We start from the raw sequence: 288,358 nt of genomic DNA on the forward strand, positions 1-288,358 counted from the left end.
TTTCAAGAACTTAAGAGACCACATCATTGTGCATAATTTAAAGTAAATAAGACAGTTTTGTTTTAGTTATTGCGAGATTTTTCAAACTGTGAAGCAATTGTATTATGAAGAAGTCAAACAGAATAAAATATATTCCTTACATGTCTCAGATAATAAGTTCAGAAAAAAACGGATTATTAGGACTTACCACTCTGTTAAGGAGCAGTTCCCTACATTTGTGCAGTTATTGTCTGTACTCTTTGTCATTCAAAGGAGAAGTCAAATGCTAGCATAAGTTTTCTAGATCAGCAGACCTGGTCTCTCATATCTGCCTGTGTCTTACTCAAGTTCTCCTGGCTAGATGAGTAGCTGGCAGACTGTGTGGTAAAGCCAGTCTACTAAGCATATGTCTAAAAAAGTGACTCAAAAACTAGATTAGCTGCAGCAGGATTCCTAAGAAGAGAATGGCTTGTGCTCATCCTGACCTCTGCTCTATATTAAAAAATTGCCTTGACAGTGTATGACCAAGAGTTACCCCGTGGCTGAGACAAAGTAAAGCAAGCGAGAAGTGTGTGGTGGTGGCATAAAGTGGGGAAGTTGGTATATGATTAAATTACAGTGAATGCTGTATGAGCCTTGTCATTACAGGATCTCTTAATTCCCTACAATATTTACTTTACATTTCTGGTTTGCTTTAAACCTAGCATTTTCCAGGGCATTTGTCCAGGTTTCTAAACATTAAGGAAGTATTATCCCACATTAACATGACAAGTATTAAATGCTAAGTGATTAAGGCTGTCTGGAGCATTTGTAGGGAAGCAGAGAGCTTGAGCTTCCAGCTAGTGTTCTTCTATGCTTGGTCTAGGAATGCTCATCTGAGTCTGTGCATCTCCACAGACTTCCTTGGATCACTGTATCAGCAGTGGCTGAAGGATGATAATAAGATAAATGCTTAAGACAAACCCTCCTAAAATGCCATAGTTTACCACTATCGTTAGTAATTAACCACTGATATTAAAGCCTATAGGGTATTCACTTGCAACAGACTGATCTTCCTATTACTACTTTCCACCAAAAAGAGCTGTCAGGCTGCTCTCATAGTTCTTTCTGCCTTGTTTTCCTTACCAGAGCAGCCTGACCCAAGATATCTATCTGCTTTCCTAGAGTTATCATGTTTGTGTCCTTGCTGTTTGATTTGCTTTATACCTCAGGGCTGCATATTGAAAAATGAGCTGACTCTTGGTTTTGGAGGATTTTGTTGATGTTGTCTGGAACAACTTGTTTTTTAAGACTTATTTTTAACTGGCAGTTCAAGAGTACTTTATATAACAGGGAAAAAAAATAATAGAGAGAGAGGAGGGAAGGGAGAAACTATATCATGGTGTAAATATAATAAAAGTAGAAAAGAAGTACAGACATTTCCAACATTTTAAAATGACTTTTAATGAGAGGAATTGCTTCAACTTCAATCTGAGATGCATGCCTTTAGGAATCATCAGTAATGATCCCATTCTTTATCTGTATCCCAATTTGTCACTTAAACATTAGAAATGCTCTGGGAAATGTAAGTTGTTGAAACAGCAATCTTGCATGATAGCACTGAAAACTAATATCTTTAAAGTACTATAAGTCTTAAAATCCCAGGAGGACAGATCTTCCATCAACAGAGCTGGAAAGAATAAAATTTCAGTCAAATGTAGATGAGGTACATCTGCTGCATTAATGCATTTCATCTTTAGGCACGTGTAGTGAGAGACCTGAAGACCTTCCTCTCAATATCATCCTCAGCTTCTGGCGTTTTCATGTGCTGTTCCCTGAAATTGTGGGATGGGAACATAAAGATGAGGGAGAGTATGCTAACAAGCTTTCACTTTTAGAAATACCAGTTTTACATTTGCATATAGCTAAGGCAAAACACAGCGGAGCTAGGGCCATCTTTATTGCAACACAAATTATTGACTCACAAAGGGCAACTGAGTGAAATCAGGCAGACTGAAGTTTATAGGATGTTAGAATGATTTTTCAGAATATAGATGTTAGTTTATGCAACAAATGTTCACCACTCTATTTAAACAATTGGAGCCAAAAGGAGCAACTCTTGCTGATGTCAATATTCACTATTAGCGGATCTTCAGTCATAATGCCTGTTATTAGTTAAATCTGCCAAACTAACGCCCTGGGTCCAGACTCCATGCAAATACTTGGAATACAAACTTCTTAGTTGAGGTCCTTCTTATCTATGGCTTTGTAAAAGTATAATAATGGCTGAAAATATATTTACACATGTTATTAAATAAATGTGAAATAATAATAAATTAGAAAATAATACGATAACTATGGAAATCTAGAAAAGAAGAATTTTGGAGGAGAGATTAGTTGATACAAGGGGTGGAGAACAATAAAAATTAATTAACTTTTGAAAAAATGGACTTTTCCCAGTGTGCTACTCAACACGGTGATTAAAACAGAGGGCTAATGACTAACTTCTAGAGGCATAACAAACTGAACCATCTTTGTTCCTCATGAAATGCTGCTGATCACTGCTTTTGCTTTAATTATGACTTTGTAAAAGCACATTTCTGCAAACGATGTCTGCATAGATAAGAAAAGAAAGGTAGATTGCTTCTAGAAGAACTATTCATTCTGGAATTGCATCTGAATAGAATTCCCCTGAGCATTCATTTGCACACACCTTTGTGCAGCATAATAAAGTAATAGTTTATCCCATGGGGAAATTTTTAGCCAATTAACCATGTGTTATGTGGATATGCAGGTGTTCAAGCATATTATGCTGATTGACAGGTGTGAGTGTTTCTGACGTGATGCCAATGTATATGTGTTTTACCTAACAACACAGGCCACCAATTACACAGAACACTCTTTCTTCAGAAATCACAGCTGCTTCATAATCATTAAAACAGTAGTTTAACTGGCTCCAGTTTTTGGTAGCAAGGGCTGAATAAATTACTGTTGTACTTTAAGGCAAGTAAGAATTATTAACACAGGTTGTAATCATACCTGTAATTGAAATGCTATGCTGTCTCTCTTATTCCTAAAGAATGGTGAAAACACGACACTCATCCAGGTTGCAAGGTATGGCTGAAGCAACCTCATTTAATCACCCATAACCTCTATAGCACGGATCGCAAAAGAGAAATTACATGATTGGCCTATTTGCCCACCACCTCACAAGGTGATAGACTGAGCAGTAGGACACACCAGTTCCAAATATTATTCTTGTAAGACTGAAAACCATAAAAATAATTTTATGGTTTCCACAACAACTTGCAGGTGTAGAAATAGTTTACATACTTACAAATTGTTGTCCATCCAGTTCTCATGAGGACAAAGGCTTTCACAGAGAAGCTGTGAGAAGCTGGATTTCTCTAACTGCTTTGTTATGAGAAAGAAAAGTTTCACAGGAAAATTCCTCTGCCAGCCCTTGCTAGCATCCACAGCTCTGCCAGGTCTATCAATATGAATTATTTTGCAGCTTTCTAGTTACATAAGACATAAAAGAATGTAATCTCAATTTTACCTTGAATAGATTACAAAGATGTAACCAGTGTCAAGGTTTTGATTAAATCCTTACTGAGAATAAAAATGTGGGCATTTTTTGAAAAAAACATGGATGCAAGGTAGCATCATTAGTTTTTCGTGCTTTGAGTACACTGAGGTGTTAGGTAGATAAACATGGAGATCTTACCTTATTGTTAAAATGTCTAGATTAAATATTTGCATTAGACCCTCCATCTAAGTACAGTGACTGTGGATATTCAATCAGTTATTAAGATCTACAAATGACTTGCTCCTCCTTCTCACTTCTCTTTCAATGTCAGATTCTTAAGAGAGAGGGAAGGTTGTTAATCAGCAACAAACTATCCTGGTGCTCACTGACATTTGTTTTCTGATCTTGTTACTAAACTTAAACTATGTTCCCTGTTAAGTGAGAAATATAAGTATCTCCAGAAAGGGAAGAAATTGCATTCTGACACAGATACAAGACAGATGAAACACTCTTTGCATATGTTTATTTCTCTCCATTAGCCCTAAACTAGGGTGAACAGTTTCAATGTAGATGCCTAACTTTATACATCTAAGTTTGCATGAGTTAAATCTTCTTAATGATTACATTAATCTGAGTATCTAAAAAAATTCTTAAAATTTATGAATTCAGTGAAAAGTCATGAGCTCGAGACATTCATTCCTATACTTGCTTATATTGAATGGGTACTTCAGAGAGTGTTTTTTAGTAATGTCTTATCCCAACTGAAATATCTGAAAAGTACACAAGCCTAGTCCCTCAAGTTGTGTCCATCACTAACTAAGCAGAGGTTGTACAGGTCATTGTCTCACTCAACCCTGTAGAAGTCACGTAAATATTTATACCCTTAAGATAGTTGAGACAAGGTAAACAGAGGTCAAACAAATTTCATTTAACTGATGTAGTATTTTCAGATAATTTTTCTTATTTAATATGAATTATCTGTTCATCAATATTCCTTGAAAATGCTGGGGATTTGTTCCAGCATGGAAAATCAAAGCTCACCAGTGCATGGATAGTCATCTATTAAATTAAAAACATCTTTAGTCTGGAGTGGACTTACATTGAAAAACATCTTGTCTGTATCTTAAGATTTCTGTAAAGTGTTCTTCAGTAAAACCACTTCATTTAATTCTTAATGCGATGCAGGATGACAATGTTAACTACAGTTTGGCAGATCCTTTGGGCTCCATCTTGTGGCTATTTCAGTGATTGTTGCCTTTGAGAGGGCTGCCTGCCTTCAGCTGGTCAGAATAGCACTACTAGTTTCAACAGCATATTAGCACATGGCTGTTTTTACTATTTTCTCTTATATAATACAGAATTTTGGACCCTATTTTAACAAAATTGCTTTTAAAGTATTTATACTGATTTTGTGGTTTTTCCCCCCCTTCTGTTTAGGACTAAAAGTTCTAGAAAGTGGTTGTGTAATACACTTTGCAGTTATAGAATCAGATAATCTACTTTCTTATCCTTTGACGCTCGTTAGAAAATGGCATAATGAAGCTGTGGTTCATCTTGAAGCAGTGGCATCTGCAGCTAAGCAGAATCCCATGCTGCCATGAACATTTGCTATATGAATAAGATGGCTGACTTCCAATTTTTCTGGTCAATTCCAAAACTAAGCAGTTCTCAAATCCCCTCCCCTTCTGGGTTTTGGTTTTTTTTTTTTTCCAGCTTGGAAAGCATCTTGATTTTTACATATATTGAAAAGGGATCCTGCTGTGCCTTGGCCAGTTTATTCCACACTCTGTATGCAGATCAGCAGTTTCCAAGCCATGGATACACTACCATTACCAGGAGTATTAGAAAGAAATTGCTCTTTATTGAATTGACAAAAATATGTAGTTTGGAGCTTGAATGTACATGTCTTGCCCATTTTCTCCTTTTGTTTGATTTTAGCTGCCTTCAGATTATATATATATTTTTACACCACAATGTGCTTATTGAGAAAAAGTCTAAATGTGATCCTGCAGACTCTCCTGTCAAAGTATTTTGATGAAGCTTGTCATATGAATGTGATTTTCATTTTTCTTTCTAAAAACTATTAAATGAATTTAAGAGCAAGGTGATAATGTTGAAAATCAGGAGCATGGCTATTGACAGCCATCTAGTGCCTGCATCTCACTAATTTACAAGTCCTCATAATACCTAACTGTAGAAGGCAGTCTGCAGAGCAGATGAGACTCACAGAAGTCTTGAATTAGATGTGCTCTCAGAAGCAAGACAGAATTTGTTCTCTGTCTCTTGTTCATTAGCTCCAAGGAGCCTGGAGAAATCAACTCCATGGCAACTCAAGTTCACGTTTTGCTTTCAACAAGGAAAGTGTTCTTACACATACTCGTGAGAATGTGCAACCACAGGGGTCATGTCATGGTTAAACCCTGTTTGGGTTCACTAGAAACACAGATGTAAAGAATCTTTACAAGGTGAGATTTCTTGACAATGATCTGGAGACAGAACTCACTAAGCTTGCTTGCTTGACATTCCTAGCTCAGTCCATGTCCTCTATAGTCAGAAAAAGGGTATGGGAGGTATAAATTGAAATGAGAAATTCCACTTTATGCAGAACTAGGAAAATCTGAAATTTTCTTTGATCTGGCTCTATTCCAAACAAAAGATTTTTGTAACCCTCTGTCTTCATAAAACATTTTTGAAATATGAAAATACTGTTTTGGTTTATATAAATCAAAATAATTATTACTGTTTCTTTCATTTTAAAATGGCAATTAAATATGAAAAATGCTGAAATATTACAGCATGTTAGAGTTCTGTTTACTGTTTTCTGGAGATGCCCTGGAAATGATGGGATTTATATCACTTCACCAATACATGGGTCTATTTTAATTCACTTGAATCCTTGACCACAGTGCTTTGAATTATTAGCAAGAGTTAAAAATTTTTGTGTACTGGCAGCCAGATTTGCTCTTGGGAAATTTAGGAAGTGCCTTCCTCATGCAAAGGTTTGCTGCCTCTTGCCCTTTTGGAATTGACAACATTTACACATTTCTATGACAGCTTCTCTATCCCACACACATTGAAAGAAGTCATAACATGATGCTGGAAGGTAAAGCTGGCCATTTTCTAGGACTTTGGTCACAAAGTCCTAGCGAGCTAACCTTTGAAAGAGAAATAGTGAATGCCTAAATTTCATGCAATAATTGTGCCTGAAGGTTCCCATTAGTATCACTCATATTTGGAGGAATCAACACAATACTGTAGTGGTTTTTTGCCCAAAATACTCATTACTATTTACTAACCCATGACAAATATCTTGATTTTGTTCTTTTCTGTCTTTTGCCAGCTCCTTCAAGTCTGATTTATGCTATGCACAGAATGTACCATCCACTGAACACGTCATTCCATCTTCTTCTCCTTTATGATGGCTTGTCACTCTGTATGGCTCATTATTCTTGTTTTTCTAGATGAGGGATGTGTATTTGAATATGACAAAATAATTGGAGAAGTCTTCGTGTAGAGTACAGTGTCTGTGTACTGTATGATTTACATGAGAAATGGCAAAGTGCTGTTTGAACTGTGCATGCTACTACCACAATATATTTTGGATAATGAGCCAGTCAATTTAGAGCACTGCCTGCTTACTTCCATTATTTTTGCAGCATTGCAAAAAATACTGTATCCTTAAGCAAAACCAGTGAACATTACCGTTTTTTATTGCCAGTCAGAGGAATATACATGCAGCCCAGAGCAATTTCTTGGGACAACAGAATAAGCAGAAATAAATAAAACCTTATCATATTAGGAGTTAGCTAGTACCGTGCAATATTCTCCATGTGGGGCCTGCAGAGAGGGGGGAAGCTAGATGAGAAAGCACAGTGACTAAAGCATGGCGTGTTCAATTTTTGGAAGAGGCCTTATTACTTCTCTCCAGTTGTTCAGTTTAGTGTATATCTGCTGGAGGCAGGAACATCACTGAAACAGTTTTCCTTAGTTACTGGATGATTTCATTTTTCTGGCATTTTTTTCATTAGAATCACTACCTTCCTTGCTGACAATGTTGGTTGACAATGACCTCAGAAAATCAGAGGGAGGTTTAATAAAAAAAAAATAAATAAAGGGTTGATATCATAAGAATGACTAATGCTGAACTTCAGTTCATACTTCCATGTTTCTGTGAAATAGGTTGGTGGTAACCAGCAGGATGATACAGCCTGAGCCAGGTGCTTGAAAGTATCCTACATATACTTGTTGCAAAATCCTTTCAACTAAGAAATCAAAGGAAATTTTTTTAAGCAGAAAAAATATAGAAGAGAAAATGAAATGGAAAAATTGATCTAACTTCAAAGAATAGTCATGAAAAATGCATTTTTCAATCAGTTTTGTTGGGGAAGATTATAGTAAAGGGGGAAGAAAATCCTAACTGATGAGAAATGAGCACTAGGTATTTAAAACAAATTCCCTTGATGTTCTTCTGTAAATGAATGAGCCCATGATCTGTGGCAAGGGTGAAAGAAGTAGCACTCTTAACAATTACCTCACTCTTTTCTTTCCATTAAGGGTGTAGAACTTCATGTTTTTGAACACAGCAGGCATTTTGATATCTGAAAACCAATGGCTCTAAGTATAGCTTGCCAGTTTTCTGATTCTCCCTGCTTCATGTGCTACCTTTCATGCCTCAGTTGTTGCTAATTAGTCTTTGGACAAAATATCCTGCTTGATACCTATTAAGCATGGTTGGTTTTGATAATTGAAATGAATTTTATTATTCTGTTAAAGATACAAAGGGAAATTTTGGCTTCTGTGGAGTGAATGGGAATTTTGCCACTAACATCAACACAGCCAAGATTTCACTCATGAGCTGATAAAACAGTTGAGACTATAATTTTTTTTTTTTTTTCCCGTTCAGTTAAGAGCTCTGTACAGGGATAACAGAAAAAAATAATAAATTAGTAGGATTGAAAAAGTCTTCATGTATAGGCAGTAAAGGTTGGTTCCACAATTCAATTATGTGAATCACAGAATTTCCAAACAGCAAAAGACACACCCTACACCCCCACCCCCAAATTTCCCATCAATAATAAAGAGCTATTTCTTTTCTCACTGAATAAAAAATAAATCTCAAATAATCCTAAGAAATATATGGAAATGTTCTGAAAATATTCCCATTGCTCAATTTAGTGAGAAAGACAAGATTTATAGACCCAGTAATCAATAAAGTTGAATAAGTTAAAAAAAATACTTCCTCAGTGCAAATATTTCATTATTTTTGCTGTTTGAATAAAATCAGAAAATTATGAAAAAAGTTTTAACTCAGCAAATCTTATTCTGAAAAACGAAACTATAAATAGATATTTAGTGTCTGATAAATACACTATATTTAAATAAAAGTAATGTTTTAGGTTCTGATTTAGGGCAAATTTTTCCACTAATCTGTTAAAATATCAGAGAATGACTTCAGCAAAGGTTACATGCAAGCTCCATATATATCTGAAAAGAGAAAATTAAATGTGCCTAGAAAAGCAACTTCTGCAAAGAACAAGCAGCCAGGTCAGCATGCATGGTGCGCTGCAAGTTTTGTTCTCTTTGACAAATTCTAACATGGTAACAAAGGCCTTTCATTTTCCTCCCAGCCAGAATGATGAAGTGTCTGATACCGGTCCGTATTGGCCTGTTTTAAAAAGGAGCTACCAACAGTGGAAATTACAACAGTATTATCACAGTAGGAGCAGATAAAGTTGGCTGATGGTAGCACATGAGGTGCTGTGTGTCATCACAGTGCTGTATATCATTGCAATTGTATCACTGAACGAAAGAGACATTTCTCACAGCAGTCACAGCCTGAAAGACCTTTAAGTCAAGGGACAAGATTGATTTACCTTTCTTCTCCCCCTCCTTTTTCACTGCAGCTGAAATAGAAACAAAAATACTGTGTTTTCAAAATTGAAGTTAATAGCAGTATCAGTAAAAATAATTCAAACACCTATATGAGCCTTCTGTGAACATATCTCAAACCACACATATGTTATGCCATACAGGAATAAATTTCTTTGCCAGATGAAGAAACTGAAGTGTTTCCTCACAGACACCCAGCTCTGCTATTGATGAGAGCAAATTCCAGCTTTCTACATTCTCACACATAATTTTAGTTGTGGTCATCCTTCCTCCCAGACACTGATAATGGGAAAGAGTCATAGAGTGAATATTTCAAAATTAACAATGAAGGAGGAGGATAGATTGAAATGGCAAGGCATAAAGGGGTAAGAGGAGTACAGTGAAAGGTTATGAAACATAGTCAGTTTAAGAGAAATATGTCTTTTTTGCTAGTAGAAATTGTATTCTTAAAGATATGAATAAAATAAGAAGTGAAAAACTGACTGATGTTTCTAAGCCTCTGCCTAACATCAGTATTTACAAGACCTGATTATCCAGCCCACCTCTAAATCCCATAGCATGGGTTTTGTGTGAAGGAAAATGGGAAAGAGACTGGAAGAAAACTGATACTTTAAAAATTAAACCAAATTTAAAAACCTTGGAATTAGTTTCTCAGTGGAAGCTGTACTGTGTGCCCAATATTCAGACTCTGGAGACAGAATAAAAGTCCCTTAAAACTCAGCCCATAATCCAATAAAACATTGCATACATCTACAATGGGTATTGTGAAATCATAACAAAATTTGACTAAAAGGGATGTGGCTAAAATGAGAGTTACCTGTATTTACAGATGACTGCTGCAACTCTGATGGAGATGAACCAAGCTTATACTTAAATCCATTCAAAATCCATGCACTACCCATTCCCCAGACTACATTTATAGAACTGAAACTTCTAAAAATATAGTTAGAGATGTCACTTTATTTTGAAACATGACTGTTAGAAGTGGTCTCAGTAAGTCCCTGCCTTAGGCTAGCAGTTGCAGACAAGAGAGAGGAATTAAGATTCAGAGCTCTTACTACCCAGAAAAGTGTGTTCAGCATCACGCTGCCAGTATGAATGGATCTGATGTGGCACTGGAACTGGAAATGAAACAAGCAGAAATATAACTCTGCCCTTCACTGGGTAATGTGCCCTGGTACAGGACAGAAATCAAGGGTCATGAGGTCAGAGATACCCCCTAGTAGTTTCAGATGTTTGCATTTTGAGTTTGGGTGCTGATCTCTGTCTCTTCAGTGTTCTTAAAATGAGAAATCATTTTACTTCAAACTGTTTGTACATTTGGATAGAACAGACCAAGAAGGAAACAATTAAACCCTGAATTACTAAAATGCTATCTATCAATGGCCTGTAGCAAATATATTCTGATTTCAAAGATTTTTCATGTTTTCAACCACCAAGTCTCCTTGGAGAATTAGATAAATTTCAAGCATCTCAAGAATGTGCCCAGCAGCAAAGAAAGAAAAAAAGGTTTCATGACCAGAATTGGTGAAAAACTGGCACAAGTTTTCCAGGATCTAGTACTCTTTGCAATCACTTCAGTTTTCTAGTTAATGCGTGCATCAAAGCTGTATTTGGTTTGCTGGTGATAAAAAGATAGATTACCTGCTGAATAATACGTGGTAGCTAGGGAGGCAAGGACATGAAATAAAGTAGAATGATGAGCTAGAAAATGTGATGCTCCCATACAGGAGATGATCTTAGCCATGTGCTTTTTTACCTTGGTTATTTGCAGAAAGAATAAATTCTTAAGTCAGTTTGTTTTACTCTGTACTGATGAGACTTGTCTTGTGGTTCTTGAATTAGAAATTTGTATACAAAAAACTATTCAAAGAGGACTATATTAGCAGCCTTAAATCACAGTCTGTCTTTTCTAGGCCTATGCAAATCCAATCATACTTTTTCAGGTAATATCGATAATATTCAAAGCAAAATACATTTTCCAAGAATATACATACCATATTCTGGCATTAAAAATACAGATTGACAACTATTCCAGAAACGAGAAATGAGCATTTTCATATTTTGGGTTTTGTGAATAGGTTAAAAAAATCATTACAAGCCATGGAAGACCTTGTTCAAATCTTTTTTATGTAGGGCGGGGAAATAAAGGTAAATTTCCAGTCGTGGAAAGGTCAAAAAACTGTGGAAATGTAGTAAGAATTTTCAAGGAGGAAAAGAAAAGTAAATTCAGGTTTAGGATTGCTCTATTGTTTTGGACTTTTATCAGAAACTTGAACCTGGATCACCAGCAGTCCTTTAATCTCATACATGGTGGTGCTTTCAAAGGACATTTTTTTGAGCTGTTGAGCAAACACAAATCTTTCCAAAATCGTAAAGATGTCTTGAAAACATCAAAAATCTTGAAAACACTGTTTCCTACTCAACTGTAGTCCTTTCTATGTAGATTCATGACCTAGCAGTAGCCAGAAACAAATATTTAGTCTGAATACTGTCATAGAAGTGACTTCTACAAATTCTCCCTTTCTCTTATAAGAAGCAATTGGTTTCCATCCTGAAACATGAAGTTTAACTTTCTTTCTAAATTTGCAATAATTAATTATGAAAACTACATTTCCTTAAAGATATCCAGTTCCTCTGTGTCATTTCTAAAGAGCGCTTGACTTAGATTTGTGATTTTCAGTCTTATCATGATCATACTAATTAATCTCAAAGGGAATCTTGAATCTTTCCTATTTCACTTTATATGAGACTTTTGTTGCTTTTTCCTGGCCCACTCCAGTGCCACATTATCACATAAGGGTTTTGTATACAACGCTCTAGACAAGATGTAGCTTTGATTTATGCAATAGCTTTAGAACATTACATGCATTTTTCCTAATGCATTTGCATACGGAAGAAAGTTCTTCACTGACTTGTCTGTAGCAATACTTAAGTACTTTCCTGAATTTACATAGTTAATTTAGAGATAAATCCTCCTTTAATATTTTCCCTCCACTACATATTGCCTTCTATTTATTGACATTAAATTTTCTTTGCCATCATTCTGTCTGCTCACCTTGTAAATTCAATGTATCACAGCCCCTTCTACCTGAATTATTTAACTTATTTTGTCATCCAAAACTTTCATTACATTACTATTCCTCTCTTATTCTCTTAATTAAGGGACATAACATGAGTCCAGACATGGAATCATAAGCAATTATTCTGTAAACAAGCTGCAAGATGAAAATTAATCAATTGCTCTCTGCTTCCTAACCAAATTTATTTTCTTTAATACTGTAGGTCTTAGGCAGCAGCTACTTGGCCTCTGCAGTAATTCTTACACTGAAACTTTCTGAAGGTCTATTTAAACCATTAAATAGATGCTGTGCTTATTACATTATTAATATATTGAAAACCCTTATTACTAAGATAGAGTTTCCATTTCTAGATATGATGTAGGCTGGAACTCTGTGTTTTTCCAGATATTTGGTTTTGTTCTGAATTTAGTTATGAATTCACCAAATTTCTGACAGATTTTTAAATTTATGAATAACCCTGGAGTAATTTAAGTGTATTTACCCTGACACAGTAACTGTTTTGTCTGAAAGTGACCGAAGTTTTGACTAAGTTCTTATATTTATTTTCTTTATAAGCATGTAAGCTATGGTGAAACAAGATCAAATGCAAACTCATCCCATGTGTCAGGTACTCTGTGATAACTGTTCATATGCATGCTGTTATGCTGAAGTGAAAACCACCTCATGTAGACAGCTACAGCAAAGCATCTGGCATTCACTGAGTTGATACTGTCTTTGCCCATCTCACCATAAATTGTCCATCTGTTCATAGCTTGAGAAGAAGGTAGTGTTTTAAAATATTTAAGAACCATATAAAGTGAGATTTCTCTCTCAGACCTTCTTAGCAGATATTTTCTCTTTCTCTTTCAGTTTTTTTGAATTCAGAATTTCAAGTGAAATCTTAATCATATTAAGAAACCACAGTTAAAAGAACCAGTATAGTGAGCATCAGAGAGGAGAATTTAGCCTTTAAATTGGCTGAAGCATCTGTTATTTAGAATGATTCTCATTCAGTAGCATGAAAAACCTTTCCTGCCCTTTTCCTCCTCTGGTCCAGATTTTAATGAACAGATTTGGAGAAATAACCTCTTATTCAATTATATTCATGCATGTTATCATTAGTGGGCAAGAATGATGTTACAGTTGAACTCCCTTATAACCTGCCTATCCCTTTTGCCTTAATTTGTAGGACATAGCTGCTGACCTACTACAAGAAAAATTATTCACTAGATAACCCCCAAGAAGTTTACAGTGTTTTTCTCTTTATTGCCAACAATGCCTTAATGAGAACACAAAGACATTGCCTAGAAGGGAAGTGTGCAAATTCTGCATTGAATTATCAGCGTTCACACTGTATGGATTATTAACCCCATGCCCTGGATCCGGCTGTGAGAGGGCTGATTTTTACAGTTGCCAGAAGGGAGCATAGCCAGGACTCAGAAGTAATTCTATACCACCTCGTGTCATTTTCTGGGGATGGAGGTAGAGACGGATCCCAGGTTGGGTAGGTGGCAGAGGGAAAGGTTGATTATTGCCTGGGGTTTCCGCAGGGAGCATTCATACGTGAATTGCTTGCTTTTCTTCTTGTACAGTCTGCCATTAATATCGTTGCTGTTATTGTTCATTGTGTTATTTCATTGCTGTTTCCAGCAAATTGTTCTTATTTCAACCCATCATCTGTACCTTTTGGGTCTCTCATTCTCCTCTCCAGCATGCCACAGTGGAGGAGTGAGGCGAAAGTGAGTGAGCAGTGCGTTCCAGTGGGAACACTAAACTGGGGAATACCATTCCTAAACTGCAACAGTCCTCTCTCTGTAAAGTCACTTGGTAGAGGTGGCAAGAGTGCGGTAACGATCCTGAGCAAGTTCCCTTTAACTGTGTGTGGAGCCTGGTCCAGTGCAACTGGGGCCATAAATCCAGAGAGACTGTGACACACTTGAGAGGTGAGCTTGTGTGAGCCTCATGAAGTTCAACAAAGCCAAGTTCAAGGCCCTGCACATGGACTGGGGCAATCCCAAGCACAAATAAAGGCTGGGGAGAGAATGGATTGAGAACAGTCCAAAGGAGAAAGATTTGGGGATGTTGGTGGACAAGAAGCTCAACAGGATCCAGCAATGTGCACTCGCAGCCCAGGAAGCCAACCATGTTCTGGGCTGCATCAAAAGCACTTGGGCCAGCAGGGCGAGGGAGGAGATTCTGTCCTACTCTGCTCTGGTGGTCAGACCCCTCCTAGAGTACTGTGTGCAGTTCTGGGGCCCACAACTTGAGAAGGACATGAAGAGTTCCAGTGAATCTAAAGGAGTCCATGAATATGATCAGAAGGTTGGAGCACATGTGCTATGTAGACAAGCTGAGAGAGTTGGCTTTGTTTGGCCTGGAAAAGAGAATGTTTTGGGGACACCCTATGGTGGCCTCCCAATAGCTGAAGGGAGCCCACAAGAAAGATGGAGAAACACTCTTTACAAGAACATGTAGTGAATAAACAAGGGGGAAGGACTTCAGTCTGAAAGGGAGTAGGTTTAGATAAGGTATTAGGAAGATATTTTTACTGTGAGGGTGGTGAGGCTCTGGAATAAGCTGCCCAGAGAAATTGTGGATGACCCATCCCTGGAAGTGTTCAAAGTCAGGTTGGATGGGGCTTTAAGAAACTTGGTCATGTTTGATGTGTCCCTGCCCATTCCAGGGAGGGTAGAACTAGATGACCCTTCCTAATCTAAACTATTCTATGAATTTATGAGAAATTGGCAATAAAACAGAATAAACCTGGTTCTGTCAGCTTATGAGAAGCACATTGTCCCAGTCAGACAGAATCCTTGTTTCTGATCTAAAATAATATATGAAACAATAATACTGTACATCAAGAATTTTAATTTGTTGCATAAACATGCAAAAATAAAAAGTTAGAGTCACTTCTGGGCCCCTCACTTCAAGGAGGATACCAGAGTGCTGGAGTGTGTCCAGAGAAAGGCAACGAAGCTGGTGAAGGGTCTGGAGGACAAGTCCTATGAGTGGCTAAGGGAGCTGGGGTTTAGCCTGGAGAAAAGGAGACTCAGGGGAGACCTTACTGCTCCCTACAACTGCCTGAAAGGAGGTTGTAACGAGGTGGGGGGTTGGTCTCTTCTCCCAGGCAACCAGTGACAGGAGAAGAGGACATAGCCTCAAGCTGCACTGGGGGAGGTTCAGATTGGACATCAGGAGGAATTCCTCCCAGGACAGGTTACTAAGCATTAGAATGGCCTTCCCAGGGCACTGGAGTCACCATCCCTGGAGGTGTTCAAGAAACAACTGGACATGGCACTTAGTGCCATGGTCTAGTTGACAATGTGGTGTTCTGTCTAAGGTTGGACTCAATAACCTTGGAGGTCTTTTCCAGCATAAATGAGTCTGCGAGTCTGTGATTTTGTGATTCAGAGAACTTTTCAGGATGCTATTATGGAGTTCTGGGTACACCTAGGAAATACCTGAAATGTCTGTAGACATACTTTCATTTACAAACCTGTTTTCACTACCAAGAGTATATTTCTACATACATATGCAGATGTTACTTATTCAGCTTGAATATTTTCCTTAAGAAAAAGTAATAAAAAAATAAAGTATCAAGCCATGAGGACAACTTCATAGTTTGTAGTTTGTCATAAAACATACCTCATCTTTATGTAACCTACTTTTTGGAATTAAAATTTTAACTTCTTTCTTTTCTAAAATTATATTAATTCACATTATGTATGTTACATACGTAACATTCTGCTATTTTTCTCTTATTTTCTAATGTTTATTGAAGAATTTTTACAGAGAAGCGTGGACTTAAAATGGGAATTTAATACCTGCTGTTATGACTCAGTCTTGGTTATATATGTGTCATTATCTTAGCCTGACTTTTAAAGTTCTGATATTTTCTTGAAGTATTTCTTACTGACAATGTGAAACAAGGATGTTCTGTAATGGGTGGGCCATTTGAACAGGCTGATATTGGAATTTTTGTACACCAGATATATCTACCTTAATTTTAGTTCTCTGTTATTCAGGATTTTCTATTACAGTTCTACATTGAGCTTGTGTGAATTTGATTTTCACATTTCAGAAATGTATTTATCATAACAAAGGGGTTACACTGAGGCCACTTCTGTGACTGCAATTTACACTGGACTTGGGACTTGACAGATTTCTGTAAAGTAGCAAGTGCTAATCAAAACACTGCTATATCTCAAGGCATTTTTGGTTGGCTAGTTTAACCTGAGATGTCCTCTGAGGAAGCACCCCATGTACTCTCAGTTGGCTAAAAAAAAGTGCCCATAAAAGTGACCTCCTGCTCACACTTGGTTACGGGGCAATGGCCACAAAATTTCTGGAATACTTTTCCTCAGAGAGGCTTTTCTCAAACTGTCTGCCTGATGTACGCGACATGTCACTTATCATTGTTAAGAAAGAGAGGGTTGGTGATGCGCAGCATCCCACATGAATGCTTAAAGCCACTTTACACATTGGGGTTACACTCTTCTGACAAAATGTCAATGTCTTGTCGTGGATATTCAGTGTCACAGAGTTAGTTGTATTTGCTTTTGGAAATGTTGCACTTGTATGAATCCCAGAAGCTAAGAAATAGCATATCTGTCACATGAAACAGAAAAGACAGAAACAACTTTTAAAAACCTGCAGCCACTGAGCTGAACTTCCTTCAAAGGAAGATTGTGTAAGGTTTGCTGTGTCATGAACTTTGATGACTAGCAAATTACTGAATCCTATTGTTGACACAAAAGTGGTGTCACTATGCAAGAGTATGCAACCTGAGATCTTCCCACTCAAGCTCAACTTTGCTACTCAACTTTTCTGTTGCAGTCCTGCTTCAGGGATCTTGCAGGATCTGTAGTCCTGCTCACTGGGCAGAACTAAGATACACAGTCGGCCTAATTGTGTGTCTGACAGCATCTAATCCAAATGTTTTAAGTTCTTATAGAGTCAGCTAGAGTCAAAGAGAAATGCTGTCTCAGGTGTGAGATATCATTTGTCCTCAGTGAGCTGTGCAAGGCATCAAGTACATTCACTGATGACATAAAAGGTTGTATGCTATCCATTAGGAATAACTGAAGTGGGTGGTACTTATCTCACTTGAGAAGCTGGTAAAGGCTGTGCAAACTCAGTGCTATTAAACTCCACTAGATGATGGCATTGCTCATCCAGATATCCTGCTGTTACTATAAAACCAATCAATTCTAGTTCAGACTTCACCCAAGCTTCTTTAACAGAACAATCATAGGTGTCTCTAATGTGACCTTTTACTGCAATGGAGTTAAACTCAGCATACTTCACACTAAACATTCAAATCTTCACTCTTGTGTTTTGACAAGCAGGAAACTATAAGACTGTAAGACAACATGACAACACAGACTTTTACATGTCTTACAGTGTTTTAATCTGTAGGTTAAAAAAGTTAGGCCACGTAGAAAAAATCTGCATGACATGAAAGTTCATTTCCAAACATAGCACGTATTTTTTACTGCTAAAACATAAGAAAAATCTTACATATGTTCTATCAGCTACTACAGGAAGAAGACTTAATTTACTGTAAAGAAAAGTGAGATACTAGGGTTAAAAGTTCTGGGTACTAACTTTCCTTTTCAAATATACCGAGCATGAACCACTTCATGTGCAGCCAGTGAAATTCTACAGTGTTTAATTAAACATGTCCTTTCTTGAAATAATTCAGTTTTGGAACTTGACAGGAGCTGTTATTCACCAGTTGTTTCACTGTCTGATCAAACTGAGTTAATGAAGTCCTTTTTAAATACTTGTTCTTTGTGTAGTTGGGTGGGTGTTTGACACTTTACTGAAGCTAATTCATTAGCATTGCAATTAAAACACTTTCACAGACATGTATTTCTTCTCTACATTACTTGATCTTTTGAAGTAAATAGCATTTTATTTTCATTATTACTTAAATTTAACTAAATCAATCTTCCATCCAGAAGTACTTATGAGAAGAATTAGAGAAGAAGCTCAATGGTAAGCTCGATAGTTAAATACTTAAGGGTCTAATTAATGTTCAATTCCTCATTAACCTAACTATATTTCATAGACATGTTTGCAAGAACCTAGCAGGAAGACCATAGGCCTTGCTTGCCTCAAGCTTAAAATAAAAACCCAAGTTCTATTAAACCAATAATCAATATGCAAAAAGCTGCCCACGCTTGGAATCATAGAATTAAAGTTGTAAAACACCTTGAAGATCAAGTCCAAGTGTCAGCCTAGCACCACCACCATTTTTACTGCTAAACCATACCCTCAAATACCCTATCCATAATTTTTCTTTTAATACTTCTAGGAATTATGACTCCACCACTTCTCTGGATGGCCTCTTTCAATGCTTGCCAACTCTTTCTGTGAAGTGTTGTTGCTCCCTGTTGACTAAAGCAAATGAAATGGAATGGTACAATAATGTGTCCCTATTTTTCTAGTGGCCTTGACCTTGAACTGACAATTCCATTTGACTACTTTGACTACGAGAAGGAGTTTCAGACTATTTAAACCCTAGTTCCTTTTCATAAAATCATAGAATGGTTTTTGTTGGAAGAAACCTTAAAGATAACCTAGTTCCAACACCCCTCCCATGGCAGCAGGGACACCTTCGACTAGGCCACATTGCTCAGAGCCCCAACCAATCTGGCCTTGAACATTTCCAGGGATGGATCCACAACTTCTGGGCAATCTATTCACCACCCTCACAGTAAAAAAATTCTTTCAATTTCTAATCTAAACTTAACTCTCTTTCAGTTTGAGGCCATTCCCCCTTGTCGTGTCACTGAATGTTCTTGTAAATAGTCTCACTCCTTCTTCCTTGTAGGCTCCCTTCAGGTACTATAAGGCCTGCAATTAGGTCAGGCCAAAGCCATCTCTTCTCCAGGCTGAACATTCCCAGTTCTCTCAGCCTTTCCTCATAAGAGAGGTGCTCCATCCATCTAATTATCTTGGTTGCTCCCTCTGGACTTGCTCCAACAGGTCCACGTTCTTTCTGTGCTGGGGACCCCAGAGCTGGATGCAGCACTCCAGGTGTGATCTCACCAGAGCAGAGCAGAGGGGAAGAATCACTTCCCTGTGACCTGCTGGCTGTGCTGTTTTGGATGCTGCCCAGGATACAATTGGCTTTCTTGTCTGCAAGAGCATGTTGAAGGCTCATGTCCAGCCTCTCATTCACCAGCACCCTGTCTTGATAGGGCTGCTCTCAATAGCACTTTTTTCTGGCAGCACTTAAGCCTTTACTTTGGTTCAGAATGATACAACTGTGCAAAGTAATAGCTGATTTCTGCTATTCTGCTGTGCAGTGTGTGAAACAGCTGCACTTAAAAACTTGAAAATGCTGTCTTTTATAACTTTGTCAGAGAAAATATTGCCTCATTATTTCTAGTATTCCTTAGGGAAAATCTAAAGACAAGAAGCAGTATTATTCAATTATCTGGAACAGTTTTCAAAACTGACTGGAAGATTTTAAAATTGACTACTACATTCCCATGACTCATATGACTGTTATTAGCTAACAAGATACTACGTATTTTTATCCATGTTAAATTATTTACACATTTAACCTGAGAGATTGTTTTGTAATGAAAAAGTAGCATTTAACCCATATGCAAATAGGGTAAAAGTAAAACTAACTTTTGTTTGAATGTAGTTGATATGAATAAATAAACCTGAACATAGTTGGCTAATTATAATTACCTAAAAATGCCTAAAAATGCCTAGTATTTGAGAGATGCTATAAATTGTAATTGATTTTTATTTGATAGCTAGTGCTGATATATCAATATAAGAAGAGAGAGAAAAATGCGATCAAGTACTATGTAGAAGAAATAAAATGCAACCTGAAATGACTAATTTATATAGATAAAATGAGACAAAATCAAGAAAAAAGGAAATAAGTCCTTTTGACTTTAGAGTCTATAAAATACCACTGCTAAAACTTGCTTGTATATCTCCATATGCACCTGTCATTTGTTCAGCCAGATAAAAAGAATATCACGCAGCGAAGGGTGCCATTCAAAGCTATTTAGTAATAGCTAACCAAAGAAACTAGGATTTAATTTGTGAATCCTTACATAATGGATTTATTTTTTCAACTGAATCTTATGCTAAGGCTCAGTTCAACTTGGGATTGTTACCTTTTTCCTTAGGATTAGTTGAAGCCTTAATTTCTTTTTGTTTTGAAGAGTCTGAAAAAGAAATTAAACACAAAAATGAAAGGAGAAAGTTAGCAACACAAACATACACTGTGCTCATTAGTACTGTAACAAAAGTGCATAACAGCAGATCAACAAAATATGTAAAAGAGATGTGTTAAGAATTAGAATTTCTATTTAATTCAATAAGTGGCACAAACAAAGGTTGAAAGTAAACCAAAAATAATTCCCACTAAATTAGTTGTCAAAGTTTCTGCAGGTCAAACTATGCACTCATTCCTGTGCAGCCTATCATTTCAGCCTGTCATGTGCATGTAGCAGCTCTGTTACTAATTCACTCAGAACAGGCCAGCACTCCCACTGCAATATTGGCTGTGCGGGTCAGACAGCAGTTAAAGAACACCACAATAAAAAGGGTTACAACTTTATTATTTCTGAATCATGTCAGACACTGCTCCTTTCAATATATCAGATCTATCAAATGAGAAGAATCTAAGTTTAGTCCCTTTTCACCAACTGCCTGTAATTCAAAATATATTGAAACTGCACTGAGATACCAGCAGAAGACTTGTTATTTGCCAGCCACATAGTGATAAGACATTACCTTTTTCCTTTAAGGCTGCTGGAGGCTTCACATCTTTTCTTTTACCAGTCTCTAGAAAGAAACATTTATCACAAATCAGGTTAGGGAAATAAGATGACACTTGAAAAGAAAGCAAGTCAAACAATTTGATATGTGAAGAGCAAAAGAGATGTGATAATTAAATGGATTTAACAGCATGGAAATAAAGAACAGGACAAAAAAACAAGGTCATCCATTCATCTTTCTAGTCTTGGATATGCAAAATAATAAGCCTTCAATATGTCATTAGTTTCTTCACATTTTGAGGAAACTGTGGAGCCCTCTCTCAATCAGGCAATGAAGAATCACTTACAAACACAAAAGAAATTCTATAGAGCAGTTGGCATCAATGACTTTTGCTGAACCCCAATAAAAAATTAATCTATATTGATACAATTGAAATATTAGGAATACTGGTCTTGAAAGCCAGAGGCTGCTGATGAAGGTAAGTGGGAGGGGTTTTTTTTTGTCAGGAGTGACAAAAGGACCAGCTACTCATTCAGGACTCCGTCATTCTTTTAATATCAAAGAAACCATACGGGTATTGCCTGTGAACAGAATTTCACTTCCTGCTTATATATAACCTTTTAAAATCACAGGCACACTGGCTATGAAAGAAGAGCAGTGCTCATCCTTCAAATGTACATTCATATATTTTATGTCAAAATGAATAGTCCAAGGACTTAATTGTGCCTTTAATTTTTTTTTCTGCGGTCTATGACAAAGTATTAAAAGAGATGAGAAAAAAAACCCTGATATTTTAGTTCTCTTTCTAGTAACTGACAAGGCAGTTACCCAAGGACATAAAAACCAAGCCAACCAACCAACTAAGCCCCCCCAAGAGCCCCCCAGTCCTCCAGGAGTTAGCTAAGCCCAAATAAAGGAAAACTATCATCTTGTGGTGCCCGGGTGAGACACGGGAACTGACAGCAGTGGCATAGAGGAGAACTCTCAGCCACAAATGGTGTCCTGACTTCACTTCCTAGAGTTTTCACAAATAATACATTCCTCACAGAAGTGTGTCACTTTGCTCTGTATCTATTCAGCAACCATAATCTGGACTGCATTGAATATCTCCAGCTTCCAAAAAAAATGGGACTTGGTAACAATTTGGACTTCAGGTGTGCTGTTCCAGCTCAGGAACCAGGCACAGTTCTGATAGCCTTTGCTGGCTCCTTTAAATTTTTCAGCTGTTTCAGTACTCTCCAGAGAGAGTGTTCAATGCACATCGCATTGCAACAAATAGGGTTTTCTCCAAATAGATGCTATCAAGCAATCCATGACCCCCGTGTGAACAGCTAGCAGTGGTCCTTCATCTGAAAAGATCAGAGGCAGAGATATATGTGCCCATGTTGCCAACAAATTAAGAAAAAATCTTGACGTATCAGTCGCCGTCAAACACCTTGATCTGTCAGTAGCCTCAGCCAGTTTCATTCTCAGACACCCACATTCCTGAGATATAGCCACATTGACCAGATTTAGTCTAGTTCCCTTCAGTAATGTTCTCACTATGGGATTTAGACAACTCATTTTTGATAGATTAACATCCAAAAGTTGTATAAAAATAAATTCTAGTATTTCTCCCAAGATGCAAATTCAAATATCCACGTTTAAAATAAGCCCAAATGATTTCTAGGGATCCTACTGGGATCTGTACAGCACAAATATTATTAAAAACAATATCATGACTAAAATAATCTAAACAGGAACAAGGATGGGTTTGGTTTTCTGCACTTCTATATTCCTACTCAAGAGCTGTTTCTAGACTGAATAACAGTTCCGATGTTCAGATCTGTGTTTCTTAGCTTCTTCACCTACCTTTTTCTCTTAAGCTTTCTGGATTCTTGAGATTTTTTCCTTTTGGGGAATCTGTAGGGAGATAATTATGTTTCTGAGACTTAGAAGACAGGAGTGCCCTTCTACACTTAAAAGAATACTCAAGAAATATTTAAAAACTAAGACTAAAAGTGTGAACGTAAATGGGTTCAACCTTGACCTCTCTTTACATCCTCTCTAGTGACTATCTCATATTTTTAAGGTGCAATAATAATAGTAGCAAAAACAAAAATAGAAATTGCTGTTGATGACTGTCTCTAGAGACCACATAGAAGAGAGAAATTTGAAAGGAGATGGGGAAAATGCAAGCAATTACACAGGATTAGAAATTCTTAGGGTCTTATACAACACTTCATGAAGACTGTTTCTGCTTTCTCTGTTTGTCTGAAGAATATATCTTTTGCCTCAGCCCTCCAGGGAATATGCATTCAGGGTCAGCAAGCAGAAGAAAAGCATACACCATGTTGTGTAAACAACTAGTGTTTAAACATTTTTTTTCAAGCAACAGTCTCTTGACATCTTGTGCATTTATCAGGGAAATTAGGAGAAAATAGTTTTTTCCAAAGTAAGGAAATAATTTCATAGGCTTATGAATGTATGTGGTTTGAATGAGAGAATATCACAGCCTGCAGAATGCTAAATAAACCCAGTTGCATTCCATCTGACAGGATATAACACCTAAGCATCTAGAAAAAACCATACCATTTATTCCAAATGAAAGTAAACCAAATCTTCAGAAAAACAGAAAAAGCTAAAAGAAGATCCTTTACAAAATAATTTTAACTCTGAACATCCTCCTGGCTGCCATGGTGCCAGGAAGCAATCCCACTTATCCATCTGGATTTAAGTGTGAGTTGTAACAGAAAAAGTTCACTTCCAGGGTGGCTGAAGTTGGTGGAGAATCCACACTGTGCAGGGGTATGTTATGAAATTAGGAGCCTGATCTTCACAGCAGCAGGTGGACTCTTCTTCAGGGGCCTGAGAGAAAACTTCCAGGGTGAAGCCTGAAATCCTTTGAAGTAGCCTCTGTGTTGACTTTATAAAAATCCTTGAGACAACAGCTGCCCAACTTGACCACTTTACTCTGTGCACACTGGTGATCTCAGTGATCAGCAGCCACTCTTGCAGCCACAGCCACAAACCTGAGTCCTTGCAGGTTTGGTGCCATATGCCCATGAGGGCTGTCTTGCCATCCATGTAGCAGATCTCCCTCAGATTTCCTACGATGTGCAGCTCCTAAAGCAGGTTCAGCACTTTTGACTCTCAGAACTTTTGGATGCAGCTCTCAGCGCAGGACACTTTACACAGCGCACACACTTCCCCACCCTCTGAGCCAAGGATATTGAGATCACCAGTTCTGCTTTTCTCCCAGGGAGCAGGTTTTAATTTTCAGAGGTTTAAACAGGCACTCACTGAGGACTTTTCAAACTTCTGCTCTCAACTAACCACTTTCTTGTTGGTCCCAGAAAGGGAAAAACATAAAGCTGGCTTAAAGTCAGCTTTCACCATAATGATTTCCTCCTGCATTCTACTCCAGGGGTGAAGCTGGGCTGGGTTCAGAAGATGGTACAGAATGATGAAGCAGCAGCAGTGTGTAATATCCTCAGGGTAAAGATATAGCTCTCATGCAAATGACAATGACAAGTAAATAAATGGAAATAGACGGAAATGTGAACTGCTACTGCTCACAGTATAACTTTCAATTTTTAAAGGAAAAAAAGTATTTTATAAGTTGAGATAAAAAATGCTACAGGCAAGATACTATTTCATGTTTCTTTTGTTTTAAAGGAAACACAAGTATTGCATAACAAGTGCAAATCAGCTCATTTGTTTCTTTGATGACCGCATGCTATAACATATATGGCAAGAAAGAAATACACACTACTGACTTATTTCTGCTATCAATCCATGCATAAAAACAAATAGCTTTATTATCCACACATAGCTCAATAAGAAAATATTCAAAAATATCCCAAAACATGACAAAAGCAAAGAGGAAGGAAAAAGAGCATTTGTTTGGAAAATAAATCATGGAACATAGGGTGAGAATGAATTTGCATTATCTATACAGGACAAATGCTGTCAATTTAATAACTCAGCATAATCCAAATTTCTCAGAAAAAAATCAGTGAAGAGTTATATATGAAATATTATGAACTTGTAGTGCCACTGTTGCACCCTCTGGATGAATGAGCTTCTACTCTGGTTAGCTGGGTAAGATACCTACCCAATAACCATGTGGCAAATTGTACCTTAGAGTTTCATTGGCCTCAAGTTATTTGAATATGCTTATGTTAACAGAAAATCAGCATTTATATTTGTTAGTATAAATGGGCTTCTTTACACTGCTGTGGGGAAGAGCTGAAAAGACAGTTATAAATTCAGACAGAGTCTTGAGATGTCCTTTATCACTAGGAAGTGGAAAACATATTATTCCAGTGTTCTCTTTAATTACTGGCAATAAAATTAGGCTCCAAGACTGAAGACATTTTATTCACCTCATAAAATAAATAATTTTGTAGGGTTATGATCTATAGAGTATCCCAGCAACAATTCCAAATTCAGGGATTTATTTTTCCTGTTTCTGCTTTAAATAAAACCACTATGAAAAATAGCCTGCTATAGGATAAGGTTTTTGAAAAATAGCCTGCTTTAGGATAAGGTTTTTTGTCTGGACATCATCCTTGTTCATTCAAACTTAGCCCATCCTTCAAAGGGAATGAGGTGTGATGATACTACTTTTTTTGCATAAGGTGCCAGGCACACATTAATCACCACAAGTATTTAACACTTCACCTAGAAGTGTTCCTTTATTTAGTTTCCATGAATAGCAACAAACTCCCAAGATACATAATTAGGAAGTATATGCAGTCTTAAAAATCCTTACTTTCCTGTGTCCTTTGATATATTTGTGTTTTCCAGAAAGATCCACTTTAAGAAACAAATTGCAAAACACCAAATTGCAAAAAGTAAAAAGAAGCCCCCAGTGACCTTGTCAATAACCTTTTCAGATGCCTACAGATGAGGCTTGAAGAGGTGATGGAGAGGGGGAGGAATGGCATGCAAATAGGCTTTGATTCATTTATGAACCACAGTTTGGGCAAATATGATTGAAATGGGGGACAAATAGTGCTAAATATATGTTTATGCAGCAGAGTAATCCATAATGCAATAAGAAAATATACAGCTCAGAAAAGCACCAAGATTTCTACAAGTTTCTCCCCACAGCTTTATAAGTTCCCCCTATAGTATTTATGCTGATATATTTTGAACTGAGCTATACAGCTCAGTAATCAGCACTCTCATTTTTAGGCACAGGCACAGAACTATGCATGTTTGATGCCTATTATGGGAAACAATGATGGCTGCATCAGCAAGATCTCAGGATCTGAGGGACGGACTCAGGAGGTCTGGACTGCAGGGGCTCAGGAGCCCATGATATCTTTACAGATATATTCAGCAGTAAGTTTTCAGCTGTATTGGCATTTAAAAGAAATTCCTGCCTGCTCCTTTCTGAAGGTTGGGTGGAGGATGTCTAACCTCCTTTGTCATGTTAAAAGGACCTGTTAATAACTTAGTAATTGAAGTTGTTGATATATTAAACCTGAGCCCAGAACACATGTGCTGGGGCCGCACTCAACAAAGGACACACTATGGAAACTTGTTCAGGGCTGGCAAACCACTTTTCATTTGCTCTAAAGAAGCTCTTATCAAAGAGAAAAAAGTTTTGGGTCTTCTCTCTTTTTTTTCTCCTCTCCCTACCTCCTTGTAATCCTTTGAAAGGAGCAGCAGGCTGAACATATGTGCTCCATGCAAGGAAAGAGGGGGCAGAGCTGTCACTCAAGTGCCTCTTCTAATTTTCCAGCACGACACCATCAGGCAGACACAGATTACAGGCAGTCTGTGGAGCGGGCCACAGGACTCCAGAGAGGTTGGCTATACAGTTCTGGTCCAGATAACTAAGCTTGTGTAAATGGGGCATGTGTACATTAGGAGTAGAACATACACAGAAGAACAATACATGCACCATGGAATTTGCAGTTTGTGATAACTTAATTTCATCTTTGGAATAAAGAAGTGAGTGAATGAACTTAGCTTCTAGGATTTTGAAAATATGTCTAACAATAATTACTCCTCCTTTGTTTTAGATGTTTTTGTCATCTTTCAATACTGCTTGAATTGAGCTCTTTATTCAGTTCTTTCTTTGAAATAGCATAAAATAACTGTAACTTGAAATAGTTATAGACTAAAAATCTATACATTGCAGACCATATCTATCTATAGGCTTATAACAGTTATAGAATAAATATTAATTTGACTATATATGGTAGATCTTTTTATTCTGAAGAAGATGCTAAATAAGACTTATCCATAAGTAACTTCTTCCAAATAAAGTTATTTCTAGAAAGGAGGGAAGAAATAAGGTGTGTAAAAAGCACCTGGCAAAACAACTGATGAAAGGAAATTCAACTGAGTTAACCATCTACACTGACCAAATTAACAAAAAAAAAAAAAAGAAAAAAAAAGAAGAAAAAAAAAAGATGAGAGATACAAGAAAGATTCAGACCATCTCTCATGTTGCAGATGGTTGACTGGATGAAGCTCTGGGGTTTTAGCTATCACTTTTACAGAGCACAGAAAGCAAGTTTCCCACTCATGTGCTCATAAACCTTACTTTATCCCATTACGTTCACATATTTATGAAATGATTCAGTTCAGAATTGCTTAATTGGCCCCTATTAAAGACTTGGCATTCTTCAGGCCTTCTTTGCAAGGTTCTTTTACTCTATTACACAGAGTGGTTTATGATACTGATTTAATTAATTTTGAGAACTCTGAATTTTAATTGGCTCAATATAATCTATTTATGTTCCCACCTCCCTGCCTTTTTAATACTATAAATTCTGTAGAATATTTTAACTAATTAAAGTTTGATTAGTTAAGATTTATAATGAGAAAGAGTAGTAATGATTGTTGAAAAATTAGCATCTTCATTATACTTTGTGTGGTTTTAGCAAGTTCTATATTTTATTATGTTCTTACCTTTTTCTTTTAAAGATGTAGGATTCTTTCCTTCCTTTTCTTTAGTGTGCTCTGTAAAAAATAATTTATTAATCTTCAAGCCAGAGTGTTAAATGGTTAACATCTAATGTCTCTAGGATAATGACTGAATGAATAATTGGTGGTTTCTGACACAAGATAGCAATTAAATGTGTAGCACAAAACTCATTTTCAGTTTTAGTATGCTCACAGAGTGAAACCATAAATTTTCTTAAATTTGATGAAAGGACAACACTCAAAACTTATTTCACTTTGCAGCTTGTAATAAATGTTAACAAGTGTTCCTAAATTCTGAGTTTATTCGTCTAAGTTTTCATAACAAGGGTTACCAGGGCTCTCTTTGCACTCCTAATTCAGGTAATGACAATTAAGTTTCATAGTAAACTTACTGAAATAGTATTATGGTTATAAATTCCTAACTAAATCATACTTGAAAAAACAAAATGGCAATGCATTCCAAGATTTTTTTTGATGCACATAGATCTTAGAGTTATATACAAATTTGTCCTGCCATGTTACCTTTATCGTTTGTGGCAGCTGGAGGTTTCAATTCTTTCTCTTTTCCAGGATCTGTAAAAGAATTAGTCACACCAATAAAATGACAGACAGAAACCACAACTGAGTGAAAGGATGAGATTTAACCATAGGGGAGAATGAAGCATATAGATCAAGAGAATAAAACTATATATTGGAAAAAATGGCTAAAAATTGAGTTATTGGGAGATTTGTATAGAATTCACTGGTTTTCATTCAGAAAATTCAGTCCACAAAATGTGTTTTATAGATTTAACTGTGAGACCTATAAAATTTGCAAACTTCAACTTAATACGAGACAAGGACAGTTTTTCAGTGTTCTTAACCAGAAAGGTCAAAACTGATGCTTCGCCAAATTTGACTCGTTGGACCTGACTGTGACCTACTTCTTTCATCTGGGATTGCCCATTCTTGCTGAGCAAGGCCAAGGGTCTTCTTTTTGGATCTATTCTTTTCTAAAGGCCAGATGCTGATCAAAGTGAGTGAGCAACATAGTAGTGACAAATAGGTGGGCAAAGAGTTGCTTTTATTCTGCCTGCAGACATGTAGATAAGATGGCTGGGCCACACCAGCCTTGGTGAATACTCTCAAGGAAGAGTAGTCCCCTGAGAAAGGCATAAGAAGTGAGTTGCACCAGACAGAACACCAGAATTCTATTTCAGACAAAATAATTATTCTGGACTGATGAAAGGTCTCCAAATCTTTCCACCAAAAAAATAAAAAGGCAAGTAAGACTGTCCCAAAACAGTCTATTCAAAAGATCAGAGACTTGGATTTTGACTTCTTACATTTTAAGCAAGTATTTTAGCCATTTGACTGCTGGTTAAACTGTTTTACACGTGTCATCTGAGAAATGCTAAAAATACTAGGTTCTCCATCACACATGAAGAAAAAATTCCTTCTGTTGAAAAACTTGGCAGCAATTCAGAGCCAGAAGATATTAAAACTGTTAGAAGACCCTTTTGGTTTCTACACATAGAATAAGAAGTCAACACTCTTGATGAAGAGTTTGTGTTTAGGAGATGGAAGTTGTGTTTAGGAGATAGATATGAAACTTATATAAGCTACAATGAGTAGTTTTTAGTGATAATTGTTTACTGCCTTAGTGACCCACTGTTCACAACTTCTCTTTCATTATAAAAGCATGGACCATGTCCAATTTATCATGATATCAATAAAGCTTCTTGTTCATGGTTTAGTATTTGTCTCTGACTAAGACAAATTGAGATCCTACGGAATCTGAATTGAAACAATCCAGAAATAATAATTTTTATTTATGGTAGAAATAGCCATCAAGTGGAAAAACTTAATTTGTGGTTGACATTGAAAGTCGTCTTCTGTTGGGACTGATCTCAAAAGATAAATCTTTCATTATTTTTCTCCTTCTACATTATGTTTCTAAAAAGGTGATAGTAGATACATCCATACAATATAACTTTTAAAGGAGAAGACTTGGAAAAAAAATCTGTTGAACAAGGTCAAAAATGCAATTTTATTCAAATAAAGCTGTCTCTTCTATTACTCACTACACCTCAGACATCTGGTTCAGAAGCTACTCCTGCTCTCCTGCTTTGACCTTCATGTTTTGTACTCACCAATTTATTTTTCAGTCACTTACTTTCAAAGTGAGAAAATACACAATTTACTGCAGATATCTGTGAGGCATATTCAGTGGACATATTCAGACTTATTTGTAGTCCTAATAAGAAATCAATGTCAATTTTTAAATATTAAGTTAATCACAGAAGACTGTGAGGACAGAAATAAAACTCAGTGGGAAGACTGAAAACCTTTTTCTTCTGTGCTTATGAATAATGAAAAATTCCCAAGAAATTTCATGTTCAGTGCAATAGTGTCTACAAAAAAACAAAGACACTTGAAGACAGAGCTTCAGCCAAAATAAGTCATTTAATGCGTGACATAAAGCCTTTATTTTCAGAAGCCTGCCTGTAAGAAATTATAGCTGTTGTTCACCTCCATTATTAAGAATATAGTTACCCAAACTGTTGTGGAAGATATTAGTTTAATGAGTAAAACTCTGGCTTACTTCCTTGTTTCATCTTTGGTTTATCTGAAGAAAGAGAAGGGGAGGGAAACAAAAGTAAAAAGAGAAAAGAAAAAGAAAATGTTAGAATATGTGTTCACATAGGAAATTATTTTTAATACAATCAACAAATGAAAATTTATTTAAATGCATATTGGCTCTAAGTGCTAAATATATCTTGAACCTCCACTGTTTCTGGACAGGTTATGTGAATAAAGTTCATGGTTCCCACCTATTCCCTTGCATATGTGCAAAAAGAGCATGAAATCCCCTAGTCTGATATGATCTTCTTTAACCCATGGCAAGCCTCCTTTCTTAGTACTATTGGATACCACCAGAAAGAAATTTTACCTTTTTATAATCTCTTTTAAATATTAATTCTCAGTAGCAGGCATTAACTTCCTGGCAACCATCCGACATCTGCTCATGACATTTTTCAAACAAAGACGTCAAAGAGTTAAAGCTATGTGCCTTCTTCCTCACCTTTTAACAGTTAAAAATGTTATCTGTAATTTGGCTTTACAACAATAAAAGATGTTTCTACAACCTTTCAGCCCAGATGTAGGGATATGAGGTCAAAGCTGCAATAATTACTAAAACTTTTGTTTGAAACAATGAAGTTATGTCCTGGTTGCTAAGCAAATCCAGCCTCCAACACCTCAGATTTTCCTGCAAGTCTCATACTGTTTTTCTTAGGTTGTAAATCCCAGTTTTGACCAGGACTGAATCCCTCTACTTTTTGAAATGCATCTTGATGCAAAGTACTCTTTTGTGAGTAATATAAGTACATGGTAATACTCAATAAGCATATTGAAAGTTTTTTTGGCTTGTTTGTCTTTGAGTGATCAATGTGTTCGCAGCAGTTCCATACATATAGGGTGCAGAGACGAGAAGCTGAGGCAATTGCTATGTGAAAGTGTGTGTGCTCGCTTCTGTGCATCGGAGGAACTGAGCTGCCAGCGCTGGGAAGTTGCTGCAGAAATAGTTGTGACAGACATTACATGTTTCTCTTATTCCTTTGACTTGGAAAGACTAGATAGTGTTGGCATGGGGGGACAGTGCTGCTGCTGCTGACTGCTGTCATGGGAAACAGTTTGCCCCCCTTTTGGGCTCCTTGGGTATCACAACTTGTGGTTTAGAAAACTCTGCTCCATGCCAACCATGTGAAACCATAGTTTGTACTGCTCAGTCTGTGCTCTTTATGGCACAGTTAAAATGTTTGGCAGATAAAATCCCATCTAATGGTGGTACATTGTAGAAAGGACAGATCTTACAGCAACCACACACCTCATTGCTGTATGAGACAGCCAAGCAGAGGGGAAGCAGCGCAGATGTCTGGAGAAGCACTTATGTGGCAATGGAAAATTATGCGGAGATACCCAGCCTAACAATGACTGAAATCTAGGCCACGGCCCACCTAATTATAACGTTTTCCATGACAACTACCAAGCAGCTGACAGCTGCTGCAGGGTGTTTGTGCTGGCTTGAGTAATGCTGAGTAAAGCTGAAGCTGAGAAACTCGAGAAAATAAGGGATAATAACTCAACTGACCAAAGCTACCTCAGTAAACATCTTACACCTTATTCTAAAGGTTACTGGCAAGTTCATCATCAGGGCTCTAACTGACAATTTGAGCATGACTAAATACAAAAATCACCTTGATAGGCTGCTAGGATGTGTATCATATAAAGAAAGCCTGAGCTGATAAACTTTGGGTATTTAGAACCCCTTTTTTTACTTTGCTTCCTACCATACTAACCTAAAAAAGAATGGATTGCTTTTAACAAGTATAAAAGAAGCAAGTATGCAGGATATAATGCTAAAGTTGTTAATAACAAGAAGAAGAAGAACAAGAAGAGGAAGGAGAAATCTAAATGTATTTAATAGGAAAAAATACATCTTTAGACGGTTTAAGGCATCGACCCTTCTCTTTTTATGTTTGCACAGTGGCTTGAGTTTTGTTTTGACCTTGGTGTAGACTGTCCTTTGGTATTTCTGCTCTGGTTGTCTTGGGATACTGGATGTAGACTTAGTGTCCCTCTGACCTATGTGCCATCAACATGTGGCCCTTGCAGTCTTTCTTCTGGTCTTCCCACTCAGACATTCCCACTCATGCCTTATCCATACCATTCCTAAACTTTTTGTGAAAAATTTCAACAAGGCCTGGTATCAAAGGGTTTTGAGTTTCTCTGCAGTGGACCTTTGTGACTCTTCATGGGGCTGAGATTTCATCTGGGACAAGAAGGGCATCTCAGCTGACTTCAGGGAGCCTCTGCCCCTTTTCCTGATTGCAAGTTACTCTCAGACTGAGTAGCAAAGGCTGACTCTTGTCCAGGCTAGGGGGGGCAGGAAGCCTCATCAGTGGGACACAAAGTTCCAGCATAGAACATTTCAGCTGAAGTGGGCAGCTGTCTACCTGAAGCTTTTTGTCGGGGTGGCAGTTTTGTGGAAGTGGGACAAAGCCAGTTTTATAATGGAAATTCCCTGTTGCTCTGACAAATACAGCAAAGCTCTGAAAAAATACTGGTGAATGAATGGATTTAAAGATTGCTGTCATCTGGCTCTCTGAATCTGAGGTTATTTTTTTCTGTGCCATTGTCTTTTAAGAGAGATAACACCAACATGTTTTGTTTTCTTTTTACCTTGCACTGCTGCCTTCTTTGCTTTTCCTTCTTTTTTTTCCAGTCCTGCTGCAAGTAAAAGATAAGGTTTAAGTAAGACTTCTAGTCAGAAGTGTTTTTACATCAGAAAAAGCTCTTCTTAAGTGCTTACATATTATTTTGAGTCAAAAGATTTCAATTTTGCAACCATGAGATTCCCCCCCCACCAAGATAAGAATACATAATAGTTATTTTTTATTTGTCTGAAAAAAAAGTTTTTTTTCTTTCAGAAAATAAATAGTAGATCTGGTCTAGCAGAAGGTGGGGCTGCCCAGTGCAGGGGGCTTGGAACTTGATGATCTTCAGGTCCCTTCTAACCCAAACCATTCAATGATTCTGAGGTGTCAGGTGAAAGAGGGGTTAAACTGCTGCTCATATTTTGTAGGGGGGAAGAGAGCAAAGCAAGCAGGTCTTTACCTTGCCCAGCCATCTGAGGGTTACCCAAGCAAGCATGGTTTTCTGTTTGCACCAGCAGAAACCTCCACTCTGCACCCCTTACACAGGAAAATACTGCCCCATATTCTCAGTTTTAAGCATGTGGTTATTCTCAGTGAGGGTAGCAGGCCACAGATGGACTGTATGTTACGACATCTAATTCAGTCCTTCTGAATAGTGAGATTTCTGCAGTCAAGCGAGAAGTGTGAATTGGACCACTTGTGCAGCAGGGCTGCTTAAACTTTACTGACACCAGGGGAGGCAGCTGTAACAGCCCAGGTCAGGATGCATGGACATATCCAATTACTTATTCCCAAAATTTGCAACCACAGCTCCTAAATTCATTTACACATCTTTGGAGACAAGGGCTGGAGATCATTTGTTCAAGGCTCCACATTAAGGATTAAATTATCTACGAAGAGGTGGTGCAGGAAGGGGTACTATTAGATTTTGCTCCCATAAATATGAGTATCTTTTATAGTTTATGACAATTTACTCTGCAGGTTTGGTGATTATATCTTTAGGACAACCTTTATATTTCTTATCTAATTGAATTATTTGAGGTTAAATCTTGTAAATCTATAAACGTATATGTTTAGCTGTAAACGACACTTCCAACACTTCACTTCTGTGAAATCAAGCTTTTGTAGCCACATTTTATAACTATTAGGCTAAATAAGAAGCTTTGCTTTAATTTAAAAGGCTATCCTGTTATAGTGTTTGGGACAAAAAATGTGTCATTAAGAAAATCAGCTTCCCTGTCATTGTCTTGTTTGAAAGTAGTGTAAAGAACAATCAGCATAAGTGGCAGGATGTAAAGTGGACAGTGAAAATTAATTTACATCTGGTGTTTATAGAAAATGTCTTTGCAGCTCTTCAGGGTCATTAGCACATATAACAACCTCTCAGCTTGTTATTTCAACATGTCATTTTATTACAACAAATCACAGTTGAAAATGAAGAGTTTGGCTTTTAGAGACAAAGTAAATTCTGAGGACCATGTTCTGTTATCATTATTTATGCTGAGAAGGTCAGGGAATTCAAAGGACCTATGAAGTTGCCTCCATGTGTGCTCAGTGCTTTCCTGCTGCCTGGACTGCAAGTCTGGTCCTAGGGGCAGCACCAGGACATTCCTTCAAGAGCATTCTGAAGCTACTGGGCACGATGGCTCAAGCAGATCAGCTCAGTTAATAAACTATGGCCCGTCTGCAATGTCTGCTGGTGGGCTGGGGGCTAAAGGAATGATCTTCTGCTCCCAGATTCCCTGAATCTGAGATTCAGTGAAATGTCAGGCATGGGTAGATGAACTGCTTCACATTGAGTGGGATGAACCCACTCACAGGCATCAATCATTCCCTTGTGATGTGAGCAGGTGTTTTTGAGCAAACTCCATGTAAACAGTGAAATATGGCACTTCTGCACCTCAGTCACCTCAGGGAACTTATTTTATTGAAGATAATCTTCAATTTTCCTGAAAGTCAAGTCTAGGCTGAAAGGATGTCTGATTTGATCCTCAAAGAAAAAAGTGAATATTCCATTTCTATCCAAGTACCTAATTTTTTGTTGGTGTTCATGGACACAGAGAATGTCAAAGAGGGCCAAAGACCCTTAATATTTATTGTAGCCCTCTGCTATTAACGTCCATGTTACCTGGGCCCAGATCAGCTGTACTACTTATACTAACCATGAGCTAGACACAGAAAGCCAAGATTAATCTGAGCACAGAGCCCTGCCACTGAGCAAATCAGTATCACGGTGCTTCTAAAATGCTTACTGAAGTGGGCAATATCTTGAAGAATAAGCTGATTCTAATATGGAAATAAAGATATGAAAAGGGGAACCAGAAACCTGTCCCATACGCATTCCAAAATACATTTTTAGCATCCGAAGCTGCAAAAACAGCTATGACAAGAGTTAAATGAGTTATTGAGAACTATTGTTTTCTCCAAAGAATACTTCTCCTTTTTAGCTAAAATGAAAGCAGTTTTGGTTTGTAAAACTTCTGAAAACCAGAATACTAATGGAATAAAAGTATTTTTTTCTGGATACTGAACTGCAGGCTAGAAGAACAATACTGCTTCCTGAGAAAATCAGGTGTTTATTCATCAAATTTTTGTAGTGGTGGTAGACCACGAGTGTGGTTATCATGAAGGAATCATCCATCCTCGAGGAACGTCAAGGCTGCTATAACAGCCATTACTACTAACAGTGTTCTGGCTATCAGTGCATTCAGTAATGATACAACAGTTCCATGAGTGAGTGCTTGTAAAGGAGAAGTTGCTGAGACAGAACAGAGCTTCAGTAACTTTTGGGAACTGCCAAGTAACATCAGCTAGACATGGCAGACGAGTATCTGGAAGGACAAACGGGACAGTCCATTATTCCCTTTGCTTTTTCAGAAGTGAGGCATGAGCTACTTTGGTGATGCTGAAGGTCTTTTATCATCAAGGTAATAGTTGTCACTTTGAAAGTCTGTAGGAATAGGAAGCCCGTCCACCTAGAGTCAGTGTTTGGAATAAGGCTCAGAAGGTTTAGTTGTCTCTGCTTTTATCAGAACAGAGAGAAGTTTTCTGAGCAGGTCAAGATGTCATTGGGCATTTTCAAAGGTCTTGCCGCTTCTGAATGGCAGCCTGAAAGATGATCTCTTTGTGAAAAATTTGAAAATGAAAATGAAAATTTGAAAAGCTCATCTGTCATCCAAGTGACTTAAGTAACATGAGTGTTGTAATGTACTATAATTTTCTCCTCTGCAGAATGGCAGGTGTTAAAAAAAGAAAAAAAAGAAGAAATACAAGCCCCCTTTCCCAAACCAAACCCACAAAAACACCTGCATGAAACAATACAAAATAAAATAAGTACACATGAAGTAAAATCATGTATAAAAACCTGTGGATCCCTGATTCATATTTTCAGTTAAATATACTTTCAAAAAATAGATTAAATAAACGAAGTCATACTCCCACATATATTTTGTAATTTCTCAGGAAAATTCTTGACAGCTTGGCATAATGTAGACCAAATGTGCAATTTATTTTATAATTGTTTCTCTGATTCCATCATAAGCTCTTAGGAATCAAATGAGAGACAATTCAGCAGATATTGTTTTATGTTGAAAGTGGCCAGGAGAGCAATTCATCAGTCAAATATTTCTGCAGTCTCAATAGTTGTAGGCTACAATCAAATTTGTCAGAATATTTTTATCCCAAAAGAGTCAGGTTGCATAACTAGCATCCACATCAGAAATATGCATTCTAAAATGTCACTGATTTTAAAGCTATTTTGAGTTATTTGCTCAGTGTGATGGAAGAATGAAAGAAATCATTCTCACTGGAAACAAAAAACATTTCACTCATTGAACCCTGAGGTCAGAGGCTCCTCATTGTGACATCAAAAACATTAAGAAATCATTAACCTAAGAAGTGTATGTCATGGTTTAGGAATTCTTCTGTTGTATGGAGAAAAGAAAAATTTTCATGCTGTAGTGACTTGTGAGAAAATGCAAGAAAGCTCCATATGAGTTTGATAGCACATAAGAAGTACAGGCTAGTGGGAATGGCCCACACCTCCTTCTATGCCAGCAGATTAATATTTTTTTAATTACCAAAGAAGAGACTTTCCTCAAAAGCCTTGGTTTTTTTCAGAACAAAATTGTTTGCCTTCCATGAATATGCTTAAAAAATTTTAAAAATGAGAAAATAAACAAATTTATAGCAACAATGTAGAACAAACAATGGGTTTAAAAGCAATTATTTTCTTCAGACTTAGTGAAAGTTTAAACACTGCTAAACTACTACTATTAAACACTACTAGAATTTGTCTATGTCACAAAAAAATACAGAAGACAGTAACAGCATTCCTTTGTGATTCTTACTAAGTGGCAAAAGGAACAGCTGTAACATTTTAATATAAATATGATTTTTCCCCTGGAGTACAGGCGATGTTTGAGTTTCAAAATTAGCAACATAAAGTTAAATTTAGATGTTTTGCTAACAAGAAATTTTTAAGATATCAACAATTACCCCAGGGCTAAAATCAGCTCATTTTTACTTAATGAAGAATAAAACAAAGATGTCATTTACTTACATACTGGGGGGCAATTTCAGGTTCAATATTAGGTTGATCCTATGGTAAAACTAAAATGGCCGAGGCCAAAACCTTCAGTTGTGAAACTGCTCTTTTGACAACAGAAATAACAGAAATATTCCTGTACTGTATAATGGAAACCCACAGTTTCTATTTATCCTTAATTAACTGAACTTCCCAGATTTTTTTTCCCATTTGCCTGAAAGGGAGTGCTTACAAAAGTATGGTGGCCATCGACATGAATAGTCATGGTCTGAGAGTGAAGGGCAGTGTGTAACTTGACATTCCGTTTTCCATTTTTGTTTAGGCTACAACTGAAATCTGTGATGTTCTTGAAGGCAATTTGGAGCTAGTATCTTACATTGTACCTCTGTAAAAACCAGACACTGATGGGAAACAAGTAAATATTTGCTTTATTTGCTCAGCTTGAATTCATGTCCTTGATGTTTCTCACCAGTCCAAATTCCCTGTGCCTTGTGGAAAGGAGAAAACTTTGGAGCAAACATTGATGCTCTCACACCTCCTGCCTTTTGCCATGGACAGTTCATGTATGAAAGGTAGGCAAAATCTGTTTCACTGAACCTCCCTGCAAAATTCCCTCGACTCCTTAAAGAAAACCTGTTCAATCACTGGGTTTGTGCAGCAGTTAGACTGGCAAAAAGATAAATATTACTTTGTGTCATGTCTCTGTAGAAGATTGGCTACTTCTCCTTTCTGACTGTCACACAAGGCTTATGGCTTGAGCTAGGGGTAGAAATTGAATTTCATATGGTTGGGGAATTACAGTTAGTCTATGAAAAATTTGAGGGAAAGACACCTATTTTGAGATGCTGCAAGGAAGAAGCCGTTATAATTGAAAAGGCTGTTTGTTTTAAATAAGTCATACCTGTTAAAAGCTTTTTTCACAAGAAGCTTTTTTTCATTACAGTAAAGTTAACAGCAGCGTTCTTCCATTTCAGTTTTAAAAACAAATCAAATTACTCACCTTTTGACTTTGGAGTTTCCACAGATGCTGTAAAAGAAAAGAAAACATTCACAGAAATAAATTGCATGAATGACTAAAGAAATTAAAATTAATCCTAACACCTCCTCCTTTGGTAAATATGCTACCTATCTATGCAGAGCAGTTCATTTTTTATGTAGAGAAAAACTGACACACACATATGTTGCTTGTTTAGATAGTCTCATGGCAGACAAGTAATTAACTTGCAGATTAAAAGCAGTGGAGAGCAAGGTCAATAGATAAGTTATATAAGGACCTTCAGTAGCTCTGCTATTTTCTAGTATGAGGACGAGAAAAGGAGTAAAATCGGTTCTAGAATGGGCATATATTAAACATAGGTGGAAGGTAATATAGAAGTATTCTTTTAAAAATTTCAGTGATTTTCAGAAGCTAGGAATTTTTTCTCTTTTTTTTTTTTTTTTGAGTTTATTGAAACTTCTAGTATTGATGCAGAGGAGGATCCAGTATCAAAAGTCTTCCTTAATATAAGTTTTCTCTTAATTAATCTTTCTTAATTTCTTTACTACTCTTCATAATTGCATTAACTAACTGCAAATTAATTGAACTACCACATTTCTCTTTTTTTCATTATTCACACCTTCACTCTGAAGCACTGTGACAGGCTTTTATGCTATAGAAAAGGACAGATTCATTTTTCTATAAAATGACTATCTACTGTAGGTATTTCTTGCTCTGAATTGCTATCTGAGAAAATAGAGTCATCTGATGAATGAGTCATCAAGCTTGGCTGTAAAAGGAGAAAATCTTTATACTTTCCCAAATTTGGATAAACTGGGGAAGTGGATACCACTCGAGAATAAGAGCGCCTTGCTACAACAATAAAATGCATGGGTGCTTGGCATAGAAAAAAAATTAAATAGCTTACTTTTTTTCCCTACCCTCCACACTCTGAACATTGCATTTTGTGTTTGTTTCTCCATCCATTTACCATAACTTTCTTTGAAAAGACAAACCTTTTAAAAGCTGAAATACAGAATTCTCACTCTCTTGTTCTTCTCAACATTTAATTAGATCTCAGTTCCAGAAGACCGAATGGTTGCTCCACATCCATTCAAGTGCTTAAGTAACTTTAATTAAACCAGCAAAATTATATTCATGGCTTTATTTTTTTTATCCCTCTACCTAACCTGTCTCAACTGAGAATCAAATCAGATAAATGAGACTCTAAAACTTACAGTTTTTTGCAGGACCTACCATGTACTTTTGATTCTTTCTTTATTGTTTTGGCTGTAAACACAAAAAAACAAACAAAAAAAAATCAAATATTGACTTCAGACATGAATTAATTTAAAATATTAAGATAGCTTAAAAGTAAGATAAAAAGGGCAGAATATTCGCCAGATTCCATTATTTTTTATTTTTTCTGTGGTTCTGAAAAATTAAAAAAAAAGTAAAATATACATTTCTTTTCTTGTAATGCTTTGTTTGATTTCCTTGGACAATCATTTTTCATGTTACTCTTAGCCACAGGTGATGTGATACATTCCTATGGACTCTCCTCTGCTTTCCAGCATGTCAAAATAAAGCCTTTGTAGTTGCAATCAGTCTCTTCAGTGGTTTTCACACAAGATAAACAGGGTCAGAGTAGCTGTTAATAAGGGAAAGCAAAGGATTTGTCTTTTATAATGAGGTGCTAAAAGGAAACCATAGAAACAGTGTAGGTTAAAATAGCTGCAGTTTTGCTTCAGGGTGGTTTCAGTGGAGGCCTGCAACCCAACTATATGTGCCACAGGACACCTGTGGTCCTTGTCTTTCTTCATTGGAGAGATGGGACAATAAGCAGAGCATCTAGCCCAACGACTGCTTCTCTACAGGCACGGGGAAAGAGGATCCTGGCCTCTTTTACAGGAGTGTGGAGGAAACGACTGCTCACTGGAGCTCACCACCAGAACAGGATCTGGAACCTGAAGCTGAAAAGCTTCATCCACCTAAACTCTGTACCCTCTAGCAATCCACGGCTGGGATTTACAACTTATTAATGGTAGTTTCTGTAACACTTTCTGTGCTTCAAGAATGTGCTTAACACCCCCACACAGAAGGAGCAGGGCAGCCTGCCACAGATAGAGACTGAACAACACCTACCAGCCAGTGCTGACATTCAATGTAGCAAAAAAAATAGTTAAGCTTTTTCTGTCTGCAGATGCTTTTAAACAGCATGTGAAAAGGCTGTGCTGTGCAAGTTTGGATCCACACAGGAACATTTCCTAAATTCAAGAGTATCTGAGCTGACTGATCACGAGATATATCATAAAATCATCAAATCATAGAACATCCAGAGTTGGAGGGGATATTATTGAGTTCTAACTTGGGATATTCTATGATTCTATGATTCACAAGGATCATTGAGTCCAGCTCCTGGCTCTTCACAGAATAACCCCAAGAGTCACACCATGTGCCTGAGAGCATTGTCCACATGCTTCTTGAACTCTTGTCAGGCTTGGTGCTGTGACCACTTCCCTGGGGAGCCTGTTCCAGTGCCCAATCCTCCCCTGGGTGAAGGACCTTTTCCTTTTTTCTAACTTAAACCTCCCCTGACACAGCTTCAGGCCATTCCCTCAGGTCCTGTCACTGTCACCAGAGAGAAGACATCAGTGTCCACTACTCTGCTTCCCTTCATGAGGATGTTGAAGCTTGCAATGAGGTCTACCCACAGTCTCCTCTTCTCCAGGCAGAACAAACCAAGTAATTCCATCCACTCCTCATATGGCTTCTCCACTAGACACTTCACTACCTTCACAGTCCTCCTCTGGATGCTCCCTAATAACTTCATATCCTTGTACTGTGGTGCTCGAAAATGCGCAGAGGACTCAAGGTGAATATTTTTAAATACATGCTTATTGCTTACCAATATCCGATGACTGTATTTTCTCCAGGCTTATTATAGGCTATATTTGTATTAAAGCTGTGATATAGAGTTGAGCAACATTAATGTTTAAACAGTTTCCACTCTAGAATCAAGATATATTCAAAGTGATTCTGAATGTGGTATCCTCACAAAAAGCAACCTAATTCACAAATGTGACCTATCATTCAACTGAATAAGAAAAAGGAAACAAGAAATGCCAACATAAAATTAAGTATGTTTATCAACAACATTAAAATGAATAATATGTCCATTAAATATTAATTAATAATCAATGCTAATACTGACTGCACAGTGGGCAAATAAAAGATATATACTTCATGCAGAGCTATGAAAATAATTTGTTTTCAAAAGGACCAACTGATCTTAAATATGAAAACCCCACAATTGTTAAGTTTGAAACAAAATATGTCATTATTCCATACTCCCACCTCGAACAAGCTTATATCAAACAATCAGTTTCCATTCTATCTGAAATAAAATACTCCTTTTTGTCTGAGTTTTCACATCTCTCTGAAGAGCCGTCTTATATATATTTCAAAGAAAAACATAGTTTTCAAAATACAGCTTTACACCAAGTTCTCAAAACAAAGTTATTTTTCTTTCTTTTTTCCCAAAAATATTTTTGGAATTTTATCATAACTTCAAAAACATATCTTTCAGCCAAAATGTACACTTCAAAGCATCACGATTAATTGGCTGAAATCATGGACCTAGTTTTAATATAGTTATATAAAGCACATTTTAATGTATTGATTATATAACATATATTTAAAACATTGTAGACTCTTTAAAGACACATTGTATATGAGAAATGAAATTTTAGTGGAATTGTTCATGGAGCAGGTTTGTGTCATCAAAAAAATGAGTCATGGTTGTGATCTTCCCAGCAATATGAAAAAGTGATAGAAATAGAGAGCAAGTTGGCATTTATTGCCTGAATAAAAGCATTTTCTTGATGGCATCCTACCTTGGGTTGCAATTCTAGTCCAGGTCAAGGAGGAAAAATATAGCAAAAACTGAGAGGACAAAGTTTGGGACTCAGTGGTTTGGGACTCAGTGGTTTGGGGGAAACATTGGCTGCCTCAATGCTCTTAATCATAACAGCAGCTGCAGCTTTGGTTTTGTGTAGCCCAGGTGCTCTTCAGACTATCCACTTTCATGCAGATATTTTAGGACTCATTCTGGAAATTATGATTTCGATTGGTACTGTGGGGGTTTGTGTTTTACTATTGCTCAGGACATCTTCCTGGAAACTAAAGGAAATGTAATTCTGTCTTCAGTGGTTCTGAGGCAATTATTTTTCTCTCTCATTCTAAGATCTCTCAGCTCTCAGGAGATCAGGAAACAGTATGATTCTAACAACACTCAGCAAATGTTTTGGCAAAGTATAAAATAATCCATTTATTTAGCTTTAACTCACAATTTTTTTTGAAAACTGCAAACATTAGGGAAGGCCTATAGAGCTTCTTTCATTGCAGTTTTATTTCCAGAAGCATATGAAACATGATCCTTCCCATGAGAAAATTTATAAAAATTAATAACATAGAATTTGACATCAAGCATTTCTGGGAAATCTGACATGATATGAGAGTTCAGGTAATTCAAGTCCTGATATTTGAATGGAACGAACTGAAAACTTTCATTGCACAAACTTCAGACCTAGCTCTTTCCTGTTAGCCACAAGTTATCACTGCTTGATCTCAATGTCTTATTCAGTACTTTTTTCTGTAGTTTCAAGTAGTTAGTATGACACATGAAAGGATATTGCCAGCTGTAAACACATTAGACATTTGCAGCGGCATTTGTCATTATTTTTATATTTAACCAGTTTTGCATGTGTATGAGACTGTACAGCATGCTTTTATTCAGGGAAGTTTTGCTGGTAATATATTATTTTTCTACCATGCAAGGAATTGAGATTTGATTTATTTTGACATTTTATCATGTTTATTTGCTCTGATGCTTTAAACAAATGGCTTTTCTTTTTTATGAAAACTGGAAAAGTTATGTATAATATGCCCATAAAAGCATACAAATGTGTTTTTTGCTTCATTGATAGTGACATACTCCTAGGCAATCCAGAGTAGGTGGGAGACAGAAGAGAACCTGAATCTGCCTCTGTAGTTCTTCCCTAAACCATGTCCTTCCCTAAGGTACAAAGGGTTCTGAAAAGCATCTAGGCTGGCAAATTTGTGGTGTATTTTAATCTTTACCACCAGAATAGACAGTCACAAAGTGTGACCCTCTGTCATCCAACAAGAGAGAGGAATTAATTTCCTGTTACGATTTTTATAGGTATGTGCACATGTGTATGAGTGTGTGTGTGCACCTGTTATCTCCTAATTCAGATAGAGCATTCATGTCCAAGCATGGTTCAGGAAAATAAAAATTGTGTTGGGAATGACACTGGTTGGAAAAGTTTAAATAAATGGCATTTCAAGTGGATATGCTGTTGTGTGGGATGCACCACATGTTAATTAACCAACACCATTTTGTTTGCACTCAGTAGCTGCATAAAAATGGTGTTTTCTGTATTGCTGTTTATCTTTTACCACAAATATTTCAGTGAAGCCTACTGTTTTCATATTCTATGCAGTGTCTTAAATATTTAAATCCTTAGCAGAAAATTATCTTGGTCTTACAGTTTTGTAATCTTGGTTTTATAAGCTCTATGCCTGTCATTTCCCTTCCCAGAACTTCATATTGTGTTGCTTAATTAAAACCAAATGAGACAGAGTGGTAAAGCTCTCCAAGATATTCTTTCATTAAGAATATTGCGAACATAAGCATTTAGATAAAGAGAAGATCCCTCTAGCCCCTTCTGCTGAAGGGAAATGTTGCAATATGGGTTCAGTCACGCTGTTACACCTGAGATAATCCACATGAGAAAGTCTTGCATCAAACTAGATTTTTCCTGTTCTCCTGCTCCCAAGGAGTATGTGTTTGACTATATTTCACCACTATTCCTACTTTCTGGATCATTGTAGAGAACCTCACTGCCATTTTACACTTTGATTTATAAAGATAATGAAGTGTAAAAATACATTTCTTTCTGGAATAAGAACACACCAAGGAAACCTCTTACATCGTGAAATCATGCCACACATATGCACTCCTCTGTATATGATCATCTTTTGAGGAGGGCAACAAACAGTTTTCCTAACGGATTTTTGTGAAGAAAAGGAAAGCAGGTTACAGTTCTGTGTATCAGTATCTTTGTTTGAAATCTGCTACCCTGTTGGGAAATACCTGAGAAAAATTTTGTGCAATGAAAAGAAAGAATAGCCTGGATGACAGGCAAATGCTTTCAGTTCCATGTATTTAGTCTATGGCTTTTCTACACAGGCAGAAAGCATCAAAAGTGGCAGTGGGATCAAAACTGTACATTGTAAATTTTAGCTGTAATATAATCATATATGTTATAAAAAACTCTAATCCACAGCACTTCTCCCATGAAAATCAAGTGACATTTTCATAATGATCACAATGAACAGGATGGGGCCCATTTATTCCCATTATAGCAAAGTGAACTTGGTACCACTTCCAAAACATTAATGCCTGGAAATGTAATAATATCCATAGTGTATATGATAGTCTGGATTCAAAAAAGCTTAAGCATGCCCTTGAATGCTTTGCTAACTCAAGATGGAGTTAAAGATATGTTAAATCCTTGTTGAAATTGGGCCCAATTCTAGCCAAAAATGCACTTAAATCACAAAACAAGTTCAGGGCTATGAAAATTTGTCAGCCTCAGAACAAAGCACCTTAAAGCCTTTTCTGTAAAGAGTGGACACTTCTATAATCCTTTGAGCTCTGACTTTTTAATAGCCCTTAACTTGACCTCTTTTATTTTCATTATTGTTACTTTCATGTGTGAAAAAAACCACTTTTGTAGTTAACTTGCTCCCCCTGCCTTGCTCTTAAAGTAGTGCTGTCTTTGTGTTAGCAATACAAAAGTACTTTCATGTGTAGCAAATATCTGGTAATAAAAAAAGAAACAAGACTGCATTTATGGTACAAGTGTCTTCACAGACACTGTGATTGGAAAGGAAGTATTGGAAATTATTTTAACTCGATATTATCCTGAAACAGAGAATACTCTAAGGAAAGTATAAAGGCAAAATAATGTGCCAAGCTATGAGACTGGACATTTCAACATCCTAGCAAAAGTAGTAAAAATGTCATGGATTTTAGGCCATTTACTCAAAAACATTTTAAAAAATTGGTGAATAAAAACTGGATTTCAGATTAGAAAACTTAGTGTAAAAATAAGCTATTTCATGCTCTATTTAAATAAATCCTATATGTAAAGAATTCATGTCTTTAAAGTAAAATCTTCTAACATCACAAAATTCTTCCCCTTTCAGGACATCATCTATTGTGAAATAAGTCAAGAATTCATTTTTCCTTTCCCATTCAGAGTTAGATAATGACTCATCTTACATAATCCTGTGGACAATTTAAGACATCCTGTTCTGTAATATTTTCTCAGACTTCAATGGGGATGAAAATGTCAGCGGGTTGAAATGAGTTGTGGAATACATCTCCATCCACATAACAGATTCCTGCAGATATTAAGTGGCTGAGTGATGGACTACTGCAACAGCAACAAGGTTTTAGCTGCTGAAGATACAGTGCATTCCTGGCACACCAGGAGCAGAGTCAGGTCTGAGGCTTCAACAAAGCCTAGTGGAAGCACCCTAGGACAAACAGGTGAGGACCAAGAACCAGTTTCTCCTGTCCTTTGGATTTTTGCTGGGGACTGAGATCAGATAATTTCCAGATATTGCGCAAAAACAGGCAAGCCTGGAACCATCCCATTGAAACCAGAAAGAAAATTACTAACTCAGAGAAGATATGATATTTAACTTCCCAAAGAGCTGAGGAGGGACAGAGGAAGAATTATGCTAAGATGGACTGCAAAGAAAACCTTGGTGATTCAGAAGGACTACGGAATGATCCTGGATCTAAATACAAGGACCCTGAGCAGCAGTATTAACACAGGTAGGGCTTCATTATTTTATTTACTGCTGCATAAACACCTGCTTCACCTGAGTGAAGATTTATTTTGTACAAAAATAAACTGCATAGCTTGTCCTTATGCATTCAGTAAGTTACCTCTAACATTTGTCCCCAAAGAGTTAGACTGTAAACTTGGAATATAAGCCCTGAGAATGGCTGTGCTTATGTTCTGAAAAAGTCCGAGGGAGTTAACTTCAGAGAATGGAAAATTGAACTGTCTTCTCCAGCTACCAGAACAATTTTCTTGGTAACATATGTATGGCAGAAATACATGCAGAGATGCTCTCACCAGGTTCAGTGGCTGCTTATAAAGAGAAATTTCAGGGCACATAGAGGCACTCAGACATAAGATCCTGAAGAGATTGCAGGATGGCAAACTTTACTATGTCCATACACAGTGAGCAAGAGAGGCTCCTTTTCCTGTTTCCAAAGGTACTTACAGGGGGTGTGTAACATAAACTTCACCTTGAGTTTTGAATTCTCTCCTCTGGGACTGACTACACAAGAAGATATATGACTACACATACCTACACAAGATGAGAATACATAGTTTGATAGATGATGCAGAGGGTGTGGGGCTGTTGATGTCTTGAAGTGGCTACCTGAAAACAGAGGCTAGACAAGATTAAGAGAATAAAAGCATGTATTTATTTGAAGGGCCTTCAAAGGTACACCCTGGGCAGTCAAAAACCTCCAAGGGGCTCCACCCAAGATGGACACTGGGTCACAGGTTTTTCCACATTTTTGTAAGTTTGGTTCATTTGCATATTGGGGTTAATTCTCCAATTATAATTTCAAGTAGTGATGTAATTACCCCAAGTTTGATCCCCCTGTCCAGAGGCTAAATGTACATATTTCAAGGCCTGGGACAAAAAGGTGTCCTTGAGTTCAGGCCCAGAGAGGGTTTGTTGTGTCTAACCAGAATGGGAGAACAGTAGCTAACAGGCTATATGAAGTTTCATACTAGGCAATACAGGATCTGAAAAATATAAAAGCTAAAACCTAAGGTATCTCTGTGAGTAAAATACATCCCTGATGTGTGACTTGGGACCTGAGTCTGAGAAACCTGACAAACAATCCATGATAAGTTTGCCTGTTCCACGTGTTGCTAAATCATTCAATAGACATGCTGAATTTTATTAATCTTCTGTAGCAGGTATATGGTTATAGCTTTCTTTCTATGTACTTGTGTCCTACAGGGGATAATTAAAAGACAACCAACAAGCCAGCTCCTTGATAAACTTTTTCCACCTTTTGAAGTATACCTACTGTCCCATAGACTTTTGGGTTTATTTCCTTTTTATGTAGAGTAAAACTGGTTATACCTTATGGTAATAGCTTTCCTGATGCCATTTTAGTTACAATCATTTATCTTGAACTAAGAATTAAAATAACTTCCCTGCTACGTAAGTACTGCCCATTACCAGTAACACCTGCAGTTCTTCTGCATTAGGCAGAATGATCTGAACCTATACAATCCATCCTCTAACCAAGTTCTTCAGTATAGCCTGCATTCTAATATTCTGTACTTACCCCATGAACCCATTTCTTATATAATTTCCTACATAATGTCTTCTTCCTGCTTCCTACAAACAGTGGAAAGATTGGTGGCATAATAAAGTAATAATAATTCTAGCATCACTGGCAGTCAGTTTGGGAGATTGGATGCAGCTGACATCTGAGCACTCAGAAATAGCTATTGTCTGTCATACTTATTTTATTCTTTCTGGATCCAGACTAAATTTTCTTGATTTTCAAGGGGGAAATTGTGCTCAAAAAGAGTTTCTGTTGTGAACCCAAAGCAAGCAATGAATATGATTTTTTTTGTTTTTTGCATGTGTGTGGAGAGGAAGATGAGGAAAATTAGGCAATAAAACCCAGTAATTAGGCAGTTAAGTGACAGTACAAAATCTGTTAAACATACTGTAAAATTAAATTAAAAATTTCGAGACCATTCCAGGGAAATTCTAAGCAGCAATTAGGATTTAATTTTTGCAGTGTTGGAAAGAGTTAGGATTGATTTTTAATTCAGACAAAATATCAGAGGAAAGCACTGTCACTGGTACTTAGAGAAGGTGCAGGAGTCTTGCCTATGAAGTGAGGCCATCTCCTGAGAGGGACTCACAGATGAGCTGTTCTCATCCCTCTCCCTCACTAAGAGAGTGTATGAGGTCAGTGGCACTGAGGCTCCTTGCTGCCTGCCAGGGAACACAATGACCCTCCTGCTAATTTAGCTGGAAACGCTCTCTGCATGGTTTGAGCCTGTGCTCCCTTCCCTGTCCTGCACCGCCACACACTTGCTTTTCCAACAGTGACAAAACAAACCCGGCAAACTTACTAAACCGAGGTGTGATGACTCTGCCCCACCACTGAGAGCTGGAATACTCATCCAGCAGAGTTAGCTACAGCTGCAGGGCATGATAAAGATTGAGGTGTGAGGCTCCAAAGCGATGGGGATGAGATGGAGTTTTCCATGTCAGCTCTCTGTCCTGATAAAGGATGTCAGGATGAGGCAGCTGACCACCTACATCCTGGCTCTAAGAAACCCTTCAGAGAGAACCTGCTGGGCCCAGCACACTTGGGGTGCCTGAGGAATTCTTGTGAAAGAAACCTGTGCCACTCCTCAGGGAAAAAGGACAGACTGATATTTTGTAAGGGTAGGTCACTCTCAGACCCATCCTGCTGACACAGCTGGGGAGACAATGTACTGTGCAGAAAAAAGAGGACATGGCAGCAGGATTTGGGATGGGGACAACATAAAGCAGGGTAACTGAGGAAGACAAGTAACAAAATATCTTCAACTCTGATTTTTCCCTATAGAACAGTATCACTTGCATATAGCTATGAAACTATTCTGCTTTACAGCCAAATACTTGTGGTCTCAAGCCCAGTTTCTGATGACTGTCAGAGAGGTGATTTTTTCCAGTTAGAGAAAACTGGAAATGTTTGAAAATATCCACTTTCAAAATTAAGTAATGCAAATTTTTTGAGGCTGGTTTCCTAGAGCAGCTGTCAGCTTGCAGATCCAGAAGTTCTCATAGACTTCCAAACTCCACTTTCTTTGCTTTCTCTGTATACACATACATATATGGAGATAAAAATAGTGCATGTTGAATTAGGCAGGGATTTCTTAACCAGTGACATTAAGATCAGGAACATATGTGATGTAGACGCACTGTAAGATGACCAGCTGTGCTCTCAGTCTGCTCAGTCTGTTAAGAGGAGTAAACCTTCAGCTTTAGGCATTCTTGGTACAGGTTGTGATGTAACAAGATATGTGGAAGAAAATTAAATATGAAATTGGGTAATGTATTTAATTTACTGTGCTAATAGGCAACAGTCTACTTATGATGTTGCCAAACAAGCATATTTAATATTTTGTTATGGTGAGTTATTTTGGTGGTAAATTAATTTTCAGAAAACTGAAGGGGAAGTGAAAATGTAGAACTCAAAGCCTACTGCTCTTTATAGTTTTTAAGGCAAACTAGATATTTAGAAAAGTGTCAGAACAGACAAACTTATTTTATTTTTCCATAAGAAGCCATGCCAGTTTTCCCCCTTTCTTTATGTTAAGCAGATTACTGTCATCGTCATTCTTGCCAACAAGGAGACTCATTGGAATATTTTTCAAACATGAACACAAATATTGGATGCAAGCAGGTGGAATGAATTAATTATAAGCATATGGTTCTAACACAACTATTTCTACAGTGTACTGTTGAGACTTCTAAGGGTCTTGCCATACAACACACTTTGGCAACAAAGCTGCTTTAGGAAATTATCAGTGACATGAATATAAATGTGTGTGGAGCCAGACTTACTGAAATGATGGAAACTGAACACCCTGCCACACACACAAACGTTCCTAGGACAGCTTTCAGCTGTAAGCCATGGCAATGGTGTGGTTTACACTGTTCCCCCAGTTGTGTTAGCAGGTGTCAGACAAAGACAGCAGGCAGGGATGGGGAGCACTGGTGGGGAAATGGTGCTTCCTAGGCCAGTTTCACACAGTGCATTGTACAGCCACACAATGTGTGTTGTAATAGCCCACATCCACTGTGATTCCAGGCTACAAGTCCTTCTGTGGCAGAGACAACTGAAGGTGTTCCTGGCTTGCCCTGATCCTTGACCAATTCCCAATCACCTCTACTGATGCAAGTTATCATTCCCTTTTTCAGTGGAGGAGCACTCTGAGATAGACTGTTGAAACAGTCTGAATTAGAGAAAGATATCCAGAAAACAATCTTTAAAAAAAAGGAAATAAAAAGATGCCAGATCCATAGAGGGGGATCAGCTGGAGGCAAGAAGCAGCAGAGGAAGTGTGGGCTGGCCAGTCCTGGGATACCAGCACCAGGCACAGGTCAATAGCACATAGTCTGGTGCAGCTGTGGCTATCCCGCTTTAGACTAGAATAATATTATGGTTTTACACTTGCCACATTTTCATATGGGAATTCCTGAGGGGTTTTTCATAGTTAATATAAAATGCAGTCAAACTATAAATATAATGACTATTCAGGTTGTTATTATTTATATTGGGTTTTATTTAATTAAGCAGAAATGAGATGTGGCATTTTTGAAGATGGCTGTGAAGCAGATGAGACCATAAATAAGTAAAAGTTTTTAGATTTTTACAACTCAATCTAAATTCAGATAGGAATTTATGCCATTATTTATTTTAAAATGTTTGCTTGTCTTTTCAGTGCATATTTACGATTAGCTAAGACCTTCATTTTGATGACATACTGTGAGAGCAGCACTTTGAAATATCAGATCCCCTTCTCAAAGGGCTCGAATACAACTTCACATGGAAATTAATTTCTGTATATATTGCTTTTAACATCAGTCTTTGCATTCAGATTAATTTTTTTGACCTCAAGCTCCGCAGAATGGCCCAATATGGCACCTCATAGATGCCATGAGAGGACAAGAAGGAAACATAACGTTAGAATTCAGTGCTAAATACTTTTTTTCTTAGCAAATATTTCACATACGAATTATCACAATGATTTAGAGCAAAACAGACAAAAAACCACCCCGACAACTAACATAAACCACTGGCTTTTGTGCAATCCAGCAGATGGTGCTATGATGCAATAAACTGGTTCAAAAGAACAAGAAATATACTGCATGCAAACATTTTTCTCCTTTACCTGGTGCTGCTGCTTTTTTGATGGCTGGATTGGCTGCAGGAGCTTTTGCTGGCTCTTAAAAAAAAAAAAAATTAAACCATTCATTACAAAGCATTATATCTTAAAAACCCCACAGAAATCTGAGAAAAGGCTTCCAGTGAAGAAGCCTGTAACAATTTTTTTAACTGAAGAGTTAAAGAGACTGCCCAAAGGGAGAAAGAGCTGAGTTGTCTTCAATAAACTCAAAGGCAACAAGAGAATAACCAGCTGAAGGGCTAGTAAACTATGGTTGTTTGGCACTGAATCACTTCTTTCAGCTTTTTCTGCTTAGTAGTTCAGTATCTGTTGGCAAAGCAGAGGAAAGGAGGCATGCAGGGCTTTCAGCATGGCCTTGCCCCTCAGGCAGCAGTTGTGTGCTGGGAGCCTTTGCATTTGATCTTGCAGCTATGGGAGCAGCAAGTCCTGAACCAGCTTCTGTTAGGTGTTGAGGATTCAGTCTGGCAAATTTGCTAGTGGTACTTCAGGGGATCCCTCAGCAATTCAGAATGGCATCCTTTCCCCTAATCTGAAACTGGCCCTGGTTAGAAAAGGTGAAATTGGGCTGCTTTTGCAAAGTGCATCCACAGATGTGGCTATACCAGGAATCTCTCTCCATCCTGAAGAATGGAGGACCATGAGGAGAACATCTTCATGTTTGATCCTGCAACCAAAAGAGCAATTGCTGTATTCTCCTAGAGGAGAAACACTCCCTCTTAGGCCATTAACTGTAGGTCTGTTCTTGGTCTTTTCATGAAGTACTTGCATTATACTCTGTCGGTAGAAGCTGTCCTTGCAGAATGAAGGTCCAAATGATGAATGGTATGTGCATCCCCAAGTGAATTCGGGGAATCTCAGACACAAATAGAAGAACCTAAGTAGCCTACTAGATTTATTTACTCTTTACTAGTGTTTACTTAATCTCTTTTATCCGCAGGAACTACCAAAACAGACTGTACTTAAATCACAATAATTTAACAAATATCCATAAGCTAAACTCCACCAATGGTCATAAAGAATTTTTTCTATCAACTAGAAGGCCCTTTAAATTAAAATTCACATTCCATATCTTGAGAGGGAATAACTAATCATTTTAAGCACAAGCTGAATTACAGAGTGCCAAAAAATGTTAGTTAATCCTTCACATCTGTCACTGTATTATTACAATGAAAATGAACATGGCTAAATCAGGAATGTAATTTTGAATCCTTCCCCTCCAGTCTTTTGAGAAGTTCATAAAAGATGCATCAGTTTGTCTTGTGAAACAGAATGGAAACAAAATATAGTTTGCATGTGTGGGATTGCTTTATTTCCATCCATTTAAAAGCCCACAGCAGATAATTATATCCTGACTTATTATCGTAGAATTGTAATTATTTGGGGTGCTCGCCCCTCCTTCAGGGAAATTTGTAGAAGACCTTGAAGAAGTATTTACTTAGTATTACTTTTTTGCCTGTTTTTGCAGAAGTAAGAGATCCAACATGCGTGTTCCAGAAGTGTCAAATGGACTTAATACAAAATTGCAGGACTCTTTCATTTATCCCCTTCTGAGCTCTCAGCTAGAGCATGCTTGACAGTGAAACTTTTTTTTACTTTTTTTTCATAACATCTGTGAAAATGAACTGTTAGAATTCTTTTTGTTCTACAAAGATTTTGATTTTAAATATTTAATTTCTGAGCAACTACAATAATTTTGAGAAAAAATAAAATTAAGGATATGTTTGACTAAAAATTTCTGTAATTTCTGTAATATTTGTATAACTTTTCAGTAGCATTGAAACAAAAGTGCCCAAAGTTTAAGCTGCCTTTTGCAAGAATACTGTTTTCAGTTTGTAATACACAAATTATTTAAGTGCTAATGATTCTGCACCTTTACATGAACTACTTTCACTCTGCAGATTTCACTCTGCAGATTACTCTCATGTGGTGGAGCTGGGAAGTTTTACTGTGACAGCTGCTGGGGAATTCTCCCATGAAAGGAATCATAGAATGGTTTTTGTTGAAGGGGGCCTTAAAGGTAATCTCTTTCCAACCTCCCTGCCAGGCAGGGAAAACTTCCATGAGACTTAAAGTTGCTTAAAGTTCCATCCAGCCTGGTCCTGAACACTTCCAGGGATGGGACATCCACAGTTGTCTGGGCAACCGGTTCCAGTGCCTCACCACCCTTACAGTAAAGAATTTCTTCCTAATATCCAATCTAAACCTACTTTCAATTTAAAGCCATTATCCCTTGTCCTGTCATTGCATACCCTTGTGAGAAATACCTCTCCAGCTCTCCTGTAGGACCACTTTAGGCGCTGGAAGGCTGCTCTGAGGAATTAGGTGTCCAAATTAATAGGTCCTTTAAGACGTACTTGAAAACGGACACTTATATCACTAGCAGGATATTATTTGTAGAGTAAGTCTATGAAAAAATTTGTTAGATATTTCTGCAAAATTTGCATAAGAACCCAATGTATAAGGTTTTTTTCATTGCCAAAACAAATCTTTTAATAAATTGGTGCACAACTGAGGATGGCAGAAGATTGCTCTGTCATACAAGTCATGAAAGTTCGTACAGGGAGATGGGAGGAAGTGCACTCTTTAATTGTGAATCTGAATCAGATTTCAAGGCCCCATATTTTTCCTAATTTTTCCTGTATACTGTACTTTCAGAACAGAATGTTGAGCAGATGAAGTCTTATCAAAGAAACTGTCTTACTGTCCTTACTGTGTTAAGGCATTGACACTTGTAAATTTGTAGAAAAGGAAGATGTAGGTGTCCCTTTTTAACCATGCTATGTTCTCAGAGCATTTTTTGGCTATATTTTCAGAAGAGCAAAACTCCCAACTCTCTTCAGCCCCAGAAGTGTCTCTGTTGGAACCAGAGGTACCTAGACAGGCAGAGCCCTTGTTTTGCATTTGTGAAGATAAATTTGGGGTTTCTCAGCATGTTGAACTCTGAGTCTTCCCAACCTTTTTATGAAAATTACTGCCACTGAGATCACATTCAGCTGAGACCTCAATTTGACATTTCCTCCCCTATGAAACCTTTGTTTTTGAAGACAGTGATAGGAAAGAGGAGAAGGAAAAACTGTCAGTCACAAAGAGGAGTGTGCAATTAGAAGTAGGATAAGAATGGATTTAGAAAGTAGGAGGCAGCTGAAGTCTAAACATGTCATTTTTCAATTATAAACGGTGTAGCTACTCTCTTCTTTGTATTTTCAACAACTCAATAACTATTATTTTTGGATTAATGAAATGCACTTTTTGAAACTGTATGGCATATTAAAGAGATAGTAGTTTCTTACTTTTGAGTTCTTTGGACACGGCAGCTTCTTTTTTATCTGTAAGAGAAAAAAACCCAAACACATGTATAAAAAAATAGGAAGGATAAAGGTAGACAGAAAATTTCAGCATGTGCTTTAGAGATGAAACAGCTTATTTGCTGTAAAGTGCATTGGAATGATACAGATTCATTTCACTTCTGTTTGTTTCATGGTACAGTGGAACTAATTTAACCCTAAGTGTAAACACAGGAAAGCCTGTGTGACCCTGAACACTCTTGTTTAATTTTTGGTCTGGTAATAGATGAGGTTTGGCGTGTGATTGAGTTACCATGGCTTATATGTAATAGCTGAGCTATGGTTGCTCACCATGTGCACATTGTCAGGCTGCAGAAACACAAGGGAGGATGTGCCAGCAGCCTAAGTACGGGGACGTAATGAAAGCCACCCTCTTCCTGCAATTATTGACAATCATACAGGCCTAGTTTGGTCAATTTTCCACCTAATACCTTTTGAACCTGGAAAAACTCAGTCCTACATATGGTCCATATAGGCAAAATCTGTCCCTGGTTGACTTGAATAAAATTGAAATGACTTAGCTGTATCAACATGCAGCATGGCCAAGCAATCTACCAGGAAGGCTTAACTAGGCTGTTCACTCTCACCTTCACTTAAGGTGAGATTTTTTGCAGCTTTTTTGTAGGACTTTTTTTTCTGATGGCTGAGAGATCTGGAATCTTTACTGAGGTGATATAAGTGTGCAGAAATACTCAGGGATGGCTCCTGTCTCTGTTATAATTCTTGGTGCTGTTCTACCTCAGGGCTTTTAACTGGGTACAAAAATCACCCATTTTTAGAAACATATTTGGTGCCTCATATGGCTTTTTCATTAGTCTCACCTGTACAACCAAGAAAATATTCATGGGGATCCTGTGAGACAGGAGCAAATGGATGCATAGAGCAGTGGTAGAAGGTACTCCCCCGGATGGTTATGAGGAAATTAACATCCTCCCTAATAAGCTATAAAGTGCCTGTAATACAGGCAGGATAAGGCTTATGTCCACAACATATATGAATGATAAATGAATTGTGCTCTTAAACGCTAATACAAGAAATACTTCAGGGCAGAAGCTGTCAAATTAAGTTACTTGCAAACCCAAGACTATGCCATTACTGCTTATAATACAAAGGTGCTTCTGTTTCTGTTGCTTTCTAAATTGCTGTGGAGAAGCTGATATAAGGTAATGCAAATGACTGCCAAGTAGTCTAATAAAAAAATCTTGAAAAATTCGGAAGAAAATATATTTCTACTTGGGTGATATGCTGCTCTGAACTGAAGTATTTCTGGGTTAATCCTCTGCTTCCACTAACTCTCTGTGAAAGCATGTTCTGCAGGCATTACTTCAAAGTATGATAATTACCACATTTAGATGAAATTAATCATGAAGCAGCTTGCAGCCATGTTATCTGGCTAAGGAGCCTATTGAAGCCTTCAAGAAGTGCCTATTAGTTGCCAGATATGGAAATTTTTAAAGGTATATATTGCAGCGATATGAATCATTTATCACAATAATCTCCTATTGCTGGAGGTTATAAAAAAAATAAATTGACAGCATCATTTACAATAACAGACTGGATCTAAATAAAGCCCCCAAGTTCTTTATTTCCTTTTTTATATAAGTTGCCATTTATTAGGGCAACATACTTTCATGTATTTTAAACCCATAATTTATTTTGAAAGAATCAATGTGTTTTCCCATCATCTGAAATATATAACATATAGTAAATAGCTGGACAATATTTCCAGTAAGAAAATCTTATAATTTGGGGGATTTTTCTGTATTTTTTTTGTTGTTTTTAAAGTGCAGAAAATATACTAATAATTTATTCCAATAGCACATATTAATATGAAAATAAATAGCTTTAGGATATTCTTTAAAGCCAAGGTGTCTCGCATTTGATTTCTAAAGCCGTATTTATCCAGCTGGGCTGGAGTGATTTACAGAAAACTGTCCAGAGGAGGTTGTGTAGGACCTTGAACCATAGAAGTACCTTTGAAAATATACAGCATTTACATCTACACACTTCAATGAAATAAATTACCTAGTTGCAAAGAAATGAACAACTAGTAGATCTTACAGAAGGAGGGAAAACTGATCAGGACTTCTGAAGTCCCCAAATATGGTTACCTGCTGTAAGGCACAATTAACACATAACTTATCAACTCAAAGGAAAACAACACCAAAAATGAATTGCCCAATTAATTATGTTAGTGCAATTTGAGACAATGGGAAATTTGTCTCATTCTTTTTTGCTTTGCACAGGTCTAGGGTTTAACTTTCAAACTATGGGAGTGTGTTTGTGATCATAGCCTATATGAAGTCAGGTTTCAATATTCATTATGTCTTTTTCTTAAATACAACAGCAATATGCACTGTTGTTTCTTTGTGGGTATGTTAGTTAAGAAGAGGAATTTCCAAAAAAAATTTCTTCAGAAAGTTTTTAAGACATGTTTGATATCTAGGTCTTCTTAAAGGGCTCCTGTAAACCACCCAAATACTGTGCAATTCAAAGATTTGGGTACTTCTGACAACCCTATCCATCACCTTTTCTTGAAAAAACCTGTAACACACTTTAAAAGGCTAAGCTGATGAAATAATTCATCATTTGTGGAGCACTGTGAAGCACCCTTTTCTTTTTAACAGTTATTCTCCAGAGATATTTGAAGACCATTGTATTCTGGTCTATATTCTCAAAAGGTAAACATGTTTGTACAAGCTCTCCTCAGGTGAATGAACAGGTTTTTCTTTTATTGACTCTTGTGAAAGAAGTACAGTAATACTTAAAAAATTATTTTAGTAAAAACTACCAAATATTTAAACAAATATGATCTGACTTTGTTCTTATCTCTACAGGCTAGAATGATCAATTCTGAATTCAAACTAGGCATGAGCATTTGGCAGCCAGCACAGATGTTTCTCAGTAGAATAGCAAAGAAATATAGTAGAACAGTATTTTATTTTTTTGCCTCTTTTTAGCACATAGCTTGATCTTTTCCTCAGGCCTCCATCAGCATTCTTTTGAAGTAAACTACCAGTACACAGTAACTACAAATGACATCTGAACTACACAGGGGGCAAGAAAAAAAATCCCTCTAAGCTTATATAGTGCCTTTCATGGCAGTGAGTCCCTAGGAGTTTGGTAATAAGCTATTAAACAAGGATGCCCCAGTGCTCTGGTACAGAGTTTGGTTGTTTGAGTTTAAACAAACTTCCAAAATGGAATGTTTCAAACAATGTTCTGAAGTGAATTCCAGATCTGGTGTTCACAAAACTTTTACACCTTTGTAAGAATGGATTTATAATACAGTGCACATTGTACATTTCAGAACAGGAGATCTTCAGCAGCTCCATCCAACCTACAATTTTGATAACTAAAAGGAAGTTCTGTGAAAAAAATGGATTTCAAATTGTACTCTCTTGAAAGGCTTCTCTGTGCCTTTTTTCCCAGAAATCTCTCTCTCAAACATACATGAAGGTATTAAAAATTTTTAAAGTATAAATCAGATCAATTAATATTTCAGAAATAGTATATTAATAGCTTGGATAATTATGCAGCATGTTAAAATACCTAGCTAAACCCCCTCTTATTATTAGAAACATTATTGTATATGTCATATCTTAACCTTTCTATCTGGAAGCTTACCAAAGAACATGATGGCAATATCAGATTTGAAAACAGAAACTAATTTCAACATCAGTGGGCAACCACAGTGTCCAGCTTGAATAGTAGCTAATATCCTAATCAAACATGGTGTAACCCGACAGATTCCTCTACGGCTGATCTGGACTAAGTACCAGGATCCTGGAGGATTACTAGAGGCCTCTGGAAGATATGATTCACTGAATCAAAAACTAAAGAAAAAACTAAAATATTAAGCAGTTACTAAAGGAGGAATTCTCACCCGAAACCTCAGCTAACACTTTCTACTTTCTCTGGTTTTACCTGATGATCACATACTAGAATGGATGTAATCAAACCCCTCTGATTGGCTAATGGTCTACACATACCCACAGAAAATAGGTTGTGTGATGAAAATGCCTCACACAACGTGACCATTCTCCAAGCAGAATGTTCCTAATGAGACTCACAGAAAGCTTGCCTCATTTCTTGGTTCTCACTGTTTATTTTGGCATAGCTATTCAATTCATCTTGTGATAAAAAGTGGGAGAATAGAAAGAGAAGAGGGCAGAAAAATGAACAGAAACTTCAAGAATCAGAAAGAACTGTGTTGAAAATACAAATAATATTTTCCAGTGCTTTGAAGTCAGAACTGTGTTGGTTTTTCAGAACTAAAACCAAAAACTCCTGGCTGTTATTACCGACCAAAGCACAATCAATCGAGTGCATGCTTTGGGAGCTTGGCGCCGGCTTTGCAAGTACAATGCAATAGGAGAGCTTTCACGACACTGCACCTTACAAGTATGACAGGTAAGGTTCCCTTTGCTGCCCTGAACAAGGGCTGACTGGAAATAAAAATGGTAGCAGGTGGCATCTGATGGCTGAGAACTTCCATCATGTGAATAGAAAACATAATTAAAGTCGCCTAGAGACCAGTCTCACTACAGTCTGCTCCCAAGCTAGCAGACATACCAGAACTTTGAAACAATTTATTAAGTGGCACGATTTGCAGCTAATGTGATTTACAGTGGTAAAAGAGGAACACACTCCAGAGAGCTGAGGATTTTTCAAAACGAACTGCTGTTGAGCATATAGTAATTACACAAGGATTTTCAAACTTCCTATTAAAATATCCTGTGGTTTAACATTTCTTTTTTTTCATTTACTTGGAGATTTTAAAACTATTTTCTGCAACACAGTATTAATTTCAACCAATATTCCAACAATTCTGAGAAGTGTTCAACCCTGACATGTTTTTAAGAATGTCTTACTCAGTTGCTTTTTAATTTATATTCTTTTTGATAATTTTTCACTTATTACATGGCATTATTGAAGTAATTTTTACCTTACTACATATAAAAGCTTTTGGGAGTATGTTTTTATTTTGATTTCGGTCACTTCTGAAACAGCAGGTACCTACATATAGGGGCGTTTTATCAGAATATCTACCCATTCTGTTGTAATGTTTCCATTTTACAGTAAAGATTTTTAAAATTCCATACAATATAGAAATAAAGAAATAATATTTCTTCTTCTTAGTGGACTTAAAATCCAGGAAGCCTCTGTCAACACTGCTCATACTAATTAATTAAATTTTTAACATGCCCAAGCCACTAAAATTTGACAGCATAAAAGAGCTGTTTAGAAATATTTCTCCCACATGCAAAGTTCTGTGTTTGGACCAACACTTGATTTTGTTCCCTGTCTTAATCACTGAGCATGATATTGTCATATGCTTTGTGACAACTACTGACAAAAACTCTTCTTGCCTTTCCGAAACAACATTTCTTGGTGAGCATGAGAAAGGCATCTCACTGCACCAACGAGGCTGAAGTTGTGCACGAGGGAAAGTAAGGTGCAGTGCCACTACCGCTTCACAGCTGTTCCTGACCCATTTCATGACAACTCCCTGACCAGAGTTTAACTATCTTGCTTTGAGAATAATGGGAGTAACAGGGAAATTTATTGGCAGAGGCCAGTAAGCCTTGAATCCCAGACTGCAGGTTTTGCATTTATATGTTTTGCCTGTAGAGATTTCCCCATGCAAAATGAAGGGAAACTGCAGATGATGTTATTATAACTGGGTAAAATGTGTAGATGCAGAGTTTCTGGATCTTAAAACCAAATTTCTTCAAGCACCATGAGACTGAACTATAATATAGAACTTTTAAAATGTACTGATAGCCGATGTGGCATGTAAAGGCGTTTGTATAAGGTAGGGCAATGAAAAAGGAGTTAGGTAACTAACATTTCTCTCTTGTTGATTACAATAGAAAATTGGTGATAGTACTCTTAAATTTAGACAGATCATATTCCAGTGAAGCAGGTAAAACATGCAAACCTTTTCATCCATTCTCTGTGAAGGGTGCCTTCTCACCTCACCATTGTCTCTATTTCCTGTCCACTTCCAGTAGCAGGCTTTTTGATAGTTTATAAATTTCTTTGATGTCTCCAAGTCCCTTCTGATCACCAACCCTTGCAGGTGCTTCCCCTCTGCAGTAAGCGTCTCCTTGAACCATCAGGTCTATCACCATTTGCAAAGCAGCACCATTATTCTGTGCAGCCAGTGAGTGCCTGCAAACCCTGATCACCAGAGCATCAGAAGCAGATAGCAACCTAAAGCTCCCAGAGCTTTCCCGAAAGTGTTTTGGCAATGGACATGGATGAAATACTAAATGTTACCTCAAACAGATTTCCCAAGATCATTAAAAAGGTTCACTCAATAGGGCAAAAACTAAAGCAAGTAGAGGAAGGATGTGAGCAGACAAGTGATTCAATTACAGTAAGAAAAAGCCTATTCTTGGGGAATGGCCTATTTCAAGTGTAATAGTGGTTCATGGTTCCACTAATTGGTGATTTCTCCTTTCTACTTTGTAATTGCTGGAATGGATTCAGTCTCTCCTACTGCAGAGCAGGTAGAAACTTATTAATGTTAAATACATGCTCACGCATGAACAGTATCCTGGTTTGTATCAGAAATCCTGTGGCCAGAGAGACTAGGGCAGTGACCATCTCCCTGTACTCGGCACTGGTGAGGCTGCATCTCAAATCGTCTCACCAGTTTTGGGCCCCTTGCTTCTAAGAAATCATTGAGGGACTGGAGTGAGTCCAAAGAAGGGCAATGGAGTGGGTGATGGGACTGAACCACAAGCCCTATGAGGAGCAGCTGAGGGAGTTGGGGTTGTTTAACCTTGAGAAGAGGAGGCTCTAGGGAGAACTTATGACTCTCTCTACAACTACCTGAAAGGAAGTAGTAGTGAGATGGGGATTGGCCTCTTCTCCCAGGTAACAAGCAGTAGGACAAGAGGAAATGGCCTCAAGTTGTGCCAGAGGATGTTTATATTGGATATTAGGGAAAATTTCTTTGCAGAAAGGGTGCTCAAGCATTGGAAGAGGCTGCCCAGGGAAATGGTTAAGTCATCATCCCTGGAGGTATTTAAAGTGTATGTATGTCACTTGGAGACATGGTTTAGTGGTGGACTTGGCAGCGATGGGTTTAAGCTTGGACTCAATAAGCTTAAAGGTCTTTTACAGCCTAAAAGGTTCTATGCTCCTATATTACCTTCTGTGTTCATCAGGTATGGTTTAAAAAAGCAAATCTCAGGAGCCTGATATGAGATTACAGTCATCCACACACAGGAAACTGTAAGTGCAGCTAATTACAGAAACTGATGTCATTTAGGGAAAAGGTAATGGTATTTTATGTAGCAAATGTGAGTAAAAACATTAGTCCCTAAAACTTAGAAATCAAGTATTTTCCTGGAGTTTCCTGTCATTTGAATTAGTGTAAATATTATGAGAGATGAAAATTTTCTTCAGCATTTTTTATCTTTCTTTGAAACACCTTGGGGATACACTCTAAACTTTTCTTAATAAATCTCAGCACTGATACTTCTTGAATTATTCAGAAGAGAATTTTGGGTTAGAATAGGCTTTGTTAAGTGCATGTAAGCTATGCATCCTTGTGATATCATTTTTTGTACTTTTCAACATATTTACATTTCTTTCTATCTGTTGGATAGATAGATAGATGTACAGATGGTATCTATAGACATTATCACTAGGAAGAAGATATTTTCATATTTCTGAACACAGATGCAGTCAACATTCTCACTCTGTGAGAAGGGAGATCTTAAGTAATGGAGTGTCCATCTATTCATCTTTATAAGTGACACACTAATTACACTCCTGTAAGTGAGGCAGAATCTATGACAAAGCAACTTCATGCAGAACATACTGCAATCAAGATAAAAATCAATGCTTTTATAACTGCAGTTGTGTATGGCTCTTCCATTAAAGAACATTTGCCTATTCTATTTTCCTAATCATTCAATAATATTTTATCTGACTTAGTCTCTCAGAGTTACATGTAGCAAACCCCAAAATTATCTCTGCTTCTTGAAAAACAGATCAGGAGAACACACAAGGCCATTGGAAACATTTACTGAAAGGTTAAACAATCATAACTAAAAGTGAAGTGTAAAGGATTATATTTTAAGTCAGAAATACCTCTGATCTATGAACCTTTCTAGGGGAAAGACACACAAGAGACTGAAGTATACTTCTAATTCAGTGACATGAATGTCTTTATCTAATATGTGCTCATCAAAACTTAGTAAAAGCTTTTAAAGCTTCATTTGAAAGTCAAGAGAAAAAATACTTTTTAAGTGTAAAGCAAAAGAAAAGAAAGACAATCATCCTGATCTCAGACTCTGAAGAGTCCTCCTGACTTTAACTGTGAGTCAAGCCAAGAACTTGTCTATTTAGCAACAGCAGAAATTAGCACTGCATAGCTATGTCATTTCAACCTGCTGGATGTATCTGCGCATGGACATTTAATATAGAATAATTATCCCAAATATCAGACCTGCTGACTCAGATACGCATCTTATTTTGAGGGCATAGAACAGTTTTCCTTCATTAAAGAGATTAATTTTGCATTGTTTGAGGCATAGGCATATTCTAATCCTGTTATTTCTGGGTGTGACTGGAAAAATAAACATTACATTAATCCCCAGACCAGCATAAAGAGGGTTGAAGAAATAAATTAGATTCTTTAATTAAAACTATGCCACCCAGCTGCTTGCACAGCGCAGGTAGTTCTTTCTACATATCTGAAAGTCCAAAGGCAAACTGTTTGTTTAGTTGCCTGTGTGGATTTTAGATTATTTATCACCTTCAAGCTTGATTATTTCTAGTATCACATCTCCCCCAAAAGTTCTTTATTAGATTGACAATACAGTGTCAGAAGATGTTGTCTGTCAGACACAAAATTACTCCTATGTTTCACTCGAGGAAGGTTCTCTTGCCAACTCATCAAAAAGTAAGTGGTAGTGCAAACCCCAGCCTCCTCCCTTTTATCTGTATTTGTTAAAGGGTTGGCATTACTAATTCTTTACCAACAAGATCTTACCAGCATCATTCACCATTTGCCTCTCTCATATCTCTCCCTACTTTGTGCAGTCCAAGATGGAAAACAAACACAAAACACCAGATCTGGACTGAACAATAACCAGCATTGACTTGAAAGCATTCAAGCCCCAATAGTCAGCAAAAGGGCCACTGAAAGATGGTCTTTAGTCTGCTACTATCATTTCATGCACAGGGCAGGTGCTGCAGACAGTGAATATCACCTTCTTCTGTGCTAGAGATTTCTTTTTACAACACATGGAGGGAGGCATGGGAAGTAAATAAAAAGATTCCCAGTATGGAAATGACAGGGGAAAATACTATTGCAACTCCCCGGATGGAAGGTGGTCAACATACCCGACCTCCCCCACACAATACAGTCTGAGGGGGACTAAACAGATGGTGGAGTGGAGTGGAGACACTGCAGCCAGATTCTATCAAACCCTTGCAGAGGAGTGAACTTGGTTGATAAGCCACACAAGAGCTGAAAACCAAGAGTGATAAGGGAAGAGGACCTTCTGTTGTGTCAGCCACTGTGGTAAAATCGCTTTCTTCAGACAGATGCATGTCCCAATCCCAAGATTATCTCAGATGCTATACTGGGATACCCACCACCAAGGTACCGCCACCCCTCACTGAGTAAGATGTATGACTAAACTCACTTGAGCTCCACCTGAAAGTAAATAAATAGGACAAAAGTAAATTAAGAATTGGAAGAAGTTAGGGAAGACCATCATAACTTCTGGGATCAGTCGATGGGCTGAACCTCTCTTCTCCCCCGTAGGGATGCCTATTGGGTAAGAGTTGTACTCAATGTATGCTGAATGATTATCTCTTTAGTATATTGCTTTGAATACATTTTTGCAGTCAGACACTATCACCGGAAATCCTTGAACCTTGAACCTGTCACAATTTTATTAATAGAGTGTTATTCTGTGAACTGTTAATGTGAGTCCTTAATGGGTGCTAGGTGTCACTGGCAGAGGTAATAATGTGCAGATCCGGGTGGGGATCTCTCTGTTTGGCGTGTGACCCTGAAAAAGTCAGTCAAAGCACCCTCTGATCTGGCAAAATGTTCAGTAAAGGGTCCCCATAATGGGACACTGACAGACTGATTGGGCACAAGGATCTCAGTTTTCCTGGGGCACCAACAGACTAATCAAACATTAAGTGTTTAAGAAAATCTCCCTTTTTCACATGACAGTGGACAAGGATGGGAAAGGAGATGCAGTTTCTTCTAAAGCTGATTCATAATAAAGGAAAGAGGAGATGAGTCTTCCACTTCAGAGCCACCACATCAATTGCAATGGAGAGTCATTCTTAGGCTGAGTCAGTTCTTATTCTAAGGTGAAGAACAGAAAAGGGGAGAGCAGGAAAAACTTATTTTTAACTCTTTCTCTCTTTGCATTTCATCTATTTTCTAGCCCTTGAGCACTGAAACCTAACCATGTCCTGGAATGGCACAAGTGTTTGCTTGTGAAAAGCTGAAAATCTCTTTCAATAGGTAATATGGCACAGAAACACCATGGTACTTTGCAGCCTCAGTACTTTCTAACAAAAGCAGAGGAGGTGTTTCGGAGCTCAGTTCTCACAGAAAATCAGTGGGAGTTGTGTGCCTGGCCTTCTGTGACGTGTTTGTATATCCACCAGGTGACATGCTGCATCTTTAGGCACGCTTTGAAACCATGTTGTCAATCACTGATGATGACGGAGCGTAGAATTCAAAGTCCACTGAGTACTTTGAAGTTTCAGTGTAGGACATATCTGAACTGCCTTTTGTTGTCTTTCAGGAGCAGACTCCCTTAACAACAAGTCATATGGAGACCATGGGAATTGCCTTTCTGCTGTGTTTGCATCTCTACTCTGCCAGATTTTTTTGCCTTCTCCCTCACTGTGATCCTGTTTTATTTCTTCTGTTTTTATCTGTTTGGGGAGATACAATTTGATATTTACTAAATAGCCATATCTGTCTTGAGGATTTCTGGAAATGTCAATTAGGAAAGCAGGCTTTTCTATTTTCCATGGAAGACTAAATACTTAGAGGATGACTGCCAGTCATGTGTTCAGCTTAAAAAGGCTTATAAAAGTAATGCAGAAAGGAATTTCTCTTTTTGCAATGAACCTGCAAGGCAGTTGTCTCCAGCTGTATTCCTGCATTGACTCTTCACTACATTCTCTTTTAGCTTATTATGTATCTCTCTGAGGCTATATCACATGATGCTCAAGGCTAGAATGCACCATCAGGCTATCTAGTTTGACATTTTGTTGTCAGAGGCTCCTATATTTCAGCTGGGCACCTTTTCAGCTGATGTGTATTTTTCATTAAGTAAACAATCATCTTCTGCAGACACCAGGGAAAGCAATATCCACCCTGTGCTGTGGTAGTTTATCACTCTTAGTGTTAAGAACATGTACCTCATTTTCAGTCTGGATTCGGTTAGCTTCAGATCCCAGTCATTCATTCTTGTTTATCTGTCCCTACTATGTTAAAGGGAGCTATTGTAGATCTTTTTTTTTTTTTTTCTGCAAAGGTACTTAGTATCCACAATAACAAAACCACCTCTTACTGAAGAGATAAATAGAATACTTTATTCTTCTATGTAAAAAAAAAAAAAAAAAAAAAAAATCCTTTCTTTGTAAATAACCCAAGTGACTTTTTTTGGTTCTTTTTCCAGTTTGGACATGCAACTTCCTGTCTCTTCAGTGCCTTACAGACAGATGATGTGTGGCCCTGGTCAGTGTCCCCTGTTACAAGGTTTATAACTTCATGTCTGTATGAAAAAGTATCAACCTCCATTTCCCATTCACCTTGTCAGTTTTAAAGCTACCTTCCAAATGTAAATGCAAGTGGCAATATAACATGAGGCAGTAGGGAATTGAACCCTGAGGTTAGAAAGACTATATTTGGGTGTCACAAGAGAACATAAATCTGAGTAATGGGATAAAATTAAGCAAGGGAAAATTTAGGCAGACTGGAATGAAATACTTCTTAACTGTGAGATCTATGAGGCTGTAGAATAATCTTCTGTGGGAATTGATGGAGGCCTAGTTACTTCAGACATTTAGAACTAAACTGGTCAAAGCACTCGAAGATATTCTGTAAAGAATTATCCTGCATTGCCAGAAGGAAGGATTAGATGACCTAGTAGGTCATTTCCATCTCCACTTTCTGTGATTTTGTTGTACAAAACCCCACAAACAGGAAATTGTTATCAAAGTCAAGAGATGCTCCTAGACCCTTTTTTTGTAAGAGAAAAAAGAGTAAATTACATCACTTGCCGGTAACTGCAGAAATCCTAATCCAACATTTCTGTGGGTTAGTAAACACTACCAGTGCTGATGGCTACATGCATAGTTTGCGAAAGCAGAAGCATCTACTAATGAAAAAATGCCAGGAAACTGCAAATGAATTATGAAAAGGATCCAGGAGAAGAGCAGTAGGAAAGGAAAAATCAAAATGGGCTCGACATGCATAATAGGGTCATGAGCAAATTATTAGTTAGGAATGGATTGGCCTGTACTAGAGGAGATGAAACCTGAAGCGGCAGTCATCCATCAGGGAAAACTAGGTGGTTTTTATAGGCTTTGGTGTATGGGCATTGATTCATATAATGATATTAACAATTGGAATCATAATTAAAATGAAATCAGAGCCAGGGACTTTGCTAAGAGTTGTACAAACCCACAACAAGCCAAACCTCTGCAGAAATGTATAAGTGGATGAACAGTCTAGCAGAGAAAGCTGCCAAAGGAATATTGGTAAGAAACACCCTAGAGAAGGATCACACAGTTCTAAGGTCCTTAAGCTCCTCCTTTGTTTTATGTGTCTGCTTTAACTTGGTTTGTTCCTAAAACTGCTCTCAACTCATAACACACTGTGTTTCCTTAATTATTGCTCTTATACATTCGTCTGCATGAGGAATCACAAAGCAACCATTGCTTATTATTTCCATTGCTTAATTTTTACATTTGTTTCTTCTCCTAATCTTTCTAGATCTATCTGCAAATAAACACGACCTATAGGTTCCTGTTCTGGGTTCGGCTGGGACAGAGAAGGTAGTTTTCTTCATAGCAGCCTGTATGATGCTCTGGCTTGGATTTGTTACTCAGACGTTGTCAACAAACCAGGGTTTTGGCTATTGCTGAACAGTGCTTGCACAGCTTTAGAGCTTTCTCTTTTTCCCACTCTGTCTACCCCTACTGGCTGCTGGAAAAAGGTTGGGAGAGGACACAGCTGGGACAGCCGAACCAAATCAGCCAGATATGTATTCCGTACCATATAATGCCATGCTTAGCAATAAAAATTGAGAGTAGAGGAAGACCAAGGGAAGGGTGTCCTCTGCTTCAACTGGCTGAGCATTTGTCTGCTTGGCAGGATGGTGAGCGATTACATCATTCGTTTTTCTCCTCTTTATTTTATTTAAGCTTTGTCTCAACCCATGAGTTTTCTCACTTTTGCTCTTGCTGTTCTCCTCCCTGCTGTGTTGATAGGGAGGAATGAATGAGTGGCTGTGTGGGTGTTTAGCAGCTGTCCAGGGCCAACTCAATATAATGGCTTTTCATCATTAAAAAAAAAAAGGTAGAAGACCAGTCAGATGGGGTTCTACCACTCAAAACTCCTACATTCTACTTATTGTAGCGGCCATTCTGAAAACAGGTCTTGTCAATCCAAAATGCATCATAACACTTATATGTGCACTCCAGTTCCTAAGTGATTCAGTTTTTACCTTTTCCTCACACTTTGTCTAATAAGCCACAAGAAAATTTGTGAATAAACGTGTTTCATTTTCTGTATGTGACTTATCTCTTTCAAAATACCTTAGGCTCTCTTGTTCTGGATTCACAATTCCATTTTTTCTTGTAAGCAGCCTAAATTGTGACAGCCTCTACATCTCACTGGCTGTTGCAGATCTTACACTGTGGCCTCCTCCAAAAACACACATCACACATCATCCTTCCGTCTGCTGACATCTGTCGTGTGGTGTCTCTCACATAAGGGAACATGAGACACACCACAGTGTCCAAGCTGGGCTGCTTAAAGCTGTCAGACACTCAGCTGGAAATACACTCCTGGCAGTGGGCAGGGCAGAGTGAGGAGTTTCAAACCCTGCTCTTGAGAGGCAACAGAGGTGTCTTCCTACAAATGTGTGCAAGTACAGCACATTTGCTCATCAGAAGAAAATGAGGATCGACATTTGTATCCTCAATGAAACATTCAATCCATTGCAGTTAGATCAGCCCAAAGCTTTTCAGGCAGTGTGGTATGCATCTTCTTCTCTAGATCAGTGGGTTAGCCAAGAATGTTTTTTTCCTGATTATAACTTATGTCATAAGGTGTATTTTAATTTTTACTTCTCTGTCAGTACTGAAAGTATTTACATTGCAAAATTATTCTGAGAATAGTGTCACATTTAGATGACATTCTAACATATTTTAGACATGAAAGCAATAGGATAAGCAGCATGGGGAGGTAAGTAGTAGGTTCATCATTACTTCAGCAAACTCTTTTTAAATAGGTACATTTGAAATCAAACAACAAAAAACCCTCAGGCATATGGATTGAAAGAAAAAGATAAATTGCCACCAGGTGTCAGTAGTGGTTCTTTTATGGTCATAGAAGGCTTAATATCAAGACTGAAAAGGTAGACGCTGACGCCAAGTCACAAAATTAAATGCATTTTTAAATTGTTGTTCAGACCAGGAATTTAAAAATGATCGAAGGAATTTCTCTTCCTGCCTGTATAGAGGCCAATAACAAAAAATATACTATTGGTGTATAAATTGGTCTTTTCCCTTCATTTCCTGTAAAATCATTGTGGGTTTGTTTTCAAATTACAAGGACTGTCCTTTAAAGAAAATATATCTGTGGTCAACCCATGCAAAAAGTTGCTGGGAGCTGGTCAGTCATGTTCGCTCTTGTCTGATCACCTCCACTCTGCTCTACCTACTACTAACATTCTTCCTCCAAGGTATGATTAAAGACAGATTTTCTTGCTGTCTTGATCTCACTGGGTAACGGAGTAGCAAGAAAAACCTGGTTATCCCAGTTCTGTGGCGGTCTTAAGGTACTGTTTTAAACTTTTATATCCAAGATTAACTTTTAGTTTGCTTTTTTCATGACTGCAGAGCGACTTCACGTGGTTGTTACAGTGAGATAATTAAAATGCACCTCAGCGTCTGTAACTTTAAGCCCCCAGAGACTTTTCGTATTCAGGAGACAAAGATTTACTGTGGTATCTAAAGAGAGACATCACCACTCCCCTCTCCTGCTAACACTGCCTGAAACATACGACACGGTATCATGCATCAGAGATATATCGTTGCCATATGAATATGTTTATCAACAATCTGGATGAAAGGATCAAGTACCCCTCAGTCAATTTGTGGACAATACCAAGTTGGGCAGGAGTGTTGATCTGCTGGAGGGCAGGAAAGTTCTGCAGAGGGATTTAGGTAGGCTGGATTGATGGGTGAAGGCCAACTGTATGAAGTTTAACAACACAGAGTGCCAGGTCCTGCACCTGGGTCAAAACAACCCCATGCAGTGCTACAGGCTGTTGGAAGAGTGGCTGGAAAACTGACTGGCAGAAAAGCATGTGGGGACATTGGTTGACAGCCAGCTGAACATGAGCCAGCAGTGTGGCCAGGGGACTAGGGAAACGATTGTCCCTCTGTACTCGGCATTGCTGAGGCCATACCTTGAAACCTCTGTTCAGCTTTGGGCCCCTCACTTCAAGGAAGTGGTTGAGGTACTGGAGTGTGTCCAGAGAAGAGAGACAGAGCTGGTGAAGGGTCTAGAGCACAAACCTAACGAGGAGTGGCTGAGGGAGCTGGGGTTGTTTAGCTTGGAGAAGAGGAGGCTCAGGGAAGACCTTATTGCGCTCTGAAACTACCAATAAGGAAATTGCAGTGAGGCAAGTGTTGGTCTCTTCTCCCAGATATCAGGTAATAGGACAGGAGAGAATGGCCTCAAGCTGTGCCAGGGGAGGTTTCGATTGGATATTGTGAAAAATTTCTTCACTGAAAAGGGGGTCAAACCCTGGAGCTGGCTGCCCAGGGAAATGGTTGAGTCGCCAGCTCTGAAGGTACTTAAAAGATATTCAAATGTGTAGGGATATCATTTAGTGGTATGTGCAAGCACTGCAAGCGAATTCCTTTATTTATGGAGCAGCCCCAATGCTCCTTTGTAGGGGCCCGTACGCTCTGTTGGGAACATGCATATACCAACACGACAGAATGGAAGGGATCGTGCTTCCTGATCTGGGACAAGTAGATCTGCGCACCAGAACGGCTCAAGGAGGTACTTAAGTGTGGTGGTATTAAAACATTTGTCACTGAGGTCAGAACTGAGGGATTCTTGAACACAGGTCCAGCTGATAAGACTTTATGATTTTAGCAGAACTATTTTCTTCCTAGATATCAGCTGCATTGTCTGATGTCTCTGGTTTATCACTAGGGAAATAGTGAAAGTGTACAAAAATTTGGGATCTTTAATCCAGCTAGCATTGGTTTAGCTTTCAGAAGATATGTATAAGCAGAAGATAAATATGTGGACAACTGACCTGGATTACATGTCTCTACCTGAATTTCCCTGTATGGAAAGTGGAGAAAAAGACACTGACTACCTTTCTAAAGCAGTTATAAGATTTGTTATCAAAAAAATCCAGGAATAACAGGAAGATCAATAATGACAGTTGAAACAGAATTTTAGGTAGGAAATAGTGTCATGATCCAGGCTGATATTTTTATTGCTTTATAAACTCATTTTACCTATGTGATTTGTTTTGAGAACCAAAACAAAGTGAGAAAGGAGTTTGCAACAATCAAGGACAATGTCTGGTGTGAATATCATTTCTAGGAAAGCTGATACAAGAAGGAGCAGAGAAGCTCCAGACTCTGGGAAAGGGATGATCAGGAAAAAAAATCTGCATGCAAATGATGAGTGCCTGAAAACACCAATCTCTGTGTATTAATTTTCATGGAGGGTTGGACACCAAAGATTTAACAGAGAAGGTCCCTTTTCTCAGTCAGATTGCAGACTGGAGCCCCCTGGGCTGATACATCCCAAGCACCAGGACGACCTTTGGGAGAGCCTGGCAAAGGCTTATATCTGCTGAGGTCTAGCAAGCCCCTTAATGGGGATTTGGAGATGCAGCTCCTTCTTTATCCAGAGTAGCACTGCCTAGATTGCTGTAAAAGGTTTTGAAGTCTGCCTATACCAGACCCTTGTGTCTGATGATTATGTTTGTTTAAGTTAGACCTCTGAATTTGTAACAATGGAATTATCTATTTTTCAGGACAATTAACACAATGCTTTTGTACAAGCTGAAGGTCACAGGATTAATGTGGTTTTATCTACAATGCACTTTTAAAAGCTAATTAAGAATCATTCAGTTTGCTCTGTACTGAAGACTGAGAACATTTCATATTAGATGAGTCTTGATCCTCTGCAGCAGCAGAAAGAGAGGAGGGGAGAGAGAGAGAGAGAAAAATGGAGGGAGAGAGAATTGGAGAAAGAGTGAGCTGGCATGCAAATAAACAGATATATCACAGGGATGCACTTAATGAAGAGCAATAAAAAATCCTCCATTCTGGTAACAGTAGAGATAAAATTGTCTCTTGGACCAAAGGACCAATCTGAAATATTAATCTGCAAATATATTCAGTATTTGCAATTACAAGCATTCCTTGTTAGAGCAAAAAAGATGGAGAGTAATATAGAGATGTGCTTCTCTCAGAACATTATTTTAGAGATGCTTGTACTGCTTAGTGCTTACAGAGCATCTCCTCCTCTCTCAAGCCTGACAGCCTGTACATAACACCATTCCTCTATGGGCAATGCCTGGTTAATGGGCCTCCAGCTGGAGGTGAGTCTATTGGGAGAAAGTATGCAAGGGTGTGGACCAGAGCTGGGACTTGGGTGCCAGGAGGACCTTGGAGCAGAAGGAGCTGCTCAGTGGTATGGGGATGGTTGTTGGTGGCAGTGAGAAGCCAGCTTGCCCTGAAAACACCCCAGCTTCATGGATTGCAAAGGTCAGGGGAAGCAAAATGAGACAAAATCAGAGACATTCAGAGGTAATGCAAGAGTTTGAAAATCAGGCGAGGAGTTTATTTTCAATGCAGTGGCCTCTGCCTAGCCTTTTAAAGGGAAAAGGTAAGAAAATTAGAAGCTGTTCTTTTCTTTTGGATGCTTATCTAGTCTGCTGATTCAAATGCTCAGAGGTTGATTTTCTGTGTCTGTTCAAATTATGTAAACACTATCAGACATCAAGGTGCCTCATTTCAAAACTGGGCTATGCACTACTATTCTGTTGATCAAATATGGCAATTATTTCAGGGATAACAATAGGTGCTGCCAATCAAAGGTAGAAAGTGCACATGCATTCAAAGAGCAAGCTGAAAGAGGAATAACAGCAATATGTGTAGCTAGAATATACTATGGTTTACCATCCTCTCACACAAAGGCTAGTAAACTCCAAAAATGCAGTAACTTACAGAGCTAATAAAAGGGACAGAAATGTGCAGATATTTCGGTGTGTCTAATTTGTGTCTTTCTAGCATTGGTGGGATGACTCACTGGATTTAGCAACTGCTTGTGAAGATGAACATATTAATAACTTTATACCGCAGCTCTGCCATAAAATGTAATCTTTTACAATTCTGTATTCTCAAGTGAAATACAAGCTTAGAACCAGAATAAAATTACAAAAGATATTTGAAATGTAAGCTTATGTTCTTTTTAAATCTGTGTTTATACATTAAAATAAGCAACTTAACTAGAAAAGAATATCTCCTTTCATCCCCATCCCTTCCCCAGTGTGTACAACTCCCTACTACAAAAGACATATTTAAATATGGGGCTACCAGGATAGTTGTCCAAGGTAATCTGTGTATTTGCATATTTTGGCAAACATAAATTGCCATTTTTCTTCCCATCCTTAAATGCTTGAATAGGAAAGCTTATGCAGACCACATATGATTCAGTGGCAAAGAAACCAGTTGCTTACTGAAATTTGCATCTGTAACCCACAATATTAGTAAACAATGGGATATAGATCCTTTCAGCTTTTGATAACATTCAACAGATTTAAATAATTAGAAAACAGAGCACAAGGTTTGCCTTGAGGACATAGTAAATATAGCCCTGAATATTTACATCCTGTTTTGAACATTTCTCCATGGCTTTAGGCATTACACTAATCTACAGAAAGGTTAATCTGAGTACCTGAGGGCTTGTAGAAGGTTATATAGAAAGTGAAAGATAAAGCATGAATTGGAATCAGTGTTTCTAGGTATTCAGATGGTGACCAACCACTAGACTGAGCATTTTGTTTCTCCTTGATTTTATTGAGACAGGCTGTGTTACTTACTGGAGACACTTTTGCATTTCTGCATTAAACATACTTGCAAATTTACTGAAATAATGGGGAAGAAAAATTACAACATTTTTAGTGTAGATAAAACCCAATTGTTAATTTCTAATCTTATTGAAATATTTATAATTTTATGCATGAAACTATCAATTAGTTTTAGGATATTCCCTAACTTTAACTTTTAAAAAAATCCTTTTCTGGGCATGAATAAAAATTCAGGAAGAAAACCATCTATTTTCTCCCACATTTAGTGATTTGATAAGGTGATGTTTCTATTTATTACTTAAAATGATCTGTATTTGTAAAATAATTAATGGAAAAATATATGCTCTCCACTCAGTCTTTGCCATGTAGCCTTTGAAATTAGTTATGCTCTTGATAGATTTAGTGTATGAGTGAAAGCAGTGCTTCTAATGTAAAAGTCCCAAGTTCATAGAACAGAAAATTATACGTATGATATACACAGATATGAATACACAGATATTAATATAATATAATATAATATAATAATATAAAAAATTCAGAGATATATATCTAGATATAAATATACTGTGATACATCTGTATCTATCTATCTATCTATCGATATCTCCACTTGGATTCTTAAATAATAATGAACTACATGCACCCTTATTTCGAATACTTAAAACTTGAAAGTGCTTACACTAAATAGTGAAATATCACTGCAAAGAAAGTCAGAGTTCAATTTCTTACCTGCTTTTTTAATTTCAGGGACAGCTGTCTTCTCATGAACTTTCTCCTTTTTTCCTGTTTCTTCTAAGATTTAATTAAAGAGAGTAATTTGATATGCTGGAACTCTTAATCATACACTCAAATATGCAGTCAACCAAGTCCTGGTGGGCACATACTGAAAAAAATGTGACTTATTTGGGAGTTCAGATTATTCCTTATAGCACTTGCACCCAACTAGCCACAGAGGAATCAGCTGAAAATGAAAATTAATCAGTATGCATCAACTATGGATGATTTGGGCCCTTAATAATTCATCAAAAGTTGGGCAAGAATCATCAGTGCATGAATGTGGCACCTTTTAACTTAAGTTCCAGTAGCAATGAGACCATTAAAAAATAATGGATGACTTAAATATTTTGCATGAAGCAACACCTTAGTGGATTTTAGATGCTTTCTGGGAATGAATGATCAAAATATTATTTAGATGGATATGATGACTTTGCAGTTTGGTCACTGTAAATTTCAATTGTGATTCTATAAAATAAATAGATCTACCCCACCTTCAGAAACTGATATACCATGAATTGAGTGATATCTTCCATGAGTTTTGTGTATTGCAGTATAACTATGTCCTGTTATATATGGACTCCATTAAATTATTTAAAAAGCCCATAGAAGGCCACCAAACAGGACATTTAATTTGTCAGAAAATGAGTTTAGAAAATATTGGATACCGAATACATTAGACATTAGATACTGAAGAAGTGGAAACATGCAAATAGTGACTAAGCAACTAAGGACAATACAGCTGTAAGCACAGGATTAACCTAACAGAAAACAATGGGAAATGAGCCAGAGTGTGAGTAAAAGCTGAATGAGGCCACTAAGAAATGCTTCCAAACCATACCTTTCATCTTAGTTTCAGTCGTAATCTTCTTTTCATCACTCTTTTTCTTCTCCTCTTTTCTCTCTAAAAATAGAAATTTAAGTTCAGCTGGCTACTTTTACATAGAAACACACAAACAAACATGTATGTAAGTATGTATGTATGTATATATTTGGGGTGGGGAATCTACTATCTGCAATATGTTCAAGATTTGATAAGATGGTCACTTATTACCAGCAGCTCAGAAATACAGCATAGTACTCAGAGAGTGAATGTGGTGCTAAGGATAAAACTGGAACAAGCCTGCACACCAGATTATTACTTAAGTACTCATTCAAGAAATTATGCCCATCAACCTGGTGTAATTAAGAGTTTCTTGTGGTGACTCAATAGCCATGCACCGTTCTGCTTCTTTTGTAAAACCTGATTGAATGACAGCAATACTTAATGTGGTGCCTTGGAACAAGAATAGAATGCCATGAAAAGCCTGAAGATACAATATACCTTCATAACACTTTTTATGAATTGAATCTTTGAAGCTGTCATTACAGGACTTCTGTTATTCATGGGGAGTTGTTGTTAAAGCATCAGCTACAAAACAACATGAAATCATTTCAAAAGCATCTGCCTCTATTTTGGCAATTATTTGGGCAACAGCAGAAATAAGGAGAATATTTTTTTTCTTTTTTAAAGCAAGCTACAATAATTAAATTACTTATTTAATGAGTGTTTTGAATGAGAAAATTGAGAGTTCAGTAGAGGATATGAGAAAGTTATAATTTTTACTTTTCCTTTTTTTGATGGGGAAGAATACAAGAGTACAAGAATAGCTAATCTAAGCGCTTTTTTAATCGCTCATCCAGGAAAAGCCAAATTTGTTACCTTCAGTTTGTGCTGCATGGCTTTGGGTATTGATATAGTTAGTAGAACTATAGTTTTCTTTTTGTGATCATTTACTGGTACAAATGTGGATAAGAAACCAAGTTTTATTATCTTACAGAAGATAGAACCATAAGCACTTAAACAAGAGTCTTTTCTTTAACTGAAACATATTTAAGGTATAGGAATATTTTCAAATCCAAGAAGCAAATATACTCCTGTCCCTTGCATAAAACTAACATGAAGATGAAGGAAAAATAAAAAACCCAAACTTACTTTTCCCTTCTCTAGGTACCACAGTAGACTTTTCTTCTGCATGGAAAAATAAATACAAACAGGGGGGAAAAAATTAAAATTCGTACAGCATTTTACCTAAACCAAAAAAATATGCATGTTTAATTTTTGAAAAATTGAAAAATTGCTGGGTTTTAGAGTACCTGAATTCCATCGTCTGTCCATGTTGATTTCACAAATAAAGTTATTTTGCCTATCATGGAGGCAATGTATTTATCAATATTCAGCATCTCCTCAAATGATACTCCTGCTGATTTTCTGATAATTGGTTTTAGCATTAAGCATAATATAGATGTACTCCACTTCTTTTTTTTTTTAAACAGATTTGTTCAATATATTTCCCTTGTTATTGTCTTCACTTGCATTCTACAGAATGTTTCTCTCAGAGTTTTGTGTGCTTAATTCTTTCTGCTGAAACCCTGAGCACACTACACTCCAAGCTACAAATTTCTTTATGTTGTGAGCGTGCTTTGTGATACTCAGGTTTCTTAGGTGTATGTAGAGCATCAGAGTAGTGCTCATCCTCCACTAACTTGTTTGGAGTTTAATATTCTTGTATACTTTAAAATTCTTGTTATCCTCTCTCTCTCTCTGATACACTGCTCCAGACACTTTTCTAAGGACTGTGGATGTCTCCTCAAAATGGAAGTCTCTTCAGCTTCAGATTTCACACAGGTGTTCCACAGTTCTACTTTCCAGTGCCACTTATGACTTTCCAGTGGATTATTTCCACATGTAATGTAGATTTCCACTAATTTCTAATATGTGGTTTAATTATTTGCTTACTCTGCCTGAATTAACCAAGACTGTTAAACATACCAAGTGGTCAGTTACTGACAGAAAACAGCTTCCTTCTGTCTTCCTTCCATGAGCCTTTACTTGTAGTAACTAGAAGCTGAAGTGCTGCTGGTACTTCTGTAATATCCATTTTTTTGCTGAGTGCCTCAGTTCTGGTGAGTTAAATTGATTTTTTTGCTTTCTTACATTTCTGGTTCTAGGTGATGTAGAAGAATAATTTCTAAGCCCAAGGTCCTTACAACAAGATTCTCTTTAATCCAAGAGCATTTCTGCCTTTGAACTTGTAGCATTTTGCATGCCTCTGGGGCTCAGAAAAAACACATGAAATCTGCCTTAAGTTGCATAGCAAGGTTTGGAGCCATATGTGTCTTGAAAGCCACAAGCCGAGGCATGGAGCTTTGAGAAGTGAAGTTTTGTATGAAAGATGTACAGGAAGTAGCAGGAACTTTTACTGCCAATAACCCAAGCAAAGATGATGGCATCCCTGGCTGCAGACTCTTCATTGCCAAGTCATTCCACCAATTAATCCCACTGACATAATTTTCTTTCATCAAGCTCTCAAGTTGCATTATTCAGAGTTTCCAGGAAGCTCTGAGATGTCTACATTTGTTATGAAATTTCTGGGGGATGATTACATAGACGTATTAAAGGACTGTGGCCCCTATTTCCCAATTACCCTGCCTAGTGCAAGATAAACCCTCTTGGTCAAGTCCGAGAAAAACAGTCACTGAGCTTCCATTCACATCTCAGCTGCATCTGGCCCAATTGTTGCCCCTCACAGCTACAGCTGCGAGAAATTTGTGTAAATGAGAACGATGGGCTTGGTAAAGGGGTATTATGGAAAGAGCAATTTCTGACTTAAGGAAGTAATCCCATTTCTTGAATAAATTTATTTCCTCTCAATTTGAGCAGCTCACATTTAGAATGTTGCATATTAAATGTATGTTTAACCCCAGCAAAACTTGTAATTTCTGAAGCAGTAAATGTAGTGGGCTTTCTGCAGATATACACACAGCTAAACTAAGAGGCAGAGCAAATAATTAAATAGGAGCTTAGGCAGGTTTTTTTGCACTGTAAAATATGAACCCCATCTGTTAATTGAAAGCACTTATTTTTTTAGTTAGGAACAGTTACAGAACTACAAAAGGCCGTGGATCAACTGCATAAAGAGGCATCATAATATGCACAAATTGTGGGTTACACAAGGAAACACAAAGTGCTTTTGATGATTCAGTGTTGACCACAATATGAAAATCAAGCACAATTAACTATTGAACAAGCTATTGTTATTGCTACTCTTTCTTGATAATGTAATTAACAGTATTTTTTCACCAGTAACACTAGTCCTGAGCCACATTTCATGAACAGTGTAAGACATACGAGTACAGAAAACCCCACCTTTTAAATCCCTAAATACATTTACAAGAATGAAATATGGATATATGCAGCTGGAACAGTACATAACAGAATCAGTCAGCAGGGCAAACAATGGACTTTTCATTTAGTCAAGTTTTTTATCTGTAGACTCTATACAGAAGTTGAGCTTTATGTAGTATGAGAAGGAGTCTAGTGAGCATGAGAATTGTGAATTAAAGCAGTGATGTACTACTGAATGGGACATTCAGGTAAAAAACTATTCCTGAGTGAAAAATAAAAAGCAGCAGCATAGAATAATTTTCTTGGGAGGTGGCTGGATTGAAGAGAACAGCCCTTGAAGCAAAGAAACCTCTGAGATGGAATTGTTTTTTAATAAGGGGTGAAGGACTGAGAATGGTGGAAATCCAAGTAAGATTCAACAAAGACCAAGAAAGGGGTGTTTCAATCTGAATTTCCTTTACCCATTTTGACAATGTCTTCATGTTATTCTCATTGGAGGGCAGCTAATTCTTGGACAATGGTGGGAGGGGAGATAACAGAAACATGCTAACAATGCAGCACTTGAAATCAGGCCTGGTAAGACCAGTGTGCTACTCTGCCAGTGCTGAGTGGAATCTAAATTTAGGGATGCACATGAGTTACCGGGCATACTGTCACAGGAATGCTGCACAGGAACTGGAAGAAGAAGGTGCTCTAAGAGTTTCTTTACCATATTGCTCCAGATGGTTCATGTGATTATGGAAAGTCTGATTCTGGAAGGAATTGTCAGCTCAACCCATCCCCTCTGAGAAACTGAGGTAAGCAGGGAAGCAAAAGAGAGCCACAGACTCTTTCTGGTGGAGCGGCATGCATGTAACAAACACTAACTAGTGGGACTGAATGCCAGAATTTTGGAGATGTTTTGGTTCACATAAGCTTTCTAAAGTTCAAATACTTATACAAGGCTTATCTGCATTTATCTGAAACCCTATTGTCAGGAAATCTCAGGAAGAAAGCTCCTGTGAGAAACTTCAGATGTTGCCTGACTTAGTGAAATACTGCAACAGCTTTTCTTGCCTAGAGATTCTTGTCCTGGCAGAACTAAGGAGAGGCAGAGATATGTGTATACCCACTGACACACAAAACAAAACAAAACAAACATTAATCTAGCTTTTCCTGAGAAACCATAATTCAAACTGAACACATACTTCATTCCAGATAGATCTTCATTTTTCTCCAAGCAGCTCTGTACAACTTATGCTGTCACTGGCATAATTTTAAAAGGCCATTAAAAAAAAACCCCAAACTGTATTTTTAAAATTTTATTTACTTATTAATTTTGAAGGGATTACATTTCATCTTTGTTTTACTTGGTGACTGAAAGCCTTTCCCTGCTGATCTGAGTAAAAATTTTGCTGTTGATTTCAGTGGGAGTTGGGTATTCTTTAAAATATTAAAATAATATTTTGCATTTCAGTTTTTGATGATATTTTTTTTCTTTGCCCGTTGCTTAGAGTGAAGCCTGACAAAGACTGGTCAGTTGCACTTTTGATTCTAAACAAGTTAACACCCATTCACAAAATATGGTCCCCTTAGGGTTACAAAGCTTTTGAAGAAATGAAAAAACAATGCAAGGAGATATTTCTGCTTAGTTTAGGATGCCATGGAAACTCATACTTTTAAGATTAAATCTAAATTTCAAGTGAAGATTGACCGTAGTTGTCTCTTTGAAAGAAATCTGTTTCTGCGGTAAGATAGTCCTTGTTGGTCTGGTTATTTTCTCTATGAGAAATAATTCTATCTTGATTCAGCCAAGATACTGAAAGGCCAAGAAAGATCAAAGAAACCTAAATAGTATTAATTTAAAGTTCCAAATGTTCTTAGAATTGCTTCTTTTCACACACAAACACATATACATGCACGCACACATGCACACACATGCTCTCTGCAACTTACAGGTGAGTGCTTAGGCCAAAATGAAGTGCATTTTTTTGCAAAGCTCTGTTTAAGTGACACCACCTTTTTCCTTGCAGAATAATGAAATACAATTTGTTTTCATATTGGGCAAGTGAAAGACTATTGGGGCACCTAGATCATTGGAGATATAGCACACCCTGAAGTCCTAGGCAATCTCTCCAGCTCGACTTTACTTTTTGAAATTGGTTTACTGTTTTCAAATCCCAATCTGAAACACTATTTGGAAGCTGTGAAGATTGCTTATGGAGATATTTTTGAGGTCTGCAGAATCTGTGCAATAGAAATATCATGCTTGAAATTCCGAATGCTTTCATGTGACCTACATAAGTGTTTCTTATTTCTTCCTGTAGTGATTGTAGGCTCCTTTTTCATGGCTCTATTGCATCAAGCACCAGAACTCCTTGTTAATAGCATGGGCCATATGTTGCTCTCACTAAACAGCACAGTGCAGAGCAAAGGAATAAAAATACAAGTGCAATGAAGCCAGAGTACACACACCAAGGAGAAAAAGACAGACCAGCTTCCATAACAAGACCAGCAACAGAAACGCCACTGGACAATGGCCAATGGCAAATATGACGCAAATATGATTATGATGAATACTTAAATTCCCAGGGGAGCACTGAGTTCTTATGGTACAACCTTTACTAGTGAGAGCCAAATCAACACAGGTAAGGCAGCTTGACTAGCCTTCTCCCTCCTTGTTACTGGCATTCCTACTAGACAACAGGAATCAACTTCATCACCAATTGTGTTACCAGTGCTGGGAAGGGTTTGGCTGGTGCTTTTTATGGGGCATGCTTTTGAGCAAGAATGTCTGAACTTAAATAATGGGATGATGAGGTTATGCAGGATATCCTTTGTAAAAGTTTCCTCTTTCTTTCCAAAGAAACATGGAAGCTCTGCCTTTGAAAGCCCAGAGAATCTTAATCCAAGTAAGTATTTTCCATTTGCAGCAACAGTATTTTGCACTTGCAACATAGGCAAAACGTTATTGCTTTTCTGTAATTTTTAAAAAGCACTATGAAAAGTTAAAATAATCTTCAGAGCTATTTGTTTGCGTTTTATTGGGTAGACTTTGGTGAATATTTATTCAAATGCATACTCTCATATTCTAAATTGTATTATTATTATAAATTATGAGAAAATATAATAATATGTCTAATCAAAATATACGTATCTTTACGCATATTTTTTTCTTACACTCTAGTAAGCTTTTTGTTAATGTCTGTTTAACATTTTTGTATTTTATGATAGAATAAAAGTAGCACAGAAGAGCCTCATGTCATTAAGGAAAATGTCAAGGTCTTTCTGAAACAGTGAAGATTTAGGGTTTTTTCATCGTTGCTAAATCATTAGAATTTACTGCTTAAATGTCTAATTTAAATCATTAAATAGCTCACTTTGAAACCCTGTTCATATTATTTCAAAGGTTTTACTGTCTTCAGTACAGACTCATGGAGATATAAGGCCCGTATTTCTCAAAAAACCTTGTTATGTTGTATACAGCAATGCTTTAAAGCCAACTATTAACTAGCTTTTAACTAGGTCTATTAACCTAGATTAAACCCAACCCACTGTATTATGATATTTCTAATAGGAATATTTTTCTTTTTTTCTGCTTTTATTCTCCCTTGGATTAAAATTTATCAGAAAAATGGATTTTCATCCACAATTCATGTCAGTATTATTAAGGAGTTTCTAAATTGGGAGTAAATTTTCAATATTGTGCCTTTTTTAAAGGGTTTCTGTTGTATCTTGAATCATAGTCTCTCACTGGAAGGATTTTTTTAAGGGTAATTGATTCTACAGTATAGAAGAAAAACTGAGGTTTTTTATAGAACAATCTGTGTACAGAAGGGAAGGCAGACATTGACAGACTGTACAGAAGCAGATTGATTTGTACAAGATTTATACACTGCTGTACATCAAGGGAGCTTTGTCAAAATTTGTATTTACTTTAGCAATTTAGATATTCTTGGTTATATCCCCTAATGTTATATTCATGAAGAGAGGTATAGACTAGAAATTCTTCTTGAGACAGTCAGATAGTGTACATTCTATATAGCAACATAGATGCAGTTGCCAATTTAGCCTCCGCAGGAGTTTTGGGGGAAGTTAAACACATTTCACAGCAACTCACTTTATTGTATTCTGCAAAATTTGTAATTAGAGGATTCAGTGACCTAGATAAAATACTTTTTTTCCTCATAGATCCTCTGAAGATGCTGCAGAGATTTTTTTTTTCCTCTTTTTTTTTTGCCTCATTTAATGTCAAAGATACCATCAAGATGGCAAGGACCAGCCAGTATACTTCAGTCAAGGAAGGGGGATATGTCAGAGCTTGTCACAATTCATCAACAGATCAGAATTGTTATGGTGATGACTCTTCCATGGTAAATGCTCTCCCACTCAAAGATACAGGAACAGATTTCTAGGACAATATAACTTGGAAAATCATATTCAGATGCAAAGCTGTTCAAATGTTTTTGTGATAACAGTACTCTTCAAAGTGGTAAAAAGCCTATGTCTCTTTGAGATCTTATATGACATGCATTAAGATTCCTTCCACCAGGAGAAGGATTTTGATACAGGCTTCTCACAAAGGTGCTGTGTTCTTGTAAGAAGGCAAAGACATGCTATTCTGGAACAATTAACATGAAGCTTAACTGATAACTAGCTAAGCCTCTGATCTTAGTTTTGACACTTGTTTAACTGCAGCATCTTCCTGAGTTACCCTGACATGTCAGGCAACATGGGAGGACTATTAGAAAGGAAAGACCTTTTCCTGTGAATGTGGAAATGGAGGAAGGTTAAAGCTGTGTGAGCTGAGCAAAAAAATCAAGACCTAAGAGAGAGAATCACAGAGAATCAGTGTACACTGCAGAGAAGTTTTGGGATGTCAGTGAATAACAAAATACAAGAAATTCAGGGTTAAAAGAGGTGTGAAGACTACAACCAAGAAAGAAGAAGGATATTAAAGTCAAAGTTCAGATAGCCATGGAGAACTGATCTGTTCAAATTACTGGCGACAACAGTATCCTGACATGGCAGCTTCAGTGTCAGCCAATCTGAGAGCACTGCTTCCAAGTACTTGTGAAAGCTCCAGAAAAAGATAAGATAAAGAATTTAAAATTAGTTCTTTTACTTAGTAGTTTACCAAACAAGGTTTCCAAGTTTGAAATACAAGTAGATGTTTTATATCAATGTCTTTGTCTTCAAAAATTCCTTTATGCTTGTTCACTGTCCTTTTCTTCTTGTTCACTGTTACAGGATCCTATATTTTGTTTTATTATTCTCTTCTGTTGGTGATCTGAAAATTCAAACTCTTCATTGAAGTTTGAAGGTAAGATCTTTGAAAAGAGCCAACCAACCATGAAATAGGAGAGGAATCATCTGTTCTTTTTCTTTCTGACCAGATGAGTACAAAGCATTTTGGTTTTTGACAAGGAGATAGATGAAAATTTCAACTCATACACACACTTCAATGCAATTTATTGAGTGCTATTAGAATATAGTGTACAAATTGGGGCTGTCTTAAATAATCACCCCTTTTCCAAAAGATTTACACTGGAGCTGAACAAAGGAAAAATGGCAATGACAATGAAAGAAAGTTTGAGATTTAATACATAAGAACAATATGCTTGTTTTCTAAGGCCTCAGGAATTCAGCAGAGCATAATTTCTACAGGGCACTGGATAACATCCAGGAAAAGCATTCTATTTGAAGGTATCAAATAATCTAAAAATTTTAGAGATATGTGGCACATACACACCACTCTTTCCACCTTATCAGAAAACAAGAATGGTCCAAGATTACCTAAGGCAGCAGTGGCAAAATAGAATGATACTGAAAACATGTCAATCTAGAAAAAGAGTAAGATCCTTTCAGCCCTCACCAGCTGCATGATTATGTATATAATGTCTGAATATCACTGAGTTGCAAAGCCTAGGGTGTAAGTAAATTGGTTTCATACATTTTCTGCGTGATAAATGTTCTGTTACTTCCTACACTTTTACCATTTTAAAAAAAAGCTGGTTTCTTCTGTCAAAGGTGGAGCCAGTCTTTGATGTTATATAAAGTATATTTTTCAATTTAAAAATGCTTCTATTTGTTCTCTATGCTGACAACTTATGATACTATCTTCAAATATATTTATTAGAAGAATCTTTTGTTTCAATCTGTTCCTTCTCCTGATCAGTGATATTTAGTGATGTACCAGTCATAAAGGTACCTAAACACTAAGAAGTCACATGCAGATGTCTCTTCAGCTATTTCAAAGACTTAAATTTGTCTGCCTACTCCTCTTTTTCCCTTCTGACATTGTGCCAAATATTCTCATAAATTACTTTTTTTCTTTCCCCTATGTCTGAAATAAAGCTTCAGGGTTTACGGTTCCTCAAGGCACTGTGGCATATTTTCTCATATATGGAAAACACAGAATAGCACAACAAAACAGCTTTTCACAGTAATGTTTTACAAGTAATTCTGCCTTCTTAATTTCCTCCAAATCTCTTGTGTGAAAGGTATTGTATCCTAGTGACTGGCCTTGAGCCTTAAAGGGAATTTAGTTATATGGTTCTGAGCAGATAATTTCCCCCCAATTTGTTTGCCAAATGGGTGTCTAATTTACATTCCCAATTACCTGAATTGCATGCATAAATGAGCTAATGAAACACACAAATGTGTAACTGGTCATAAATAGTCATTTCTATGTGCAATTGCAGTAATTGTACGCTCCTCATGATTTTGAAAATCAAGAACTAATGTTAATTTGATGCTAGTTCATCTTGTATAACAGTTATATTTAAAGATTAAGTTTATCACTCAGCAAATGTGGCAGCCTTGTTCTATTATGTCTTTTTTCCATTATGGTTAATTGACGGATAACAGAGTTTAACACTGAAGGGACTTCTTCCTGCTGATAAGCAGGGTTCAAACATTTCCCTAAAATAAGCAGGACTGCAAATCTATTTATGTACTATACTGAGTCACAATAACCACAATTTTATACTCCTTTAAACAATGCATTTAAAAAGAAAAATTCATTTGAGGTAACAAGATTTTGGGGAAAGAGATAATAAGTCACATAACTATTTTTATCCACATGTTCTGATTCACAATAATCACATTACAGAAATATTTAATTAATGTAACACTTTGTTTCAGTCATGGGTCCGGCCAAAACCTGGGTCTCATTTTATGTTTTCAAATGCAGGAAATCTTGTTACTTATTCTGCTGCCACCCAATCTGTTTTTCTCTTAGACTGCAATTGCTTTCTGGATAACATAAAACTAAGAGCTCTATGAGAGAGATTAACAAGTGCCATGGTGCAACTGAAGGTCTCAAGTATCATTTGAGCACTACTACATAATTTTACAAAAAGACTCAGGTGTTTTGTACTATTAAATTGTATGATGCAAAGACCAAGAATGTATATTGCAGTAGTAGTTCTAAGTCATTGGACATAGTTAATTTTAAAATTAAAATGCTTACTTCAACCACTTTACTGTAATGATTAGAATATAAACAATATAATTCAATTTCAGGGATTATGTTTTAATCTTCTGAAGGTAAGATCTGACTTTGTATTTCTCTTTCAGCGGTTTTAACAATAGCAACAGGGTTGATAAATGCAGAGCCAGAAATTATTGCAAATAATGCACAGAAACATTACTGAATAACAATAGGTGAAAGACTAATCCAAAGTATATTAAGAGGATAATGTTGATCATGTTTATAGTTAGATAGCAAGTTATGGCTGAATGCCATTCAAAGCATTTTACAGATTAGGCCTCAATCCTGTAATCTGTTTCACTCAGGAAATCCCCCAAGCCATCTGTGAGACTACTATAAGGAACGTTTAGGTCCTGTCATGTGTATGTCAGTGTGTCATTCCTGTCCCAGGCCTAGTAATGTGATCACTTTTTTAATATATATTATATTTACCAAAAAAACCCCCAAAAAATCCATTAGAACAGAGAGTCAAGTTAATGAGTAGAAGCCAATAAAGGCGATAAAACTCAAACTTGCCTTCAATAGCTGCTGGTTTCTTTCTTGGACTGTGTTCCAGAAGAAGACGAGGTGGTACCAATTCCTTATGTCCTGCACCTAAGTATACAGGTTAAGAAGCATAGAAAATGGATTCACCAACAGGCTGAGCAGTTTCACTGGGAGCCTGAGCTCCCTTCAAAATTTCTCATGTTAAAAATATTACACTGTGCATAAAAGAAAATATCTTTCAGATACCACAAGAAGGAAATATATTTCTCAACAAATAGAGTAATTTATTTTTAAGAGTCACATGTGAAATCAATGAAGTCCAAGTAACTCAAATATATGCTGAAATGCTACAGTTCTCTTTTTCTTCCTTAGACTCAAAAGAGAAGAATAATACTCTGATAATAAGGTTACATATTCATGATGCCTCTTCTACAACAAAGTCTTATTTTCTTCTGTCAAACAAATGATCTTTAGTTGCTCCCTCAAGTCCACTTATTATGAACTCCTGGAAACACCAGTAAAAATTATGATGTTTCTCATCCTTAAGGATTATTCTTAATTAGCCGATACCAACCAGGTCATGCATTGTAAACACTGATGAGGTTCTGATTCCAGCTGCTGACTGAAACACCTCTGCTGTCTCAGTGTGTTCAACTGGGACTTTCTGTACTGTTTTAGCCTATGTGCAGATACCATACTTTGTAAAAAACATTTTTCATTTCATTTCTCCAAAGATTCACAAATATATTTAATGTACTCTTATGTTACTTATGCTTATTTTCTAGTTTATGACATATTTACAGTCTCCTTATTTCCTTTTAAGTTATTTCACTGACATTTAGTCTCAGTAATTATCCTGTCATTGTCATTTGGAAAGTGCAATTTTTTGTGACCTGAGAAATAAAATTAAGTAGTTATGTACACTATTGATTCAGTCCTATGCACCAGCATACATTCACTGCACCAGAGTCCACATGCAAACAGACTGTTAAATCTCAGCTCCAGCTTCACATCAGAAACTCAAAGGCATGCCTCATGCTTGGTGATAGGCTCAGAAGAGAAATTAAGATTTTGTTGGACCTTGGAAACTGCAGCATCTTACTTACCCCTCTCATTTTGCAAAGGTGTGTATACTCATGGGGAATGCATGAGAAAAACATCATCTTGAAGATAGCAGTGGGATTTGAGTATCGTGGTCTTAATGTTATTGCATCTCATCAGCATATGTACAATTGCAGGCACGTAATTTGGAAGCATGTGGTTCAGTTCATCCAATAATTTGTATAAAATATCACACACACAGCTGCTCAAACTTGACGTGTGCCTGAGCCACTGATAAAATATTAACACGTTGATAAAACCAATGTATTGAAAGTGCTTTGCAACAAATAGTAATAATTTTACATTTTCCACATATTTCCTGTCTTGGCAATAAACCCAAGTGCATATTTACCAATCTCATCACAGAATAACTATAGCCTTAAAATGAATGTTAGGCAAACTTCAGGAATCAAGATGTTTAGCCATGATTTTCCAAACACTTTATGTCTAAAAAAAAAATAATCTTGAAGTTGAAAACTGAACTAATGAGCTGCTGATTACCTTTGCTGCCAGCCAGAATAGAAAAGTTAAATTCATAACCTCTGTCAGCATATGGAAACTTCATAGATTGAATTTCTAGTTCAGAATGAAGCAAAAATCAACATAACAATTGATGAAGAACAGGTATTCTTCTACATTTGATCAAAGTCCTAGACTAAAGATTAGTTATTTATTTTTCCATTTCTTTTTTTTTCTTTCCAAAAGGAAAAAAAAAAGTGATAATTTTTATAACTTGGATTAATTGTTTTGTGTGAAAGAGGATAAAGGGCAGTGGCTCAGAATGTTGAGTAGATGAATAATGAAGAAGGATAGTCAATAATTTGGGCTACAGTGTGGCATCTACAGTATGGGGCAATGATCTAACTCCTCTAGGTCAAATTGTAGGCTGCCCCCATTATCTTCCTGTTCTTTGCTGTGGCAGCAGTTTTCTAATGATTGCACCAGTGTGCTCATAATGCCAGTATGATACCACTTATTGCTAATGACTTGTCAAGTTCTATTTTATAGCTTTACAAGTTTTAAGCAAATCATTTATTTCATGCAAATTGACCACATGATCCGATATGAGAGTGTTTTAAGCCAGAAAAGCTTAAGCTTCACAGATCAAAAACTTTCCCTTAGGCCAAAATGCTTGTTCTGAGCAGGTTCCCATGCACTCTGATAAAAGGCTTCTTTAATGTTTCCATGTCTTATTAAACGTCTCTCTATTCACTTTGATGGGAATGCAAAGGACAGTAGATGAATAAATATTTTATCCATTCTTTTGATGAAATATGTTAAAGGGGATAACCTAAGTTAAATTTCTTTTCCTTTTTCTCTCCTCTTTAAATTATAAAGCACAAGTGGTTTTCTGTAGTACAGACAACTGATAAATAGAAATGAGGAATTGGCTTCAACAGATCAGACCTTTAGGATTAATGATATCTACTATCTTGACTCTAGCAGTGGCCAGTTGGACACATATACATGATGTAAATGAGAGGAAGGCAGGATGTTTTTAATGCTCCCAGTGGACAATCAGATTAGACCATGAATCACGAGAAGTTATTATCCTGATTACCACTATTATTACTGGACATACACTTATCTCACAGCTTTGAAAGTGCTCTATAAAAAACACTGCATGTTATTTGCTTCTCATTTCAAATGTAGCCTTCATTTTTCTATTATGAGATAAACCACTAAGATTCATTTAAGGTGCTTTTTTTTAAAAAAAAAATTAGTTTGGATTTCTCCAAAAGATGTAATTGCAAGCACAAGAATGTGCATGCATTTCTATGCCAATCTGTCCCTAGAGTTGATCCACAACATTTTCATGTGTAACCTGTCCATGCAGTTGTGCTATAGGTATCTCCTTCATATATATTGTAAACAGCTGACAACAAATTACATCTGACGAAAACTGAAAGAGTGAAATATTTTGGATTTAAGATCATGGGAATGCTCTCACCAGGAGAAAAAGTGTCACATTAAGACATGAGTACCTTCCTCCACTGCCTGAGAGGAAAGAAATAGGCTGCAAGGATGAGTAGAAGGTTTAGGACCCTAACTAGGTACCATGAATTCTTCATTGAAAATCAGGTACAGTCCTCAAGCTCTGGGAAACTTCTGTCATCAGTGTTTATTAAATTGCTTGAGATGTCTTGAAGAAATTAATTCTGACATGGTTTATTGATATTTTAGATTCTTTTATTGCATGATAAGGAATACAAGACAAACTTTAATTACCTTACTTTCCTCAATCTAGGGAATGTCTTTCTATATGTGTCAAAAATGTTCATGTTTGCATATTGTGCATAAATTGATTTCTTATGAGAATATCAAATTATGCGAGTTTTCTTTATTCCCTGATCTTCTGAATTCAATTTGTCTGCAGTGGCCTTAATAAAGTGTCTAAATATATCTTTGTAGACAAAAAGATAAAATACTTGTAAAATTATTATTACTATTATTATTATTATTCAGGCATTTCAGACTGGTGAATATTCCAATTGGGTATGGAGAGAAATAATGCCATCACAGAGTGCAACATGTGGAAATACCATTCCTGTGACTGTTCATTTCCTCATATCCATATACCAGTTACTTGAACAGCAGGAATCCTATGGTACAACAGCACCAACACTTTGTTAAAGTCTCTCAGTGCAGCAAAATGTCTTCAGATAAATCTCATTCTGCTCAGATGTGACATCATTCTCTAGTGATAGTAAAAATAACTCAAATAAAGTAAGTGTCCTTTCAGAGTAATTTGTTATGAAAAGTAAATTCCAATCAAATGTTTAATGAATGTTGGAACAAGACATGGATCAGCAGAATGAGGCAAGACTGCCAAATATGCTTTTAGAGGACTGAAAACATAATGGAGTCCAGCCATTTTGCCCAGGCTTCCAGTTTTGATGGTAAGTTTCTACAAGTTAAAGGTGAGTCTCTTCCCAGCTTTCAGTCATTACTCTCCAGACATTAGGCTGTGACCGTTCTGGGGAAGGGTTTCTTTGCTTGCTACGTGTGCATGAAAAACCTTGAGCAAACTGTTTTTCGTTAAGAAAGAACAGCTGAGGATCAAGAGGTGAGATTGTGTAACTGTACTGTACAATGCAAATGCTCTTTTTCTGGGATGCATTACTTAAATAAAATACTGATGCCCCATATAGGTATTCTTTCCTGAGGAACACACTGTGACAACAAGGATTTCATGCACACTGGCAAATAAATTGTTCCTAGGAACATTACTGGGCTCTGGAATTCAGACATACATATTCTGCAACATATTTTTGGATAGCCTCTGACAACTCTGACTTGTGTCAAGCAGCAGTGTTGCAAAAAATTCATTAGCTCCGTTCAGGAATTGGCAGGGGCCAGTGACCACCCCCAATAGATAGCTGAGATACAGTCAGCCCATTTTGAGCTCGAAGAAGTGTACTGGATGTGGATGTCTCTATGAGAAAAAAAAATCACCTTCAGAGAGAGAGCAGATGAGTTGAGTTTGATTTAGTAATCTAGATGTGGCCACAAGTCTTAACAGTGAGAACAAAATTATGTCAGATGGGAAAAAATAGTCTAAACAGGGTTTTAATGACCTATTTGGAACTGAATTTTTGACAGGGGAAGATGGAATTAATGGATAGTAAAATGAGGTTTTTATGAAAGTATATTTTAGTAGCCAACATATATTTAAGTTTTTAAATTGCTCTCAGGATGTGGCTCTTTATTAAATGGTTAATTGCCCAACATAGAGTAAAACTCTGATTTTGCATAAGGTTGATGATATTACTTAAGAAAAACCTATGCTACAATATATGCAGTGATTACCAGTAGCAATGCAATCTTTTAAATTTTAGCATTATGTCACACTGACTGTCAGCCAGTTTCTTTCACGATGCATAAGAAGAAAAGGAGAGATTACATGGATAATGCCAAATCTATCTATGTTCCACTATATGCATGTATTTAAAATCCATTAACAATATCACAAATAATTCTGGAACTCTATATAGAGTCTAATTTATGAGTAAAACACATTATTGTGAGATGTTCCCTCAACGCACAGGCAATGAAACCAGGCCTGTACAAATAACTTAACACCCTTGGGAGGCTGTACATTGACTAAGCTGAAAACAAGGACCAGTAGGTTAAAAGTGAGGGTGTAGGAAGGAAGGATGCAGATTGGTATTCTAAATGCTCTTTTGAAAGGGAGTAAGGGGAAGGATTAAATTTCTCATCTCAAGGCACCAAACAAAAAGTAGCAGCAACTTGATAGCCTTCTATTTTTAATACATAGAGGTTTGAGTTCACCCTTTGTATTTGATGATAGATTCCTGCATATGTTTTTACGTCGTAATAATATAATACATGCTATATATATGTGAAGGCATGAGCATATAAATATGTATTGATATTTGTTTAGAATGAATCATAGAAAGGTTAGGGTTGGAAGGGACCTTGAAGATCATTCTAATTGCTGCCACGGTTTAGTGATGTTTCTGAACAGAAAATTCTTGATTTGGTAATTAAACAGGTGTGAGAACCATTGGTACAGACTCCTGGAGGTTGTATGAAAATCAGTTGCTGTTTTTTCACTCAGACGCCAAATCCAATTAAAATCACAGCTGGGAATTTGTTTGATATATTTTTTCTTTTCCTGTGGTTTGTATCTCATACAATGTAAGTGTGCATAACAAGTGTACAAATGACGCAGGCAAAAGAGGCGTGGGTAGAACTATACGTGTTTTTTTTGTTTGGTTGGTTGGTTTTTTTAACTTAAAGTGGATGCTATGGGTCCAGAAATGCATGCAAAGTATTTTAGCTGCATGGCATGACAGAGCTTGCAGTTTAATCTATTTACAAAAATATATCTGTTGAGAACTCCTTTACAAATATTTTTACCACAAAATCCTTCTTTAGTTCAATCTACATCTGTGAAAACAGATATATTTTTATGTTCAGGAGACTGAAGTCATTAAGGAGTTAAGAGTTAAGTATTAACAGTTTTTTCATTATACATTAAGTAAGAAGTCACACAGCCTTTCCTGACATTAAAATAAAATTGAATTGAAAAAATTGAAAATTGAATTTGCTGCCTCCACTTCCTCCCATTATTTGTCATGGGCAGTTAGCAGGTAAAAATAAACCTACATGTTATGTTTAGAAATATCGAAAGCTAGATCTCAAAGAATTGAGTACAAGGACAGTGAAAATTATGGGTTATTGTGTGGTAATGAGGGGTTATTATAGTTATTGCTGCATAGTGGAGTACAAAAGGACTGTAAAGGCAGATTATAAAATGGAAAGATATATTCAGTCTTTCTCTCTCTCTCTCCAAATAACTTTTAATAAACTGGAATCATATACAGTGACCCCTAGCATAATTAACATGAATATCAGGAGTTGGTATAGATGCTTTTATTTCACAGTATGAAGTATCCAATTAAAACAGAAGAGAAAACACTGCAACTAAATACTTTCAGCCAACAATTAAACAGAATGGAGGGGACTTATAAGCTTTTATGATGAAAATTAATAGATACTGACTATGCCATGTGAGCACTGCTCCGTAATTTATGTTCTTTGTTTGGTTCTTCTGTACATATCACTGTTTCAACCATCCTTAGTCCAACTACATCTAAGAAACATTCAGTGCTCAGGTCAGAAAAGCTGAAAGTGATTGCTGCAGGGATGCTAATACTTTATATTGTCTTCAAGAAAGAGGGCATATGCCAGTTTTTGCAATTTAAAAACAGCCTAAATGGATAAAAACAAATTACAGATACTATAATGCCTCACAATTACAGATATTTGTGGATAATGAATATGTTTAGTATAGAAATCACTGGAATTCAAACTAAATCCAAGTCTGTTCTCAAGCCTCAAAGTTTTTCATATCTCTGTCTTTTTGCTAGAATGAGAAAAACAAGAAATTAATGATTATGTTACCTGTCTTGTCTATACTCATGTCTCGGTTTTGGAGACAAAATCTCAGGAGGAAACACTCCGGAATGAGTGTCTCCTCCGAAGGGAAAAGGGCCTCCCCTTTTCCTCCATCAATGAGACAAATGGGTCACAAGTGAGAGTGGGAAAAAGAAACCAAACTATTTATTAACACAAACAAAACAGGGTAGAACAGGATAAAAAAAACCCTCAAAATACAACAAATTCCCAGACAGGGAACAGACACTCAGGCTCGGACCAGCCGGGACCACCCCATGGGCTCTCTGGACCAGCGAGGAGGGAAGGGAGGCAGTGAGGCAAGGGCAAGGAAAGGGAAAAGAAGAGCAAGAAAAAGCCAACAGAACCTTTTCCCAGCTAGCTGGAACACAAAGGAAACCCAAAGAGCAGCACAGCACTCCCAGCACACTCCCTCCCGAGCCCTGCCGAGCCCCCCATAGCCCCCTTGGGCTGAGCTGTTCAGCCGCCCCCTCGGGCCCGTGGCCCCGGCCCTGCCCCTGGGTCCATCCTAAAGAAACAGCGTCCTTGGGCATTGAGGGGATGGTTAAGGAATAAAGCGGCTTCATAACATCACCCCAGGACAACCTGACAATCACCTAAGACAGTGAATCCATAGCCATACTTCAGAAGTTAGAATTTCAATAATGCAGTCTGAAGCTAGAGGGAAAAGAACTGAGAGGTTTTATTAGATCAAATATCAGAGTAAGGCCCAAAAGTGCAGAGGTGTTGGCTCCTAACTCCTATTTACTCACTCCCACTGAAATCACTGTGAGCTAAGTGCCATGGCTGCAATTATGAGAAACACTGGAACAAAAAACCTGTAATACTGGAGACAATGGTTATTTTAAAACAATAATGCTTTGGGAACTTCTGATTCTTCTTTCCCTTTAGTTTTGCCAGGGAAGATCCTCTATCCTTTAAAGAGGTTATTTTTAGGACAAAGGGTCCTGGGATTCACTGTCATGAGTTCTAACCCTTGTGCTCAAAGCATCCTCCATGATTTTTGGGGAAATGACTTAACTTACCATGTCTTTCCATCGAATCTATAAATGGATCTAACAGAAATTTAAAATAAATAAAAATTGAAAGTTGTGAGCATACAGCAACTAAAAATTCCAAATCCTAAATTCTATGAAAGTGGACGCTCTAAAGGCTGAGCTTTTGTTGTGATGCTAAAATTGTTTGGGTTTCTTTTGTTTGAATCATTTGGATCGGGAATATCTTCCACATTTATTCAAGAAAATTATTTCCCTCTCCATTTCTTCTTTTCCCCTTTCACTCACTCCCAAAATACTATAGCAATTGGCATTCATTTTTTTCCAGGTGGCACCACAGTTTCCTTGATTGAATCAACAGCTGCTCCTGATAATATCATTTGAGGTCTCATAGAAAACTTGTCATTTCAAGTCTTCATTTGAACAAAATTCTTGCTTGCACATTTGCAGTATACTTCTTGAATGTCTGTAGGCTCTCTCACTACCAGACATTTAAAAGTTAACTTTCAGACAGTTATGTCTAGATAAGTCACCCGAGGGATCCATTTATAGTCAATGGAGAGAAATTGGTACCTTCAAAGGGTGATTCATCTTTCCTATTTTAGGCATCTCTCTTAGGATGAAATTGTCCTCTGGAGGCCTCCATTTCATAGCATTGGCTATAAAGACAGCTAAAGGTTAAAGTTGGGCAATTAAATTTTGGGTATCTAAGTGAGGTGCAATGAATTGCAAACATTTTGTTTTGTGGTTCCCCATGAAGATGATGCTTCATCCCATCAAAATATTCCAGGACTAAAAAAGCCATGCATGATTTTTTACCCTGTAAATACTGTCTTGTAACAGAGTGCACCTCAAACCCCCAACAATTATATTAGTAAATCTCACATAGAGAAAGGATTTTGTTTTAAAGCCTAACTAAAAAAAAACCAACAAAACAAAACAACAACAACAACAACAACAAACCCCTGAAAAGCTCCAAAAAACCCAAAAAAACCCAAAACCAAATCCAAAAACCAAAAAAAAACCCCCACTGTTTAGGTATTATGTGTGTGGGCATTGAACACCTTTTGAAATCTATGTTATTTACTTTGTCAGATAATTCTGGATGTATTGAAGGACAAAGTGAAACAATAGGAAGGCAGGTGAATTGTCAGAGGGAGGAATAGAGGTCCCTGATGGAGAAAAAATAAAGTGATCTTGACTCGTTATAGATATATGTCATAAGGTACATATCTTTTTGTCAGAGCAGATACATGCAGAAAGCAAGCTGACATCAAAAGAAAGATGCACCTGAAGAGAGAAAGGTGAAAGGAGTGGATCTGCCACAGCTTACAGTCCCAGTGGCTGTAAATAGGATGCTAAGTAGGTGGGCATAAAACAAGAGAGCGTGTGTTGCTTAGGCCAAAGCTGAACACTCTTCTGTCTGCTGCATTTCATGTTCTCAGAGCAGAAGAGGTGAGGAAATATTGCTAAGCTGAAATGTTTCATGATGGAATGTATCTTGTCAAAGTACCTGTAGATCCTTTCCATACTCTTTTTATCTATGTGATATGGTGAACTGGTACCATTACTGTTGTTAAAAGAGAACCTCATCATTTTCCAGCAGGGACAGCATAGAATTCTATATTGGGATGAGAAGGGTAACTTCTCCTAGTTCCACAATAGAGATATAGGGTTTTTCTTTTTAATGAAAAATTCAGGAGAAAACTGGAAGCCCTTCAGAACATGTTTTTTCCTTCTTCATGTTGTTTCAGTGTATTCAGCATCAGGAGGTGTTTAAAGGCACATCGTATAGATGTCAGCTATTTTCCTTTTCATTAAAGTTGAGAGAGATTCAATATATGGTGATTAACTTCCCTGAGAATTTTCAGAATTATATTCTAAAGGTAACAGATTCATTAGCTCACTTAAAATTTTAGAGTTATATAACGTGGGACTACAAAACTGACTGAAGGAGAAGGTTGTGGGTTATCATGTCTCGTGAAAGACAAATGTTTACTTGCAACCCACGTAAGACTCCTGCTATACTAAAATGGTTGGCATTTAAGATGCTGGCCATCTTGTTTAGCTTGAGCAACTCTGTGATGGAGCCTTGACTCCAACTTACTCTGACAGCCTCCCTATATTCATTCCAAGTGGCCTGCTTCCACCTCCTGTGTATTTCCTGCTTACACTTGAGTAATGACAAGAGTTCCGTGTTCATCCATGCAAGTCTCTTGCCCTCTCTGATTTCTTGTTCATTGGGGTGCATCATTCCTGAGCCTAGAGGAAGTGATCCTTGAATATCAACCAGCTCTCTTAGACACCTCTTCCCACAGGACCTGTTCCTATGGGATTCTTCCAAGAAGATCCCTAAAGAGGCTAAGTTAGCTGTCCTGAAGTCCATGTTTGCAATCTTACTCACTGCCCTGTTTCTCCTTGCCCGATGCTGCACTCCACAATCTCACGGTCACTGCAGACAAGATGGCCCCCAACCTTCACATCTCTAACAAGGCCTTCCCTGTTTGTCACTATGAGGTCAACCAGCACAACATTCCTTGTGGGATCCTCCACTACCTGTTTGTGCCTTGTTGTTTTACTTCTCCAGCTATCAGGGTAGTTACATTCCCCCACAAGAACCTGTGCCTGTGACTTTGAGGCTGCTTCAAGCTGCCTGTAGAATGCTTCCATTTTTAAACCTACCTGATGTAACATCAATATCTATTGTAATAATTCTATCTATTGTAATGATTCTGGAAATCAATTATGAGTCATTAAATGTAATAACTATTTTACGAAGTCACTTGTTAAACTTGTTTTTACCTTTTAAACAGGAAACAATTTGTTTATTATTAGCTGTTTAGGAGGATTTTTGGCATCTAACTTTTGCCTTTATTTTCTAAATAGCTTACTTTTCAAAACTAAAGTATTTGAGTCTTTTGATGATCCTCCATTGAAATCGCCCTTCTTTTTGAAACTTGTTTACTGAACTATGTGAAATGCTTATAATACTAAATAATAGTAATAAAACATAATGCAAGTATGAGAGTAATTTCACTAATCTCTCTGTCTTCACAGTTTAAATTGGTTTGTTTCCATTAAAACCAAAGATTTAGACTAATTTACATCAGCAAAAGTTGTGACTTTCTCTTGTATCACATAATTTTGACCCTCAGAGTGCCTTGCAGTGAACTGTCAAAGAAAGACATACATTCCCTTCTGCAGAAGCAGAATAACACACATTCCCTTTGTAGCTGTTTCCAAGAGAGGGAGTAATTTGAATTTTTTTTGGCAAAGTTACAATAAAGTGCCATAAGAGTGTTGACAGAGGCAGCTTCATGTGCCAGCATCTGGCTCTGACTCACAGTGGGATGATATAAACTGGGAATAATGGATAGTTGTTTTGCCTCTGTGGGATGGTGTCAGGATTGTATACTGATAACATCCCCATTGAGAGATCAATGTCATTTCAGCATTTGACAAAATAGACACAGTTTTTGGGGTGAGAGAGGGGGGTCATAGACAAGAATCTTGTTAAAATTAGATCAGATATCTTCTCATAGTTTCTCATAGCTGAATAGAAGTTTGAAGAAGCAATATTTAACTCCAAATGTAGATAATGTTTATTGTAAGAATTGCACAGTAATAAATTAGTTAGAAAATTTCAATAACTAAAACTTAATTTTCAGTTCCTCATACATGTATTTAAAATTACTCTTCATCAATTCTTTCCTTTCAGACTCTGAAAAGTATTCAAAACTGTTCCAGGGTATTACTAGAGAAATACTAGAGAAATATTTCTGTTGTTCAATCATCTCCATTTATGTCATCCACAGAAACAAATGGGTTGGCAAGTGTTTCCTCATGTGAACAGCTTTTTGATGGACAATTAACTGTCAACTCTGAAGAAGAATCCAGATAAATCTTTTCCAGTCTTGGGCTACAATATTTCCCTCAGCAGGCGGTAAAAAAGTAAAAAGTTTAAAAAGTAAAACTGGAAAAATCTCAATGCCTCCCATTATTTTTCTTTAGTATTTCACTTAAAAAAATATCTGGCTTGCTTGTTTTCTACCACTGGGGACAGGGCTACTGAGTAGCTAGCACCAGAAAGCATCTCTCCATAGGAAAAAGATTATATTCTTTAGCATTTTCTCTCAAATGTGAAAGCCTATAACTCAGTTGACAGTTTTTCATGCTGAATTTCTCCAAAGAGCAAGCTAATAATAAGCTACTTTCTTATTTATTATGACTGCTTTTTTTCCTTTTTCTAATTGCACTTCATCAAACATATCCCCAGTGAAACTACACCAAAATTGTCTCCATGTAAATGTAATGTAACAAGCTGAAGAGTTGCTCCCTGCCATTGAGATATCCACAACACATCCTAGTCTTTAATCAAGTAGGAGTGACACTTAAAAATAGTTCAAGAGCCTAAAGTGTTTTGCTATCTGAACAGCCGAGGGCAAGTATTTAGTTCCAGTACTACAGCTCACCCATGGCAAACACAGGCATTTTTACTTTCAAAATTAGATTCTATTGCTCTAGGGGGTCTTTTGCAGCAATATAGTCCCTGATCTTTCAATATTGATGTACCTTTATACCAGTATCTCCTTATTTGTTTGATATTAAATGGCACGTATCATACTGACAGACTTGATATTCTCTTGCCGTATTGTGTAATAACAGTAATCCCTTCTCTTTCACAGAATATTTCTTGACAATGGAGAAGAGATAAGCCTTGGAAGAAAATTGTAGACATGAAGGATTTTCAGTCTACAATTTCCAGGACCAGGCAGTCTGTAAGATTCCCCATGGACACTCATCACAATTTGCCTTAATTTCTTGACTCTTCATGTTTGTCACAGTGTGGTGTTCTTTTGGGGGTTTTTTTGGCTTTTTTTTCATGAGCATATGTGCAAAAGGTGAGGCTTCAATGACTTTTTAATGAGAAGGTGGGATGACTGTTTTACCCTGTAAGATACTCTCTTGAGATGTACACATACCAGAAATCCTGGTGAACTTCTCCAAGGCAAATATTTTTTCAACAGTATAAGATAAGCAAAATTGTCTACATCACATTGGATTTGGGACCCTGACATGGAAATACACAATAAACATATAAGGGTACATTGATAAAAGGAACTGATATGGCCACATTCCTTTGCAATCTAGCTGTATTGGAAGTGGTATAAGCTCCATAGGGCAATTGTGTGCTTCAGTGCTAAGGTTTTAGAAAGTCTAAATTGTGAATAATACCACATCTGTGCTCCCACTGTCTTTGTTGCCAATTAGGCAACTGTAAAGACCATCCAGTAGTAAGTCGGGTGTACTGTGAAATGCAAGTGGTTTAACCAAAATCAGAACAGAGTAAATCTATGCCTGCAAAATAAACTTCTCAGTGATTAAAAAGAAAATAAAATCAGATCATGAGTAGACAACATGCCGGTGAGAAAAAGAAAGGTGCATTTTATGACTAAATACCCAAGACATGCTTATCACTCTTAATTCAGCATGCACAACCCCATGCTGAGGTGCCATAAAGAAAGACAGACAGGCAAGAATCCAATTTCAGTAGCTGCGAAACAATAAAGGCATTTCATCAGAACAGCTCCTTGATCTGCCAGAGTAGTGGCTGGCAAGCATAGCAGGGAAAGTAGGGGAACAGTGGGGAAACAGGCTTATGACACAGGGGGAATAAAATAGAGTAGATCCAGTTAACTTAGAGAATCATGTGCTCCATGCTAAAAGAGTGACCAATTAGTGCCCCTGAAATCCATCCACATGGGTGAGGATTTCAAACTCTCTAACATAAAAAAAGTAGTTATGAAAACAAATTTAAACTTTCTACTAAAATAGAACCCTTTCTCCTACCTATAAAAAATAAAACTATGAATAAGAACATTAGAAATACTACTCAGAACAAAATACAGGAATAGCAAACAAATTATCAAATGCATTGAATAAATTATATCCATGAAACTACATAAGTCGGTGGTCTTCTGCATCAAAAATGCTATCTTGGACTTCAGAAATGCCAATAGAAAAATAAGGGTAGCAGTCAGAACTAATGTTCGTAATAAACAAGCTTTCCTCCTTAAGTTTTAATCTTTATAAGGAAAACTTGGAAAATTAATCCTGAAAGAAATGCATATTAATTCTTCATTTACAGGCAGACAAAAGGAGTACAAGGCAATTTGGACAGAGTGATTTGTTAATACTGAGACAGTACTGCCTTGGCTGAGCAACTGTAGTCCAGGGACAAATAAGACCAGAAAATCTATGAAAGGGGGTTCAGCAGCTCCTCTGATAAATTGTCACTTATCACAAGCATGCGACACAGAAGGTAAAAAATATTTTTAAGGTCCATTTCTCAAGAGATAAAATCATAAAGCAATTTTTTATACTGTATGCAGTGGGCCTCAAGTGCTCTACATATAAATATCTCAGTAGAACCCAAATGGTCACTGTTGCAGTCATGATATTCATGGGAAGGACTACTGGATTAGAAAATATGAGTTTGTGACTAAAATTCCACTATTATCTATTGTAAAGGGCTGAGAACCTCAAATACTTATCTTTCATAAAAAGTAAAATAGAAGTCTTAAAAGTTATTTGATATTGATACAATTATTGTGACTTACAGGAGAACATGCATGAAATTTGTCAGTATCAAGGACAAATACTAACCAGCGAAACAAAAAAAAAAGCTAATGCTGCATGAAACAGCTTAGCAAAAATTCTTCCTTACATGACTTCCCTGAATTCCCTGTGTACATTTCATTCATTTTTTATAGCTAAGAATGCAGTGTCATGATTAAACTTTGAGCAAGTGAAAAACATTTCAACTTCATTTGTTAAAATCAACACAATAGCGTTAACTGACCTCTAATGGATGGGTGTGACTGAAAAAGTGCATTAATTGATATATTTTAAAAATTATATTTTTTAATGAAAGCTAAGGAACTGAGCTTTACTTTTAATATTAATTTTTGAGCACTATAAAATGCTATATTAAGTGAGCTACTTTTCTGTAAATTCTTGCTTAAAATTTACAAAAAAATAAAACAATCTAATCTTAGGAGTAATGTACATGATTTTATTTTTTATAATAGAAATATTGCAAAAATACTTTGAAAGAAAAAATGCTGAATGATATTACTATTATTAACATTATAAATCCATATATTTTAAGGAATCAGAAATTCATGTTTGATACCATTAGTCATAGAAAATTCCAATATGTCTATGTGAAGGAATTTTCTATGACAAAAAATGTTTCTTTTCTCCTTCACAAATGGAATATTGAGATTGACAGAAATTATTCCTTTTTTGAAAGAATTGCAGTGTCAAGGTGACTGTAATTAAATTCCTCAGCTGATTTGCACTCAGAACCCATTGTTTGGACAAAGTTCTTTACCATAAAATATATAGACAGATAAAAGGATAAAATATACCAGATTTTAAAGCTAATTGGATACTAGGGTTATTAAGGGGTGTTTTCCCCACTTTTATCTATTCAGTAAAATGAATAACAGTAATGCTTCTGTTCACAAAAGGACAGTGTAAAATGAGCACTGTGCCTGAAAAAGACAGTAACAAACTAACTGAGCACTGTTTGGTTGCACTCTCCTCAATGATTTCCATAAATCAAGGCTGATCATACCTGACCTCTACCTTGCTTCTCAGAAACACAGTCTGGATGCTTCAGCATTGCCTTTCACAGACAGTGAAAGGCAATGGGTTGACTAAAAAGACAGTGGGTTGACTAAAGCTTGGGGTTCTTTTTCTCTCCCACAAAAATATGTCTGGCTTCAGCACAACAACCCTCTGCAGCATTTAACTTCAGGTGTCAACAAGTGACTTGCCAGGTCAAAAAGCAGTTGCTTTACAGGTGGAGCCCCAGGTGGACTTTGGGAGAAGTTAAGGGGCAGTCCTTCCCCATTTCACTGACAGTTTAGATTATTTAAGATGCTTTATGATTTATATCCTCTTTTTGGGGCCTGAACCTGTCACCCTAGTTTTTCATTCACCTGTAAGGCCATCTGATCACCCAATGTACATTTAATGTCCTTCAGCTCTTTAACCTCTGATTTCTTACCACAAGTAAGTACCACATAGCATACTAATATGACACAAGACAAACACTGGAAGGGAAAAGTCATGTCTTTTATCTTCTGAAATTCAAGTTGCTACAGGCTTCCCTCTCTATCTCACTGCTCCCCTTCATGGTTTTCCCAGTTTCCTTGTAGCCGGAAAGGTGAAAACCGATAAAAACCAGATCTTCTCTTCCTACAGCATGTCTGCTCTGCCTCAGGAGAGTGTCAAACAGGCCAGGGAGCCTTTCTCACTGCTGCTTGTAAATGTTGGGAGAACTGTAAAAAAGATCTTGAAGATCTCCATGAAAGTATTTCTCATGTGATTTGTTGATGGTATAGCTGTGTAAATCCAGAAACTAGGTCATTCACATTGGTACAGGGTGTTATTTTCAAAATCAAAACATGACTGAAGGTCTCTGGAAGGTTTGGCTAATCATTTCCCCCTTTGAGCCTAAACCAGTCCCTCGGTTTCTAACTGGCTGTCTTTAAAAGCCCTAGAGGTGATGCAGTATTTTGTTCCCTTTTAATGGAACCCGCTACCTCTCCATGTCACTCTTTGAGAACAAGCCACACAAACCCTCTCCCTTAAGAATCCCAAGTTTGATCATTTTTCCTCCACAAAAATCTGTGTCCTCCATCTCCCCTTTCTTTCTCAGATAGATCCTTAGGACTTCCCAGCTCTGTCTGAACCTGGTCATGTCAAGAGAGGATGTAAGCCACAAGGCAGAGATAATAAAAAACACAACCAATTCAGAGGTGTACCAGTGGAGAGCTTGTTGAGCAAATAACTGAATAAACAAAGCTTGTAAGGCTTAGTGTGTCTTTAAATATTCTCTCCTTGACGCTTGTCATTAATATTATTGCTTCTCATTCCTAGGATTATGTCCTCTCTACGGTATGTCTAGACTTCAGCAGGAAGAATATTTATTAAATAAGGTCAGGGTAGACTGACTTAATATTATGAGATGATGCTCGGTCATCATCAGTAGCTCTATCTTCCTTTTTTTCATGAGGAATTAAGTGTCTGTGTTAGAACAGATTAGCATGGAGATGTGGGAAGATAGAGGATAAAGCACAGAAGTGATGGATCAGCTAAAGTATTTTATATACCAACAGCAATGGAAGTTCTATTTTTGAAGCATTTTGGAGTTAAGCCTTGATATTTGTGGGGAAAAAAAACCAATAAAACAAATAATAAGCTATTGACAATAAGCTCCTTCCTCTTGCATCTCAGCCAAAAGAAGCACAGAAACTTTTAGCAATTTCTACAGCCTTCCATTGACTCTTCTTTTAACATAACCTTGATTTTAATTCATGCATTGTAGACAGAAAATTAGAAGCTTTATTAAAACAGCCATTAGCTCTTATGCTTTATTAAAACTATTTGCACACTCTTTGTTGCTCTTGTGAGACCTTTCAATAATAAACCCCACACTTTTAATACATAAAGGAGCAAAAACTCTCAGGGAAACAGAAGAATATTAGAACAGAGTTCAATGATATAGGAAAGTACCTGGATAAAAATCCCCTTGCGCAAACATGTCAATCACATAGCGACAGAATGCATATTGATCTAACAGAGCAAAAAGGAAAAGAAGAGCAATGAAGAAAGTAAACTTAGAATGTCATTTGTATTTAACAGTGAAGATAAAGTTTGGCAGTGCAAAGACATCCCAGTAGCCTTTTCATAAGTAGAGTTACTTACTATATATTTGTGTTTTTTCCCTGACCTTCAAGTGATTCACATGTTCAGAAAGTGAAAATTTGTTGTCCAGATCTAATTCAAAACCGCTAGCCACGGACTGCAGATCTTCCAGCGTCCCAGAGCTACCAACTCTTTTTCTGGGCCGGCTTTGCTTGACATATATCCTAACCACGTGCACAAGTACTGTGCAAACTGCTGCCTGACCACCGGTCTCATACACTTTTCCTTATCCTTGAAGATCAATTTCACAGACAGCTGATAGAAAATTTTTAAAAAAGGTTTTGTATCACGGTATTTTGTTAAAATGGTTTTAACTGTATAACAAATATATACATTTAGTTAATGGGAATATAAAGAGAACTCTGTACCTACACTCCTATAGCAATGAGATTTTCCACAGAATTTTATTGATTCACTACAGAATTATTTTTCAAACATTAATCTTAACAAATATATACGTATATATTAGATCTATGTGTATATATATATATATATATATATATTAAAACTACACTATTTAGAAATTAAGGCTCCTGAATCTAAATGAAACTGACTCCAGAAGTCTTGATTATCTATTGATTTCTCCAATACATAAGCAGAGCTGGGGAGCTTAATAAAAATTTCTAACATTAAGAATGGTGAGGAAAACTTACCAGTTGTAACCAAGCACAAAAGAATTTCAGTATTGCTGGACTCTTTAGTTGGTCAGGAAAAAATAGCCCCAGTGGACTCTAAGCTTTAAAAGCTAATGTTGATGTCTAAATGCCAGCTCTGGTTAGCTAAGTCAGTTCTCAATTGTACTTGAGTGAAACATATTCATCCATCTGTCTGAGATCCTTCTAGCACAGCTCCTACAATGCAGAAGTTACATCTCTTCCTCTCTCCACCTCCTCTGGCATCTCTGTCCTACTCACTTACAAAGCCACTTGCTTTCCCCATTGCCAACTCCAAAATAAAATTATACCGGCTTTGGAATAATTGACGTTTTTAAAATGGCATTGCTGTTACATTTAAATGCAACATGTTATTCCCAAGTATGTAACACTCATTGTATCATTTTCTTCCATACAAAGTTCACAGCTGCATCAGTATCAGTCGATGCTGAGGCATTTCTGTGACTGCTGTTCTGTTATGTTGACTGCTACAGCAGTCCTTGGATGGACAACTGCAGCTTTCAAGTCATTATTTCCTATGCAGATGTAGAAATTAGGAAAAGGTTTACCAGTTCAACAAATATCCAAATACATTTTCTGGTTGATAGAAGCCTAGGCAGCTATTTTGTGTCAATGTGATGGCAAGGGTAATACTAGTCAGTATTGTAGAGCTTGGGGCAAAACTTTCAGCATGTACACAGGGCTGTGCTTGTAAACATTGCTGTTAAAACCTCTAATGAATATTCATAATAGTTTTTACTTTCATATCTAGGAATTCAAATTTATCACTCTGGCTGACTCCAGCTTTGCATTCCATCCTTAAGGCTACAATATCTGCCCTAAGTCTATATGATAATTCTAAAAAAAAAAAAAAGTAACAGCGTGTGTGTGAGAAAACATGTAGAGATCTGTACTCTTAAGCCCACCTAAAGCTACTGAAGCCAGCAGAGTGTTTGCAGTGACTTCGAAACAGTTGCAATAGGGCCTTAGTGGGTATTAATAAATCAAATTGAGCAACACCAATTGTTTAGCCCAGAAAGCAAGTTTCAGGGCACAGGTCTTGACCAAAAAGCTGTTTTTCTGAGTTCTCTTTTGCCAAAACAAGCTGCCTCCATCCTTGCTGCCTGTTGGGAAAATTCCCTGGACCACTTGGGGCATTGTACAGAAGACTGCAGGAGGATATGGGACAAAACTATGGCAGGGGAAGATTCACTGTATGGACAATGCCGAGACAGAGCACAAGCCTGTGCTGGTTCTCTTTGAGTTATGATATAGACATAGCCTGAGGTCCTAGAATCACACCATTTCACTGATATTAAAATAATCTATTCTTTAAACATAGTAGTATAGACCAGAAATAAAACAGACTGGGTTGTTGATTTTTTTCTTTTTCTGTTGTTGTGGGGTTTTGTTGTGGGTTTATTTTATTTTGTTTTGTGGAAATGAAATTTGAATAAACTTTTGAAAAAAGCCTTGATCTTGATTGTCTCTGAGAAAGAAGATTTTGTACTAATTTTCTCCTCATAGTGTTTCTTTAGAAATTCAACCCAAAAACCTGGGATTTATAAAACAAATTGAAGGCAGAATGTGAATCTCTGAATAACAAAAATATCATTTCTATATAACATAGCAAGGTGCACTATATCATCCAATTTAAGTTCATAGGAATGCTACCAATCAGTAAAGATTGAAATCTAAGGAATTTTAAATGAATATGATTTTTCAAGTACCTCTTCATGGCTAAAAATCCATTTTAATTTAAACTCTCTTATTGAAAGGAGAATTTCACATTTTAGTTTTCACCTATAACTCTGTAATGGAGGCACAAATATTCATATAAGTACAATAAATCATGTCAAAGTTTGGGACAGATTCTTAATGGTAAAAATACTCATAGATGTTTCTGTTGTTTGGCTTCATGTGATTTACCCAGGGACATGACCTATCTTTTTTAATTTTAATTTCGGTACTAAATGATGAAACAGCAGGGAAATCACAACAACTCCTCTGTCATCACTGCTATATTTTTTACATTGTTTCAGATAAGCTGGCAGAACTACTCCCTTGAGCAAGTAAAAGTAAAGATTGAAGGATCAGGAAATCTCTGCAAAACTGCATTGAAATTATGTTCACCTTGGGTCACAATGGGACTGAAATATAAAAGTGAATTTTTTAGGCTATCTAGCTGGGTAGCAGTGGCTTATGGTGGAAAAAGGAAGCACAACAGCAGGAAATGCAGCTGTCACTGGACGTGTGTAGCCCTGTCTCCAGTGATAAGGGCAGCTGAAGAGGCTCCTTCCTTTCTCCACTCCAGCTGCTTATCCTCATTTTCACCTGCTGGGATTCTGTGCACGGTCCCTGGGGTCACTCTCTAAAGCAGACTTAGAAAGTGATCTGTTAATATTTGATGTCAAGACGGATCATTTTGATAATATTTATTAGCTAAAGTTGGTGGTGGGAACCCCACAAAAACCAAACCAACAAACAAAAACCACCACTACTCTCTTCAGTCTCGGTAATCTTTGATCCCTACTTAAAATATTTTGTTGTCAGGGATCAAGGTGCCTCATCTGCACACCATTTCTTTTTGAGAGCTTTATCCTCAACAGTATAGAGTGGATCCACTGTGCACTGAAAATCTGCCAGAACAAAAAATTGAAAGAGAATTTCACCTCCCAAGCAAACTGAACAAATTGCTGAACTTTCTCCTTGGTCACAGCAATCAGTGTGATAGATGCTGCTTTGATTCCATGCCTCAAAGGTCCCAATACTTCAAGTAAAAGACAAAATTAACTAGAATACAAATAAATTTTAAAACATACTAGTTCAGCACACTATGCATGTCAGAAAGTGGGCTATGTCTCACAGTTTTCTAGAAAAGTGTAATTTAGGCAACTCCTAAGGGGTCCAGAGTGATGGTTATGAAAGTGAGAGAATCTGCTCAGGCAGACTCAGATATTGAGGCAGAGACGGCTTCTTTGATGTTCAGGCACAACGATTTATCTGTGGTTAACAGCTGAAAGGATCAGATAGGTGCACTATGCAGCACTGAGCTGCCTGTGTCAATGTCAGAATAATCCCGTGGCTGCAGTGTGGCAGTTCATACAGAAAGCCAGTCCCTGCTGCCTTCATATCAAATTGTACTTAGTGCCATGGAAATGCCACAGGGAAATCAGGGAACCAGTCTGTGCAACCCAGGAGTAGAAGAGCCCAGGCTTACTCTGACAAAGGGGAGCACATAGTTAACACCTTGTTAACTATATGGTGTTGATGCACATTGATTCTTTGTTTTATCACTTAATTTCTTCCTTTCATAAGAGTAATAACATTTCTTTCCTTTTTAGGAGAAATTTGGAAGCTGTTTGCATTAAATTACATCAGCAGGTGTGTCACTACATTGTACAATACCTGACAACCTGACAGTGCCTCATACAATATGATGTTAGATAAATTGTTACATTGCCTTTACTCTGTCACTATTTTCTTTATGGTTACAGAGGAAATATGCAGATGTAGGAACAAACCAAAATTCAGAATAGGTCATTGGACAGTCTGAATTTTCAAAAATAACTCTGCTCACAATCTACTACATTCGATGCCACTGAACAAATCCATGAATTCTCAGACCTATCTGAAGAAAAATTGGTCCTTGGTACAGAAAGATTTAAATTACAATGAATCTTTAGCCATGAAAAACTTCTAGAACCTTCAGATTATATACATTAAAGTTATTTAATTTTCTGTAATCTCATCCTAGCAGTGTGAGGTTCATGTGGAGTTTATTTGCAATCCACTTTTGTTTTTCATGGGTGGACTTTGGTCCTTGACAGATTTAACTCCATTCTCTCTCTTTCTTCCCTACTACCTTTTTAGGATCTTCATCTGTTTCCTCCTCATTTTGTTTACCTTTCTTGTCCGATTTAGTTACAGTCTGAAGAGCTTTCTCCTCCTTAACTTTCGTTTTGGCCTTTATTAGCCCAGTTTCTGTTGGTTTTGTCTCTGCCTGCTTGACCTTCTCTGCCATCTTTGCTTCTCCTTTTCCATCCTTCACTTCCTTTTTAACTTTTGCTTCCACTTTAGTGCTCTTTACTTTCTTCTCCTCTGCAGGTAATAAAGAAAAAGCTGTCAGTGTCATTCCTTCCCCCCCTCATAATACTCAGTGCCATTTATTTTATATTGTGCTATTAATAATGAGCATTTCTTCATTATTAACAGCTTGGTAATGACGAAAACTACAATCCCCTCAAAGCAGGCAGAATTAAACAGAAGTATGAGATCCAAACAGGTTTTATCTTCAGTGCTATACCACGTACTTGGCTGATACTAAATATAATAGAATATGCCAAATAATATTAAGCATAATGACAATATGATAGTTTTTATGGTATAAACTAGGGAGAAGGATGTTGGTCATTAAGCAAACAAATATGGGAGGTACTTCCAGGTAAAATCTGAGCAAGTTTAGACTTCAGAGACCAGAGTTAAACTCTGTTGTAAGCTGGAAAAATAGTGTGTGGCTAATTTTAAGGATTGCTTTCATGCACTGATTCTAGGTCTCAGTCCAAGATGTTTTGAGTTCTTGAGTCTGACTCTACACCAGTTCTCCCAGCTGAAAGTGTATGAGACCAATTCATGAGATGCCCCTCAGCAGAGTGAGGAGGCTTCCAAGGAGAATTACCAAACTGTAAATATCAGTAGCTGAAGCCACACAGAGCTTGGTGAGACCTGGAGTATTCTTTCTGGTTTTGTGTGTCAGCAACTTTTTCTCACCTGAGCCATGGATGCTGGCAGTACGTGTGTTTCTAGTTGTCTCCAGTGGAAAATCCAATAGTAGTATAAAGTACCACAGCATATGTTTTAAACTAATCTGTTCAGTATGATGTTCATACTTCTGTTTTCTTCATAGATCTAAACGTCTCCTTCCTTGAGGTAGAACTTGCATGCTATCAAATTTAAGGTTTCTGTAAGGCTCTAGGCTTCAATTTCTATTAAATCACTGAGCTGACTAAACTGATTTTATCAATATGTAAATTGGAATATCTAACTATTGCAAACCAGAATTCAGGTATTTATGTATGAGCTTAACTACTCCCAAACACAGCCATGGTATGGCCAGATATTGCTGGCTAGTGGAGAATTAATTTCCTTAACTAGTTATAGTGAAAATGTATGTCAGATCACTTGCAGGTAAGCTTACTTGTTTTTCATGGAAGTGGTGGTTTGTACTTTCATTCTCGATTTGAAATTTCAACAGATTTTAAAAGGGATTAAGCATAGAATTAACCCCTGGATGTTCTAGAGACATTTTAATTCTGATTAAAGATTACTTTCATTTTAGTTTCATGTAGCTGGTTTTTCATGCACATTTATCTACTTGAATAAAATAAACTTTATGCATTTCAATACTGACTCAGTTTAAAAAAATGTAGTATAGATAAATAAATACCTTTGGGAGGAGGTTTCTTTTCAGCTTTTTCATGTCTTTCAGGTACATCTTTTTGAGTTACTAGAAATAAGAACAACTGTATATTAGGGAAAAAACTCACAAAGAACAAGAAAATATTGCCAAAACACAACATCATCACTGAAAATTTCACATTTCCTTACAATTCAGGTTTTTCAGTTTTCAAAATTCTTGTTCTCAGGTTCACATAGTGGAATACAAAACTCCTAAATATCTGTTGAGACTCCCTTACCAGAAGACAAGTGAGTCACACAGATCTGAAGCTTTCTAGGGAATATTTTTACTGCATATTCCAGATGTCACAAACTTGCTCATGTCAAGTTCTGAGCAGACACGGACTTGGCCTTGTGCTCCAGACAACAGGAAGCCCTGTGTCTGTGTTTGTCTTACAGAAAGGTGTTTTTCTTAGCTTGGGCTCATTGTCTACAAAAACAGCCATAAGTCTGGAGCTCACTTCAGAGCCCATCTCAAGTGAGTTTATGTCTGCACAAGATACACTGTGTAAACACACACATGACTATGTTCCAGAAAGGCTGTTAAAATTTTATGCAGACCTCTATCTTTGCACCTCCTGGTCACCATCCAGACAGATTGCCAGAACAAACCAGCCTTGAGAGCTAATTACACTTCTTTCAACTGATAACTACAGAATAACAACATCCTCTCTAACTGAATTCCATCCTGGAATTCTTGCCTGTATGAACCATGACTGATATTTAGACATGGTTTTAGTTTTTTTAAATATAGTTGTTTTCAGATGATGTGTTTAAAAACCACTCATATCACTGAGGCTTTCTGGAGCCTTTAACAGAGTGCAGAATTACCTTGAGACTTTGTAATGAGCACAGAGAAGACCTGCTGACTGTATGGGAAGTAGCTAGACAATTTTCAGTATGCCCATTCCCCGAAGCTGACCAGGACCTGAACATTCTCATTTCCTAGGAACTGCAAGTGGTTGAAATAACCCCTCAGCACTGCTGGTAGCTAATCCAGTTTAGAGCAGACCCCTGAGAAAAGAGAGGTGATCCTGGCAATGGAAAGTTCAGCAGCACACTGCTGGCAGAAATGCACCTTTGGACATGCTGAGGACAAGTGCACTGATGCCCTGAGTCCACCCATAGGGACTCATGGTAGGGAAACAACCCAAGAGAGAGCAGCATGGCTGTGTCACACTGCAGCCACAAATCTCTGCAGCTACAGTGTCCAAATTCTTCATAAAATTTTCCAGCCAGTGACTGGAGCCATGGCTGCTATTAAACACATTAGCGCTCTAAGTGATTATTTGGTTAGCTAGCAGAAGATAAATGGGTAAAGAGGCTGGCTGCTTGTTAGGACTATCTCAGTGATTCTTGGAAGTTATTTGCTTTTCAAATCAACACAGACACTGTGGGCATTTCTTTTCTCTGGATTACTTCGGCATGATTTCATTTCATGAAAAAAATCCCACAGTTTCAATCTATACACTGAAAGCAGAAAAATATGAACATTATCCCTTTAAAAGAGAGACTGGACAATGGCTACCCTTCAAAGTCTTTAAGGCTATAAGTCTTCATTCTGCTTTCTTTCTTTCTTCACTTCTACTTTCTGTTTTACATTTCTCCTTAGAGTATGGTCAAGTCAAAAAAAGGGTGATTTGTACATTTGCATCTATATTGTCTGAACATATTCAAATTAAATCTAGTTAATTCATGCATCTCAACATCATGAGTTTAATCTCAATACCACAATAAATTGGTACTAAGATACCAATAATATTTCTTCTAGATTTAACCGAATAAAATGAAGAGACAAAGATTGAAACTGAACTTCATTACAGAAATATCTGCCATGGAGAAATATCTAACCTCAGATAAAAACATTCATATGCCAAGTAATAATAAATGTTAGTCTTTAAAAAATGGCATAATAAGGCAAGGTGATTGGATTTTTAAATCTCCCTGTCCAAACCATAACCAAAGATGGAATTATCAGTCAAAAGAATGGTGAAAATCACTCCTTACACACCCATGATATGGCTTCAGAATATATATGATTATTATTAGATATATAAATCTTAACCAAAGCCACTTCTGCCATGGAGGACAGTGCAAATTATATACTGAAATTAAAATGTTATTGAAAATAATAAAAGCAACAGAATGAAATCTATTTTTGGATATGATGGAAGACCCAGACTGAGGGACAGTAAACACTCTGGAATTAGTCTGCATCAGGTTGAAAACTAATACACAAGAGAAAACCTTCTTTGCAGGCAAATTACTGAATCCCTTTGCGGAGGACAAGGCATCAAGGAATGTAAATAAAATAGGCATAGGCTTAGTTCTTTAGCTATGTAAGAATGATTTATAATAAACTCCCTGCATCAAAACAAGAGAGTAAAGCAAAAAAAAATATGCTGAGCAAGACTTCACTCAGGGGCTAATCAAGACCTGCTCAAGCAAAAGTGACAACACCCAAAAAATGTACAGCATGAACTAGAAGAGCTTTGTCCTTTAAGTACTTATCTCCACGCTCTCCCAAACTATACAAGCACTTAAATTGTACAACTGTTAATGATGATCTGCAATACCTTTAGATGGAGATTTCTTTTCTTGTTTTTCTGGCTTTTCAGGTTTCTCTTTGGGAATAGCTAGAAATAAAACCAATAATCTTAATGGTCATTACAAAAAAGAGAAATGTTGCATTTAATTGAGAAAAAGGAGAAAAAGGATCAAGAAACACAAGTATGCACCATGGTTATCCATGCAAAGAACAAGGAAGGATGATTCAGCTGCTGCTGTTTGTTGTTGACACCAAAACATGGGGTTGGAACTTTCAAAAACTCATCTGCCATCACTGAGGTCTTTGTCATTGGCTGGAGGAGCACCAGCCTGTCTAGCTCTGCTGTAATCCTATGAAAGAGGGTAATTGAGAACAGTCAAACTTATTTATATCGTTTACTGGTTATTTTTAAAAAATATTTTTATATACTCTAATTTATTGTTTTATTTTGGTTTATTGTTTTTTAGCTTTCTTTTTTATTACTTTGGTTAATTTCTGAAGGATTTTCTGAACTCCACAGAACAACTAACAGTTTTTCCAGCTATGAATGATTAAGCACTATAATTAATTACAAATCTAATTGCAATGACATTATAACTAATGCATTTTAGGGCTTTTTGTTTGCTTTTAATTTCCACCTTACAAATTGAAATTAACTACTCTGTAGTTACTAGATTTCTGGCTCAGGTTTCAGAATACACCCGAGTTGTATGAGAGTCGCTGAGTGGGGGGTAGTCCAGAATATTCTCGTGTGTGGGCTCTGATTTGATAATATTTGTGATTAAAGTTTGCACAGTAACTTGTCCATGGATGTGCAGAACTGATATTTCCATGCGCTCATGTGCCCTGAGGTGGCCTGCGGGAACCATGTGTGTGCAAATACTCAGTTCCCTATTTGAGTACGGCATATGAGATTATTCTAGGAACACAAAAATATACGCATGAGCGAGTTGGTGTCTAAAAAGAAAGTAAGAATTGGGGAGGATAAAACATACCTATTTATTGCAAGTAACTATTGAAAAACTAGTCCTGGCCTACTCAGTGGCTCTGCAATGGTCCTATGCAGTACTCTATTTAAAATGGTTTTTTTTTTCTATATGGCCTGTCTGATTACCTATGTTTATAGGCTGTCAGGTGCTTTTTTCTTGGATGACTATAGTCTCTTAGCAACCATACTTATTGCAAGTGTTGGAAATAGTCAATGATGATCATGAGATTATACTAATCCAGAGTATAAAATATATTATCTCCCTTCCTCAGAAAAAAAAACAACAGCAAACATACAGAAGGAATACAAAATGCTACTTAGTGTGTAAATCTGCAAACCTTTATATGATCTTATTATTTTTATTCATAACATTTTATAACTCTTTTATCTCCAATCAAGGATATATGTAAATGGAAATTGAGTAGAGAATTATCTTTGGGGTATGGCCCAATATAAAATAAATTCTGACATTAAATAATTACCTGCATGCCTTTCCTTTTTTTCAGGTTTTTCTTGTCTTTCCAGTTTGTCTTTATTTGTCACTAGAAAAGAAGGAAAGCGTTATATATATCCAAAAAAGAAAAAAAAAAAAAGTGGAAAAAATTAAGAATCCAAAACAATTTCACTGAGATAAGCCTTAGTATATTAAGTGGCAGTATATTAAGTGTTGCTCCTGAGCTGCCCTGTGCATATTTTTACAGTGTACATCATACTACATGGGTGTGAGCAGCCAACTCTGGCTAACAAGTTACTGCCATGGTAACATGCCTCAGCTGTTTGCTGCATAACATCATCTCTTGCAACTGTCTGTCAATTCCACAAGAGAGATTTTCAGAAAACTGTTGAGCACTAAGACACAGCTCACAGTAAATGCTGCTGTCTGTGATACAAAGAGGACTTCACCTTGGCCACCCCATAGTCTGTCACACACAGGTCGTAAAAACCCTGGAATCAATCTCCGAGCATAAGAGAATCACATGTGCAAATGATACATCTGCCACTTGCCAGCTGGCTTGAAATGGATAACCAGTAATGGATATGGATAGCTAGTAATGGATACAGATAGCTAGTAATGGACACTGGCTGAGATCAGTCCCTGGCAATGACAATCTCAAAACCATAATTGGGTGCCCAGTATGCACAAGGTAAAACTAACATTATGACAGTGGAAACTGCATTATGCTATCCACTCATTCACATTTTCCACTCCCTTTTCTTAAGATTTTACACTACAGTTTTCCAGAAAATGAAAAATAAGCATGTGGGTTTTAGAGCACTTCAGAAAACACAGCTGTGAAAATGCAAGCCTAGCTTAAGTCTAAATACTGAGGAGATTTCATCCAAGTTTAGCAAAACTCCTTTTGTCTAACATGAGGAGATAAGGAATTCATTTTACAGTACCATGAATTCCATATCTAACTGGATGCAAAAGAAGAGTGGTAGAGAATATTCAGACTTCCACATTTTTAAGCAGTATAGTGATGAAATACCTGAGAATATGCCTGACATCCCTGACTGAGACACTGCTAAGTGACTGAGACACTTCCAATTATTCTCTGTGTCATTAAATAACTTTCCTAAACTTCATCCCAGAAGCTGATTATAAATTAGAACAGAATGCTATTTATACCCTCCATTGTCTCAATCTTGAAAAGGGAATGTATTTAACATAGAATATAAACAGTTAAAATACAGGGATGCAGTCTCTGGAGTCTCCCAGTCACACTACAATGAAACAGGCTTTAGAAAGACACACATCCATAGTCATATTTTTGAAATTTAATGTACAGTGTGAAAGTAATGTTTACTAGTACTGTGAATACAGAGAATCTCTATACACAGCAGTGCTTCCGTAGCAGTTTTGGCAATAGTTCACTAAACAAAACCAATAGTGCACTTCAAGAAAAAATACCATTAGGTAGACAGAATATTAATGGGATTTATGGCAAGCTAAGGCAGTATAATAGTGATTTTTTTTCACTGGATATGTGAGTTTGGCTGGGATAATTTTTTCCAGTTCTAAGAAACTTAATAAAACATTAAATATTGTTCTCCTATGAAATCAAGTTGAAGAGTTCCCCAAGTTTTCCAGGAACAGAAGTCTTTAACAGAAGTCTTAAAGACTTAAAGACAATTCTTGTTTTAATGTGGGACATTATGGTCTTTGCTCTGCCATTTTTCCAAATCTCAGAAAAAATTTCCCCTGTTATCACAATTCTCTTTTCTACTAAAAAATATTCATTCTAACAGACCCTCAATTTATATGCCTGCCATTAACTTCTAAAATCAGTCTTGTTTTACTCATTTTGAATTACTTGGAAATGGAAAAGCTCCAGAGACCATTAGAAAGGCCTAGTTGAGCGCAGCTTTTGAGAGATGCACATTCACTTGCATTCTTGGCCTGAATAAGTTTGCTGTGGCTGAATATTTGGTCTTTCCTTTTCTTCTTTTCGTGATTTATTGTGATCACTGGCCTGTTTGTTCTTCCAGAATGTGTTTCTTCCTGCAGCCCAAGACTTTATTAACCATAATTTAGTGCAAAGGACATGTTCTCAGAGGAATTAAAGTGTTTTGACTAGTAGGTGAGCTGCACCAAAATTCCATTTTGCTAAAATAACCTCACAAAAGGCAAACTAGATGGTGGCTCTTGTAACCCAGAGTTAACTCATGAGTCGTGGGTGGAGACTAAGCAGTATCCTGATTCTGACTCCCACAACAGATCTGTAATTTGTTGCTGGCATACACCACCAGGATATTGTTAAATTCTCTCTAAACGTCTCCCCAGTGTCTCTGCAATGAATCTGGAGATATTTCCTTTTTTTTTTAAAGCAGGTTTCCAACACAGAATGTCTACAGGGACCATTTCCAGTATGTTATAATTTACTCATTACATTTTGGTCAGAAGTATTCTCAAGGACAAACAATATGCTTGGATTTATTCAAAAAGAATAAAAAAATCACCCATTTGTGCTCTGGGTGTCTTTTACATAAGTTAATAGTACAGTAAAGACTTATTAATTAATCTTTGAATATAATTTCAGCTTTTCTGTACAGTGATGAATTCAAAATTTTTTTAAATCCTCATTCTCCTTCCAGCTGGCTTTCACAACACTTCCTCCATCCTTAAACATAATTGGGATCTACAAGAACAGTCTAAGTGTCAATAGATTAGACTATTTTGAATCACTGATAAAAAGACAAAGAATATCAAAAGCTGAATACATACCCTTTAGGGGTTCCTTCTTCTCAATTTTTTCTTGTTTTTCAGGTTTGTCTCTGTGAATTGCTACAAATAAACAAATAAATAAACCCCAGCTCACAATAAATATGAAATCTAGATATATTAAGCACACTTATTATCTCATGAAAGTGATCAAGGAAAAGCATTTGTAAACCCAAATAATGGATTTTATCTCTGAGTCACAGGTATGTGATGATGTATAGACCTTCTTAATGTCAATATTTAATTCCAGGTCCAAGAAAAATATTTTCCAAGAATAAGCCTTCAGATATTAGACTATATTTTTTCTGAAAGAAGTGATTATTCAGCAACCTTAATCTAATCTGCCTTATCTCTTTTGGTCCCATTACACAAGCACCCTGACTCTAAGATTTCTGACCGAGGAAATTATTTTCAGCCCTTGACAGCATTGCATTCTATTCTTAACAAAAATCGGCCAGCATATTGCTTTCTATGCTACTTTTTCTTTATTTTTAGCTGTTACTTCCGTCACAGGATGGATTAACAAGAAAATATCTCTTTTAATCAGAGTGTAACCTCAGGAAGAGCAGCTGTTCAAGACACAACCAACTCTATGTCCTGCAAGAGGCAGGCAAACATGACTCCTTATGGGCTCTATTGCCCACCCAGCTCTCAGACCATGTTATGAAGTGGTTCAATCCCACAAAATAATGATTTTAACCTTAGTAAACCTATGCTACTATAAGATTAGCATTTTGTAAATTCAGGGAAAAATTATTTTCTTTTCAGTGCCCAGGTTTCTGGGAACAAGTGAACAAAATTCTGATTAGAAGATGGTGAGCTTTATACACCAGCACATTATGCTTTCGTATCCATTCATTTCACCAGCTTTGCAGCTAACGTCATTTCACAAAAGTACAAGCATTTTTTGTTGGCTGAGTGTTTCCACATTAAAAAGCATGTTGTAGTCATTAAGAAAAAACATTCAGAACATTCAATATATTCATTATGCCTTATATGTGTTTGCATTATCAAAAATTCATTTTCAGTCATACCAAAAAAATTATTGCTGATAACGAACAGCAGTACAGTCAAAAAAGACTGAAGAGAGATATTTCAAAGCCTTTAAAGACTGTGTATAGCAAATTTTCACTAAAAAAACCTGGGCTGTGAAGAATGCACCAGCACCAGCAATGTATTATTCAATGAATTACAGACTGCAACTCATTCAAATGCTTTAGGGCATCTAGGAGCATACCAAGAAAAAACCATTCTCCAAACTGAGTATTTTTTGCAGAAATTGTAGCATGCTTTTACGTCTTACATTTGTATTAGCAGATGCTGGCTCTTTGCAAAACACTTTTGTCAGTTTTGTCTGGGCTAACAGCACAGTTTTGCAAACAACAGCTCTGTGATGGTCAATGTGAGTGACACATGAGCTTCTGCACATTCAGACAAAAGCTCTTGTAGCCTCTCTGCCAAAGAATACAGCTGAACTATGCAGAACAGACTGGTAATCAGAAAGCTTGTTCTTATCCACAGGACATATTACTTGTGTAAGAGAGACTGTTGTAGGGTTTTAAAAATTTATTGAAGTTTTTCCATAGCATTCCCTTGTTTCATAATTTGGGAGAAAAACCCACACACAACAAAACCCCAACAAACAAATAAACATAAAAACAATAACAAAAAAAACCCAAAATAAAACAAAACGAACAACCCCTCACACAAACAACAAACCCATAAAATGAGCCTTGAACAAGACTAACTAGACTGAACTTCAACAGACCTGAAAGTGGACAGAAAAATCTAATTTAAGTTGGTTTCACATCCTCAAAATGGTACAAATAGCAAAAATGCAAAGAAATATTAATATTTGTGTGGACTACAACTTAAAAAATGAAGAAGGGATCAGTTGTCCCCTTCTCAAGAAATAAAAGTAACTTGATGTGTCTGGGCAGAGAGCCTGGAATGTGGATAAGCAGAGACCAGGCTGGCATAAGCATAAGCTATTTTTCTCTTCCCAATTATAGGCTGAAGGTGATCTCTGGCTAGTTTGAGAGCCTTATCCTGTGTGTTGATATCTCCATAGCCTCAGAGGTTGCTAATCTCAGATTGTAATGTTTATCATTACCTCTTATGGGCACTGCCAGAGCTATGGCTTCCCTTACTTGGGAAGGGCAGGTGCTGCCAAAAATTAAAGTGTTCATGTTTCAGGGCTATGATCACTGGCCATTTTTGACTCTTCAATCACAAGACCAACAAAATCCACTGAAGCTTTTGATCTGATAAATTTAAATCTGATATTTCTTAATGTATTAACTCTCCCCTGAATTTTTTTTGTGTTCGATTTCATATGTAGTCATAAAAGCTCTGTCATAGAAAATACATTACTGTCTACAGATCTTTTCCACATTTTGTCACTTGGTTATCATTTTCTTTGTAAAGGGCTTAATACATGCTCTTTTTCAAGCCCACAATGCTAGGTACAAGCATTAGGTTTTAGAATTAGCTAGGCTGGACATACTGCCATGTTTCTGTGAAACAAATTAGAGCTGATAGGATTTTCTTTTCCATATTTAAAAAAAACCCACCACCAAAACAACAACAAAAAAGCACAAATATATAAAAAAGTTTTTTTAAGGATGCTTACTTATATACTCTTTAACTGAAAAATGCTGAAACTAAAACTGTTCATTCAACTTGAATTCAACCATTCTATTAGCTTTATGACACATTTTGTAATTAAAATATTTCCTCTTTTGTTACTTTTGCTACTAGGATGCTTGTGTCATCCATAAGAAAAAATAATAACTAGAATTTAATAAACCAAGTAGATTTACAGCAATTGTGGAAGCTAAAATTTTTCCACAAATTAAAATAAATTTTCTTGGACTTCCTTGCAAATACCAAAAAGCCATAAGCTCAAAATGAACTGTTATTAGCATTGGAAAAAAGAATATAGCACCCCAACCTAATTTTCTCTAACCTAGATTTTGGAAATTGCTGAAACATTTTTGCATGTCTTTGAATGAAAATTCAGCCGGAGGCAAAAAGATGAACATGGGAAATCTCATCCTAAGTGACTGGAGTGTGACAAATTTATAAATAATCTAAAATAGAAACTTATAATGGAAAATTTGAAGGTAATTTAACAACATATTCCAAACTTAATATTGCTATCTACTTCACAGAAAAATAAAAACAAGAAGTGTAGCATATATGTGAGAGGATTTTCCAAATTTCAAACATCATAGTAGATTTTATTTGCATCACATTGAGGACATAGTGAAGTGGGATGTGATTTAGGTTTTCTCCGATAAAGTTCTCCAAGGACATTCCACACCCAAAACCAGAAAGTGCAAAAAGAGGAGATGGAGTAAGACACTGCTTCCATACCTAAGAGAAGTAAAAATAGTTTCAAGCTGAGTAAGTCTTAAGTCTTCTGCTTATTATAAAGCCAGGTGATGAGTGCAGTAAGCATGAAGCAAAGATTGCTCGCTCCAGCTAACAGACTAAGTGCTTGTCTACAGAGCAGCACTCTCAGGAAAGTTAAGATAAATGAACTAATACAATGAAGTTAGAGTGCATTAGTCAGAGAGCATTAAATCTCTGTGTCAATGCTTTCATTCAAAAGTAAAGTAACTTTAGATGGCTAAAACTTAATACTTCTTGGAGGAACACTGGAAAAAAAGGGGGTTGTCTGGAGAGGGACATAGACTCCGAGGTCCAAATACATAATTTAAGGAAACGATTGCTGTGTTGCCATCTGTACCGTGTTCTCCAGTTTAAAGTTAATGGAGGCATATTTGTAGCTATACCTTGAGAAATCAGGCTAGACAGTCCCTGTGTCAGAAATTTGCCTTGTAATTTGCTAACTGGGTGAAATTTTGTGGGTTTCTAGCATATTATGGATTTGTATGGTCTAGCTCTATCTATCTATTTAGCTGTCTCAAATACTTTGTCTTCCCGCTACAAAAAATTAAATTATGGGAACACATTAAATTTGTCCTTATGATCTCATAATTTATCCATGTGGTAAAATACAGATAGCTTTATTCTGTGGTGTTTAATACCTGCATTATCGGTACAGCCCTGTTAACAAGTTGATATGCTATGCATAGTAAATGAAATAGTTTTGAAGGGCCTGGCCTCTACTTGTCAAATCAGGCTGAATTCAAAGATAGTTTCTGAAAAAATACCTGGAACAGCAAGTGTCAGTTCAGAAGCACACAACTATCTGTCCAAAAATCACTGTGATTTAATATATGTCTGCTGGGGTAAGTAGCATTATACTGTTTTCTTCCATACCTCACTCACTCCAACAGCAATGTATTAGTGAAGCAATTTTAGGGAAAGACGCACAGTAAAACAACTTCTCCCATTCCTTCTCAATGCCTGTTTTAATTAGAGCTATTTCCCAGAAGCGCAGGACAATTCATTTCACTGGTAAGATCAATTTTCCAGAAAAATCAGAAACTGCCATTGCACCTTCCATTAGACAGAGCTTCTGTACTTACATGTACTTTTATCTCGATACTTTTTATTATTGTTCTTACTTTTTGCCTAAAATAATGTGTAGTTAACTCTTATTGGTAGTAATAGTAATAACAATTGTATCACCTATTCCTTAAACAGGCTCCAGCAGCACGTCAGAGTCCTGCACATTCCACACAGTATCACAAAATGACAGAATCTCAGCACAGCTGCCCCAGGCCAAGACAGCCCCATGCCTCATCCTGTCCCAGCCAGACAGCTGCTCCAGCCCTGGCCATTGCAGCGGCCCCACACTGAACTTGCCTCAGTTAATGGATGGCTTTCCTGAACTGAGAGGCCCAGAACTCAACACAGTATCAAGATGTGGTCTCAGGAGCGCTGGGTACAAGGGGATAATCAATCCATCATGCCTCTGCTGGCTGATCAAGCTCCTGATCATATAGTCCAGGTGCCACTGCACTTATGAAATGACTAATACCTCAAATACCAGATTGGAAAGACCCTACTCTGTAGTGAATTTGTGCTTATGTGTACACGTTATCATTAAATAATTTGATTTCAGGGCTCTTAAGCATGACCAATGGCTTTGTGAAATTATTTCTCAGAGTATTTCTTCTTTCTGGGATTAAATTGACTACAGTAATTGAAATAGACATTATTGCTAGTAGTTTATCAAAATATTTAATTAAAAGCAAATTTTAGGGCACCAGTTTCCCTGGCTCTCAATACTGTTTGAATCTTTTAATTTCAGCCTCTTCCATCTGGGATTTTTATTCATTATAACTATTCCACATATTTCAGTTCAATCTTTCAAAAATGAGGCTTATGGATTGAACTCCCTTGTAAACTGTGGGACTTGTACTCAGAGGATTTGACTATTCGAAAAAATATAATTAAATTAATTTTAAAACTCTAATGTTCCCACATGTTTGGGCAGAGGACAGAAATTTCCATTGTTTGCTGCTATTAGAGACATTCATTTTACTTTTGGATTTTTCCTATTAAAAATAAAAGACTGTATTTGTACATATTTACTGAAGATACTTTAGAAGGTAACAGTAAAATTCCCTAAAGATTCATGCCTTTATCACACCGTAGACTGAGGCCAGAGGAATGTTTTCTTGTAATTGTTCCTCCTATGTACAAGTTGCATTGTTGGGACTAAACATGAAAGCAAAATATAGAAAAAAAAATTTGGTTTATGCTTCAGTAATTGATTGTATAGCTGGAGTCTGCTTTAACAGGCACCTGAATAATGTGACTTAACAAATGACACCTGAACACATTCCTTTTTTTTTTTTTTCTGGCATCTTATAATTTCTTTGTAATAATTTTTGCAATGTTAATATTCTTCTGTATAAAGAAATGCACTTTTGTATAGATGAAATGGTACAAAAGAGGCTATTTTGGTCAAGATTGCAACATCATTTGTGTTTTTAGATTACTTTACTTGAAAAGACCTTAGGTGGGATCCTTGCTAATGGATCTGAGCTCATTATTGCCTGGCTTGCCCATTGGTACCCTAAAAAATTCATTTTGATGCAACATGATTTATTAAGTAGTCGGGAAACAGTTTTAGGCAGTCCAGATGACCCTGATTAGCACAGAACTGGAGGTGTAAAATAATATAAAAACATTTTATAAAGATATAAAATGCTATAAAAAGACACTAAGAATATATATATAAATTAATACAATTGCATGAGGGAGGGTGTATGTGTATACATACTATTTTAATAAGCTTCCTTCTTGCTTCCTCCTGCCATTATCAAGCCAAGCACCGGTGCATCAGAGGAATGCTCATCAAGTTTTACGTGACCTAGCCTTTATGGAGGAGCTCTGTTAGGCAAAAAACCTGCCAATATCACAGGAAACACCTTCGTTTTTATGACCTCTGAAAACCAGTCCAAACCAGTTCCTCTGTGGATTTTTCAAAAATGCCAGTTATAGGAGATTAAACAGCCTGAAAAAGAGTAGGCTCTTAAAATGGAAGTTTTTCTTATCTCTGATACACACCTGGCTCACTCTTAGCTATGACTTCCTAACTTGGATGACACCCACTGGCCTATAAATTTGCTTTCTTCCTTGCCCAACACACTTCATGCCTCTTGCACCAGAGGAAGTTCATCAACACTCAACTTTCTTGCAACTTTGCTAGAAAAAAGATTTCCTGAAAAGTTTGAGCAGGAGAATCTTATTATGAATGTGCATTTTCAGTCTAGCCACACAAGCATAAAATTACATTTGTTGTGTTAATGCTGAGGTATACATGAATTTTTGATCATTTGCAGTCTGTGCCAACTGATCTTTGAATGCTTCTATGATACAACAGCGGTGACATATGTAGTTAACACAGACACTGTGTATTACACAAATATATGTAGGCAAACAGACAAAAAAAGAGTTACCCTTCGCTGGTGTTCGTTTTTCAGGTCTCTCTGTCTTCTGTTTCTGAATTTCTGAAAAAAATTGCAATGCAGATTTATCAATATTAAAATAATTTTCACATATAAAACTATCAGATGCATTCTCATAATAAAAAAAAAAAAAAAAAGTGCTTAAAATATCATGGCAGTGCCATGGCTTTATCACCTGCATATCAGTGTTATCTAAAATATAGCTCAATTTTATATATATACACAGATATATATGGATAAAAATCACAACATTAAGTGTCTTTAATAATTATTCTGTTTTTAATTGAGCCATACAGCTACTTTTAAAGGCAAGAATAGGTTTTGTTAATCTGTAATAGCTATACAGCAGCGTGTGTTGGTCATGAATCAGAAAAACGTACTTTTACTAAATATTTTTTTTGCATGTATCTTGAGTTGTTTTCCAAGACTAGTATTTTATATTTTCCAAATTACCTTTGGAAGGAAAAAATGGGGTTTTTTACTACATTTTCTAAAATTTTTGAAGCTCACATACTGAATTGGTATCTCCAACACACAATAAAAAGTATGCTCAATGCTCTATACAAACTACAGAGATAGAAGTTCCCAGGTTAGAAATCACTGTCTTGGAGAATGACTCATTTTGACCATGCTGTACACCAAAAACTGAGAACTGCCTTCTTAGAGGAGGAAGTGGTACAGTATTTATCTGCCCTTGTTATGCCATTCCTTTTAAACAAAATTTTTCAGCTGTAATATTGATATTAAATTACTGCTATATACCTCCATATAACTCTTTTTTCTACTGTCCTTATTGTGTCAAAGCCAGGATAATATTGAAAATGCAAAATGTTGAATTTTTTGAAAAAGCAAACCAGAATTAAAGCTTGCATAGCTCTCTTTGCACACAGCTGTAGAAATTTAAAGGACATTTATTACAAATGCAATATTGACTGTGCAATAAAGTCATTAAGACTTTAAAGAGTGCCTGGTTTATTGTATTGTGCACATATTTCCTGCAGTAGGAAACTGGTCTAAAATACTGGATCAAATTTGTTTTTGACAAAAGCAAATGCAAATCTCACTAGACTCTGTAGGAGCTGTCTCCTTGTATTTCAGTGTTACCTGTAGTCTGCAGGGTCTAAATAACAAGAACACTGACCCCAAAATTAATCCAACTGAGAAAAAGTTATGCATATTACATTTCAACTCTAAGAAGCCACTCTAATGCCTTTGAAGACAACTGAAATATTTCACTTACAACCTTAGTTATTTTCTCAGGTTTTAACAGGATACACATTGCCAAAGAAATCCAGTAGGAGAAGGAATTTTCTCTCCCCAAATATTTGCATAAGTCCTTGAAAATAATGCAGAACATTTTATTGGACAGTATTTCATATTTGAAATAATTTTTATGTGTGGTTTGGAAAAAACATAACTATTCCATGACATCACCCTATGTTGTGTTCAGATAGAGAGAATATTTGTTCTGAGATAAAGAGCAACAAAGGCTGAATTACGTATCACTGTTAGCCACTAATGTATGGAGACATAACTAAGCTAATTATATTATGTCATTAAGCTAAAAGGAGTTTTTATTCAGTTTTCATCTTGTTCTGTTCAGCCTGGGTGTGCAGTTCATTTATTCTATAAACCTCAAAGGCTGAGAATAGAAGAAATATACTGTACTGATTTACTGTATTTCAGCTGAGCCTGGATTACTTTTCTGTCAAATATGTGAGGATATTTTATTTCTATCAACTGAGAGAATTCTGTTGCTGGATTTTCAAACTTTACCCACTTGTTTTGCTTAAATGGATGCATGGTCTAGTTTAGGTAGCAAAGTTTAGGTAGTGGTAGGAATGCTGCAAGACAGGAACAGATGGAGGATTGCTCCCTAATTCTGGGCACATCTGAGTAGTTCTCCATACCTGTGTTCCAGCCTGCCTCCAAACACTGACTCAGGGAACTTAAAGAAAGCTGAGTCACTTCCTCTGCATTGCAACATACAGTGGAGACACTTCTCACTGAATTCAAGAGGTCACCCTACATACAGAGATGAATATGAATAACTCATATTCTTCAGGCAGAGTCATTTACACAGATACATATTCCTTGCTTATTTTAATATGCTTCAGCTGTGCTGCGTTTCTATCATCTATTTCATGTCTCACAACAGAAAATAGGCTTATTTTTCTTGAAAAAATAAGTATAAAATAAGAATAAGCCTTTGTTCTTTCAAAAAAAAAAAAAAGGCTTTAAAATTACTATTTAGGGAATTTAGTGCTAGTTTGACCACAAATGACTCTAGAGCTGGTTATCTAAACCAGGCTCACACTGTACCAGAAGTGTAGTTTGCTTCACACAAATATTACAGTAAGGTGCACAGAAATATACTTTTTAGAGAGCCACTCTGAGAAACTCATCTGAGTTTCTGTTACAGTTAGGATACCACACATCACAAAGAAACATACACAAATTCCTAGAAGTGAAATACATCTTCATAACACACAAGTGTGTGCTTATATGCTTTTATATACTGCAAAAGTGTCCCATCATTAGGGTCTCTTCACAAACTCCCCATTACAGTCTGAACCATCATAAAAATTGCAGCCTAGAACACATCGATTCTGTTCAATTACAACCCATATTTTCCCAGTATAAATAAATCTAGTCTCAGTATAAGCTAATCTGGAACAATTTACAAATCAGAAAATAGTAGCTATTTGCAAACTTCAAAGTATTTAAAATCAGGAAACACATTAGATTATTGGAGATTTGTTGTTGTTTTCTGAGAGTTCTGATACTCTCTGCTTCATCTTTTATGACAAATAGCTTTAATTTTCTAGTAATCACATCATATCTTATTGCTGGGTTGACAAAGTGGTTGTAATATCATAGAAGACTTACATGGCCAGTTTAAGGCATGTAATTTATCTCTATCAATGTGGCACATTGTTAATAAATCCTAAATATTACGAATTCATGTTTAGAAAAATGACAGAATCAAGCAGCAGCAAGGATGATCTTTGTCACCACAGCAACCATTTCGATTCTTTATGAGATGACAGCATGGTTTATAAAATTATTGTAAGGGAGTATTTATTTTAAAAACTGTACTTCATTGTTTATTTCCTTAAAATATTAGGCAGACAAGAAAAATTATCGTTCTCCTTGTGTTGCTTGGGTTTCGAATAGGTAAGTATTTCCTTAAATATGGATACTGCTTGATGCTAATTTCTCTAGACCTCAGGTCTTGTGCAGATATACAGAACATGCAGGGTGATTATTTTAAATAACTCCAAAAAGGAAAGCTAAGAGTCTTCTCACTGACCATTTCAAGATGCTGAAAGGAGACACACTCAACTCTATTGCTGTCAGGCTGATATATCTGTGTCCTGTTGACCCAAAGCAGACCTTCACAGTCAGCTGAAGATCAGTATTGCAGGCAGCTTTACTGGAAATCCCTGCTGAACAGCACAGTCTGGGCGGCAGCTTCCCCACCTCTCACCCAGCTAATTTTCATTAACAGCACTTGACAGTGTCTAACAACAGCACAGCACTCCAGCTCCAGGAAGATCAAGATGGGAGAAAATAATTACAGTCCCTTGAATCTGTGTGAACTAGTGGGTCAGCACTGTGCAGGTTTACATCAGTGTGAATGAAGAGTACAGCCCTTCATGCTAGGGCATGAGGAGATTCTCCTGGTTCCCTTCTTTGTCTGCCTTTGTGTTTCTGATTTTGATCTTTTGCTATGTCGTTTTTTATAATATAGTAAAATGGATAGCATTATTCTCAGCTATTTTAATTTTATTGTGCTATAATAGCTTTGATCAGCCTCAGCCTACATGAATTACTTTAGGTACCACATGGTTTTATAACACAATATAAATACCCCATCTCCGTAACACAGGAGTTCAAACTTTGAGGGATGCATTTCTTCTCTTACTGGGAAAGCACAGCCTTGCCTCTTGCTTCATTAGAGGATAAAATGGTGAGTAGCATTCTGGCACTGTTAAAACACCTGCTACACCTTACCCTCCACTGAGTTTCCATCTTACAGATGAAATATACGTTTAAATAAAATCCCAAAAACTATATTAAAAATGTCAATGATATAAGATACAAAGTAGAAAAAAAAAGGGGTTCTTATTTGGAACACAAATATGCTTTACCTAAGGTAACCCAGAAAATGAGCAAGAGAACTGGGCATTTATCTCTGGACCTGACGTTCGACATTACCCTCCATGCTTAAAGCCATCCTGTTTCCACTTAAATACTGCAGTGAAGATAGAATGTAGTTTTAATATATCTAGTGTTTTAAAGGTATAATTAAGCAGATGGACTTTTGTATGAAATGGGAATCGATTTTTTTCCTAACAAATTTTACCAGTTAGTCATCTTTTTTATAATCTGTTACAGGTAACACAGCAATATACACCATCAGCGCTTTAACATTCTTTCTCTTACAAATATCTAAGCATGAAAAGGAAAATTAGTCTAATTCAGAGCCAGTGGTTAATAATTTGCTTTTGAGCAGTTAAAACCCTTACAGCTATTGTCAGCAATTTAATGGGGCTATATCCTTGCTAGTTTATCAAGACTACTTGGTAGAAGGAAGCTGATTATCCTGAAGAGTTGGTAGAAATAGATATTGATGGCAAGGCAAGAATGAGTGGTGTAAAGAGCCTTCGAAGATGAGAGAGATGTCATTTCTAATGTGCTTTTAGATGCTGTCTGTGTGAAGAATTGTAGTCAACTCTCTTGCTGTTGGTATCCTCAGGAGAAATTTTCAATTGTGCAGCTGATGTCTATTTTTAATCTAGATAGTACCAGCTGGTGAGGGTAACAGTTATCCTTGCGGGGCTAGGAGGAGAAGAAGGGAAGCTGTGCATTAGAGCAACTTCTATCTAACTACTAATACATCACGTAGCTGTATACTCTACAGGCAAAAAAACCCACAGCAAAACCAAAACCACCTTGTAACAGGGAAAAAAAGAACAAGAACAAAAAAATAGAAAGCAGGAAATATTTAATTGGGGAATTAAATTGATGTATTGTGCCCATATCTGGGAACCAAAGACAGTGTAACAGAAGGCCTTAAATACCAGTGTTGGAAAATTCAGTGTTGGAAAGTGAATTCAGTGTTGGAAAGTCTGAGTGACACGTATGATTTATTCAGGTGACTTCCCTACCAGCTCGCCAGTAGCACAGTCTTATCCCCAGTGTTTTCTTAGATCTCACTCTGTTCTGGGGATTCGTAGCAACTTCAGGCTGGGGTACATAACTTTTCCTGAAGTCTTGTGTCGTGAGATCTTTCCTGAAAATGCAACAGGGCACAAATTGCTCTTATCAATGAAAATGCTGAACAGTTTTTGTGCTCATCCACTACATGAGGAAACAGGCCACAGTGCCTGTTAAATATTATTTCAGAATTGTTTATCCACCTCTTTGGAAATTACAAGTTAGAGTGAGAATAAAAGTTTCTTCTTTCTATTCTTTTTTTTTCTTTCATATTTCAAAGGAGAGGAAAGGAAAGGAAAGGTTATGTACCATGTCAAGTTCCATTTGCTTTGTTGAACTGAGGATTTCCTTTCCTTTCCTTTCCTTTCCTTTCCTTTCCTTTCCTTTCCTTTCCTTTCCTTTCCTTTCCTTTCCTTTCCTTTCCTTTCCTTTCCTTTCCTTTCCTTTCCTTTCCTTTCCTTTCCTTTCCTTTCCTTTCCTTTCCTTTCCTTTCCTTTCCTTTCCTTTCCTTTCCTTTCCTTTCCTTTCCTTTCCTTTCCTTTCCTTTCCTTTCCTTTCCTTTCCTTTCCTTTCCTTTCCTTTCCTTTCCTTTCCTTTTTTCCTTTCCTTTCCTTTCCTTTCCTTTCCTTTCCTTTCCTTTCCTTTCCTTTCCTTTCCTTTCCTTTCCTTTCCTTTCCTTTCCTTTCCTTTCCTTTCCCTTTATTTGTTCTATTATGATTATTTTGAGTCTTGTTTTCCCCTGCTAATGTTTCCATTTGAAACAGAAAAGCAATATCTTATCAGAAAGCTTTTTAGGGAAAGGGAGGTACTTGCAATTATCTGACTAATTGTCCTGTGAGCAGCACTGGCATCCTTCAGGAAGACCATACGCAGACTTTTTTATGGTGGAATTTTAATGACTGGTCTTTTGAAAGAATTAAAAGTGAAAGGTATTAAAAGTTTTCAATGCTAAACATTTTTTACATAAAGTTTTATTCTTAATGTATAAAAATATGTTACATCCGTGTTTTTCATTTCCAGCCAATAGTCCTGTACCTTGGTTCTAAAATCTAAAATGAATGCTACTTGCACTTTGACCAAAATCAAAACCCAAAAGACAGACAACCTCTTTAGTCAAAAATATCATAGATAGAGCCACATGATGAAAACCAGATTTTATTTTCCTTCAGTGGAACATGAAATTGTCTTGACATGCTTCTCCTTATGGATGCCAATCTGCAAAGATGTTACCGGCTCAGTATTAAATGATATTTTTCATAGCCAATTTTATCATTCTGCCTTTAATTAAGTGTAATTTCCTATAGAAAAAAGTGTAGGAAAGGCTTGTAGACATCTTAGAGCAAAATTATATATACAATTATATCTAAAATCTCTAATCTTGACTAACATCAAAGAAATATTTTCCCATACAAATCTATTTAATTGTTGTTTGCTTGGAGTTTTTGTTTCTTTGTTTGTTTGTGAAAGGAGTTAAAAATACAGTAAAAAGGAATCACAGACTCAGTTACCTTACCAAGATTTCAAAAACACTAACTCTGCAGATTCTACCTTACTGTATTAGTCTGTAAATAGTCATTCCTTCCCATTCCTTCCATCACCGGGGCACAAATTAAGATTTCCACAAAGATTACATGGATAGCTTCACTTAAGGTTTTCCCTGATGTAAGAGGATAACTTAAACAGCTGCAAACCTCTCCTCTACTTCACTTCTGTCCAGGGTCCCTACTAGCCTTGTTGCCCAAAGTTCTCTCTCTCTCTCTTTTAAAATATAGTTGGTAAGTTTGGATTGAAAAGTTTCAGCTCAAGTTGAAACCAAATCACTATTCTGAAAAAGGCAAAAGAACTATAATTGAACATCTCTGTTCCCTGGTGGTATATTATCTTTTTTCATCTGGGTAATATGGAAAATATTTTCTTTCTGTTATAAAATGCTATTTTATGGTGGATATGCTATTACTGTATTGATCAATGTAAGTAAAACCAGATGAAATTGTTAAAAGAACATTAATAACAGAAATGGATGCCACAAAAATGAAAAATGAAAAAAAACCCCATATCTGGAAAAGCAGTTTAACATCTCAGAATTGAACCAATCAATGATTTCTATCTTTTAACACAGGGTGTACTTTACACAAAGATATGCAAAATGCTTTATGGTAAAGTGCAGCCTGGGGAGACAGCGAAAGCCTTTTAGTGAGATCTTTAATAGCAACTCGGATACAGAGAAGGGAGCAGCACCGTACAGCAACATAAAAGCAACTGAATTCAGAAGACAGTATCAGTACAAATAGGTATATACTTTAGGGATGAATGAAACTGCATAATTATTTTTAGGACATATATATGACAACTAGACTGGTAACGCAGTTTTCAGGTTTCATTTATGGTATTCTGAATTTACTTTCTCTAGTTCATTTCCAAACTGTCTGTAGCCTTGGGTTCACAAGAAATCGTAGATGGATTACAGCCATGCAAACACTGTATCTCTTCACAGGGAAAAATGCTTGGAGTATGGAGAATTCTTTTGGGAAATTATTGCTGTATTTTTAACAGTTCTGATATACTTCCGGAGGTATTCACACTGGTCACTCTAGGGCAGCAATAAGGACTTCTTTCCCATCCACTGGGTGAGCTGGACTTTTTGTCTGATCATACATTCTTAGGTGCTTAAATAGATAAAAACAATCTGACACACGTTATAAATAGTAGGACTAACAAATATTTGTCAGTATGCTTTTCCTTACTTTGCCTGGATACTGAAAACAGTTCTTTTTAGACTTGTACAGGCTATCATATCAAAACTACTTTCAAATCCAAATTAGCAAACCCCCTGCCCTCTCTAAGCAGGTTGTTCCTTCTTGTCCCCTTTCCCAGGCAATGTAGTATATGTTCCTTTGATCACCACATCAAAAAGTGATGTAGGAAATTGTCTGGTCTGAGAACCTTTCCTTTTCAGAGCACCTTGTTTGTGAGCACAGATCAATACTCAGGTCTGAACAAGCCAATAGATTCTGCTGAAAAAATTTTGACAAGCCTAACCTTGGGTTGGAGAAGGAGTTAATAGGAGTGGGTGTGTGGAGTCAGGTGTGGGGCAGCTGCACCTTGGCCAGAGCTGCCGAGGGTGAGTCAGTGTAACTGACCACACCCTCAGAAGCTGACATGTCTTTTAGGACCATGATGTGTCTTCAGCATATTAATAACCAGTCTAATACTCTGGCAATGATACGCTCATTTGAACTGAAGACAGATGGATAAGGTGCTTTGCCAAAAAGTTCATTTGTTTTTCACAAAATTTCTTGTGAACTTTAACAGAAATTCATATTCTGTGTTGGCTTTTTGTCGTAATCCATGCTTTTTTAAATTGCATTTTCCTAAGAAAAAACTCAAAGCCCCATTTTTCTGTCTCAAAGACAGGCTAACTTACAGAAAATTTGAGACCCATCTCTACCAAAAGGAAATGTTTCTTTTGATTGTTGGTAAGAATAATTTTATGCCAATAATAAAACTTCTTGGTAATAGAGAGATGGATAACTGTCATGATGGTGCTTTATTTCTTACTCTGCTTTTTAAGTGAATAGTATTTATTGAAATTAAAATTACTTTCAGTTTAATAATTACCTTTTTAGGCATGGTTGTCAATGCTGAAGTGTCTGCACTTCCTTATTATTTACAGATCTTTATTTCTAATTTTCTGATTTCTCAGCTCTTTTCCAAACTTACAACTGAGTCCAGTAGTGTCCACAAAAAAAACAACAAACAAACAAAACCCCCCCACTATCTTTTTCATAGCAACCATTTTTAGTAAAAACATACAAGCATACAGTTGTCAAATAATTGAATGTGTGCCTAAAGGTGAAACTAACCCTGAAAAAATGAACAAGATTATCCTTCATAATTGTAGAAAGAAATGAAACCAAAAGCAAATTAAGTCTGAAAAAAAGAATTAAACTTCTCTATGTCTTTTGTGAAAATGCCTTATAGTTTTTTTATGTTGAGAATATGCATTGTTAAAGACTGCAAAGTCCCTTCCAGAACAACCTTTTACTATATCCACTGAAGAATACTGCTTTTCCAGACAATATTAAATGCTCATTCTTTTCCAATTATTGAAGATAAATATTCATTATAAGACTTGGACTGTCAAAAATAATTGCAATAGAAAAAGGTGCTTGAGAGATATTTTCATATATTCTAAAGAATTCTGAAACTGATATTAATCCCATTGCCTGTGGAAGCCCATTGTCATTACCTGTACTTCTATTACTTTTGCTTTTAATTTACATCTCTAGGAAAGAGACTTTTGCTTTCTTTGGGATTATAATTATGATTAGACTTTTCTTTTTTCATGGCTAGACAATGTCCTTGTCACTCCCCTTCAATTTTTTCCAACATGCAATTGTATTGTGGTACCAGCAATCCTGGTTTTTTCAGTTACTATATTCCATCATAAAGCAAGTTTTGTGCAAACATTTTAGCATTCATGAAAGCTGCTAGCCAGCAAAGCAAAAGAGTGAAGCCTTGTCCATACACTAAAAATAGACATGGAGATTTTTCAAAAATTCTCATTGTCTTCATGAATGCCACAATAACTGTGAGTTAGATCCAATACAAATACTTAAATATCAGACACAGCAACCATAGTGCGCATTTCAAGAGTGAAATTTGAGAGAGGTTTTCCATATAAATGTGAAAAATATCAATCTGTTCATCTTCTGGAGACAGCAGTAGTATACTGTACAATCTCACTGGGTGGTTTTTTTCTTGTTTAAAATGTTCAAATGCCAGTGTCCCCTAAAGAAAGATCCTTCATAAAGCTATAGATAAAATTACTGCTCAGAGTGGAAGGGATTTTGAAGAAGAAATGATCCTCTACAGGTAAGCAGAGAACACTCCATAACCAAAAAATTTAGTTCTAATTTCATGGATCAAACTAAAATTTTGATACCCCAAAATCTCCATATCTAGTTGTATAGATGGTCCTCTTCTGGGTCCAGTCCTAACAGCAGCAATATGGTAAAAATCACCAATGTAGTGTCTTGTTTGGTTTAGAAAGTTTTCTTCTGGAAGTTTTATTTATGGACAGTGTAAATGACAGCACAAAAAAGTTAAGAAAAGCTACTCAGAGAGATCTGCACCTCATGCTCAGGGGAACAGATTGTGATGTTTGTGAGAGTGTTTCCTGAGGGAGCTCACCTGAGCCCTTGGCTCACCTCCCAGGGCTTTGCCTCCTGTGCTCCTGAGCTTTAGCACCAGGAGGGAATTTCACTGTGCCTAAGCAGAAAAGCTGTTCACTAGACTGCACCACAGAGCTCTCAGAAAACTTCTCTTTAGCCTTAGACCCCGGCAATTAAGCTCTTTGATGTTTATACAGTTTTACAAGAAGTCTGTAGAGAGACAGGAAAAGCTCTGAGGGGCTGAGAGATGCCTCTCACTGACACATGCAGTACTCTGCACTGGCATTTCCAAGGGACTGGTGGCTTCAGGCCACATATGTTGTATTTCTGTAGCCCAGTAAAAAAGTGACAAAATCAAGTATAGAAAAGGCCAGATCCTGGCTGCCAGGATGAAATGGAGACCTCCAGTCACCTGGAGATGGTAAGTTATTTGAGGATGTTGCTATGTGAAAGCTGATGGCAGTACTCAGAAAGGGGTACTATCGTCAGCAGTCCCAGTCAAGGGACAGTGTTTTGCAGGGAGACAAGGAAGAGAATGTTTATCCTCTAAAGGACAGAGGGAGAATCTTGACCTGAATTCTGAATCCCAAAAGTGAAAAAGCCCACTCAAAATTTTCACCTCTGTGTGGCTGTGTTACCTTGTAAGATACCAGATCTGGAGAAATCACCAGCTCTTTGTCCATTTCCTTCATACCAAAGATAGAAGACCCTCTCAAGATTCATCTCCAGAGCCAGGCTGTGAGCTTTGAATAGTGAGGAAAACATTCCAAGCCAGCAGTTAGATACATCGGCTCCTTGGATGGAGGACTTTTAGATCCAAACAATATCATCACTTCCAACTGCTTATAATTTAAGCAGCTTTCAGCTGCTTCAGCTATATGACTTCTGTGAATTCTATTTCTACAACTTTGTGTCCCAGTGCAATGGGTAAGGCCTGTGTCACTGATTTCCAGAGAAGCAGGGATTGCAATTCTGAGCATGCTGCTGTCCATAGTGTTTTTATGGATTGTGCCTTCCTAGCCATGAAGTAGCAACACTTTCAGCCTGGCCCCTACACTGGCCCATGGTGAGAAGGCACATTCCACCCACATTCATCCTTGCCAGCAATGTGATACAGCTTCAGATTCTGTGCACCCTCTGTAAAATTAAAAATGCATCTGTCTCTATTGGAAAAGAGACAGGGTGATTCTGAAGGTTTTACAGTTCTTACAGACAAAGTAAAGAGATGGAATTTTTTCGTATACTGTCTGTAAATTTTCCTAACATGAGGAATCATCCATAGAAAGATGATTGGTCCTGATCTTCAACCCTATTAATTCCTTGGATGCCAGATTGAGACTGACAAAATGTTTCATTACTTAGAAGCCTGATCCAGTTCCAGTTAACTTCAGAGAAAACTGGTTTGTAATCTCAGAAGCAACTGGGGTGATAGATTCTTCAATATGGGCATTTACCTCTTGAGAATTTGATGGATACCAAATTCAGCTCACAGAAGGCTGGTTACACATCCTACTATTCTCGAGTTTTGCTCAATATGGAGGAAAAAACCACCCTATTTTTGAAAAGCTTTACATTCTATCACCAGTAACTCCAACCTTCTAATACATTTTCACTTTGATTTAATAGAAGTTGAACTTAAGTATTATGTTTCAGTATAACAATTTCAATATCTATAAAGGTTATAATATAAATCCTATTTCCTTCCCTTGTCTGCTTTAAAAATTCAATGATAACTAAGTAATTTTTTCAAGAGATTACGAAGCAGTCCTTATTTTAGGGTCCTGTGTTGGCTCACAGTAAAATGCTTGACAGTACCTCATCATTATTTCTCACTAAATATACTTTCCATGTTATTATTCCTGAACTTTAATTCTATCCAGACATACGTATAACTAACTCCTTGGCATTAACAGGAGTCCTACAAGCATGACAAGGATATAAATAATATTTCTGTTAATTCTATTTTTTAATGAAAAAATTTCAGATTTTCTCAGTAATGGTGGAAGAGTAAAGAATTCTCACAGAGCAGCAAACAGCTCAGTAAGTATTATTACTTGAGTTTTGCATTTAATAAGTTTGTTAGAGCACAACTGATAAGGTTAGTAGACTGTCATGTAACTATTGACAGAATTTATATCACGGGTACACCAGCTAATTCTTAAAATGACTAAAAAATATTTTCCCTCTATAGTTAAGAAACTGACCAACCTTTTTTCAGGGAAGGTTCCATTTCACCTAAACCAAGAGAAAAAAACAGATATCAGAGAAAAGATATCATTAAAAAAAAAAACAAAAACAAACCCACATTTTTTTCATGCTGTCTTCTTTTAATTTCAAAAAATAATTTTTCTTCTTTATATGCTAAATGCCAAGCATCTGTTCTGAGATTTTGGATTTTTCATCAAGAATCTCTCTTGCCATAGAGTTTTGGGTAGATAAATTCAAGATGCAGTAGTAACTAAGGAAACATCCAAATCTCTATTTGTGCTTCTGAATAATAACTTGTGTCTACAATTTACAATTTGCTTTACTTTATGCATGTTTCCATGTTTTAAGAAAAGGCTCACTGGTTTTGTTTTAATTCCAAATGATAAAACAGATATGCAGTTTAGCAAGATTGTAAATCTAGCAATGATTCTAGTGAAACCCAAGGCAAAAAATAATCCATTTCAGTGTAACTACAAGCGCTTGATTGCTACAATATGTTATTCCACCTCCATGTAGGACACAGAATTTGAAGGAGTGAGCCTGAATGACTGGCTAGTGTGAAGCCTCAGCTGCACTGACTACAGCACAGAATGGGCAGGGTGCTCACATGCACTTCGTTTTTATGATATAGTGCAGTAAGATGCCTTACTGCCTATTCACACTCCTGTGAATATTATTATTATTTATTAATTAATAAATAATTAATTATCAATTAATTTATTAATGAAATTCCACTTGGGCCAAAGGCTGTTAGGACTGAGTTTTCCAAACCTGGTGAACATCAGATCTCAAATTTTTGTCTGTCAGGTATTTTATGATTTTCCTACTGCCATTAACACTTACACACTCGAGTGTTTGAAAGTTTGCACGTGCTTTGGGAGCTATGAAATGCTAAAAATGCACACTGATAAATTTTACCAATCTCTCTGTGTTTCATCTTTTCTGTTTGTCAACCTTATGAGAGACTGGCGTTCTTCTAGTTGTAAATCATATCTCAGAAAAGGATGCCCAATTCACGGACTCACATGTAGCAGCCTATCTATTAGCATTCATGTATGGTGCTAATATAAAAAGCTCATGCATATATTAAAAGATAAACATTTGATAATATCTCAAGTTTCTGAACAAATGAGTAGAAGTCAGTTTCAGTACATGTCTCTTTTTAATTATATTCTGGTGTAGCCAAATAGAATATAAAATAAACTACCGTGAAATGAAGATGTCACTCCTACACTCATCGCTTGTCAGAATGACCAATATGATGTGACACGATGATGCACTACTGACTGTGAGCAGTCTCTGCTCATACTGGGGAACTAGGTTTTATTTTTTGCTTTGTTTTGGTTTTTTGTTTAACAGAAGGAGAGTTATTTCCAAAATAAAAATATTAGTAATTTACTTTCATTTATCAGATGATGTCAGATGAAGAATGATATCATAATGGCAGAACCATAATTTCTAGTAAACTGAATTGTTTGCAATATGCCATCCAAAATCCCGTTAGTTCAGTAGAAATGCTATTTTTTTTTGTTTGTTTCAATATACTGCCCTGTCATCAATATGTCAAATAAAAAAAGTTTTGAGTTTCTTGATGTATCTTTTATATTTTTCAGGGTTCTTTAGATTCTTGCTGATTAAAAGAAAATAATTATTTCCATTCTCTGAAGCAATATTCTGATGCATACTTTGATTGTGGCTTTGAAGTCATATATAAATTAGTGCTCTTTTCTTCAAGATGTCCTAATGGTAATATTTGATTCTGACAGCTTTTCTGTAATAGTACCTTAAACATGAGATGAAAGCTAACAAGGAGGCCAATTTACTGATTGGAATAGCCAGTGGATGCTTTATTAGCAACAATGTTCACTTTTCATTTTGTTTGACATTCTTGTCTGTGAGGTTAAAAGCTGAATAAGCCAACCTAATGCGTATAAAACAGCAGTTAGAGCAGTTACAGAAGTCTTTATGTTACAAATACCTTCATCACTGTCATCATCATCACTCCATACGATGTCAGACAGTAAAGAAAAAAAGCCATAAATCCAATCAGAGGACTCTTCCAGTGTCTCATGAATGATTCTCAGTGGTTCTGTGCTGAGCTTGTGAACAGATCTTCCTGAGTGCAGAGTTTAAAACAAAAGCAGTTTGAAAAAAAACCCAAAACAAACAACTCCTGCAATAATAGAAGTTAATCTTCATTTTATACAGGACAAATTATACTACCTCTTTTAGCAGAAACAAGGATTGTGAGTGTTAATTTTTATTATTCAATGATTTGAGGACAGCTCTCCTTCCTGTGCAAGACTGGTATAAAGTGTATCTTACTGCATTTGCTGTTCATAGAGTGATCAAGGATCCAGTGTATAATTTGGTCTGATGTTGTGTTCCAAGTTCTGCATCTCCTTCTGAGGATGGTTGGATAAAATATAAGTATAGATTACATTCTAATATTCATCATTTTAGATAATCTCTTCCTTTCAGCCCAGCTTTTAAATCTGATTCAGGTCCCCTAACTCCTGATGCCTCTCTAGGTTTCAGTGCCATCAGTGTCTCATTCATGTCATATCTCCCCCCTGAGCTCCCTCCTTTACACAAGTCCTGGCTGAGGAAATTGCTGAGCTCTGGATTAACTACACAGGCAGGTCATGTCATGGCTATGGAGCACATACATAGGATGGGAAAAAGAAAGCTGTGCACACTCAGGCCAAAATTAACCTGGGTTCAGAATAAACAGGGATGCAAATCCAGATAGTGGCACATGGACAGCTACTTTCAGACACACACTCCCAAGATTCTGGTTCTTCTCTTATGACTTTTCTAGAGTTTCTTTGACAAACAACATCTGCATACTTAACTTGTTCTGGTCTTACTGCCCCTGTAGGCAAGCAAACTGGAAAACAAGGAAGCTGTGAAGTCCTCCACCTTCCTGGAAACTCTGATGGAAGTAAGGCTTTCGCTCCCCACTGCATCCACACTCAGGCAGTGCAGCCATCAGTGGGTAATACTACTATTCCTTTAAAGGCTTTTCCAGTTGGGATTTCACCAGATTTCTCTGTACCTGGCACACCACTTCAGAGTGACTTTCCAGCCTCTGACAGACTTTTTCTTCTGATGATTCTGCACAGCCATTTTCTATTTTCTTGTACACTGTACCAGATAGTGCTTAGGAAAGAGGGACAACCTTCATTCAGTCTATGTTACTGCCCACTGTACTTGAAATGGCAGACTGACTCATTGCCTGGTCTGTGTGAAACTTTTCTACAAATATGAGCAACCTATGAAAGTAGACCACAAATATGATTTGGACTTTTGGCCTAGTCTTGCTCCTAGGAGTTTCAATAGAAATACGTACACTGAATTTAACAGTGTCAAGGTGGGAACCATACCTGTGTTTCACATTTTTCTCTAGGTAAATATTTTAGTAAGAAGCTAAAGACAAGTCTCTTCAAAACTACTTCTGACTGCAGTGTTCTGACTCACAAGCCAAATCTTAGCATTAATCAGAAACAGTCTCACATGGACTTGCAGGCTACAAAGACAGGCAAGGTGCAGGCTTAAAGGAACTTTTTTCAGTGACAGCAGTATGAATATTATTTTCTAAAAGTGTTATAATGAAATTTAGAGATAACTTTGTTTGAAGTATAAATGTATGGTTTGTTTTATTTCTAATTAATTATTCTGAAATACAAAAGACCAGGCCGACTTTCTCTTAGTTTACACCTGCTTGTTGATAATGCAGACCAAAGAAATATTGTAGTTAATATTTTATGAGTATTGTATTATATGGGTATATGCTACTGAACAATCAGACACATCAAATAAACTAAAGGTGTGACATGATGCAATGACCTAATTGCAAAGAAATTAATTTAGTGTATTACTGTGCACACTGTTTTATTCAGAAAGACTGAGTAGTAAACCAGCAAATATTTACTTTTTAGCATGACAGTTATTTGTTGCACTGTCTTCATGCATTGAGACGTAGAGATTTAATTTTTTTCAAGTGATTTGCCACAAATACTCTTCTCAAACATTAACCAGGAGAATGAATACCTATATTTAGGCTCTTAAAAAGTAAGTTTGTGACCTGACCCCTGATGCCATTTGCCCTTTATTCTAATCTAGAGGTGCTAAGGAGTCGAAGTAGACTAATAGAATGAAAATGGCCAGAGGTGTCTTAGCATAATCAAGGTTTTGATTCACAAGCAGGGATGGTTTAACTTTGGACAGCTGCCTCGACTTTCACTGTGGCTATCCACCCTCATTTTACCCACTGGTTGCTTAGGGAGGGCTCAGTTGCTTTTACAGCCACAGGCTTTTACAGCTGCAGGGGCTACAGCTGTAAGCTAAACAAGAACTGGTATCAATTTATTTTAATACACTGGTCTATCAACTAGCAGTTCAAGAACTGCTTCTGCTTCACAGGCAGCAGAGCTGTCCCCTCTGGGCAGGCAAAGGAAATGCTCAGAGAAGTGCAAGATCAAGAGCAGAGGAAATTATTCCAACCACCCCAAGGCAAGCCATCTTTGCTGATGAATCAGTCTTCAACATCATATCCTGGTTTTTAATTCATAATATCTTTATACCACACTATGAAAAGCGATTAGAAATTACAAGTGTCCAGAGGCAAAATTCTCCAGTCATGCCTATGCTAACAGGCCCAAGTTGCAAATCCTGTTTAACACAGAAAGTTTAGAAAAATCAGTTTGGTGCTGTGTAGAGGACACTTGACTGGTATTTGCAAAATGAAGTTTTGTATTCAAACAGGTACTGTGAGCTCACTTAAGGTTTAATGCAAGTGGCACAGACCTGGAAAATTATGTCTTGAGCACAGATCTTTTGTTTAATTTCTGTTGCATTTCCAACATTTTTTAAAACTACTGCTAATAGTAATGATGTGTCCTAGAATTCTTGAGAACACCACACCATGTAATGCTGAAGTGACAATTATGACTGATTAAATCCATGTTTTCAGTTCTCCCAACAACTTTGATAACACCAGGTTCTACGAGGTCCCTAGTAGAACGAAATACACTAGAAACAAAGGAAATGACACAATTCTTGTAGAAACAAGTACAGAGAAACTTTCAATTTACCTCACACACATGCAAAGAAAGACAACAATTTCCAGAAGATTTGCATAATCTTGCTTCAAGAGTGAAGCTGAAAGAATGTAGATTTTCATAAAAAAGTTTGAGCTTGATATTTTTTTATTTAGAGATGTGCAGCAATGGAACAGTGTGATAAGATTTTTTACAATCATCTTGTAGTCAATATATTCATCTTCTCAATTCTTAGGCAACCTTAGAACACCAATTATTTTAAAAGTAAGCTCACGATACATTTCTTTTGCTAACATATGGTGTGTAATATGGAATTTGTAACTAATATACAGCTATAATTAATATTATTATAGATTGATATAATTGATCTAAACTATAATTAATATTTGATATATCACATAAAATCAATTGCTCTGGAAATAGTGGCAGCAGGATCTTGAATTTAAACTGCAAAGAGCCTTTATCAGTACCGAGTATTTCTCAGACACAGACTAGTGAACTTCTAACTTTTGCCAAACTTTTAAATAGGGGTTGAACCAATTAGATAAAATAGTAAGCAATTATTAAATGTCTGTTGAAGGAGGGGAAAGGAACTAAATGGTTACTGAGGAGGTTAAATTCAGACATGAACATACAACTAATATTGAAGAATTTTGTTGACACTATGCAACTACATTTAATCACAGCTTAAGTTCAGCTTATCCTATTTAGGGAAATGTACCTGAAAAGGTACTGAATCCCTGATGGTTTATAAACTCCCTCAAAAGCCAGTCCAGAAAGACATATTGTGACCTTCAGAAGGCAAGTGTCTCGCTTTCCTCTGAAATCTCTTTTAGGGTTACATGAATTAATTTCCAAAGGTGCCCACTCCTTTCCATTGACTAGAAATGAAGTCTGAAAAGTTAGTGTGGACATGTCACCTTATTTTCATATTATTGAGGTATGTGACATGGATCCTGCTTGTGATGCTATTTCAGATTTAAATCCTTCTTGTTATTGTACGCTTTGGCTACGCACTTAAATTTGTAACTCTGCATCCATAATTAATTCCAGGTCAATACAACTATTCACCTTGATAAATTACTTACATTCCAGAACAGCACTGATTCCACAAAAATGCTTTGCTAGAACATTGTGTTTGTCATAGTCTTTTATTACTTGGTACAGCATAAGAGATGTTTTTCAGACCAGTAAAAGTTCATCTTTACTTGTGCTGGCATGTTCACTGCTATGAGAATAGTAACAGTTTTGTTGTTTTGTTTTCAGTGGAAACATCAGAACTCCAGAACCTTCTGGAAAATGCTGAAATTTGGAAGAGTTAAAGCTGACAGAGGAAGAATTCCAGTCAAATTGAAGGAATTTGTATACCACCTTTCAAAGAAAACTTGAGGCGAACTCAATTGAATTTGATTGGAGAATGTTTGTTAGCTGTTAGAGATATCTGGAAGCTTGTTTGGATTTTCTGTACTAAACATATGCAAATATCTTTTAAATAATTATTCAAGAAACAGTTTCAGATGTGTTGTAGGTATTAAATACTTCTAAAAACTCCCTATGTAATTTGAAGCAGGACATCAAGTGCAACAATTCTTTGCAGCTCTCTAACATTATTGTTACAGAAAGAGTAATTTGATTAAAAATGCGAGAACAAAAATTTTGAACAACTAATTTCTTAATTTCTGAATTCTCCCTGGCTCACAATTTTAATTCCAAATGATTTTAAAATCAAATTTATCACCTTAATGGTAATTAATAACTCACAATTAACACAGTTCCTTGAAACCAGCCAATGACAGTCTTCTCAAATTCTGCAATTGGCATTAGCTATGTTCTTGGGATCAAAGGTAATTTTCGTAAAGCAACAAAGTATTTTTTGAACAAAAAAGCCCTTTTTTTTCATCAGGACTCATAATGGGTACTTTAACAGTAGTTTCTGCAAAAAAGAATTGAGTAATCACATCGTATGATTTGCTGTAGCCTCTCAAGCAAATTTGGTTATGCTTAATAGTCTGTGTCATTTATTCCTGTGAAGTGCACAACAAAAAGTGACTGATTGATTTATCTGTGCAAATAACTTCAGTCATTATTAGAGTCTTAATAACTCTGCCAGAAATGTAGTTTCCAATCAATCTTTTTTGCTTGTCAAATGGTTAGATGTATATTCAGAATCCAACCTATGTTAAGGTGGCTTTTTTTTAATGGATCACAGCAAATTAGCTAATAATTGTTGGATTTTCATCAATTACATATTTTGACTCCAGTGAATTGAATGCAATTAAGTTACAAATGATGGTAATTATCTGGTGCAAAGATTGATCTATGAGATATAAACTACTTCATTGATACTGACAAGGTACAGCTGACGAAGATGGAGAATTTCTGTTGTGTTTGATAAAATACAAAAGCCTAACAATAGCTTGTGGTAATAAAACATATCCTAATCTAGTAAAATATTATATTATGAATATAGAGACCTATATTTTAATTTGAAAGTTTATATATTTGTAAGTTTCTTTCTTTCTTCTCCATGATTCTTTGAAGAGTAGCATCTAAGGTATTAAACTCAATATACACTTAAAGTGTCCTATTATTAACATTCCAGTTTATCAACATAGCTGTCCTTAGGTCTTACCTTTCTGTTTCATAGACTAACGTTTTTATCAAGCTTATAGCTCTAAGCCATAAACAGGTAAAACTCTAGTTGGTATCACTGAATTATTAGTATAAAAATATAAATTTAATTTTTAATTATATTACATATAAAAACGGTCCAAAAAAGTGTAAAGTCAGCTTTCTCAGTAATTTCCATTTTATAAGTATGTATATTGTAAATATGAAGACTTCAGCCTTCATCTGTCTCTTTCTAATATCAGCCTTAGATAATTATATTGAGGTCAAGTTCATGGAGAAAACCCCACCTGAAAGTGGATAAAGAAGCAGTTATAACTAGAATCCACTTGCCAAAATTTAGAAAGAAATTCACAAACTCTCACAAAGTAATCAAAAAATTTCAGGTCCATTTGATATAGCCCTACATGTCGACAGGAGTGTATGTTTAGGATGGGCTTTAGTAGTTTATATTACTTGATTTGATATCAGCTGGAACATTTTGATTTGATAGTTCAGACCCTCATTAGGTGGTGTTTTCTGAAACACATAGGCATTTTATCTAAAACAATTTGAAACTTTATTTTTTTCTCATTCTATGGGTTCAGTTTTCTGACTAAGAACACAGATCTTCAGCTTGAAAAGCTGATAAATAAATGTACAACAGCATTTTTAAAGGGCGTTTAAGGCGTAAAATTAGTACCTCAGCTTGACATCAATTCCTGGGAATCTCCTGGCTGGGGGCATCTCTTAGCTGTCAGATCTATCTCAAGCATGATGTGAAAATGAGAAGTAGGCTGTAGCAAGCCCCAGCTAGGCAGAGTTGGGGTTAGCTGAGAAGCAGTGCAGCCGTGTCCTGGCCTCTGCTCATGCCCATGCTTTGTTATCATCCACACACGTATTCAGAACACTGCAGGCAGAAGGTCTTTACCAGGTGGTAAACAGGGATCATCACAATGTTGTGAATAGGTGGCTATACCTGATGGCAACGGAATGAACCCCAGAAAGGCCAGTAAAAAAAAGGAAGAAACATCATTAGCAATAATGAACATTCCCATCTGTCTCTTGGCTAAAGGAAGCACTTAAGGAGTGAAGTGAGGAGTTTAATCTCTGTGGGGCTGCTGTTATGAAGCAGAAATTGGAGTTCATTAAAAAGAGAAACAATATGCTATAGGTGTGAGATAACACAGTATGAATCACAGCAATGTAAAAACGTGGTCAAATAAAGCACAGTATTTTCACAAGTCACAAAAAAATTCTATTGCTGAAAAGGATATATAGGTGATTCTAGTTGAGTTACTTCAATTTCTTCAACAGCAAATAACCAAAGAATTGCATCACTGCAATTGTTACTGAAATGAATTATTGGTTTGATTTGTTTGTTTAAAATTAGAAATTTCACAGGTATCATTATGCACTGGAAATTCGCTTTGTGTTTTGTGTCTCATGAAACACATTTAAGTATGAATTCTCTTCTTAGATCCTTCCCTGTTCATTGAGACAGTTTCTGAAATTTCATATTCTCAACTTCACGACCTCCCAAAGTTTGATCTATCAAAATTTATCATCTTTTATATGCTGGACCTTTGGGGATGAAAGCAGCACTTGCAATACTGCAATAGTTCATAGATTGTCATTCTTTTCAGTATAAACTCATTTTCTAGGAGTTTATAAATCAGATATGAGATCTGCTGCAGATTGAAACATGGGAAACCAGATGTCATCTGAACAGCCCTTCTTTAAACTGGAATTGGGTTCAAATCCCTTTAATGGATTTTATCACGGAAGAGAGAAAAAATGTTTTGTAGGTTTTAGGTACATTACTTAAAGTTTCATATAATTCAATTAAGAATTTCATTAAGAACTTTGAAATAGATAAGCTGTTTAATCATGCTTTGAATTGCCATTTAAAATACAGTAAAAAATGTATTTCGGAAGACTATAACACTGTTTTGATAAATTCCAGGGTAGGAGGTTTTTTTAGGGCTTTGCATGTTTGAAAAAGAGAAAAAATTATTTGTTCCATTAAGTTTGCTGATGATTTAAACTAATCCAGAAGTTAATTCTTTTTCCTGACTAAATGCAAATGTATTATCAGTTTTAACACTGGCGGATATATTGTCATAAAACAAAGGAGTAAAAATAAGTACACTCTTCTTTTTGCAGTTCTTAAAACTTTCTAGTGAGCATTAGCCTAACAGGGTGACTACAGTGAGATGACATTGCAGGGGAAAAATGTGTATTTCTTATAATTATTATATACTACCCAAGGCCAGGAAAAATCTATCCATGACTGCATGACAGTGACAGAAATGACCACAAGTTCAGCCAGGGAAATGGTGACTTCAAACTGTGTTATTCAGAAGTTAGTATGGGAGACCCCACAATATTTGGCCAGATGTTTTGGATTAACATAAAAAGATTAAAATAATAATTAAAGAAAGCATCTGACTGGATGAGAGCTCCATGCCTTCATGTCCTCTTAACTCCCCATTCCTAAAGGCATTACCTCCACAAAGATCCCACTCAAAGAGCCCACTCTTTTTCTCTATTTTTTTCACTTATGAAAACAAAATAGCAAGCTCATTCTGCTAAGCATGTTTCTCTGTGTTTTCTATATTTTCACTTATATTATTTTGTAGATAATTTTGGGTTTCATAGATTTGGTGAGGTTTCATTAGGTTTGATTTAGTCTGGCCTTTAAGTGACTGGCTAAATCACTGTCAATTTACTCTGAATATTGAACACTCTGGATCTGAAATTAGGGTGGTGTTAATTAGCTGTAATTGGTCACAGAGATGGCAGGGAATTTTGAACGCTCTATTAGCCCATTAGCAAATATGGATTCCTGGGCAATCAATCTTTAGGACTAAAATAATCTTAAATTATTGAGTTGCATTTACCAATTAAAATATATAATCCAGTTATGTGTACAAGAAATGCATGAAATACATTCATGAATTATGAAGCCAATTAAAAAGGTGTGTTTTCTAACACAAAGGATGGTAGTAATGAACTGTTGCAAAGCAGACATAAAACTGAAATTAATTTTTTCTTCATTTCTGAAAATATTGAAAATATGTGAGATCCTTCAATGTGGCATGCTACTTATTCCATATTCATCCACACTACGTACTGCATGAGATTTATAGTTTCTTCTCTCAAGCTTTTGTAATGCATGTCACCTTCATACCACGTTAGAAATATTTCAGTCATGTTCATAGTTGTACAATATGTTATGATAGGAACGCAAGCTTTCATTTCGTTCCTCAAAGGAATGAGCATAATACACTAAAGCACAACACTGCAAAATTTAATTTCCTCCTTCTGGGTAGATAGAACAGGGGTGAAAGTTTTAGCACTGATCTAATTCTTGTCTCCTGCTTTCCTCGAAATCCACTGCTAAAGCAAAAGCTGATTTGCAGATTCGATCCCTGTTCTAACTTCTGAACAAATTGACACCCAAGAGGCAAAGCTTTACACATGCAACCTGTGACATGGGGTCCTCCTGCTATGATATATTTTATATCATAACCAGCACCTCCTGAGTAATACAGAGTACTTCAGAATTTACAGCCATCATGTCCTGGATGTGTAAAATTACACAAAATTGTATCTTAAATTGTTCTATGAGTGGAGCTTGAGTTCATGTAATCTAACTTCACTTACCTAAACCCTAAGAGTTTTGCTCCCTCAGCCTCCCTCAGTTCTGTAAGCTATAATGCTGAATAAAGAGGGCCAGCAAAAAATTAATTTACCGCATCTGCTTTAGGATGAAACTAAACACTTCTTTTTCATATAGTTATTGGGCAAATGTCATCTTATATAAATTGTCGACATTTCACTAACTTGAAGTTTACTTCTAAAAGAATGTGAAACCATAGTAATCAAGAAGCAAAATCCATGGGTTGGCACTCTAATCACAGAAGGTGGTGTGAAGTTCATACTGATAAGTTAAAAGAATACATAGCAGCTAAAATATGTGTACTGATACTTTATGTCTTTTGGAATTATGTGCCTTTCAGATGATAAGAATAAAACCATTAGTTATTGAAGGAAAACAGTTCTCAGGTTCAAGTTTAAAATACTCAGCTCATGTGTAGTGTTTTTACTGAGCTGCATGAATCTCTGTGTACTCTGGGCAGCTCATAACCTAGGGGATTGCACTTCCTGTATTTTCCAGAGGTTAACAGCTCTGTAGTGTAATCAGGGGGAACAAATCCATGTCTATTCCTCAGCCACACAGTTCTCAGGCTGTTTTACTAGGTCAGCCTGCTTCTGCTTTCTGCTGCAGTCACTGCTGTGCAGTGCAGTCACTGCCACAGCTCTGCTATGCAGGCGGTCATTTCTGGCACAGAAATATAGTGAAAGTCCCTGGTGGGTGCCCATAGATCAGAATCCTCTGTCAGCTTTGTAACTGCCCTTCAAAAATCTGCAGGCTGCTCCTCGGTCACCCTCCCGTCTCCTCTAGGCTGAGTTCAGCTCTCTCAGCCCACCTCATTCACATGCTATGCACACTTTCTGAACTTGAACTTCATGGAACTTCAGGTAGAGAAATGGGAAAGAAATTGAATGCACTGGCTTATGAAAGGCAAGTGTTATTTGAGGAAAGATACACCGAATTTTCTGTATTTTATGGATTTAAGAAGTATGCAGCTGAATATAATTTTACTGGCATCTTTCATTTGCATTTGAAAACTAGGAAATTAATTTTAATCATGCTTGCAAAACTAAATTTACAGCCCAGAAAATAACTATTCACTCTTTTTATGCAGGTCTGGTTTTTCAAAGAACAATGTCAAACCCAAGACAAAAAATTACTAGGTTTTAGATTTAAGGAATCACTTAGAAATATGCTCAAAATTCTACTTTCTCTATGAAAAGAAGGCATTACTTTCACTGGAGAAAAAGAGCCAAACTGTCCAAAAGTGAAAATCATTCTTGTATCAGTAATCAGAAAATCATATCTTGTATCAGCTAGGTGATTTTATGTGAAATCTTCAGCTATTTCCATGGAATTTTTATAGATCAATGGGTTTAACTTGAAAAAATCAGTAGGAATCAGGAGTTGAAACCCAAGGGTTATGATAACACCTGTGTAAATATTGTTATATTTATGTAAATACAGAAAAAAGTCTAATATACCCTGGTTTAAAGAAGTACAGCAGTTCCTTCTCTTAATGTTTGACCATTGAGACCTCATTTGAATGCCAGCTCAGTTAATCACTTAGGAACAGGAATATTGCTGGGAAGGAAAAAAAACAAACTCATGGACTCAAAATACTAAAGTACCATCTCTCAGAGACCTCCACAAAATAAAACTCACCCTGCAGATTAAATTTTACATTGTTTTATTTCTATATCCTGGTCTGAAAATGCCAGTTTCCATCAACATTTGCGAGATTTCAGCTCATTTAACCAATACAATATGAACAGAATTCCATCTGCTTAGAAAGTTTCCTTCAGAGTCCAGTGCAAATACAGATTCTTATTGCTTAACATTACCCTGACTTGTTTATTGAGCATGTGTGACCTGACAGCTAGATCAGAAATTTCTTAGTTTAAGAGTTTAGTCTGAATTATGCCCTGGTTCTTGACTGTTCATTGAAAACATGTTAAGAACTTGATTAACTGGTTGATTGATTGATTGATTAATATTTAGTATGGGAAACTAAAGTTGAATATGATAGTTTCTCTTTCTTAGTTTGTATTTTTGTTGTAGCATCAAATGTTTCGTGTCCAAATTAAACCTGATCCATATTTTGAAAGGATCTCTCAAAAATAACTTTATGGTTTCCTGGGACTCCAGTGATGTCCTTCTGAAAACAAAGACAGATGAGAAAAATATTTAAGAAAGTTTTGTGGTACATTTGCTCCACACTTCAAGCTCTGTGACATCTATTGATCCAGGATTGCTTGGTTTCTTTCAAGATCTATATATGTTTCAAAAGCTTTCCAAGTAAATCTTGAAGTCAATATTGATATATAGCAGGACAAAAAAAAAAATCTATGAATTTATCAGTAAACTAATAAAGTCCAGGAAATCTACTCCAAAACATCAGCTCAATTTCTTTTGAATTAAAAGGAGTCTGAATTTCAATTCTTAGTTAATTATTGTGACTCCATCTTTAGATGGACTCCATCTTTAGAGATGGAGTTCTCATTTAAGAAAAACAAGGAGCCACAAACAATAATTTGTTTTCTGCTTCACATACATGTTTTACAATAGTTAATGGCTGTTTGCCTCACAAGTTTTACTACTGAAGGCTTGCTGAACACTACATACCCTTTACACAGCAGTTAATTTATTTTTCATTGTATATCATTGCCAGATAAAAGGTATAAATATTCTAGTCCTTCCTATTCCCTGCTCCTTTTTTTTCTGAATCACCGTCTTTGTACCACCCACTTCATCTGTGCCCTCAGTAATCACTATGTTCCCCAAAGCTTGGTTTTGCTCATTTATCTAGCCAAGTCTTAAACTAGGCTAGAGTTATTGCCTTATTGAAGGCAAGGGTGCGTCTTAGCTAATATTAAGAATCTGGTCCTCTGCACTTAATGGTTTTTGAAGATCAGTTTTAGGGTTAGCATGTTCTTCTGCATTTTTTGGTCATTGAAATGTGTAAACAGATATCAGAATATTCAAGGCAACTATTAATGACTTTATATTTCTGAAAATATGAATTAATACTAATTTTATTTTTCTAGAAAAAAAATTTATATAGAAACTGCAAAACAGAAATCTGACCTTACATGCTCATATACATTTTATGTTACTGTCAACACACTCATTCTGCAGGATGAGGATGGGCTGCAAAATGGAGAGACTTAAATGATAAAGATATATGAAGTGTAAACTAATATGTTCTGACATTTCTCACAGTATCTTTTCTCCTAGTAAACTCAGCAGAGACCCTATACTGTCCCCAGGGAGGTGAGACACAGGCATAATTACATAATAGACACAGCTTAATAATTTTTTAAATTTGAGTATACAAGGTGTCAAACAGAATATGCTGAATTTTACCTGCTAAGGCTTTGTAATCCACCAAGTCAAACATTACAATAGCTACTGCTGACCAGGTAACAATCAGCGCAACAACAAGAAGCCATGCTGCTGGTGAGCTGAACGTAGTCACAAGGTCTTCTGTCACTGATTTCTTGCCCACTTTCATGGATGACGAAGGAACAGATCCGTTCTTACCGTCTATTATTGTCGTGGTTGTAGACATGTGTCCTATACAAACAGACAAAACAGAGGAAAACAGTGTAACAACTTGGAGCTTAGAACCAAGAACATGAATGCTGTTTTGAAATTGTTTTGTAGTCAGTATGTTTAAAATAAATATAAATGTTGTATTACTAAAAAAAGGTTCTTGAACTTTCTGGAAGAAATAGTCACAACCAGCCTTTTTGATTATAATATGACATTTTTTAGTTTGCCACAAATAGCTACAGGCCTAGGAGAGTGATTGATGAAAGCATAAAACATTATTACCCTCCAAAGGATTGTCTTGTTACGGGCCGTAGGCCAGATTCTCAGGTGATGTGATTAAGTGAACTTCCATTGACTTTAATGGAGCTAATGCATCTACGCCACTTGAGGTTTGGCTGGAATTCTGCTGTCAAGGACATGTATCAGTAGCAATAGAAATATATACACTTCATTTCATCTAACAGAAACACAAATGATTTCCATGTTCAGGAACCTTAAAAGTTGTAAATAAGATCGTAGCTGATTTTTAAATACCTTTGTTTGTGGAATTTTTCACTTAATGAAAAAGTTGCCTAAGAAACAAGAGTTAAAATGACAAAGCAGACTTGATTCCAGAAAGCATAGGTTTGGTACTAAAAAGCTGGTAGGAAGGTGAGTGCTACTTAGCTAAGTGAGCAGCTGACACACATTAACTGTGTAATGGACAGTAACAATAGTGACTTAACCTGCTTCTTCCTGAGGTATTAAAAATGCTAATTTTGGACACAAACCAAAACAGTGGTAACTGAAACCTAACCATATTTGAAAAGTCTCAAATTAACCTTCTTCATAAAAGACACTTTATAACCTAAACAACCTAGGAAGGTATTTTTTATTTTCCATTATATACAATAACAATGGTAAAAGTATTCCTAACAGCACAGTTCAAACTATTAGAAGGCCACAGTATCTCCACTTAGTTTACAACATCTACTTGTATGCTACAGTTAAAATATTCAAAGATATATTACATGTGGTTTTGGTCTGGTTGTTGAAACCAACTTTCCTAAATTAATTTCAGTGATTTAAGGGACCCTTGCCCACACAGACATCTAAAATTTCAAGGAATCAGGTGACACCTGGTTTGCACAGATCTTTGCTTTTCGCTTATCTTCTGTCACAATTGATACAACCTGTAAAACTGATATTTTCTGTGACAGAGTTGCTCTAAAGTAAGCAGATTTAATTTCACTTTTGACATGGAAAATGACAAATAGACACTCAGAAACTATGGCTGGAGCTAAGGTACAGGCTGTTGAAGACTTTTCAACCTTTGCCATCACATCACGTATTTAGACTCTCTTTGAGAATCACAACATTTATATTCTTAAAGAAATAAAAGAAGAAATTATAAGATCCTTAATATTACCTATACATACATATATTTTTCTGTTCCTATTTTACCCAAACAAATCTTCCAGTCCTTATGCTAATGAATACTAGTTTTGTTCCTTTTTTGTAGAATGTTAACACAATATCCTAGAGTGATACTGAAATGGCCCTTTATGTATCTGACAAAATCATATAGAATTGAGAAGGACAATTTTGGTGGAATATGTTCCCTAATCTTATTCTGTCATATCTGTTGAGTTTTCAAATTCATACCCCAATCTGTTCTAGAATTCTTTTATTTTATTATGAAGTGCATTGTATTAATATGTAGTTCCCTTAGCTTTGCCTTTTAAGTTTGCTTCTGCACAAGGATCCTGGTGCTGATCAGAGCCTTGATTCAAGTCCTGGAAAACTACTCTGTTACACAGCAGTGTTGTAAGAGCAAAAGAAGATTGGCATATTATATGGGTTTTGTTACTTATTTGAAATTTAGTATTATTTATAGAATATTTATTCTCCTTATAAATAATGTCTATCCCCTAGGATAGAACATATACAATTTTCAAAAAATGTTATAAAACCATCACTGTTTCCATTTATCCAAACAAAAAAATTTTAGATCAAACATTTCACAGCAGGAAGAAAAATCTGCCAAGTGACAGCTAACAATAAAGATCAGCTTCCTAAGTCAAATTCAAAATCAATAGCATTTTGTTATCCTACTGCATACAGGATACAAGTAATTTGTGCATGTACCAGGTCATAAATGACATATTATGCATTTTTTCCTCTTGGGGATATCAGTCAGAGTTTATGATGTGTAAGACAGAATAGAATGGTACTGTCTCATCTTGACAAATCTGATTAGTACCACAGCATGTCTTCAAGGACATCCTAGTGGCAGATATTTGCAGTTATAATACAAGCAATTAAAGCTCTGTGTGAGTATACAGATACAGACTTATACTTGCCAGTCAAAGGATCATTCCTCTAGGTCTGTTGCTATGTAAAAATAGTTCCTTCCTATTTAGTACACCTAACTTTTCATACTCAGACCACCATGTGTCTTTGGTGAAGGAAATAGTAACCAATGACTTATCAGAGCAATGCTACAGAGACAAAGCTCAAGTATGCTAGGTGATCTATGGCAAGATTTTGGCTGTTGATGTAGTCAAGTCAGATTTCCCCTTAAAAACTCAGGATATTATACAATAAAATCACTGTCATTGCATTCATTAAAGTGTGAGTGAACAGCTATTGATTCAAATTTGACTGGAAGTCAAGCTAGGAATATACTGTTATACTGCTGGAGGTTCCTGATACAGGTGCTTGCAGTGTGATTCAGGGGCCTAAGAAAGATCTCCAGTGTTGTTTTAAATGCTTTACATTATCAAAGACATCCTCACGGGACTGTCAGGCAAAATCTGCAGGACAGTAATGATGGAACTGCCTAAAAAAAAAACAACCAGGTGGAATGTCCTAAAGCAAATAGAAATTAGATTTTTCTGTCCCTAGATACCTATATTAACAAAATTGGCTGGAGGATTTTATCTGAAGACTCCTGAGAAAGACGTTGTTTGCTGCTACATAATCTCATGTAGGGTGGATTGTATATTGATACCACTATCATTTCATGACTTCAAAAAGAAGAGGAAATAAATGATTGCCCTCTCTCTACAAGCATTCTATTGTTGTAGTACCCAAGGTGTTATCCTCATGCTTTTCTCTGCCTGTTTCTTGCTTCAGGATGTCTAGGTGCTCTGTTCATTCTTGTGCATCTCCTACCAGTGCTAACTTTCTCCCCAAACTGTCAGTGATGATATTTACAGAGCTAGACAACAGAGAAAAAGGGGATGTAGATACCATGTTTCCATCACTTCAGCCAGGAATGATTCTTCTTTTCTCAGAAAAGTGCCAAAGTTAGGCAGAGCTCCTGCCCAAGAGGTCAGTGTGGCTTCAGGTGCCCAGTAGAGGAATGAGAAAGACAGGAATTTTTGTTGTTTTGAAATCACCCAATGGAGCCTATTGAGTTCTACATTTACAATTAGCAGAGGTCATTCAGTAGCAGGTTAAAATCAGATTGCTGAATTTTTCTAGGTATTCTTTCCATGCATATAATAAACATTTTCTCTCTCAAGACAAATTTCAGCGTCCATATTACAGCCAGTCTGAATCCAAGTAAGTTTCCTTTTGATGAGCACTGCAGTAGATCAGGAGATTCATGAGTGGATCAGTTGTCCCTGCTTTGGGAGAGACAACATCCATCACAGGAGTGGAAGGTGCAGCTGAAGGCTGCTACAATTTCAGCCATCCAATTTTAATCCACTGCCACATGTCTGCTAGAGCCTCTTGGTACTTTGGGTTGTGATTGCTATTGATTTTCAATGAGGATAGGAACTTTAAAAAGTTATATATACATTTCTATAAAAAGATTACTTCAGGGATATATACCTCTGACTGCACATCACAATTTCTCATGCACATGGGACTACCCCGACAGGTCACAAATGTCACCTTTACATCAACAGATTGATTTGCTAAATTCTAAACAGCTAAAACTCTGAGATTCTTACTATTTCTCTGGTTTCAGAGTTGTCACTTAGAATACAGTCTGAAGACCCATAAGGTCTCGTAAGCATAAATAAACCTTGACAATTGGTGACAACTTTGAGGAGAACACCGTGTAACTTTCAGAGTCCAAAGTGAGCTTGTAGTCCTGGCAGCTTCAGTAAAATACTCTTCATATTTGTGGGCTGAGGCATAATCTCCTTAAGGCTTAATAAGCATAGGAGTCCATGGTTAAGGATGGATACTTGATTTTACATTTCAACTGCTATACCTTCTACTACTCTGGTAGAAAAATGAAACAAAACAAAACAAAGCCTCCAAAGCCAATAAATAAACCTATTCCATTCAGACTCATTCAGGTTTAAAAGAGTAATTTTCTGTATTTATGTTACTTCATAACTATTTTATGTATAACAACCTTATTCTGCCAATAGGACAAAAAAATTAGGTAAAATATTTAATGTGCAATGCCTTTTTATGGCTAGGCATATTAAAAGCAGAGGGCTAGTCATGATACTAAAAAAAGGGGTTGTTCACTTTTAAATAATAATATTGTTGCTAGGGCAATGCAGTTGGGATGTGAGAAACCTCAGCACAGTCTGCTCTAAATGAAAGAGCTGGCAGATTTTGACTTGTCTGTTCTACTCCCCAGATGAGCACTCCAATAAGTAGGCTATAGAGTATTCTGGATTCAGGTCGTTAATGGCTCCTGTTTGACCTATTCCACTTCCCTTGGAATATTTAAATACTAATTAAGGAAGCAGAAAAGAGAAAAAAATGGCTGTGTAAATCGACAGTGTATGTTAAGCACCAGCTCAAGCCTTGGGCTTTAACCTGGTGACCTTATCAATCCACCACTGTTGCAACGAGGCAGGCAGGAGTCTCAGCCTACAGTAAGGAGGGTACCTCAGGGAGAAGAGGACAAGGGATTAGAACCCTTCAGTGAAGAATTGGGCAGTGGATATAAGATAATCTGCTGCATGTTTTTCAAGCTCAGCACATCACCGTTAGTGAGTCCACAGACCCGCAGGCATCACAATAGTAATTCTTTCCCCATGTGGGGAAAATGATTTCTACCAAAAGAAAGGATTACACCTACACTTGTTGCTCAGGTGATACTTATGCCTTACTTATGACATCCTCCTGTTTTAATGTCTGCAAGGGTCTCCCTTGGCTTATACGAACAGAAAGGAAAAGACAGAATTAATTACATGGTTAATAATTAGTATCTTAGAATAAAATATTATTAATAATATTTTTTCCTGAAGTGACCTAATGACTTTTTTCATGTATTTGTCTTGTTTACATATTTATGTGAAAAAAAATGCTGAAAAGAGAGAAGGACCCTCAGGACCCACCGTATGCACTGAACAGAGAGCCTTTATCATCTTATCCGGCTAGCACCAGGCGCCAAAAATGCAGATACAGGACAACAAGCAACAGAGGGCGGAATATTTCAGAGGAGAAAAAGCAAGATCACTGCAGCTCATCAAAACCTTTTAGTCTTCTCCAAATACTGCTAAAATGTGCAATTACAGTGGATATAAAACCATTTTCTGTGGAAGAACTTTAGACCTGGTAAACTTCAGTAAGTTAGAAACTTAGCTAGATCCACTACCATGGATCAGGATTTCTATTGGACATACATGGAAACATACAGGCAAGACTCTCTCTAACACAGAGAAGGAGATAGAACAGGGAAAGACAACTTACACAGGCAAATTCAGCTTATCTTTGAAAGCTCGTCTCTCTCACTGTTATCTGCAACAGACTGTGAGTAGGACAAGGATCTACAGTACAGCTCAAAAAATGTGTGGTGGGCACCTAGTGTAGGTCTTCTACAAGAAGCTTCTGCAAGCTTTTGAGCAGAAATGTGACAATTTTAAGAAAAGCCACTTTATTTAGAGATGCAGCATAAATCTTCTCTTGAGATGACTGACATTCAGCAATTTCTTCTCTTTTGTATCGAATTATATCCCCGTACATATGAATGAATGAATGCCACTGGAATAACTAAACGGAAAAAATAAATAAATGGAGTTTCACAACTGATACCAAAATTTACACACTTTTAAATTCATCACACAATGTACTGAAGTGTTGCTTTACTGTTTATATAATTAAAGTGCAAAGAGAAAAACCTCTCAACACGTATCATGTGTATATTCACAAACTTCTCAGACTTTAAGGTAGTCTTTCTGAAGACTAGAGGCTTAGAAAGCTGCACCTGGGACTGCATATGAGAGAACATATGCAGTTTTATTGGTGACTGATAGTTATAAAAATGTAATATTCTTTATGAAATGTGGAAAACAGGGCTAGAGATTATGCAGAAACTAATTCTATGTGACAAAAGACATAGAATAGAGACTATGGAATATGGAGCGGATGGTGTATGAAAATTAGCTGAATGATTGGATTCAGAAAAGGCACTTATAATTATTATGGTGGTTGGTGCTGTGTACTTTTTTAATTTCCTTTTCTGTTATTATATCTGTATTGGTTTTATTTTTGATCAATACAGAACATCTGATAATTTAAAGAAGTAGATAGTATTAATCTTTTTATTCATTGTCCAAGAAATTATGTACACCAATCTTTTCGTTTCATCGATTTCAATAAGCAGCTTTTAGAAGAAAAGATACTTTCTGTCAAGCCATTTCATTATTAGTCCAAAGAAACTGTGTACTTCATACAGGATTAGTAACTAATACTAATAGCACTACTACTTCTAAATACTACAGGGTGAAATCTAGAAACTATTAATGCTGTATGTTAACATGTTGTAGCTTTGCTAACCCATGACACATATGATATGTATTTTGGGATTGCAATAATTGAGGTTTCTTAGGGTACTGTGGTGGGTTGACCCTGGCTGGATGCCAGGTGTTCACCAAAGCTGTATTACTCCTCTCCTTGCCTGGACAGGGGAGAGAATATATAATAAAATGCTTGTGGTTGAGATAAGAACAGGGAGAAATCAGGCACCATTTACCATCATAGGCAAAACAGACTGGACTTAGGGAAATTAGCTGGATCAATCAGAACAGGTAATTAGAAATAGAATCTAAATCTTTCAATCCCTGTCTTAAATTCACTTCAAATTTTTTCTGTCTCCTCCCTGGAGCAGTGCAGGGGTACAGGGAATGGGGGTTGCAGTTAGTTCATTACATGCTGTATCTGCCGCATTTTTTCCTCAGGGGGAGGACTCCTCACACTCTTCCCCTGCTCCAGCACAGAGACTCTCCCATAGGACACAGTCCTCCATGAACTTATCTAACTAGAGGCCTTCCCGTGGCTGTAGTTCTTCACAAACTGCTCCAATGTGGGTCCCTTCTGTGGGGTGCAGTCCTTCAGGAAAAGGCTGCTCTAGCATTGATTCCCCAGAGAGTCAAATTACTGCCAGGAGCCCCTTCCTGCGTGGGCTTCCCATGGGGTCACAGCCTCCTGTGTGCACTCAACTTCTCTGCTGTGGAGTCCTCCAGGGGCTGCAGGTGAATATCTGCTCCTCTGTAGGACTGAAGGGAGCCAGCCATGGGCTGCACCATAGGCTGCAGGTGTCTGGAGCACCTTCTCCTTCACTGATCTTGAGCTCTGCAGAGCTGTTCCCCTCACTTGTTCTCTCTCCTCTCTCGGGTTGAAGGTTTTTTTATTTCTCCCCTTTCTAAATATTTTATCTCAGATGTGCTACTCTCATCATGACGGAATCAGCCTTTTCCAGTGATGGGTCCATCTTGGGGCCATCAGATATCGCCTCTGTCAAACATGGGGGAAGCTTCTGGCAGCTTTGCTCAGGAACCACCCCTGTAACCTCCCCCACTACCAAAATATTTCCATGCAAACCTAGTACAGATACAATATGGTACTACCATGTGCTCTGTGGAAAAAAGGTAAAATATCTCTGAAGAAAATAGTTTAAGTAATATCAATTAGAAACTTCCATAGCTGTATGATAAGAAAATTACTTTCCGGTGATGTACGGCCAGGTTGCAGGAGCGACTGGGCAACTACCAGTAAGGAAAAAGACTTTTCAATATGAAGATACAATCTCTGACTCAGGAATTTTCTTTATTTCATATCCCTGAATGCTGAGCAAGTATATTGGCAGGGTAGAGTCTAAGCATTTAATGCTTGAACTTAAAACTTTTTCTTCAACCAGTAGCTGCTGAAAAAGACAAGATACTTTCAAATCTTCATTTTTCACCTGCTAAAATAATTTGAACACATGTATCTGATTTTTTTTCCTGTGGACAGCTACAAAGATTGCCTTAGAAACACTTTTGTGTATAGAAAAGATTGGTTGTACCTCATGTAAGAAGTTGGCATACGTGGTTAACTCCTTGCCATGCAGAGTCAAATGATGGATTTGGACCTTTGCTGTACAAAAGGAGTCAGAATCCCCTGAGGGCAACCTGGACTTTGCTTCCCTCCTGATCAAGGAGAGAAATTCAAGCAGTAGCAATTGGGGATGGTTTGTCTAGAAAATCTCAGAGAATGGAATGGGGTAGTAGGGAAGAAAGTCTGGGAAGCACAGCTGGGAAAATCAATTTGCTCTAGCAACCAGTGTAACTGATAAAAAGATCATCAGAAGATTTTGAAAAGAAACAAGTGTATGGTCTCTTTGCTCCAATCAGATTTCCCCTGTGGAAAAGAAAATTGCTTTTTCAGGAATGCATCACTGAGTCCTGTTGAAGAAATATTAATAATAGCTATTGCTTGCTCTGGAATAGGCCAAGGTATGAAATGTAGAATTAGATAAATTACATATGAAGAATCTACCTATTTGTACAGATGTCTTGAAGCAATCTGAGAACTTCAAGGAGGGGAAGTGAAAACCAGTTTCAGCCAGACCTAAATTACACTGTGCTTTAAAATACAGCCAGCAGTAAAATAAGTTAACTCCCTCTCAGCTGATATACTTCTAACCTTTGGCTTCAGAGGGCCTGGTTAGGTCAGCAGATATCTGAAGGATTTAGGTGCCCACATCCCACTGAAAGTTCATGTGAGATGAACCCCAAATCACTTGAAAAGTTGAACTTCAGAGATTTGGAGCTGAATTTTCATGTTCCCTTACATGTTTGAATTTCATATTCTAGTAGAGCACTGGTTGACACTTCAAATCAAGCAGAAGAAATCTTGTCTCATAACTTAGCAAGGAAGTGTAAAAATGTCTTCACTCCAAAATTGCTTATAAAGAACTCTAGGCTGATATGAACTTTAACCTTCTGCTCTGTGGGATTTTTTTCCTGTGTGCATAAGCAATTCAGCAAGTTTTTACATTATTCTGATTATTTAAATACCTGAGACACAGAAGGCATTAGTAGTAGTTAAAAGATCTTCTGTGCTGTTAGTCTTATATGACTGATTTTACTCTGAACCTATCTGCAATAATTCACACCTGAAATTATTTTAAAAATAATAGTAAGGGATGACCTAAGGACAAGGTTTCAAAGATGACAGGTTTTATTGGGAAATTTTACAGATCATTTTGCTTACAACTATATCACTTTTTGTAGTAATTCCTTGAGAATTTAGCAGACCACAGAAGTGAAGAATAATAAAAATAGGATAAATTATTTTATAAAATCGAAACTGGAGGATGTGCAGTTGATAAGAACATGGGAAATGTCATTTACTGCAGTTTAAACTAGATACTAAGATACGGCAAAGGGACACTGAGTTGCTTTCTTTCCAAAAGGCAGCAGACTTCACCTTTTCATGTTCTGAAAGTTAGAAATTTACATTTTTCTCTTTGAAGTATCTCTTCATATGTTTTTTACATTGTCTTAGAAATATGTTTTTTTAAAAAATCAAACGTTTAATTTCCATCTTCTCAGTATGCAGATGAGATAAGAATGCAACTGAATTCTGAACACTCAATCCTAAACTACCAGCAGCCTGAAAAATCCATTATTTTTTGGTTCCACATATGAATTTTTTTATCGATTGTTAGTAATATCTTCCCTTCTTTGGAAATAAATTGGTGCTCTGAAACAGTAAATGGTTTTACCTTCCTGTTCATCTTAGCAATCTGACATTTCAGAAAGAGATGCTAAAGGGATATTTAGACACACTTCTGAGTTGATCTAAGCTGAGAGGTACATCTTATCTTTTAAAATGTCAAAATGAAGGTTGGAGAAAAACGACTGCCATTTATCTCCAAGTAGCAGTGGACCTTCTGAAGCAAGAACACTGGATGCAGTCCCCTTTTTAATAGTTTTTGAAAACTCAACTCTACACATCCTTGAAATATTCAGAAGGGATTAGAAAAAGACCATTGACTTATTTTTTATTGTAGAAAAAAAAATAATCTGTTCTCATCTGTAAAATGATGATAGTCCTAATAAATATTGAAAGTTACTAGAATAAACTGTAGGTTACACACACACCTATCTTCACTCTGAACAAGTCTACCAGTACAAAGAAACTCTGTAAAGACAATTCCAGATCTGTGCTTCCTCTGATGGAACCACTATTTTCTCACAAATAAGTGTATTGAGGAATGGTTCATAAGATTATTTGCTTGATTTCTTTTATTCCAAGCTAACTTGACCATGAAGGTTGGACCAACTTTATATGTCTTAATGGACTCACATGCACAGACTCTGAAAACCAAAGTAGTTCTAACAATAATTTGCTATACTCTCTGCAGGTTATGGTGCAAGCAGTGTCTCCTGTTGCAAGTCTGACAACTCTTCCATATGGAGCCACCCAGGCACTACAGCACTCAAATATGGAGCTCACCACATGCACAGTTTGAACGCATATACTCCTAAGTCACATTGAAGAAATTTGGTCACAGGTGATTTACCAGACACAGAACACGAAGGTATTTTTAGCAAACAGAAATTGCAATACTGAATTATGCAGTACATATATATTTATTGGAAAAATTTTGTTAAAAATTGGAACAAAAAATTCTCATCTGACAGTAGGGGAAAACTAAAATAAGTGCCTGTGGCAAGTTAGTCATCTATGTCACTGTTATATCTCACCTGTAAATGGCAATTTGCAACTACATTATGGGTCATGCTGTGTGTGAGAGAGAAAACTGAAAGCAAGCTGCTAAAGAAAACTGTTATGTGGCTTACAAAATAGTATAACCAATTTCCCAAGAGACAGTAGTTAGCCGTAGCGAACAGATGAACCAAGGTCTATCTTCTGTCAAGAGAGTTATTTTCTAATAAATATGAGAGTACTCCATCTGTATGCTTAAATAATAGCTAAAGGCAAGACCACTTCTATATAGGCACCTAAGATAGTAGGGAAATGAGGTATTCTGAAACCTGCTTCTAAAGTTATGTTCCTATCGAAATGTAAACTCAAAATTCTTTCTGATATGCTCCTTGCATTCAGTGTGTGTTCCAATAAGAAAAGAATTCTAGGAAGCAGTGGCAATCATTATAGAAATGGTTCATCTGAAGGCTTTGGTTTTGGGTTGGGTTATTTTTTTTCTTTTCTTCTGTTTTTGGTGTGAAAGAATCTTTTAGAAAATATCTTTTCAGTTTTAGGTCACAAGAGGGATCTTGAACTGACACGGATGAATAGAATTCAGTGTTTAGATAAAAATCAATGGTGTGTTTCATCATTTTCTTTTTGCAATAACAATCCCTAAAATCATAACTTGAAGTTTAACCTTGATCGACTAAATTAACAATTTCATTCATCTCTAATCTTCATTTGGAAAAAGGCATGATCTCTAAGGGCAGCTGAGACATGTAGGCTATGCTGCCACAGTGAGAACAGTTGATCTTTGTTGAGGGTTCATATTCACAACACACCTGTCATCTAAAATGTACTCTGAAATTATCAAGAGCTGAGAAATCTTTACACTATTTTACAAAGATTTCTTTAATAGAATATTATGCCAGATGATCACATCTTAGAAGAAAACTTTATTTCAAATCAATATTAGGTAATCTGGAAAAATTGGAGGTTTCTGAGACTATTGAGACTCATTCCTGAACCAGCTACCATAATTTAGCCATATCTTAATCCATTTTGCTCAGGATTACACCCTGGCCAAGTTTTGGAATGTGTGAAAACCTTTTCAATCTAAATTTGATGAGAAAAGATCACTACATAGTATTCATGTACAGGTACGGAGCCCTAGGTATCTTTTCTCTTTTACTTGTTATGCAGATATTTTTGTGGAACCTCATGTACACACTGAAAAAAAAAAAAAAAGAAGATTTAGGATTCTTTGAAGGTTACCTGAGGAAAAAACAAAATTCCCTCAATAACTGTAGCCATTCTCTTCATCCTTCCTCCTGCCAGCCCAAATCAATCAACACCTGTCTGCAGAACAAGGTCATGACTACTTTTCAGAAATTGTGAGCAACACCTGAATTTTACCCACAAACAAATTAACAATAAATGAGCCTATTAATGAGTCTGTCTTGTACCCATACCTAAGTCCAGAGAATATCTAATACTGCTAATTTTCACACTGTTACATTCTGAACAAAAGAAAACCCAGAAAGAGTTCCTTAGAAACATAATGAATAGCCTAAAGATTGGTTTAGGGACTCATGCTTCTGTGACCTGGATATCAGGTCCAAAGTCCTCCTCATTTATTATGAGGGGCTAGAGATAACCAACAATTTAAATCTTCCTAATACACCTCTTCAGATTTCTGCAGAGTAGGTGAGGTGTAATAATAAAGATCTCAACAGACCACACAAATATGAGATTCGGGTCTCTAATTTATCCCAGTGATAAATGCAAGAAGTGATTATCTTGCTACATTATCTAGCTTGAGAAATTGAACCAATTTTTGTAATAATTTCTAGAAATATTCCTCATTAGGAAGTGAGATATTCATGTGGCATATAAAATAAAACTTGAAATTATGGGCAAGTCTGGATTAAAATCTATGCACAAGGAAGTACAGTTCCATACCTCTCCACTAGTACTTAGCAAAAGAAACTATGGAATGCAAATTCACCTTTTGAGTATTTGCAATGATGTATATGGAAAATCTGCTGAATTATAAAATTTAAAAAAATAGCTTTTTCTCTATGTCTTTGAAAATGAAAAAAATTATCCATATAAAAGATATAATACCAAGGAAGATGTTTATAATATAGGATTTAGGCCTCAGGAAAGGAAAAAGGAGCTTAGATCCATGGTTTAGTTGTTAAGTGACTCAGAGAAGTGACACCTAAATTCTGAAAAATATTCACATGAAAGTTTTACTTGTAGGCTAACAGTCCTTTAAACATATTCAGTGACAGATAAAGTAAAAATATTCCCTAAATTAAATGATTCCTAAAGCAGAATATGATTTATTGTAAAAATCTATCTGTATAGATTTTGTCTAAGATATTTCTTTACCCTACTTACATTAAGCTTCTAAACACATAACCCAAACCAGGAAGAATACATTAAGTATAAGCTTATGTCTTTGTAATATATGTGAATTAAAAATTATTCTCTACTGAGAGACATATTTGTAAAATTATCTTAATATAAGCTTCCAAATTCTAGAAAAGAAATTAAAACTACACACTTTTGGGCAGAGCATAGAATCAGAGAATCCTTTAGGTTGGAAAAGACCTTTAAGATCATCCAGAGCCCAATTGTTAACTCCAAGTGCTGCCAGGGCCATCACTAGACCATGTCCCTCACGTTTTAAAGACTTCCAATGATGGTGACTCCACCATTTCTCTGGGCAACCTGTTCCAGTGCTTAATCACCCTTTTCATGACAAAATGGTTTCCTAATACCCAACCTAAACCTCATCTGGCAGAGCTTGAGGCAGTTTCCTCTTGTCCCATTGCTTATTACTTGGGAGAAGAGACTGAACCCCACCTGGATACAGTCTCCTTTCAGGTGGTTGTAGAGAGCAATAAGGTCTCCCCTGAGCCTCCTTTCTCCAGGCTGAATAACCCCAGTTCCCTCAGCTCCTCATAAGACTCTAAACGCTTTAACAGCACAGAACGTTGCAAATTTATCATTAATTTTAATTTACTCTCATGGCATTTTTCTAGTCAGCGTTAGCATAAAAATGAAACAAAATTGTTGAAATGTCCGAGTTGCTCTTTCTGGGGAACTCTCTGCCCTATGTATGGATGGGGAATCCATTTCCTTACATTTTTGGAATGTGAATATTCCTGGACTTCATAGCCTCTCTCATTTCCTGTGTCTGCTTTATAACATTGGACATAAGGTTCAGCATAATTTGGCAGTGGAACATTAATTAACATGTAAGCAGACTTCAGCAGAGCAGACCTCAAAACTCAGTGATGCATCTTAGAACAGATGAAAACCTTTCCACTTATTTTAAGGAGATGATCAGTCCCAAAAGCTTTCATAATATTAAAGCTTTACCTCAGTACTGTTCAAAAGATTTTATTTCAAGTTTAAAAAAAGCCGCTATCTTGAGGTGGGCCCTCGATGTTATTATTGCTAACTGGAACAGAAAGTGAGCTACATCAAGGAAAAATTTTGACCTGGTTGGAATGATAGCTTCCTTATTACCTCCCATGGATTCTAAATCAACTAATCTTTGGCATCTGCTGTAAACATGTATAAAGTCATCACAAAACCATTCAGCTATCCTTCACAAGCTGTAACACCTCCCCACATTCTCAGTAGAGCAGATCCATACAGCTCCAATATTCCTAGCCCACAGTAACAGCAGGTGCTGCAAAGTTTCCACCCAGCATGAGCGCCTTGCATGAGCATCAGACACTTGCAGGACCTCTGTAATGTTCCTGGCATCTTGCCTTGACCTTTGTTATTTTGCACTTTGATCTCTGACTGTTGGTGGGATAGGAAAAGACAAGAACAAAGTTGCATACCTATGCTTGAAGTTCAGCCATGAAAAGGATGTTTATGCATGTTTGTCCTAATTTTGTCCCAATGTTTTCCATCCAACAGAAAAACTCTTTTATTTCATATCGATGAAATGGAGATGATAGCTGGCATTGTTTTCCAGACAACCTGTCTGGTGTTCAGAAGTTTTCTAATGATGCTCAAACAGGTCCATATAAACACAATGTTCTCTTATTTATTAAATATTGACATAGTCTCTGGTCACATTCAAAGTGTACAATTGTGTTTTGTGTATTTTTATAGATCTTCAAATCTGGATTTTTTTGCCCCATGTCTTCTAATATATATCCTCCATCTGATGCCTTGATGGGGCTACCTAAAAACAGGGGCTAGACAAAATTAAGAGGATAAGGGTGGGTATATTTATTGAAGGGCCTTCAGATACACTTTGGACAGTCAGAGCCTCAGGGGCTACACCCAAAACCGGATAACCGGTCACGAGTTTTTCATACTTTTATAAGTTTGGTCCATTTGCATAGCAGGGGTTAATCCTCCAATTACAACTTTAGGTAATGAAGTTGTTTACTCTAAGTTTGTTCCCCCCGATCCACTTTTGTTTACATATTTCGGGGCCTGAGACAGTAAGGTATCCTTGAAGTTCAGGCCCAGAGAAGAATTGTTTTGTCTGACCAAAATGGGAGAACAGTAGCTAGCAGTCTATATGGAGTTTTAGAGTTACACACTAAAGCATTGCAGAATTACAAATATATGAAAAATATAAAAACTAAAATCCTAAAGCATCACCTCCAGTTCACACTCTGATGAAGGGCCATTTTATTTTCACTCTGAAGAAAAGAAGCAATGGGAATCTCCTAACTTCTGGCTCACTGCTCCTCTACACTGAACATAATGTAGGCTTCCCATGAGTGTAGTTGTTTGTCTTCAGCCATTTTCTTAGGGTTTTAATACACATTCAGCATATGTATAACATTTCTTGAATATTTCCTTCTTGGATTCTAAGAATACAGACACTACTGCTACTTTTTCATTCCAGGAAACTTTCAAGCAATTGTCTGATATTTCTTTAGTATTAATAGAGCAGTTTCAACTCATAACTTTGCCAGTATAATGAAAAGACATAGAGATGTCCTCTGCAGATGTAGAAGTTGATAATCCTTTCTAAATTTTTAATAAAGCTTTTGAGAGCTACTTAGTTATCCTGCCTACATGTTTGCAAGATTTTGCTGGCTGTTATATTCTAGTCAAAGGCCTATTCATCATCTAACCTTTCTTTATTAATTTCCTTTTCTATTATATCAATAGAGCGCTGCTTCAGCTGTAATTATGTAAGTGCTAATAAATAAAAAATGCATACTTTCACATCTATTGAAAATGAACACTTACTTTACAGTCAATATTTCATCCTTACAGCTTACATTTACTATATTCTTATGGTCATCTAACTGATAATCTTTCACTCACTAATACAATTCATGGCCCCAAAACTATAATACATTCACAATGCTATTAAACTATTATGGTGGAAGACAAGAACAGACACAAAATATATCTAATATAATTGAATGATTAATAGTGAATAACATTCATAACATTAAATAGAGGAAGGCCATAAGATATTGTACTACACTTGCTATTTTTGTTTTGTTGGGTTTTTGTTCAGTTTTTTGTTTGTTTGTTTTGGTTGGTTGGTTGGTTAGTTTTTTGGGGTTTTTTTGTCATTTGTTTGTTTAAGGTAGTGCTTTATTTAGACTTTAGGACAAGTGTCATATAGGAATTGTGAAATCAGCTGTATAGGATGATACTCTTAAAGAACGCTACCTACATACTGCACAGCATTCCCTGCACTCCTCAGGACCTGAACAGGAAGGGTACTTCTGACAGGTAAGTGGAGAAAAGCTGAAGTGTCTTTATGATCCTTACATCATTGGAAACTGTGACAAAAGGTTTGTCTGAGACAAGACTTAAATAAGACATCAGTCTGATATACAGCTAGGCCTTACCAACAGTCCAGATCAACAGTTCATTTCTATTCAACTTGCTGATCAGGGCAGGAGGAGTATCAGTTTTTAAGGGACATCCATGAGATATAAGAGAGAGTTGGAACATTTTCCTTGACACCAAATAGGCAGGCTAGTTAGATTTTCTTCATTCCATTTCCAGAAATGTTCAGACCTAGAGCACTACAGGCTGAGAGAGTCACTTTGGTATTTATTCCTCAGAGGGTGCTATTCCCTGGTAATCCACTACACAAATGAACACAGAAGACCACCAGCCATCAAGGGCTTGTTAAAGTCCCATGATCAAGTGTTGAAAATGTTGATAACAAGTCTGCATGTACGAGAAAGTGTAAGATCTATTTGTCATGGAAAAATATTGTCAAGATTTGCATCATGCACAATGTATTTCTGTCCAAACTGATACTTCAATTCACATCACCTTTAGTTAGGAGCTACTTCTTTTGCAGAAGGAAGTATAGGTTATAAAGAGTTAGAGTGCTGAAGCATTTGCAGATTCATATAGTGGAAATTTTGGCAGGCAGATTTTATACAGAATAAATTCTGATGATACCTTCAGAAGCATACAAGCCATGAAAATAGTATTTGTACAAGACTTCCACAGAAAATTAATAGTCTATATGTTTGGATGTTCATATTATTCATATCTATGTCCAGAAAAATTGTTCATTAAATTCTGCTTATAAAATCAATGAAGAATAAAATAATTTATTATTTCTTTATCTTCCCTCTTAAATGCCCTGGCATTCAAGCAAGTTGGAAAGCCAAAACAAAAGTTATGTTTCTTTAAACAAAGTAAATCAGAAAAGTACTGAACATTAATAAAGGACTAGAAAAATGTGCTTTTTCACATAGAATATGTACTCTTCTTTTTCTGATGAGACACCACTACAGTTCTAGTTCTTTTCAAAACGATTGAAAATACACTCTTCAATGACTGTGAGAATAAAAGGTAACATTTCTATATTTAATGCGGCAGGAAACCTTGATTCTTCCAATAAAATAATGAAAAGCATGAAAGAAGTACAAAGATTGAAAGCAAACATAGATAGTCTTGACTGTGCTTGAAAACAGCTGAATCTTTTCCAAAACCAAATTCAGAGATTTAGCAAATTTCATGCAGACAGCATTCATTAAAGGCCTAAATAAGTGCATCTACTTTTTGAAGACTTAGAATTATATAATTAGACAAAGTGAAATTATTCTCTACAAAAACCTAAAAGACAACAAGGATTTTGTTGTTAGTAGTAGCAACAATGGCTATTTCAAAGTCATTGACTGGAAATATTCAATGAGTCCACAAATGTAAAAGAGTTTACAGCAAGCACAAAAAGGGGAATAAAAATAGGACTGAGACAGGGAAAATCTTTGAATCTTGTCTTCAAGAATAGGAGTGTAGAGAATGCACTCTGTGAACGCTGAAAATATTAGCTGAATTTTCATTCCCACTGACTTGAACCAGTTCTGTCTATGGGAAGGTGGATCTCGCTTGTATATTCCTCAGACACAACTGAAAAAAAGGTTTTTTCATGATGAAACTAGTGAGACAACTGTTATATTAAAATAGACTTTAAAAAATACACAGAGGTTTCTGAAGTTTACAGTATGCTTCTACAACCTAAACTTTAAGACAGGGTGACATTCTTCTGTGAAGTCCATTTAGCCTGAAGATTTTAATACCTTCATTTCTCTGTCTGCAGAATACACAGCATATTCTGGTTTAAAGTGCATAAATGTTGTAGCTGATGTTTGATTTATACTTACATAAGTAAAGCACACTCTAAAAGAGAAGGTGCTTTGGCACTGCTTGCATTCAAAGATGAGAACAGAGGAGAAAGAGGAACACTGTGTACAACCAGGACTTCACAGGCTTTTGTAAACACTCCATTTTTTTAGCACACTTTATAAATTTTCTTTATTTTGATGCCTACTCTTGTGCAAAAAAAGAAACTTTTTTTTTTTTTCTGGTTGGTTGGTTGGTTGGGTTTTTTTGCAGATTGGAGATTGATTTCAGTTACATAGCAAACTACAAGCAGTCCACCAGGTAACTGAGAAAATGAGTAGTTAGGGTGGGAAGAAAATCCAGAGAATTTTTTAAGGACTTACAAGCTTTTATTTCACAATTTCTTTCTAATCTTTAACACAAGGCTGTAATATTATTCATAAATAGTTTTTATGTCCTGTATGCCCACAAGACCAGGAATTCAGGCTTCTGCAGAATTTTTTTGCAGACATTGCAGGACAAGAGGAAAGATCTCCCTTCCTGCTTATTTTCATAAACATAGGAAAATGGGGGGATGTGGAATTGGCTAAAAATTAGATTTCTGGGCTAGAAAACAGACACATAATAGCATTATAAAATGCTTTTTTGTTGTTAGTTTAATAGTTTCACCTGAAGAACAGCTGCTTCCTCCAGTGGGACAAGACTGACACTGGAATTACTCCAATGCAACCGATGCACATCTATTTTCAAAAGAAGATATAATTCATACCTGCCTACCTGGGCATTTTCAGGGGAAGATGGAGCATCTGGAAGTTAAAATTGTATTCACATTTGAGAAATGCCAAGAATATGTAAACAGCTTGATGAAAGAATAGAGAGGAAAGTGGCAGAGTCTGCAGATACAAGGAATCAATGATTACAACTTCATGGTATTTGCAAATAAATATGCTGCATTCACAGCTCAGAGTGTCCCAGTACCATTGAGAGAACAATGGACAGGGTTAGCTGAAATTTTACATAAAGTTTGCAGTATCTCAGACAAATTTCTGCTGTGTTGAAAAATTATTTCTGAACATGAAGAGTTCTGATACTTGAGAATAAACTCAAAAGCACTGTAAGTACAAGAACTAAGAAGTACTGTTGCTGCCTGTTCTGCTTGAAATAGCACTGATTTGAGGCAGCAGAACTAAGAATTTAATAGACAGGAGGATTAATGGGAGTACAAAAGGTGGGGAAAGTGAGGCATGAAGGTGTGTTGGAGGGGTGTGTGCCTATTGGGAGTACAGGCTCAGCTGCCCTTTTTGTTGCACCTGGGGACATGGGATCACTGCAGCCATCTAGCACTGGCAGGAGAGACATCCCACTGCAAATGGCTCTGGCAGGGAGTAGTGAGGAATCTCATAGGCCCCGAAGGCCACCAGATGTGGCCATTTCTGGGAGAATGAAGAGTGCAGTAATCACTTTTCTTCTTTGTGTTACTCACGTGAAAAACCCAGTCATCAGACGGAAATGTAAAACATGGCTTATGTATCGGAACAGCACAAGTAAGCACTAAAAATATTCTCCAGAATTTAATTACAAAATCACAGAATCATTTAGGGTTAAGATCTCTGAGATGATCAAGTTCAAACTTTGAGCGATCACCACCTTGCCAGCTAGACCCCAGCACTGGGTGCCGTTGTTTCTTAAACACCTCCAGGGATAGACTCCACCACCTCCCTGGACAGTCCATTCCAATGTATTACAACCATTTCCATGAAGTAATTCTCCTGATATCCAACCTGTACCTCCCCTGGTGCAGCTGGAGGCTAAGTCCTCTTGTCCTGTCACTGGGAGAAGAGGCTGACCCCCATCTCATTACAACCTCCTTTCAGGCAGAGAGCAATAAGTTCTCCCCAGAGCCCCCTTTTCTCCAGGCAAGTGAGGGTGCTTTTGGACAGTTGTATAGTTTAATATCCACTTTACTAGAACACTGAAGCTTAAAATTATTACCAAAAATACTTTGTTCTCTAAAATATTAAGGAAATCAAAGAATCTTTAAAAGTTTAAATTATTTTAGGGTTCTAGTGTAGAGACTGTTTCCAGCTGCATGAAGCAAAGTCATTAGACCCATGTAGCCCTGACCTAGGCACTACCAGAGGGAAAAAAAATAGATCCAGTTCCACTTTACAGTTCTCAGCCATCACAGATGTGGCTTTATTTCTGATCTATACTTAGAAAGACACACTGAAGAGTGGATAGCAACATTGTTGTAAAACTTAGTTTTACGACTGACTTTCCCTTTTGTGAAACTGCCCTTAGCATTCACAGTGCGAAATGTATTCACCTGTCCTGACTGATGAATGAAATGATGGCAAATATATTCATAAAAGGAATTCTCCACTAATTAGTTTTTAAGACAAAAACCTAGCCCTCATCATCGTTTTTTCTGTATAGTTAAAATTATCTTAATTCATTAACTCTGGCAAAATTGCTCATTTCCCTTCCCAATGCACTAATATCTGCATATACACATATTAATTCACATTTAATTTTAAGTGTGTGCTGAAACCTCATCAATACTTTTAGCTAACCTTTCCAATCTTCCCCAAAATTTCATTCTCATATATTTGTAGTTGTTTTCCACAAAATTTCCGAAGTTCCCTTCTTTCCAGAGTAACAGTGACCTAGCAAAGTTTCCTTGTCATCATTCCTACATGACCTCTGTATAAAGAAAACAACAACAAATTACTGGACACTTCTGGTTCAATAGGAACTTTCAGGCAAAATACAGTCAAGTTGTACTACAAAATCTATGGATATCTCCCTTGTGATAAATGAAAGGAATAGGCATGGAGCTGTGTCTTTGGGCAGAGGGACAGACTGCACTTATTTCTGGAAGGGGAAGGAAGAGAGAGAATAAGTTGGGAGAGTTTTCACTGCTACTGATCTGGAAACTCATCACTTCATCTGGTTTGCTAACAGCAGGGTAGAACATTACATTTTCCAGACCATTTCAGGTGGTTTCTATGTAATCAATACAAAATTACAATGTTAGAACAAGAGATGCATTTTAGGATAAATGTATCTCACACAGACTAATTCTGCTTGAGCATCTGATAATGAGGCTACTCTTGCTGGGAAAAAAAGATGCTTCTATTTAGTTCTAAGTTGACATTCCTCTTACTAAAGTAAAGCAAAAATTTTATGAAACATATTTACAGATTTAAAAAAAAAAGAGAGAAAAAAAGAGAAGGGTTTTTTGCCCTTCCATTTTTGAATCAGCAGGAAACCTTTTGCTCTCAGAACTCACTTTCTTCTGCAAAATAACATCTTCATCAACTTTACAGGTTGCAAGATAAATTTAGAGTAGAATATCAGTGGTTCTGCTCCAACTCATAGGGTACAGTCAGCCATCTAATCACGTAGCTGTTCCATTCAACCTCCACCACAGATCTTTTGAATAATAGTGTTATACTAACACTCCTGGTAAAAAACCAATCAACCAAACAAAAAACAACAAACCAAATCAACAGTAAATATATAAAAGGTGAGTCTAACTTTGGATGCCTCCCTGCAAAATGATCACATTTTTACTATCATGAATGCAGATACAAAAAAATTCTAGGAAGAAGAGAGTTCTAATATTTTTCTTAGAAAAAGCAATTGAAATTATACTAAGTTTATGTTTCAATTACAGTTTAAATATTGGGATTATAAAATTATTAAATATATAAATATATAAATATATATTAAGTATATAACCTAAACTGTATCATATACATGGGTTATCACATCTTTGGGGTGTTAAGTTGTATCCTACACCAGTTGTGTTCATGTACTACAGCTGACTTCAGTAAGAGTTGAATGAATAGGTCTGAAGTCAAAATTGAGGTCCTAGCTGCTACAGAGGAAAAGGTCAATGCAAAATAAGGGCCTTAATATTTGAATAGATGTATTAAATTATGCCTCTAAAAACAGTTACCAAAAACTATATTTATGGTAATTGTGTCAATTGTGAATAGCCTCTCAGCAAAGACTGAAACAAGATTTAGCCTTCCTGACATGCATAGCGAACCACAACTTAAATCTACATAATGGAATATAGGAAAAAATTGAGTTCATTTACATACCAAAAGAGGCTACAAAGGCTTAGATTCATTGTGCCTTTGACAAATTGACTCCAGGCAAAGGTACAGAGATACTTTTGAAGTTGTGAGAACATAAGCACGTACAGGGAGTAGCAGGTCTTTACTCATTACATATTTGTAAAGGATTTTTTAAAACTATCTTTGAAGAGAGAAAGAGGAGACTTCTCCAGTGAGGAAGTTTTTTTGTGCCTGGCATTTAATACTTTCCTTTCTTATGGTAAATGCCTTTGCATGGCACCAAGCAGAACTTTTAGACCAGATACAGGTTCATACTGTGCTTTTGGACTTATTCTAAAAGAAGGTCAAATCTGCCCCGGGACTCAAGTGAGGCTTATTCAAGACTTAAAGCCACAGCTTTTTCGTTCTGATTTCTAAGGACAAAGCTCAGCACTGACTATGATTTTGAGCAACTGAACTGATTTGAGTGAAAGTATAACACAGGTGAGTTTTAGCATATGGACCGTTTGGGAAAAAAAAAAGGAAAAAAGAAAAAATCAGTACCTCCTACAGTTTTTTTTTTCTATTCAGCCTCCTCTACATTGCATGATCATGTTTTGTTAGCTCATCTCCTTTACTCAAAATATAATGAGTATAAAGAATAATGTAGCTGCTTACGTCGTGCTTTATCATATTCTTCTCATTAGCTTTTGTGTTTAGAGGAGGTGGATAAAAAAGTATCAGAGGCTACGAAGGAGAGAACGTGGGACAGAACAAGATCTGTCATCAGTGTCATCTGATAGTATTTCTGCTACCTGTTGGTGTCACTATCTCTACTGTTGGTCAAAGATTTGGTAGCCATGTACTTGCTTCGCAATTCCCGAAACAGACTTATATAAATCAACTGTGCTGTAGGCACATATTAGGAAAAAAAGCAGAAGCTAAATCTTGCTGGTCCCTTTTGACCACATACAGCTTAAACACACTTTCACTCAGGAATCTAAAGTCTGAATGGTCTGTTCCAATGCACTAAAGCTAGATATACCATATAAAGGCACAGGGATAAGGCTAAAATATTAAATAATCATATTTTCTGATAAAAATGTTTAAAGCTGACAAAAGAACATGGCAGTGGGATAATAAGGATAAGAAGCACAGCTAGTTGTCCATAGCTTTAAGTCTTTAGATGCAGCGACTTTACATCTTACTTATCTTTCTTATCTACTCCATGTACTGTATTCCCAGTCTGATCTGTCAATGCAAAGCAGCAAGGATATGAAGCCTGCCTGTCTCTGCAAGTTCTCTTTGACCATACCTTTGGTTTGGTTTTAAAGCAATAAAAAACTGTGTTCATCTTTTACACCTCTCTGAAGACATTTCATTATTAAATCTCAACATGTCTCCTTTTTAAGACCCACTAAAATGAGGCTGCAGTGTGGGAGTATAGGCTGGGAATATAATTTTTGATGCTTTTTGAATCTTAAACTAAAGTTTTCTGTAAATGTCATTTAAAAAAACACTCTTTAAAATTAAAAAAGAATTTAGGAAAACCCTGTGCTAAGGACCACACTTTCACAATACTACAATTTTACATTACTGTTTATAGAAATCACATCTCTTTAAACAAAAAAATCTATGATCAAGACATTACAGTTGTGAAAAATGTTAAAGAAATCACTGAATTGTTGAAAACCACTGTCTAAGCAGATGCAATCAAATTAAGGTAGTCTTTTTCTGAGAGTATAATCAGTCTGCAAATGCAAAGAATGTGTTCTTAATGTCAATTTATTTTACTATTTGAACTCAATTATGATCTTAATTTATATCAAGGAGTAATAAGGATTTAAAAAAAAAAAAGTAGAAAATATGTTTTCTTTCCCTAACTTTTGAATAAACATTATATGAAAGAAAATGAGTTCTATCAATTATATATTCTTGTAGGATGCAGTCGCCAGGACCTAATTTAGAAATAGTATTATATTTGTTTAATAAACCATTTAACTTATCAAAACAACTTATATTTAAAATTGACTTTTTCTATTTAACCAGTAAGTAAATGTACATATATAAACAATTTTTAAATGCTGTGTTTGTACCATTTTAATTGAATTCCAATTTCCATCTTAAGGAAGCTTGACAGAAACCACAAGTAAAAAAGAAATCATTATCTAGCAAAAGAGAAATGCACCATTTACCATTCTCTATTATTTAAAACCAAAATATTCCCCCAACATGAAAAGACTAAGAATCTGGATAAATGGCTCCTAAAATATAGAATATGTTATTAGACAGATATTTAGGTTATCTTTCTCTCTAAAAGGCACAAATTCAGTGAGAAGGGCTGCATTCTGTTACCATGTTAGGCTCTTTTGGAAAAAAGAATGATAGATGACATACGTAAAAAACTTGAAAATTGATGTTTTGAAATCCAGGTTTCTTGCTTGTTGATTTAAATAATGATTAAAATCAATGACCTAAAAGTCTTTTCAATCATTTTGATTTAAAGCAATTCACTCTCTACTACTGTAATAAGATTTAAGTTGGTAAAATGAGTAGTTTCCACTAGTTCAATCTTTTTAAACAGAGAAGAAACCAGTGAATATCAGCATCAGAAAGAAAGGAAAAAGTTTTTCATTTCCGTAAATGGATGACCCTCTTCAAATAGGGTAACTCTGGTTTGTTTCTCTCTCCTCAGTATGTCCTGAACTGAAACTAGACCTGTATCATGAAACTTTTTAAAGTAAAACGGTTTCTGCTTTCCAGAACCAAGAAGCAAGAGCAGAGTGAATCTGCCTCTTACTCAGTATTTATATTGTAGGCAATGGGTAAAACTATTCAAAATATTTCTAGGCTAGATTTTTTTTCAAGGTTTAGGTCCCTGAAGAAGTAGCTTGGGACTTCTGAGAATGTAAGTAGTAGTACAGATTTCACTTTTAAATTAGTGGTAACTGATCTCCCCAATGACTTGAAAACACTAGAAGATTTTAAACACATTTCTTTTTATATAAGTAACCTTAAAATATGTTCTAAATACTTAAGACCTGAAGGTTCTTTAAAAAAAAAGTGAATAAATGTTCAGACCTACAGGCCAGCTGTTTGCCCACAAGTAAACAGGAGATAACTTTATACACACACTTTAACCTGTCATGGACTAACAACAGGACACATTAGCTTAGCCCTCTGGTTTATAGGCTTTAAGTCTTTCTACTGTCCAGACCTAGGACCCTCACTTTCTAAGGGGCTACTTAAGGTAATGAATGATATGTAAGAGTTTCCCGTACCAACTGAGTGTGCGTAAATACTGTATCAGCTTTGAGTAGCATTGTCCACAAATTCTTAAACCTGAAAGCCAAGCTAATCAATTTGGCCTCATGCTTGCCTCAACAGGCTATGAGAAAGCACCAAGGCTAAAAGCGAACTAACCAGCACAGTTCTCCAGACCCACAGTAACAGGGAAATACAATTTTTAAGGAATTTTGGTAAGAATTTGGAGCTTCTGTTCCCCACAAAGACTTTTTTGCAGGCAGACCTGGGTTTTCTGACTTTCTTGTCTTTGTGTAATTAAGCTGCTTATTTTACCTGGTTGCTCTGTCCTTAAAAATATAATGCTAAATTGTTGCATTCTCCTTATCCTGCTGTAATAGGTGTACTATCTTCTTCTTCGTCAACACTGAAGCCAGAAAAAGGAGACATCTTTTCATTTTGAAAATTTGCTAGATGCAAATGGATTCTGTGGAAACCTTCTAATTTCAAGCATAAACAGCAGTCTGGGTGAAGGGTAGGAAACACCTCCTATGCCTTTAGCCATGAAAATGAATCATCTAATCTAATTTATTCATCTAGGCCCCTTTTGGAGTCAGCACAACTGGCACCTCTAGCAGCAACTCATGAATTACCATAAGAAGCAGTTATTTTCCTCTTGCCTCTAGTGTGCCTTCATTAAACTTTTCACCAATTGGATAATACTGTTAGCTTCTGACCACCACACTTGTGAAATAATTGGGATTTAACCCTCTGGCTCTTGTATGTTATTTCTCATATATTAGTAGTTTCTTATCTGTTAATCTTCAAGCATACAGGCAACATTTTCTTGCCTTTTGAAATGGTTTATACCCTAAAACTTTTCATAGTTATCCAATAGCCTGAGAAAAGGGCTGAAATGCAGAAGCTAATTTTGATTTTGTCACTGACAAGCTGTGTGTAGCCTTGGGGCTAGCCTGTCTCCTTGCAGCCTGCTCCCAGACAGAGGAAATATGTAGTTGCGCAGCTCTCAGCAGCAAAATAAGGACCAAACTGTGACTCATTGTCACATTTCTATTTGACTCTTGCTTCTCTCTTGCTCCACTGGGGAAATAAGTTGTGGCAGACAAACAGCTGGCACAGAAACCTTGTCTTTCTCCTCTCCTCGCCTCCCTGGATTAAATCAGTGCAGTCTCCAGAGCACTGCAGCAAGCAGAGATGAGTCTCTGTTCATTCTTCCCTGGATGGGAGGACAAAGTGTCAGGGGATGGCCATCAACCTTGCACTGTGCCCTGCAGGAGAATGGACTAGAAAGGACCAGCTATAGGGCTGGAGCTATTATGCACATACAGATTAAGGTGTACATTGGTAGAAGCCATTTCTCAGAGGTGTCAGACTTTTTCTGTATGTATTTCAGTGGTGGCAGCTCCAACTACATCTGCCATTGAGTCCAGTCCAATCCCTGTGTTCATAAACACAGGGAAGTATCATAGTTAGAGATACATGGCTTTCTAGACAATGCCTTAAGTAGAGCAGAGTAAAGATCCTGTCCACTACAAGAATATTCAGTAACTGCTTGAATGTAATAATAACAAGAACAGTAATTAGTAATCACTGTAATAATACTACTAATACTAATATTAATATTAGATCCTCAGAGTGTTGCAAAGACAGAGTACTTAGTCTCTGTACTGCGTCTCTGTACTTTTTTTTTATAGAGTTTTAAGGACTTCCACTTTTTAATAGTACATTTCTGTGATCGCAATGACATGCAATCTGAGAATGCTGAAGATAATCCTCTGGAATCTTCTCCTAAATACTTGACAGCTAGAGACATAGGTCCTGCCAGCTTTCTAAGGACATTTATAAATTGCTGTCTTCAGAGATCTCATTTTATCTTTCACACTGTACCTTTTACCAGTATTTCTACAACTAACAATTTGTAGCTGTGTAAAAGAATAAGTAGCACTTGTGGGTTTTGGTGTAAGTAGACAGGGCAGGGTCGTTGTTTATTTGCTACATTTTAAAGTAACTTAGTCTAATTGTCATTATCATGATGGTGACATGAAAGAGCCCCCCATTTCCCCTGCTCATCTGAATAGATCATTGTCCTGACACAGGCTGTCAGAAAGAGATACCCTGAGATGTGCACCAGCACACCCTGCCAGGGCTGTGCCATCTCTCTAAATGAGCACCCTCACTGGCCATGGCAGTGCTGAAGCCTGCATTGCTGCTGTGCCCGGCTCTCTGATGTGTCAGCATGGTACCCCAAAAGGCAAGGAGCCTGAGAGTGTGGCTGTGCGACTAACAGCGGGAAAAAAAGGGTTATGAATACCTATTGCAAGGAGTAAGTGGTTTAGTTCTAACAAAGTCCTGAAGAGCCCAGCAAATCATGGGCTGGGGGGAGTTATATGGAAAAAAAAAATTTTAAAAAATTGTTTGAAGTAACACATGTTCGAATAGTTTTTTGTTTATCCAAACTATATGCTGCTGAAGTTCATATCTAAATTTTCAGATTGTGAGCGCAAGTACTAGCCCCAGAGGAAAATAAACTGCACTGAAACATTAGCTCCAGGCTGAATTCTTACTTTTTTGCCATAAATAAAATTTCCATCTTGTGGATACAGAATTTAAAAATCAGTCAATCAACATAAGTGCATTCCAAGTACATGAAAATAAAATAAAACTAAGCCAAACATAACTAAACGAAACTAATTATATAGTTTATTTCCCTGTCATGTGTAAGGTCAGCTTACTGGGGACCTGATGCCCCTTGTCATCTAAGTCTATGCTTCGCACAAAAAACCCCACAGAAGACACACACTGTTACAGCTAAGGAACTCCCATAAAAACACTATAAAAGCACAATGGAAACATTTTCAGACTCATTGTTTTCTGTCATTCTAGGGTCTTTTATTTTCTTTCTTTAATAAACTAAATGACTGAAAAGTCATTTCCAGACTGATTGAAAATTGCTATTTTTCTATTAATTTTTGATTTAAAATCTCACTAATTTGGTTGTTTCAAAGATTTCCCTGATAACAGCTAGAAAATAACCAATGTTTCCAACAAACCTAGTTAAGAACATCTGAATAAACCAGTGTTAGTGCTTGGGTTAGGGCTGTCAGGCCTTAGCCACCTGTTTTGGCAGTATTTGCAGCCAGAAGTAAATTATAGATCTGTTCAACTGCTGATTAAAAAATCACATTGCCTCCCTGCTGTGGCTAACCAGACATCAAGCAAGGATCGTACTGCTTGACTTAGTCCTAACATCAACCCTTAAAAAGGAAGGGGATCACTTTCTAATAACACTTAATGCAGATCCTCTTAAAAGTATGGACAATAAAAAATGGAAGATTAAAACTACGTCTTTCATGCACTAAAACACCACATAATCCTGAGAAGCAGAATAAATATAACACTCAGTAGACTGTTTAAAAGCATTTTTTTTGTATTTTTGTAATTATTAAAGTTTTGTGGTTATTAAATTCGGGTAAACACTGGAAAGAAAAAGTTGGAGTGAATTTCAACTAAAATACTCAGTATTAAAGAGAGTTGAATTTTAAATATACCCCCCCTCTGACTTCAGCTGATAAAATATTGTTATGCATATAAAATATTATTTAAATACGAATGGTCAGGAAATATTAAAGTACCTGAAACATTCATATTTAGAATATGCATTTATTGGTTAATACAATTGCCTTTCATTCTTGCAGGCCAAGATCTGGCATATTTATTTCAGCACAATTTTCACTCACTCCTTTAGAAATCTGCCTGAATAAGGATTGCAGAGGGTTTTTTTACCTTTTGCTCTTCATGTACAGTTCACAAATACTCTGTGCATCCTATGGAAAAATCAGGGCCAACAAATTAAGCTATTCTGACTCTGGCAAATCTCTGATTATAAGGAGCTACCAAAGCTTTTTCTAAGCAAAGGCTTGAGAGTAGAACACCCTGAATTTCCGACATTCTCCTCTTGTATCACTCCAATGCAGCTGCCTAAAAAATGGTGTTCTGCGACTGAAACGAAGGTTATTTTTAGAGGTGTACAGAGAACTTGCTTCAGTAACTGGTAAAAACTCAGGCTACAGGAGTGGAAAAAAAAAAAAAGAAAAACCAGGAAAGAAAATTAAAAAGGATTCCAGAAAACAAAATTAAATGACCCTGGAGTGAAAACATTTGCTAAGAATAACAAATCATTTTGACATGCCAGTTCAATCATACTGTTAAAGCACATATCATTTTTGGTTAATTATATTTGAAAAGAGTTACTGTACCTTCTGCTGTTATCTCGGCCATGATGATGGTAAGAGATACTCTGTTTAAAAGGTCAAGATTTACTGTGGCAGCTTAGATAGTACTTCTGGGTTGCTGACACTTGCAGGAGCTGCAGAATGAGAAGGAGGGAGGTCCTCTGCTTTGTGTAATTGTGTTCCTTCTTCTTTTGCACCCCCTGAAATGTCTGTTTCCTCTGCAGAATCCTGGCCTCCCAGAGCAACCCAAGGCCTTCCAGAGGCAACACTTAAAGCTCAGTCTAAAGTATCAGCTTCTAACAAAAATAGCCATGCCTCAGAGCGAGCCTTCAGAATGTTTCCTAATATCCTCAGAACCATGCACACTACAAATAAAAAGTAAAAAGACACAGCTCTAAACAGGACAGGAATGCATGGAAAGGCAACAAAAATCAAAAAACTGGGAAAGAACTGTTCAACGCTCCCACAGCCTTGCTAGCATAATTGCAGTTCTTTGGGGGGTATGTCAGGAAACATGAAATATAGAGTTCAAAGTAACCTTATCCATCCCAGTACAACTTTATTCTTAGCACACTCGGTGCTTAGCACATTCTTCCTGGCCTTATATGGCTTGGGGAGGGTCCTATGAAGCTCACCGCTGACTAAGGGGGAGGGTAAATTTAGGTGATTTTCTCCACTTAGACTCGTAGTCGCAGTTCAGAACCAATTAAGATACTAATTTAAACCTATGAAATTGGTTTGGACATTTTTTGGTCCTCTTCTGATTTGCTGCAATTATCACTCATACCTGTGAAGTTCATTTAAGTATTATAGAACACTGATAAAAATTTAAATAATAATACTCTATATTATCTAGATATCTGAAGGTAATATGCAAAAAAAAATTAAGTAGATCAGATTTGTTTTTCTAGGTCTGACTCATGGAAATATTTAAGTAGCTCAAAAACACTATGATTTTTAAAAAGATTTTATAACACTGAAAAGAAGCAGGTTTTTAAAAGGAATGAAAAGGAGGTAAAATATTAACAATTTAAACAAGAATAATTATTTAAAAACCTGAGTAATCTTTTCATTACACTACTTGCAACTTTGCAGCTATGGAATTGTGTATGTGGTCTATAGCTTGAAAATGAAATTAGCAAAAAAGTGCCCTCAAGCCAGCATACCTCTACGTAAATGTCATCGTCACATGAAATCAGAAACCATCTCAAACAGCTCTTGCTAGTGAACCTATAGTCACCTTGTCTCTGCTACATGAGCTGGCATTTACACTTCTCATCTTCCCTCCAGGAGACATAAGCACCTGGCTCTGTGGCAAAGTGTGGGGAAAGGAATCTATTTATCCAATGCACAAGATGCAGAAGCAAAGGTTCATTGAACAACAAAATCACCACCAGGATTTTTCTCTTCCCTCTACTCTTAACACACTTCAAACCTGCCACATGTACGAAAATGTTAGCTTTTTCCAGCCAAAGCTTGCAATCAGTGCTTGATCCCCGTTCTTCTTTAGCTCTACTGACCAAATCTTTTGCACTGACAAGTTTTGATTACTTGATGCTAAGTACTCAATCCCTTTCTGATCATCCCTCCAGCCCTCTGTTTGCTCCTTTAGCCTGTTCTTCAGTAGATCCTCCTCACCAAGGCTGATAAAGAGATTTTAGATAAAACCTTATTTCTTCAAAAATACTCTTTCATGAATACCAAAATGGTCCGAGGAGTCACATTCACATATCAACAAAATAGCCACCCAGAAAAGGTCAGTGGTTAGTAAAGGATGGTAGAAGGAGTGATACTAAGGCAAATCCCTTGTTCTTCTTAATTATTTCTCTTCTGCTGAAGCAGTTCCATTTTACATGAACAATTAAATATTTGGGGTCACCTATGTTTTGACAGCTTTACTATTTGCTTGAGATGTGAGAGAGATCATCTGAATACCCAAAGCACAGAGCTAATCAATCCTGCAAAGTCAAGATTTCACTTTTATTCCTATTCAAATTGAATAAAAGAGTAAAGTCGTAGTTTGGGAATGTGGGGAGAGAGAAATGGGGAAAAATTCACATCTGAATATTTTCTTGTTTTATGGAGCAAGATCCTGAGATTGTAGACTATACCCAGACATAGGTTTTTGTATAACTAGCTGCATGTGTATGATTGTCTGTCCCTTGCCACTTTACATTTCAGCTACTACCACATGCCCTCTTTCCTCCATGCCTTATTTCCTTGCTACTATTTATGCTTACCTTCAATCATGGGCTGTTATTCTGAAACCAAAATATAAGAGCAGAAGAGGTGAGAGAATCCAACTGGAAACCAATTTTCCACAACATCAGCCCAGTGGCCAGAAAGAGAAGTGGTTGGTACCCCCTGCATCTCTTGTATGCACAAAATAGTCATTCTGGGAAGCAGGCTAAAAATGTCATACACACCAATATCTTACATCTGTAAGTGTGGCTTTAGGCAACTGTTTTGGAAATTACACAGTTGCTCCCTTTAAGGAGGAAAAACTCAAGGGATCTGGGTGTCATATTTACCAGAGACAATCACAGCCTTGGTGAAAATACACAGAAATAAAATAAATCAAGTTATGTGTATGTGCATAAACATTTAATCTGACAAACAAACATTGCCATCTGGAAATTGTAAAGAATGTCATATTTATTCCTTAGGAGTCTAAGCAAGGGAAAATCTGAAAAATTTTTTTAGGACAAGTTAGAAGTTTTGTCAAAATCTGAAATTCAGCTCCTGACTCAGTTTAGGAGTTTCTTTTAAATTAATCTGTGAAATTCAGTATGCAGCAAGTCAGTGAAAAATCTATACAACTCTTCATGCAACAAAGTTAACATTTTTTCCTGGCCTAGTTCATATGTTGAAAAATGCATTTTATTGGGAGCTTTTCCTGTCTAACCTGACCAGGAATGTTCTTTTGTAAGATGTCCTTTCTCTCTCTTTGCCCCTCAAACAACTAGGATACTGAAAATTCTAGAACTACTTTGGTTCTTGGAAGTGATATCTAAACTTGGATGTGCACAAGTTTTCCATATTTTCTTCTGATTATGCCTGGGGCACGATGAGAAAGTGCTCTTGCTTCAAGTTAACGATAGATATTCCCTTTCTGCTCACAGGGGTTACGTGGTGAATGAACTGTCCTGGGATCAGTTCCCACATTTGGTGTTGATGGAGGGAAGTGTAGAAGCAGCTACACGCTCACACCATATTCCTCAGATACACAAGTCTGTTTTAGACAAAATAAAATGACAGTTCTCTTTGCTCTGTAACTGTCTAGATAGGGAAAAAGTACCAATCTTAGGAAGAGAGGAGAAGGACATACTATATGCTGCTACTAATGTCTGCATATTGATCTCAGTTAATGTATATTTCACTGAGAATCCTAACTGATGAAACAAAATAAAGTAATTATTTGAGCAACATTTTAAGGAAAATGTCAAATGTTTACTATTTGTCAAATTCTAATGCAAACTCCTGCTTATTGGTAAAAAGTTTGGTTGTTCATATAATCAAAGTAGGAATATAGAAGTACTTTATGAGCTCATTTCTGGGTTGTCTTGATGATATTATTAAAAAGGGAATTGGGAGAGAACAGTTCATATCGAATTATGAGGTAATGAGAGGAGACACTTTGATGCTGATATAAGGAAGTATTGGAGGAATTGAGTATAACTGTCATTCAACAAGAAAATGAAGAACAACATTTGATTTGTCTGCTAACATATTACTGATGTATTTTCAGAGTTCAGTCCTACTGAGGATCAAACTATGCATGAGAAAAGGGTTTTGTATCCCATTGCATGCTCAGCAGCACAGCAGGCTCAAGAAAAGGAAACTTTAACTCTGATACACCCGATGATGTCCCCGGAGCAGATGGGAATATGTTGTTATTAGAAACACCCAGTAATCAACTGATAAGAACTAAATAGATGATGAAAGCATAATGCCAAGGAGAGGGCGAATGGTACTGAATCTAGTAAATAATAAAGACATATGCAGAAGCAAATATATGATGAGTGAAGTCTGTCGGCTGAGCTTTGATGTGCATATGAAGCCAGTTTCCTCTGAAACAGACTTTTTAGGCTTTTGTTTAGGAATACTGTTACTTATAGATGAGATTTTCATTCAACCCCAGTAGTAATACTGTGTTTTCCAGTATGAATAGGAACACACATTCTGGTGCCTCTGAGGTCCTGATCAGCCAAAGATGTAGTTGTGACTTTCTATGGACCATTAGACAACTCTCAAGTAATTTTTTTCCATTTGTGATTGATATTCCATAATTAACAGTTGCAAGATTTTTGGAATTGACATGACCAAAATATAGCCATATTCTGGATATTCTAAAGCACACCCAAAATATAAAACAAAGCAAGACCTCAGTATCACATCTGATCTAGGTTAAATCTTGGCATATGTATGTCTAACCATTCTCATAAATCCATCCGCATCATTTTTCAATTACAGAATTGCAGTCATATTGCTTTTAAACAAGTTTTTAGGAGACAGTAGGTTGAAGTCCATAGTAGATCTGTCCTACATTTAATGTGAACTACTGACAGACAGATAAGGAGTTCTGTCCCTGTAGGCAGACTGCTCTGGATGCAAATCAGCCTCCGCCTGGGGATGGCTGACAAGCACACTGGGGTCACATCACCTTGGCACTCTGAGTTCATTAAAGGACATTTCCAAAACTATATGATAGAAACACAGGAGGTATGAAAGAAAATATCTATGATACTGACTATTCTGCTTTACTATGGACAATATCCCTATTAGTCACTGTACCTCAAAACTGTTGAAGTAGCCTCAGTCTGGGTGTGTGAATAACAAACATTTTCTAACATCCAAGAAAGTCAACTGATTATAAAACTACTTCCAGGAAGCAAGAACATCCTACTTATTCTTCTTGCAAGCCGGCCAAATAGACAGTCTGTGGAAGGAAATAAGCCTAAAGCAGCCCCCTTTCTTAAAAGAGTCAGGGGGTTTCAGTGTTCTCTGCTTTAACTCTACTGAGTATAACTATAAGCTAGGTTCAGGGAGGGCATTTATTGCAGCATGCCAAGGTAGACTGCATTTGAATGACCTTTACAGCTCCATGCTGCATGCTTCTCCTTTTCCTTTGATTATTCTTGTTATTCTTAATGACTATTGTTTTAATACCACCTATGTGGCTTTACTTTCACATCTAGAAAATTACTCAGAAGCTGTTTCAAAGACGAGTTCTATGTGAAAAAGGAATATCTGGAGCTGGCCCTTTTTAAGAAGCAAGGACAAAAAGTACACTGTAACTGTCTATTTCTTCAGGACAACCTGTAGCTTGACCGTGTATGGAACATGGCAAGTTGCCAAACAATTACTGGAGATGGGAATTGGCCCTGTCACAACATTAATTACTCCTGTCAAATACTGATTGAGAACTGTTCAAATATACCAAAGTACTTGGTGTTGGGTCAAAAATGTCCTTTTTGAAGCAAGGTGACTTCTGTTCCCATGACTTTACTTGAGAACAAAAATTTTCTAAAAGAATTCACTGATTTAAAAAAAAAATATTTGAAACAAAGTTTCTATGCTGAAAGAACAAGACTCAGAAATATATCACAGAAAAATAGGTAGACAAAGAGCAAAACCTTTCCTAAACTTCAAATTTCAAACCCAGCTCCAAATTTCTACTAATACATATTAAATTTGTTTTCAGATCTTAGCCTTATGAAAAGCCCCAATAGAAATCACCATATAATTGTTTGGTTTTTTTCCAGATATGACCATAGTCAAGCACATTGACAAAAACAGATGGAGAGAAAGACTACTTTGAACAAAAGACTGATGTGAAAAGACAAGGCAAATGTATGTTTTCATGCTGAGTACTTGGGGAAAAAATATGGGGTAGAACTAGGTATCGCATTACTTCAGTAATGTGAACCCTTTTGGGGATGCTTTAAACTATCTGCTCAGCATGACCTTCACAACCAAGAGGAAATCTCTTCATTTTAATAGCTTATTCTTCTTCTTGGTATGTCACATTATGTACCACATGTTCTTAGACACTCAGGCTAGACTGGACTTCCCCTAGTCACATTACCAAAGGATTTGCCTTGTAAGTAAACCCAGCCAAATTGTCAGGAGGCCCATCTGGATTTTGGCACCTACACAGCTTTTCTGAGAGCAGACACTCAGTATCTAGGCATAGTGAATTAAAAGCCATTTTCAAGTGAAGCACTTTTTGTCCTGGACATGTCTGTGTGTGTGATACAGCTGCAGCTCTAAGAGCAGTTTTCCTGACAGTTTGTGTCTCCTGTGTTTTGTGTTTGTTTGGGGTTTTTTGAACATCAGGGTTTTCTGCTACTCCCAGGTCACTGTTGCCCGGGGACATTAGGACCTGCTTGAGTTGTGCATTTCCACTGATATGACAGATATCAGCTCCTGGCAGTGGATAAATCATTTCATAACTCCTCAAATACAAAAGCCTCTAGATTAATTAACTCTTTATGTACCACAGTCACCCATCCAGCAATACACAAACGTACGACTCAAGCTGCTCAAGAAAAAATCGAATCTGCCATTTGTCACAAATATTCAGAGAGCGATACAGAACAAAGGAGAAAAATATAAAGCAGAAAAGTATTTCAGCAATTATCATCCATAAGAAAGAAATTACATGAAAGAAACCAGATTTATGGAAAAAAAGTCTGTTTCTACAACAGCTATAATTTTTCTTTGTGTTTCCTCTATCTTTCTCCTACATTCTAGTCACAGTCTTGGACAGATCAAAGCTAGAATTGCAGATGAAGAACCCACTTTATTATTATTATTATTATTATTATTATTATTATCACTATTTAAAAAGAAAATCTAATCTGGGAGCTTTTTCATTGGCAATTTAGCTCCTTTACAGAGTAGAAGACATGAATTAGTAAATTCAACCTTGTCAGTGCTGACAGCTGCAACTGCAGTGAAAAAAGGATGTCTAAAAATTAAAGGATCTTTTAAAAGGAAAAAAATTTGAGCATTATTGTCTTTACAACTCATCATAGCATGTATATATTAATTTTCCTTCAATAGTACATCACCATTTGTCACTGTCAACCAATTTAGATTCCTGTCCAAGCTCCAACATATGTCCATAGTCAATTTCTTAATGCAAACCATAAAGAATATTTCTCTGCAAAGCATTTACTGAAAAGAATTGCTACGCCTTTCTTTCTCCTCTCCAGTCACCCTGAAAGAGCAGAACACAAATAGACCAAGTGTAGAGGACTACAATGATCCTTAAGGGACAGTTATACCTTTGCTTTTTCCAAATTCCCATTTTTAAATGAAAATAAAAGTATTACCCCAGAGGCACAAAGTAGAAGATCCTCAGCTGCGTCCCCAGAGCTCAGAAGACAAGGCAAGGACATTGGGGACTTTTGGAAGCTCCCGGCTGCATTCCCAGGGCCTGAGGAAAGTGTGCAGCGCTGGTACAACTGGCACAAGCCGCAGCTGCCAAGGAGCTGTTGGCAGGTGTTCCCTGTGGGGCCAAGGGGCCGTGCAGCCAGATCCAGCAGGGCAGCAGGTCGAGCTGTTGTGCAACCGTAAAACAGTCCAGACTAGGACACAAATGTTTTCTGGAGGATGTGGCCTCTAGTTTAAAGGTTTGTGCTTGTCATCATTTTGTAGGTCTTGGAAGTAATTATAACCACGCTTGTAGTTTTTAAATTCATTGGCAGCCTGTGAAGTGGACATTTGACTATAAAATCCAATTTTATATGTCTTGAACTTAAAGATTTTCCTCTCTGGCCACTCCTACTTCTTGTCCTTTCCTGAGCTACCTGGAAAGTTCAAGTTTTGCTCAAGTTCATGTCAGGAGAAAGGTTTTGTGAAGAAAATGTAGCCTGGATATTTGGATTCTGCTTCACCTAACAATGCTGCCTTATGACGAACAAGGAAAAAACATGTTTCGTGTTACTTAGGTAACAGATAATTGAGAAAGGGGTCTTGATTTTCTTGTTTTGTGGTGTTGTGCATTTTTTTCCCTATGAGAGGGAAGGTAGCTAGGCTTTTACTCAATCTCTGAGGAAGGCAGGTATAACAATACTTCTATTTGCCACATTTCAGAGTAATGACAAAAAAGTGTTATCTGTTCTACAAATAAGAATCAGAGCATGACAGCTGAGTGGAGAAAACATTTGGTTCAGCTGCAGAAATAACAAAGGCCACACGACATCAGATACACAAACCCAGGACTGAAAATACAATCAACCAGAACACGCAGTTTTCGCACATCACCAAATTTGACCTAATGTTCAAAATCAAGTTTGTGACCCATATACAGCAAAGAGGTGCCTGACAGAAATGTGGGTTCTGCACAGCCCTGGGGGAGGTCACACAGAGGCAGAAGACTGCAAGTAGTGAGTGGTTCATGCCACAAGCACAGTTATGGTCCCAGCTCCCTCTGCTACCTGACTTGACAAACCTGGTCTGTAAATGATACCATCCCACTTCCTTACACCATTTGTCAAATGAGTCCTTCTTACTCCCATTCTCCCCACCAGTAAATTTCTTTTTTTAGTTAAAAACCACACAAATTTTCATTTGTTACAGTAGTGGCCTGACAGCAACTGGCAAGCACTGCAGGCAGACTAAATCTTAATGGTCTTTTTAAACCACTCAGAGTAATGTTTCTAGTTTTCCATTCCATACTAACACCAGTGGACTTGAATAGAAATTTACTCTTGATCTTTTCCTCCTAAAAGACTGACGCATCAGAAAGAGGAAAAAAGCTCTTTTACACTGTCTGAGTATACAATGTCTATCAACCCTTTTACTGGAATCAAAAAGTGTGGAGGATCAAACACTTAAAGCTGGTGGTCCTGAAGTAAATTCATGTCTTTTATTGTCCGGGTGTTTTTTGAGAGGTTAATTTAAACACACCTGTCACTCTTAAGCACAAAGCAGTTGGAGTATATTAATATTCTGCTGAATTATTTAAAAGATATGACTAATGATTCATGTACCATAAGACTGTTATCTTCAAAAATAACATCTGTGTCAGTCATTGCTGAGCGGTTAAGATTTCATCACCAGCATTTGTCAGTGTTTCTGAGTCCTTAGTGTGAAGGATTCTGCCATGTTTCCTGCCAGCTCTCCTGCGCCTTCAGGTGTAAAACCCAACCTGCAGACTCCTTCATATTGTCTATTTTAATTAGGGATGAATAAGAGTAAAATTTGGAGTCTCCTTCCTGAGCAAAATCTCATAAACTCTGATAAACTAAGGACTGTGGAGTAGATATGTTAGACAGTCTGGTGTGATATAAGTGTTCCTTCAAGAAAGTAGAACTTGATCCTACAATTTTTTTCCTGAGTCCTGAGAAAGAGCAGTATTATCGAATGCAATAGCTCAGGGAACTGAACCAAATACGATCTACTAACTAAAAGAGAGTTCTCACAGACCTGTGGCAGTGGTATTGTGTCCTCATATGTATAAAACAGAGTCTTCAGCTGCACACCAGAAATGAATCATCACTGAGAAGAAAAAAGAGCAAGCATTAAAAAGCATGAAAAGGAAATTTTAGTACTTTAATTTATGGCACAAAGTACCTTTCTCCCATGGTATGTGTCTGATATCAGATGAAGAACATTTGGCTGTGCAAGTTATTTCTGATAATTATCTGACTGAAGGAGTTCACAAAGGAGTTTCTGCATTCTGCTGTTTCTAAATTGAACAGCACCAGCACATCAAACTGTGAACACCTTTGAAAGTGTAGCTGTCTCAGTGATCCATCACACAGAAATCATGTGTGAAGTACAGAAACATTTCTAGGAAAGTTCCTTTGCTGCTACATCGTGGACAGAAGAAGCTTTTGTTACTTGTTGATCATGCATTTTAGTAGAGGTTCTGGCATCAAAGAACCTCTTTCTCACCCAACTCAATCAATTAAAGGCCGGTATTCAGAGTTTTCAAAGATCTCAGTTAGAGCAAGTAAGAACTGTGGGAAATTCAAAAACGAAATGTGGATTATGTACTTTATTGCTTGTACATTTGCATCGCATACACAATCATTAATTGTAAACATAAGTATTTAATTGAAAGCATGCATATGCTATGATTATACTAAAAGACAAATTTACTAAGTTATTGGAAGTTTTACAGTCACTTGATCAGTTGTCTTTCATCAAAAGTATAGCATACCTGAAAATTTCAGTCACGTTATGGAAGCAATGTGAAAGAATGAATGAAGAATGAATGAATGAATGAATGAATGAATGAATGAATAGCAGCCACACATTTTAAGGGTCTAGTCCTTTATTATTTGCTATTCTCAATGTAGAGGACATACAATATCTGTTACATTTCTTTAGAAACCTTTTGGTCCACTTTTATTTATTTTTAAAATAATCTTGTGATACACTTCACAGAAATGAAACTTTATTTCCATAACTGAGAGTATCAAGATACTGTCTCTCAGATTTTAGTTTGTTTTGTACTTCTTTGGAGTACTACAGATATACTGTACAGAATCCTGTATGACATGAATTGAGTTTTATCTCGTAGTCTCACACAGTACTAGCAGCTTACCTCATTGTAGTTACAGGTAAACCCCAAGACAAAATACTGGAAACTTTTGGGACTCAAAGGGTTCCAGCAGGGGTCCACATGTAAAGTTATAGAGAGCCCCAGCTTGAACAGTAGCAGTGTTGTGGTACCTGTGTCTAAACATGCTTGAATGCAAGGGTCTACTGCTACAGGAAGGGCTGGGAGAGGCACAGAGAACTGGTTGTCCTGCTTTTTAGACTTGTGCTAACCTTCACAAGAGCAAGCATTCAACATAAATATGCCATTGGGACACTAAAAAGATATGGGTACTTCGAATAATTTACAAACTAAAAGTTCTGATCCAAATGCATACCCATGCCCTGCTCGTGAGAACTGTTTTCTGCCAAATTTTCAAATTGGACAGCAATTTATGTCTACAACTCTAAAGAAAAGGTCAAGTGCCTCATTTGAATGTATCTCTCTCAGTTGCTACAATTTTTGCATTTCCATTAGCATTATTTCAGTTGTGCCACGGGCAACTAAAATGAAACATTAAGATGTGAAATCTAAATGATTATTTAACAAACTTGTGCAAGAATCTGGAACCCAGTGTAACAAGTAAACCCTGTGATTGACTACTGTGTCTGTTGCTCAACATCAAAATAATATAGGGAGTATTCATCTGTCACTATTAAAAAGAAATAAAACAGAACTATTAAAATGTACACTCAGCATGAGAATTTTAAATACTTTGACACATTTTTGTAAAAAAATTCCCACACTTAAATGCTATTTTTCAAATTATTAACATTGATTAATTCACCAGTAAAAAGATTATTTGCATAATTTTTAAGATATATAATTAACAGAGAGATTTGTATGAACACTTTAGTCTTGGAAGTGTTTTTAAAGGGTCTCCTTTCAGGTCAAGCTGCTATTTTTACAGTCACAACCATCAGGGCAAAATTAAATACATACACCTTACTCTTTATACTGTTCATACTTATGTTACACAGAGAATAAGAGTGTGTTTTGAGGCTGTTCAGAAGGAGCCACTGGTGATAGAAGTACTATGCCTCAGCCTTCTGACAGCCACACAATGCAGTGTCATTGAGGTGGAGGGATTCTAGTGGCAATTGCAGTTTTACTCGTTGTTACAGCAGATAATGTCTTCTCACACCTTATGACTTCAGAGACAATTCCCAGCATTTTGTACCTGTAAAATTCAGAAAAAAAAGAACCAAACTGCGTGAAAGGGTATGCTTAGACCGTGTGAATGCCAAAATTCAAAATCAAAAGGACATGATATACCAGTATATGCAAGAGACAAAGAAAATTCAGAATTTGAAGTTTTCTGTGTTATCCACACATCCCCTTTAAGAGAGTCTAGGGTTGTCCCTAGATATCCGTTGTGATCCCAGTGGGCCAAAGCAAGCCTGTAACAAGAAAATCCCCTCACTTTTTTTGTTTATCGCGTCTTTGGTTGCTGTGCAATTAATACATTAATTTTGCAAAGAGAGAAGAATTTCCTAACAAAAAAAGGGAGCAAATCTAACACATGAATTCAGCACAGTGTAAAAACATACTGTCTGACCATACCTGCCAAGGAAATATCAAAAAAACAGAAATAAAAAATTGATATTTGATGTGAGCAGACTTGTGGTTTTCTTCTGCTGTTAGAAAAAGAATTCTTCAGCCAAAATGTCAGCTCACTGGTCAGATTGTATCAATACATTGCAGCTATTTTACAGATCAATATCTACTTTACATTCCCTTCTTGGCAAATTTTAAAACCGTCACCACATTTTGGAGAGTCAGAAACTCTACTATCACTGAACTTGATGACTTGTCAGCTGAAGGATTTGCCTTTTTATCGCAAAACCAGGCACACACATACTTGATTGTAAAGAATTCCTTTAAAATTTATTTATAAAATGACAGCCTTTTTCTCTCTCATTTCCCTCTGGAAAACCTTGCATTCACAAATTTGATCTTCTGTCTTCCAGATTTTCAAACATCTCCTGAGTCTTTACAATGTCAGATTGATTCTGTCATTGAGTTTGAGATGAATTTAGTCCCTTCTTGATAGCCTCATTTCACTATTCCATCTGAAAGTCGTTATTAAAAATCCCTTAAATTTATCATTTATTCCTTTAGTTTTAGAAATCATCTGCCACAAAAGAAGCACTGGAACAAAATATTCCCCTGGTATTTCTCACACATCTACTGTCATTTGACAGTACACTGCCAGGACGCACAGCCATTCTGCCCTACACACCACCCGCTCTGTCTGTTCCCATCAGGTTTTTCCCTTACTCACCTTGGAGCACCAGTCCCACCAGTGACAATCGACCCCAGTGAAGACTATCAGACTGCTGTCATTTTGAGCCCCATTGCTCCAGTGAAAGCTCTCTACCACCACAACCATTCCATTCCTTAGCTCTGTGGAACTGAGGTGGATACATGGGCTGATGAATAGCAATGGATTGCTTTGTCTTGCAAGGACCACCAGAAACAAGCTGTACAATTGCCATGTTGTAGTTGCTTAGACTGGAGATGATCACCACAACACAAAATATCTCCAAGTCTATCAGTAGTTAGACTAAGCTAACTTTTTCTTGGAGCAGACAAAATTAATTAGTTTAACGCAGTTCATTCAGTCTCTACCAGCAAAAATCCTGCTGTGGCCACTGGCCAGAAAAAGGCAGCACTTGCAACAGGCTTTTTCTCCCCTTGTGAGTCTCCAGGTACTGTTTCTAACCGCGTGGAGCCTTCACCTGTCCCTGCAGGCAGGGGGTTTTTGTTACTTTAATACACTGTATCAGGGAACTTAGAAGCAACTACTGACAAACAGCTTCCCTCTGGATGACCCCAGCACCACATAAGGAGCTGACAGCTCCGCCAAAATGTCTTTATAGTTATGGTATCATCACATAGTGCCAGTAGCTTCTTTGGTGACTGCAGAATCTCCAGTAACTGTTGGAGATGTAAGGCTGAATATAAGCACCAGCCAAAACCAAAACCCTCTACATACCTTTTGCCTTGATTTCAAGGTTCGTCTCTTTTTTGCAAAAGAAAATTATGGAGCTGATAATCACATCCATCCTTTGAGACCTTCACTGTCTCTGCACACCTACCTGCTTCCAGCTGACCTGGCAGCTTGCCTAATTTATGAGACAGTTGCATCAGTGTTTCCACTCTTTTCATTTTAGGGATTCCACTCACTCAACTCAGTTCTCCCTGCCAAATCTCCTTAAGGATCAAAATTCAGGTGCTAGATATGGACATCTCTGTATTTCAAATTTGAGCCTAAAGTGGAGACTAAAAACAAAATAAAGGACAAAGTCAACAATTAAATCAAAATTTACTGAAGAAGGGAAGATTTATTATTCTAAAAGAAGCATTGGAGCACTGATGGTCAGTGGTGGGTAGTAGCGAAAAATTCCATGGAAAAGCTATATTACAACACCACTAATTGGATGTACAAAGCTATGCAGGTTTTCCATGGCAAAAACTTAAATACAGCCTAGTTACAAAATAATATAACAGTGCATATCAGGACCAAAGGGACCTGTGAATCTACTTCTACCCTCACTCTAAGGAGCTGAAATGTACCAGGTTTTAACTTTATTGAGAATGAGCAGTGCTGTTAATTTAGCCATGTCACACTTCATTGCAGTCTAACACTGGTTTGGAAAGACAGAAAAAGTTTTCCTGAGAATTTTGATAAATAGAAATATTCTCTTCAGAAACAGTCCTGTGATTTTGTCCTTCATTTAAACCTTCTCTCAGGACTACAGACTCTTACATGTAGTTTACTGCTGATTCAAATTATCTTTGTGGCTCAGAGCATATTTAAGGTGCCTCTAATATTGACAAGGTTCCTTTTTTAAGTTGTATTAATTATTTTGGTAGTTTGTCTATTACTGAAATCACAGAAGATTTCAACTTGACATGCATTTCTTTGCACCAAAATATAATGAGTTCATGAATCAATTTACTTCTGTTGTATTTATTCCTAAAATAATATATAATATCTCTCTCTCTCTCTCTCTCTTTGCTTTAAATATGGATGGACCACTTGGCTGAAAACTGTCTTGGGGTATCTGAGAACTGAATAAAAACTAAATCATAGGATTCTCCTCCTACTTACTATCCACATTTATATGATGTATATAGTTCTATGTATTCTTTTTATTGTAACTATTGCTGCAACTAAAACAGAAATTAAAAGTTACATGAAATGACAAGGAAAGTTTGAAAGCAAAGGACTGGTTTTAAGCAGTTTCTTGTCAGGTCTCTATTGAACAGCTCAGACCTAAACACTCTAAAGGGATTTAAAGTTTAGAGACCTTTGTATTGCTCCTAACCTAAATTCAGAAAGACAGTGCTTAGTGTTTCAGTGAAAAGGTGGATTTCAATATCCTGCAACAAAATCCTTATTTCTATATCTGACCTCTCAGGGAATATGAGAGAAGTAGCAGTGGGAACAGACAGTGGAAGCCCGCAGAAAGAAAGCAAATAAATACAATTTCTTAAAAATTATTGAAGTCAGATTGTCATAAAATGAAGTTTTAGAATGCAGTGGGAGACATCAACAGGAAATTTAATAACAAGGAGCAAAGGGAATTAATTTTGGAGGTAAGTTGCTATATCCTCCATCTGCACTGCCATTAGACAAAACCATTTTAAAGTTTTCTACTACAGACAGCCCAGTCCCAGAGGTTCAGTGAACACTGTCTAGGAAAGAGCACTTGACAGGGTCAGTAAAAGGTGAAGGGTTTACAGTGCCTGAAATATAGTAAGAATGTCTGAATGTCACTTCTAAAATCAATCCTTTTGCCTGCTGAATTAGACTGTAGTTTTTATTCCACTGGTGATTTCTTCTGATTTTTTTTCTAGTAGCATATGATAACAGCTTGAGTAAGAAGAAATTAATTTCTCATGTGTTAGTGACAACCAGATGTTCAGTCCTAGACAGGTAGAAGAAAGAAAAGCAATGGCAGATATGAAAAAAGAGGTCTCCTTAGAACTTCAAGCACTCTGATTCCTCTTGTTCTGCAAAAGTATACCTATTCCATGTAGACACTTTTATCATGTATCAGGCAAAAAGAATAGGAAATACCTTATGTCACATTCACTAAAATGTATTAGAAATGCATTTGAGCGTGGCGACTTTGAAAGAGTGATTGCTTTTTGAGTAGGCAAGCACAAGAGGTATAAAATACAGAATTCTTGTTATCTGTTTCTTACAAATATTATCAAAATGGCATTTTTTTGCACAGATAATGGTTGATCTATAATTTTTTTTTATAACTATAGCTTCAATTATATAAGAACTTTGACCTTATAACTCAAAGAAACGGTCTAAATAAAAGGTAAAACATGAAAACCAAGAATGAATATTTTGTCATGAATAAGCCAAGTATATCTACTAGGTCTTTTCAGTGCTCCAAACTGAGAATATGTCAGTACTGAACTTTTCTGCCAAGATCAAAGTTTTACACATTTTTCATTTGCTGCTCAAGACTAGAATGATGTAGATATGTTGGTATCTTAAGTGTCTGTATTCACTCTCACTAGATAACAGATTGTATTGCTCACTATTTCTTCTCCCTGCCAACCCATTCCACAGTGTGCTGGTACAAAGAGTTTGTTTGTGGAGATGGAGTTTTGCCAAAGTGGTCATTAATGGCCATCATCATCTGCTCACTATCCCATACACAGTCTAGAGAGAGAGAGGAAAGGATTTCCTACCCCCTCTCACAGCTATGCAGCACAGCCAGTGACTAAGCCCTTTTTTAAAAATCAGCCTCTATTAGACATGTTAAAGATTCTCAGTGAATGGGAAATCTGGGAAAAAACAAGAATTAGTCACTCTATTTCTCATTTTTGAGCCATGGTAGGAAAAATTGTAACTTAGAGTGGTTATTCTCAAGTAGAAAGGTCAGTACTATGGAACAATGGGAGGTAGCTTGATACTGAGGGGTCCTTATCAACCCCATAACAGAAGGAAACTGCTCAGTTTTTATAAGATTGGTGTTCCCTGACTTTCCATTTGGAATCAGGATCAGAATCCAGGGAGTGCTACAGGAGCTTCAGAAGGGAAAATTTCTCTCCTCAGCAGTTACTATGCATTGTAAAAGGACTAGTTTATGTAAAGTCTTTCCAAATATGGAATTAATGATTGAATACCCAATTCTGAAGATGACTAAAAATCCATACTGAGATGCCTAGCAAGTCTATTTCCAGTTGCATTCTAATTTGGAGATTTGTAATAGCTAATAATAACACCCTGAATACCTTTGACACTCCTATAAGATACCCCAAAATTGTGCTTTGCCCACTTCCAGTGGACCCCACCATGGGCACTGGGATAGACCAGATCAATCACATGCCTGCCACTCTCCATCTGTCCCTGTCTCCAAAATACCTCAAGACTGCTGCAAAGTATGTAAAAAGCCTTCCTGTTTCTCTTTTCCTCAGTTTCTGAGTCACAGGAATTGTCCTTAGCCTGGACCTGGAGTTTTCATAGCCCTTACACATCACTAACCTCAGTCTTTATCTCAAAATTGTGGAATCAAAGTGGAGGTAAGCTCATATCAAATAGCCAAGATTTAATTTTCTTCTCTATAGTTTTGGTTTTTTTTTTTTTCATTTAATACATAAATGAAATAACATTCACAGAGTGGAATATGTCATTTTTTTCAACACTTCTTATATTTGATTACTATAGAGTTATTTTCTATATATTCGATGATCAATCAGCATTATATAAAGGCAAATAAAATACCAGAGAAAATCAATATAAATCTTGAAAAGATACAAAAATATCTAAATAAAAATACATAAAATAAAATGAAAAATAACTTTTAGAAAACTTTGTTTAATTTAAAAAGACAAAATAAAAGGAAAAAATATTAATCAATCACATGCAACAGGGAGTTTGATTATCACATGATGATAATTCCTCCAGGCCCTTATAGCAGTATTCAATCCAAGCTATAAATAGCATCACAGTAAATGCTAATGGCTGAGTTACACATTCATTTTCCATGTTATCACTGTGGAGATCTTAAGGGATGCATTCTGGACAATGTCCATCGTGCCTGTCTTGCAAAATGAGCAGAATTCCAGATAAGAATCTAAGCAATAGATTTAGAGAGGAAAAACATTCGTAATTTTTTTTACAAACCTTGAAATAGAAAGAGTTATTATGGAAAATCTCACACCTTCTTTCATATACAGAGTATAAAAATATATTTTCACCTCTGAATAATGTCTATGAGAATACCAGAATGCTAATAATAGTCATCAAATTTCCATTAGTGTTTATATTTTGTACCCAAATTACAGATCATTGTGTGGCAGATGGAAAGAATACAGATTAAAAATGTGTTAACAGTAACCCACTACGCTGTCTACAAGCTTTGGGAATTCTTGAATCGAGACAAAATCACAAGCTTTTAATCAAATTATAAAAACTGATAGGAATAGGTAAAGGTTATTAATAGCTGAAGGAAATAGGAAACATTTGCCATCAAATAAGCAGATTTCAGAGAGGGTTCTGTATACAAACTCCATTTTAATAGTTTTCACCAGTGTATATTTTCACCCTCAAATTCAAATTAATTTAAATAACAAGGTAAGGCAGACATAAATACATTCTGGGAAGGCATCATTACAAACTGAAATTCCTTAGAGGCACAGCGTACCATGTGTGATCAAACGTGACATATTAATGTAGAGTCTCAGTAGATTTCAGAGGTAATGTTTGACAGGGTCCAGTGGTCCTGTTATAATTTTTCAACTTGCACCTCAGGCATGGAGATGTGAAAGGTAGCCCCACTTAGCTGCTTGAAGTTCCTTCTTTCAGCAAAGATGCCAGAAGAGACTACTTCTTCCTGTTCTAAAATTATAATTTAGGTCCAGAATAAAAGTCCACTCAGAACAAAAGTCCACCCAGAAAAAATGCTCCCACATAGCTGTTGCAAATGATGGAGACACCTTTTAGGAGCTGGCCTCTGGTGATCCTTGTAGGTCCCTTCCAACTCAGGATATTCCATGACTTATGATTTTCATAATCCCTGTCAACATATAACACTCAATGTTTATGATTAACAAAAAATACAGTATAGAAAGTATGCAAACTTTGGCCATGATTTATATATCTCTTATAGGTTGTTCTTTCTTTGTGGTTCTCAGAGCTCTGTGTCATGAAATAACATTATTGCTGCTATTTCCAGGCATAAGCAACAAAATCACAGAGAGAAAAATATATTTACCAAGATCATCAATTACTCAACAACATAATTTGCAATACAAACCCGGTTTCTTTGGTCTCAAATCTCCACACTGTTTCTAATTATTTTTTTTATTATCTCTATACTCTTCAAGAAACACATAATACGACTACTCTATCATCTATGGCTCAAATTATCCAATAAAAACTACATACATTTGCTGTTTTGCTGTAGTGTAAAGCTTGTCATAGGATCAAATCTGTTAAAAACCATTTCTGTTTCTGTTTTTTATTAAAATACATGCTTATTTTCTGTGGTAAGTTTTACAGAAAAGCAATTCAAAAATATTCAGAAAATAATTTAAAATAATCACAGGGAAAACATAATTTCCTGTTGCAAAGACATCCACTTATCTTCAGATATTCTTTTTCTATTCTTATGCCAGATGTTAATTTGGCTCGCACGCCCTTGCATGCAGCCCTATTGCAACTTTAATCAAGTGATTAAGAGAGCTGTTATTTCATTAGTACATCCTTTTACTGATCATTGTGACACACTAGTTATAGACAAAATGAGTACCAGAGGCTTGTTTCAAAAACTGTATATTGTCATTTCCACTGCCACAACAATTTTTTCGCCTTTCAATCTGCAAGAATGTAATTGTACTAAACAATCTGAACTAGCAACACTTCCATCTCTGTCTAAAAGGTGCTTAATTCCAGAGCAATGAAGTTTTGTTTTGTCTAGACGAAAGAAAGAAAGAAAGAAAGAAAGAAAGAAAGAAAGAAAGAAAGAAAGAAAGAAAGAAAGAAAGAAAGAAAAAGAAAGAAAGGAGAAAAGTAAAGAGGAAGGACAAAAACATGCAAAGGGGTATTTTATTTTATTTTATTTTTATTTTTAAAGGCCTCTTGACATGAGGGAAATACTTGTTATTAATAATCAGCCAGATGCCTCCTCCACCACTTATGGTAAAATTGATCTAACTACTTTAAAAAAGCCCCATTCTACAGTTTTCATTTTCCTGCATTTGCTGACTACTTTATGCAAATCACTGAGGGTAATAGATATGAGGAACTGAATACTTTTTTGCAATGGATTCCAGTAAGAAATGGATTTCATAATGCAATTGGTGCTATTAATAGTCAGAATTAAAGTATTTTTATTACCAAACACCTTTTTTTGAGCTATGAGTGAAAAATACCAGCTGCTTCCAATAAAACAAAAATTAATTATACAAAACCTAATCCTTTAGCGAATGACATATACCTCCGATTTTTAAAATTCAGAAGTATGTAAAATCCATCTCATCTTCCCAGACACCTTCAGCTTTATACTATACCAACATAGTTCAGTATATAATGATAGAAGCCATTTAGGTATTCACATACAGTCATGATTTTGGCATTTTGGAGCATACTGACCAAGATTTTGGGTCTCATCAGCCCCACAGGTGACCTTTGTGTCCTCCTCAAGGACCACCTCACAGACAGTGACTCTCAGTTTCCCAGGGTGGATCTGCGATTATTCCACTGTTGTCATCTACAGAAATCAGATTCATGACAATGAAAGGGTGGCCAATATTAATCCTTAAAAGATGTGTTCAAGGAAGAAATTTTAGTAGCTGAAAATAAAAGCTTTTTTGATTCTCGTACAATCAGCTACACAGCTCAGAGACTGGTGAAAAAAAAGACTGCGTTTTCTGTCCAAAATTGGATATGATCTAATCTAAGGAGTATGTCAAGTTTCTTCAAGAGAGAAGCAGACCTTTTAATTTTGAATCAGCGTGGGGGCCTAAATGAACAGACCAATCTTTCCCCCCAATCTTTCCCCAACTCAAATTTGTAAGATAAATGGATTTGTAAATAGTTGTTCATTACACCAAGAAAAGATAGCTTTCAGGATTGCTATAAAAAAAGCATTTGACATCTATTATTACACTCTAATTGCTGCACATTCACAATGCCATAAAAGTGTGAAAGGGTATGCTGTTACTTTTTACTGGCAAGTGTGTTGTGATGTAAAATGTGTAGAAGCATAGGGGATGAAAGAGTTATAGTGAAATTCAACAACTGTAGCATTACATGTAAGCTTTGAGGAAAACAGAAACATGCAACTCTGTTACTGACATGTAATCAAAGTACTGGCTACCTTTCACAATTGTTGTAAAAAGGGATTTTTTATAAAGATTTGGGGTTTTTTAAAGTATAATATGTACTTCTTCTTTAAAGATTACACAAATAACCAGTGAGAAGCCAGAAGAACAAAAAGCATTAACAAAAATCATATTCAGTCTCTTGTTAACCCTCGTGCCTCCAAAAAACTGGAGGATAGCCCTGCATTTTATTATAGGTTTCATCAGTAGATTCAGATCCAGAGCTGTGATTAAGACCTGAAAATCCTAGGCTGAAACTGAAAGATGCACTTCAGTAGCAAATATGTAGCAATTATCATGAAATTAAGTTCATTCCACATTTTAGCTAATCACCATGGAAACCTATATTCATTGGCGCCTAATTGGAAATGTTCCCGACCTGGAAAATACTGTAGGCATAAGACTGCATAATTTCTTATTTAAGTAATTGTACCATTCTTCTGTGTTTGTGACAGTACACCCTGACAATTTTGGCAATAACCCCAGAGAAAAATATTTTTCTGAGAAGCCTGCTTCTGCAAGTATTTTTCACACTAGTGGGACTTCTGCCCTAGAAGGTTGCTTCATCAAGACACTTCTACTGTTTGTGACATTAATACCTGAATACCCAGTCACAGGTATTATAGAAGGCTGCCATCCTAGTAACTCCAAACTGAAAAGTTACAAAAATAATGATGAAGGTTGTGTCCTTCTGTCTGAAAGAAAACTGTGGTGTTGCGAAAGCGTTAGGAAAACTCATGCAGAAAAATGTTCTTCAGGGATTATTTAGCCTGCCATAAACAGTACACTACTAGAGAGGAAGGAGTAATTACAGGCTGGAAAAAATACCCTGTGTAAAGGAACTTTTAGCTAAGAGTCATGCCACTAGACTGAACTCAAGACTTTTGCTACATTACAGAGGTACTGGTGTCAGAACTAGATGTTTGTAAATCAGTTCTGGTTCAACTTCAAGCACACTGTTAGATTACCATGCAAATGCTTCCCAAAATGCTGACAAAAGCATTTTATAAATGCATTTCTTTCATCCATTACTATCTTCAAGAAGTAAAAATCTTTGTTAAGCAGTTAAAAAAGGCCACAAAGTGTTTCAAATTATTGGAAGTAGTTCCTGTTGTCCTTCGTCCCTGAAACTCACACAAAATACACAAAGAGCAGGGGAATATCCAGATCCACCCTTATATGTATTTATACCATTTTTGCTAAAGAGAACATTTACATGTAAGTTCCATGCAGTCTATTATAACAGTAATTGGTATTAATCTGTACAAACTGATAGCACTAGTTTGTTGGCATGGCATTAACTCCTAGAGTCTAATTTTTCTCAGCGGGGTGCTACTTCTTTCTAAACTCTCTTTTCTGCTAGAAAATTAATTAAATGATGAGTCAGAAAAACATATTCCTCAAAATTACAAAACTGAAATGAACTGTGATTGTGTATAAAAGCCACGATCTTCAGATGGAGCACAATATATTTATCTGTTTTTCAAAAGTGTTCAACTAAATAAACTAAGAAATACACAATTCTTTTTCATTTTCATGGGGCTAAGATTTGGTCTTGCTATTGGCAGGTAGTGTGTGGCAAAGACATTGGTTTGGATTTTCTCTGTGTGCAATCAGCTTTCTGGATTTAACCTCCCCTGTCAGTGGGGGGCAAGGAGAAGTAATGCAATATTTCAGCATTTAGTGAAGGCTTTTTTGGACCAGCTACAACAAAGGTGTGGAAGTGTAAAAAACTTACCTTTACGCTTTCTATTCTTCAGCTCCTGGTTTGGACTTAGCCTCTGGCTCTCATCACATACGTCCTACTCATTGCCTTCTGTATTTCATGTTCATGAGCTGCTGAGTATGTACTCCTATCTTTGCTGTGCACACTGCTTGCCACAAAGATTCTCAGTATCATCAGGTTATTTGCAGTACATATTTAATTCTCTCTTTTTCTTACAGTGAAAATTGCCTCAAGTTCATATTCAGACTTTGGTGGTTTTGCCTACTGGTGTTGCTGCTGCCTCAGGTTAGTTATGGCCAAGTCCTGGGTATCCAAGTCCCTGATATGCAGTGCAGCCTCTTCAGTGCTAAAAGGTGCTGCCCCAAGCTGCTGCCATCCTTTCTTCCTTCCACTAATGACTGCAACCTCCTGCTGTCACTCTTAGCCTGCTTTTTTCCCCTATCCCCTTTCTCAAGGAATAATCAGCAAATAATCCCATTTGAATTTTCTGCAGTGACTCTGTGAGCATGAGATGACAAAATGGGGAGCACATTTTCCTATTAGGACCGGGGTTCAGCATTGTCATATGAGAGGTTAATGTTCTTTTTCCAAGAAATGGTCGTTGCAATGCCCATTGCACTGCACTCTCTAGCTTGTCTGCTAAATTTGAGTTTTCATCAGGGTTTGGCTGCCTCAGTAGCTAGAAGACCAAATATTTCTTACTTGTTCTTTCGGACAAGCAGCTTCCTGTTGGATGTTAAAAATCTTACATTTAAGATGAGTTTAAGAGATTTAAGTGCTTTATGCATCTGTTACACTGACTTTAAAACCTTCCAGGCCTTTTAAACATGACATCATGGCCTGGCACATTAATTTTTCTGGCATTGAGAAAACCTTTAAATTTTGTTTTAACAATCCCTTAAGTTTGAGTTTTGATACACCTGATAATTGAAGTTTGGGAGCATAAGTCTTCTCTCAAGAATAACCAGTCTTCAGAACACTAAATGTATTCATTCACTTCATTAATGTACCTATCTCTGAGTAGAGCTCCTTTTCTCCTGAAAATGTTTGGCAAACTTTGAAGTTTTCTGTTATCCTAACACTTAAGAGCATTCAGAGTGTTGATAGCTTTCTCCCCAAGTCTTCTCATTGCTCTCAAATGAGCCATTTTACTCCTGTAAATACTTATGTGATGAATAAATGCACATTTAATGCAGTTACGTTACAAAATGAGCATTTTATGAGTTCATGGTTTGAATTCTTGTTCTCTATAATCTATTCTCATAAATGGAACTCCAGAAAGTAAATTAGAGCACATATATTTTAATTCTGATTGCTCTCTTAATGTTTACATGACTGTCAGTATCTTCCTCTTTCTATGTTTACTGTGTTGCCCTGTTAAGATGGCAAAGGGATTGCAAAGTGATAGCTGGGAAATAAGGGGTTTTTTGCACTTCAGCTGTGCAGAAAATGAATGCAAGAAATTAAAATTAGAATTCATGAAATCAAAAAGCAAAAAAAATTCACTTCACATAAAAATAAAAATAAATATTTATTATCAGTTATGTTCCTTGTTAACAGCAGGGTAATAGACTTTGTTTTGTTAATTCATATAGAAGACAAGTAAATAAAGGGCTGGTTTTAAAAAGTATTTCTGGTTGTCAACTCTTTCCCAGAAAAGCAATGATTGAGAGCCTCTCCCATGATGTATGAGAAAGATTTTCAGTGATTTAAACAGTAAAGAGCAGACTGGGATAAACAGGGATAATACAGGAAGTTTTCGATTTTCATGTACTATGTAATACAACAATTTGCACCAAGTACTTTAATATTCATCTAACTGTGGACAAAATGACCAGATCGCCTTTCTTATTTTAAAAGACATCAGAAATACTCAGGTTACATCATGTACCATCTTGGAATTTCTTTCCCCTTGGAATAAGTTGAGCAAGAACTTGTTTTGAAGACCCTGTTGTTCTGCTGGGAGCAGCTTCTAGAGCTTATCTGCAGATGGGAAGGCTTCGCATTGAAATGTAACTTTTTGAGACTAAATGCACCATTAAAAAAACAGTGAAAGGTTAATTGAGCCACAAATAATACTTATGAAAGGAAACAGTTCCATGTGTTCCACAGTATATCCTTCTTTATGCATTCTTCTGGTGTTTAATCTTTCTGAGTGTTTTGGTTTAGGAATGGTGTTCCCAATTTAGTGTTTCCACTGAAATTTTCCAAACCGTGTGCCATTCTCTCATTACTCCCTCACTCTCTCCCTGAGGCTGCTGGAGAGAAGAATTGAAGGCACAAAAGGTAGAGGTTATGGGTTGAGATAAGAACATTTTACTGGAAACAGTAGTGAAACAATAACCAAGCAGCAACAGCAACAACATTAATGCAAGGGTGTACAAGAAAAGTACAGAATTCTCCTTGCAAATATTCTGCCACCTAATCAATTGTTCAGGGGTGTACTTCCAAAACACTGGAGCAGAATAATCCTTTGAAAACTGGCCCCTTTTCTCCCAACTTTCATGACACTCATGGCTATCCACCCTCAGGGCAGATCTCTGAATTACCTTCCTGGATGTCTCTGTCCTGAATCTAAACATGGTGTTGACTGTACTGACTCTAAACCTGGTCCAGACCATATTTAGAATATGTAGCAGACATAGCAACAACAGCATGCTTTCCTTAACATGCAAAGGAAATTCAGAATTCTCAAAAGCTGCTGTAACAGGTCTGAAGAAGAAAAAGGGTGGGAAAAGCTGGGGAAAACCATCTTTCCCTGTTCTCTCCATAGACTGGGTATGGTTATTAATGATCTCCCAAAGGTAGCGACCGAGGTAAGAGTAGGAGAGCAGCACTGAATACACATCCCAAATGATCCTCATTGGCCTTGGTGTTCTCATGTCATGAGCAGATATGACACAGTACAGCAACAAAGCAATCCTGATCCCTCTCCCTGCTCTGAAGAGCACAGCTTTGGACACATGTTGCATATATGGAAATATATACAGGGTTATGTACCACAGCCAGGTGACCAATGTCTCTGGTCGTAACACAACAAATGGTTAGATCAAATATTTTTCCAACCCACTCTGGGCACATCTGTTGTTATCTAAACCCTTCATGCCTCACACTGGATGCCAAATGAGGTTGTCATGGTTTAGGACTGGTGTTCCCAATTCAGTGTTCTCACTAAACACTCCAAACCATGCGCAGTTTGCTCACTCCCCCCTCTCCCTCCTTTTCTCCCTGTGTTGGGATGGAGAGGACAATTGAAGGCACAAAAGGTAAAGGTCATGGGCTGAGATAAGAACAATTTACTGGAAACAGCAATGAAATGAGAAAGGAATACTAACAGCAATATTAATGAAAGTGTGTACAAGAAAGGAAAAGTGAATGATTCACGTGCGAAAGAAAGCTCACCACGTGAGAATCTGCAATACCTGAACCACTGCCACACTACCCCTAAAAGAGAGTAATAACATGAGGTGACAATGAATAACTTCTGTGTCCTGGCTACTGCAAAAATTAACCCTGTCTTGTCCAGAACCAGGACACTGAGAATAACTGAGCTTGATTTATATTAGAAACATGTCTTCAAATAATGAAACTTCCCTAAAATCACCATTTTATCTCCAGAAATCGGTTCTGGAGATAAAAAGTTGATGTGTGAACAAAACACATGTGCATCTAGCTAAGGTAAACACTTTCTTCTATGGTGGACAAAGAAATGCAGACAGAGGGATTGAAATCACTGTATTTTTTTAAAAGAGGAATTAATTTTAAATCTAACAAGGAAGAGATAAGGGAAGAGACATATTAATAGAATTCTGAAAGCAGAGAGGGGATTGCAATTTGAAAATCTTAAAATACCCATTTTATACGGTTAATTTATATCCATCCTGTTATTAAAGTCATTTAATGGCTTTCTATTTTTTTCCTAAAAATGTGTTTAGGAGCTTGGACAGTACAATGAAAAATGTTAATAGAAAACCTAGAAAGATATGGTGGTGCTGCATTAATTCAGATGGAATAGGTTGTCTGGGCTTTACAAAGTTGTTCTTATAACACTTGCTTTATACCATGAACATCTAAGTAAAGTTTAGTATTTGAGTGTCATGATAATAAACACTATCCAAAATCTTTTCAACTTTTATTAAATATACAGAAACAAACAGAGAAAACAGTTAAACTTTATGGCATCTAAGGGACTAAACAAGGCTCATTTTAAGCAACATTGTTCCTATTACTCTCTTATTTTGCTCTAAAGCTTTTAGAAAGAGACTTCTTATATCATAGCTTCTGGATGGTAATAGCTGTTCATTTGAGATAGAGAAAAAAAAAGAAGAGCAGCTTAAAATGAAGTTGTTGTTGTGGTCTGTGTCCTTCAGAACAAAAGAGGATAAACAGAAACAAAGGGAAGATAAAAGAGCAGTAAAAAAAAAAGGAAAATGCAGATTTTTTTTCTGAGCTTCACTTTTGAATTATAGACTAGATTTAGATTTTAAGTGCTTTTTAACCTATGATGAAGGGCATGTTCTCCTTTTGGCTAATCTCCTTTTGACTATTCCTACTTTGGACTTTTATAATCCAGGGCAAGACTCAAGGCCTGCACTAGGGCTTCCTTTCCCTAGTTGTTTTTGGCAAGGTGTCTGAGGATATGTAAGTTTATTTGCCCATAATGAGAAGAGGTCCTCCAGTGCCCTGGACAGAGGTCATGCAGTTCTAATCCACCCTTCAGAAAGCTGATGTGAACCTTCTGTAATAGGAAGGCTCCTCAAAATCATTAGCACACTTGGATACACAGAGAGCTGAGAGGTTGCCTTAGCTAATCCACAGTGCTCATCCCCCCACCAGAGAGATGTCCTTTTCTGTTCACAGCTGTGCTGCCTGAAGAAGTTCCTTCTGTCAGCCAGACAAGGATGAAGTATTTACTCACTAGACAGCCTCTGTGTGGGGTTGATAAAAACTCCATCAGCAGCAGGATATTTCTTCAGCAGCCTCTATGAGGTAAAGCTGTGGTTGGCAAAACCAGGCTCTTTTTAATATAGAAGACCAAAAGAAAATGGAAGAAAAAAAAAAAGCAGCAGAAGAAAATGGAGATAAAAAAGCATGTGAGGAAAGAGTTGGTAGTATTAGTGCTTTAGCTCGTACTATGAAGTAGCATTTTCACTTAGCTGTCTCCATCTGGCCTGGTATACTCAGGGCATTTTTCACAACTTATTCTGAAAGTTTTGGGTGTTCCAATGGAACCCCAAATAACTTGAGTGTGGGGCCCTGGGGAGCAGATCTCACTTCTTTCAGTAAAGAAACTTGGCATGTTGGTGGGAATATCCTGTCCTCTCAGTTTTTTTAAATCTACTAACTGCAGTAATTTTTTGTCCCACACTCATCAGACCCATGTGTGTCAGACACAAATTTAGCACTGTTCTTTGAGGACAGTTTTGTTTGTACTTTGTTTGTTTCTGGGTTTTGGTTGGGTTTTGTTTGTTTGTTTTGAGGAAAAGAACAGCTTGACACAGTATAATACTGGCTTAATCTCTGTATGAGATGAACTCAGAAAGCCACAGAGTTTGAGTAAACCAATTGTAATAATTGCACTGACAAGTCAAACCCATTATTGAAGAACCTGTGTTGAAGATAATGCCTTTAAATGTAATGAGGTTAAATACTTCTGAGAAGATGAATCCTTTTGTCATATGAAATGACTTGGGAAGAAAATGTCAATCCACATTATGTTCCATGGCTGTAACATTATTCTTCACAGACTCAAACATGTGCAAGTGAGCTATTTCAGAAGTTGCATAATAGTGATCTTTTTACCCCTGAGATTATTGCAAATGTCTATCATTAAGGCAGCTACAGCCAGACAGGCAGTGTCAATCAAAGTCTGTGAGGCATTTTACAAATTAGTTCCTACTGATATATAATGACACATGAATTAAAAGCTGGAGATGGAGTCATTTGTAACTGTAACAGCAAAGTTCCCAATTAGCCTATTTATCTACTTTTATTGTATATGCTATGTGTATGCCATGCATATATTATTACTCAATGCATTTTAATTAAATAACACAAATGCTGGAAGGAGTGACAAAGAGCTAACATTAAATCAGCAGTTTTTAAGTTGTTTAAATCTACTGTAGGTATGGAGGTAGGAGGAGAATAGCATTTCTTACTTTATTCTTAACTTCATTTTGCCTTAGTCACTTAGTTCACATTTCTTCACACACACACAGAGAGTTAAGTTATAACCAAAGCCTTTCTGATGATACTTTGGGGCTATATTTGGTGATTAAAATAAATTTTTGGACAGAGAAAATCCAGAGCAGAGATATCTATCTCACTCCTGTAGACTAGTTTAAATCTCATGATGATAATTAATTTGCTCCCACATTTTACCAGAGAAGCTGAAATAAGAAGCTGATCCACACTTTTCAAACAGTTCCTTGGGGTTACTGTTGGAGTAAATCTAGCTGAAAGTATACTCTTTTCAGGTGTGTTGGTGTACCCCAAAATGCAAGGTCAATTTCCTCTTCAGGGTATTTGACAGTGGACAATGGAGCTGAAGAGAAGGTGCAATGACATTCTCACAACTGTACTGCAGCATTTCTCTATTCCCTGTCTAGGCATCTCCCAAAGCATAAACAACAACTCAGCAGCTGGCTGATAAGCTGCAAGAACAGAAAAATTAATGCTGTGTCAGGAGCTGCTTTGCTCTAGTTAGATTAGGAGAAACTATTTTAATTGTTCTTTATTTCTCTAGATTTTAAGTAGTGAAGTATCTTAATTTATCACAATTTCTAAAATGTATCTCTTTCATGTATAATTTCTCTATCAGAACAGTAATCCTATGAAGATTATGCTAGAGTTATTTTCATGTTACATGCTGATTTTTGCATATCAGGTCTTAAGTATTTTAGACATTGATTCGTCATTTGTTTGGCCTCTTGTACTCGGAGAATATGATAGTTCCATTAATTAACTCTTAGATGTTTATTCATTTTAAAGTGACATAATACCACAAGAATAAGATGATTTTTCAAGGAACAAGAATAAAGAAAAATAGAAGGAAATTACACATTTCACATAACTATATCAAGTAGTTACACAAATCTTCTAGAGTATGGAAGAATAATCACAAGTAAAAGCAGGAATTTTTAGAAATATTCTTTTTTAGACGACTTCTATTCCAAAGCTTCTTGCCACATATTGTGTTTCAAATATTTAAAAACAGTCAATGGATTTACACATAAAAGTCCCTCTGGAAGTGCCTTTGAAAGTTCCCCCTAGGAAAAGAGCCTGGAAGGAATTTTGTGCAAGGAGTAATTAGGAGCTACGGTGTACCTGCAAGCTGAGCAAATGCAGAATAACACCATCTGTGTAGCGACTCTCATTCTGCATAGGAAAATGTCACCTTTCTTCACTTATTAATCTGATTGCCCTCATTCCACACTTTACCTTCCCCTGTGTATTCTCCATCTACAGAGAGAAAACTTGGATTCAAATGATTGCATTGGTTTTCCTTTTAAAGAAATTCCATTTAACCAGAATTAAGGTATTTACTAACTCTTCATGAGCTGACATTACCTTTTTCATTGTAACGTCCTGCTAATGGTTCTTGACATAAAGCTGAATATTATACAAACATGGTGGAACACAGGTGCTATAGCACACAGATGGACCAGAAAAGGTAGAAATAAAGGCAGGTAAGAGAGGAATCACAGAGATTTATAAAGCCATGGGACACTACAGAGCAATAAGTAGAACAAAAAGAGACAAAAGAATCAATATCAGTCAAACTCTCTTGGGAAGGTGCTTTAAAATGTTTTACAGGTGTGATCTACCATCACTCTAGAAACTCTGTACTGTTATTGAAATAAGGGCAAACTTCCTGAAAGACTTTACAGGAGATCTTTCTTTTCCAGATATAAATTAAGAATAAATGCCACTAAAATCAAGAGTCTGAGAAGAGAGTTAATTGTTCTCTCACAGGGTAAATACAAAAAAGGGGTAAAAGTGATTTACAATGAAGGACAGAACTGACGTAAAACAAATGAGTGTACATTGGTGAGGAATTAATTCAGGCTGGAAATTAGAAGCTATCTAGCCACCTTGAGAGCTGGGTTCCAAAAGGCTCAGCATGTGACCCAGAAAAAAAATCCATTTTATGCTGGGATATGAGAAATTTATGATGGCAGTTGCATGGCAGCTTCATATCCTGGGAAGTGATTTGAAAGTGGGAAAAAACAAACCAAACCAAACCCAAACCCCTCCTGTCAACTGTTCGGTTGACCTGCTACATATCATTATATACTTAAACTTTAGGCAGCAATTATCTTCTCACTATACATTTGGACATGGCAAAGGAGAGTCTGAATCAAATACAGCTCACATGGTAGAAATAATAACAGAATAACATTGAGGTTTAAAGAGAGCTATTTAGGGAAAAAATTAGATTATGATAGTGTCTGCCATAGAAAATTTCAGTAAATATATCAGAGCCTCGTGAGTTCAGAATCAGTGAGATAAGGGTCAATTAGGACCACACTTGTTAGGTAGAAATGACCCAAGTGTGTAATTTCTGAAATGGGGAAAATTAGGGAAAACATGGGAGGCAGCTTTTTGGAAAAAATGAGAACTTAGAGTTCACTCAAGCCAAACATTTTCTCTCCTTTTTCCTTTTTTTTTTTTTTTTTCCCCCCTAAGCAAAATAGTGCAGTTCAACTTCTTTCTTTGCAAGCATCAAATTATCCTAGATGTTGCTCAAGATCAGATTTACATAAAAACATTGGTGCAGCAGAATTTATTAGAGCCAAATAACAAGAACCACATAAAAGAAATATCTCTTTGAAAATTAACACTGTTGTGTGCCTTTACTATTTATTTTATGAATTCAATGCCTTTGATTCATTTAGAAGGAAGAGGTTACTATCCTGTGACTATGTCCTGTTTGATTCGTATTATCTCTTAATTAAATTAATATATGCTGTACCACGGACACTTGAAAGGGAATTGATTGGTAAAGCAGGGTTTTACCATATATCATAGATATAAACATTCCAGTCATCTTGATGTAATTCAGAGGTCTTTGCTAAAACTATGAAAGGAAGATTAAAAGAAATACCCTGCAAGTGTAAAGTTTTGGTGGTCCTGTTTCCAGACTCAAATATATGGGCAAAGTTTCCATTTATATAAAGCAAAAATAAGTAAATGAATAAGAGCTGCCTCAGAACATGATACCACACATGGTTGGGGACAGTTTCTTCTTTGGAGTCATGAACCTGAATTTTCATAGTGGGCATTTGACTTAAATTCATTGATACCTTTGAAATATTCAGCACCACTGTCTCTGAGATAGATGTACTTGATGAAAACTAATAATAATGTACATTGCTCTTTAACAGCAGACCTTCCAGAACAATGACATGGAGAGTCACTTCTTTGAAAATTTTTATTCCTCTTTTCCCAAGGCGTATTTGAGTTGTCTGAAAATCAGTGACAAAACTGTTCAATTACACTGAGAATCTGAGGGAAAACAAGTGTTTTTCTCCATAGGTAGAGGTTTCCCTCAAGAACTGGTAATGTAATATTAAATGAAGAATTGTCATGACATGTTCTTTGACCGGTATTTAAAATTATACTATTGTCCTCAGCATCAACTCAGACTTTTACTATAAGCAATGCTTAGGAATCAAAGTCAGTATTTGAACACTTTTCATTTTCACTGAAGTGGACATTAATCATACGGATTCCTGAGGCATACTTGTCATTTATAAGCTTTTCTGATGTCTTCTACACAGCCTGGATAATAATCTTAACCAGACCCCATATTCAGACCCTTGCAAGACTGGATCTAGAAGCACAACAGAAGACTATTACTGCTAAATTATACTATCAGGTGATATCCTTGTAATGAGAATAAAAACACGGTTTCCTTGTAGACGGGTATTGTGACTTCAGTCATGTTGAAGATACAGAATTTTCTTTTCATATCAACTGTCTTAACATAGCCAAATGTATATTTCTGAAGTTTAAGATTTTACTGAATGGCTCAACTGGCTTTATAGTACCGGAAAAAAAAAATCCATGGAATTACTTATATATTGTGGAATTGTCTCCCAATACAGGAAGAGATTGGTTGATATAGCTGCTGCCTGTGAAAGCAGCTGACTTCTTCAGCATCTGATTACTGTAATATATTAAGTGGCAATATCCAATCACTAGAATTAAAAATAAAAAAAAAAAAAAGAAAATTAAAATAAAGAATTAATAGGCAGCATTAAGGAAAGCATTATATGTTTGAATATTCCCTGTCTCTATATTCCTCTTTTTGTAATTTTTCAGCTACTGTGCTCAGCCAGACATACTTTATAGGACTTGATTGTCAAATTGTCCCAGTATTTTAAATTCTATGCTCCTACTTCTGATAAATTCAGGTTGATGCCATGACATTTACTATAACGTGTAAGCAGAAGTAGCATGATTCATTCATATCTATTCCTCTCAGCAGTTACTTTCTTTTTTTACTGTGAAACTGGAAGAAAAAAAGGAAAATTAGGGATTATCTGGATTCAGGGCTACTATATTCTTAATATTGAAACAAATTATTCACTACTGGCATCAACCTCTCTCTTAAGTAACTTTTGCATACTGTCCTAAGACAAGTTTTCTTCATGGATTTCATGGATCAAAGAAGCAACTGCAAACAAAAAATGAAATAAGTATATAAAAATAAACTTTAATTCAAAATGCACTTAGACAAAGATGATTGTCCCTGTTTTTCCCCCTGTTCCAGAACTAAAACAAACAGAAGATGCTTTGTTTCTTTGGTGCACAAGTCATTATTTATGCTTTTGTGATGTCAACTTGCTCTACTGTTACAAGAATTTTCATGTTCAGCTACAAAGACGGAATCAGTTGTTTTCAAGGCTAAAGCTGCAACTGGAGAAGTTCCAACTCATTATCTACATTTACGTTCTATTCTGTCCGGAAAAGTATTTTAATAAATTTCAGGCTTTGCTGTGTTTCTTTGAAGTCAAAAAGTTTTTGCAATTGGATTAATTGTGAAAAAAGCATCTTTATAGTTTTTTCAGGGATGAGTCAAAGTCACAGGATCGTAGAATCACAGAATAGCCCAGGCTGGAGGGGACCTCAAAGACCATCAGGTCCAGCCTTCCATGGAAAAGGGAGAGGAAGCTCAGCTATGACTCACTGTCTATATTTTACATATTTTATTTTATTTTATTTTATTTTAAAACTAAAATGTCACAACATCCAGAAAAGATCTGCAGTCTTGCAGAGGATGGATGGTTATGGACATAAGAGTGATGTTCTCTCAGAGAAATATCTTTTATGCACATGTTCTTCTCAGACTTCTTACATTTGAAGTGCAATCCAGCAGCCAGTAAATGTATGTAGGAGCTCTTTTGTAAGACACAAGGTGAAATTCTGTTTCTCTTAATCATCAGGTATCACCCTTCCGAAGTAAAGAACCTGACTACTAATTCTGCTTTGAAATGGAAAACTTGGAGGGCAGAAGATTTCACCACTTAAAAGAACAAGGTATACTGATATCAGTTATCTTAGAATTCAGATGGCTCTCTTGCTGCAAAGGTTGTACTAAATATAGAAATGGTTTTGAGCTGAGGATGAAAACCAAAAAAAATCTGCAGAAAACTGTGGTCTAGAAAAGGCTTTTTGCTTGTGAAACTTCTCACATATTAGAAATAGATGCTTAATTAAGGCCAAATTCCACTAATTTACAGGAATCCTTGTTAGACCAAAACCTCGTGATTTAGGAGAACAATAGTTGCCAGATTTGGCTGATTTGTACTGTGAGTCAGAAAGAACAAAAAAAGAAATATTATTCCTTTTTTTCCACTGTCACTCTCACACTATCTTTCCCTCCCAGCTTAAGAGCATTAGCTCAAGAAGCAGAGAAAGAAAAGGAAAGCAAGCATTCATCTAAAACAAATATGATGGTTTTTTTGGCCAAAAAGACAGGTTAATATTTTTGGCAACTTGCATTTTTCCCTCTGCAGCTGGAATTCAGCAGCTCATAGCTGTCTGCCAAAGCAGATGCATAATCTAGGCCACTGCCTCACAACAGCTTTTGTGAGTGTTTTTAAAAGAAGCACTTTCTAGATAAATACTGTGAGAATCTTAGAATTAGAGAGTTTGAATAAAAATGACAGAATTCTCTTGTCCAAGTTGGAGCTGAGGAAACAGCTGGTTGCAGAATTTAGGTATGGAGATAGTTTTTCTCATTTCTAATAAATACACATTATTATTTCCTGCCTAACTACCCATAAAATAAAAATCAGTCTGGTAGTTCTAATGCTGAGGATGCTGTATTGATGAAATCAAGCATTTTTTATAGTATTCTATTAATATGAATGCAATCATCATGTTATCTTGAATATGAGAAAGATTAAATCACCATAAAGTTTTCTTGTTCCCAGTCCTAAGTCTTTTTCAGGTAGAGTATTGGCTTTATAGCTTTCTTTTCAAATAGATTTACAGTGTAGACATGATACTTTCCACTTCCCTTTTTGATTTTCTATTTGTTCCCTCTCTTACTCTCTCTCCATACGTACACATGCATGCATATATATCTACCTATTCAAGAAAATACTGAGAAATGTCCTTCTATTTTTGAACTGGGTGGAAATGAGTGTTTTGCATTGAGGATTTGGAGACTGTTACTTAGCTGTCTCCTGTGAAAGCACTTACACTAGTATTTCTGGTAAACTAAAAACATTAAACTCATCAGTTTCAGCAATGTTCTATCAGAATCCAGTAGTTTTACGGAGCTGATAAAGATCTCCTTCAAATCAGGAAAATTTTATGGACTTGTAATCTCTTGCACACAATTAGAACATTTCTGAATTTTGTTCTCCACCTCTGGAGGCCATCTTTTCTCAAAACACGAGCAGCTTTAGAGAAGGCAGTTCAGGGCAAGGTTTCACAGCCTTGCTGGGAAACCCATTCCAGTGTTTGATTGCACTCAGTCTGGTGTTGCTCTTCCTGTTACCTATTGAGAATTTCCCCTGCTGTAACTTGTGGCTGTTGTCCTTTCACTGCTGACTTCCAAGAACATTCTGGCTCCTTTGTTTTCAGCACACCCTCATTAGATGTTGAAAGACTGCAGTAAGAATCCCATTCAGAACACAGATCTCTCAACCCGTCATGTGTCACGTGCTCCAGTCTTTAATCATCACAGTGGTTCTCAGCTGAATTTACTCCAATTAGTCAATGTCGTTTTGCAGCAGTGGCAGTGTTGGAAAACCCATGGTGAAAGAAAGCCGCTGTGGGTGGATGTCACAAGTCTACTGCTTCTTACTCTTCCACAAGCTGTATGCCAGCCATCCTTCTGTGTGTTCCAGCTAATGGGATGTATTTTTAAATAGAAATATTTCAGGTCTAGAAGTAGTCTGCCCTCTGCATAGTGCAGTTCCCAAGCTGATAATTTTTCCTGGCACCAAAACAACTAAGGATGTTGACACAGATAGGTCCAACCAGAACCTTATTAGTCTCAGAGCGTCTGCAAAACAGTGAAGGTGGTTAGAGCTTCCTAATTAGGGCTGGTTTCTTATGGAGTAGCTTTTTTTTTTTTTTTACTCTATTAATTCCCAGGCTTCTGGAGAAATGGTTACAGAAGTTGTATGAGCTGATCAGTCATGCCAAACATCACTCATTCTCCATTAGGTCAGTTCAGGTGCATTTATACCACAGATGGTGAATCTCTGATTTCTGCACTGTCCAATAGTCATTTTCTGTAGACACGTGGATTCACATACAGTTAATCTAGATGTAAAAAATCCACCAATGCCAAAAGAACTCCTGGTCTAAACCACAGAATTACTTCTTTGCGGCCATTAATGGTGATAAGAAGGACATTAGATGTGAATTAAACATGACCTCTGTACCATCTGATGCAAGGAAGACTTTGGCATCTACTTTGTTGTGCTTTTCATGCTAAATATTTATTCTGTTTAAACATGATGTGTGGAATGACAATGATGTTTTATTCTAAAACAGGCAGTATTGTCTAAAAGCTTCCCTAATTAATCACTATTTTTGACACGAATTGTGGAAAAAGATCAGTATGCTTTAATGCAATATTGTCTCAGAAAAAAAGATAGTTAAACACACATACTTCTACATCATGAATAAAGGCATAAAAAGGAGAGGAGAGGAGAGGAGAGGAGAGGAGAGGAGAGGAGAGGAGAGGAGAGGAGAGGAGAGGAGAGGAGAGGAGAGGAGAGGAGAGGAGAGGAGAGGAGAGGAGAGGAGAGGAGAGGAGAGGAGAGGAGAGGAGAGGAGAGGAGAGGAGAGGAGAGGAGAGGAGAGGATTTTTGCTCATTAATTTGTAATCACCAAGGTTATCAGGGAAGAAGTCAGAAAGTCTTGAGCATGTATTTGGTAAATCTTAACTATGTATAACAATTTCTTGGCCAAATTCATGGCTGTATTCATCAAGATCCTTTCTCAAGAAGTATTTTAATGAACATACTGTAGTTAACATTGTTTTAAGATGAAAAGAAAAACAAATACAATGAACCAGAGTGGGCAGCGTTTAATGTTTTTATATTCCTGCCATGAAGACAGATGTGCTCCATTTGTACTGCCCGACACATGTATCCCTAAAGCAACAGCCACATGAGGTCACTGTTGCTCATACATGAGTCATAAACTCGAATCCCAAAATTTTTAGTGGACTGAAACCAAAATGTGTGACTGAAAAATAAAGTTGGTTGTATTATACGTTAACAAAAATCTGTGTTTCAAAGTCTGCAAAGAGGATTTATTAACATGGGAAATATTAAATACAAAAATTAAATGCATAAAATACAGGATATACATTAATAGTTTCTTTGCATTTGAAAACAGTTAAAAATTTTCCTATAATGGCTGAAAAGAGCATGGGCATTATTCTACTATGTTTTCTGGACCTTCCTCTGTAGTAGTTATTCAGCTGTGCTGGCATAATAGCATCAAAAGAGTTTCAAGAGACTTAGAACTTCGTAATTATTTAATTACTTATCTTTCATGAGAAATTCGGGCTTTTTTCTGCTTTTACATGTAAAGTTTATCGTCTTCAGAAGCATGGAACTGCAAAAAGTTTCAATATCACAAGCAATGTGAGATGTTCTGGCGTTAGACAAGCAAGCTATTAGACAAACATTGTTACAGCAAACCTGTGGACTGAACTGCAGTGCAAAGCCTTCCTAGCTCTGAACTTGCTTACAAGTTTTTTGTCAATTCTTAAAATATATTATACCTATTATGCTGATAGACTTTCTCTGAATGATTCATCCATTCATGTGATTATATCAGCATACATTATCATAATAGCTTCTCTTAAAAGATTACATAGCATATATGATGTATTCAGTGTTATGAGATTTCAGAGTACATTTCTTTTTTGTTGAATTCTTGTCATAAAAGAATAAAGTGTCATATTCACCAGTGCTATATAGTCATGAAATTAAAAACCTTATCACGATCAAAATCATCAAGAGAATAGAACAGAAATAGCAATCAAAAATGTCAGCTGAATTTGAAGAACTGCATAATTAAAATCTTACTCCCCAAACTGAATCAAAGTCGCATTTGTATGCTGAGATTCTTTCAGGGAGGTGGGTTTTTTATACTGGTGTATTTATCATCATGCATTTAGATGCAAAAGCATGATTTGTTCTACTAATAAAAAAAAAGATAACTTTAAAAGTTGATTCGTTTTTGCAACATCTTTTATCAAACTACTATGCATATTAACTTCCACATTTGAGCATTAAAACCCCTCACTACATAATGTAATAAAAGACTGCTTTAATAGAACATTAACACAGTAACAAACCCCCAGATATGTGCTCAACAATTCTTCATTTATTTCTTCATCCGTAAGCAGGTGAGTAAATAAAATTCCTCATATGCAATTATTTCATACCTTTGGATCCCCATATGGGATTTTAGAGACCACAGAGAAAACTCAGACATTAAAGGTATTCATTTTCAGCAAAAGAACAACAAAATAATGAATCTTAGAGGACAGAGCCTGTATAAAAAAATGGGTGGAAAAGTGGGTCAGTGCAGGACATTACCCCCAGTTTCTATTGTCACTATGTAGCCTTAAAACTGAAAAAAAAAAAAAAAAAATTGTTCTCATAATTAAATAACCATTAGCTTAAACTGTACAGGTGATATGACTACACATAATATGACCTCCATGTTTATAGAAACAAAACATAGTATAATTACAAAATATAATTAACTACACTAATTAAGCTATAAAATAACAATAACTCTCAGTAAGCATATGACTACAATTTGCTGCTTAACCAAATTAATTTATGACTGTAAAGGAAGGCTAAAAGAACTAGATGCTGGAGTGAAAGAGTTCATCCAGCCTCAGAAGTCAACTAAATTTTGAAAATCTGTCAGAATAACTGGTGACTAATCCGTAGCAGCAGCATGTGCAGCAGATGGTTGTTCAGCGGTGGAAATGGGTGTGAGCGTGCATGGCTGCAAACACCATTTCCATAGCTGGTGGCCCTTCTGCGATCTGAAAGGACAAGAAGAGTTTTATCTCAAGATTTGTTAGCAGGATCCACAAAACAACAGTTCAGCCAGCACTGCTCTTAAAAAGGAGTGAGATAATTACCCACAGAAATGCTTGATTGATAGGGAAGCAACGACTGGGTGTTTTCACTTGCAGAGAACAATATATAAAATTGCTTGATAGTGCCATCAGGCAGGGAGAGAGAAACCTCTTTCACTCCCTAGACTCAGATCACTATCATAGAACAAACGAATGCTTTTACTTTGGCTCTTATGACCAAATAGATCTTGATACGTTGTACTAAAAATTGTCATAACATATCTGACCTTTTAAACCATACCAGCTGTCTATTGTTGTACAAGATAAATATATGAGAGATATTTTCAGGAACAAGTCATATGACAAAAAATTCAGCTTAATGTTTCTTAGTTGTTTATTGCCTAGTGAGTTCTTTCCTTCTTTTGCTAATTTCTTCTAATAGAGTATTTCTTCCTAAGCAAGCAAATGAAAAGACCTCCTGTTACCTTGCCTTTACTCAGTTATCAAAATCCTTACTGAAATAATTTATCACAGTGTTAGGAGCATATTTTTTTAGTGGAATCCCTTCAAGATATTGGCAACACATCACTGGACTCCCCAGGAAAGAAAAAAATCTTCTTTACTAGAAATATATATTATTGCACCAACTACTATTCCACCTAAAAACTCAGCTACCCAGGAGACTACTTTTCATCATTGAGTGTAAGTGCCCAATGTGTCACTCCAGCAGATGATGATGGGGCAGGTGGAGGGCTCTTATATTCATTTATTTCAAGTGAGTTTTAATTTATTCTCCAGCTATTCTTTCACGTCTCTCCCTTGCCTTTATAACCCACTCCATCAGGGTTTCTGGCAAGTCAGTGAAGAAGAGAGAGGATAACATATTTTTGTGTGAGTCATATGCTGGTAATAGTCTGAGCTATTTTACTGTCTAAAGTAGCATTACTCTTTCATCTCACAGGTAGTTTTACTACTGCTGGTTAAAGGTTTAAAGGAACGTATGGCCAGTCTATTTCAGGGGCAGCTGACACACAGTCAGAAAATGCATTGGGGAAATTTTAGATCAGTGAGGTTCTGATATCATTTAGAAGCAGCAAGCAAAAAAATCCTTTCACCACAACCCTGTGACCTCAAATGCAGCTTTTTTTTTAATGTATCTCTATAGCTTGTGACTTATAAGATCAATTTGGTAGCATTCTTCAGAAAATCTTTTCAGATTTCCCCCTTTTATTTGTTCAAGATTACATTTATAAGAAAAAGTTAGCATAGTTGGTGTAACCCATAACTCCTTTATATGAATCCAATAATTTAAACATATGTATTATATATTTTCCTTCCTTCCAAATTTGTCATCCATCCACAGAGATGTGAAGATCACTGCTGACATACACAAGTCAGAATGTGAAGTCATTCAGAAGTCTATCAGGATGTAATAGTAATAATAACAATAATAGTATCATCATAATTATAATCATAATTAAGCTTGTGTACAATATTAATAAGAAGTAAACAGTTTATTCCAACTGTTGCGCAGATTTTTGAAGAGCTTACTCCCTGTGCAGAAGTTTCTTCTTCCAAACCATGGAATCCAAGATTGAGAGCCACAAAAGGTACCACCTCTCTGACCACCAATCATCACCATATCCACGACTTGTACATGTCTTTTCTTGGAGCAAATTTTTTAATCTCCATCTTACCAAAATCCTGGAGATACGTAATATGCGATTACTCATCATCAAGGCATTTTTGTAATCCATTTTTACTTGGGAAATGTGTGTGTGCCCACTTTTTATTTTTTGTGTGTATAAACAGGGTCACAGAATAATTTAGATTGGGAGAGATTTCTGGAGGTCATCTTGTCCAGCCTTCCTTGCTCAGGGCAGATATACATTCACTAATTAGGCTGGAAATAGCAAATTATTTATTTATATTAACATCCGGACAGCTATGAAAAAGAAACACTTTAATGAGAAAATAATCTAGTACCTTGCAATTTTATACATTAACGAACACCACTTCTCAGTTACCTTTATATATACGTTTCTCTTTACACAGATATATATACCCACACACACCCCACGTATAAAGATAGAATCATAGAAGTTGGAAAGATAAAGAAAAGAATGTATAAATATGCATAAATATATATATATATATAAGAAACTGCATTTGTTAAAAAAAATATATGAAACATTCTAAAATAATACTCTTTTCCTCATGAAATTAGGGCAAATCCACAGAGCCTACTAAGAAAGATAAAAAGGGTCAGAAAACCACTTGTCTTTTACTTAGACCAACCTTTTCAAACAGAAGTATCATATAATGGAGCCTGGATACAAGATGTGACATTTTGAGAACACATCAGTTGCCCCTCAGTGCATTCTGTATGAGTTTAACAAGTCAAGGCTAACCTGGGTGACAACTAATTAAGACACTACTAATGAGGCTGTAAAAATTGGTGTCCTTAGAGATTTCTGATTACTGACCTCTATTGCTCTTTGGTCATTATATGGGGAGAAATGTCCCTGAGTGAAAGCTTGAACCTTTCAAGTAGATTTTCCAGAGCACAGCTTTCTGTGGTAAATAGAAAACAAATGTAGTTAATCATGCAGATATCAGCAAAACATGGTACATTATGTCTCTGTGTTCATGCAGACAGAAAATGTGTCTAATGTAGATGTTTAGATTTACAATAGCTTAATAGAACCAATATTTGGCATATTCAAATACCAAACTACAAATGTGCTGTCACTCTGAAAGCTTTCATATGGTTGCAATTTTCAAATTAGCAAACTGAAAGTTATCTAAAAGGCAACATATTGTTATACTCTAATGGGGCATTATGTCATAACTTATTTAGTTATCTGCTCCAGCTTAAAATCAATTTATCCAGATTTTTGGCTCAGGATCCCCACAGGGTTTTTACAATTTGGCTACGCCTTTCTCAAGAAGTAGACATTTTCTTCTGGGCTATATTACAGGAGCATGTACGCCACAGGACCTGGCAATACATCTGAGGAAATGTGACCTGTATAGGTGTTTTTCTCCTGTACTTATCACCCCCAGTACAACAACAGTGTAATGTAAAGACTCCCTTGTCATAGTATATCCTTGCATACAGGAAAGCAACAAGACTGATCAGAGCCTATTCAGAGAGAAAATATCTGATCTCAGCACACAGGGAGAAGCTGAGTGAGGCCAGATTGCAGCCAATTGACCTGAAAGGAAAACATCCAAACTCCTGTATTAGTTCCATTGATGCTCTACTGACTGAAAGGAATTTACATTCGTGCTAATTTTCCTGTGCTTTTTCTCCAGACATTTTATTTTCCTAGTTTAAAGCAGAGAACATGAAAAAGGTTGCCTTCTTTATCCCATGTTCATAACACTAACTCAGAATTGTTGTTTTCTCAGATTCAGGCACCTTTCTCAACTTTAATTTCCCACGATGTAAATGTCTATATAGAGAACCATTTTTTTAAAAAAAACCCCAGGCTGTATTGTCAAAGGAAACAAATCTGTGTAGTCAACACAGAGTTTACTTGAGAAGGAAATGCATCTGTTGTTTCTCTTCATTGTTATTACCAGATCTCTGCTGACTACAGAGATACTGCATGATGATTTTTCAGATGATTTCTAGAATTACTTCAATTTGTTTAATAATAATACCATTGCTCAGTGTAGTCACAGCTGGAAAAAAAATGTTGAAAACATGATCTTGTTCCTTTGACTTATCTCTGAAGGGCTGTTTCTTTTAAGACCTTTTACTCCTATATATCCAAGTGACTTTCAGAATTCATTTTGATCTTCATTTACAAAATCAGAGTATACACAATTGAGGAGGTAAAGTTCTAATCCATGAAACTCAGAGATAACCACAGCTGGAATACTAGACTCAATTTCATTTTTGAGTTTTACACTGAGTCTACTGCTATCTGTTGAAAGATTGGCATCTGTGTGCACACCCACTGGATTAGGTTCCAGATATTTAGATTCTTTTACAATTTTGGGGATAAACAAATGAATTCTGAGTTAAATTGGGCATTTATACCAGTCAGATTTTTCAGTGCTGCTGAATGATTTGGGTGTCCGTGTTTTCTATGTGCTGCGACTTTCCTTGGTGACTTTTTTTCAAAGCTGCTAAAAACTTTAAAAGATTTTCTCAGACCTGCCTTAATTTTTTTTTTTTTTTGCAATACAGTCATCATATAGAGATGTCTGGGATTAGTCATTTGAAGTAGTGCCAGAAGAGGAGTAATTATGTCCCTGTTAATGCATGCCCTTTTACATTTGTCAAGCAAATATTTTTTTCCCTTCAAATTGCAGTGCACTGTCTCCTAGATCATGATTATGCCATTTATTCCCCTTATTCTAAGATTTTATTTTCGAAAGAAAAACAAAAAGATTTATCTCTGATTCACTAAGGGTTGTCTCAGTAACCTTAGCTGTATATAGGTAACCTTTTCCATTCATGTTTATATGACTTTTCTCTTATAAAATCATCATATCATTTTATATCTCTTTCTTTGTTTTAAAAGTAATTATATCATACCTATTAAGAAAAAATAAAACACAACTGTGATTATATTCAAGTTATTTTCATATTTTTTAGGTAGGGTTTGTGGTCCCTAATGTAAAATTGTAGTTGAAATCCAGCACAGTTCTCAGGATAGAGTTGGAGATTTAGACCTCTCTGCTCCCAGGACTGTATATTTAATAATACTAGTATAAAATAAACCAAAAGCATTTGGAGCAGGAACCAGAAGCTTGAAGTATCCCAGATAAGGACTCTTTTCTTTTCGGTGGTGTGTTGTAGCTGGTTTTCCCCTTTCTCCCATATCTTTACCGAATGTCCCATTTTCACCATGAACATGAGGAACACCTTACTACTGTGGTTTAACTGGTGATTACAAGAGTTTCCTTGACAACAGAGCAGTGTGTATCTGCTTCTCCAGATTAGTCTCACAAGACCTAGTAGCTACCAGCAAAAGTATGAAATTATGTGATTAACAGAGGTGAAAAAGTTTATTTAGCCAGGAATACAAGAGACATGTAATCACATTTTCCTTATTGGCTCATGCTTTATAAGAGAATGATGGCAAACTATGCCTTCCTAAATGAAATTCATAACAGACTAATTGCAGACGGACATTTTTTGATTGTTTGCTTCCATTTTCATATACCAACTGAAGACTGTGAGGAAATGGCTATTTGCAAGATTTCAGATAATCCACTATTTGTAGTATTTCCTGTTGATTTTTTATTTGTATGAAAGATCTAAGGAACTGCCACTTATGACTATATCATGTGATTTGTACAGAAACTGCCTCTTTCAGACATTTTACTGAGGCTCTTTTTGAAGCTATCAGTGCTCTACTCTTGGAGGTTGGGCACTGAAAATGAAAGACCTTGATTAGTAGCCCAGGTTGTTCCCTCTGGTTACCAACATTAACACAAAACAGACCTGCAAAATCTTCAGATAATAAGATTGAAGCAAGACTTATCAGTGTGCTGTCTCACCTAAACTTGCAACTCCCTAAAGCCATCATAAATACACAGGCATGACTTAATGACTTCTCTGGGGTGCATCTCTGCTGTCTTCTGCTGCACAGCATGTCGAGGCCTGAGGCCTGCAGCGTGCTGGTTGGTATTGCTTGGAATGCATCAGAGATCCCATCTGGGAAGTGCACTCATTTCTTTTGCAGAGAAACTGGAGCATGTGTGGAAGTGTGGGGAGGAGAAGAAAAGTTTGGTGAAGAGGCAGTGCATGGCCTTCTCTTGTCCCATCAGGGTAACCTGATGCATCTGTGCTTGGGCTTTGCTTTCTATAAATCAGGACTCCAAGCCTGAGTCATAATGCAGCATTCATGACTCATACCTCATCTTTCATTGCTTTCTGCAAATGGAAGCCCTTAAGCTTTTAAACAGATACTTCAAGATTGACCTGAGAATTAAAATCTTGGAAGGCCCATATGCATCCTTTGTTACATTGGTGTTGTGTATTGTATCATGCTGCTTGCTATTGTTTTCCTTTCCTACATTAAATCTTTTCATCTTATCTAACTGTAAGTATCACACAAAATGCACTTTTATTTACTCTGCCAACAAATAGAATGCAAATATTTCCCAGCTTGGCACACAGAGCATGTGTCACATCTTGTGACCATATAACAGCAGCACACTACATGTAAACAGGAAGATAAAATTCCTTGGCAATGTATCAGTCATCACGTAACACCTCTCTCTCAAGACAGAGTAACATAAAATTGCTTAATAATCACCTTCCAATTAATAAACCATACTTAAAAGTTCTCTATTAAGATATAATGTAATTCTCCACAATTTTCTCATCATGACTCAAGGAAACATCTGAGAATTTTGTGAAAAGAGGTTTTGGTCTATTTGAACAGGAGTATGTTTCACTAATAGCTCTCAGCATCCACTGATGAAGGAAGTTTACAGAAGCAATCAAAAGAAGATTCCAGTGCCTTTTTGTTGACTTTGACCCAATCTGTTGGAAGCATAAAAATTCCTGTTCAAGACTGCAGTTTTTGGAAAATACAGGCAACTGGGTGTACTATGGGCTAATTTTCTGAGATGTTAGAAGTGTTCACATTGCTTGTGTTAGCATATGAATAGAAGGAACACTTTTAAAGATAAATATAATGTTTATAGACATTTATATGTCAGGTCAAATGGAAAAATTATTCTCTTTTATTGAGAGATAATGATTACTTCTTATGACTAAATTTTATAGTGCTGCATTATTTACAAAGCTTTGAGCAGACATTAAAATAGTCATTACCAAGGCGAGGATTCTCCTTTCATTCTGTCGCTGTTCTTTCACATAAAAGAACATATTGCAAATGTAAACACACTTTGAGCTGAATATTTACAGTATTTTTAACACTCTTTCTGGCATCTTCCTGGCACATGACTAGCTGTGATATAAAAAAAATGTTTTTGCAACAATTGTTTTATGTGCTTTTTAGTGAGATTTTCTTAAGATACATGTGCTGTCAGAATGCACATACACAATATATTTATGCTTTGTTGACCACCCAGATTTAAGATATACGAGCTGGATACAAGAAAATGGATGCAGTCAATCTCAAATGTCTATGCATCTCAGCTCTGCCAACTGAAGAAATCCAGGTAGCTTTCTAATACTTACAGCTTGACTGTTCTGTGTTTCTGCTCTCTCACCTGTATTTATTTACTCCATTTGTATGGACAAGAAGGAAAAAAAGAATTATACAAAGGCTGTTATTACAGGCAGGATTAGGATTTTCAATACAGACAACAAACAGGTGAGGTACACCTTTGAAGCCCAGACATCCCATGAATAGTTCCCAAAGACACTGTGTTTTCTGAGATGCAATTTTATATTCATTTCTCTCTGCAGCCCTAGAATCCATATGTGGAACAGGCTAGCAGCAAATGTTAGCCTATAAAACCAAGAAGGCACTTTTCCCCTCTGCTGGTTGCTCATCTGATCTAATAAAAAAGCCTGTGAACCAAGGAAAACCAGATGCTAGATGCTATCTCCGTGCAGCTGCGGACGGGTTAGCCCAGAAACCGAACTTGTGCCCACCACCAGTGCAGAGTTACTTTCTGCTTCCTGGCACATGAAGGCAAAACTCTTAATCAGAAGTTTCAGTTGGCTGCCATGGTGTTAGAAATTTTGTGGGCCTACATGAAAAGAATAATCAAAACCAAAAAGGTTGAGCTCCACACATCTGTAAAATGTAAAAAAGGCCTTACCCCTTTGCAAAAGACACAGCCCACAGGGGAGCAGATTATTGCTGTGCAATTGATGTATCCATAAGCCAATTGCATGCTGTGTGTGGTGGCTGTACAGAGATATGAGGGAGGGAAGGAGAGCCTGTGGTCTTACGGGCTGACTGTGCTTCTGGTGAGGAACAGCTCTTATGTTGACCGAGATGGCAACTGCCATATGTATGCTGTAAAAAGATCACCTTGAGTGAATCATCCAAAAGAAATGCATCAAGGATAGATAAAGCAGACAAATGTGGAGAAAAATAAATTCGACTCATACAGGCTGGTGTTAAAAAAAAAAAAAAAGAAAACTCTGATCATATTCCTTTTTTTGTGATGATTTGCATTATCCCAGTCAGCTCTATCCACTCCTAGAATCTTGTTTGATGAAATGAAAATCGCTTTAGTAATATAGTTTGCAGAGGGCATGGAGAACAAGATTGTTTATTCTTATGTTATAACTTTATTATTCTGCATATTTGCAGGAGAAGTTGCTTACTGTAAGAAGAAAAATGAAGCTTTATAGCTTGGGTATTGACTTCAATATTTGGGGTTTTTTTCACTTACATTTCATTTCCTATCTCATTTTTAGGTAATTAAAAAGAAAGCTACAAATAGAATCAAGTTGAATATTCACTTGTAATAGGGAACTTTGGCAATTTCAAAACCTGCATGACTGAAGTATCTTCATTTCTTGATTTTTTTTCAATGTTTTTTGATCAAATTGCTATAATCAACAAACAGCAGAAGTGGGAAGAGTATCCAGTATCTCTGAGTCTTCCTTTCTTTTACCCTGTAGACAGATGTTGAATGTACAGCTTATGTGATTTTTCCCCCCAGTGCTGTTCAAGACAAAATCAGACTACTGTGACTAATGTTTTGAGAGTAAAGAAAAACAATAAGTGGGAAAGAAAGCCCCAAGACTAGCCAAAAAAAATCAGTTTGAGAGTTTCCTACTGGAATTATCTGCAAATGAACCTCAGAGTTCTTAAGAAAGCTTGGGATATGGAAGGGATTTTCGCAAGTGAAGAAAGAACTTCAGTGAAGCAAAGAAAGCTTGGTCACGGAAGCAAGACCTACAGGCAGTGAGGCCAAAGAGAAAGTGAGTCAATGTGTAAGCAAGGAACAGTGTCAGGCAGTAAAACAACCAAAGAAAACGTGCTGAAGAAAGAACAAAGAGGAACAGCAATAAAATGTGATTGGAGACTACAGTTTTACTATGGATGATTTATTTATGTGAAATCTTCCTAACATGTACTAAAAGATTACTCCAGGCTGGTTAAACCTTCTTAGGCAAAATAATCCTGAGAAATAGACTGAAGGGGAGATTTATTTTGGCCTTTTACTGAATATAATGGCAGAAACGGTACTGAACTCTTACCCTCAGAAATAAAGTCTTTTACATTGTTTACCATCTTCTTCACTATCATCTGCTGCTCCATTTCTTCAGGGTCAGTGAAAATGAAAAAAGCTTTTGCATTGTTTCCAAAGAACTGTAGGAAAATGCTAGCAAAATTAGTATTTTCTCAGAAGTCTTCAAGCCAAAGTTAGTCTACCTTTGTGTGCTTCTAGAACAGGTGAATGGGTTAGTAATACTCAATAGCTGTCTGGAGGGATGGATAGGAAACACGTGGGAGATACATATGTATTGTTAGGTGAGGGCATGTATTGAAATGTACCACGTGAACTTCAATACCAAACAAGAAACAAAACGCATATATTTTCCTAAACACAGAAATAGAGATGAGTGTTTTGCATCCACAGTGCAAATAAAATAGGGAGGTTTTGCCCAGAGACGAAGGTAAAGAAACGCTCCGGACCATCAGGAAAAGACACATGGAGAAGGAAGCAAAAACAAATCTTAAATAAAAAGATAAAAAACATAGGGAAAAGTATAGGAACAACAACAATAAAACCCCGGATCTGGTGGCTGCAGGAATTGATAAACCCTTCTTATTCAAATCTAACCTCAAGGCAGAACATGAAAAATTTGTAAAAGCATTAATGGCAAGAAAACTGAGAGAGCTGACATCTGCCATGGCTAAAGAAAAAACCGAAATTAAATCCCTTTGAAATACTCAATGAGTTTAAGAGCAACTGAAAAATTCTGCAATAAATCTTAACATGATACACAAAATAGGAGCTTAAAGAACACAGTTCTTTAATGGCCTAGCCTATTTAATGTCATTTCTTAAATGCCCAAATGTATTAAACATTTTGTGATACAGTTAAAGGCCCAATCTCTCTCCTGAAGAATTCAATTTATATTTAAAGCACAGCTTAGGGAAGAAAAAGTATTTCATAAAAAGAATTGGAATTGGTAGTTGCAGGCTACACTGTTCAGGTAGTTGCTTGTTAAGCTTACATATGTCTCAGTGGTATGTGAAACCTGTATTTCATGCTGGAAAAAATATATCAGAGATTAATTTTAAATAAAGGTTTAAAGAAGGAGAAGCTAATGAAATGTGTGTGAGAGAACAAAATAAATCCTAAATTTCTAGTAATAATCAGATAATATTACTTCTAAATAATCAGATTGGTGGACACTTCAGGAGCCTGTTACTAAAAAGAAAAAAAAAAAAAAATAATTAAAACCAAAGCTTAAACTAGCTTCACAAACCTTAACTAGGTCTCTGATAGTTGGGTGATAGCAGGGAAGAAGTTTATTTCACAATTTTATGATGTAATGATAAGTTTGTTACAGCTTCTTGCACCAAAAGATGTAATTCTTGTCCTGAGGAGGTGTTTGACCTAAACTTCCTTTATTTCACTTTGGCAGAAAAAGAAAATAAATCTGAAAAAGAAACTCAACCCCACGGAAAAAAAAAAAAAAAATAAAACCCCCCAAACTAATCTAAAACTGTTTGGGAGTTATTATTACAACTTAACTAACATACATTCAGTGGTCTGAAAGGTTAATAATTTTCCAACATGTATCTCTTTTTAGCACAATAACATCTTGCACTATCATCTCCACATATTACATCTATCTCAAATCTCTGTATCAGCTGTATAGTTGAAGAAAATCACCATTCATGAAAAATAAATGGAAAGGGTCATCTTCAAGTAAATATAAACTAGTTTGCTGTTATCTGAATGCTGAGACACAAAATGTGACACTTCCATTTGATAAATGTTTTAAGCCAGTCAGCAAAACTTTATCCATTAAAGTCCTTTCCCTACTCTTTGTGAGTTGTGTTAATCCCAGAGCTGGAAGCTGTTCCTGTGCTCCTTGTCACAGCTTTCCAGGCACAAGAGAGGAGCATGAGAGAGACCTCTTTGCCTGTCTTCCCCATCAACAGTGCTGAGGATTTCTGCCTACGAGCCAGATGGACCTGAAAATTCAGATGGTCACCCCTGCTTTCCCCCAGCACAGAAGGGTCCTGTGTGGAGAAGTAAAGGTATTTCTCCTGCATCTGTGTCTCTGACCAGGGAACTTTCAGCAGCCAACCGTGCCACAGCAGGGCTGGGGCAAGGACTACCAGGGACCCAACTCCCACCTGCAAGCTTGCTGTCCAGCAGATTTCCCCAACACCCCAGCCTGCACAGAGGAGGGCTTTTGGAAACCTGAATCTCCTCACAGCTCTGATTTACAGCCTAATTCCATGCAGAGTTGTACAGTATCTCTCAGAAGGTGGTCCATCATGGCGGATGCCTTAGTGAGAGGGAAAAACAGGAACTTTTTTCACTGATCTTACTACTAGTAGAAACAAAATGGGAAATTATACCCGAAGCCTTGTAATTGAATGTGAATCATGGCATAAGAAGATGCCTGATTCTGGAGAAATTCATGCTGCCTATCTTTGGCAGCACTCTGCACTTGCTGTTGTAAATTCACTTTCTGCCTCTTGACATGCATTGCATTGGGGGCTTCCCCTGCACATTCTACCGGGCAGCAAGGCACCAGAGTCCTTTCACAAATGTCTGAAGATGACAAACTAATAACAAGAGGGGATGATGGAGAGATGAGGAGAAGAGAACCGTCAAATTTAGCAAAAAATGAAGACAGAGCAAAATTAATCAAAAATCCAAAGGATATGAGGAAGAAAAAAAAATCTTTAATTGCCTATATGGCAAGGCTAGGAGCCTTTTTAGTAAACAAGAGCTGGAATGGCTCATTTATGAGCATGAATTTGTCCTCGTTGGCATTACTGAGACTTGATTGGGTGATCTGCATGACTGGAATACTGAAATCACTGGCTGTAATCTATTTAGGAAAGAGGAAGTTGGGAGAAAGAGTGCAAAAAGACACTTCATGTCAAAAATGGCTCTTTCCAAGTGCTGACAGTGTAGAAGTGACAAATATTAGAAGTTTTGGGGTGGGTATTTAACTGGCAAAGTACAAAGTAGCAGCTGGGAATGACTGCAAGTTACCATATCACAGAAGGAAGCCCTGGGCTCAGGTGAGTATCTGTCTATACTGTAGGAGGACTAAATGGCTGTGTAATCAGAGGGACTTCAGCCTGAGTGACATATGCTGAAGAAATTCTACTGCCAATGTTAACATTCTTCTAGAATCTCAAAGTTATAGGTAAAAATTTCTAACATATTACTGGGAAAAATAATGGTTACATTAATACAAATTCTTAGATTTGCTGTTTGCACAGAAAACAAAGCTCAGTCAGCACTGATCCTGTATTGTTTTCAATGGGTTGATTTCAGTGAGTTGATAGTAATTAAGAACCAAATTAAATGGAAGGGGGGGAAATAGTATCACAACATAATGAGCATATATTGAAGTAGGAACCAGAGAAAATAGATAAAGGAAACAAAAGTAAAATACACAATCATTTAATAATAGACCTCACCAGATTCAAGTAAATCAAGATTAATCAATTACAAAATTGAAAAGGCAATAAGACCTGCCATGGCTGCTAAGGTCAATAAGAAGAGATATTATTTGGGCTTTTTAAAAGGATATTAAAAGCAAATAAAAGTGAAGAACAATATCGGTTTTGCACTAGCAGATGCAAAATGCAGAATAAAGAATAATAATGCAGACAAACCATGTGTGCTCAGTGCATAGCCTCATTCTCTGTTTAGGAGAGGAGAAAGTAGAAATTTTATCATAAGGTAAGGCTGAAGTACTTTCCATTCCAGTGGTCACTCCAGAGAATTAAAAAGCAGTTAATAACAGGACACATTTCCAAATAAAAAGATCCAGGTAATTTTCATGGAGAATTTTTAGAAAAATTTGGTAAAGAAATAGTCTGGACCATTAATGTTGATTCTCAATAAGGATTGGAGCACCAGAAAAGCCCTAGTGAAAAGGAGGAAAGCCAATGTTTTGCCAATATTTTAAAAGGCAATATTTTAAATGAGATGACCTGGACAATTATATACCTGTCAGTCTAACATTGAACTGAAGCAAAATGATGACACAGTTGATATAAAACTCACTTAATAAAGAATTAAAGGAGGATAATTAATGCTGATCAACATGAGTTTATGGAAAATGGATCTTATCAAGCTAACTTGACGGCTTTTATTGACAAGATTACAAGTTTGAATGATGATAGTAGCCATGTTCATTCAAAAAGTTCAGGCTTTTTGAGCTCATTTTGATGACCATTTAATTAGGAAAACTAGAAGGATGAAAAGTCAACATAGAGCATATTAAGTTAGTAAAAAAGGTAGCCAATGAAACATCTCAAATTAGAACTTTAAATGGAAAACAACCTCTGAGTATATCAATAGCACCTTGTACTATCTACCATTTAAAATATTTCTACATAAAAGGAAAAACAAAAGAAATTCCTATAATATAGTTTGAAGATGAAAAAATAGTTTCAGTGGCATGTTGTCAAGAGGACTGGTTGTTCTATGGAACTTGGGTAATTTGGCCAGCTGAACATAAAGAAAGATTTATCTGAGCAGGACAGAATGCAAAGTCCCATAGTCAGGAAAAGATAAGGCAATTCAGAGGGAATCCATGGAGGAGCCTATCTCAGGAAACAGAACTAGAGAAGGAGCTCTAGAGGTCATGGGAAATGAACAAGATGGACAGGACATTTCATGAGGATGATGTAAGCAAATCTGATATGAGGCTTTTTGCATTTGAAAATGCCACATTCCTTAATAATATATTGTGCTCACTTTCACAGCCCAAATTTCTAGAAAACATTGAACTGCAAGGGAGGATTAAAAAAAAAAAAAAATCTGTGAAAGTGATTGAAGGATTGAAAAATCTACCTGGTAGTGTAACGCACAGGGAGACCAAAGTCTTTACCTTATCAGAAGGAGGATTATATATTGAAATGGCAACAGTCAAGACAAGTTTATAGAGGGAAGAAAACAACCTTTTTGAGTTCTAAAGGGAACTTTTCAGTGTTGCTGTTGGAGGCTGAGCAAGAAGCAGCTCTTTAAAAATAAGGTTTAGACTAGAAATAAAATGTAAATGTTTAATATTATTTCTTCTACTGGATCTCTAGGATTAATTACAGAATGATTTGTGGATCCCTTGCTTTTGAAAATTCTAAATAATGTCTGGAACAGTATTTCCCAAGTTTAGTTCAGTCAGAAATCAGCCCAGGGAAGACCTATCACCTGTTGCAGAAGGCTAGCCTGGGTAAACAAAGGGACTCCATTTCGCTTAGAAAGCCATTAAAATATTATAAGGAAACATAACTTGGGTTATTAGAAACATAACTTGGGTTATTCTTCTCTCTGATCTGTTGAATGATTTACAAGGCCACAGTAGGGTTTTCCAAGATCAGAGTCCAGAAGAGATCATTAGACCTGCTGCACGCCTTTTCCTTCCTACGGTTCACTCTTCATGAAGTCCATTAATTCCCTGCGTGGCAAAGCGAGACCGCGTGAGGCACAGCTGCCTCCTGTAGCTTGGTATCCACGCCGGCTTCTTCCGTCCCGCGGCGGCCGGAGAGGGGCGGTGCCGGCGTGGCGGGCAGGGCAGGGCAGGGCAAAGCAGGGCAGGCGGGAGCGCTGCGGGCTGGGAATCTGCGCATCCATAAGCATCCGCAAGAGCGGCCGGCGTCGGGTGCCGTGTCTGCGCATGAACGCAGTGCCCTCTTTTGACGGGTCTTAGTTTACAAAGAGCATCAAGGTTCAGCTGCGGCTGAGCGCTACCAGAGCTCTTCCAGCTGCTCAGATCTTTGGACACTGGCAGTACGACGGTTCATTCTACTTCTTCCGTTTGCCTATCAAATCTCCGCCTTGAATACAAGCCATTTTTTTAATCGCTCTCCCCAATTTTTCTCCATTTCAAAGACCATAGTCACACTTCTGCCTCAGCCTCAGAAGAAAGCATCCTTCTGTTTGTCAAATGTCAGGATTTTAGATTCACTGGCAATCAAAATATTTGCTGAAAACAGAGCTTGTTTATTTTAGAATTAAAATGTGTTAAAATAATTTGTTAAATAGATTACATTCAATACCAGCTTGATAAATGAAGATTAGATTTGACACTGGCTTAAGGACAAGGCAACTTTTGAGAATATTAATAGCAGAATGCTTAAAAATATAAAGTTAATGGATATGCATCCATGATTTCATGACAAGGAAGCAAGTAGAAAAAACAATAGTCACAAAGAATAATTTGACCTCCTCATTGGCCAATTTAAATGTGAGAAGAAATTCCAATGCTACGAAAATGATTTCTCCCTTGTGTTACCTTGCCCTAGGCAAAATGAGAACACATTTATTTTCCAGATGAGGCATATAAGAAGCAGAATGTTTAATCGACTTGTTAAAGGTTACACGAGTTTATAGGAGACAGATAAGAAAAATCTACTGTGAGGATGTCAAAAGTATCTAACACATGAAGTGTTTCAAATGTCTGTACTCAGATCTACTGAAATGTAGGATCAATAATATTAAATTACCTATACAATGCTTTAATGTCCACAAGTGAGAAAACATTGACTAAAAATAAACTAGTGATAGCATTATTAGACTCTTTTTTTTCCCCCAGAAAAACTAATAAGAGCACAGAAAATTACAGTGTTAGTTAAAAAAAACATTGTACAAACTGTGTCCACAGAGAGCAATGATAAGCCTTCTGGTTGACAATTTTGTTATCCATGCTCCTTTGTGAAGCAAGACAACATGTCAAGGAATTCCTCCTTTCCTCAGATTCCTATTTTTCCCATTCTCCCACAGAAGGTGGAACAGTCCAAAAAATGCCAAAGCTCTTGCATCCTTAATGTCTCCCCAGCCTGGGTGGAAAACAAACTCAGCAGCAAGGATGCAGTGACAGGACTTAGCTGCCACTGATCTGCCCAGTGCAGGCTTTTTGCTGCTTGTGGTGTGCTGCAGCTGGTGGCCCAGGAAGGCTGGAGACCCTTGGACACTACTCTGCTGATCTCTGGTCATATCCTGTGCTGCAGCCCACGGCAGGAGGTCAGCTGAGCACCTGGGTGCAGCACCTCTCAAGATAGGTTCAGCATTCATCCTCATGTGTAATTCACTATGATTTTTACTAGCATTCGTAATGGCAGGTTATGTGATGGCTGCACAGTCTACAAAGTCAGTATATGACAGAGTGCCAGGGACACATCATTCTCTTCTTCAATCTAACAGCTTGCTAAGCTTCTCCATCCTATCCCCTTCACATTTTGAAAACTGGCTTGTCCTTTGCTCGCACACAAGAAGTGAGATTGCTACTACCATTACTTCATCCACTCATTACCAGTAATGAAATGCCCAGAATATTCCCTTACCGGTTCATGTTGCTAAGTAGAAATGACACATCATATTATTTCCAAAATCTAGTCACTTAGAATCAGTCAAGAAACTGAATACATTAAATGAATGGGTTATCCTTATTACTGTTATTACTTACATCTCATCTAAGGTATGGATATTATTGAATAAGAAAGTAAAATCTTATTCTTTTCTTCACAGCAGTTCCAGTGACCCAGTACTTCTGTGCTTAGGGGAAAGGGAGACTTGGTTTCCAGTAGCCAGAGTGCATGACATGGCCTAAGGTCTCCAGTGCAGGTTGGTAAAAACAATGGGTTTTGCAAATAGGAGCGAAGGACTTTTTCATCTTTGTAGCAGCCATGATGTATCACTAGGCTTCCCATTTCTGTTTTTCATTTCATTCATGAAATGATGCCCCTCCTAACTTATCTCACCCTCTGGCTAGTTGTTGTCTGGTGACTTTTACAAGTCTTAAATTCATGCCTGAAAGGGATAACACTGCTCCTCTCATTCAGTTAAAACAAAGACTTACTTAGAAAATGTACACATTTAAATCCACTTAATGTTTCAAATATCATTATTTTCAGTAGAAACTTCTTCTTAGTTAAATGGTTTTCAGGCATCAGACTATTATACGACAGATGATTTTGTCACTATGCAAAATGTGAAACCTGTAATCAACTTGTTATGGCATTTCACAAAAGTATGTGACAGTAAAATAAGTAAACTGTCATTTGGGCAATCAAGTCTTGAAATCCTGCAGGAGGTAAAAAAAAGTACCTGACACTCAATCTTCATGGTAGAGATGATGTTCAAAAAAATCATTTAATACTGCCACAGTCTTAGAGGTTTGAATAGAATTTTTATTGCAGTGTGCTTAAGCCTGTAATAATTTTGTACTATATTTTAATCACTTCTTTTCCCCCCCCAATTGATTTTTTCTGCAGATAATGTACATGCACATCACACAGTAAGGTCTGCTCTGTTAATGAGGTGTTGGTTAAATTGAAACAATATTTTCCCTTTACTATTGATGACAACATTATTAATTACAAAGCATTTTCAGACTAGTTTGATACGAGAATGGAAAGCAGTAGGTAGGAGCCCACACTGATTTACTGGCACCTGGGACAGCCCGGGGAGATGGTGCTGGTGGCAGCAAGCTCCTACATGGCTGGAATGCTTGGGATGACGCACCTCTGAGCCCACACTGTGCTGGCTTAACGGATTTCACATAAAAGTTTTATTAAGGGAAAGGGATACAGAAGCTACAGACCATAAGCCGCTCGTGGCCCTTCCTGCTGGTCTGTTTGGCCTGCAGCTTGTTCTTGCAAGTCCTTGTTCTCCCCCGTGGCTGCAGGTTTGATGCAGCAGGCTGGCAGCTGCAGCCCTCCTTGGGCTTCCCTTTTCCCCAGGTGCTCCCCCAGGCCCAGGGAAGGAGCAGGCTAGAGTCAGGCTAAAAACCAATTAATAAGTTCTGTCAAATCACAGGGAAGGCACTCTAGGAGACACAGACTTTCACCATTATGCTGCTGAAAGGCGTGTTCCCCTCTCGTCTCCAAAGAGCAGACATCCTGGGTGTATAGGCACCAGCAACGAGCTCCTATAACTGGAACTGTATAATGAACCTGTAGCCTCCTGTTTCCAGTCATTAGTGACAGTCACAGATTTTGGAACTGATCTCTTCCCAGAAATGAGTTATAGATATAGGAATAAAATTACACTTGATTATGAGAAGAGTGAAGGAAAACGGGGAAACCTATTTTTATCTGAGTTGGTTTTTGTTGTTGTTGTTGTTTTGGGGTGTTTTTTTTGCCTTTTTGATTACAAACCAACTGGTGAAACCACTGTAACCCACAAGTTAATGTTTTGCATGGAATAACCTTCAGTGAAGAGCACTGCACAGCCTGCCTTTGAAGAAAATTGGTTTTGTTTTGACAAAGTTATGAACGTTTGGAAATTACTCACTGAGCACACATAACAGGTCTTTTGTTAAGTCTAACTGGGAACCTAAAAACCAGTATTTCTGTGTGTACACAGCTGATTTTGCTGCATGCTAAAGCTGCAGGGCCCCAAGGACAGGCTTAGACTGGACTCAAGAAGACCCTGAGCATTTGACCCAATGAGAGCTCAATCCTGTGGCTCGCTTTGAGTCCTCTTGATAAAAGAGATTAAACAGATAAAAGTGGCATGGAGAAAGGAAGTTTGCATGGACAGATAAGTCACAGAACAGGTGGAACTGGATAACAGTGACAGAAATAGACATATTTATTTTAAAGGTACTTAGAAGGCAAAGAAGTTGAAATTCTTACTACAATGAGAAGCTATAGGAGAAGGTGTTGAAAAGAAAAGGGATCAGGGAATTTTGGGAAGCTGTTGGAGTCCATGAAGATTGTCATTTTGGACTCTGTCACTACTGCCCACATTTTCCTTAAGAAACCTCCCACTGTAATGAACAACCAGATCAGTTAAGGGCACAGGGAGAGAACTACTGTTTGCTTCTTCTCAAGAGTCTACATGAGTACAAGTTGCCCTTTCTGTTAGCTTCTCAGCTCCCAGTCTCAGATAATGAGCTACACTGTTCTTGCCACTGCCATGTGCTATAGGATGACCCTGCTTGAGCAGGGAGGTTGGACCAGATGACCCACTGTAGTCCCTTGCAACTCTACCCATTCTGTGATCCTATAAATGTAAGCATGATATGCTGAAGAGGTCAAGAAAGACTGTTTGAGTTCAGAACTATTCTGTGCCACTTGCTGGACATCTCTGCTTTCTGACAGCTGAGCTGAGCTGTCCCACAGCTTTTGTTTATTCTCAGGTATAGCTATCCCTAGTAGTTGCCTCCTTAAATCCTGAAGTGAGCATGTTCACTGTGTTTGGTGTTCCTCGTGACCAGTGATTTGACTGGTCCATGCTGTTTCTGACAGCACAGAGGCTGAAAATTAGAAGAATGTACTTATGGAGCAGAGGACAAACACTGTCATCTTTGTGTGTGTTTTGCTTCCCTGTGGAGTGCTCATTACATTATAGGAATTTTAGGAGTCATAACTGATCATTTGACAGTTTGCCAACTATTTTGACAAACTTGCTTATAAAGTGAGAGCAAACTACATGGGGTTCTAAGCTTCCAGAGAGCTTTCAGTTTTACAGGATCTTTGTGCTGAAAACAAATATCCCCATGTGCTCAGGAAACCCAGCGACATTCCTCCAGTTCGTAACTGTTGATGTCACTGATAAAACTACCTCTGTTAATGGGCAGCTCAGTAAGAGTGACCTGGTCCAAATGCAATGTCAAGGTGGTTGCTGATGACACAGCAATTAACAACCTTTGGAGGCTGACTGACACACCAGATCCTGACACATAATTTCCCATCAACTTGATGTATTCTGAATGCTTTTAACAGCAGAGGAAGGCCGGATCAAGTCACTAAGTGCAAACGTTCCTCATCATAATGGTGGGCAGAACCAGTTCCCTGAAACCAATTAATATTCTTTTCCTGCACTCACCCTCCAGCTCCCAGCCTCTGCCTCGGATCCCTCCCAGTCTTCCGGGTCAGACCCTTCTGATCTGCCTCCGCCTGTGACCTCTGCTCAGGGTGGGAGGGACAGCGGGGCAGTGGACAGGTGGCGGCCGTCGTGTCCCCGGCGGTCCCGGGGAGCTCTCCCCGGTGCCGGCAGCAGCGGAGGCAGCGCGCCTGGGGCGGCTTCCCCTGCACCGCCGCCCGCGGCCCGCCAGGCGGCAGCAGCGCGCACCACCGCGGGGCTGCGGTCGCGCCGGCTCCGCTCCGCGCCCGCGGCCGGGCCCCGCTCCCCTCCCTTCCCCTGCCGTGACCGCAGGCCGGGCCGTGTCCCGCTGCCGCACAGGCACAGTCCCTCTGTCAGGGTGCGGCGGCGGGGCTGCGACGGGCGCCGTGCGGTGCGGGGGAGCCCCGGGCAGGGTGAGCGCGGAGAGGTGTCCCGCCGAGACAAAGGCGCCCGGGAAGGTGCAGCCGCGCTCGCCGCGCCCGCGCAGACAAAGCGGAGGCGCCCCCCGCCGCTGCGCCGCCCCTCCGCGCCCTCCCGCGGCGGAGCCCCCGGGAGAGGGGTTCCACAGCTGGGGCTGCCTGAGCCCTACCGGCAGGAGGAGGACGAAGGCGGGCGGGGGAGCAGCTGTGCCGCGCCGTAGGCAGGAGGGAAGCCGCTCTGCGAGCGTGAACCGAGCTCAGCGCCGCCGCCTGCCTCGCCTCCTCGTCCGTCCGTCCCTCCCTCCCTTCTCCCCTCCTCCCCCCGCCTCCCCCCGCCGCAGACGGCTGCGAGCCCGGATGGTTTGCGAGCGGAGTTGAGGGGGCAAACTTTGAAGCCCAGATGCCTCTGGGGCTGCGCGGCAGAGCGCGGCTGCTCCTGCAGGCACCTGCCGCCGCCCTCCCCCCGGCGCTGCCGCCCTCCGCGGGGGCGGCCAGCCCCGCTGCCCGCGACCGGCGAAGCGGCGGGCGCTGCGGCCGCGGCTGAGGGCGGGCGGGCGGGCGGCGGGCGCGCCCCCATGCGGGTCCCGGGCTGGGGCGCGCCGGTGGCAGGCGGGAGCCGGGCGGCAGCCGGGCGGTGCTCTCCCGCCGCCTGAGTGGGCGCGGCGCGGGACGGCGGCGCGGGGTGCCGGGAGCCATGGGCTATTGCAGCGGCCGGTGCACGCTGGTGGCCGTGTGCGGCGCGCAGCTGGTGAGTGGCGGCGGGGGCGGCCCGCGGAGGAGGGGGGGAAGGAAGGCGGGAGGGAGGGAAGGAGGGGGCGGCGGGGCGGCTCCCCCGCTGCCCGGAGTGGGGGCCCGGGGAGGGGCAGGGTGGGAAGGCAGCGGCTGTGCTTTGGGCGAGGGGGGGACGCGGGGGCCGGGATGGGGGTCCGCGCGAGGCGGCAGGGTGGGAAGGAGGGGCTGTGTTACAGGTAGTTTGGCGGGGGCTCTGCCAGGGAGGCTGCGGTGGGCGCACGGCGGAGTTAATAAACTCGGGGAGTTCTCCCAAGCGTTGAGTCAAGTTGGTACCTGGTTTCCTTTGACTGGCCCTATGTAAGGCAGAGACGCGTGTCAGGGGTGATGCGCAGCTTGCAAACAGTTTGCCATACAGGTGTGTGTCTGTGTGAAGTTGTCAGGCCTGAGCTCTTCTGCAGATGTATTTCTTCCTTTTTTTTTTTTTCCTTTCAGACTTGCTGTCCAGTGTATGTTAACACTGTATCATTATGTTGCTACAGAACTCAACCATATATTTATATTTACCTTTGGAGGGGACATGTGGCAGCACTTGTAAGCTCAGCTACCAGCGAAACTAGACTGAGTTTAAAAAGTAGGCGCTGAGATACAATACAAAAGAAGCTGCCTAAAAATAAATATGCTTTAGCAAGATGGTTAGGCTGTGCAATTGTGTTGTGGCACTTTTAAAGAGACTGGGGTTAAAGTTAAGAAACTTACGTCCCTTCTTGTAATGTATATGTAGATTATTTCATTGTTGTGAAATCAGATATGTGCTGTAAGAATTCCTGTGGATTTGGATGCAATGACACACAGATAAAGACCTATCAATGGAATATGCCCCATTTCTTATTCTCATTATATCGAATGTTCGTGTGCTGGCAGAACAGGTGCTGGAAGCACCTTTGTTAAGCAGTTAACCTTATGGCAGAAAGGGAATATTTCATGTTACTCCATCCCTCTAGCTCTTACTGAATAGTTTTGCTGAGAAAGTGTAAGTCAGTCAATAGCAACCAGCATTGTTGCCAATTTCTTTCCTGCAGGCAGGTACTAAGAGAACTACAGAAGAAGAAAAATAATAGATTTCAGGAACCAAATCAGTAAAACAGTACGTAGGAAAGAAAGATGTGCTAGCAGATCAGAAATTTGAAATGCCTGTGATCTTTTTATCGGTTGTCATCAACCCTTAATTGTTTTGTATTCTGGAAAACATTTTATTTGTATATGCTGCTCTCCACCTAAGTTATCTAATTCTTTGTAACTGGATGTATCTTCTCAGACATGATTTATTCATGCATATTGTCTAAAAAAAAAAAATCTTGAATCGTAGTAACAGTAGTAGTGAATCTTGTGTGGAATGGTAGGAATGTAGCCTTTTCCAGCATATTGGAAACATAAAATTAATGACTGAAGTTCTTCGGATCCATTTAAGTTTCAGAGGCTTACTTTTTTTTTTTCCTCCAAAGGGAACAAAAAATGGTTTAAATTGTGCCTCTTACAGAGCTTTTTTTTTTTTTTTAATGCATTTAACAGCCAGGAGATTATGATGACTATAGAATGTGATAAGATGCTAAATTGTTATTGTTTTGAAAGTCTGTGAAGGAAAACATATTTGCTAACTCATGGTGACAAAAAAATGAATGCAGAACTCATAAAAACATCAACAGAAATGCCCTGTAGGAACGTATCAGCAGGTGGATGAGCAGGTAAGCTATGCAGAACTGTAGCATTACTTTCTGCATTAAGCTTTCTACAAGTGGTTGTAAACTAGAGGCTCAAATGAATATATATTTTAAAAATAAATGCTATTTTCTGGAGTAGCTTAAGGAAACGTTTAACAGAATCATAAACTGAAAGCTAACTTGAAAATTTTTATTGGGCAAGAAAAGGATGTGCTAACAGCAATGCAAACCTCTGAATCACACTTGGCCTATGTAATGACATTTAGATAGGTTAAAAGCAGGAATAATCATTTAAATGAGAGAAATGAGATGGAATGGGAAAAAAATACACATTTTATTAAAATCACGTGTCATATTCCTTCATGTGCCATATACCATCAGATGGGAATAGGTTATGAGTTTTAAGTCAAGGAGATTTAACTCTCCTCAGTGGGCCCATGGGTGATTAATCGATTGTCAGTACTTTTTTAGGTAAAGACTGTGTAAAGGAGCAAATGCTGTCAAGATTCATTCTAGAATTAACAGCCATGTTAATGCATATGCAAACCAAAACCAAAGGATCTAGTAGTTATCTGGCCTGAGGAGATGGGTGTGGGAAGTGTTTCCACACTGATAACCATACCTTAAAAAAAAAGCCTAAAATTTACAATGTGAAGATTATGTGTTACTGGTACCTGGGATTCCGTTTTAAAATGGTCATATTTGAGTAGAAAGTATACTTTTGTTTCGGGGGAAAAAAGTTGGTAAGAAGAAAGGTTTCTTTCATTTTTTTAATGTAAATATGTTCTTCCATCTTTACAAAGCTAGGGTGTGGTGAACTAATCGGTCTTTGTGGGCACTGCACAACAGTATTGTGGAATACTGCAGTCCATTAGAGAAGCTGTTGCATATTGTAAGTATATAAATGACGTAGATGTCGGAAATGGTTAAAAAAGGTGGTTGTTTCAAATACCAGTGCAGGAGTGGAGCTACATTAGCTTGAGAGACCCTGCACAGAATTATTTTCATGAATGCATTTTAAGTGCTCATAGTTAAGGCAACATACTGTATACCATCAGATTATCAGAAACCTCAAGGAATGCTTCTGCTCTCAAGGGCATACTGATCATTCCTCTCTGCTTATTAACATACATATACCACGCTGTTTGCACTCTCATTTGTGCTATGGAAAACAACCTTTGACAGCTCTTTTTCCTCTGCATTTGTAGCCAATGAGAAAAATTAGCAGCAAGTAAGAGCTAATTTTGCTCATGTTGGGAACAAGGCCTTGCCTTCTGTATACAAAATCTGTTATCTCAAAAAAAAATATATGTATATATTTTTTTAAGATACTACTTTTGGTCTCTTTTGTTCTTTTCCCTTCTAAAGAGAACCACGAGCATAGGGACTCTGGTGGTTTTTGTTGTATGGTAACTATCCTTTTTGCAATAAAAGAATTCTCTGCTATTTCATTTTGTCCTTTAAACCTCTTCGGTTTTGGGTGTCTCCTTTTCTATTAATAGCTTGCATCAGTAGCACTAATATCTTGTTGCCTGGCCTTTTTAATAGCAAAAGCAGCAAAGTTGAAACTGCCAAGATTATTGTGCTTTCTGGAAGTCTTCAAGAGCCCCACAGAAACCAGTTTGAAACTTTCTTCCTTCCCACTGTTGCTGCTTGGGAAAACTTGGAGCATGACAAAACAGTCAAAAGTACAACATGTTTTGAACTTAGAAGGTCTCTCCTCCAAGTGCAGTGATGAGAAAGGACAGTATTTCGTAACAAAATTTTAAGTCCCCAGTAATCATTTCCTAATTGTTTCTATCCATCAGACAAGGATTGCCATACTCCCAAGGCTAATTAGATAACAGATAATTCAGCATTTACACTCCCTTCTCTCTGAAATTCGTCTGAATTCATTTATGTAATTATTTCTGTAAAAATTTGCCATTTCTGCCTGTTCTTTTTCTTTTCTTTTTTTTTCTTAAGTAAATTGTACTGCAGTTCAGATATTCCAACCAAGTATTAAAAACTATACAAAATTTGTAAACAAGCCACATATATATATCCAAAGGGTCAGTTAGTGATTCTGGGGTACTCAACCTGATGCTCTAAAGAAGCATGTACTATAATGTACATATCCCTGAATCTCTAAAAACTGGTGTCTTTCACAAACTTCAGTGTATGATGTTTGTAGTCTCTCCTTTCCCTTGCTGATACCTCACAGTTGGGGCCGTGAGCACACGGATACACAACCTCGTGGTGACTCTTTGTGAACTCATCCTGTTACAGTTCTGGCTGGTGCCACTGTCCAAGTCTGTCATGTTGGCCAAGCAGAACAAAAATGCAGATTTGGTTGCTTTTGCTAAGAGGCCAAATCTTTTGGCTACTGAAAAAAAAATGATCAAAATGCTAATGGTTTGTATAGAATGTCCTCGCTCTGGACTCTTCCACAAATGAATAATGCTAATTAAGAGAAATCCTTTGTTTCAAAAACTGTTTCAGCTGAGGTAATTTCTATATGTAACTGTGATACTGGTGTCCATAAACACATATTTAATGGCCTGTTGGACATAAAGATACATATTTGAACTGCAGCAGGTAAAGTGGTGGAACCTAGGAAGTGAATTACATACAAACTAGTATGGGAAGAAGTATTTATCATTTTTATTCTATGACAAGAGATGTCATGAGAGATGCCCATCATCTATATTGCACACTTGATATAAGACTGAAGAGTTTCTTGTACTCTTCCAATTCTCCTTTGCATTATTGAAAATCGGCAGCTGTAACTAAAGAGGACAGAGCGTGGGACTTGGAGAAAAAGTCTGCCTTAGTGATCAGTCCTGTAAAGTTTAAATTTGCCTTATTAAAATATGAATAGCAAACATTCTTATGCTCGTTCAAACACTTCAGAAGTGGTGATCATGACAGGCTCTAGTCTATATCACAAACCTAGCTACAAGGCTTAATACAGTTTAATACCATGAATATCCTTACTTGGGGAAAACCTCATGTTTTAACAGTTTAGAGGTTGAATTGTCTCAGGACTTTCAGAGAGTGAAGTTTGCTGGATTAGCGCTCAGGTCCCACTGAGAGCAAAGCAAAGGCAGTCACAGAGGGTACTCCTTAGAAGTAGCTATCCTGAAGTATTATGCAATAAAGAACTTATTTTTGTTAATATAGGGTCTTACACCATACATAGTGTCAGGTACTTTGCCATAGCACACCAGACTACATAACTAGTGTACATAGCATGTCCTTTTTTTTTCATTTATGTTAAAGGAAAGCGGTAGTGAAATTTTTGGTCTTTGCTTTTAATTGCTGGGTTTTGGGGAAGAGTTGTTTTTCTTTTTGTGTGTGTGTTTTGATTGTGTTTCATTGTCACTGCTGCCAATGGTTTTCTATAGCAGCTTTAGGAGAGAAGCGTCTGTGATGGAAAATTCTGATGACATGTACATGTTCCTACATTTTCTGCTAGCAAAAGGGAAATGAAAAACGTGGGCTTTTCACGTGGAATGGAAAGTGATGTTGTTGCTGTGCTTAGCCTGTGGATCTGTAGTTTTATTAATCTGCAAAGAATAGAAAGAATTGATTTCTGTGTTTTGGATAGTACTTATATATAAGTGCTGCTTTGGAAATTGTGACTATGTCAACAACTTGTGTCTGTCCATTCTTTGAAGTCCTGCTTCTTGCTTTGTTTCAAATTTGATAGGAAAGTGGAAGTTTCATTGTATCCAAGAACATGTGATCCTACTAGCAATGAAAAGGAAACAGTCTGTGAATAGCAGACTTTCAGCAGATGCGTGTTTGAGAGGCATTGTATAACACTAAAGAGTAAATTTTGAGGTGTTGCTGGATATAGATAAACCAGAAACTTGATCATGAATTCAGAGAGCTAACATCTCTTGTCATGAGAAAATATGTAGCAGTGTTTTTAAGTTTGTGAGACCTTGATAGAAAAATTAACACTTTTTTGTTTATTCTGTTTTTGAGACAAAATAGCGATAATTCATAACCAAACTTTTTTTTTCCATATAACTTGAGCTCGAAAAGGGTGATGAATGCAAACAATGGATGTCAGCAGTAACAGTCCACTGTTATATAATTTAATTTTAGTGGCTTGACATTTGCTATGAATGGTACAGTATTATTTTTCATAGACATGTGGATGTATAATAATTGTGAGTAACCTGCCATGCATTTCAAGAAAAGCAAAGTATGTTGTTTTAAGTTACAGGGGTAAAAGATTTAAGACCAGCTGAATAACAGTTTTAATTCACTGCTTTTTGAAGCTGAACTCCTTTAGAGTTTGGTTAGCAGACTCAACATTCCAATACTCTGGTATTTGGTAGAAAGGAAAGGTTTAAACAGATCGAGAGAAGTTGAATAAACTACCTGATTATAGGCACCTAGAATATCTAGCAAAGTTACTCTTCTTGTATAGCCATGGGGAAAATTTGTGACAGTAGGAATTAATTTCATGTTGAAAAAGATTTGAGCTAGCACCTTGAACAATGAGTGTAGGGTGTTGTGGGTTTTTTTTTTTCATTTTTTTTCTGTTGCTTTACAAAAAAGCACTAAGTAAGCATTTTAAAAAATACACCAAAGGTTTTCTCTAGTCAGTCTGCAGTCAATGGAGGGAAGTATCTCATTTTGTAGTTAGCAGAAAGGAACAGGTTCTATGGTTCAAAACAGAAACATAATATTTTGAGTTGGTAGTGACTTTACTGTCCCAGGCTAGGCCATGAGAATGTACATAGTCCAAAGTGCAGCAGATAAGGTGTGAAAACTAGTACTTGGTGAGTTGTTACAGAAAAGAATCTAAATCCAATAGGGTCTTCTCAATGTTTTGGTGCATTTGATGACACAGATGTCAACATCCGGTTTCATTCAGCATGAAGTTTTAGAAGCTCCCCTGGACTTAGGGACTGGTGAGATTCAGTCAGTATTTCCTGTGGAGGCTAGTGTCAGTGAACTATTTGTGTATCCCAATACACTCCAAACTTTGGTTTTGGTCCCGTAGTCCCACTGAGCTCAAAAGATTATCCCAGGTGTAAAATGCCCAAAGAGACAGCTGTTTCCAATAGTGTTTTATAAAAGGTATGCCAGAAGTTTTGAATTTTCACAGAATTTTACTTAAGGTCCTGAATTTCAGTGATATTTCTATGGAGAATAACAATAGTGAGTATTTTCAGATTTGGATGAGGACAAGAGTGTTAATGATCTAACTAAATCAGAATAATTTCTCTAGGCTTCCCTGCGGTCAGAAAAGGGAGTCCATCAGGGAATAGGTCAGAGTGCCTAATGTTGTTTCTTGGCCTAAACTGACCATTAGAATTGTGCCTTAAAGTGGTTTTTCAACTAGAGTGGGCTTTTTGGGAGTGGGAGAGAGAAGAAAAATCACAGACCCATTGTATGATGTTAGTAATTCACAGTACTTATTAATTATATTTTCCTTCCGCTTGCATTTTCTCATGTTATTTTAGTGAGGAATTTTTGATTTTAAGGGCAACTGTGATCTACAGATTGAGAAATGCTGTTTTGGAAAGGTATTTGTGTCTTCATTGACTGTCAGGAGAAACTAAGGAGCCTGCTTTTGCTAGAACAATGTCAGCCTTTGTGCATACTCCCTTATGATCCCCTAAAATATGATGCTACAATCACATGGATAAAACCAATTTATTCTCATTTTGGGGTTTGGATGATTTTCTGTAGCTTCCAACAGGAGTAAAGAAGACAGGGAGCATTGTAAATAATGTGCGATCAAAAAGAATGTGCTGAAAATTCAATAACTTAAAAGAATCAGATAGTTTATTATCATCCAGATTAGTCTTCATTTATTTTTTTTTTATCACGGTGAGTGAAAGTGAGGGGCTTTTGAGTGCTACCTGACTTGTAAAGTAGAATGGGCACAATAGTTGAAATGACATTTTCTTGCCCCTGTGGCAAATAAACATTTCACAGTTCATTATTTTATGTCCTCTCCCCAGTTGTACATGTACCAGCTGGATGGCATCTGAGAATCATTTAAGCATTTTATCATTCTATAACTCTCTGATGGAAATGACATTTAGAAGAAAAATTACTGATTTCTGTGTTCACTAAAAAGTAAACATGCATAGCTAATGGTTCTATTCACCACTGATCATACTTATGCATTTTTAATAAAAACTTGATTTTAATTCATACATAACTTATGAGAAATGTTTATCAGTTTAGAGATCTGCTGATTCCTACTTAAATGTTTACATATATCTGGATACCTTTAAAATATCTTGCATTTGATGCTTGGATTAAGGTGAATCTTTATAGACAAGTTGCTTCTCTGCTGCAATGATGTAAAGTAATGATGTAAAGTATATAGGAAGTGCTGATTATTATACTGATTGCTGAAAATAGTAAAAAATCCCATTTATTTGACATAAATGAATCTCATATTTTCCTATGCTGTTTGAAATAATAGCTTTCTGATATTGCAGTTTGGAGCACCAGTGTGTGTGTGTGGTGTTCTTCCTTTTTTTTTTTTTTTTTTTTTTTTTTTTTTTGTATTTGGGTTGTTAGGCAGTATCTCTAGTGGCAAGTCACCAGTTACATGTAACTGGCAAGTTACCAGTTATGTGAATGGGAATGAGAAAAGTCTGTCGTATTCTATATTCATACCATAACAGATTGAGTTCTGGTTTCCTCCTCACCCTTCTTTTCTTATGAAGGAATTCTCATTAGCGAGGCTTTGAACAGAAAGCAGCATGTGAGGTTATTTCTAAGAGGTATGTTGAAATGATGATGCCTGTCATTTTTATACATTACATCACCTTTCAGAAGACAAAAAATGTGGGACCCTTTGGAGATGGTGGGAGAGAGACTCATGCTTCTCATTCAAACATGTAATGAATAGGCTCTGAACCACCTTCTGGAAATGGCTGCCTCTTTTTATCAACTGTATAGGCCACTCTTCTGCATGCATCTTTATTTACTTCATTATATAGTTACCTCTGCTTATTTTTGATGATATCTTTGTATTAAAGATGATTAGATAGACTGTCAAACTCTTTTTTTAGAATTCAAGCAAACATAATTGAGTGATACATAACATTTCTCCTGGATGAATGGAAGTCATGCTAGGGGCCTAGAACAAGGGTCAGAGGGCTGCCCCTGTGCACCTTGAGAAGCATTTACTGTCACTCTGAGTGATGCTGCAGGAGTGAATCAAATTGGTGTACAAGAACAAAATAGTATTAAGAGCTAGAGGGTCTTGAATCTAAGGTACTGATTAATATATGTGTAAGAAAGCTTAACTGTCTTAGGAAATGATGTCATTCCTCTCCAGGTGACTCATAGTATGGGTCAATTTACTAATTAAAAATTCCTTTAAACTTCTTCATAGACAGACTATTAATTGGCCCTCAACAAGTATATAGTTCTTGTTTGAAGATAAAAAGCTTTTGTAAGTAGAGGAAGATAGATGCTGCAATGTCTCTTTAGAACAATGCATGTCTCTTTGAAAAGCCATTCTTCAATAATTAAAAAAAAAAGTAAAGTTTGCTAATTTTTGCCATGACTGACAATGGCTTCGCATTTTTCATTATACTCTGGTCGCTGTCTTTGTGGCAGGGTCTTCTATTACAGAGCACAGAAACAAAAGGAGAAAAAAACCCCTTGTGTGTCATCACTGCCTTCACAAAGCCACAAATACATTAAACTCAAGATACTGTTCATTGTGCTCTCAAGCCACCAGTGACAAAGGTGCTGTGAGTACTACTGAATATGAGGGAGTCATATGTCATTACATCACTGTTCAAATTGGCAGAGCAAATAGCACTAAAACAAGTGAAAACATTAGCAGCTAAAGGAATGCAAAACAGTAAGAGGCTTGCCTTAAAAAAAAATAGAATTTAGATGTTATTTTGCTCATAAGTTATAAAGCTGATTTTACCTTTTTCCTGTCTTTTTATTTTATTTACTTATAAGTTCTTGTCCATGCCCATTTCATACCCTTGAGACCAGTTAGCTTTTCTTTTCTTTGACAATTGCAGCAGTCATAGGCAGTGACAGCAGCTTGGTAACAAGCCAGATGATGGCACTGGTTGTGTTAAGATATGGGCTTCAATGTATCCTGAAAACAGAGTTCATTGTCTTGGATTTTACCAGACTGGCTTTCCTGAGTGTGGAGCTGGCCGTAAATTTGGTAGTTCTTGAAGGAAATCCACAACAAACTGGAGTTGGATGCAGTATTCAGCAATATTCCTAATAATGCCTATTTCTAATCCTGGCAACCTCTCAGACTATTTAGAGGGCCTTCTGTCTGGTACAATATTTTTTTGTTTTTTTTTCCTTTTTTTGTAAATGAAAGCCATAACCCAGTGGTGGGGTCATAATGGCAGGGACAGAAGAAAAGCTGTTGGCCTCAGTGACTGGAAGAAATGTCTGTTCTGCATTGTGCTAAACTGTGCTTTTTCAGATGCATAATAAAAGTTATTTATGGACACGATAAAGTGGTATCTGTTGTATAATATCACAGATAGGCATAAGGATGATAACAAAAGGCAGCTGGTTTAGTAAGCTCTATTTGCTGCAGAAATGTGCTGTCCTTTGCGAATTGAAATAAAAAAAGAGAGGAGGATGTTGGGGTTTTTTTCCTGCTTCCTGGCATTTGCGATCATTCTTGCTTTTCAGTGTGCTTATAAAGACAATTACATGGGTCCCATGTCAGTATTATATTTGTCATGACTAGCACCTTATTAGAGGACAGCTGTTCTTCTCTGCCCAGCACATATATGTAACTACCACTGCTGATAACAGAAGTTGTGAGTGTAACCATCCTCTGCTTTTCACCCATGGGGGATGCTGGAGCTCTATGGTTTCAGTTAAATAACTTAGGTATAAATAGTGCCGTCACTATTTCGTTCCTGGCTTTATACCTAAGTTATTTATATATCTGGGACTATTCAGTTGCTTGTTCAGAGTTCAGTGCCTGTAAGGAGATTTTGAACTTCCAGGAATTATTAGTTGGCCTGTTTAACAAGGTGAGTAAGAAAGGCACTGTCCAAATGCCCAGTGTCTGAGTCTTTCAGTGCATGCTAAGTGTCTTCACTAGAAGGCCAGGTATTCAGAACCCCATCAGCCCAAGAGCAGTCCAAGGAAGCTTGGTGTGGAGATATTTTCAACTTGTAAGCATTTTATGTATCTCCTCTTTAATTCCATCAGGATTAAAAAAAAAAAGGAGTAACCAGCAGATTTTTCCAAAGCTACTCAGATGCTCTAATGGTGCTTTGGCTGCTGTCACTTCTGCTGAGAACTGGACTGAATTGGAACAAAAGGGAACATAGAAGTGGCACAGTGCCATCATAATGCTGTTAAGAACTAATGTAAACTCAGCTGGAGAAAACCATTTGCAGTGAACAACAAGGTTTATTGACCATGGCAAGCCCAAGAACATATTCTCAAGAACCACCTCTTGGCATTTTAGCTGTTGTAATGAGCTGCATATGTAAATCTGTAAGCACTTGCTTCTCTCAGCTCCAAGCTGGGAGCAGCCCAGACTGGCCTAGGGAATGTAAACACATGCCTCTATATTCGTGCAAGTTTCTCTTTTGTTTTTTGTTTGCTTTTCAAAATTTGAGTAAATTGGAAATTCTACAGTACTTGGGGTGACTAATTAGATTTCTTGGTGAGCACAAGCCCTGACTTTTTTTGGAAGATGAAAATTATTCATCTTGAAACTACAGCATCTATTCCAGACAGTTTCCTTACTAATTTAAGACAAGATACAAAGCTACAGTGATGAATGGATTGAACAGTTAAAATTTGACATTTCCTTTTATGCTTACGCCATTTAAAAATAGCTGACTTTTGACAAACTGCTAGTATTTTTTTTATGAATTAGAAAACCTAGACTTACAGTAAGTTCGCTGCTACCTTTCAGTTTGAGGTCTCTGGAGAATGGCTGTGCTAAAGGTCCCAGCTGCTTTGATGTTCAGCACAAGCACAACAATACCAAATTGGGAGGAGCTGTTGGCTCCCTCAAAAGCAGAGAGGTCCTGCAGAGAGACCTCGACAAACTAGAGGGCTGGTCAATCACCAACCATATGAAGTTTAACAACTGCAAGTGCCAGATTCTGTGCCTGGGATGGGGCAACCCTGAATGTATGTACGGGGCGGGTAATGGGACACTGAAGAGCAGCCCTGCAGGAAGAGAGCTGGGGCTCCTGGTTGACGGCAAGTTGTACACGAGTCAGCAGTGCCCTGGCAGCCAGGAGGGCCAACCGTGTCCTGGAGTGCATTAGGCACAGTGTCACCAGCCGGGCAAGGGAGGGGATTGTCCCGCTCTGCTCTGCGCCGGTGTGGCCTCACCTTGAACATCATATTTTTGGCACTGCAGTATAAGAAGGATATAAAGCTATTAGAGAGAATCCAAAGGAGGGCAACAAAGATGGTGAAGGGCCTTGAGGTATGAGGAGTGGCTGAGGTCACTTGGTCTGTTCAGCCTGGAGAAGAGGAGACTGAGGGGGGACCTCATTGCAGTCTGCAGCTTCCTCATGAGGGGCAGAGAAGGGTCAAGCACTGATCTCTTCTCTGTGGTGACCAGTGACAGGACCCAAGGGAATAGCATGAAGCTGTGTGTCAGCAGTAAACTTTAAAAACTTGATTAACTTATTTTTTTTATAATTATATGACATATTTTAAATGTCTGTAAAAAGTGCAAACTGGTGATACCAACGGTGCCAGAGGAGTACTTCAGAACAGCCTTCTCTGAGGCAGTTCGGAAGTATGTCTCTCATAACGAGATACCAACCTTGTATTTTTGCCTCTATGGATTTCATGAGAACATGATTCTAGTCTCTGCACCCTTGGCCTATCAGCACCATTTAGGACAAGATTTTTTCTGCTCTCACAGATGTCTCCCTGTGTTGGTGTAGTGCCCCCTGGTGAGGATGTACTCAATGTCCTCCATGTAAGCTGTGAACAGTGGCATCCAGGGACCGAGCCATGCTGGCACCCCTCATACCTCAACGCAACAATGGCCACTGAATTGCATTCTTACAGTGTAAAGATATTTCAAAGTGAATTACATCCATTTTGTACCCACATAATCCAGCAGGAAGGTGAAGGAGAAGGTTTGTGCTCATGCAAAGACCTGAGACTCTCGCACTACTATGTCTCTGGTTTTCTTTAGCAGAGTGTTGTAACTTAGAGCTTTTATCCCATTTATCTTGAAGATGTGAACTTTGTTAAGGAGTGTGCTGAGACATGCTTGCTGAGCAAAGGAATGATTAATCTTCCAGGAGTGTTTCCATATAAAGCGTCAAATTACGTTTATGAGGAATCTCTACATCATAGCCGTCCTAGGACTTAAGGTCACTATACAAACACAGCCACCAATATCTCTTTAGAACATCAAATTTGATAGAGATAAAATTTGCTTAGTGAATATTTTTTTTAAAGGTCAAAAAGTAAAGATCATGTATTTACTTCAATTGAAATTCAGCAGGGCTTAGGTTAAAGTGAGGATAAAGAAAATATATCTCTAGAATGATGTTATACTTGACAGAATATTGATCAATAATTGTCTCAGCAGGAGCCGATGGTGAGCTGAAAATTTATTTACAGTTTTACATAAATATTTCTGATTGGCTTGTCTTGTACATAGTTGTACATGGCTTTTCCCTAGATTTTTGTTCCACACTTTGTCTCCACATTAATGTTCTAGGAATATTAGACCATCCTTATTTTTGATTAAAAATGTATAAGAAAATTTTGTCTTTTGGTTAACAGTCTTACAGTGTAAGAAAACAAATGCTTGCTTGGACGTTATTAGCTTACTAATTTCTTGTAGAAGAGTATTTTACATTGCAGTGGTTTTACTGGATACCCCATGGAGTGAGTGAGCCATATGGAAATTGGCCTTGGAAAGAGAAGCATTTTCAAAATGATAGGTAGGAAGTTATATCTATGGAGGCCTTCTAATGAGAGTACTCATACTTGAAAAATGTCATACAGATATTTTCTATCACCTTTCTTCTTGTGTCTACTTTACAGTCTGCCTATGATTGCAGAAGTAATACAAGGTGCTTCCTTCCTCTTAAGGGTGGGTTGTCACAGTCTTTCACTATTCAGCTATTATAATCTTAAAGTAAGTATTTCTAGTGCACCGTACTGGAGATCTGTGCCATTTTCTGTGCCGCTTTCTTTATTTGCTGCCATACTCTCCCATGCATGCAAACACCTGAGAGGAATTCCCTCCAGGTACCTACCTCAGTGCCTAGGCTGCTTATCAGGACGATGGAGGCAGGCAGGGGCCTCTAGGGGGAGAATTCACTACTCTTTGGTAGCATTTAGAAACTTAACTTAGGTGCTTTAAATCATGCTCTGAAAGAACAAGTATCTCCATGAACTTGGCATAGAATATTGAGTGCAAATTAGGTGTCTGGAATACACAGAATACCTGTGCTTTTTCTGCTCCCATGCAGTTCTTATGTATACTTTGTGCTGAATATAAATTAAGTTAAAATGTGGATTTTTTTTTTTCTTTTTTTTTTTTTTCATTTCTCTTTACCCCCTTCTATATTTCACATAATCACACAGTATTTGGGGTTGAAGGGGTCTCTGGAGATAATCTCTCCATCTGCACAGTCTAATCCTCCTGCTAAAGCAGCCTCACCTAGAAGCAGCTTGCACAGGGTCATATTCAGGTGGGATTTCACAACCTCTCTGGGCTGCCTGTTGCAGTGCTCTGACACCCTCAAAGTAAAGAGGGTTTTCTTCATGTTCAGGTGGAACTTCCTGTATTTCAGTTTGTGCCTGTTGCACTTTGTCCTGTCACTGGGCACCACTGAAAAGAGTCAGGCCCCATCTTCTTGACACGCACATGCTCTGCCATAACCAGATTTAAGTTATATTATCTCCTTACAATACATCAAGGAAAAAAACAAAAAAGAGGCTATTTCTTCAGGCTTACTTATGCAATGAGATGGATGTAATTGTAAACAGGAAAACTGTAAAATAGAGTTAAAGTTCATCCCCTCATAATGGTGACTTGAGTCCCTGCTTTCCAAGAGCTGACATGTACGAATGGAGTACGTGACTGCAGTTTTCTTCCACACCTTCTTTTTGTCACTTTTCATCTCTTTTCACTACTCAAGTCCTACTTGTTTTATTTCCTTGAAGTGTCTTGGTAGGAAGAAAAGTTACATGGAGCCACTTCTTAGTTGGTTTTTTTATATTAGCTTGCCTTCTGCTGCTGCCATGAGCTATAAGCTAAACTATATGAACAGCAAGGATTGCCTACTAAGTAGCTACTAATAAACATGAAATATTTCTGGATGGAATCACTCTGGTTCTTTCGTGGGTTACTGAGTCTGCGTGAATTTTCTTGGTTGCAGTCAGTGATCTATTTGATGACAAGACAATGTGTAGCCAAATATACCTGCCTGTATTTCTCTGGGCTATCTTCTTTATTCCTATAGGTAACAGTGGTTAAAAATGTGTGGGAATATCAGTTCTGTTGCAGCACGATAGGAGAAAAAGACATAGAGCTGTTTCCCCCAAATACTGCACATCTTGAGGAAATACATCTTTAGTGAAAGAAAATCCATTGATAATAAGTGAATGAAATGACTGTAAGGCTTACTGAGTTCAAGAAGTGCAGGTAGGAAAATAAGAACTGGTCTCTGCTGTAGTAACAGCTACCATGAGATGTGGGGATGAAGGAATGGGGAGAAGAGATAGAGGGAAGAGAAAAGAAAGAAAATACATCTTTGATGGAACTAGTTTTTAATTTTGGGAATTTATTCTCAGAGGGGTTTCTTTCCCCTAGACCAACCTCTTTTTATACTTGTCTGAAATCAAAAAGGACAACAGTTTTTCAAGGATTCATGGTTCAGATGGGATAAAGAAGTTGAAGGAAGCAAATCAGTTTGAAACATTTATTTGATGTTGTACTAGTTTGAAAACAAACCAGTGGGAGGCACCAAGTCAGAATAACAATTTAATGGAAATTAAAGAAAAGGGGAAAAAAAGGTAAAAGAAAACACTGTCAAACTGACAGAGTCAAGGTACAACCTGACACCCTGTTAGGCAGGGTGGTGGTAGCAGTCTGGTAGAATGGTGGCTGCAGTCCTCTGAAGCAGTGATCCTGTAGTAAAACAGTCTGCTCTTCCTCAGGAAGTCCAGTGGTGGCTGTGTAGCTCCTGTCCTCTGGAAATCCAGTGGGAAGCTGGTGTCTCTGGTGTTCAGCCTCAGCTTATATCCACGATGGGATGCTTGGTTCCTCCCTCTGGGTGGAGCATCTCACAATGGGGTAATGAGTCATGAGGCAAAGTGTTGATTAGGCTCATTAACAGAAGATAGTCCGGAGGGAGTTATCTCTGAGTCAGGCGGCAGGACAATGATGGGCAATTAACAGAAAGATAGTCTGGGGGGAGGAGGCAAGGAAACACTGCCCCACCTGATTTCAACAGCTGATGGGGATGGTAATAGAATACACTGCAACCCAGGACAGATGTATATATATATATATACAGGAAATGTATGTTTATGTGTTTATATAACAAGAAAACGTGAATGTCTCAGTGATGTGTGAAGATATCATACTTGACACTGAATTCATGTTTTAAGCAGTGATGTGTCAGGTATTGCAGGTGTACTGCAGTGCATACATGATGATACTGAATGTATCATAGAATTGGGGACTTTCAAAGAAAAACTCACATAACTACAACTTGAGCTGGAAAATTTGGCTTCTGGGGAAAAGCAGATGAAGCTTAGGCACAGGCAGAGTCTTAATATGTTGAATAGAGGCTGCATATAAGCAATGGATTACATATCCATTTTCAGCTCAGTGTTGCAACAAAGAAGACAGCAGCTTAAGAAAATATGCCTGAATGAAGTCACAGCTCTGAATGTGTGTGCTCTGAGTTTTTAAAATAGAATCCTGTTGAATTAAATAGAATCACAATCTCCTACGCTGCATGGGTGGTACTCAAGACTTTAGGGGAATGGATGATAAGTCTGATACTAATGGAAGTCTGTTAGAAAGAGATATGAATTTATCTTGCATGTGTCACAGGTGAATTTGTCTTTAGCAGACCTACGAGTTGAGTAAATGATAAATGTTTTGTATTTATGTCATTGAATTAAATGGGAAAGGTCCTTCATTCAGCCACTTCCTACTATTATTATCAATGCTGGACTGCTAATTTGGGAGAAAAAGGAAGAAGAGCAGAAGAAAAAAAATAACCCAGGTAATGAGTGAAGATGTCAAGACTCTGGGCCATTCTGGGAACACAGAAATATAGAACTGCTCTTCACAAGTGGTATAATATGCAGGAGCAAATGCAGATGGAGGGCGTTTGCTGCCGGATCTTGCTGACCAGGGGTCTCTGGACATTCTTTAGAGGCATTAGGACTGCAGTCCACGGAAAGGAGAGGTTTGTTCATAGAGGGATGGACCAGCTGTTGCATGCCCACAGAGCTGGCTTTATTATGCCAGTAACCAGTATTACTGACAATCAGAAATGATGTTCCTTTTGGTAGAGAAATACCCTGCATTTCTGTTTGTTCCAATCACCCAAGGCTTACCTAACAGAGAAATCAGTTCAGTTTGAGCAGTGGGGTTAAAGAAACCCCCATACTTTTAGTTTATGTGCCCTATCAGCAAGCACACACATTTAAACTTCATTTTGTAAAAAAAAACCTGGAAAGTATTTTTAACCCAGTAGTATAAAAGTTGTGATAAAGTCTATGGGTTATATTGAATATATTTAGAAAGTCTACTAAAATTTAAACTTCAGCTCAGATTTTACAATAAAGGAATCAACATAAATTGGGTACCTTGTGTAATGTCAGTTAGACACTTTATTCAAAAATTGTATAAATGTTGATTTTTAAAGCCTGCACTAACAAGACACATGATAGAGGAAAGAATGCATTACAGTTGGACAACTATGGTATTTTTAAGACTACCCACAGTGAGGGGAGCATTTAGCTAAGACAGGTAATAGTTTGCAGGTTTCTTCTCCTTGTGAAACCTGGTCTTTTTTGCTTTTTCACTCACTTAGCTTACAAAAAACATAAAATAAGTTTCCTTTTCTATTTTTCATTTCACTTTTTGTCAAGCAGTACATGCTTTGTAGTTGCTGAATGTATAGTAATTAATGTTATTTTGATTTTGTGGGGGGTTAATTCTGGTTGATACAAGCTTTTAACGTTGCCTTTTCCTAACCTGATCTTTGTACTCCTTTAAATATATCTGTGTTTGTTTCCTGGAGTTCATCAATCGCCGCCAAAAAAATCTGATCAGAATTTAAACTAAACTCCCTTGAAGCTTTACTGGTATCAGTATGATACCATTACTGATGTGTCTGGGCTAGATCATTTTCCCGTAATTCTTTTTCCTGTACTTCTCCTTATTTGTTTTAGCTGCTACTCAGGCCCAAAGATTGGATACTACCCTGCTTTAGCTACTTGGTAAGCTAAGAAATAGCATAGTGAAAGCTGTTAGATCAGTTCCATGGATTTGCCTTAGGTCCTAATGTAGGCTGCTTGCTTGGTTTGTCTGCTGTGAACAGGGCATGCAGAGCAGGCAGAAGTACTCCTTGGTCATTTTGAGTGTGTGGAAGGTGTCTCATTCCCCTTCCCGGCTGGGTTTAAGTGACCACCGACATTGGATGCCTAAATGGGGTTAAGATCCACACTTGCAACCTGTGCTTGAGGAACTGAGGTTGCTCTTTCATCCCCAAGATGAGGGTTGGTCCTTTCTGTCACTGTGTCTGGAGAAGGAGTAGTGGTAGCTGTAGCACTGCCCAGTTTTCACATAGTAAGTAACTTGCTAGTTTGTGCACACAAGAAAAAAAGCTTCCATTTGTTTACCCTCTTGAGAAGACGGGGGCTGAAGCCTTCATTTCTCAGCCCTTTTCAGAGCGAGTACCCTTGCCAGCAGCACAGGACCAATGGGAACTTCTATCCAGGTCTTACTCAGTCTGGACCAAGAACAAGACAGAGAAAGAAAGAAGGTGCCTGAGCTCTCTCTGTGTAAAATAGAAGAGTTCCTTAAAGAATGTACCTGGACTCAGCTCTTTGGACCACTTTATTCATTTTCTGTGATAGAGTTATGCATAAACAGTATTAAAAGCAGATCTCTACTGGGAATTTGTTTAGTGTGGTATAGAGTCAGGTAGAAATAATCTTAGTCATTCACCCAGAGTCATGACATCAAGAAGTGGGAACTGGATCTGAATCCTTAACCCTTGATGTTTTCCCTTTCAGGACTGACTTATTTAATTTCTTCTCTGGTAAAGTCATTCAAATATTAGCTACATTGATCATGTCTGTTACCAAAAAAGTAGATTTGGGCTCCAGGACAAAAGCCTCTTTATGAAGCAAAAGGTCTGATTAAAATATTAACTAAAGTCCCTAGAAGATCCCTTATAAAGAATACTGTTACTACAATACCAAGTTGCTTTGTCAGGGAAAGCAAGATTAAGGTAGAAAGATCAAACCTAACTTTTCTTTCTTTTTTTCTTTCCTTACACTGTAAATTATGGTTGTTTCTATCATCAGCAGCAGTTATCTAAAAAAAAGCTGGGGGAAAATATCTTAAGCTTGCTTTCTTCTGCTCCCTTACTGTTCATGGTCTGATTTTATTCAGTGAGACATTAAGTCAGTTTCACAACAATAACAATAAATGAGTATACTTTGAGTTCTGTGTGCCTAGAAGAAATATCGACTAAGTTTGCACATGGACAGGGTGATAATTGTCATAACATTGCTCCTTTCTGTTCATGCCCTTTCTGTTCACAGCTTTGCAGCCCCTGTGCAGGGCAGTACTGTGAGTGTGTGGCCTACCACAGACTGTGTGAGAGTCCTTCAGATGTGGGATGCCACGTGGGAGGGGCCATTGGCAGTACCCAGAGCACCTTCACTCCTTGCCAGATTGTGGTCCTCTTGCTGTTTTACTTCTCTGAATAGCTCCTTACTGCAATGGCCAGAACTGATGAAAATACTCTGATGTTTGAAATAAGATTTTTATTTTAGAGTCATCTTACCTGGGTGTTCTTTTAAATGTGGCTAGACAGTGTTTTGCACAGAATGATGCTGACCATTGTCCCATGTTTTACCTGATTCTTGGGGGCTCCTTCTGTAGCGGGTTGAGTTCGAAACCGGGCAGAAACACCAATTAAATGTAGTGGTTTTGATTCAAAATATCCATTATTTACTTATTTTTCTTCTGTGAGATAAGAATTAGGAGAAAAGCAAAGCAGGCACAAACCTTAAACAGTTGCAGTACAATGAAAGAGCTTTATTACTAACAGAATTAAAAGTAAAGAGAAAACAACGAAACAAAATTAAAGTAAATTCCCCCCCCCCCCCCTTTTCCAGCACTTCTCTCCTTTTATCCAGCTCACACAAGGGATAACAGAACATGGGATGTTAGTCAGTGTTGCAGTTCTTGAAAAGTCTTTCTCTTATGCTTAAGGAAGAAAAGGTTTTCCTTCAGTTGCACGTGGTTCCCAAACTGCCACCAACAGCACACCCGCCCGGAAACAAACAGTCTGCTGTGTGTAGAACATCTCTCCCATGAAGAATTTCATAGTTCTTTCATACTACAAAACATGGGCCATCACATGGGGTTATTCATCTTTTTAAGGATAAGTTATTTTGGCCTGCACACAGAGGCTTTTCTTCGCCACAAGTCTCTAACAGCCTCTCACTACTTCTATATAGCCTGGCATAGGCACTCTTCACAAACTTCATAGGCACACGAGGATACTCCATCCCCCCATGTTCTTCAAATGGATTAAAGAGACAAACAGTTTGTGGTATTACAGTTTCTTACCACGGCATGCAAGAAGGTTTCTTTTAAGCTGCGCGCCAGAATCGCGGCACCGCCCTCTTTTCTCCTGTCGCCATTTCCAGCTCCGTCCCATGTGACTCACTTCTCTTTCTCTCTGACTCTGAAACCGCCATGTTGAAGGGTGTTCTTGTTCAGGCTTTATGGTGGGGAAAGCCTCGCTCCCTTTGTGCTGCTGGCTGCACGGTGTCCTCTTCAGTTCAGCACGAAGTGTGCTGGCTGCAGACAGGAGGCTCTGCCGGCTCCCATTGACTCCGCCGGCTCCGAACGGAGAGGAGAGGGACCCGCCTGTCCCCAGAAGCCGCGCTGGATGGGTTTAGCTGTGAGCAGTCCATGGCTGGTTTTAGCTGCCTGCGGCTCTGGGACAGCCCCCCCCAGCGACCCAGGGTCCGTGCCGTGGTGCTGAGAAAGGGGGAAAGGGGCAGTGGCCCGGCCCGGCCCAGCGGGGCCGGGAGGCTCGGAGCCCCCCCACCTTCCAGCAGGCGAGCTCCGACCAAAAAGGCAAAGTCCCGCCTTTCTGTGTGGTTTAAATATGTAAATTGTGAGAAGCGTAATTGGTCTTAAAGCCTGTCCATCAACTCAGGGTCAACCCAACACACCTTCCAACCTGAACTATTCTATGATTCTATCCCTGGCGTCCCACAGGCAGAACTGAGCAGTTAATTTCCTAACCCATCCTTCTCTTTAGCTGCACTTTTCTTTAAATCTGGGACGAAAAAAGGACGTGGTTTATTTCTTGCCTGTCCGTCTGATTACTTTGTTACAAACTTACTGCTGCGTGTCAGACAAGGGAAAAGCCCAAAACACCACCAACACCACAAGAAAAACTCCAATCCCTTATAGTTAAAATGTATCTCTTTAGGAGCTACAGTCTTCCTAAGCACAGTTCTGCTACTGTCGGATGGGTGTTGTGCTTTCTGGGTTTGTCAATGGTCAGTGATCTTCATGTTTCCTGTGTCTTAAACCAAGCAAGTGTGCTTTCAACAGACCAGTTCTGAGTTTGTGAAAGCAAGACTCAGGTTTTTGAAAGCTGCCTGTGTTTTCAGTCACACAAGGCTGCTAAAATTTAAATATAAAAGGGACATCCAGATGCCTTTCTGACAGCTTTGAAAGTCTTACCTTATGGGGTCTCTGTTGCAATTGCCAGAGTAACAGTCCATGAAGCCTGACAAGTGATTCAAGGAAATTATTGGTAGCCACCATTATGGTTTTGTTTTCATTGACAAAAACATTAGTGTAGTAGCTTTGCTGTCTTGCCTCAGTTTTTCATCCAGATTGCCAGTAATAAAAAGTATGATTACTTCATTGGAAATGTGCTGCTTGCTATAATTCCTGTAATCATATCTGTTTTATTTTCTTTTTCTTGTCTAAGTTTTATTTCTCTCATTATACAGATAAAGATTAATCAGAAGATGATGTTTGGCATTTGTAAAGCTTAGACTGCACCTTATATTTGGCAAACACCTCAATCAGGGATCTTTTCCAGTTTTGATTTTTTTTTTCTTTTACCTCCCATTGCTTGCCTATATTAGCATTTGTCAAAAAATATTGTCAAAAAAAGAAGAAATATAGTAGAAAACAGTTTCCTGACTACTTTTTAATTTCTTCCCTTTTTCTTCCATAGCATCTCCCAATAAAATTTTAAAGCATATATGCCTGACTTCCTTTTCTATATGAAGGGATTAAATATTATGTTAAATGTAATTTGTAGAAACTGGTGGGTAATTATATGCTAGATAGATGCTATCTTAGTATGCTTATTATGAATAAGGATATTATTTTTATATATTATTATTATTATTATTATACATGCATATTGTTCTTATTCATGTACAAGTTATTCTCTCTTTAAGGAACACTTAAATAATAATATGTGGTGGGTTGACCTTGGATGCCAGTTGCCCACCAAAGTATCTCTAGTATCTCTATCACTCTCCTTCCTTTCCTGGACAGGGAAGAGAGATATAACAAAAGGCTTGTCAGTTGAGATCAGGACAGGATGAGCTCACTCACCAGTTACTGTCATGAGCAAAACAGACTGACTTGAGGAAATTAGTTTAATTTATTAATTTATTAATTATTTAATCAGAGTAGGATAATGAAAAGTAAAAAGCAAATAATAAAAACATTTTTCTCCACCCCTTCCTTCTTCTAAGACTCACAAATTCTCTACTTCCTCTCTCCCTGTTGTGGCACAGCGGGACAGGGAAAAGTGGCTGCATTCAGTTCATCATGTATTGTCTCTGCTGCTCCTTCCTTCCTCTACAGGAGGAGAACTCCTCACACTCCTATCCTGCTCCATTGTGGGGTCGCTCCCATGGGAGACAGTCCTCCACCAACTTCTCCAACATGAATCTTTCCTACAGGTTGCAGTTCTTCACAAGCTGTGCCAGTGGGTCCCTTCTGTGGGGCGCAGTCCTTCAGGACTTCAGGCCCCCCTGCTCCAGTGGGGGTCTCCCGTGTGGTCACAAATCCTTCCAGCAAACCTGCTCTAGCATGGGCTCCTCTCTCCATGGGTCCACAAGTCCTGCCAGGAGCCTGGTCCAGTGAGGGTTTCCACAGGGTCACAGCCTCCTTTGGTCACTGCTGGGGTCCTCCAGGAACTGCACTGCTCTGCTCCCCCATGGACCTCCATGGGCTGCAGGGGCACACCTGCTTCACCATGGTTTTCACCACAGGCTGCAAGAGGATCTCTGCTCTGGTGCCTGGAGCACCTCCTTCCTCTTCTTCATGGATATTAGGGTCTGCAGAGTTGTTGGTCTCACATGTTCTCTCTCTCTCTCTCTCTCTCTCCCCCCCCAGTCAAAGTTGCTCAGGTGTTTTTTTTTTATTTTCCCCCATCTTAAGTACAGTATCTCAGAGGCACCACCACTGCTGCTGATGGGGCTCAGCCTTGGCCAGAGGCAGGTCTGTCTTGGAGCCAGCTGGCATTGGCTCTCTTGGACCTGGGTGAAGCGTCTGGTAGCTCTTCACAAAGGCACCCCTCCAGCTCTCTGCTACTAAACCCTTGCCACACAAAGCCAATATATACAAGATAATTGCAAGTAGCAAGAATATGTGTGTGAGGAAAGATTAATGTAAGAAAATATTGAAACTTAATTTTTGTTATATTCAAAGTATATTTTCCTTCTGTTTTTGTAGCACAGGCACAAGAGCAGTTAAGCTGAGTTTCATTTTATGACAAGAAATGTAGACAGTTTTTATCACTGGGTCTAAAGAAAACAAAAATAGTTACGGTAAAAGAACACATGGAATATTTTCATTATTTGGATACATCTGTCCTCTTAATTCTTATGGCAGTACTGAAATTATACTACAGATGTATTTTCCTAGTCATCATATAAAAATATCAGAGGACATGGATCCGCATCTGACAAAGCTGACAGAGTGGTTATGACAGTATGCAAGTTGGGGTGAATTATTAATGGTCACAAACTTTCCAGCAGTCCTAGTCACACAGAGGAATCTAGATATAGGCTGGAAGTGGTTAACACTGGAGCTGTTTCCTTAGGTGGGTGTAATTCTGAAAGCTCTTCCAAGAGCTGGTTGGAGAACAAAAGGATCCTTTGCCATTCATGTTGCCTTATCTTTTGCAGCCTAGTGCATGAAAGGTTTATGGCAAGCAATTAAGTATTAAGGAACTGCTTTTATAGATTTGAAAATTTTCTTAAATACTGTAGTTTGCTGCCAGTGATAATGCGTGCTGAGATGGAAGTTCAGATGATAGCAGTCTTGAAAACAGAGTTAGGAAGGTGACTTGGCTTTGAAGTGGTGATCCTTTAACTAAAGGGAGAGGGAACAAGTCACCATGCCTGTTCATTTTAGAAATCTGTTGGCGAGGGCCAGCTTGTTATCTCTAAGCTCTATGATAGTGTAAAATAGCCTTGTTTTACTACCATCTCTGTGATGCTGTAACTGACTGGTAGAGTTTAACCACTCAGGGCCAATCTAGAAAAGTGTAAGTTTCTGTTGCTCACAAACACTCTTGCTCTTGTTTTACATGTATACTCTTACAGTGCATTGCATCTTCAGACTCTTTTACCATGCTAATCTAACTCGTTACAATATTTAAAGGACAGCAGTCTCTCTGCATTTCATTTGAACTGAAAATCTGAAGTTGCAATGTTGTCATCGATTAAGCTGTAATAAATAATTTTACTGAAGTATGGCATCAACTGATTTCTAAATGCAAACCATTCATTTGAGAAGCTTTTTCTTCAACGTTATTTTCAAGATGAAGGAATAAATTGTTTGAATGATCAAAGTGAGTCACCCATGTTTTCCAATTTAAACAAATATTTGGAAATACTCATTACTGAGCTATATGTGAATTCGGTGTGGTGTATTAATTTTCAAAAAATATACAGGGATGTTTAATCTAGAGCAACAGCCATCAAACCAGTAGCTATTCTGGTAGTGAAACACAGTCTGGGTTAACACTTTTATTTTGGGCTATTCAGTCTATCTATTTCAAGGAATCCCTCAGAGGATAGTGTTCAGATTTTTATTGAGCATAAAAATTGCAATTGGTAGAATGAATTTTAGTATTTATTTTTCTTCATCTAATATGTATGTTTGCTTCACCTAAATGTATGTTTAGCTTCAAATATTTTCAGTATTTCATTTATTCTTTGACCTAGAAATTGTAGCACATACTGTAAAAGTTATAATTGATTAATATTGTATTCTTTTCAATTACAACTATCCTTTAAATACTACTTAAATATTCTTACCAAATTATTATATGCTGTTTTTAAAATATTTACTTTTTCTCAATGGTTGAAGTGATATTCAGGAAAAATTTACATATAAATTACATCTCTGACTTAAAAAATGGCAGAACACACAGGACAAAAATAAGAAGAAAGTGATTCCTCAAGTTTGCTCTTCTATTGAAGGTGTCTTTCAAATTTATTATTAACAAGTGCTCAATTGCAAAAAAATTTAGGTTTTTTATTACTTCATTTTTTCTCTAACAAGATTCTGGCTTGAAAGGGTAGCCAGAGCTTTTGATACACAAGGATACAAGAATAATAGACTTCTGAAATTGAGAATTCTCTCTGATTGTTTTGGCTCTCATTTTTTTTAAATGCAATTTTTTTCTTTTAGTATGTTTTAAATATGTGCTGAGAACTGTGTGCTCATATGATTAAAGACAATATCCTAATGCATATCTTAATGATGTGTCATAAACTCAGAATAAATCTACAGAGGCAGATTTGACAATTTTCTAAAATTTGCATGTGCATTTTCTTCAAACTTTCTTATCAAATTTTTATATTTTTTTAATTATTATTAAGAAGTGCACACTGACCACTGACATGAAATTCCTCCATTTCAACCCCTGTTAGCTGTTTGTGGAGTCTGCAGAGTCTCTGATAGCTGTCGTATGCTGTTTGTCCTCCCTCACGTCAGTCATTAGTAGTGTCCAGTGCCTGCAGAGTGCTCTGTGGATGGGTTTCACAGCTGTGTGCTGACAGCTGAGGAGCACTGAAACATGCAAGATATACGGTTCCATTGACTCTGGGTCATGCAGAGATGTCCATCCCAAGCCAAAGGATGCTTCCTGCGAAACATGGAACTTGACTCTGGAGCAGTAAGTCTTCAGCCTTGTCTCCTCTCAAAAGGCAGTTAAGAATGCTTTTGTCAAAATTTCCTACCTCCAGAAACAGTTGCTGAAAACAGTAAGTTCTTGCCACTGATGACATGCTATGTTCATTCTTCTGGCTGTCATATTACCTGCTATTAGTAACCTTATAACCTCTCTTATGAACTGAGGGGTTGAGTGAAAACTTGGGAAAGAAAGGATAGACTTTCTTATTAATTATAATTTCAATTTCCTGAGTCTTCAGCATCTTCAGGGTCTAGAACGGTGGTCAGTGTATTGCAAACATGCTGGAGGACAGCAGGACTTCAATACCAGCATCTCCTGTGACGTCATGAGACTTACAGTATCCAGACCATGAATCCTGCCTCATACTGCACCAAATGTCTCCCTCCTTCATCTCTCTGTGCTGTGCAGGGTGTCATTTTTCCCTTCCCACTTCTATACTAGGTTTGTCCACGTCCCATCTGTTGTATCCTTGCAACCCACCTACTCTTAACTCACTTGCTTTCCTAATTTGGCCCCCTTAAAATAAAAAGGCAAAGAGCTCTGCTCCAGTATGTGGTTCAGTATTAGAAGTGATAAACTATGATGTCACTCTCTCCTAGTATCAATTTAGTCCATCTGGACCACATCATCTGAGCCCTTTTTCATACCTCTCTGTATCTGTTCTTCTTTTTCTACTTTTCCCATTCCCTCCCACCATGGTCCTTCCCATTCTTCCAGGCTTTCTTCTTTATTTCAGTCCTGCCTCATTTTTCTTCCTACAACTTTTTTTGTTCCCTGTTCCTTCTTCTGCTTTGTGGGTGTCAGGCTGCCTCTTCCTTCATTTGGTATCATTTGGCATGACTGAAAGCAAGTTAAAACAACATTTTATTGCATTGACACAGAAAAAACCCCACGTGGATTGAATTCAGGTGGTACTGTTGTCTGTCAGCCTCTTCTGGATATTGCTGTTCTACCTCAGAGACACTTCTGAAGCAGTTCCTGAACTTCATTGTACGTAGGCACATCAGGTGGGGTATATGTTATAAAGATCCTGGTACTGTTTGAAGTGAGGTCTGACATCCTCCCTAGGTAGGTTGCCAGCTCATATATGGAAGAAAGATGTAGCTAGTGAGGCAGAAGCCATGTCAGGAGTCCAACTTTTCCTCATAAATCAACACCCTTGGAGAGAAGAATGCATAATATCTAACCTGATAATGCTGTCGTAAATGAAGAAGGTTTGACTGGTGTGAGCAATGGTGATTTGGAAGCAAGAGGAGTAATTTCTCATGTGTACTTGTAGTCTCTGGCTTGTGATTTTGTTCAATATATGAGACGTGGTTCTTTAAAATATGAAACAAACATGAACTTAAGCTGTTGAAGGTCTAATTGCATAATTAACTTTTGGAGAAAAATGTGATTGTTGGAATGTATTTTCATCTGGCTTTATAAACTATTAGGTAACCTTCCAGTCCCACATTTTGAAATTAAGATTATTTTGCCACTTTCTAAATAAGATAAATGTAAATTTTGAAAAAGTGTGTAATGAATTCTGGTAGTTCCTGTGTCAGTTATGCTGACAGAGTGATTAGTAAAATCACTATGTGATTTTACATCATACAGACTTGGAAAACATCTTTTGAAAGAGTGCTTCATTCTCACTCGAAAATACCTCTCTGAGCCTTACTGTCCATCTTATCAGAGAACCTCACACTGTTTGTTCTCTGTTTGTTCTATTCATTCTTGACTGCAAAAACCTCTTGTTGCACTAAAGAAATGGGAACAACACTGGATTTTCTAAAATACTGGAAGTCGGGCCAACAGAGCCTCTTAATGGATGGGAGTGATAGACATAGCAAGTATTTGACATGGTCCCTGGGGTTTCCAAGTCAGAGGGGGGAAGTGCTTAAACGCTGCTGAGGCCAAGGGAAGCCACAAGGGGTGTGTCCATAGTGGGGGTGAGGCATGTACTGTGGGGTCCCAGCTGACTGGTGCTTCACTGATACAGGTAGAATTGAGGTTGATTCATGAAGCACTTACTGAGTTCCTGAGGGTGCTGTTGCTGAAACAGTCCTGACATTGCCTGGGGTACCCGCCCAATAGCATAGCAGATACACAAGGCTAGTTCAGTCTCACTGCTTAACTGATTGATCTGAATTCTGGGCAAAGAAGATCCTGAGTCCAAAATTTCATCAACAGGCCCAAGGTCTGTAGTCGCAGCCGCTCCATGAGTCACTCAGGGATTTAAGCAGCTATGGAATTACAGAGCAATGGCCACAGGCAATACCACAGCTGTCACTCTGTCTGAATACCATGAATTCATTAATCACTAAGTTTGTTGTAATGTGATTGTCCCTGATCTGGGGATGTGTCGTTGCTAGCAAGATTGTCAGGACTGCACTTTGACTCCCCATGGAAATAGTTTTTATTTACTGTATAATTAATTGCTAAGTTAAACAGCTGAATAATATAAGCCCTGACATTAAGTTTGATGCTGGTTTTCTGGCAGCCCTTCAGGGCAGTGCTCTTCCTCTCAGTGTTCCCAGCATAATTAAATATCATTCATCCTTTGAAGGACTTCCCAGGTAGGAAGGAAAGAAGAGAGAACAGTGGGAGCAGGGAGGATGCAGGAGAAACAGAGTGGAGTGATAGTCCTTTAGCGTGGGAGGAAGGGGAAAGTGGGAACAGGATAGGGACAGGTTTTGGGGCAGGTGGTTAACACAGGTCTTTCACAAGTAGCTGAGAGCAACTGAGGATTTCAAGTGATTGAAAAGCACAGCGAGTTATGGTATCAGCTGATGCATTACAGTATACTCTGCATATTTAAAACCACTTCCCTTCGTCGTTCTGGTACCCTTTTTTGGTAGATGTACTTGTAAGCTTAGAAAAATGTTTTAGAAGGGTGCATGACCATATTTTCAGAAGTGGCCATTGCTTTCAGATAGCTCAGTTTTAAATGTTTAACTTGAAATACACCAGGATATAATTTCACTGGGGTTTATAGCCACAGTTTCTGTTTACTGTACTCTGAATTTTGGATACAACAGTTGATTTTAAACCACAGATTTACTTGGTGGGATCCATGCAGTTGTTGTTCCCTTGCAAAAATACTGGCCTAAAATGAACTTCCAGTCCCCATACAATGGCATTAGGAAAAAAACTTCTAGAAACTGAGTGTAATATGCGCATTTTGTTAAATTCTGAAAGAAAGTAAAAGAAATACTGCAAGAAGAGCATATGATGCTAATTTACATCACTGAAAGTTTGTTCTAGTGGAGTTTACAAGTTCTGATTATGGTATTGTAGTTTATAGAAATTAAAAAGCATTTTTTAGCTTATTTATGAAGTAAGTTAAGAATTACAGCTTTGCATTTTTCATTGAGAGTCATTGATGATGAAGAGAGTAGAAATCTACACTTCGCTGAATGTCTATGAGTAATTCAGGCTTTTTTCCCTCTTGGCAGGGATAAAAAGGGAAGGCAATGGGTGGCACGGGATGTATTGAATTAAGAAGTTAAAAATACAGAAGTGAGTGTAGAATGGACCTGAGGGTAACAATCAAAAAGCATTAAAAGAGCAAGTCTATTGATGAGTTTATATCTAAAAGGTACGTATTTGTAGACATAGATGAGGGATCAAGTCCTGGAGCTCACGGATTTGTACTAGTTGAGTTTCTAGCACAGGGGGCTTGCCATTCCTTTGGGGGTCTGTTTTTCTACTATTCTCCAATGGTACCTCTGATCAATTACAGTGAATATTATTGGCAACATGTAGCAATCCTGACAAGGATCTGGTGATAATTTTATGGTAATATGCATTTTCTGCAGCTTTGCTGTTGTCATCCTTCATACGTCTGTTTAAAGTACCTGATTTTTGCTGTGAGCTAAGTGCTCAGAGCTAAATTGTGGCTGACTGCTGCCACTGCTGAGGGCGGGAAGGCCACAGAGCAGAACGTTGCTGCTTTTGACCTGAAAACTTGCTGAGCATGATGATCTCCTCAGGGAGCCGCAGCTAAAGGTGTGTGGTGCCCCGAGCCAGCAGTGCCCCAGCTCTGGCATACGTCTCCATGCCTTGCTGGGTGTGATCCAGAGCAGGAGGCAGAAGGACCCTTTACTGCATCTTGCTTTTCTCACTTTGTTACCTTCTTTTTGCTGCTCTGATGGAACATCAGTGAAATGCTGTATCATTTATTTACGATGCTGTATGTATTCATTAGATGTGTGGAATAAAATAGATATACAGTGAGTCTGCAGGGAAAAAAATAATCAGGAAATCAATAGCTGGAGAAACACTGCTATTTAGCTGTCAGCTGTTCTCAGCAGAGTATGGCAAAGCAGTCTTCAGCCAAGTGACCTAGAAAGACGTATGCTTTATCAAGGAGTCAGCCTGCTGCTCAGGCGATAAAGTATCGCAAGTGAATGGTCGGTGGCTGTGTGCTGACCTGTGTGCTTGCCTGCCCTGCTGCAAACAGATTCTGCTCTTGCCCTGCCTCTGCTAAAAAAGCACACACGCTCTTACAGCTCACATGCACAGGAAAGAAGTTATTTCACTGGAACAATTTTTATTTAAGTTGGCCTTTTCCATATCTTTCCATAAAACCATCAAGGCTGTTGCTAGTGTGCCAGCAGATAGGCTGATAGTCTGCTGTGCTGACCAGGGTTATAGCTGTCTGATTCACTGAGGTATCGTGACTGTCTGTACCCTTCTGCTACCTTCCTTACATGCCATATGCTCTTTGCTTCATTTACTATCATATATTGTGTTTTCATTATGCTGAGTCCTGAGATCTGACATGGGTTTTACACACTACAAAAACACCATTATTACTGTGCTCTCCCTTATATAGGAGTTGATGTAATCATCTCTCTGTTTAAAACTAAATTTTCAAAGCAACACTGTAATATTTAATGCTTTGAAATTAGGCTGCTTTCAAAGCTCCTATGTCATACAATCACTAATCCTGAAGCATTGCTAGCACTAAAAATGGGAAGGAAAATATTTCAGGTATCTTTAGCAGGGTATGGATTCTCCTAGCTCATCACCTCTGTTGATTCCCAAGCACAATACCAATTCTTAGATCCTTCAGAAATTCAGACATGGAGCTGATTCCAGCAGGAGAGCACGCGTTTCACAGAAGTAATATATTACCAGTCAAAATGCTTTGATGATGTAAGAATTGGAGCCTGCTTTGTCCCCAGCCTATTGCCTGATGCTCTCAGGATCTCAGTGGGACCTGCGGTCTTCTGAACACATGCATTTTTTTTCCAAAATAAATGATTGTGTTCAAAAACACACAAGTGCTCTGCCACACTATTTTCTACTGACTGCTCTGAGTAGTAGGCATGGTTTATCTTGAACCTTCTGCTGGAAGGACTATAATGCAAATAATTAACTAAAAGGAATATCATGATGAGTAAAGAACAAGATGATGAATATTCTATGCATGTGCATCTCCTAGCTTCATAACGTGTGCAACCTGAGTATTCATTTAATGTGGGGTTTTTTCTGGGTATTTAATTTTCCCTATTTCTTCACCTGCCTTCAGAAAGCTTATAATTGAGAAACACAATGAGGCCCGCATGTTCATCAATACTACTGAAAGTGCGTAATTTATAGCGGGAGAAAGGTGTTACTCTAAGTGGAGATCAGCTGCTAGTGGTCAGCAGGGTTCTGGAGATACAGCATCAATGGTTCAGAGGGACTCAGAATTCACTTTAATGGTTTTGAGGGGCATGCATAGTAGCACTTGAATAGTAAGAGCACTGACTGGTGAAACATTCTTACTCTGTAAAGAAAGAGTGTAATCAATAGTTTAATGCACACACAGAGATGTGTAGGTGCATAGACACACGTATCTGTGGGTATATGGATCTGGGAAGTTCCAATATCAAAGCAAACCAAAAGGGACAGAATAAATTTTGACGTGAAACCGTTGCACACTTCTTTCTTTGGTGCTGCAGAACCTGGCTTATTATTTCTGCTCTGACTGGTTAGTGATAACTCCTTGCCGGATTGCATATGTCAGACCTTCAACCCAGGCTCTTTGATCAGCTTATGATGAAATTTTCCTCCTCCCCACCTACCCTTACGCTTCTGGATATCAACAAGTCTGTATTATTTTTCTTTAAATTTGACATTTGAGCATTTTCACATTGACAGTTTGTTTTTATGCTGCAAGAATGGATGTTTTTGCCCCCTTTTTGGCTTTTTGGTGTTTTTAATTACCGCCCCTGACTAGCCTAGCCAGCTTGTTTCAAGCAGATTGGTTCCTTATCTGCCAAGAAAGAGGCAATCAAAATTATACAGAACTACTCTGTAAAAACTGGATTATCATTACACCAAGCTCTAGCTTTCTGTTTTATAAAACGTTTCCTTCCATAGCCGATTTACTTCCACAGCCTTTTGCTTCCTTCCCTCCCTCCCCCTGCCTTCCCAATCTCATTTTTGGGACAGACAGGCTTGCCGGGGGAAAAAAAAAAATAATCCTGTCCTTCATTGCCCTTTTAAATGAATTCTCTGTTGTCTGCGAATGACTGAAGCAAATAGTACTTATATTAAAATCTGTAGCCCAGTGGGTTCTGATGATTTTAGAAATCTGTTCAATGCACAATCCTAGGAAGCCATCGTATCATCCTCCTGGGCATCAACCTTTTACAGATTTGTTTACTGTTTTTCATAGAGTGGAAACTTAAACAAGGATCAAGTGAAATCCTTAGAAAGTTAGTGATCTCTTCATTAATACACTTACAGCCTTTGGGCTGGCCTACAGTTATCTGTTCTACTCATGTGTTCACAATTTCAGAGACATTTTGTGAAATTTCTAAACCAGGAAGCTGATATTGCTAATATGTTTGGGTTTTGTTCAATTTGGTTTGTTTGTTTATTTGTTTTTCATGGAAGCTTTTAGCTCTGTAGAATGTCACTTGGTTTATTAGCATCTGGTAAATTAACTGCAAATATCTCTGATTTTCAGCCTCTCTTATTCTTTATATGTGCTTCCTTTGATTCCTGAATCCTGTGTGCAAATATTTGATTTTAATGTCTTTTTCAGGTTCTTGTCCTTTTAAATTATTTTAAAACTGTCCATTCACATTGTCTTTTCTGGATATTTATTTAAACACTTACTCAACTAGAATTTCACATTGTCTTACCTGAAGCCAGATAGTATGTTTTGGGGTTGTTGGGAGTTTTTCTTGTTTGTTTGGTTGTTTTTTGGGGCCGGTCTGATTGTTGGCTCTTGTGCTCTTACTAGTGTTTGTGATGATACTCCTATCACTGGACTAAAATAAAATCTTTAAGCAGGCTTACAATTGAAGTGTTTTTGTTGTCGTCTGTCCTCATGTACTACAGACAAGAAGAGATATTATGATTTGCTCTTTTTTCTCTTTGCAAAGAGATACTGGAATGAAGGATTACATTCAGGGTAATATCAATTTCCTGGTTGTTTTGTAACAAAATTAAGGGAAGGGGTGGGGGAAGGCCAATCTACCTACTCCAAATAATGAGTCATATATCTCATACCACCATTACTGGAAAAGAACATAACATGGAGAACAGCGGTTGAGCAGAACAGCAAACTCTGGTGACCGCTATTGTTAGGAAGTTGTTCAATTTTTGGAGAGCTCCCCCATGAAGAAGACCAAAGACAAACGATTTTTCTTATAATATGAACCTTATGGTACAGGAAATTACTCTGCCACTCAGTATTTCATTGATGGAGTATTTCACTTTTATCTTGGTTGTATACCCCGTCAGTGCCACGGCACAGGTTCATGTGACTCTCATGACTTGTGATTTTCAGGGGCTCAGGAGCTGCTCTGTGATGCTGTCCCATGGTCCGGGCCCTTATGTGTGACCTGGTCACCTGAAAGCAGAGCTGCACAAAGAAGCTGCTTACCCTAGGGTGCCATTTGTGCCTCACAAAGAAGCAGAGATGTGGCAGTGGCGATAAGGATTATCCACATCTTATAAACTATTTCCTTTGGCTTCCTGAGGTATAAGGTCTGATGCTTATCTCCTTTCTCGATAACTATTTTGGTATGAGTCTTGAAGACAGGTGGCTTGGGGCCCCTTCTTAAATGTGTATCATAACCAGCACCATTTGATTCTGTCATTTTCCCCTAACTGCAGCTTTTCAAAAGGCATGGCTTTTTGATCAGACCAACCAATTGTCTGAAATAAACCAGATCAACATCTTAGTTATCTGTCCTTAATTAAAATAAAATCCTCAGACCTTGAGTGATTTGAAACATCAAGAACAAAGGAGTCAGAAAAGTTAATTACCAAGAAGGGCATGCTTAGAGTAAGATGGGAGACAGATTGTGTGCGTGTGTATGTATTAGTTTTGGGTTTTGGTTTTTTTTTTTTTTTTTTCTCCCTAATAGGGCTAATAAAGAGGCTAAGATGACGTTTAGTAGCAGATAGGATGAGTGAGGAAAAGAGGTAAGTGTGGATTTTGTCACTGACATTTTAAGATTGAGATCTAGGAAAAAGGTAACTGACAAGCTACAAAATGGTAGCATCTCAGTATAATGTGGTTGATAATTTAAACATATTCATTTATAAGTTCGCACAGCATTGCCAGCCAGGCAAGGGAGGGGATTGTCCCACTCTGCTCTGCACTGGGGTGGCCTCACCTTGAATATCATATTTTTGGCACCCCAGTATAAGAAGGATATAAAGCTGTTAGAGAACATCCAAAGGAGGGCAACAAAGGGGAAGCCGTACAAGGAGTGGCTGAGGTCACTTGGTCTGTTCAGCCTGGAGAAATGGAGACTGAGGGGGGACCTCATTGCAGTCTGCAGCTTCCTCGTGACGGGCAGAGGAAGGGCAGGCACTGATCTCTTCCCTGTGGTGACCAGTGACAGGACCCAAGGGAATGGTCTGGAGTTGTGTCAGGGAAGGTTTAGACTGGATATTAGAAAAATTTTTTTCGCCCAGAGGGTGGCTGAGCACTGGAAGAGGCTCTCCAGGGAAGTGGTCACAGCAGCATGCCTGACAGAGTTCAAGAAAAGTTTGGACAGCGCTCTGAGGCATATAGTGTGATTATTGGGGATGGTGCTGTGCAGGGCTAAGATCCTTGTGGGTCCCTTCCAACTCAAAATATTCTATGATTCTATGATTCTTTGGTTCTCTGATTCTATGATCAAGAGCACCACCTTATTGACAGTCGAACCGCTTTCTGAAATAACTATAATAAATCAAAGTATAAAACCTCTCCTGTGTGTTACTTCTAGCCTTCCTGTGCTGTGAGTGTTGAATTTTATGTGGTTCTTACTTGAAAAGCAATTCTCTGGAAATTACATAACAAGGTTCCATTTTGTATCATCTTTTTGCCTCTCATAAATGCACACTTTTCAAGTGAAGCAGTATTATTTTTTTTAATGCAGCTTTAACTATCTACCAGCTATCTGGGACTGAGAACTGAGGTTCTGACCATGGGTTGTTTATATTACTAAAAGGTTTTCCACATGAATCATGTGTTCAGGACCTTCATATTTGCATCAGATCAGAGTTAGCAAGCTGTTCTGTTGACTCAGGAATGAAAAGCTCCAGTTTGTGCTGTCTCTGTTAGCTTGGGAGCTTTCATGGGACTAAAGTGCAGTTTTCATTTTCGTTTTGGTTGACTATGTCCTGCATTAGTGTGTGTGAAATGTAATACTATGCAGCACCCTGGTTCTGCAGTGGTATTTCTTTAACAATTCCCAGTGGAAAGCTGTGACCTGCCTTATGGCCAGTTTGCTGCCAAAAAATTGGATGGGATGGTTGCAGCTGATTCCTACCTGAAAAAGGCATCAAGCAGCATGAAGCTATTGGTAGAATGATTGTGCTGGAGGAGTTTAGTAAAGAGACTGCAGAAAATGGTAGGATGATGAGAAAGACAGAGTGAAGACAGATGTCTTTTCAGAATTCATGGGGCTGAACTGTGGTGCAGACTGCAGTTTGTTGCTAGAGAGCAGTCATGATGCTGACTACTTAAGCAGAATGGACCTGTTGAGTAAGGACAGCTTTCTCACGGACAATCAGTTTTTCAAGGTATTTCGATGCTGACCTAATACTGATTTCAAGAGTTAAATGCTTAAATAACACACCTCTATTATTTAACACACACTGATTGATATCTTTGCTGTCTTGTCTGCTACTATTATCTGCATAGGCATCTAAATAGTAGGAAGAGCTGTGCAAATAAAGATACACTGAAAGAGAATATCCTCATCCATTATAAAAATGACCTTTGGAAAATACACAATGTATTAAAAAATTTTGCTGTCAAGGTAATATGACCTACTACACCAATACTACTAGGTACCAATTTAAACAGAAATTCTGATTAAATTACATTTTAATACCAATGTGAATTTTATTCCTACTTCTACTTACTTATCAAGCAGTGATGTACAACTGATGGTACTACTCAATGACAGAGAATTTTGATGTTAAGTGTTGATGTTAAGTTTGATGTTAAGTGGATTTTCCATCAATCTTTGTTTTCAGGTTTTTATAGATTATCCATGGTTGTTACAGGGTTCTGTTATTTAATGATGTGTGGTAGATGTGGCACAATATCTAATGTGATGGTAGACATGTGCATTTGTGTTGTGTGTTAAACATCACTACTGCCTGACATTTTAGGTCTCTCAGCATCTGAAATACAAATGTTGCTATTCAATGTCTTAAATTAATGTGAAGCTATCCTTAGTAGGTGTTCATTTGAATGTCATTACTTTAATTGGTCTGCATAGACTTCTGTCAAAATTATTAAGGCTATTGTAATGTTGCAGAGGAGCAGTAGGTTGAATGCACTGCTTGTAACCTGTGACTGTAAATGTGTTCCCAAGCAATTTCCAGAGTTATATTGTGTTGGAAGTTTAGGTAGAAGTATACTTTGATCACCAAAGTGCCTGAATTATTGTAATGCCAAATGACCCATAATTTTTACCATTAATTGTCGGGAAGAAAAAAGTGGGGAAATCTTTTTTTTTTTTTACTCATATGAAGATTAAGCTGAATTCTCCCCAGTATATGTGGTAGTATTTACAACTTAAAAGGATGTCTTTGATCCCAAACCACAGTTGTTCTAGGAGCATTTCACTCATGTTTTCTTAAGGATTTTTCTGTGTTCCTATAAAAAATAAAATGTTCTCTTCAGCTTGTAAACAGGCTCTTGTTGTTGTTTTAAGAATATGAAAAATGAAAGTTTAATTCGAATAAAAAATACAGAGAAAGGAACAGAAATACTACTTTAAATTATTCTTAACTGAATAGTCTGTCACTTTTACAGCATGCAGTGTACAAGCATATATAAGAAGCATTTTGTCTGATGCAAATTGTTTGCAAATGGTTCTTTGAAGGCATGTGAGTGATGAGTATCAACTCTAAATTGCTTCTCTGCCCTTTATGTCTTCGACGTGAAAAATACATGGTCAGTCCCATTCCTAATGGATGCTGTTCTTTTTTTTACTCTGTGTTTTACCCATGGACCACTGTGTCAAGCTAATACAAATTCAATTTCTGGGCATGTTCCATCTATATGATACAGTCTCCTAAATCCTCAAATTTAAATTTCTACATAAGGCAGGGATTAAGCAGGCTCGTTTTGCAGCCAAAGTTTCTGTTTGACCAAGGTAGAGCAGCTGTAGCTCTGGACATGGAAATGTGCTTCACAGACAGGGAAATGAGTCCAAGACCCTGGTCTCCAAGAACACAACCTTTGTTGACTTAGCGACACTGGTCTCCAAGAACACAACCTTTGTTGACTTAGCTAAAAGCATCAAGCTATTTAATTCTTTACCAATTTTTTACCATTTGACACATCTGAAATATGGAATGTATTTAATTTAAAATATTAGACTTTAATATCTAAAATATTCAGGTGACATCTTATTATGTCATGACTGTCTATAAACACAGAATGTAATGGTGATCTTTTCAGTCTGTCTCTTCTGTAGCTAGTAGTCCTTAGTGGCTGTAAAGGAGTTGTAATCATGTAAAAAAATTGATTAAGGATTTTTTCTTGAAAACTGCATGCACTTTTCTTTTAGATTGCCCATAATGGCTCCAGTGTGTAAACATGTAATTATGGAGTTTTCTTAAATGCTTACTATTTACTTAATCGGCCGTGAGGGCTACAGAAGGAGCTCTTTATTGCTTTGCAGATCATTGAACTTATAGACTGCATAATAGCTCCTTTGAAGCCAACATGCGATGTTTTAATGTGGCTGCTCTGTGGAGTCCACATGCCCACAATCCCATTTTAAGGAAAGAATAGTAAAATGATCTTCTCTTAATATAAAAAGCAGTTGTTTCACACTATGGGAGACTTCAAATGTTGTTTTGGAGTACCAAAACCCTTACTGATTTAGGCAGATAAGGTTTAGGTTTTTTTAGGTATTTTATGACTTTTTTTTTAGGCTGTATGACCCGGATGGACATTTTTGCAGCTAAATATGACTAACTGAATATAGAGCTTCATGAAAGAAAAGATTTACATGATTTAACCTTTTGAACATGAATAAAGCCCTGCAGAGAGTCCTCGACAAAGAAGAGAGATGGGCAATCACTAACCATATGAAGTTTAACAAGGGCGAGAGCTGGATTCTGCACTTGGGATGGGGCAACCCTGGTTGTGTGTATAGAGTGGGGAATGAGAGGCTGGAGAGCAGCCCACTAGAAAGGGAGCTGGGGGTCCTGGTCAATGACGAATTGAACCTGAGTCAGCAGTGCCCTGGCAACCAGGAGGGCCAACTGTGTCCTGGGGTGCATCAGGCACAGCATCTCCAGCCGGGTAAGGGAGGGGATTGTCCCACTCTGCTCTGCACTGGGGCGGCCTCATCTCAAGTTCTGTGTGCAGTTTTGGGTGCCACAATATAAAAAAGTGATTAAGCTATTAGAGAGCATCCAAAGGAGGGCCATGAAGCTGGTGAAGGGTCTGGAGGAGAAGCCTTATGAGGAGTGGCTGAGGACACTGTTCAGCTTGGAGAAGAGGAGGCTGAGGGGAGACCTCATTACAGTCTTCAACATTCTCATGAGGGAAAGCAGAGGGGCAGGTACCGATTTCTTGTCTCGTGACCAGTGACAGGACTTGAGGAAATGGCATGAAGCTGAGTTAGGGGAGGTTTAGGTTGGATATCAGGAAAAGGTTTTTCACCCACAGGGTGGTTGGGCACTGGAACAGGCTCCCCAGGGAAGTGGTCACAGCACCAAGCCTGACAGAGTTCAAGAAGTGTTTGCACAATGCTCTCAGGCCCATGGTGGGACTCTTGGGGTGTCCTGTGCAGGGCCAGGAGCTGGACTTGATCCTTATGGGTCCCTTCAAACTCAGCATATTCTATGATTTTATGGTAAACTTTAGGAATCTGGTGCTATTAGGCTTTCAAGTGCTGGTAGGGGAAAGATGCTAAGCTGGGAATCAGAAAGGACAGGAATGGTATTGGGAGGGAGTCTGTTTTGCCTGCAGTTGCTGGTAATAGTCAATAGTGTTTACCTTCTGTTATGTTCCCTGGACCCGATTACTGAGATGCCTGACATGCAAATCACTGAGGCCATGTTCTTAATAAGCCTCTTTCACCTCTTTCTAGGCCAGAGGGGAACAGGGAGAAGGCAGAACCAACTTTCTGCATTAATGGGGGAGAGAAATGCTGTATAGATATGCAAAAAAAGCAGGGCATCGAGAAGAAGGACCATGTTTGAAGCACTTGCCAAAATGGAGGGTGAATCTAGCTGGCAGTCTGTGGTGGGGAAGAAAAGCATCTGGCAGGTGATGTGCAGACAAGAATGGGAGAAATGAAATGCCTTGATAGTTCTTCAGAAGTCATAGTATGGTTGTTTCTGTGTTTAAAGAAGTTATTTCTGCAGTAAAAAGGGGAGAAAATGCACAATATTGTGAAGACCTCAGTAGTGCTCCTTAGCAGTGTGGGAGCAGATCAAAGCTTCCATTTTCATAGTTTCATTTAACTTCTCTTATATTTAATTAGCTACATCCAGATGCACAAGAAATTATGTCTGAAGAGCACAAGTGATAAAAGTTCTGTGTCTGACAAGACTAATGAACTAAAAACCAGAATATATTCTGGTTACTGAGAAGAGGATATTGTTCTGTTCTTTAATAAGAGCTTATGTCTACCAAGTGCCTGAAAGCAAAATCAAACTCCATCACAAAACAAATCTTTTTGCAAGGGAAAAGAGATGGGTCATTTCGGTAAGTGTATTGTAAATACCTGAATTTCATGTGCAAGTTTAAAGAAAAGTGTTTCTCACAAATGAAGAATAGATGAGTTTGGAGAGTAACTGTGCCTAAATAAGAAAGCTAGCATTCAAGTTGGAGAATTTAATTAAGAGTGCTTAAACTGCAACAATCTGTTAAGATATTTGAGATGAGTGTGTTACAAATGAAGAGTTTGCTGTAATTTCAGTTTTGATGTCAAAGTTGTATACAGCACCATCAATTGGGAATAACAACACTGTCAGACTTTATGTATGTCTTTCATTTTGTTTTTACGATGTAGTGTAATGACGTTTTGTTAGCTGACTAATTTGTTGATGTTCCACTGTATACAAAAGGGCCATTAGATGCACCAACATAAAAACCTTTTCTATCAGTCATTCACAGAAGAGTTTATTAAAAGGCAACATTGTAAATATCTGATTGGTTCCTAATCCATTTTGTAGTTTGTTACTAGTGGCACTAATGGGCATTGACTTGGTAGAGATGAGTAATGTTCTGTCTCAGCCCTTGAACAGGCCTTTCCAGAACCATCAAATCAGCCATAGGCTGCACTGATTCTACCTTTTAGTGAAACTGTTGCACTACATCAGGCCCTTGCAGTCTAGAGCTTTACAGAATTACCCCCTTTAAAAATATGTAATACAATCATCTATGCAAAAAAAAAAAAAAAGAAGAAAATAAATAAAAGAAGACAGTTCCTCCTATATTCAGCTTCGGGGTTTTTCCCCCAAAATGAACTGAAAGTCACTGAAAGTAAAAGAGGTAAAAATAATGACATTTTAGTCATCAGAATTCTAAGTCTATATCTCATAGGGACAGGTAGGTAGACAAATTCATATCTTTCAAGATGATACCTCCATTATGAAGAGCATTGTTATAAAGAATTTGTGAAGAGGGAATGGAGAAAAAACCAAAATATCCCTTTCCCTAGGAAGTGGCATGTGAAATAGGGCTACATATTTAAAGATGACCCATCAAAATAAAACTACTTACAGGTGCAATGGAGGATGAAAAAGCCAATTGTTCTTTGGAAGTGTCTGTCCAGTTCAGACTTCTGTCTTATGTTGAGATGAATTGTCTGCAGGATAAATGTAGGCAGCATGGAATTTCTAGTTCAGATGTAACCAAATTATTTATAGAGTTTTGAAGTCAGATGACACAGATTTCACCATGACATTGTTAACTATGAAAGCCCTTGTGTGTCACTTTCATTCATTGTATATTGAATGTATTGCTCAGAAATCTCCGGAATCTTGTGCAGAGCAACTTGTAGAAGTTAATTCTATAGCTGTTTGTAAGGCAAACAAAGAAAGTCATTGTGTGTTTGGTATGAAGCCTACTGTGTCCATGTAAGCAACATTTCAAAATGCCTCTCAGTAGAATACACATCAGTAGAAAATGCATGGAAAACCTTTCATCCTAGCAACGTACATTTTCCTAATCTGTTGTTTATGCCAACACTGATTCTTCCTACAACTGCATGGCTCAAATCATACTCTGTACCCCATCTCCCAACTCTGTTAAACCCCTATTGTTTTGTAAACACCTTCAATAAAAGATAGAGTTGTATTTCCTGTATCACTTAAATCAATGCCTGTTTAGAATGGCTGTTTGAGGATTCTGTATTAAAAAATACAACAAAAAATAACACGTACAGGAAACTCACATTCAAAGTCCTCAGGCTGCGCCTAGTTTCAAAATACTTTTGTTTGTGTACTCCTGTAGCATGTGAAAACACCAAAACTATCTCTAAATTCTTCACCTATGAAGTTTTGTGTCATTTTACTAAAAGAATATTTTTTTGCAGAGGGAAAAACTTCTCTTAGACATAATCTTTGCTATGTACAGCTTTAGAAGCAGACAGGTGAAACACCCTTTGCAGTGCACTTCTTAAAATAATGTCACAGGGAAGGTTCAGTGATCAGGGAATGCAGGTGGGCTGGAAAAGTACCAAGTCATTAGACAGCACCTGAAGGAGAGCTGGGGATGGAGCTCTCCTTGGAGCAGGTGGTCGTCCTAGGCCACAGGAGACCACAGGAAAATGCTTGAGATACGTAGGTAGAGGTGCACATGTTGGGAGTGAGAGTGATTTAGTCAGTCAGACTGACATTGTGGGGAAAAGGACTGTCATTAAGCATGCCAAATGGTCAGAGCTATGTGAGCTGGAGACATCATTGACATTCCTGCTTCCTGTTCGTACTTTTCCCTGCCTCCACCCTGTTTCCTTTCATCCATTCCTCTCCTGCTATAGTCCAGTGGAGAATGGATTGGAAGAAGTAGTTGGGGAGGGTCAGTCAGTTCACAGTGAGTTGACATCCAGCATCACAATGAGTCACTACATTTTATACAAGTGAAGTCTGAAGAATTTTTCTTCTTTCAGCTGTGCACAAAGATTTGCTGAGGTGATTTTGTTTCCATTTCTGCCACATGCCCAAGCTTGTGGACTTCCTTATACAGAGTAGTTTATGTTCATTCTTATTTTACTTTAAGAATTACTTATCATTACTTTATTCTTTCTCTGATTCATCCTTGCCTTTCCAGACCTATTGATTTTGAAAATGGCAGCACGCTATTGAGCTCCAGCCATACATCGGATTTGTTTCTCCCTGTTCATGAATTACAATCCTATGACTCACCCAGAGTTGCAAGAAGATAATTGAATGAAGTCACCATTAGCTTCTGGAGTATAATTCTCATCAGCACATATTGGCAGTTTTATGAACTTACTTAAAATGCAAGACAAAGAAATCTGAACCTATTCACAAAATAGTGAGATTAAACCCAGTCCCCAGTAAAAAAAAAAAAAAAAAAATTAATCAACATCTTCAGGTACTTTGAGAGTCCTCAGGGAAAAGACATAGAGTGTGGATTGGTTAAAAAAGAGAAAGAGCTGGGCTTCCAGTCGCATTTGGAAGGCATTTTGGAATTCCCATTAATGTGTTTCAGGATCACCTGCAAAACTAACAATATGATGTTTATACACTGGAGAAAAAATACTGATGAAGACATTGTAGAAAGAGCAAATCCCTTCTCTGAGTACTAGGCTAGGAATGAAAAGGGAAAAGGTTTGTAAAATGTTACTTTATAAACCAGACTGCTTGAGTGAATGGTTGTGAATTTCCTGCGATGTGTCCAGCAGCACTGACTAGGTAATGAGCTGTGGCTTGGGAGTATCAGCAATAAATCTGTAGAGACCTTTTCTGTCAAAACGTTTTTTCAGAAAAGAACCCAGTGCTTTGTCAGAATTACATTTTTGGTGAAATTTGTAGAGTGAGCCATATACAAGCACCCACACTGTCTTACCAGGATATGTCTTCCTGGGATACCTTGTGCTGAAACACTTCCATAGGAGATGAAACTCAGGTTAGTGTCTCTGCTATGCTTAATTTAAAGCTTGGTCTCACAGGTGTCGAGAAGGCGTGCAGGTCTCAAGACTATTTTCTGTTCAATATTTTTGCCTTAGTTTATTTTAAGATTTTGGGTTAGTTCCTGTGCTGAATGTAAGAAGATTTTGAAACCTTGATATTTTTGTGAAGTAAAGCTCTGCTTCTCTTTCATTCTATATTTGCCAGCTGGTGTACAGCAGAGTGATCCCAAAGCTGTACATGCAATTTGCCAGTTGAAAAGACAGATTTCAGCAGTCCTTCCCTTGTTCTGTGGCACCTGAAGTCTAGGGACAGCACAGTATCTGCCAACACTGTTGTAAATGCTCTTGAAGAGGCATACCATTTGTTAATTGTGTTTTGGTACTGTATGAGACTGAAAGAAGTTGTAAATAGTACTGAAGTGCAGAAAATGGTTAATAAAAAGAAGAGCAAGGGGTGATGACATCATTCAATTTTACAGGTGAACAGCAATTTGCTCTCGAGCAGTGTACCTAGAATGGTTGTAACATCTTGGCTCAGGGAGGTGACAGCTCAGTTCTATACATGGTGTATTGGGTCATGGGAACATTTGAAAAGGTTGCTTAATTTATTGGTATGCTTTAACTAGCTTGTCAGGAAACTCCAAAGCTTGGAGTGGGAAGAAGTTGCCAAATAGTGAACTTTTGATATAAAAACTTGCACAGTGTTGCGGAGCAGCACACAAAAAACCCTGTCTTCAGATTTTCCACCTGAGAAATTTGTAAATATTTTGGTGCAGCCCCACAGTGTTTTTGTTGAGGTTTGTTTTTTAATTCCTTTCTAAAAGGGATCTGTGAAAACAGGATAGAAAAGTTAAACGTTGTGGCCTTAATCTTCTGCTAGCAATATGTAGAAATGGAATTATTACAATTAACAAACCACATAAATTTACCACTAATGTGCATTCTGGTCTGCATTTTCTTACCAAAATTCCTGTCATTAAACTGGAATGAGTTTTGTCCTTACACTGTTGCAAGTAATACTTGAGTGACTCATAAGCTGTGTAGTGATCCTCTGCAAGATTTGCTTTTGTCTCCAGCAGAGAACAGAGCACAAGTTAGATGGTAGATAGATAGATAGATAGATAGATGACCTAAACTGGAACAAGTGGAAATGCCATTTCGTAAGTTTTGTGCTGGGTTCTTAGTCTCCAGGTTGGCAAAGATGAGATTATCATATGTACAAGACATCTGGGGAAGGAACTATTTGACTTCTGACTGATCATGCCAAAATGTATTTCTTTAAGACTCTTTATTCAGTTTCATCTCGTCTGTTTTCTCTGTCTTCGTTATATCTACAATAGAATTTATGAAGAAGTCAATAACTTTTTACTTCCCCCCCCCCCTTTGTATGTCTGGCACATTCAATCATGAATCTTTTCAAAATAAAAACAAATTATCATATTATTGCGGTGAAAGATGAAAATTTCTATTCTCATTTTCAGTTTTAAAGTTTACATTCTTTTTGCTTTGTGGATCTCTGATCCTTTCAAATATTTCAGAATTTGACAATAAAACCATTTACTTACAAGGAAAGGAATAAACCCAAGCTCCCAAAACTTCAAT

At 37.3% G+C, this 288,358-nt stretch overlaps 2 protein-coding genes and 2 long non-coding RNA genes across 5 annotated transcripts in view; 1 reads left to right on the forward strand and 3 right to left on the reverse strand.

Annotated features, from left to right (window-relative positions):
* Window positions 1–28,127: 28,127 nt before the first annotated feature.
* On the reverse strand, window positions 28,128–33,380 carry LOC116441639. Its single transcript, XR_004239200.1, has 4 exons — window positions 33,346–33,380; window positions 30,707–30,730; window positions 28,645–28,695; window positions 28,128–28,158 (listed from the first exon to the last, which is right to left on the reverse strand). It is a non-coding gene; the product is annotated as an uncharacterized LOC116441639 (long non-coding RNA).
* A 5,485-nt stretch (window positions 33,381–38,865) lies between these two features.
* LOC116440654 lies at window positions 38,866–75,462 on the reverse strand. Its single transcript, XR_004238720.1, has 5 exons — window positions 75,403–75,462; window positions 55,251–55,286; window positions 51,946–51,999; window positions 40,100–40,132; window positions 38,866–38,893 (listed from the first exon to the last, which is right to left on the reverse strand). It is a non-coding gene; the product is annotated as an uncharacterized LOC116440654 (long non-coding RNA).
* Window positions 75,463–76,203: 741 nt separating this feature from the next.
* Window positions 76,204–183,175, reverse strand: TRDN (triadin). Its single transcript, XM_032103878.1, has 16 exons — window positions 182,712–183,175; window positions 152,459–152,668; window positions 146,363–146,410; window positions 139,740–139,877; window positions 137,762–137,788; window positions 125,148–125,198; window positions 118,267–118,326; window positions 115,523–115,582; window positions 114,081–114,140; window positions 111,494–111,553; window positions 109,954–110,148; window positions 105,203–105,262; window positions 87,606–87,683; window positions 77,423–77,458; window positions 76,289–76,351; window positions 76,204–76,208 (listed from the first exon to the last, which is right to left on the reverse strand). Exons 1-16 carry the CDS (start codon window positions 182,731–182,733, stop codon window positions 76,204–76,206), a joined length of 1,173 nt encoding a protein of 390 aa, XP_031959769.1. The 5' UTR covers window positions 182,734–183,175.
* Window positions 183,176–242,455: 59,280 nt separating this feature from the next.
* NKAIN2 (sodium/potassium transporting ATPase interacting 2) overlaps window positions 242,456–288,358 on the forward strand; it is a 533,209-nt gene continuing 487,306 nt past the window's right edge. Inside the window, exon 1 of one of the 2 annotated variants that reach the window (XR_004238721.1) lies at window positions 242,456–243,047. Coding sequence is in view for 1 of the 2 variants with exons in the window: in XM_032101601.1 (XP_031957492.1) it covers window positions 242,994–243,047 (54 nt within the window). In the remaining variant the exon portion in view is untranslated. The remainder of the gene's footprint in view (window positions 243,048–288,358) is intronic. The other variant, XM_032101601.1, reaches the window with a different exon arrangement.

Source organism: Corvus moneduloides, chromosome 3 (genome assembly GCF_009650955.1).
Source record: "Corvus moneduloides isolate bCorMon1 chromosome 3, bCorMon1.pri, whole genome shotgun sequence".
In the NCBI taxonomy this organism is placed as follows: domain Eukaryota; kingdom Metazoa; phylum Chordata; class Aves; order Passeriformes; family Corvidae; genus Corvus; species Corvus moneduloides.

Coding starts and splice junctions, on each gene's coding strand:
- TRDN (XM_032103878.1), bottom strand. CDS start 182,733: ATGGCCGAGATAACAGCAGAAG. Junction 125,199..137,761: donor GGAACCTTCCCTGAAAAAAG/GTTGGTCAGTTT, acceptor AATTTTTTTCAG/AAATTCAGAAACAGAAGACA. Junction 114,141..115,522: donor AAAAAAGGAAAGGCATGCAG/GTAATTATTTAA, acceptor TTTTATTTCTAG/CTATTCCCAAAGAGAAACCT.